Here is a 246479-nt window from a genome sequence, read left to right on the forward strand (position 1 = left end):
TTAAACAATTCTAGGAAATAGCAATAGAAATTAATCCATTTGTGTCAAGCAGTTGGAACTGTCTGGGAAGGTAACATTTTAACATTATTAACTGCTACAAAAAAAACAAGTTAACCACAAGTTAAGATTGAGATACTTTTCCCAAAGTCATTTCACAGCATGTTAAATATTGTTTGGAATGTTTATATGCTACAATAGGCAAGTTTTCTTTCACTACCTGACCTTTTAGTTTCCTGTTCCAATGCAATTCTATTAAAGGAATATATGATCAATCACACTTTGTGTATGTACTACTGAATACGGTGTTTGAGTCGGGCTTTATACTGCAGGCTTCAAGACACACAAGATTTTTTTTTTTTTGCTCAAGTGGCACAACGTGGCACAATGTCAGTGTAAATTAAAAAAAAACACACACACACACACACTGCAGATATACACTGTAAAAGTGTGCTTCAAAAAGCATCCAAATACACTGATCGATTATTTACAGCAGTGGTGTCCAGAGTTCGGTGCGGGGGCCATTTGTGGCCCGCTGCACGTTTTTTTTATTGGCCCGCATATTCTTGTACAAAGATTTAACACGGCTCACATCAAAAGGTTACGAGAAAGTTCCAATGTTGAGAGACAGCATTTTTTGCAATAGAAATAAAATTTTAATTAAGTTTGAATATTACAAACAACTTTATATTTTCAATGTTTTCTTCTTCTTTTTCTTTCGGCTTGTCCCTTTAGGGGTCACCACAGCGCGTCATCCTTTTCCATGTAAGCCTATCTCCTGCATCCTCCTCTCGAACACCAACTGCCCTCATGTCTTCCCTCACGACATCCATCAACCTTCTCTTTGGTCTTCCTCTAGCTCTCTTGCCTGGCAGCTCCATCCTCACCATCCTTCTACCAGTATACTCACTATTTCTCCTCTGGACGTGTCCAAACCATCGAAGTCTGCTCTCTCTAACTTTGTCTCCAAAACATCGAATCTTGGCTGTCCCGCTGATGAGCTCATTTCTAATTTCATCCAACCCGGTCACTCCAAGAGCGAACATCAACATCTTAATTTCTGCCACTTCCAGCTCTGGTTCCTGTTGTCTCTTCACGTCCACCGTCTCTAATCCGTACATCATGGCTGGCCTCACCACTGTCTTGTAAACTTTGCCCTTCGTCCTGGCAGAGACTCTTCTGTCACATAACACACCTGACACCTTCCTCCACCCGTTCCAACCTGGTTGGACCCGTTTCTTCACTTCCTGACCACACTCACCATTGCTCTGGACGGTTAACCCCAAGTATCTAAAGTCCTCCACCCTTGCTATCTTTTCTCCCTATAGCCTTACTCTTCCCCCACAACCCCTCTCATGTATGCACATATATTCTCTTACTTCGGCTAATCTTCATTCCTTTGCTTTCCAGTACATGCCTCCATCTTTCTAACTGTTCCTCCACCTGCTCCCGGCTTTCACTGCAGATCACAATGTCATCTGCAAACATCATGGTCCATGGGGATTCCAGTCTAACCTCATCTGTCAGCCTAGCCAGCACCACTGCAAACAGGAAGGGGCTCAGGGCTGATCCCTGATGCAGTCCCACCTCCACCTTAAATTCGTCTGTCACACCTACAGCACATTTACGTGCAATTTGGCCCTGTGTGCATCCGTCAGTGTAAACAGAGTCGTATCGAATATGCGTCATTTGAAATGTACATGTAAATGTTTTTTTTTTTTTTTTTTTATGTATATTGGCATTACATCAGAATTAGCCACTTGGGCCTGTAGTGTAAATCCATTCTAAGTGAATATTATTTGGATGAGGCATCAGCTCATATTTGGTTATACTGTAACACTGGCATCAAAGCAGACAGCCAGTAAATCAAAATCATGTATTTCATATACTGTAGTTAGAAAATAACAGGCTGAAGAAGCTAAGAATAAGATACCTCTCATTCACACAATGTTCCTTTTACACGTTCACTCGCATGAGACCCTATGTAAGCCGATGGTTTTCCTTCATTGTGACAGAATGGGCAAATCAGCTGGACAAAGAAACATCTACAGACAGAAATGTGATGTCACAATCCTTAAGGCATTGTTATTGATTCTTTGTTTTTTGTTTATTCAATTACTGTACATCCCTGCCAAGTAGAAATCATCTTCTTCCACCCTTCTTCTCACTGTCATATGAAAAGGACAAAATATTCTCTCACACAAACTGTTGCTTCCTCGCCCACATGTGCTCAAATCTGTTGAAGCAGGATTTTTAATAAGCCACTCAACCGACTCTGTGTACACTAAAGAAACATTACAGTGACACCTCCACTTTGGAATTACAGGGGATTAAAATGTTCTTGCTTGAACTCCACTTATTTTATTACAAATGAGTATTAGGGCCATACTCAAAAGAAAATTGCATATACTGTGATCTTTAGGTTCCAATCTTACAAGAATCATAAAACACAGGATGTGATGTTAACTGTTTGTTGTGCCAATAGATTAGATCAGTCATTAGAGGTTACCTCACATTGAGAGTGGAATGGGTGCTGCATCTCAGACATGAGGAGGTTGTAAATTGTGGGACTTCAGTAGTGTGGCATGATGGCCGACTGGTTAGCACATCTGCCTCACAGTTCTCAGGTCAAGGGTTCAAATCCTGGCGCTGCCTGTATGTTCTCCCCTTTCCAGCATGAGTTTTCTCCAGGTACTCCGGTTTCCTCCCACATCCCAAAAACATGCATCGTCGGTTAATTAAAGAGTGAATGTGAGCGTGAATGGTTGTTTGTCTATGTGTGCCCTGCGATTAGCTGGCGACCAGTTAAGGGTGCACCCTGCCTCTCGCCCAGAGTCAGCTGGGATAGGCTCCAGCACGCCTGCGAACCTAGTGAGGATAAGCGGAATGGAAAATGGATGGATGGATCTTCAGGGAGTGTAACTTTGAATCATAGGGAGTTTGAGGGTGTCTAGGGTTGAAACCTAGACACCCAAGAGACCCTCATCAAAGGCGGCCAGGCAATGGGTGATCAGACCTGCGCTTGTGTCCTATGTCTAATTATGAAACTTAACCTAGGTTCTCCGGTGGGAGGTGGAGTGGTGAAGTAGTTGGCGAGCAGGTCATTTTGGAGTGCCTTCTCTTTTCACAGCATGGGTCCTTCCGCTTGATCAATATCCATTGGCTGCTTATTTCGGTCGCTTCAGACACTGATTTGATTGTCTGTTGTATAGCTTGTGCATGGATGCCAAGGTGTTTTTGTAGCTTGGTGGTGGAAAAAGCCACAAAACCTCTTCATCCCACTTCCACCGGATAGATTTTCAAATTCCATCCTTGTTCTAGAGCGTCTGTTGCCAGTTCTGTGTAGCGTATTTTATAGACCTCTTCCACATGATGGAATTGGTTGTTCTCAGGGGAAAGTAGCTGGTGGTATTCCTTTTGCAGTCAGGAGCTAGGGTCAGACTCTTGAAGACCTGGTTGTGCCGTGTGTGAGGCTTGTCTTACAACCGGTCAAGATGTGTTTAAGAGTTGCTTGAGTTGGGCAAAAAGCGCATGTTAGGTCCTCGCCATTTTTTGGAGAAGAGAGCACATCATAGATAGTTCTGATGATGAAACTGATGCTAGTTGCCTCCATTACCCAGAGCTCTCTCCAACTGAGCTTTTTCTTCTCCAGGCCTTCCCACCTTCGATGAGGCTCGTGATAGGTCTCTCCAAGACACCTTTGACCTAGTGGCCGATGTTGGTCAAACAGCATGGGATACAAAGCCATTTCTTTATGAATGAAGTCACAGTTTGCTCCATCTTCTCCGCAGTTGTTATTGGGACCTCCAAGACGGTGAGTGGCCACATTACCCGGGGACAAAACTACAGGCACCAAAGTTACAGCTTCCCTGGCAGTAGGGTCTTGCTGATCTTTCCAAGACTACTGGTGATCTCATGCCTTAGTTGCAGCACTAGGTCTTTGTCACTGAGGCTTAGTTGCAGCACTTGGTCTTTGTCACTGAGGCTTGCATTGTACCATCTTGCTATGCTTTTCATGGGTTGCTCAAACACAATTGGTATTGGGTCATCGCCAATGGAGAACGTCATGTTTTTAGGCTTTCCCTTAACTATTGAAATGCTTCGTGACTTGTTGGGCTTGATTGTCATCCTGGCCCAATTGATGTTCTCCTGCATTTTTCCAAGTAGCCACCTGGTGCATACTGCTGTAGTGGTCAGAGTGGTCTTGTCATCCATGTATGCTCGAATACATGGATTAGGCCGCTCACCTACCTTGAGGCTCCAATGATGACCTCCATGGCCATTGTGAAGGCCAGGGGTGAGATTGTACAGACTGCCATGATGCCTACTTCAACACGCTGCCAAGATGTTGTGAAATCAGCTGTTGCAAAGTCTTCATGATATCACGGTGAAAAAGTTTTACCTTCAATGTTGATAATGTAGATGAAGTGGCTTGATGATGTCTGTCCCATCCTTCTCCTTGGGATTTTGCACACCTCCAACCCTTGACCACGCCTAGGAATTATTCCCTTCTACGACTATATCCTCATGAGCCTCCAAAGATAGTGTACTCATTAAGCCATGGGCTGATGCTGTCCTTGCGCGACGTATTGTACTCTCTACTATCTTCCATTTCGGAGGGAACGTCTCCAAGTTGAAATCATTAGGGTGAATAGATGGGATGTCATGTGGGATAACGAGCTATTTGTTTGTTTTGTTTTTTTGTTACCTTTTCCAGGTGTTCTTACCATTCCTGCTTTGTAGTTTTCAAGATCTTGCTTTTTTCGTAAGCAAAGAGGTCTTTGATGAACTTAAAGGGATTTTTGTAGTATCGTGTTCTCGTGTGTTCCTTCCTCTTGTGATGTTTCCTTAAGTTCTCTGCTCTTCGTGAGATGGCCAACCGGCATTTGATGTCCACCTGGAGTAACATGAACCCTTCTCTCTCTTTATCAGAGGCCTTCTTCCACCATTTTCTCAGCTACCTTCTCTGTCTAACCGGTCTTTCAATTTCTTGCTGCCTCCTGGATTTGGTTGGTGTAGGTGTTCCTTGGTGGATCTTAATTGTTTCTTTAGTGCACACAGAGTCAGTTGAGTGGGTTATTAAAAATCCTGCTTCAACAAATTTGATGTTATTTTTTCCCAGCCACAGGTGCACACCTGTGGTCACTGTCCTGCTGCTGGTGTGGTATTCTCATGTGCATTGTTCTTGCTTGTAGTCTCCAATAAACTAATGTAGCAGACTGCCACCATGGGTACCTCGCCCATGACAGACCCAGTGGGGTCTATTTCCTCCAGTCAGCTGTCTCTCAAAGATGTCACATAGACTTTCCTATGTTGTCAGCTGTCCTTTCACAGGACAAGTCCAAATACTCAGAATCATAAAACACAGGAGGTGATGTTAACTGTCTGTTGTGCCAATGGATGGTAGTCACATGAGGTTAACCTTACGTTGAGTGGCATGGGAGCTGTATCTCAGCTATAGAAAGGATGTAAAATTCAGGCCCCATCATCAGCAGTGAACCGAAATTTGTAGTTTTTAGAGGGTAAAAAAAACAGTATATTTATGTGAGAAAAAAAGTCGAAAAAGATTAAAGTCAAAATATATTGAGGGGAAATGTTTACTTTCTATACTATCATCAGGCAACAATTTAATGAACATTACTGACTGGTGATCCAGCATATTTTTGCTTCAATACCCTCTGCTACTTTCTCTAGAAAAGACAGAATTGTTTGCTCAGTAATTTCAAGGTCCTCACTCTAATAATAGTCTCATGATGATATCAGTATTTCATTATTTTTTTTGAACATATGCTAAAGTCAAATTTGACGTGTGTCTTTGCATGCGCGTAGGAGAGGCAGCTCTTTTCCCATCTGTTGTATTAATGTGATTTGTTTTATTTCTCTGGAGCACTTTGTGTTGCACTTTTATGTAGGAAAGATGCTATACAAATAAAGTTTGATTTGATTTTATTTGTTTTGAGTTGAAGTTTCTTTTCATGATCAATCTTTATTCTGCCAGCAGACATTTGGTTCAAAACACAATAACCATTATTTTGGTCAACTGTCAAATTCAAATAAGCTCAAGTATTAATGAATGTTGTACAAAATAAACTTACGTCTTGAAAAGTGCGAAAAGTGAAAGGTTTGTTTTTGAATAAGAATATTGAATTATGTTGTATTGTCATATTGGCCATGTATGACTCCTGCCATCTAGGAATGGACTCCTGACCGGTTCCAATCAGGTTTGTTGGGTATATGAGAAATGGTGGTATGCTTTGCCCAATGGAGTGAAAGGAGTGATCTTAATCAAAATGTTTTTTCTGTTACTTTTGAAAATGCCCTAAGCTTAATTCAGCTCCCCTTTCTGTCTTAAATGTTGAAGGTTGTTGAAACCAAAGGAATGAGAAACGAGCCACTGTGTATTTTAGTAGTAATATTTTAGTATTCATATTAAACTTGCTCGATGCTTATAATAAAATATCTTAAGAGGCAGGACCATAAGACATACAGTATAAGCGGTAAGATGTACAAGAAACAATGCCAAGTCATTCAGGAGGAGCTGAAAAGTGGGTGCAGCTTCACAGTGTGCCTGATAGGTTTAGCACTTTCAGTGAGTCATTTTATTTTCTGTCATGATTATATTAGTGCAAAGCTTTCATTTTCTTTTTTCTTTTTTCTTTTTTGCTCAAAGTAGACACAACTGTCATTTCTAAATTCTGGAATAAAGGTGACAGCTCGTAATCTGTCACCAAGATGGTGTTCTCTTTCGGGACAATCAACGGTTGTGATCACAAAGTAGACTTCCATCCAGTCAGAGGTGACGCTAACGTGGGTTTTATCCTCTGGGTTCAGTACAAAGAGTACAATTTAGGTCACAGTGGTTCTCAACTAATTATTGGAGACATCCTGTTGTCCTGTCGCTGCTCTCTACAGTTGTTTTTCTAGCAAGCCTTGTACTTCTAGTCACAGAGTGACCTGCTGTTTTCTGTGCATGTGCCTGATATCGCAACAGCAGTCGTGGGCCGTGGCCTTGTAGTATCACAGTGTTCATGCTGGAGTTGCTATAGCAACGGGTGATCGGAAGCTTTATTTCTCTTTTTGTTTGCATATTGAGGTGATGATGAGGGAAATGCGATTTTTAAATCTGTCACAAGCAAGATGGCAGCATTTGTACCCCATCTAAACGTAAGAAGAGCAATACATGTCAACTTGTTATTATTCCTCCTTACGGAAATGTACAGAAACACTAAAACTGATTTAATGACTCTAATATATGCCTCCATGTTGGTAACTATCCATGACTGATGTTTCCTCTGGCAGAAAAAGAGCAGCATGGCAGCATCGCCCTAAACAAGATCTCCAACAGTACGTGAAATCACAAAGGGCACAGCATGATGTGATATTACCCCTTCAGAGGGGATGCTGCATGCTGACACTTTAGTAACTCTTGAAAGGTCACAGCTAAAAGCATCATTGTACAGTAAATGTGTGTGTTGCAGGTCATTTACTTAGGGCGATGATACAGTCGAATGCAAAATCGTTTACAATCCATTCAAGAAAGGTGTTATTTTTCAAAACTATCTCAGTGTTCTATTTTTCCATAAAAACAAACAAACAATGAAAATTAAAATAATCCAATCCAGTGACAGACTATTGCTGTCACGTTTAATGCCTGAATCAGAGACTACAAGACAGATTTGGTCTCTCACAATGGCACCATGTCAGACTACTGCCATAAAATCCTGCCGTGTCTCAGTCAGAACACTGGCAACACTACACGACATATATTACGATATCCCGTTTTATGATCATCGGGCTAACCTGGTCAAATCAAGCTGTCGGGGGGAGGGGGGACCGGAAAATGTGTCAACGCTATGAGATCTAACCGTTACCATAGCAGCAACAACTACAATTATGGAGGACGGGGCGCAAGTTTTGTTGCGGCAATGTTTTGTGTTGAAAAAAAAATGTGTGTGGTGTCATCCCTGAGTGCTCTTCAAGGAGAGTGTAAAGCAATGTTCAGTAGCAAGCCGGCAACATATAGTAACGTTATGTAGCTCGCTAGATAGCTAACTACTTTACATAACATAATGCGGTCATGATCATCGTCACACCCGAAGTGAAGTGGTGTGCGTGAATAAATGTTGACAATGGCAACCAAGGGAGGTGAGACACGATCCTATTTGTCGACGTCAAGATGCTATGTCGCAGGGTTCTCGTTGATATGTCACACTACACGGAAGATATTCAAAAAAATCAAACATGCTAGACTTTTCCTTTTGTCATCTTAGGGCTTCTCCGACGCCAAGTCGTTGATTGTGGATTATTTAACACTACGAAGAGTTTTGGTGCTACCGACAAAATATGTCGGGCCCGATAGCAAATCAGGCCAATAATGGGGCTAAAATCTTGTAATCTCCTTTCAGGTGAGATGCTTATAAACTTTTTGAAAGCAGTATCAGGGTATTTTCTTACCCTTTCATTTGCCGCAAATATGTGAAACTGCTCCCAGAGTAAACCTTTTTGATGACATGATATCCTTATGTTATTAGGGGCCAAGCACAAAGTGGTGTCAAGGCCGACTAGAAATGCACGATTTTCTTATTATTCCCAATCTTTAATTGCCTTTTGGGTGGCTTGTCCTTACTCCAAAACTAAACTTTACATGTGTATCCCCAAATAAATTAACCAATTTTAGGGGTCCTGAATTGTATTGTATCTCTGGGTCCCCGAGAAAGTGAAAGAAAATAATGCCATCCTACACCTTTTTTTCCAATCGTCATTGAGATCGAGATACATTTAGAATGACAGGACATCATTTGCCATTTTGGTTTGAAGCAGCCATTTTGAGATCAACTTAGCCATTTCCAGGGGTTCTTCACCAACATACTCCCACAGATTTTGTTTCATTGCTACCAAATTTGAAGCACGTATACAGTACTCACAGCCTGCTACAAGCATTGTCCGACCTACTGTCACAATGTCCAATTATTCTTGAAAAGTCCGCCTTGAAAATGAATTTTTAACCATAATTTCCATTATGTTCGTCATCTTGCTCCGCCACCAGCTTCACGTAATGTTATGAAGGGAAAATCAACTTGAAAATCTAGCTCAAACCAATCAGAGGATGGAAAAATTCTCACATCACCGGAGGCAACATGGAACTCCACAAGGTCTAACCTTGATCAAGCGTTTTGTCTAATGAAAGTTTTATACTGTAGTGAGTCACGTGTACCCTCGCCCAATGCATTATTTTTTTTTATTTTAATCATCTTACATTTAGAATTAGGGCGCCAAATTTCTTAGTGGCAAAGAAGTTTCCCCATGGGTTCTTTATATTTCTTGAACTCATCTAATCAATTTGCCTCGAGTGGAAATGTATGTATGTACTTGAAAAGATGAACAACTTTTTTTTGTAGTTAACGCTAATGCCAGCAGATGGGCGAGTCGAAAGTTCTCTGTAAATTGGCCAAGTGGAAAACAATATGCCAAAAACAGGTGATGAGCATTCAACACCATCAGTTCAACTTTGGTTTTCAGTTTTTTCTTTATGATAATGAAACTATGTTGTAATAGGTGTTGTGGACTTTTCCATATCCTTTAAATCTTTAGCGTTAGATATGCGTTCTCATAAACACCTGTAGCAGACATGCGCTCCGCAAATCGAGGCGCCACAGAGATTCGCACCCACTTGAGAACCCTACTCCTCCACGCTGCCCTGCTGTGAGACGGCGACTAGGACAGTGCCTGGTGTACGTCAAGTGGACCTTAACCTAATTAGCAGCTTCCTGCTAATTAGGTTTATTAGGTTCAAATCTTGATTCCTGTCTTCAAAAGACGCCTTCCCAGACCCAATGGTTGGGGAAGACGTATGTGGTCAATATTCACCCATGCGCGTGAGACTCCATCCACTGGCGTTGAGAGGAACTGCAAGCGCCAGAACTTGTGGACATGCCTTTGATGTTTGTTAACGGAAGATAAAATTACCGTTTTTATATCTTGCAAACTCTGTAGAAATATTCCAAATGTATGATTGCCTCATATTATTACATATACACAAATTAATGGATAATTACTTTTGAAATCAAAAGCCAGTAAAAACTGTTTGTTCAACTACATTATGAATCAATTTTATTTTAAAAGTGGGGTTGGTAAAAACAAAATGCTTGCAATATCTCAATATTTTTAAAAGTGAACCCAATTTGGAATTTTGGTATCACAAAGTCGATGCACACTCTCGCGGGCCACATAAAATGACCTGGCGGGCCGGATCTGGCCCCCGGGCCACCAGTTTGGCACCTGTGTTGTCGAGTGCAGCAAGCTCCAGATTATGAGACTGATCAAAAAGGTTTGTCGTCGTTTCACCTAAAGTTAAACTTGAGAAAATTGACGTGGTGCCCTTTTCGAGACATTCATTTGATTTGAACAATTAAATCAAAATGACGATAAACCGGAAGTAACGCAAACGTCGCTCCTGACTTATTACTTTATCCTAAATTAATTACAATTCTTATTTGACCTATAATCGCTACACACCCCTGAATACATTTTAAATAACCTAGAAAATAGATTTTATCTTGTTGAAAGATGTAGTGTGATTTTTAAATAAAAAATAATTAGATGGAAAGCTAATCAACACGAGTATTTATTCTGTTTATCAGGTAAGTCTATTTCTGCGGGGCATTGGGACATTTCATTTGCAGGCATCCACCCAAGTGAAAGGGCTCTCCAACGTTCAGATGTCTTCATGCCTATTTATTTATGGCAACTATTGTGTGGCAATACTTGCTAAGACTGTGCTATTTCTGTCTCCCCTGAAATAATACAGTAACATAATTTGTGTCAAATGCATTGAGAGTTCCTTTCAAATTACATTAATGAAGATGAAGTACTCACAAAGTGACCCTTGAGACTTCTTCAAAAAACACTGCTGCTCAAAGGTTTATTTTTTTATATGATTAACACGGATTTTTTTTTTTACTAAGGTTACAATTCCTGTTCTCATGCATCAATGCTATTAAGACTACATTTCTTATGACCTTAAGCCAAATCTGATGAGCTTCAAGGTGTCGACAATGGCAAGGAGAAGCGATGGTGGTGAGGCATCAGAGGGAACAGGGGGAGAGAAAAAGGTTTGGGGCTACTCTCTTTTGTGAAAAATAATCACTAAATATAGCAACAAAGTCGCTCAATCGGCAACACTTTGGCAGAGACTTTGCAGCAACTTCATTATTTGGCATCCGCCTATAAAAAGGCGTAGGATAGAGCTGTGGCTTCTTGTGGAGTGCGATATATTCTGAGATATTCATTTTGTCATCTCATTAAAAAAAGAACAATAACACATTACATTGATCATTTATCTTCCCCATAGTCACTGAGGAAAATTACCTACCCCTAGTTGGAAGAGTAACTAATGTGCAGTGGTTTAGTTTTTTTTTTTACACTTATTTAAATTAGGAATATTAAAATGTTGACAAAAAAAATTTGTGTAGATGTGCATGTCCAATTAATAAAGTTGAACTTTTAAGGGATTATTTCTCTTTCAGTTATTTCTTTGACCACCAAGCCAAAACACATTGTTTTCAACCTCCACTAATATTATAATTTTCCATCCATCCATTTTCTACCACTTATCCGAGGTCGAGTCACGGGGCCAGTAGCTTCAGCAGAGACGCCCAGACTTCCCTCTCCCCAGCCACTTCATCCAGCTCTTCCGGGGGGATCCCGAGGCGTTCCCAGGCCAGCCAAAAGACGTCTCTCCAGCATGTCCTGGGTCATCCCCGGGGTCTCCTCCCGCCTCTCCCGGAATGTGAGCAAAGTTCTGTCTGAGGTGGGAGTTGAAACTCCTTCTGACAGGGGATTCCGCCAGACGTTCCCAGCAGACCCTCACAATACGTTTGGGCCTGTCACGTCGGACCGACATCTTGCCCCACCATCGGAGCCAACTCACCACCAGGCGGTGATCAGATTGACAGCTCCGCCCCTCTCTTCACCCGAGTGTCCAAGACATGCAGCCGCAAGTCCGATGACACGACCACAGTCGATCGTCGAACTGCGGGTGTCCTGGTGCCAAGTGCAGGTGTGGACACCCTTATGCTTGAACATGGTGTTCGTTATGGACAATCCGTGATGATAATATCATTATATAATGGCTAAATATTTGTAACCATTATTTTAGAAAACTGTGATATTCTGTCATTCGGTGTTGATGAGGAACGCATTTTGAACAGTGTCCTAAAAAAATGTGATGAGCCACAGTAAAAGTCACCAGGAGCTTGTCATGCAGGGGTCTTCAGGTCCATCTGTCAGACTGACATCATACCAATAAACTGGACATGTACCAGCATTGTTATTGTCCTGTTGTGCAGGAGGAAGTGAGATGGATTTGTACCACCGTGCCAAAAGCAGACATAGCAGCATTAAAATGTGCTCATTGAGGTGGATCACACTGTCCAGCAGATCTACCACCGAAACAAATGTCAACAAAAGAACAGAGGTCCAAATTGTTTGCGAAAAAAAGTAAAAGGAGGCATTTAAAATAAAAGAGCACGATTACTATAAACAGAGCACAGTGTCCTTCACAGCATGTGTTCTTTTGAAAACAACTGGTTTGTAAGGATATGCAGTATTGGTGATGATTCCTGCACACAGTATCCGTCTGTGAGACCCACAGCAAAAACCAGGTCACCCATGTGGTAAGGGCTGTTCCTTGCCATGCTTCTCATACACAGCTCCAGGCAGGAGAAGCATGTGTCAAAGGGACGTCATGACAGCATGCTTTCATCCATCAGTTGTTTCGAAGCCAAAAGGAGACACAAATTATCCTCCAGTCTCGCAGTTGAGCTTTTGGTGAAGTTTTCCTCGAGCTTGTTTTTTTCCCCCTCGCAGCTGTGAACCTATTTAACATCATTTCCATCACACTGCATGTGTTACTCTATTGGTTTGGGAGTCGAGAGAAAATCTTAGCGTATGAGGTGGATTATGTAGATGTGTAAGTGTCTGTGATTTACAGGGAGTAGTTCAAGTGATTCAATTTAAAACAAAAATTTAATTTAAAAAAAAGTCTTCCATGTGACCCAATATGGACATATAGCCTATAGGTCATTTCAGCATGAAGAAAAATAAACCTTTGAAATTGAATATCTTTAGGTCGATATCTGACCTATTTGATACAAGTATAAAAATCCTATATACATCTGATATCTGCCAAGAGATGCATCAAAAACAGATTGATCGGGTACACACTCTCATTGAGAGCCATACGGCATCGATCGTCGTATTCTGATACACACGTGCATCAACCAAAGCATATATACAGTGAATAATAGACGTAGACAGTAAATCCAAACTACAGCCAAAGTATAAATCATGAAAACAGTCTAAATGTGACATTACGGGTGCACAAACAAGGGAAAACGATGGGAAAACGATTGCTGACAGCAGCCAGTGGAAGTTAATTTAATCAGACTGATGGTCCATTGTTTATACTTTTTGGAAACCTCACAGGATTTGTTGGTAGGATGTAAATAAACCTTCCATTTTCCCATCAGCAGTTTCTTCCCGAACAGGGAGTGATTATGCCAGGGCAGGACACCATATGTCAACTCTGCATTCAGTACACACATATAGTACATTCACATGACAGCACTCTCCATGTGAGTTGGCTTACAGAAAAAATATACAAAGGCCGCAACATTAGGAACACTTACGCAATGTAATTATGTTCAATACATGAGTTGTATCAAGATGTATTAGTTGACAGAGATAATGCAGTTTGGACTGCCAGGATTGTATTTATTTACCAAAAAGTCAATTATTATTACGACCTTTCTGATTTTGCATGTTCTCACTGTGTTTGCATTGTTTTACTCCAGATATTTTGGTTTCCTCCCACATTCTAAAAACAAGAATAAGAGGCTAAAGAAACACTCTAAATTGTGTCAAACTCAAGGCCCGGGGGCCAGATCCGGCCCGCCATATCATTTCATGTGGTCCACGAAAGCAAATCATGTGTGTCCAATTCATGTTTCTTGCTAAAATACCACAATTAATTGAGAATTGTAGGCACTTTTTGTTACCAGTCCCCATTTTAAAATACAATTCATAACAGTTGAACAATTTTCATGAGCTTCTGATTACAAAACTAGTTATCCATCAATTTGTTGCATATTCAAAGAATGGGTGTGCTTATGATTGCAGCGCATAAACTACCTGTCTAAGGGGGAACAAGTTGCACATGAGTGCAGTCTGTGGTTGTGATAATTTTGGGGAAGCCAGCAAGCACGTAAAAGCCATTTTTTGTTTGATTTCGCTCCATCCTGAGCATGTGGGAATTGAATGTATCTTCCCATCCTGTGTAACATTCTGTTTTAAAACTTCCGTTCACCTGAAAAACTGCTCTGGGAGAGCCCATCTCCAATTACCACAGTGTGCTGAAGTGACTCTGATGTGAGGAAATGCAGAGATGAAAAGAGTTTTCTCATGACTTTGGCATGACTCTTTCTTGTGACTGGCTCCAAGCTACGAAACATTGCATTGCGGAAAAGATGATATGGCTTGATACTTTTTGTTTGTGGCATTCCAAAAATGTTTCCACAATCGAAATAGATCCATTCATCACCTAAGTTTCCGTATTTAAACACACAAAATCAGTCAAAACGATTCATTTCAGATTTGGTCAATCACATTGCACGCACACTAAATTCATCTCCTGTATCTGTATCTACTCCTTCCTTTGGGTGAAAAAAAGACAGATGAATTGTGTGGCCATGTCTGTTTCTGTGCGCAATCAGTTTTGTGCCTGTTTTTTCTGTGCGCAAACCTTTAGTAAATCAGACCCCAAGTAAGAGGCTTATGGGTAAGGTGTGATGCCACTGCCACAAGTCTTAAAGTGGTGCAAACACTTTTCAAGAGTGGCTCTGGTATGGTGGAGGATGACCCTAAGTCATAACGAAGACGGCTGAGAACACTGACAAGTGAGCCAGCTGTTGCGCAGATGATCACAAAGGAGCTCAGCCTCAACTGGGGTAAACCGGAATTTCTAAATGACACATGAACCTGTCTTTTCAGTCTGCTGAAAAAAAAGCATAAAGAGTGAGAGAGAATTTAGCAAGATGACAGTATAGCAATAGTGTCATAACACACTGGTACATCAACAACAGATTGGCATTGTGTTGCACTACTTTGAACTACTTTTGAATCATAGTTGCTTCATCCACCAGAGGTGGTTCTCAGCTTGATTGTTTCCATGACAGCAGTGTTTGATTAGCTCGCTAACACTAATCAACATGGGAGGAATACCCACTGAGTCAGCTTTCAGTTGGTGTGAGCATTTCTAATCTTCCTTTGCGAAATTTGAACCGCATTCTTTCACAATGACGGTTTATTCAGATGAAGGGCAATCTCCAAATGTTGCAAATGGACTTACGCTGTATTCATCGAATTTTTCTCACATTAATGCGCAGCTATAAAGTGTCAAAACTGAATCAAAAAGTTTATTTGAAGAAGTAAAGATCCAGGAAAGCTACCGCTGACTTTGAAATTAGCAATAGTGTTTCCATATGTAATATTATAACAACTTGACACCAAATACTGGGCGTCCCGGATAATACAGCCCACCTGTTTAATGTTGATAATCCTCTTCTTTCTGCATGATAGACTATGTGTATATGTGTATCAAAGGTAATTTATCTTTTTACAGCCTGTCTTCACTGTTCAATTTTATTTGAGCCTATACTTGATCTTATATGATAAAAGTAAATTATCACTTTGTGTTGTCAACTAATGCATCTTGTAATTTTTTCAATAGCCCTTCCGGCCCGCAGGGAGTGTTTCATTGCAAATATTGAGTTTCATGAATTACATACGTTTATGATTAATTCCGTGTTTGCAGGTTTTTATGGGGATGATTCATCATTCAAAAATGGAATCCATTGATTTCAGATCAACTAATGTAACTATGGTAACCTGGTGAACAGGATCCAACATGTTGACAGGCTGTTGATGCGGCGACGAAGGCAGGCTGAGTGTGCAATCCTCTAACCCTTGACACTCTTATTCATGTGGCGCGCTTTACAATATATCTTCACACCTGTTGAGACGTTAAACTGTGTGATTTTCTAATGTGTGAATGTAGAATATGGGTCATTTTCAGATAATTTGAAAATGAATTCATTTTACTAATGAGCATTTGAAATTCTTGGCAGTTGTTACCATTCAAAATGTTATAATTGTGTGGGTGTTATACTGCATATAATGCCTTTGCGGTTATTTTTATTATGATGATAATATTCAAAGTATAATGCTATGACGTTTTAACACCAATCAGAAAGGTTTACCCTTTTAGTTCACTGCTGTTTCATAATTGAGTAAAGTTTTCTTGAATAAAAGTTATCATTGTTTGTGATTTTTCAGGTAAAGGTTTAAGAAATGTTGTTCAGATTACATTGGCATTTAACTTCCATGAAATTAGTGCATTTATCACTTGATTTCTTTTACTATTATGGCCAAAGATTTCAAATCATTAATATTTTTTTGAAAATAGGACTTAAAGGATGGCTGTTACAGCATGCGAGACATTTACCTGTATAAAACTAAGATGGCATTTTAAAAAAATGCTTCTGTTCATTTATTTTTTTGTGTCTTTCTCCTTATTAATTGAATTATATGAAAATGACCCACAGATGCTGTAGTGGTACATTTGCCTGACATTTGCAGGCAGCATGGGTTCAGTTCCCACTCAGGTGGAATGTAAGTGCGAATGGTTGTCTATTTGTGCCCTGCAACTGACTGGTGACCAGTGCCTAGTCAACCTTTCGCCCAAAGTCAGCTAAGATAGGCTCCAACACCCTTCGACCCTGCACAGGATAAGCAGTATTGAGAATGGATGGAAAATGACCCATATGTTGAACAAATTAATTTATTGGAGACAAATAGATATGCATTTATTGTAAGTGAAAAGGTTCTAAGAAGGAGGAAAGAAATGTTGCTCCACTTACTCAGTCCAATTGTTATACTTTATTTTGTTAGGTGATGAATATGTGGGCGGTACAGTGGATGACGAGTTAGCACATCTGTCTCACAGTTTTGAGGTTCCGGGATCAAACCTGGCCTTCCGGTGTGGAGTTTGCATGTTCTCCCTGTGCCTGTGTTGGTTTTCTCCGGGTACTCCCGTTTCCTCCCACATCCCCAAAACATGCACGGTAGGTTAATTGAAGACTTTAAATTGTCCGTAGGTGTGAATGTGAGTTGAATGGTCGTTTGTTTATATGTGCCCTATGATTGTCTGGCGACCGGTTCAGGGTGTACCAGCGGCTGTTGCCCAAAGTCAGCTGGGATAGGTTCCAGCACACCCGCAACTATCGTGAGGATAAGCGGTATAGATGGATGGATGAAAATGTGCAATGAATGTATGTATGTATGTGTGTGCGTGCGTAGGTGCATGCATGCATGTCGTGAGCTGATGGCAGTGGTGGGCGGATGCTGTTATGCGGGTGCAAAGAGATAGCATGGATGCCACTTTCATATGCAGCGTTTTGTCGCTCATCCTTTGCTGTTCTGCCATTTGTAGAAAATCAGATTTCTCCTTTCTCACCTCCTCCTCGTCTATTCTTGTTAGAAACACGACATGAATTTATAGATTGATATGATATTTCAAGTTTTCCAATAAAGATGTATTTGTACAATGGGTAAATGGGCTCCATTAAGATACTGCCTTCAAAGTAAATGATGCACTTGTAATGTAAAATGTTGCCCCATTCATCCATTTACACAAAGAGGTCGTATGGTTGGTATATGCTGCCACAGAAGCAAATGAAGAATCTTAATTTAAAAAAATGTCTAAATGGTAGAAGTCGACACAGATACTTTCTGAAGGGAGAGGAGGGAAAACATTAAGCAGAGGGGCTTATATAAGAGGTCATTTCTCGGCTCTTTATTAAGGATTCCTGTGAAGAATTTATTGGAGCATTATGTCTTTTACACTCCACTCCTCATATTCAAATCAAACGCACACTCTGAATACAGTATTCACACTCTCCCAATTCATGATTTCGCTGTGGGAAAAAAAAAAAGAATGTTCCTCTACTTCCTCCATCACTCATAAATATTTCAATGATAGGCTCGTGATATCACTGTCATCACTGTTGGAGAAGGCCAACAAGATCAGCACTTTCACCTACCGATTAGCTTGCAACAGCCGATGTGTCAATTTTGCATCAAACGCTCATTCCCCAAGCTGTCAAGCATCAGTGAAGGAATACCATTGGGTGTAGAGAAAAAGTTAATAGGTGAACTCAGTCACAGGGAAGAGTGAGGCAAAACGATTCCCACATGCAGAGTGAGATTATTGCTGACATCTTGCTTCAGCCTTCCACGGTGCCTGGTGAATGTGTTTAAGTTATCTCAGATGAAAACACAGAATCTTCTGTAAGATTTTTCAGATCTCAGCGTGTATGTTCCAAGAAGTGATGACCCTGTTTTGACTCGTATTTACAGTATACTTAAGCACCATATGCTTTCAAGATTGATTAGTGTGTGTGTGTGCAAGTTCTATTAATGCTAATACATCAAATAACCAGGGAAATTTAACTTTACAAAAGGATCCAGATAGAGCAGACAAGTTGAAAAGATAGCAGGCGCAATCTGGTGTTATATTCCTATAAATATGAGGAAATTGGAATTTAGAAGTGAGCAAGCATCTTTTCATTCTCCATCTGTCTCACAATGCCTGCGAGGAATGGGTTTTCCATCTATGATTGTGTATCTTCCAGAAGCAGTGCACTGCTGAGGTGAAGTGTCACTGCTCCATCAATAAACCTTTCTTTCAGAAATGTTTGGTCTGTTAATCCCAAGCACATTGAGCTGAGATGTCGGCAGCAAACAGGAAGATTTACATTCCAAAACTCTCTTGAGGCAGCAGAGAACACAAAATGGCTCAGAAATGCCGAGGTTGAGCATGTCACCAATTCCTTTCAGAGACCCTTTAGAAATCAGACATAGTGGGACCAGAGAAACAGCATTGTCCACAATGTAAGAAAACAAATACTGTATGTTGCCCTTTTACCTTGAAATAACTAATGGCTTTAAAATCATCTGATGGTACACTGGCTTGTAATGAGGATAACTGTTCAATACATTCCTCATAATCTTTATGGGCTGTTGTTGGAGTAATCTCAAACAGACATCTGGCATTTTCCCATTAGCCGAAGCAGAGGCGCCATAAGGGGAAAAGAAGTGATGATGATTTTAAAGGCCCATCAATGATGGGCGGGGCCCTGCAAAATAGTAATTTCATTCGTGCGGCATTGCAGTGGTGGGACAGAAGTTGATATTACAAATCCGAGACGAGCTATTATGAAGAAAGAAGCAAGCGCCCATTTCAAAATCAATTGTATTTTCATTCATGCAGGCAGCACTTCATTACTTCATTACTGAAATTACTTATCAATTAGTGCAGCTGATTTGTGCATCTGGACCAAGTAGAGGATACGTTGCAAAATTTAAGCGTGTGCTAGTAATCTGTGCTAACACTGTAGCTCTGCTTACCTTTTGGCTTTGACGTCATAGCGCTTCCGTGAAGTCCAGTGGCCAGACTTCGGTTGTCACTTGAAAATGATGGATATTTGCCCAGCCTAGCTGACAATCCATAGGTGGAAAAAGTAATGTGGCTACTACTGTACGTACTGTAGATTAGTGTCCACAATCCAGCAAAATTCTGAACAGCTCACTCACAGACGTTTCCAGAAATATACAGCTATCAATTTGACTTTTGATGGAAGGCACTCCAGAAAACCAAGTATTTGTATCCAACCAATTAAAAAGTCAATTTCCATACATCAAAGCTTGAATTTTACTTTACAGTTTGTATGGTTTACAGGTTTTATGATCTCAAGGTTATGACCCAGCAACAAATTGTTTCAGTCTCTATTCATTTCTGGTGTCCCACAATTTGTGTCCCATAAAAATGCCACAGGTTATGATTATCCTTTTGTAGACCCTAGTTGTTTACTCACAAATGACTAATTTTGATGGAGTTTTAAGCTTGAGAGATCTGCACACTCTGAGATCTTATCCTCCCCTTTTCTGTTACTTTAAGTAGGTTGAGAGTAGAACCATATACAGAATCTGTGTTATTACAATGGCAAAGAAAGAAAGAAAGAAAGAAAGAAAGAAAGAAAGAAAGACAAAAATGTTTTGGCGTAATGGTTGTTACGGCAAGAACATTGAACAGAACCATTCATATTTTATTTTAGCATGCAATGTTATTAAAGAAGCTTGGGCAAAACAGAAAACATCTTCATCTACTACTCCAAGTCAAACATGCAGCACTGATATATTGTAAAACAACTCATTTGGATGCATAAATCTTGGCTCCCTTGGCGAGAGTACTGTATATTCAGCTTCATAGCACATAACCATTTTCAAATAATCAGAACTGTTGTGTTGGTATTATGACCCAGTTGTCTCTGACTTTGTGCCCACTGGACACAAACAGTGTTTATCCTGCAGGCTGTCCAGCTGCAATGAATGGTGCTGGTAGACAATCTGCTCTCTCCTAACATATTTTTGGTTAAAGCACAGATCTCATTATGTTCATTCTCTGTTTCATGCTGTTTATCATTAAAGCCCCATTGTGAAAAAAGTGTGCTGCACACATTAGTCGACAAATTTACACACATTCTGTATTCCCAATGTTTCACTGCACAGTATGGACCACATCAATCCAAACCACAGATGCTGGTCACTGAGTTTTACGATGCACTTGAGGATGACAATGACATGATTGCTTTTTTCACATCATTTGTTTTGGAAGTGTTCAATGCAATACATTGGGACCTCTAAATTTAAATCGCCCAGAAGACATGCAATTTTGAATTTGACTAAAGTATCAAGGGGAAATGTGCTTCTAAAGTTGCAACACAATTGTGAGGTGGAATTGTATTTTACATGCATATAACAGAAGACCTGAGAGATGCGTGTGCGTTGATTTGTCATTGGCTTTTGGGCAACTGTTGTGGACTCATATTCAATGCAGCAAGAATAAATTTTTACACATACAACCCCAATTCCAATGAAGTTGGGATGTTGTGTTAAACATCAATAAAAAACGAATACAATGACTTTCAAATCATTTTCAACCTATATTTAATTGAATACACTACAAAGACAAGATATTTAATGTGCAAACTGATAAACTTTATTGTTTTTAGCAAATAATCATTTACTTAGAATTTATGGCTGCAACACGTTCCAAAATGCTGGGACAGGTGGCAAAAAAGACAGAGTTGAGGAATGCTCATCAAACACCTGTTTGGAACATCCCACAGGTGAACAGGCTCATTGGGAACAGGTGGGTGCCATGATTGGGTATAAAAGGAGCTTCCCTGAATTGCTCAGTCATTCACCAGGAAAGATGGGGCGAGGTTCACCTCTTTGTGAACAAGTGTGTGAGAAAATAGTCCAACAGTTTAAGGACAATGTTCCTCAACATACAATTGCAAGGAATTTAGGGATTTCATCATGTACGGTCCATAATATCATCAAAAGGTTCAGAGAATCTGGAGAAATCACTGCATGTAAGCAGCAAGGCCGAAAACCAACATTGAATGCCCGTGACCTTCGATCCCTCAGGCGGCACTGCATCAAAAACCGACATCAATGTGTAAAGGATATCACCTAATGGGCTCAGGAAAACTTCAAAAAACCAATGTCAGTAAATACAGTTCGCCGCTACATCCGTAAGTGCAACTTGAAACTCTACTATGCAAAGCAAAAGCCATTTATCAACAACACCCAGAAACGCCGCCGGCTTCTCTGGGCCCGAGCTCATCTAAGATAGACTGATGCAAAGTGGAAAAGTGTTCTGTGGTCCGACGAGTCCACATTTCAAATTGTTTTTGGAAATTGTGGACGTCGTGTCCTCCGGGCCAAAGAGGACAATAACCATTCCGACTGTTATGGACGCAAAGTTCAAAAGACAGCATCTGTGATGGTATGGGGCAGTGTTAGGAACCATGGCATTTACAGACCTGTGAAGGCACCATTAATGTTGAAAGGTACATACAGGTTTTCGAAAAACATATTCTGCCATTATTTTCTTTTTCATGGACACCCCTGCTTATTTCAGCAAGACAATGCCAAACCACATTCCGCACGTGTTACAACAGCGTGGCTTCGTAGTAAAAGAGCGCGGGTACTAGACTGGCCTGCCTGCAGTCCAGACCTGTCTCCCATTGAAAATGTGTGGCGCATTATGAAGCGTAAAATACGACAACAAAGACCCAGGACTGTTGAACACCTGAAGCTGTACATCAAGCAAGAATGGGAAAGAATTCCACCTACAAAGCTTCAACAATTAGTGTCCTCAGTTCCCAAACGTTTATTGAATGTTGTTAAACGAAAAGATGATGTAACACAGTGGTAAAGATGACCCTGTCCCAGCTTTTTTGGAACATGTTGCAGCCATAAAATTCTAATTTCATGATTATTTGCTAAAAACAATAAAGTTTTTCAATTTGAACATTAAATATATTTTCTTCGTAGTGTATTATATTAAATATAGGTCGAACATGATTTGCAAATCATTGTATTCTGTTTTTATTTATGTTTAACACAATGTCCCAACTTCATTGGAATTGTGGTTGTAGTATGTGAAGTAAAAATGCTGGGCAAAAAAAAAGAAAAAAATGGTTTGTGGGCGCTTGTATTGCACCTTCATTTATCACTAAAGTTAACTTCAAAATAACCAAAATTAATTATTAATTGGATTCAGGTTTACTCGCCTGACAGTGTGAATGTGAGTGTGAATGGTTGTCTTCATGTGCCCTGTGATTGACTGGCGACCAGTCCAGGGTGTTGTCTGCCTTTTGCCCAAAGTCAGTTGGGATCGTCTCCAGCGGTCCACAACCTGTATGACATTAAAATTGATTAACTTATTTTAACACTTGCTAGAATGTTAAAACACTCCAAAAGCTGTGTAATCAGTAAAGGTTTCATGGTGCCGACAGTTCCACACTACTGCCAACTATCCATGCATTCATCCATCTATCCATGTTCTTTACTGCTTATCCTCATTAGGGTTGCAGGTGAGCTAGAGCCGATTAAAATTGACTTGGTGCGAGAGGCTGAGCTGGACTGCCAGTCAATAAAAAAAAAAAAAGCGCTGATACTAAAAAATATTGTCAATCAAAATTGTCTCTGTGAAGAGAAGTCTTTTGATTGATACTTCTGTATCAATTGTGTACTCAATCTCAGATCTCATTTTGAATCCATGCAATTATATCAAACTAAGATTAAATCAGATCATAGATAAATGTCACCTTTAAAATATGAACACTAATAGCTCCCAAATTAAATTGAGTAACAAACAAAAGACATCTCTTTTAAATATATTTTTTTGTGAGACAGTGCCTGATTTTTGGGCTGAAAGCAATAAATTGTACCCCAAAACAAATCACAGAACTATGGGTGAAGACATAGGTGAAGTGAAATATTCATAAAATAATGAATATGGATGAGGCAAGACGATGCAGAGTTAAACCACAGTTAAACGACAGTAAATATATTCCATCCATTATTCATTAACCTTTCAATACGATTTATATTTATCTTTTGAGTACATTGTGATACATTTTTGAAACTTGACTTGGGTCCTCTCACTTTTAACACTGCAGGAGAAATGCTGGCAACTTACCAAGCTGAACAAACACACGAATGTCAGCTGCACGAGGTTCTGTCTGAAGTTGCAGTTGTGCTCATCAGTGCACATACCCTGGCAGAATTTGTAGGACGTGTACCATGTCCTTCAAAGAAAATATGAGTGATCAGGCAAAAACCCTTTTTTTGCAGAGAGGCCTGTATTTCAGCTGAAGTTGCGTGTGGGTTTTTCTTTGCATCCCAAACAATCTTCCTGGCAGTTGTGGCTGAAATATTTGTTGGTCTACCTGACTATAGCTTGGTATCAAGAGAACCACAAATTTTCCATTTCTTTATCGAGTTTGAAGACTACCGATTGGATATTCTTATATCCATTTCCTGTTTTCTAAAGTTCAACTACCTTCAGGTCTTTTTTTTTTTTTTTTTTTTTTTTGCTTTCCCCATAGCTCAGTATTCAGCAAAGTCATTGCAGCCCTGGTTAAAATGTGCACGGGTCTCTCAAGAGCTTAGAAACTCGTTGACTATTTATACACAGACGCTTATTTCAATCAAACAAGTCACCAGTCTGGAAAATTATCCTTAATAGCCACTTAAAGCTGTGTGTGCGTGTGTGTCAACATGTGTGTACATTATCAGGGCCATTTGGGTGGTTTCAATTATCAATATCAGAATGATTTAAAAAAAGGGCACATAATTATGTGATAACAAATGGCTTTAACTGGCCACTATCCCTAAATTTAAAGGATGATGTATTCCTCCAGAAAATGACAGTATTTTACAAATTCTTCCAGGGTATGTAAACTTATAAGCACAACTACGCCAAGCCTCACTCTGTGGATCCTCAGAGAACGTCTGTGAACTGAGACTAGAGGACACAACCTCAGACACACAAACGCCACCAGGATCTTCTGATTATGACAGCACAACCTAAGGTGCATGCGCACTGATAGGTGAAAGTCATACAACTACATGCTGAGAGTGTGTGAGATGCTCCATTGTGTGAGATGCTCCATTGAACTCAGAAAATCGACAATAAGTGGAGATAAAATACATTGTAATAGTGAGCTGCCACGTGAATTAAACTTGCTGCTCGCAAACCCCCACACAGTGTCTGCATTACAAGCAGCTGGTAGGTGGCGAGTTGTGGTCGAAGTGTGCGTGTGGGTAGATAAGTTAGCTTCAGGAAGAGGAGAGGCTCTCCATTGACTGGGAAGATGGACTGTATTTGCAAAGCCAAATCTATCAAGAGAACATTCTGTAGGAAAACATCCTGTTCCTGACAATGGAACCGCACGTTGTGGCTAATTGCCATACAGTTGCCAAAAGACATGGACGAATTAATCCAAAAATACGTATACTAAATGCTCTTGTTAAATTTAGGTTTCGGATACAGCATGTGCGTTGCTGTAATTGGGTCAAAAGATGAAAAAAAAAATGCAGCTAAATATTTCTGGCACAACTTCCAACAAAACGTCCTCAATCAAAAATTCACAATAGCATGATTCTCATAGATCCCAATCCTTTTTTTAGGTTTCTGTACTAAAAGCGGTATTTTTGAGAAGCTATTGTACTATGTTTAAACCAAATGAACAATGGTGTAATCTGCCAAATCCTTTTTTCACAATTTGGGTATTTGATATTATGCAAAGTCAGATGTGAACAGAATAAAAGCTTCTTTTGTTCTGCGTAGGTTTGATCATTGCAAAAATATTATTTGTTTCTAATGATAAATGTTTAAAAGAAAAGATAAAAAAAAAATATTTTTGCTATTGTAACAACAAAACAAAAGTGGTGTAGCAGTCTGTATGTAGTTTAATCAAATCAATCAGTGAAAACTGAACTTGAACATTACCTTTGATAGAACATAATATGACCTTTGAGCACGACTACCTCCAGCGTCCATCCATTTTCTCCTGCTTTTAACCAAGCTGATTGTGGGCAAAGGGCAGAAGACAGGCTGGACTTTTCCCCAGTCAAATATATCACGAGTGGCTCCTCAAGCATATGCTGAAAAAGATAATATAAAATATAATATACTGTAAAGAGGAGGATGGTGAGAATGATGGAATAATGGAAATCAATATAACTAAACAACAATATATTTGGGTCGCAGGCTTGTGAACATTTTCATGGAAACATAGATATTCTGCACATACGTCAGGAAGGTCACAAGTGCACAGAGGTTGAGGGTGGGTGGCTTGTAGATGCGTTGGTAGGCAGACCTCTGAAGTGGAGGTGGTGATTGTGGTGCTAATGGCTTTCAGGAGGGGCGAGAGCTAGTATGAGGGCTCTTCAACGCACTTCTGTCAGTGTCGTGATCAATCAGGTTTGTCCACACGATTGCATAAACCACCACTCGCCAAAAAATGGCTCTGGCTTATAACTTTGACCAGGGTCATACAGTCGGGAGACAGGTGAGGCAGAGGCTAACATGCATCATGAAGAGTGAAAAATAAGCAAAAAGATTAATTAATTAATCAATTTAAATTGTCTCAAAAGAGAACTACTAATCGAACCAGGCTCTACTTAAAAAGAAAAGATGAAAGCCGGAAGATCTGTTTCAAACATCAGATAGATGTTTTAATGTCAGACTGCAAATTTAATAGCTCAATTGACACTTTTCTTGGCTCATAAATTTGTAAATCTGACTCTAATATAAGCTCATAAACTACGAACCTTACCGCACATCCCACAGATATCAACAGTACTAAACAGTAGTCTGCAGACACATTTATTTTATGCACCATCAACACTATTGCAATATATTCAGCTGTTTATTCATACTTGTCTTTACAGAATTCAGATATGTGGGGGGGGGGGGGGGGGGGGGGGGATTCATGATGAAGATTATTCCTCAGGTATTATTTGTATGCAAGCCACATGAACATTCGTACTTTTCACATTATTCTGAGTAGGAAATAAGACCTGCCACTCTTCCTGTCATTCCTAGCTTTGGTTCCCCTTTCTGGATTTATGTCAGTGCAGATTCTAGAAAAACAAAGTCAAACAACAACAAAAATCTATCTTTCAGGTGACAATCAAAGAATACAGTATATACATTGACTGGCCATGACGTTAACAGTGGGCTGTTGTTGATCTAAGGGATTGTCAAACATTTATTTGTTAAATATGTCTATATTTATTTGTCTAAATGTGTCTAAGAGTTCGAGGGGCAACATTAAAAATACGCCAGTTAAGGTGTTTAATAACACATCAAATACTGTACAGCCATTACAAAGACTTGAGTTGACAGTTGGCCTGTTTTGTACTCACAAAATGCTTATGATCTGCTCAGGGGTTACTCATGTCCACGTATACTGGACTGATCAACCCCAGTATAACAGTTACACTGTAAGGCTATTAAGATTTTTCCTGTGTATTGCTTTTGATGGCAACTGCCACTCCCAACTCTGTATGAAAGACACAGTAGTTGCTGTTGCTGCCCATTGAAAATCACATACGATTCTTACCTGCCACAATCAAACATGGGGTGTCAGGGAAGATGGTCAGCTGCATGGTATAGCTGGTGTGGGCCGTGTGGCTGCAAGTGCAACATTTTTACAAAGGACCGATAATACAGTATATGGGTTAATATAACAGGAATGTGGAATGATTATGACGTACCGCGGCACGTCTTCGCCACAGAAACAGTAAAAAATATTTTCTCACTAGTTTAGGTAGCGCATGTACAGTATCTCAAATAATGCAGCCCTATGGGGGGCACAAGTCAGTACAAACTGTAGGCCGGTCCCAAGCCCGGATAAATGCAAAGGGTTGCATCAGGAAGGGCATCCGGCTAAAAACTTTGCCAAACAAATATGAGCGTTCATCCAAAGAATTCCATACCGGATCTGTCGTGGCCCGGGTTAACAACGTTCGCCACCGGTGCCGTCAACCTGCAGGGCGCCGGTGGAAATTCAGCTACTGTGGGTCAAAGTCAAAGGAGGTGGACAGCGGGTTCTTCGGCAGAAAGAGAAGAGGAAAGCACAGAGCCTAGAACTGAATGTGGGGACTTTGAATGTTGGGACTATGACAGGAAAATCTCGGGAGTTGGTTGACATGATGATTAGGAGAAAGGTTGATATATTGTGTGTCCAGGAGACCAGGTGGAAAGGCAGTAAGGCTAGAAGTTTAGGGGCAGGGTTTAAATTATTTTACCATGGTGTAGATGGGAAGAGAAATGGAGTCGGGGTTATTTTTAAAGAAGATTTGGCTAAGAATGTCTTGGAGGTGAAAAGAGTATCAGATGAGGCTGAAACTTGAAATTGAGGGTGTTATGTGTAATGTCATTAGTGGCTATGCCCCACAGGTAGGATGTGACCTAGAGGTGAAAGAGAAATTCTGGAAGGAGCTAGACAAAGTAGTTCTGAGCATCCCAAACAGAGAGTGTCATAATTGGTGCAGATTGTAATGGACATGTTGGTGAAGGTAATAGGGGTGATGAAGAAGTGATGGGTAAGTACGGCATCCAGGAAAGGAACTTGGAGGGACAGATGGTGGTAGACTTTGCAACAAGGATGGAAATGGCTGTAGTGAACACTTTTTTCCAGAAGAGGCACGAACATAGGGTGACCTACAAGAGCGGAGGTAGAAGCACGCAGGTGGATTACATCTTGTGCAGATGATGTAATCTGAAGGAGGTTACCAACTGTAAGGTAGTGGTAGGGGAGAGTGTGACTAGACAGCATAGGATGGTGGTGTGTAAGATGACTCTGGTGGTGGGGAGGAAGATTAGGAAGACAAAGGCAGAGAAGAGAACCATGTGGTGGAAGCTGAGACAGGACGAGTGTTTGGCAGCTTTTCGGGAAGAAGTGAGACAGGCTCTCGGTGGACGGGAGGAGCTTGCAGAAGACTGGACCACTGCAGCCAAGGTGATCAGAGAGGCAGGCAGAAGAGTACTTGGTGTATCTTCTGGCAGGAAAGGAGAGAAGGAGACTTGGTGGTAGAACCTCACAGTACAGGAAATCATACAAGGAAAAAGGTTAGCTAAGAAGAAGTGGGACACTGAGAGGACCAAGGAGAGGCGAAAGGAATACATTGAGATGCGAAACAGGGCACAGGTAAAGGTGGCAAAGGCCAAACAAGAGGCATATGATGACATGTATGGCAGGTTGGACACTAAAGAAGGAGAAAAGGATCTATACAGGCTGGCCAGACAGACGGATAGAGATGGGAAGGATGTTCAGCAGGTTAGGGTGATTAAGGATAGAGATGGAAATATGTTGACTGGTGTCAACAGTGTGCTAGCTAGATGGAAAGAATACTTCGAGGAGTTGATGAATGAGGAAAATGAGAGAGAAGGGAGAGTAGAAGAGGCAAGTGTGGTGGACCAGGAAGTGGCAATGATTAGTAAGGGGGAAGTTAGAAAGGCATTAAAGAGGATGAAAAATGGAAAGGCAGTTGGTCCTGATGACATTCCTGTGGCGGTATGGAAGCATCTAGGAGAGGTGGCTGTGGAGTTTTTGACCAGCTTGTTCAATAGAATTCTAGTGCATGAGAAGATGCCTGAGGAATGGAGGAAAAGTGTACTGGTGCCCATTTTTAAGAACAAAGGTGATGTGCAGAGCTGTGGGAACTATAGAGGAATAAAGTTGATGAGCCCCACAAATAAGTTATGGGAAAGAGTAGTGGAGGCTAGACTCAGGACAGTGAGTATTTCCGAGCAGCAGTATGGTTTCATGCCTAGGAGTACCACAGATGCATTATTTGCCTTGAGGATGTTGTTGGAAAAGTACAGAGAAGGTTATTTAAGGTGGACGTGGGACTGCATCAGGGATCATCCCTGAGCCCCTTCCTTTTTGCAGTGGTGATGGATAGGCTGACAGATGAGGTTAGACTGGAATCCCCGTGGACCATGATGTTTGCAGATGACATTGTGAAAGCAGGGAGCAGCTGGAGGAACAGTTAGAAAGATGGAGGCATGCACTGGCAAGAAGAGGAATGAAGATTAGCCGAACTAAGACAGAATATATGTGCATGAATGAGAGGGGCGGTGGGGGAAGAGTGAGGCTACAGGGAGAAGAGATAGCAAGGGTGGAGGACTTTAAATGCTTGGGGTCAACCTTCCAGAGCAATGGTGAGTGTGGTCAGGAAGTGAAGAAACGGGTCCAACCAGGTTGGAACGGGTGGAGGAACGTGTCAGGTGTGTTATGTGACAGAAGAGTCTCTGCTAGGATGAAGGGCAAAGTTTATAAAACAGTGGTGAAGCCAGCCATGATGTACGGATTAGAGACAGTGGCACTGAAGAGACAACAGGAAGCAGAGTTGGAGGTGGCGGAAATGAAGATGTTAAGGTTCGCTCTCGGAGTGACCAGGTTGGATAAAATTAGAAATGAGCTCATCAGAGGGTCAGCCAAGGTTCGATGCTTTGGAGACAAAGTTAGAGAGAGCAGACTTCGATGGTTTGGGCACGTCCAGAGGAGAAATAGTGAGTATGTTGGTAGAAGGATGATGAAGATGGAGCTGCCAGGCAAGAGAGCTAGAGGAAGACCAAAGAGAAGGTAATGGATGCCGTGAGGGAAGACATGAGGGCAGTTGGTGTACGAGAGGAGGATGCAGGAGATAGTCTTACATGGAAAAGGATGACGCGCTGTGGCGACCCCTAACTGGACAAGCCGAAAGGAGAAGAAGATTTACAGTATCTCAAATGATTTGAAATTTTGTCAATAATTGTAAAAGTATTGTAACACGCCCAGAGGTTGGTTTATTCTAGGACGACAAACATGATGCAAAAAAGTAACAAAAAATGACTTGGATAGCACCTCGAGTGTGCCTTTCTCGCTCCGGAACGTTAGAAGACGCAGCTTTAACGTAGCATAACGTCTTCCAATACTACACGCAAAGACATAAGTCCATTTATTTCACATTTATTATCAGGCGAAAAACAAAAAAAATTAACGTCTCACAGATAGCACCAAACATGTCTCTCACTGCAAACCCAAGCTTTTCACAGGAGGTCCAGTTGTTAAGCCCCGCAATGGATATAACACAAAATGACATTTCCACACAAAATTAGGTAGGAAAAAATGCGACTTACATCAATTCCAGATACCCAATGGCAAGTTATTTTCAGGTGGCAGATGTCGAGTTGAAGTTGTCCAACTTGCTTACTAGCAAGCAGGGAAAATGTACTTTGCGGAGAAGAAAACAATGGCATATATCAGTACATTTTCCCCTCTCTTTTCTGTCTGGGTTCTGTGGTCCGACGAGTCCACATTTCATATTGTTTTTGGAAATTGCGGACCTCCGGGCCAAAGAGGAAAAGAACCATTCCGACTCTTATGGACGCAAAGTTCATAAGCCAGCATCTGTGATAGTATGGGGCAGTGTTAGTGCCAATGGCATGGGTAACTTACACATCTGTGAAGGCACCATTAATGCCGAAAGGTACATACAGGTTTTGGAGAAACATATGCTGCCATCCAAGACACGTCTTTTTCATCGACGCCCCTGTTTATTTCAGCAAGACAATGCCAAACCACATTCAGCATGTGTTACAACAGAAAATATCATAGTAAAAGAGTGCGGGTACTAGAATGGCCAGCCTGCAGTCCAGACCTGTCTCCCATTCAAAATGTGTGGCGCATTATGAAGCATAAAATACGACAACGGAGACCCCAGACTGTTGAACAGCTGAAGCAGTACATCAAGCAAGAATGGTAAATAATTCCACCTACAAAGCTTCAACAATTAGTGTCCTCAGTTCCCAAACGTTTATTGAATGTTGTTAAAAGAAAAGGTGATGTAACACAGTGGTAAACATGACCCTGTCCCAGCTTTTTTGGAAGGTGTTCCAACCATAAAATTCTAAATTCATGATTTTTTGCTAAAAACAATAACATTGATCAGTTTGAACATTAAATCTTTTATTTGTAGTGTATTCAATTAAATATAGGTTGAACATGATTTGCAAATCATTGTATTCTTTTTTTATTTATGTTTAACACAACGTCCCAACTTCATTGAAGTTGGGGTTGTATTATGAAGGTAATTAGGGTCTTATCTTTTCCTCAACTACAGCAGCACATGCAGTATATTGTACTGCAATGACTGTGATGCACAGTAAATGAATTGAAATCTCGGAACTGATTCACTTAATATGGCTTATTAAAGTTAAGGCCACAGAAGGATCACTTTGCTCGACACCCTTAGTCCCTCTAAAGGTTGACAAGCAATGCTTCAAGAAGACTCAAGTATGCTTCTGCATGTGCCCTGGGAGGTGCCGAGGGGAACTCCCACTCAGCCGTCAATGTTTAAAACACCCTGAGCGAGTTGAATTATTCAATGAATCACTTGTCCTGTGCAGGTAAGTAGTTCCCTGTTGGTTTGGTCCTCAGGCCAAAGTCAACATGACTTATATGGGGCAGTTGCACCAGTGTGGGCTTAGTGACCCTCTACTAAAATAAATCAAAATCATGTTGGAGCCTAAATTCCATAATTATCTTTTTTTTTAGTGACCTCAAGTTGATCATGTTTATTTTTCAGAGTGGGAAGACACACCAAAATCATGAATAAGAAAATATTACACTGACTATCATTTTGGAAACAAGGGTTTCTCAAAGTGTTGGGAGTGGACAACTGACAGTCCCCAAGAAACCTGGAATGACCTATTACTAATAGGGGTTATGTGCAACCTGTCATGAACGGAACAGCGGATAGGACCCAAAAATGCACGACTCCAAAACAGATGGACAGTTTCCAAAAAGAGAGGTTTAATAGACGGGCATAGGTCGGTACACAGGCAGGCAATCCAAGAGAGGCAAGAGTATCTAAAAACACGAGGCAAAGAGGCAAGGTCGATAATCGGAACAGAGCCAAGCCTTACTGTGAGTCTATGACATGGAAACAAGGAATGCTGGAACGTGACAACAAGGTACAACGAACTGGCAACGAGAGGAAATGAGACACGAGGTTATATACAAGGGGTAATTAGGGTGAACGAGGCACAGGTGGTGAAGATGCTCACAGGAGCAGGTGTGTGTGAAACAGGGGGGAAGACAAAACCCAGAACACACACACACACACACACATGACAGTACCCCCCCCCCCCCCCCCCCCCTTAACGGCCGGCCCCAGGGCCCCTGGATGCGCAACGTGGAAGTCCCGAATGAGCGAATCATCCACGATAAACGCAGACGGTACCCAGGAACGCTCCTCAGGCCCATAGCCCTCCCAGTCCACCAGATATTGAAACCCCCTGCCCCTCCGACGAGATGACAACAGGCGCTTCACAGAGAAGACAGGGCCCCCATCCACAAACCGGGGGGGAGGAGGGGGCCTGGAAGGCAGGACCAGAGGGGACTCCCGGGCTGGCTTGAGTAGGCTGACGTGAAAAGTAGGGTGGACCCGCATAGACCTTGGGAGCCTCAGCTTCACGGTGACAGGGTTGATGATTTTTGTGATGGGGAAGGGCCCAACGAACCTGGGAGCGTCTCACCAAGGTTAATGCCGCTGGAACTGTGGATTCTGGGGCTATGGCAGGAAACAGAGATGGTTGGTAACCATGCACAACGTGAAAAGGCGATAGACCAGTGGATGCGCCTGTGAAGCGAGACATCGGAGCCCCGTCTCCAGGTCCTGGTTCAGCCTCTCGGTTTGGCCGTTGGTTTCAGGATGAAACCCAGATGACAGACTGACGGTAGCACCTATGAGATTGCAAAACTCCTTCCAAAATTGCGAAATGAATTGGGGACCCCTATCAGACACCACATTCTTTGGGAAACCATGGAACTTAAAAACCTGATTAATCATTAGCTCGGCACTGTCCTTAGCTGAGGGGAGTTTTGGAAGTGCAATGAAGTGTGCCATCTTAGAGAACCTGTCAACAACTGTAAGAATGGTGGCATTGCCTTTAGAGGCCGGTAATCCTGTCACAAAGTCTACGGAAATGTCTGACCAAGGACGTTGTGGTATTGGCAGGGGTCGCAACTCCCCAGAAGGACGTTGATGAGAGGGCTTGTTAGCAGCACATACCTGGCAAGCATTGACGTAATCGATAACATCCCTCCTAACATTAGGCCACCAAAAGCGCTGTTCGACCACTGATTGCGTCTTGGCAATGCCTGGGTGACATACAGTTCGGTTCGTGTGAGCCCAGTGGATGACTCTTCCCCTTAAGGTCGGAACCACATAAAGCCTGTTCTCAGGGCAATCTTCAGGGTTAGGAGTGTCTTTCAGAGCCCCTTTGACCGCATTTTCAATGTCCCACACAAACGCGGAAATTAAACATGATTTAGGCAAGATAGTCTTAGGGTCGGACAAAGAATTCTCGGAGAAAATACGTGACAAAGCATCTGGCTTACCATTTTTAGAACCCGGTCAGTAGGATAACGTAAAATTAAATCTAGTGAAGAACAGAGCCCATCTAGCCTGCCTCGCATTTAATCTTTTAGCAGTCTTGATATATTCAAGGTTCTTGTGATCTGTCCATACTAAAAACGGAGTCTGTGCCCCCTCTAGCCAGTGCCTCCACTCCATCAAAGCCACCTTGACTGCCAACAGTTCACGGTCACCAATGTCATAATTTCTCTCAGCTGGGGTCAATTTTTTGGAGAGGAAAGCATAAGGATGTAACTTATCATCCTTGAGAGATTTCTGGGAGAGCACTGCTCCTATTCCGGCATCAGACGCATCGACTTCCACCACAAACTGCTGTTTGAGATCTGGCAAAGTAAGGATGGGAGTGGAGGTAAAGCTCGACTTAAGTTTTTTAAAAGCTGCCTGACAAAGCGGGTTCCATACAAAAGGTTGGTGTGGCGAGGTAAGATCATGCAAAGGAGAGGCTATTGAACTGAAATTTCTAATGAATTTTCTGTAGAAGTTTGCGAACCCTAAGAACCTTTGTACATCTTTGCGTGACGTGGGAGTAGGCCAATTAATAACTGCATCAACTTTGCAAGGGTCCATCTTGACTTCACCTTGAGCCAGGACGAAACCCAGAAAAGAAACGGACGCCTTGTGGAACTCACATTTCTCAGCCTTGACATAGAGTTGATTCTGCAGTAACTGCTGCAAAACAGAGCGGACATGAATAATGTGAGTCTCCTCATCCGGGGAGAATATCAAAATGTCATCTAGATAAACAAAAACAAACATTCAGCATGTCACGCAGGACATCGTTGACAAGGTTCTGGAAAACAGCTGGAGCGTTAGTAAGCCCAAAAGGCATTACCAAATATTCATAATGTCCCGTTGGTGTGTTGAATGCTGTTTTCCATTCATCCCCCTCCCTTATCCTGACTAGATGATATGCATTTCTTAAGTCCAGTTTGGTGAAAATCTTGGCTCCCTTCAGGAACTCAAAGGCGGTGGAGATGAGAGGAAGAGGGTACCTGTTTTTTACCGTGATTTCGTTGAGACCCCGCTAATCGATACAGGGTCGCAGGGTCTTGTCTTTCTTGCCAACAAAGAAAAATCCTGCTCCCGCATGTGGATCATGGCCTTGTGTTCCGGCCCTGAAAGAGAGAACAACCTCCCTCGTGGGGGTGTGGTTCCAGGCAGCAAGTCAACAGCACAGTCATAAGGTCTGTGGGGTGGAAGGGATTTGGCCTTGGACTTGGAAAAAACATCTTTAATATCCTGATAACAGGTGGGCACTTGAGATAAATCAGGATCCCCAGATGGGGTCTGTGGAGTGTCCTTAGAAACATGACCCTGAACATCACGTGGCGGCTTGAAACAGTTCCGGGCGCAATTGCTGCCCCATGCCATAACCTGCCCAGAGGACCAGTCAATGTGGGGGTTATGTAATTTCAACCATGGGTTCCCTAAGATAATGTCATGATTCATGGCGCCAAAAACATGAAAACTAATACGTTCCGAGTGAGAATCAGGGAATGTCAATGTGAGTGTTTGGGTGCGGTGAGTGATCTTGCCCATAAAACTGCCGTCTGCAGCATAGGTGTTGCGGTGGCGTTTTATTCCAAAGGTTCTAAGGTGCATACGGCTAACCAGGATAGAGTTGAGTAAGTTTGCATCAGAACCAGAGTCAATTAATACAGGCGTATGAATTTCTTGATCAGGAGAGCATAGTGTCACTTTAGGAAGAACCCGTGTAGGGTCTTCCTTAATGAAATTCAGACTCACCTCTCCCGTGCCCTGGCTACCGGCACCGGCAACTTTGACGTGACAGTTGCTCACGGAATGACCCAACTGACCGCAGTAGAAGCACCGCCCTTCCCTCAGCCGGCGTTGACGTTCCTCAGGGGAGAGACGGAACCTGCCCAGTTGCATGGGTTCTTCCGTGGGGACGCTAGCCAGTGGGTTGAGACCGGAACCAGGGGATCTGCCTTGGTTTGGCTGGTCACCGAGGCTCGTCCTCCAAGTGCGCGTTGACGCAGCCCTCCGCCGATCTCCATCTAGCTCGCGATCCAAAAGCCTCTTGTCAATTTTTACGGCGAGGGCAATGAGAGCGTCCAAGTCGGTCGGCAGGTCTAGCGGGACTAAATGATCCTTGACGGCGGGGGATAGTCCTTGAAAAACCGCCCGATTATTCCAATGACTCTCAGCTGCTAGAATGCGAAAGTCAATCGCGTAATCTGACACCCGGCGCTTGCCTTGTTGTAAGGTGACAAGGGAGCGAGCTGCCTCACGATCAGGAGTGGAAAATTGAAAAATTTGCTCCATAGTCTTTACGAAAAAAGCCCATGAATGACACGCGGCGGAATTGCGGCTCCATTCAGCAGTAGCCCACGCCTCCGCACGACCAGTCAGGTGGGAAATGACGAATGCGATTTTTGCCCGCTCGGTGGGGAATGCAGCTGCCTGCAGCTCAAAGTGGAGTTCGCACTGCGTGATGAACGGCTTAATGTTCCCAGAATTTCCAGAGAACCTCTCCGGTCGAGAGAGCTGTGGGCAGACAGCAGCGGAGGTGGCAGGTGGCTGCATGGTGACTACTTCACATGGAAGTACCGTGGCGGTACTGGGTGTGGTGCCAACTGGTTCCTTCTCTTGAAGAAATTTCATAAGAAGTTCAAACTGCGAGGCCACCTGTCTCATCATATTGTCCTGATAACTTGACAGTCCCTCTAGATGAAGGTGGAGGGCAGCAATCTGCTCATCCTGCTTCATGAGGCGTTGACCCTGCGCTTGAAGGGCTTTGCGCACCGGGTCTGAGTCTGCTGGGTCCATGTTATGGCCAGTTCGTTCTGTCATGAACGGAACAGCGGATAGGACCCAAAAATGCACGACTCCAAAACAGATGGACAGTTTCCAAAAAGAGAGGTTTAATAGACGGGCATAGGTCGGTACACAGGCAGGCAATCCAAGAGAGGCAACAGTATCCAAAAACACGAGGCAAAGAGGCAAGGTCGATAATCGGAACAGGGTCAAGCCTTACTGTGAGTCTATGACGTGGAAACAAGGAATGCTGGAACGCGACGACAAGGTACAACGAACTGGCAACGAGAGGAAATGAGACACGAGGTTATATACAAGGGGTAATTAGGGTGAACGAGGCACAGGTGGTGAAGATGCTCACAGGAGCAGGTGTGTGTGAAACAGGGGGGAAGACAAAACCCGGAACACACACACACACACATGACACAACCAACCTTCGGCATTCGGCAAAACAGGCCGACACACTTCCTTCCGGTTCAGGTGACTGGTGGAGCACTACAGGAGGAGACAGAGACAAAGCAACTGTAGAAATAAGAAACATCTACAATGTCTATTGTTTTACACAAGATGTCCATGTCTGATGTTTAGGATTCATATGTGTTTACATAGGCAGACGACTGGTTAGCAGATCTACCTCACAGTTCTGAGGCCAAAACCCAGGCCAAATTACTCTCAATCTCATACACTAGTATTACATAAACTCCAAAAAATAATATACTAGTGAACATAATATCTGTGCCTACGTGGGTTTTCACCGGGTACTCCAGTTTCCACCCACATCCCAAAAACATGCATGGGAGGTTGATTCAAGACTTTAAATTCCCTGTTTGTGCAATGGTTGTTTGTTTATATATATAGATTTTTGTTTTTTTGTTTGTTTGTTTGTTTGTTTTTGTTTTCTTTATGGCTGGCATCTTGGGACAAAAGTTCAACACATGTATGTTCTGGAGGTCTCTGCACAATGTGTGGAGTTCCATCCAATCTACCCTGGTCGTGGTGGTTTCTGTGGTTGTGAGCTGTGGCACCTCTCGGTGTGGATTATTCCCACAGGTTGACTTTTCTCGCCTGGATCCTCAGTGTCTTACCATGTTGCTATGTACACCCTGCACTGGTCGCCCATAGAAAACCCACACAGGCACGGGGAGAACATGCAAACTCCACACAGGCGTGGCCAGGATTTGAACCCCAGTCCTCAGAACTGTGAGGCAAATGTGCTACCCGCCATCGTCCACCAGACCGCCATATTATGTTCACTAGTATATTATTGTTTTGAGTTTATGTAATACTAGTGTATGAGATTGAGAGTAATTTGGCCTGGGTTTCAAATAGTCCAAGATCTCACAATATTCAGTGCAGTACCTTCACATTGATTCTAATCTATAATTCACCACAGGTCTCCCTCGTGTAGACAGAAGGTCTGTTTTGCTTTTTGAGTTGTTCATATGTAAAGCAACAGATGTCTTTGCCCCCTAAAAATGGGGCACGTTTTAAGTAATCTGTTGCAATGTCCCAGTAAAGCCTGAGTTATCATTACTGAAGCAAAACATGGCATTACTGATGCCATCCTACACATTTTTATTGTGAAAACAACCGTTACCGTGGCAACAAGCATATCACAATGACTGCACATTAGGAGACATACAAACCACACTGTACCTTGGAAGCTGGGACTGTGATAGATTTATATAATCAAGGACATTTACTATCTCGCCTCTGTCGTCTCCACAGTATTAATGGGATGAATTATTCTATTATTCAGTATGAACCCTCTTCTCTCCTTTCTTTCCAGCTATGCCAGTTTGCTTATCAAGAACAGGGCAGCCTGAATTTAGTCATTGTTCAAAATATTTGATTGACTGTAGCATATTGCAATGTTGCAAAGATTGTAATGGTCTGTTGTCACTTCATTTCTATAAATAAATACTGAGCTAAATGTCAGTGCGGGCAATTTGATTTGTTTACTTCAAAGGACATGTCAGACTACCAAAATGAATGCTGGAACTTCTGCATCTGCCACAGCAACTACAGAGATTTGTAGATTTGTCAAGACTAATGTCTGTCTTGACATTAGTTTGTGGAAATATCGGTCCAGCGGATCTTCACACTCTGCTTTCAGGACTGCTGAAGTGCACTGTGGGCTTCATTAATGACATGTCACATGGCTTGGAAATGTCACTAGCGAAGGCATATGTCTGTGTATGTGTGTTTGCAGGTATCAAGTAACAAAGTACCCAAAAAAGGGGCCTTGCTCAACAGATAGAGTCCACTTTCTAAATGACTGAATATCCAACCAAAATCTAAACCAGTCACCTCAAGTTGCAACTACTATATGTCTGTGGACAATACACCACCAAATAAAACTGGAGGCATATTTAGATTTAAACTTTAATTAACCAAGCAATATACTGTAGTTCAATTGAGTGTGGTACTTTACATCCATTGTCAAAAGCTGTCACGGGCACCTGAGATTCAACAGTTTTTGTTTGTTTTTTTTGTTTTTTTCAAAGAAATAGCTACGGTTGAATTCAGTGCAAAATAATTTTGGGAAATAATAATAATAATAGTAATAGAAATACTAATAATAATAGTGGTAGTAGTAGCATTGTTATATTATTATCATGAAGATGATGATGATTATTACTGGTGCAGAAGCAAAGCCCCTTTGAAGCCAGAGTAACGTTGAGTCTTGAACGCAAACCCCAGGACATCAACTTGGAGTTCACAGTTTAATGAAGAAAATAAAACATGTACAAAATTCGTCAGGTCGTATGACGTATATCATATTTCGTATGGTCAAAAACTATTACGCTTCTAACAGGTGCCTGGCTTCATCTGACTAACGTCCAGCATTGCATCATTCCATACTCTCTCTATCACTACCACTTGTCAAATGACTCTCATACTAGTAATGAAATGTTTTTATTACACTAACTTCTTCTATTTTAAACAAACCTAAAGGATGGAAAGTAGACTGGTTAATTAATTCAAATTTTACAACAAGTGTTCTTTGACATTTTGTGTCTCGTTAAAGACCACGTATGTGTTAAATACAGTATGATACTATTATTATTATTGAAGTGAAAGTATTGTCATTAAAGTTGTCATTCCTCGACATCAAGTGAGCGTATTTGGAACATGTCTGAGGTGCATTTAACTCTGGTGTGAGTTTGTTGCTCATGCAGCAGCACTCCAGGCAGCGCTGTTACGTACAGGACTGGATAACTTTGGGGTGGGGACAAACATAATTGAGAAACTGTAAACAGTGCACCTTTGTACAGTTTCTCTCCAAAATAAAATCATAATAATAATGGCTCCTTGGTATTAGCAGTTTCATCAAAATATTGTTTGTTAAGTAACTGTGTGCTGGATAGTATGGTAGATTGTGCATGATACCATACCATTCGCATTTTGACGAGCAGTGGTTGACAGTTGCATTGAGAGCAAATTGCAAAGAGAAAAAAATTAATTCCTCTGTCCAACTGCGACCCTTATGAGGACAAGCACTATAGAAAATGGATTGACGATTGGATGGACCTTGTACTAATGGGTTCTAATTATTTAATGCTGGAAGAATAGTGGATTTAAAAAAAAATTATCCTGCCTTTGTTACCGAGGAGATTCAGGTCGTCAAATACTATTACTACAATACTAACCATCCATCCATCCATTCTCCGTACAGCTTATCCTCACTAGGGTCGCGGGCATGCTGGAGCCTATCCCAGCTAGCGAGAGGTGGGGTAAACCCTGAACTGGTTGCTTGCCAATCGCAGGGCACATATAAACAAACAACCATTCACACTCACATTCACACCTATGGGCAATTTAGAGTTTGAATTAACCTACCACGCATGTTTTTGGGATGTGGGAGGAAACCGGAGTAACCAGAGAAAACCCAAGCAGGCACGGAGAGAACATGCAAACTCCACACTGGCGGGGCCGGGATTTGAACCCCGGTCCTCAGAACTGTGAGGCAGATGTGCTAACCAGTCGTCACCATGCCGCCTTAATCGAAAACATAAGTAAAATATTTATAAACCAGGCAAATTCAGCTACAACAAATGGTCTTATACTACATTTGGTTCTACTTGTTAAACAGCAGAAAAGGCACACCAGGGAGAGATTACAAAAAATGGAACAAGGCTGCAAAAAGTCGACACACCCATCTTCAAATGCCAGCTTTTTGTGATATAAAAGAATTTAGACCAAAACAAGTAATTTTAAAACTTTTTCCACCATTAATGTGACCTGGAATTTGTGCAACTCAATTGATTTAATTGTGCATCTTTTTGAGAGGGGAGGTGAAAATAAACAACAGAAACATTCTTGTATTGATTGAGTTGAATTTATTAACTTGCTGCCTTCTTGGCCTGGTCCCCACTGCAAAAGAGATGTTCTGTCTCAACTAGTCTTTTACTTTATTAAATAAATAAAAATAAATAAATTGGTTGCACAAAATTCCACAAAAACCTGCCACCATTTTAATTTTTGAGTGCCAAAAAAACCAACAACACATTCATATGGCCTTACAGAACATTATTTGCTTTATTAACTCCAAGTTAGGACGTTGGGACGTTGTGTTAAACATAAAGAAAAACAGAATACAATGATTTGCAAATCATGTTCAACCTATATTTAATTGATTACACTACAAAGACCGCCGGCTTCTCTGGGCCCGAGCTCCTCTAAGATGGACTGATGCAAAGTGGAAAAGTGTTCTGTGGTCCGACGAGTCCACATTTGAAATTGTTTTTGGAAATTGTGGACGTCGTGTCCTCCGGGCCAAAGAGGAAAAAAAACATCCGGACTGTTATGGACGCAAAGTTCAAAAGCCAGCATCTGTGATGATTTGGGGCTGTGTTAGTCCCAATGGCATGGGTAACTTACACATCTGTGAAGGCACCTTTAATGCTGAAAGGTACATACAGGTATTGGAGAAACATATGCTGCCATCCAAGCAACGCCTTTTCCATGGACGCCCTCAGCAAGACAATACCAAACCACATTCTTCCACATGTTACAACAGCATGGCTTCGTAGTCCAGACCTGTCTCCCATTGAAAATGCGTGACGCATTATGAAGCGTAAAATACGACAACGGAGACCCCGGACTGTTGAAGCTGAAGCTGTACATCAAGCAAGAATGGGAAATAATTCCACCTACAAAGCTTCAACAATTAGTTGCACTGTCCCAGCTTTTTTGGAACGTGTTGCAGCCATAAATTTCCAAGTTAATGATTATTTGCTAAAAACAATAAAGTTTATCAGTTTGAACATTAAATATCTTGTCTTTGTTGTGTACTCAATTAAATATAGGTTGAACATGATTTGCAAATCATTGTATTCTGTTTTTATTTGTTTAACACAACGTCCCAACTTCTTTGGATTTGGGGTTGTAGAATGACTGAATGAAGAAGCTGTTTGTTGACCAGATTTATTGATAAAAAGTATGGCTTTTTACTAGATCTGTTTTATGGTACTTGCACTTCAACTGTAGTGTGTGCGTGTGCGAGTGAGAGAAAGAGAGAGATGCATACCATGCATGTTTTTGGGATGTGGGAGGAAACCGGAGTACCCAGAGAAAACCCACGGAGGCACGGGGAGTACATGCAAACTCCACACAGGTGAGGCCAGGTTTGAACTCGGGTCCTCAGAATTGTGAGGCAGATGTGCGAGCCAGTCATCTATCCTGCCGCACTCTAACAAGTACAATTTATCGCAAATGTTAGCTGAGTAAATGTAACGGAGTTAAACCGCTTTCCTACCCACCTGTGACGAAAGGCTATGTTGTATTCCAACTAATAATTAGTTTCTGTTTCTCTTCGTTTTAAATGGTGGTTGGAAGACAAGGTCTACCATATTATAACATATTGGTATTATGGGTTGTCCTTGTCAGAGGTCTGCTTTGGATGGGTGAGGGTGAAATTTAAAAAATCGGAAACAACTTTATATACTAGGTTAGTCGGAGAGTGGTAGCGGTCATATTTCAAAACATAATTTAAAAAATCATAAGCATAGGATGCATAGGACACTCTCAGGACATCCTATCCTGCTATCCATATAGCTAAGCACCTCCACACAATAAGTCAGGAGACCTGGAGTAATGTTGACTGTGGAAAGTGTGGAAAGAAAATGCCTTCAAATGGCTGAACGAGAACAAAAACAACACCGCAGTTTCGAATGCTGTCCGCTCATTACGATGAAGTCGGTGCCAACACAGAAAATCTAGCTGCCGTTCAACATGAATTTCAGTTATTGTCAAAGGAAAGAGTTTTGAAATAAACATTCTTACAAAATAAAATGTTTTGACATTACACCTACCAGAGCCAGAACACTCCCCGTCTGTTATCCCTAAAATACCTTCTAAGATAACTTCTACTCTATCTCTTAAACAAAGGACAAAATGAAGACCAGTTCTATGATGGGTCTAAGTTTTTTGCAGTCCCGTTATGAAGAACTTTGATCTCAACCTTTCTTATGAGTCTACTTTGAATGGGAAGAGTCTTTGCAATGACCCTCATGGGCAATTAATTTTCTTCTGTCTTGCCTCTCCTTCAAAAAAACATGTCTCCCTCCTTGATGTCTGTTGTCTGCTGTTGATGTCTGACGTTGTCTTCTTCTTTGGTGCGTCCTCTTCCAAGGTGGCATCAGCCACGTCCCATTTTTATGTTTTATTGTATTTTTGGTTGTTTTTTTTTTTTTTTATCTTAAATTGTTTTTATTTCTCAAGTTTGTTTGTACAGTGTGTACAGCACTTTGTTAGCAGCTGTGGTTGTATTTAAAGTGCTTTATAAATAAAGTTGAGTTGAGATGAGATGAGTTGAGTGGAGAGAGCTGAGGGGCAGCGTGACTTTCTGCCACATTTTTTTGTGGGTCTGTATCACCACCTGTTTCTCCTTCATCACACAGCACCTCCTCGTTCTATTAGGCTGCTTCCTTTTTCCTCTTCTTGCCTTCCTTCATGTTTTCTGGCGAACCACCATGCTCCATCTTCTGATCCTCCTCAGGAGCTGTCTTCGTCTTTTGGAGTTGTGGCTTCGGAGAGACCAAGGTCGATGTTGAGGGTGATGGCGACATCCGGGTGGTCTCGTTTCTCCACTGCCATCTTGTCTGCAGAAGGCGGTCACTCCATTGGTTACTTGTTGGCGCAAAATATTTATTTCTGATCTGATCAAGCCAATTCTGCTTTCTTGCACCTCAGCGTCACCCTCGTTGTCCAAGTAATCAGTGGTTGCTTCCTTTGGGATGGGCGTGGCCTCTCTTTGATTGACACTTGCCTCCCATAGCCCGAAGGCTTCACCTTTGACTTCTGCGGCATTCATGGTGATTTCTTGCTGCTCTTGTTCTGTTTGTGCTTCCTCTTCAGGTTGAGTGACAGCCATTGTGCGCGTGTCCGTTGGTGCCTTTCACGCCTTCTTTCTTTGAGGTAAGCACAACTTCGGCATCCATTTTGTTGTCTTTTGGTCCCTTTCAGTTTCAACTACATTGGGTTCATTGGAGCAGTAAGCTGGCTGCTGGTCATCCGGCGAGCAGAGCTTCATCCATCCTTGCAGGTTCAAGCTCACATTTGGCTTCTCCACATACAAGTGAACAAGTGGCAGTGAAGTGGCGGACGTCAGTACCATAATGACATGGGAAGTAGTTTGGTCTGCAATCCTAAAAATAAATATGTTTTCATAGGAGTAACTTCAGATGGCTTGTGTGTGCTGCTCAAATACACATCTCAAACGAAGGCCCTAAGCCTTTGTGCATATGCTGCCTCAGGGGTACCACTTATCTGGTTGCACAATTAACGACCAAGATTTGGGTTTCAGGGACAATATCAAGATCACTGCCCTAGTCGACTCTGGGAGCAATGATTGTTTGTGGACAATTTGGTGGTTGAGACCCTTAAGTGCCCATTATATAGTCTTTGTAAACCTAGGAGAGTGCTTGAGCTTGATGGTGATTTTTTGGCAGAAATTACACAGGTTACTGCTCCTCTCTACTCAAAACATTTTGAATCTAGACTTCTTTTTTTGGGGCATTCCTTGCAAAGCGGCTCCAGTAGTGCTTTGCAATCTCATTATCGATTTGGAAAACCCGTGGATCCAAAATTGGAGCTTTGTTACTCCCACTGTTTGCTATCAGCCATGGTACTGTAGCGGACGCGCTCCCACCACATCAGGTGTCACAGTGACTCCCCCCCACAGCTTGATAAACTGCATTCTTCCAAGCGGCCCTGCCGTGAGACAGCCACTGGGAGACGTCTACTGGACCCTAAATTAATTAGCAGGTCCCCTTGAAATCTTGGTTTACAGTCATCAAGGAGTTATTTCTTCGTTTGAACTGACAGCAGGCCAAAAGGTGGGGTTCTCTCTCCGGGAGACCAAGCTGGGACAAGGCGACACCCGCTGGCATTGAGAGGAACTGCAAAGCCGAACCGTAAATTCGCATTTGATGTTTAACCAAAGAAAAATCTCAGTTTTTATATTTTACAAACTCTGCCGAATTATTCCAAATGTATGCCTTGATGTCTGTGTCGGTGTGTCAACTTTACAAGCGCAGCTGCAAGATTTTGAGAACTGTTTGTCTTGATTTGACTCCAAGCAGCATGAAATGTGATTTGAACAATAAGCAGTTGATTTGCCAAGATTAAAGTATAAATAGTCATCCTATATGCTTGACCTATGAGTAAAGAGAGTACACATTTGGGGGTATTTTATCATAATATAATAGATAATATGGCGGCACGGTGGCCGACTGGTTAGAGCGTCAGCCTCACAGTTCTGAGGTGCGGGGTTCAATCCCCGTCCCCGCCTGTGTGGAGTTTGCATGTTCTCCCCGTGCCTGCGTGGGTTTTCTCCGGGCACTCCGGTTTCCTCCCACATCCCAAAAACATGCATTAATTGGAGACTCTAAATTGCCCGTAGGCATGACTGTGAGTGCGAATGGTTGTTTGTTTCGATGTGCCCTGCGATTGGCTGGCAACCAGTTCAGGGTGTACCCCGCCTCCTGCCCGATGACAGCTGGGATAGGCTCCAGCACGCCCGCGACCCTAGTGAGGAGAAGCGGCTCAGAAAATGGATGGATGGATGGATAATATATAATATATAATTTTAAACCTTCTCTTCTTCTCCAGGTTTCTCCATCCCTCTTGCACACGCCCCCTGGGTATTTAACGTTTGACTCCCGCCTTCTCGACTCTTTTGTTTTTCTCTTCTCTTCGTGTCCTGGCTCGCTAATCTCGGCAACCACGGGCTGGCCTCGGCCACCCCTCCCCCTTCTTTGTTCGGGCACACAGCTGGGTAACCGCGGGCCTTGGGGATGTAAACCAGGCTCCCTAGCCTCCGTGGATCGCCTCTGCTAAGCCTCCAGAACAGTTGCTACTGAGTTACCAGATACGCTCCCAGCCAAAAGTGAGTTCTCTGAACTTGCTACCGGATCCCGGAAATCAGGCGGGAGAGAGACGGTCATATTCTCCCAACGAGGCGTGATGAACAAAATTTTTTCTTCTTCCGCCTCTTTTGTTTTTGTTTCATTTTTCTGCATCCTTTTTCTCATTCGACCAAACCTGTCTCCGTGCTTCCCGAGACGACTGAGACAGACCACCCCATCTACCAGCTGATCTACGTTCAGTAACGTAACACACCAGTGTTTGCCAGACTGTACAAGATTAGTGGCTAATAATTTTGAGGAAATTACTAGCTTCACACAAAAGCTTCCTCCCCTCTCTCTCAATCTCTCTCTCTCTCTCTCTCTCTCTCTCTCTCTCTTTCTCTCGCTCTCTCTCTCTCTCTCTCTCTGTCTCTCTCTGACTCAACGTATTAAACGCGCAGATTCATATTTTTAGCCAGCAACACAGTGTTCTATGTCCCTTTTCGTACACCTATTTTTCTTCGTTTTACCATTATTAGTGTTATTTTCTTTCTTGAGTTGGACCCCTTTGTGTATTTCCCTCTAGATCCCTTGTAGATGACGTCAAATATTCTCTAAAATTCCACCCTTGGTTGTGTTGTGTGTGTGTTTTGAGTTTAAGTGTTCCTTACACATTTTTACTTTATTCTCACTTACCGTCCTGGATCTGGGAAGATAAAGACCGATGCCCTCTCCAAAATACGAGTCAGCACTCAAGGAGGGGTCGATGTATATGTACTGTAAATGTTGTCTGTGGTAATACTTGCCGGCAGGTGTCACACAGAGCGCCATTCAAGCTAGCACTGACACTAGGTGCATCAGTGCTGCGTGAATAACGTATAATAGAGTCATCAAAAATGTGTAGCAAAGTACTGTCTGTAGGATATTAATAATCATATTCATGTGCCATTAATTCAAGACTCTAAATTGCCCATAGGTGTGAATGTGAGTGTGAATGGTTGTTTGTTGATATGTGCCTCGCGATTCGCTGGCGACCAGTTCAGGGTGTATCCCGCCTCTCGCCCACAGTTAGCTGGGATAGGCTTCAGCACGCCCGTAACCCTAGTGAGGATAAGAGTTGTAGAAAATGGATGGATGAACGTTCTTACAAAATAAAAACAAATTGACATTACTACTGGCAGCGCCAGAACAATCCGAGTTGCAAAATCTTGGTGATAAAACTGTCTTGCTCCTCTCGCCTGTAATGTTTCCTCTTCTCAGGTTGAGGTTTTCATTAAGGGGCATATTCTCTCATATGCTTAAGTCAGCTGAATGTAATTTCATAATGAAAATAGTTTCTTCTCTATCAGCAAGGTAATTATGTAATATTTTACTTTGTGGTTTAGGATGCTGATTTTCAACAAGAATTTGCACCAAGCACACAATCATCATCGTGAGATGTAGGGCACACATCAAAATGTGCATAAGCTTGCCAGAGGAGCAATAAATGTGGTGAATTGTGATTCAGGATGACACATCTACATTACATTGTGGCTTAGAATATTTAAGGTCTATTTTAATGTATGATCCTCCACTCATATAATAATTATGGGCCACACATAATTATACAAAGAGCAATTTTGACTCACAAGCATAAAATATCACTATCATTAGAAATGAGGCTTCGCTTACTGCAGTCAAACATGTGCTTTAAGACCAATTAAGCCAATTGGTTTCAGGTTTGAACATAGGAGAGCATTGCATATGCTGAAGGAAAAATACTGAACTAGAAATCAATTGTTTCTTTTTAAAATTATCCATCCATCCATCCATTTTCTGAGCCGCTTCTCCTCACTAGGGTCGCGGGCGTGCTGGAGCCTATCCCAGCTGTCATTGGGCAGGAGGCGGGGTACACCCTGAACTGGTTGCCAGCCAATTGCAGGGCACATAGAAACAAACAACCATTCGCACTCACATTCACACCTACGGACAATTTAGAGTCTCCAATTAATGCATGTTTTTGAGATGTGGGAAGAAACCGGAGTGCCCGGAGAAAGGGCACTCCACGCAGGTACGGGGAGAACATGCAAACTCCACACAGGCAGGACCGGGGATTGAACCTGGGTCCTCAAAACTGTGAGGCTGACGCTCTAACCAGTCGTCCAACGTGCCTCCTTTTTAAAATTACTTTTTGACAAATTTCAATCAGTTTTCCCAACTCATCACTACATAATCTGCTCTTATCAAAGTGCTAATAAGTGCTGATATAAGGTTTAATACTGACAAGGGAAAGGTGTCAATTCTGGCCTTGTTGGACCTCAATGCGGCTTTTGATACGGTAGATCAGAATATACTGCTGAACAGGTTGGAAACGTGGGTAGGACGAAATGGAACAGTCCTTAAATGGTTCAGGTCCTCCCTGTAGGAAAGGAGTTATTTTGTCACCATTGGAAGTGTTCAATCTCATCGAACGGCAATGACCTATGGGGTCCCACAAGGGTCAGTTCTTGGACCCCTCCTGTTCAGCCTGTATATGCTACCCTTGGGTCAATACTTTAAATTTGACTATCAGACCGATGCAGATGACACACAGTTATATCTAGCAGTGTCTCCAGATGACTGCAGTTCAATTGAGGTGTTGTGTAACTGTCTAAAACAGATAAATGTCACGTACGTGGTTAGGGCAAAGGCGAGGAACGCAAGGCAAGAACATGGTGGACAACAAGGGAAGATGCTGGGTGAGGCTGCGATGATGCGCAGCCAATCAGCTCACGGGATAAATCCATTCGTGCTCTCATTTGTCAATGTCGCGCTGGGAACCAATCACGCGACTTGTATGATTGTCCGTACAGTACAGGCATGTACAAAGCCTTTGAGTCAACTCACCTCTTTGTTTGGCATGCAGGGAAACCTCTCACGCGCATCAACATGAAACAACGCGTCTTTCCGCAATATGGCTGCCTATATGGCTGCATTTTTTTTTTTATGAATATTTTGGAAAAACCCGTGAAGCACTGAAGCCGCAAAATGTGAAGCGCGAAGTGGCGAGGGAACACTGTGTTGTTTTTGGCAATAAAAAAAAGAGGATTGCCGTTAGTAAATACCTGGAGTCACACTCTTTAAAAACCAAAGACCAAGTCCGAAAGCTTGGTGTTCTGATATATTCCGACCTGACTTTCAACAGTCATATCAAATCAATTACTAAAACTGCCTTCTACCATCTGAAGAATATATCCAGAGTGAAGGCTTGCATGTGTCAAGCAGACCAGGAGAAGCTCATCCATGCTTTTATCTCAAGTAGACTTGACTATTGTAATGGTCTTCTGACTGGACTCCCTAAAAAGAGCATTAAACAGCTGCAGCTCATTCAGAATGCTGCAGCTTGGGTTCTGACCAGAACAAAGAGGTCAGAGAATATTACTCCAATTCTAAAGTCTTGGAATAATAATGGAATAAGTTGCCAACAGAAGTGACATCAGCCCCGTCTACATCTTTTTAAGTCCAGGTTTGAAACTCTTCTTTTTTCCCATGCTTTGTAGACCATTTCTACTTTTAAATGATATTTCTTGCACTCTACGCTGTTTTAATTGTATTTTTATTTATTTTTTTTCTCTTTGTTTTAAATGTTTATAAGCCGTTTTTTTCTTTGTTTTGAAATGCTTTTAATCATGTAAAGCACATTGAGTTACCTTGTGTATGAAATGCGCTATATAATTAAATTTCCTTTGCTTTGCTTTGCTATGAAAGGGGAATTTTCACTCCTTTCCTGACTGGTTTCTGCAAGACACACTGTGTCGGGCAAAATATATGTAGGTGGCAATATACACCTACACTGGCCTCAATAAATGTTCTAGACAGAATATTCTGCCAATCACCTTTCACATTTTTTAAGTGCATGCCATTTTCCAAACAGTTTATGGATTTTTGTGGTATCACACACTGTAAGGTTCTAAAATGTTGTAAAATCACTGTCTGGTCTGTCTTGCATAAAGAAATTTTGACATGAGGTGACAAACACAAACTGGATGACCTCAAAGAATAGCCATCCACCCATTTACTGCTTGTCCTCATTAGGTTTGTAGATGAGCTTGAGTATTTCCCAGATGATTTTGGACTGGCCTTCGGGCACACTGGGCAGTTCTTAGGGCTTATCACTTTTTCTCCCCCTCTCTCCCCCCCCGCCCCCTTTTTTTCAAGAGACCGGCCCACAATTTAGAGGGGGTGGCCCATTGGTACATATTTAATATAGACAGTGGATTGAACCCATTAGAACATGGTACGAAAACAGCCCAATATGGGCGCTAACTCCCTGAGAAATGTAGAGGAGCGGCCCATTGGTCCACCATTAATATCAACAGTGAATTTAACCAATCCCCTGCTTGTTTCATAGTAGTGTAGAGAGCAACGCAACATGTAACGTGGAAAAACAAAGAATTTGGGTGAAACTGAAGACTGTCATCTTAGATGCTGCAAAATGTGCATAAATTCTGGATATATTCCTTCGAGGAACTGATGTAGTCACCATGTCTGTGACAGCAATGCCAGCATTAGCAGGTTAACAAGCTGAAAGGCAGGTATACGAGCTGCCATAAAAGCAGACTTTTGAAACTGGGATTCAGAATGGATGAAAAAGTACAACTGCCGGTAAACAGGTTCTAACGTTTCAATCAATCAATCAAACTTTATTTGTAAGCGCTGTTCATACAAAAAAAAGCAACTCAAAGTGCTTTACATTAATTTTAAAAAATGCTATTTTTTACCAATTAAAATGTATACTAATCAGAATCTTTATTTGCCAAGTATGTCAAAAAGACAAGGAATGTGTCTACAGTAGTTGAGTAGATGACTGTGGTGTCGTCTGCAAACTACAGGAGTTTGACAACCAGGTGCGCTGAGGTGCAGACGTTCATGTAGAGAGAGAAGAGCAGTGGAGAGAGGATAGATCCTTGAGGTGCCCGGTTCTGATGGTGCGTGTGGATGAGGTGGTGTCCCCCAGCCTCACCTGCTGTATCCTGCCCGTCAGGAAGCTGTACATCCATTGGCAGATGGGAGGCGAGATGCTGTTGGATTGTTCTATTTGTACTCATGAAGCTATGTTCCTTTCTTTAACAATTAAGTTCCATTTCCAAAACATCCAAGGCCAGAGGGGTGCCCACATTTTAGGATGACTCCCTTTTCTTCTTTATAGCACCAAAGGTAGATTACTGAAGAATGATGTTCTTAGGATGACTCCCTTTTCTGATAACACCCAAGGCCAGAGGTACCTTCTGCTAAACATATCAAAACCTTATATTATATTACGTCCTTAACAGATGGTGACCCTGCGTCGTGATTTGTCCGATAGGAGAGGTTAATTTTGGTCATCAACTACTTGGCCTGGACTCACAAACAGAGCGCTCACAAACTGTCATGAACGGAACAGAGGATAGGACCCAAAAATGCACGACTCCAAAACAAATTGACAGTTTCCAAAAAGTGAGGTTTAATAGACGGGCATAGGTCGGTACACAGGCAGGCAATCCAAGAGAGGCAACAGTATCCAAAAACATGAGGCAAAGAGACAAGGTCGATAATCGGAACAGGGTCAGGTCTTACTGTGAATCTATGACGTGGAAACAAGGAATGCTGGAACGCGACGACAAGGTACAACGAACTGGCAACGAGAGGAAATGAGACACGAGGTTATATACAAGGGGTAATTAGGGTGAACGAGGCACAGGTGATGAAGATGCTCACATGAGCAGGTGTGTGTGAAACAGGGGGGGGAAGACAAAACCCGGAACACACACACACACACATATGACAGTACCCCCCCCTTAACGGCCGGCCCCAGACGGCCCTGGGGCCCCTGGATGCGCAACGTGGAAGTCCCGAATGAGCGAATCATCCACGATAAACGCAGACGGTACCTAGGAACGCTCCTCAGGCCCATAGCCCTCCCAGTCCACCAGATATTGAAACCCCCTGCCCTTCCGACGAGATGACAACAGCCGCTTCACAGAGAAGACAGGGCCCCCATCCACAAACCGGGGGGGAGGAGGGGGCCTGGAAGGCGGGACCAGAGTGGACTCCCGGGCTGGCTTGAGTAGGCTGACGTGAAAAGTAGGGTGGACCCGCATAGACCTTGGGAGTCTCAGCTTCACGGTGACAGGGTTGATTATTTTTGTGATGGGGAAGGGCCCAACGAACCTGGGAGCGAGCTTCTTGGACTCCACCCGGAGTGGAATATGTTTGGTCGAAAGCCAAACTCGCTGACCCACTTTGTAGTTCGGGGCCGGTGTCCTCCGACGGTCAGCAGCGGCTTTGTAGGACCGTCCCTGGCGCAGCAGCATCTGGCGGGCTCGCTCCCAGGTCCTCCTACAGCGTCTCACCAAGGTTAATGCCGCTGGAACTGTGGATTCTGGGGCTATGGCAGGAAACAGAGATGGTTGGTAACCATGCACAACGTGAAAAGGCGATAGACCAGTGGATGCAGAGGGGAGGGAATTGTGGGAGAATTCGACCCAAACCAGTTTCTGAGACCAGGATCGCGGCTCCTGTGAAGCGAGACATCGGAGCCCCGTCTCCAGGTCCTGGTTCAGCCTCTCGGTTTGGCCGTTGGTTTCAGGATGAAACCCGGATGACAGACTGACGGTAGCACCTATGAGTTTACAAAACTCCTTCCAAAATTGCGAAATGAATTGGGGACCCCTATCAGACACCACATTCTTGGGGAAACCATGGAACTTAAAAACCTGATTAATCATTAGCTCGGCAGTGTCTTTAGCTGAGGGGAGTTTTGGAAGTGCAATGAAGTGCGCCATCTTAGAGAACCTGTCAACAACTGTAAGAATGTTGGTATTCCCTTTAGAGGCCGGTAATCCTGTAACAAAGTCTACGGAAATGTCTGACCAAGGACGTTGTGGTATTGGCAGGGGTTTTGTCTTTCTTGTCCACGAAGAAAAATCCTGCTCCCGCAGGGGATGAAGATGGGCGAATGATCCCAGCTGCCAGTGATTCTTCTACGTATTCCTTCATGGCCTTGTGTTCCGGCCCTGAAAGAGAGAACAACCTCCCTCGGTGGGGTGTGGTTCCAGGCAGCAAGTCAATAGCACAGTCATAAGGTCTGTGGGGTGGAAGGGATTTGGCCTTGGACTTGGAAAAAACATCTTTAATATCCTGATAACAGGTGGGCACTTGAGATAAATCAGGAGAGCATAGTGTCACTTTAGGAAGAACCCGTGTAGGGTCTTCCTTAATGAAATTCAGACTCACCTCTCCCGTGCCCTGGCTACCGGCACCGGCAACTTTGACGTGAGAGTTGCTCACGGAATGACCCAACTGACCGCAGTAGAAGCACCGCCCTTCCCTCAGCCGGCGTTGACGTTCCTCAGGGGAGAGACGGAACCTGCCCAGTTGCATGGGCTCATCCGTGGTGACGCTAGCCAGTGGATTGAGACTGGCAGCAGGGAATCTGCCTTGGTTTGGCTTGTCACCGAGGCTCGTCCTCCAAGTGCGCGGTGAAGCATCCTTCCGCCGATATCCTTCCAGCTCACGATCCAAAAGCCTTCTGTCGATCTTAAGGGCGAGAGCGATGAGAGTGTCCAAGTCGGGTGGCAGGTCTAGCGGGACTAAATGATCCTTGACGGCGGGGGATAGTCCTTGAAAAAAGGCATCGAGTAGCGCCCGATTATTCCAATGAGTCTCAGCTGCTAGAATGCGAAACTCAATCGCGTAATCTGACACCCTGCGCTTGCCTTGTTGTAAGGTGACAAGGGAGCGAGCTGCCTCACGATCAGGAGTGGAAAATTGAAAAATTTGCTCCATAGTCTTGACGAAAAAAGCCCATGAATGACACGCGGCGGAATTGCGGCTCCATTCAGCAGTAGCCCACGCCTCCGCACGACCAGTCAGGTGGGAAATGACGAATGCGATCTTTGCCCGCTCGGTGGGGAAGGCGTCTCCCTGCAGTTCAAAGTGGAGTTCGCACTGCGTGATGAACGGCTTAATGTTCCCAGATTCTCCAGAGAACCTCTCCGGTCGAGAGAGCTGTGGGCAGACAGCAGCGGAGGTGGCAGGTGGCTGCATGGTGACTACCTCACACGGAAATACCGTGGCAGTACTGGGTGTGGTGCCCACTGGTTCCTTCTCTTGAAAAAATTTCAAAAGAAGTTCAAACTGCGAGGCCACCTGTCTCATCATATTGTCCTGATTCCTTGACAGTCCCTCTAGATGAAGGTGGAGGGCGGCAATCTGCTCATCCTGCTTCGCGAGGAGTTGACCCTGCGCTTGAAGGGCTTTGCGCACCGGGTCTGAGTCTGCTGGGTCCATGTTCTGGCCAGTTCGTTCTGTCATGAACGGAACAGAGGATAGGACCCAAAAATGCACGACTCCAAAACAAATTGACAGTTTCCAAAAAGTGAGGTTTAATAGGGCATAGGTCGGTACACAGGCAGGCAATCCAAGAGAGGCAACAGTATCCAAAAACATGAGGCAAAGAGACAAGGTCGATAATCGGAACAGGGTCAGGTCTTACTGTGAATCTATGACGTGGAAACAAGGAATGCTGGAACGCGACGACAAGGTACAACGAACTGGCAACGAGAGGAAATGAGACACGAGGTTATATACAAGGGGTAATTAGGGTGAACGAGGCACAGGTGATGAAGATGCTCACATGACCAGGTGTGTGTGAAACAGGGGGGGAAGACAAAACCCGGAACACACACACACACACATATGACACAAACTAAGGTAAGCAGAGACATTTTTAACAAAATTCTGCACATTGACAGTTACCAAATTATTTGTGAGTCCGAGACAAGTAATTTTTTATAAATCATAAGTTTTGTGTGACTCGCGAGATAGAGAAATCCTACAACAAAGGTTGTGGAAGGTTAGCCTCCAATCACGACAGATTGGAGAAGGTTATCCTCCAGTGACGACTGGGGAAGGTTATCCTCTGACGACGGTCAGGGAAGATTTACCAGTATTAAAAGGTAAATATTAGAAGTGAAAGGATCCCTCTGGTTAGAAACCAGGGAAGGTCTTGCAGGACAAGACAAATACAGTGTTATCTATGTGTAGAAGTGAAGGATCCCCCTGGTTAGAGACCAGGGAAGGTCTTGCAGGACAAGAATAATACAGTGTTATTTATGTGTAGAAAATTATTTCAGGCATTTTTAGTACACGCCGAAAGAACTATTAGGAGAATTCCGAAGTGAATTAAAAAGATGTATTAAGTGTGGGGAAACCCCGAGGAGAAAGGCGCCACTTGTGGTAGAAGCTTCCTTTCTCACACTTGAAATATCTGTCACTGAGACATTCACTTTTCTACGAATTCTCCCCATATTTATATGATCCATCCATCCATTTTCTGAGCCGCTTCTCCTCACTAGGGTCGCGGGCGTGCTGGAGCCTATCCCAGCTGTCATCGGGCAGGAGGCGGGGTACACCCTGAACTGGTGTACACATAGGAACAAACAACCATTCGCACTCACAGTCATGCCTACGGGCAATTTAGAGTCTCCAATTCATGCATGTTTTTGGGATGTGGGAGGAAACCGGAGTGCCCGGAGAAAACCCACGCAGGCACGGGGAGAACATACAAACTCCACACAGGCGGGGCCGGGGATTGAATCTGGGTCCTCAGAACTGTGAGGCTGACGCTCTAACCAGTCGGCCACCGTGCCGCCCCATATTTATATGATGGAAGGAAATTTTGCGGCACGGTGGACGACTAGTTAGAGCGTCTGCCTCACAGTTCTGAGGACCAGAGTTCAATCCCCGGCCCCACCTGTGTGGAGTTTGCATGTTCTCCCCGTGCCTGTGTGGGTTTTCTCAGGGCATTCCTCCCACATCCCAAAAATATGCTTGGTAGGTTAATTGACAACTCTAAATTGCCCCTAGTTGTGAATGTGAGTGTGAATGGGTGTTTGTTTGTATGTGCCCTGTTCAGGGTGTACCCCGCCTCCTGCCCGATGATAGCTGGGATAGGCTCCAGAGCGCCCGCGACCCTAGTGAGGAGAATCAGCTCAGAAAATGGATGGATGGATGCAAGGACATTTTGACAAACATTGTCAATTGGTAGAAAAACCCGAATTGGTATTGGGTGAAGGGGGAAAAGGTGGCAATTCACAAAGTTACACTATACGGGACTAAGGTATGTAGGGGAGGAGAAAACAGAAAAAGGCAAGAGAGAAAATAAGTAAGTGATTAGATAAAAAAGAGGAAGAAGGACAAATCAGAAAGACTGAGCCTTTGCTTCCTGAGTTACGCCGTCTAAAAGACAGACTAGTTGTAGAAATAAAACTTCTAAAAAAAACTAAAAAACGTCCGTCTTTAAGAAATCCGCAGTGAACTCTAAAATCGCTGAAAAAGAGCAAGCTCTGTGTACAGTGATGAATGTATTTGCATTGGTGGGGATGATTGAACCAAAAGATGATGCCATGATTATGGCATGAGAAAAGGAAAAAAGAGAAAGAAAGGAGGATGAAATTGAGAAAAAAATAAAATAATAATAATTATAAATAAAAACCAGGCATTATCTGTCATGGCACCTCAGCTACTGTCGCAGGACCCGACGTGGGCCACTTCAGCAGCAGACTAGAGGGGGGTCGCAGGTGGTTTCTGGGGTCACTTCCGCGGCGCGAACTCCATAAGATGCTTCGCATGTGGAAAAACTGGACACGTTGCACGTGTCTGTCGCGGCCCTGCTAAAAGCACAGAGTAACTACAGTTGTTACGCCTGTGGACAAGAGGGACACACTGCCAACTGTTGTCCCAACCTGCTTCCCAGAGGACGTGGTGAAACAACAGGACGAGGCAGGGGAAATGTGCCAAAGAGACATTTTACAGAAATGTAATGCTGCCATTGTCTGTCCAGTACACGGACTTGACATTGTGTTTCCAGATGGAACCAAAGGAGACCTGCGTACACATGTGCTGGCATGTGTCCAACAAAAAACTGTGACTCCTGTTGCTGACATCTATTTGGGACTGCTCGACACGTGTCAAATAAATAACAGCGTGCTGCAGGCATTTGCGGAGTGGAAGCCGTGGGTTGTGTCCTTGGGGCCATTCCTGCCACCCCCTGACCCTCCACATTGTACCTTGTTCTATGATAGAGAACACGATTTGATTTATCAACAAGAATTTTTGAAAAACTATCAGACACTCATGGTATTTTACCAACTGATACAATAGTGGTGAGAGGAGAGGGTGTTGCGGCAGTGGTTGACCTGACATCGGATTTATTGCCTTGGTTCAAAATGCCATTTTCTGGGCCTCAAATTTCATTGGCACTTAAACGGGAAGGATTAAGAAATCTGCCGGCTAAACTCAATTGGACACATGATGAGAAAGATTTCTTCATACAAATTAAACAAAAATTTAGTCAAGACATTACTTTGGTACTTCCTAACTATAAACTACCGTTTCATTTGGACATCGCTAACAAAACTTATACTGCCACTGCAGTATTGTACCAACTATACAGGGCGAAAGAAAGGTACACTCTGGTGGGCAGTTGATTGAATGCACCCTGAGACTCAGCACGTTGGTGTCTTGTTTTTTCCTCTCTCTTTGGACAAAGAAAACGAACACGCAAGGACGATTGAAGGTTCCATGATCTATTGAACATTGACATTATATTACGTCCTTAACAATGCTCAGCTGGAGAAGCTGAGCTTAGTTCTCAACAGCGCAGTCATCGGCCGGAGGAGAGGAGTTATGGGATGATGGTGTTGAACACAGAGCTGAAGTCCACGAGCAGGATCCTCGTGTAGGTCCCTGTGCCGTGGAGGTGTTCTAGGATGACGTGCACTCCCATGTTGACTCCATCATCCACAGACCTGTTTGCCCGGTAGGTAAACTGCAGGGGTTCCAGCAGGGCTCCTGTGACGCTTTTGAGGTGGTCCAGCACGATGCATTCAAATGACTTCATGACCACAGATATCAGGGCTACAGGCCTGTAGTCATTCAGACCCGAGATTGCAGGTTTCTTGGGGACTGGGATGATGAGTATAAAGAGGCCTTAAGGCTGGGTGGGTGTGGGGTTTGATAGTGTCTTTTTCAAATCTGCAGTAGAAGGTGCTCAAATCGTCAGCTAATTCTCGTTTGTTCTCCGCTTGGGGGGATGGTCACTTGCAGTTGGTTAGCGATTTTAATCCTGCCATTGCCATTGCTCATGACATTTTAATACTGCATACTTCCCAAAATCTACCACACTGCCACCATGTCATGTATTGGGAGACCAGTGCCCGGGCCACTAACTTAGTGGCCAGCCACCTCTTTTAAAGTTTGGGGAGTTGGGTTTCTTAATGTACATCCGCACCTCCTAGCTTGCTCCCGTTACACATACATATGAGGTGATAGTGGAGAGATATGTTCATGACTAAATCACGACATTCAAATAATTATGCCCTCACAGACAAAGCATTTTAAAAGAGGTTGGACTGCACAGACGGCGTCATCCAATCAAGTCATCCCTCTCGTCCAATAAGCGATGAGTCTTATCCCCGACCAGTACCTACCTTGTCCGGTAGATTAATGTCGTTGTGTTTTTTGATTTGCTGTTGTGTTTAGTTACTTGTTGCTGTGATTAGTTATTTGCTGTTGTTGTTTTTTTAATTTAACGTTGCGTTTAGTTATTTGCTGTTGTGTTTTGCACTTCAGGGCCACCGTAGCTATGGCAAGGAAATTCAAAAATACATATGACAGATGATTTCAAAAAAAGATATTGAATAATCAATTGAACTAAATAGAGCAACCAAAATTGGTTGAGTTAACAATAGACGCCAAATTTCTGATATCTAGGATGTTGATGATACATTATGTTTGAAATAGGATATACTTGGAGGGAGGAATATGTGTTGAGTCAATTTACTTATTTGCTTTCCACAAACGTTATTCAATAGATTTCCAAAGTCTAAATTGATTAAGTCTAAAATTTTAATTAGCCGTAAGACATAAAGTGTTTTTATATGATGCTGGTATTGTTTATTTGGTTTTACGCATGCCTGAAGCCAACTCCAGCCCCTTTTTTGAGTTATCTTAGTTGGTGTCATGCATGACTATAAGCCTTTTCCAATTATGATTTTTTTTTTTTTAAATGTAACCTTAAGATACTGAATTGAGCAAAATAGATAGAACCCAATGAAATACAACAGTATTAGTTAGATAGTCCCATTTTATAGGGTTTCAGTGGTTTAAATTGTGGCAACGGTTCTCCAGAAAGTTCAAATATTATTTATTTTGTTTTTTAATTAAGTTTTTAATTCAACCACTTTATAAATTGTAACAACCTCTCCATCTCTGTGTCTCGTCAAGTCAGGTTGTGAGGTAGCAGCTGAGTAGAGGGAAGAGATATATACTGCATAACATTGTGTGTATCCATCTCGCCGCAATAATTAGACTTGGGTTTGGAATAATTGGAAAATACATTCTTTCTGAAACAACTTCCTAAATTACTAATCAGTTGTGCTCCACTAATAATGAGGAGCCGATCTAAGCCAAGAATGCCAGGCCTGATTTTTTTTGTACCAGTCTACCCCTGGTCACCAGTCAATCTCAGAACTTCAGAGAGTATTCTTGTATAAAAGTTTTAAGTGCATTTTTATGGGTTGTATTGTATTTTTCTCACATTAGTCAGTAGAACGAGTCGCCCTTTTAATATGCTTGCATTGTTGGAAAATTGAGAGGAATAAGCCAGTGTTCTGGCATTTAACACTATAATATATTTGAAGGCACTGTCTTTCAGACGAGATCTTTTCCTCCTATGAAAAATGCATGACACTGAACTCTTTGATTCTCAGTTGCTGGAAGCACAGGCCTAAGGCCCAAAACAAACTGAAGTAATTCTCAATGGTAAACGAGCCTGTTGTCATACTAGAGCAGCTCTAACTACCAGAGACAAATTCCTTGTGTGTTTTTGACATACTTGGCAAATAAAGATGATTCTGATTCCGATTCTGATCTCTGTTGCAACCAGCTGATGACACTTTGGCTTGATCTCATTTCTCTCAATTGCAACATCCCTACCTCCCCACGCCTTGATTGGATTTTCTTGATTTTATTTCATTTTCAGCCTTGAGTTTTTCTCATGCTGCCATATTAAGGAGCATCGAAATTCTCTAGAGCAGAGATCGGCTTCGAGCCAATTTTTTACCTGACTATTCAATTGCGGTGTGTGTGTGTGTGCTTGCATGTGTGTGTGTGTGTGTGTGTTGTTTTGTTTAGTTTTTGTCTTCCCTGCCTGTTGCTGGCTGGGCATGGCTGACCACCTCCTCTGCTGCATCTCCTCCTCCTCCACCATCTGAACTGCATCACCACTGATAGCCATTTACCTCTACTGCAGCTCGGATAACCTATTTTCATGTTATAGACCTTGTACTTTTTTATCTTTGTACCCATCTGATTTTTGCTAACCTGTTCTTTGTTTCTTTGTCCTCAGCAGGGGCGTCGGTAAGCACCTGATTATGGGACCCCATACAGCCCCTTCCAGGGGTCCCCGTTGACAGTTGTCAGGTTTTTCTCCCCTGTTCGATACCTCTGGTGCTCAGTGCCCTGCCACATCCTCATTTCTGTTTTCGCTGCAGTCAGCCAGTCACATTTTCCTCTGTGGAAGCTTCCCCCTCCCTTACCTTACCTTACCTTACCTTACCCTTGGACTCTTTGTCATTAAAGAGTGTTTGTTTCAATCTGCATTGTGGATCCAGTTTTGCTTCCTAAGCTTCGTTCTAACTTTATCATTGCTCCCCCGCCCCATCCCCACCCCACCCCCTTTTGGAAAGCTGAATGAATTGAGGTGGAGGAACAGATCTGTTCAACATTCTTGTGACAGTAAGAGGTTGCTGCTGGGTTTTTAAGAGGTTTTGACTCGCGCATGAGGAAGCAAGCTGATAAACACAAAGTCGCAGTATTCTGGTCAGATTCACCCTTGGCAAACTTTAACTAACTAACTTTAACTCTAAATTAGGAGTGATCACCATGCTATTGTCATCTGTTGTGCTGGCCAAATCTTACCCATGGCATGGACACTGTAATCCTGCGTGTGCGTGCGTGCATGCATGCGAGTGGGAAATTTCAAAGCCTTAAAATATATTTAACGTCCAAGCACCTCTAGGTATTCACATTAGACTCCTACACCATTCAAAAGACTATTTCCTTATTCATTCCTGTCACTTCCTTCCTAATACTCCCTTGAGTGGTTTTGGACATTAAAGGATGAACTTAATCCCTAAGTGTAAGGAGTTTAATTTGCGACAAGTTCAATACCTCTTCACAATGTCAATTTAAAAAAATTATAAATAAATAAAAACATTTCTCATTTTTTAAAGTAACATTGTTTGGCTTACTATAGCTTTAAGATAAGATGTCTTTAGCTTGTGCAGGTACCGTATGTATAGTTTGTACCACACAGTCAGACTAACTTGTTCCATTAACAAGTTAGTTTTATTGTTACATAAATATCCTAAATACGTTCATCAAAACAGAACATAGATAAAGTCAAAAAGTCAACTCAGTTTTGTCGCGGGCCACATTGAATTCACGGTTTTTGAATTCACAAGGGCCATTGTGACTCTGAACCCATCACCTCATCATATTATTACATATATGCAACAAATTGATGGATAACTAGTTTTGGAATCAGTAATCTAAAAATACATCATTCAACTATTGTTGAAGTTACTGGTTAAAGGTGTTTGGTAACAATAATAATGCTAGCAATATCGCAACATTATTTATTACATATTATAAGATCCAAGCTTGGTACAGATTTGAGCAAGAATAATGGAAGTTGATACCCATGATCTGCTTCGATGTGACAGGCCAGATCTGGACCCGGGCAATGAGTTTGACACCTGTGCCTGTCCCAACAGTGCAACTGACACTCCGTTGTATATTTGTGTTGCACCTCACACAGAGATGCAAGGAAAGATATCAGAGTGAAAACAAAGTTGCACCTCTTGAGCTGCGACACTCGGGTCAGTGCCTTGCTCAAGGGCACTTCGACAGTAGTCCGGAAGCAGACTAGCCTTTATCCAACAAATAGATGCCATTTTACACTTGTCCTCAACAAGACTCAAACCGGAGTCCTTACAATCGAACTACTGCTGCTATAGCTGCCTGTTTTATGTCTGTTAATCATCTGACCCAGATCAATACATTATGGGACTGTGATGTGCAATATTTGTATGCCACCTCCCTGTTTTTGCGATGTTGTAATTATTATGCAAATAGTCCCTGGAGGGTTGAAGAGCATCCAGCTTTTCATTAGATTTTAAGATGAGCACTAATTTATTTAGTCCTGTGTGTGGCTGCATCACCGCTGGCTGGCGTGGGTGGCAAATGCTGCCACGAAAAGAGAACACCGCACGCACGGTAAGGTTAGGTTAGGTTAGGTTTTAAAAGTACAGCTGCCTGTTGAGACCCAATATGAAGGTTTAAAAAAAAAAAAAAAGCTCATCCATTCATCCATCCATTTTCTGAGCCGCTTCTCCTCACTAGGGTCGCGGGCGTGCCGGAGCCTATCCCAGCTATCATCGGGCAGGAGGCAGGTTACACCCTGAACTGGTTGCCAGCCAATCGCAGGGCACATAAAAACAAACAACCATTTGCACTCACATTCACACCTACGGGCAATTTATAGTTGTCAATTAACCTACCATGCATGTTTTTGGGATGTGGGAGGAAACCGGAGTGCCCGGAGAAAACCCACGCAGGCACGGGGAGAACATGCAAACTCCACACAGGCGGGACCGGGGATTGAACCCCGCTCCTCAGAACTGTGAGGCTGATGCTCTAACCAGTCGGCCACCGTGCCGCAAAAAAAAAAAGGGACCAGAAATGATGATTTTTTTTTTTTCAAATTCATTCTCTTCCGCCACAGATGAAGACAATAACCCTGTTGTATTTAACTGGTTGCCATATTTATTTCCCATTCTAGTCTCCATCCAAAATTTCTAACCCTGACTACCACTGTAGTTGGCTGGCATGTATACTGTACTTGAAAGACACTATATTTAATTACTGTGTATTGTGCCTCGATCTCTTTTCCCAGTACGACGTGGTGGCACACTTTCAAACGAAGCCAGCTCTTGGGTAAGGCCTTTGAAACCAGTCATAACATGGCGAAGAATATTTTAGTGTACTGTATATTTATGGAGCTATTTTTTTCATACCAATCTCACACTGATTTGTTGGAAGACCGCCAATGAGCTTTTCATAGTCACAACAAATTGTAATGGTTTCTTCCTCGTCACGTGCCACAACATTCCATATAGTACATTCAGATGGAAACTCCACAAACTAATTCCTGATGTTAACTGAACAAAGTAACCAAAATAACTAATAATCGTGATACAGCTCTTGTATAATTATAGTATATACTCAACAAAATGTGCATGTAAAGTTTTAAGTGCATTTATCTAAATACAGAATGTCCATCACATTAAATAAGTAATGTAAAATTGGTACTGTATGTCCATGATTGGCGGCACGGTGTACGACTGGTTATCACATTTGCCTCACAGTTCTGAGGACTCGGGTTCAAATCCCGGCCCCGCCTGTGTGGAGTTTGCATGTTCTCCCCGTCCCTGCGTGGGTTTTCTCCGGGCACTCCAGTTTCCTCCCACATCCCAAAAATATGCGTGGTAGGTTGATTGAAGATTCTAAATTCCCCATAGGTGTGAATGTGAGTGCGAATAGTTGTTTGTTTTTATGTGCCCTGCGATTGGCTGGCGACCAGTTCAGGGTGTACCCCGCCTCTCGCCCAAAGATAGCTGGGATAGGCTCCAGCACACCCACAACCCTAGTGAGGATAAGCGGAACGAGAGATGAATGAATGAATGAATGTCCATGATTTGCAGTTCTCAAGTCTTCAATTCTTCTTGCTGCTTTTCCTCTTGTTCTTTTTCTCTCGCTTTTCAGGGTATAGCATTAAGACGTCTCCTGAGAGAGAAAAACCTGCAAGAGATTATTGTGGCAAGATTGCATGGGGGTAGTAATATGTGAAGTGCAACAGCAGTTAATTGGAGACTTTAGACATGAGAGGCTATAAGCATAGTTACAGGTTATAGTCGCGGTGCTCCCATTAGCTTCCATGTAAGTGGAACGGAGTGTTTTCAACCTACTTCTCTGGCTGGCAACAACATTAGATTCAGCTGCACAATCTAATGTGATCCAATGTCAAAAATTCTGCCTTTGATGAGATCAGTTTTAGTTGTCCGAGCCAAAATGGCATTCGTTTCTTAAATGTGTTTATTAGTGTGATTGTAGTGGTGTGGAACTTCACTGCTTCCTTCCAAAATACAGTGGGTATTTAAAGTATTCAGATCCTCTTAAATTTTTCACTCTTTGTTATATTACAACCATTTGCTAAAATAATTTAAGTTCATTTTTTTCCTCATTAATGTACACACAGCACCCCAAATTGACAGAAAAAACGTAATTGTTGGATTTTTTTCAGATTTATCAGAAAAGAAAAACTGAAATATCATACACCCATAAGTATTCAGACCCTTTGCTCAGTATTTAGTAGAAGCCCCCTTTTGAGCTAATACAGTCTTTTTGGGAATGATCAGAATCAGAATCAGAATCATCTTTATTTGCCAAGTATGTCCAAAACACACAAGGAATTTGTCTCCGGTAGTTGGAGCCGCTCTAGTACAACAGACAGTCAATTTACAGAACACTTTGGAGACATAAAGACATTGACAAAAAACAACAACAAACAACAATTGTGCAAAAAGATGCAGAGTCCTCAGTTCGAATGGCTAATATCGCAATAGTCCGGTGCAATGACCATTGTGCAAAGGGCACTGAGACTTCAAGGAGTGTATGCGGTTTAAAGTGACGAGTACTGCGATAATCTGGGACAATGGTTGTGCAAATGTTACAGATACTCCTCAATCAGTGTGCAAATGGAGCAGATACTACTCTGGCATGAGTGGCCACTATATGCAAATAGTGCAGCACGGCGAGACAACTACAGTGAGTGCACGAGTAATACATAATACAGAAATGTGACAACGAACTCAAGTCAAAAAATTGCCAGCTTGTAGTAATGGAATTGTAAGTTAGCTGTTCAAGAAGTTGATTGCAAGAGGGAAGAAGCTGTTGGAATGTCTACTAGTTCTAGTTTGCATTGATCGGTAGCGCCTACCTGAGGGAAGGAGCTGGAAGAGCTGGTGACCAGGGTGGGGAGGGTCCGAGAGGATTTTGCACGCCCTTGTCTTAGTTCTGGCAGCGTGCAAGTCCTCAAGGGTGGGTAGGGGGAATGCAACAAGAAAAACATTTTCACACCTGGATTTGGGGATCCTCTGCCATTCCTCCTTGCAGATCCTCTCCAATTCTGTCAGGTTGGATGGTGAACATTGGTGGACAGCCATTTTCAGGTCTCTCCAGAGATGCTCAATTGGGTTTAAGTCAGGGCTCTGGCTGGGCCAATCAAGAACAGTCACGGAGCCACTCCTTCGTTATTTTAGCTGTGTGCTTAGGGTCATTGTCTTGTTGAAAGATCAACCTTCGGCCCAGTCTGAGGTCCTGAGCACTCTGGAGAAGATTTTTGTCCAGGATATCCCTGTATTGGCCGCATTCATCTTTCCTTCGACTGCAACCAGTCGTCCTGTGGCTGCAGACAGGATGACTGTCCATACACCCACACTGCATAATGCTGCCACCACCATGGTTCACTGTTGGGACTGTATTGGACAGGTGATGAGCAGTGCCTGGTTTTGTCCACACATACTGCCTAGAATTAAGGCCCAAAAGTTCTATCTTGGTACCAGGTTTCGCTAGGGACTTCCAGGAACACATAAAACACATTATATATAGTACGAGCCTTCTTATGTTGGCAGATGAGCACCGTGTTTAGCTACCGGTTCAGGGCAGGCACGTCGTAGTTGCGAGAATGCGAGGTGCGTTCAGGGACACTGCGAAAATGGGAGTGAATGTGTTAATCCGTGGTTCTTTTGTAATACAGTACATAATTGTAAAAAATGGATTTCTAGGAAAATGATTATATGTATCAGAATGCTTTAGTTACAACTCTGTACAATCGCACTGTCATGACGTGGAATTTATTTTGTTTTATAATATAAGAATAGATCAAATAAAATATTTTTTAATATAGTCAGCCAGAGCTGCGAGGAATGTAAAGTGATCAATGTCTTTTCACCATTGTTCCTGTCATACTGTGTCCTGTTTTTGTTTTAATTCGTCATTTTATAAAAGACCATTCAAGCAACACGTTTTCCCTCATGTTTTTGAGATTGTAGGGTGAACGCTGCAGCTGGCTACGATTGTTGACTGAATGGGTGGCATCAATGAGGAAATGAAAGGCCAGTTTTTTAAGGGGACTAGCCCATCAGTACGGAAGCAGTAATACGCTTCCATAAATCAGCAACATACGTATTGAGAAAAAAAATTAAAAACAACGATGAATTCATTCATTTTTGAAAGGTAAAAGTTATAAGATTTGAATTATGAATTGTTAACTGAAATAGTTTATTTTTGGATTGTTAAAGTGAACTTTGAACTACTAGTTTGCATAGAAAATGAACTTTCCCAACACTGTTGACATCTGTAAAATTTGTGAAGTCAGTGAAAAAAATCTAATTATTCTGAAAACAAAAAAACATCCCGAGTTTGGACACTAACCAATTCAGAAGCATCATTGCTACCTGAACACCAAAGATTTAATCAGTTAAGCCTTTCCGGACAGAAATTAAAATGATTTCGCAAAAATACAGAAAAGAGGGGGCTTGTTGTGAACACCTTATGTAATTGTCACATCGCATTGCCACTCCACAGATGGTACGGGAGAGGTGGGCAGTAACAACAGCACATCTATTTCCACATAGCAGCAGTAAGTGCTCTTATTCCTCTCAGCAAGCCCACACTCTGACAGGAGGCTGAGGTACTTGATGAGCAGTACCAAGACCACATACTGTACTTTCATTAAAAATGGATGCTGATGAGCACGAGAACATCAGTATTAAGGTCCTAAAAGTCAGATAGTTGTCATTAAATATGTCTGTCATTGGTGGGATATTGATTATGATGAGTGAGCGGAGTATGCTGAGACACAGGATGCTCCCTGGAGAGATATTCAAGATTGATGCTTTCCTGATGACGTGCATAGCGTGTGCGTGCCATCTCACTTGAAAAAGGACACATAGTGCAGGCGATGATGGCCAAGAGAAAAAGAGCGACAGAGTACTGAGACACACAGTACATACAGTATACTGAAGATGAGCAAATGCATGAGTAGAAAATACATCCTCATTAACGTCATCCGTGTCAGGGCGGCTGTAGTTTGCATGTTTGAAATACAGTAGGTTGATGCTGTTTATGGCTGCAGTCCGCCCACCATTGCATAAAGATGAAGCAATTTGCTGACTCAGGAAAGCATTATATACAGTTCTGTATATTAGCAGACAGAACCAGGAAACAACTCATATATGTAGCTTGTCTCAATGTGAGCGGATTAGTGGGAGTCAAAGTAATAGCATAAAAAAAAACACCTTTAGTTTATAATCCCACAAAACAAACTGTTTTGCTAACTGCTATTTATGTTGTTTTTTTACAGGTACATTGGTATGGAATCCAACTGGGTCTCTTTTGTGTGTCACGGAAGAAATAATAATGGCATTACATTTGGAATACATTTGCATCACCTTGTACATGTACTGTATGTGCAGCTCTAACCACAGGTCATAATAATTAAATGGAATAACTAGTAATGAAAATAATTAGCATGTTAGAACTTTCCCTTACTTCTAGAAATAGATGTGAATGCATGCTGAGAGGCTAAAAGAAAACACAGCCTTGAATTCTCCTGTAAACGTGTACATACAGTCAGTGTGAGTGATAATCCAAGATTTATTGTGCATTCTCTCCAAATACACACAAGACAGAGAAAGAAAAGAAAGAAAGAAAAACTAGGCAAGAAAAAGATCCTCGAGCTTTAGGCACAGTATCATTAATTCGATATGTTCCAAGCACTATGATGTAAATGTCTTCAAAGTTTATTTGGCTGGAGGGAAATTTCATGTGCTTTTGTTTTTAGCAACCCCGTGCATTTTTCTCCTTAAACCTTCTTTGGTGATACACATGAATTTGAAATTATCTTGCAAAAAATGCTTTTTATACGACCGTTACAGCCAATAGCAGGGCACATATAAACAACCATTCAAATAAAAAAAATAATAATATATGGGAGTCGACACACACCTGCCACCATTTCAATTTTGAAGTGCTGTAAAACCAACAACACATGCATTGGACCCTAGAGAAACATTATATGCCTTATTCACTTAAATGACTTCATGAAGAAGCTGTTTGCTGACTAGACTTCGTGATTGTGTGTGCGTGTGCGACACCAAAGGGATAGTGCAAGGTGTTTTCTCAAGTTAGAAGTGGGCTGAAATATCCAAGTTTGGGCAGTCACAATTGAAGAGCTGCATGACAAAGCTGTTGTTTTTTGGTCTGTAAACACACTCGCGGCTGTTTTTCCCCCCCAAAATGAGTCATTTTGATTGACTCGCGAAGGCTACGTGCGCAGTCATGTGACTGCCTTCTGTTGTCTGATTGGTGAATTGGAGTCAAATGACACTAGTGATCCCGTTTGATTGGCGCAACGGCCGCCCCATGCGTAAGTCAAAGATGGAGTCTAAAAATAGACGCACACACGCATGAATGGATAACTAAAAGTAGCGAACTGCATGTCGATCATTGTAACGGAGTAAAGGTATCGATCCTTCTTCACAGAAATACTCAAGTAAAATGTCAAAAGTACAGTGCATTAAAGTAAAGTTTATCGAAAAATGTTACTTGAGTAAATGTAATGCAGTAAATATAGCGCTTTACTAGCCACCTCTGCACTCCAGTCATTGGCACACCCCCGCAGCCTCGCACTGACCTGTTAGCTTAGGCTACAGGAGCTTTGCTGACTATTATAGAATATCCACCTCTGGACAAAAAAAGCAGGGAAAAAAAAGCAACATTTCTGCTCGACAGGTACGTGTATCACATCTTGCTGATTTTTAATTGATTGTGCATTTCAAAAGATACCAAACCAAGAAACCAATAAATGCAGTGTTATACTTAGGGGTGTCCAGATCAGATCTTTGAGTTCGGATATCGGTCTGATGTATGTAACCAGTATAGGATCGGATCGGACTGAATCTAAACTTGCCGATTTTACCACTCTAATATAAGCAGTCAATTCCATGCTCCGCTCCAACACTTCTATCCAGCAGTGCCCAGACGGCACTTCATCACGACAGCAGGTTGCTAAAGTGCTAACAAAGTTAGCACTCTAGTTGATGTTCACTGTAAAACTAAACACACATAACAAAATAATTAAACCACTTGAATATTCAAATAATTTCAGACTTCATTTCTTTCTTAATTTTTTGTAGACAGAACTCGCGAGCTCAAAGCGAAGACATAATGAATGAAAAAACACTGTTGATGAGCTAATTAAAATTAGCATCAAACTCTCAGCTTTGGCTAACGTTGGCTTGTTTGCAGTGGTAATGGTAGCTGCTATGTTGTTGAAGTTGGAAAGTGTTCCCTGCGTCCAGGGCATAGGCGACATAGGCGGTCGCTTAGGGTGCCATCTGCTGGAGCGGCGCACTGCCAGCGCCCTCCTCCTCGGGAAATATATTTCGATAAAATCATAAAATAACTTGTGACGAACACTGGCACCCCCTTTACGTTTCTGTCTTTAAAATAACAAATACAATTACAAAATAATATTAAGTCACTATGTTTGTAACAGTGTTGCGAATTGCGCATTTTCACAAAACCGATATTCTCATCCCTCACAGTAAGTAGTTAACATTTTGCTTTTCACATTTGTGTTAATTTATATCCGTGGAATTACCCATGAGTTTAACCAGAAATTTGATGCATCTAGTACCAAAATACAATTAACCTTAGTTTATTTAAAATTTTCAATCATCAATTAACAATATGCATTTTCTGTTCTTTTTCCCAGACCAAATATCCACTCGTGAATAGTTATATTCACAGAAGTGCTGGAGGTCCGTGTTGTGGGTCGCAGGTGGCGGTTGTGTTGTTTGTCTTCTTCCAGATTGCACTCTTCTTGATCTTTGTCATAGGGTGACTCATTTGTTGAGGCCACTGTGGAACCCAGCTCGCAACCATAACCTGACATCCTCCCCTTGGCCAACTCGGACAGATTAGACCACAGGTGATACACAGTTATCAGTAACACTTGCCCTACACATAGTTTTGTCAGAAAGCTTCTGTCCCTGTTTGCATCTAAATCTAACAGTCAACCACATTTCCAGGCATTTGACAGTTTTGTCTAAAAGTTACAAATCCTTGACTTTCTTCGGTCTTTCTAAACCAACTTTCTTTTTCCCTCAACCCATTTTTTTATTTTTTTTATTTTTTTAGTTGTTGTACACAGGCTCCCTGTTGCTGGGAAACCACATTCATTTAGCCACATCGCCACGCATTTCACAGACTTCTCTCCACAATCATCTCTCATACGAGACATAATAGGTGACGTGTACACTGGTAATTCTTTTTTTTTTTTTTTTTTGCTCTTTCCACCTCCCATTTTCCAATATCTGTTAGAAGCACCGTTTTTTTCACAATATTCGAATGTCTTTGAAATTGTTGGGGACCTAAACCCCTGATTATCGGACTCGAACCTGTAATTGTAGAGGACTCGAACCCCTAGCCACATCGAACTGGAACCTGGAGACTTTATAACCTGGACATTAATCAGACTCGAACCTAAGGACTTTAATCCAGGACCTCTACCTAGACTTTAACCCGAATGTAAGGACTCGGACCCTACCAATGGAATGTGGGTAGAGGAATTACTAATACCATTTATTACAAAGGCAAGATTGTTTCAAATACAGTACACCATATGAAATGCTCTGATTTTCAAGGAATTCAAATTTACTTTACCGTAATTCTTTGTTTGGAGGACAACAGGTCCGTTTGGATCCTGAGGTTACAGCGGACATCCAGAGCCCCGGCAGCCCCCCAATAAACAGGCCCCGGGGGTGGATGAGATTCGGCCGGAGTTCCTAAAGGCTCTCGATGTTGTGGGGCTGTCCTGGTTGACACGCCTCTGCAACATAGCGTGGACATCGGGGACAGTGACTCTGGATTGTCAGACTGGGGAGGTGGTCCCCCTTAAGAAGGGGGACCGGAGGGTGTGTTCCAACTACAAGGGGTTCACACTCCTCTGCCTCCCTGGTAAGGTCTATTCAAGGGTGCTGGAGAGGAGGGTCCATCGGGAAGTCGAATCTCAGATTCAGGTGGAGCAGTGTGGTTTTCGTCCTGGCCGTGGAACAGTGGACCAGCTCGACACCCTCGGCAGGGTGGTCGAGGGTGCATGGGTGTTCGCCCCAACCAATCTACATGTGTTTTGTGGACTTGGAGAAGGCGTTCGACCGTGCCCCTCGGGGGGTCCTGTGGAAGGTGCATCGGGAGTATGTTGTACCGAACCCCATGATACGGGCTGTTCGGTCCCCGTACGACCAGACTCAGAGTTTGGTCCGCATATCCGGCAGTAAGTCCAATTCGTTTCCGGTGAGGATTGGACTTCGCCAAGGCTGCCCTTTGTCACCGATTCTGTTCATAACTTTTATGGACAGAATTTCAAGGTGCAGCCGAGGCGTAGAGGGGGTCCAGTTTGATGGCCTCAGTATTGCATCTGTGCTTTTTGCAGATAGTGTGGTTCTGTTGGCTTCATCAAGGCGTGATCTCCGAATCTCACTGGAGCAGTTTGCAGCCGAATGTGAAGCGGCTGGAATGAGAATCACCACCTCCAAATCTGAGACCATGGTCCTCAGTCGGAAAAGGGTGGCGTGCCCTCTCCCAGTCGGGGATAAGATCCTACGCCAAGTGGAGGAGTTCAAGTATCTTGGAGTCTTGTTCACTAGTGAGGGAAGAATGGAACGGGAAATCAACAGGCGGATCGGTGCAGCGTCTGCAGTGATGCGGATTTATATCAATCCGTTGTGGTAAAGAAGGAGCTAAGCCGAAAGGCAAAGATCTCGATTTACCGGTCGATCTATGTTCTTACCCTCCCCTATGGTCACGAGCTGTGGGTCGTGACCGAAAGAACAAAATCCCGGATACAAGCGGCCGAAATGAGTTTCCTCCGCAGGGTGTCCAGGCTCTCCCTTAGAGATAGGGTGAGAAGCTCGGCCATCTGGGAGGATATCAGAGTAGACCCGCTGCTCCTCCACATCGAGAGGAGCCAGATGAGGTGGCTGGGGCATCTGATTCGGATGCCTCCCAGACGCTTCACTGGTGAGGTGCTCCAGCCACGTCCCACCGGGAGGAGACCCCGGGGACAACCCAGGACACGCTGGAGAGACTACGTCCTTTGGCTGGCCTGGAAACTCCTCGGGATCCCCCCGGAAGAGCTGGATGAAATGGCTAGGGAGAGGGATGTCTGGGCATCCCTGCTAAAGCTACTGCCCCCGCGACCCGACCTCGGATAAGTGGTAGAAAATGAATGGATGGATATAGGTAACGTTATGTCAATATATTTTTTAAATATTGTTCTGTGTAAAGAACAGGTTTGAGCTGGCTAGCTTGAAATAAAGTAAGCATTAGCTTAACACGCTGATGTCGGGTGACCAGACGTCCTCTTTTAGCCGACACGTCCTCTTTTTGAGACCTAAAAATGTGTCCGGCCGAAATTTCAAACTAGTCAGGGATTCTCAAAGTACTGAAGCAGGTGAGTTCTGTAATTGAATGCTACAGCTGCAGTAACGTTACTTGTGTCAATATGACCAAATTGAGACAGTTTGTTATCATCCTATCAATAATTAACATATTTTCTGTCACAATGTTGACATCACATATGAATATGTACAAACCATCCTGCCCTTTACTTCTGGAATGTTTTAGTCCATTTACCAACATTATCTGTTATCGAATGTTTCCTACATTCTTGTATCATATGGTAACATTTGCACAAGAAAATATATTTGATGATAAATACAGTATATAAGGGAATATAGCTAACTGAAATACTATTCAGATTAGACTGCTTTAGTTGTCTACAGCAGTGTTCAGCAACCTTCTTTGCACCGCGGTCCGGTTTAGAGTAGGCATTTTTCTCACGCACCGGCCGTGGTGTGCATATATATATATATATATATATATATATATATATATATATATATATATATATATATACACACACACACACACACACACACACACACACACACATATAGTCAGAGACATGCAGTTGTTGCGGTGGAGAAGATCCGGTCAATTTTCATAATAAAACACATTGGATTGCAATGTAACAGTAATTATATAAATTGGTATTTCTTTCTCTGCGGCCCGGTAACAAATGCCTCACGGCCGGATTCCAGTCTGCGGACCGGTGGTTGGGCACCACTGGTCTACAGGACACATTAAAGGTAGAATAATTATTTCCCCATCAAAATGATACATAACAATAAAACAATAAGTCCCAAGCACAGTGGGCATTATCCTGTCTCCACAGCCTGAAGACCACCTGTCTGTCAGCCCTCCTGAACTGCAAGGAATTTCAAAGGCAACCCCTTGAGACCCTGCTGACCGGCAATCTCTTTCTGACAACGTAAGAGTAAAGTTAGTCACCAGAGGGCCATACCAGGTATCATCAGACTTTCGGTTTGCCAAAAGAGAAGATGGGAGAAGTTGCCACCATTTTTACAGACATTTAGTGAATGGAGAAAAGATCAAGACTAGCTCGTTAGTCTTTTCAAAGAAAAACAACAGCCTATACTGCTTCTGTTGCAAGCTCTTCTCCCCAAAAACATTGAAACTAACCACCAAATGGAACCAGACACCAAACCACTATTTTTTTTGCAAATGCAAGCTGCTTATCTTCTATTCCTAATAACTTGGTTTTCAAGTTCAACTTGTTCAAAACTGTGTGGCTAAATTTCAGCCCGCTAAACATTTACTTTAACAGTTTATTCTTTGTTGGAAAACATCAAAGTCCAAAAAATGTCCAAAAGAAAATGAACAATTCATTCATATAAAATTCATTTGAAACAGTGGCGTCTGTATGGAGATGTGGTGTGTGCTGTTTCTACCCCTAGATGGCAGTAAAGCCTAAAACATGGAGTTCTTTTAATATAGAAAACAGATTCAAATGTAAAGAAATCCCCAATTAATATTATTACAAATGATAATACTAAATACTCCCTCCTCTCGGTGATAGGTGTACTGCTAGCTCTCTGTTAGGGTAAGGGCAAATTTATTGATGTGACCCCATCGAACTCTGGAAACATGTAAAAATGAACAAAACTGTCCACAACACAGGGAAGAAAAAAAGGGGGGAAATGGGAGAAAGAGAGGTCAAGTTGTTGCTACTTTTCGTTTGTCCCGTTAGGTGTTGCAACAGCAACTTACACGCATGATTTGTTTGGCAGTGATGATCCAAAATGAAGAAAAATGTTTTATTTTATATTTTAAATTGTGTTATCAAATAAATTAAAGGCAATGATTGCTATTTGACTTTTTTGTAAGCGTATGTAAAATCATTGATGGACGGGGGCGCCATATAAAATCTCGCCTAGGGCGCCACATTGGCTAGGGCCAGCCCTGCCTGTGTCTATTTATCACCACGAGATACTTTCATAATCATGAATGACCATGTCTAAGAGTCGTAGCTTTGTTCAGACTCGAGGGAGGTGGGATTAGTGAAGTGAGGCTACGTTCAAATCTTGCTAGGGGTTTGAAAACTGCAAAATCCCCCTCTAATCTTCACACTTAATATTAAATTAACCAAACATGCATGTTTTGGAATGTGGTAGGAAGCTGGAGTACTCAGTGAACACCCACCACTCGACTTTGAAACAAATGTGCTCACTACAGGGGTATCTTGGCAAATGGGCTTAATTTGTTCCTCGCCAAGCTCATAACAAACATTTACTCGTAAACAGTTTGATTGAAATGAATTGAAATGACATTAAAGTCGAATTTTGCAGTTTAAAAAAACAACAACACTTTTTTGTCATATATGTTAAAACTGTCTGTGTGGCCTGACAGTAGGATTTTATTAGAATTTGGAAAAATCTTTCTTGGGCCCCATTTTGTGCTTCCAATTTAATTTTAATTATATTTTATGGCCGACTGGTTAGAGCGTCTGCCTCACAGTTCTGAGAACTGGGGTTCAATCCTCGGCCCCGGTTGTGTGGAGTTTGCATGTTCTCCCCTGCGTGGGTTTTCTCTGGGCACTCCGGTTTCCTCCCACATCCCAAAAACATGCATGAATTGGAGACTCTAAATTGCCCGTAGGTGTGAATGTGAGTGCAAATGGTTGTTTGTTTCTATGTGCCCTGCGATTGGCTGACAACCAGTTCAGGGTGTTCCCCTCCTTCTTTGTAAATTTAAGAAAGTCTGCTGACACTGGCTAATGACAGCAGCAAGGTTCCTCTGATAAGGCTGACTTCAAAAACACAAAGCACAGAAGAGGTAACAGAGGAAACATTTATGTGGATAAGATTGACATCAAAGGGCCTACACAATAGGACCTTATGGTGAACCCAGCTCAGGAGATACACTTGAGATGCTCATGAGCAGCATGTTTTAGCCCCCAATTGCACTAAGAGAGATAGTGAAGTATCCGTGACATCTACCTCGGGTTCACTTTTTCTCAATATCAAAGGCCCCACAGCACCTTGGCAGAATGAAAAAAAAAAAAATGATGTTTACGTCCCTCTGGTTTTCTTTGTGTGAGATGTGCGTGAGGTGTGGATGGCACAGAGACTGTGCCTGTGCATGGGGAGACGTTTGTTTGGTTTATTTGAGAGAATGACAGAGTAGTTGTCAACTTGACTATTTCATTTGCTCTTTTAATTGAAAATGTAGTAGCTTCCTTCTACTAAATCTTCAGGGCAAATTAAATGAGTGATGTAGAAAAAATGTAAATGTGCCTAATTGGTGTTTTTTTTTTTTCTTCAAGTCTGTTTTTAATAACCCATGCAGCGTCTACATTGCTTGTTTACTGATTTAAACAGACTATGGGTAATAGACCTGGGTCACGTGTTGCTATTCTACTGCAAATACAGTGGAGTCAAAATGAAGCCAAGAGAATACTTTTCATCCTTTAGATTCCTAGGTAACACAATGCTGACCTCTAGTGGTCAATCTAATACCACACGTAAAAGGAGCACCCAAAGAAAAATAACGCAATTATAAACAAATAAATATTTTAATTTATTACACTATCTCAAAGACATGTGGTCAATACGAGTTACATCAGATCTAGTTTTAGGGACATTGAGGTACATAGCATTGTTTCACTTCATCCAAGTATACAGAACAATCACTGGACTGTGTTACAATTAAAAGCAAATGTCATACCCAGACATATGGAATACCGTTTTAGCATATATTCGATATCCTTGATATCCACCTTCATTTCCATGTTGTCTAGTAGTATGCCTTGTCCCCATTAGCAAGACAATTCAGTGCACTAATAGAATGATTAGGTCGCAGTTAGAAGGACTTTCTTTCCACTGCTGTGCACTAATGGGACAACTTTGGCATACTGTTACTAGTGAGGCAAAACTACTAGTGGGCATATTGGTGCTACTGGTAGGGTTAAGCAGGCTACTTATGTATCATGTGCCTACTAGTAGGGCTTGGTCGTGTTACAAGTGCAGCCCACAGACTGTGTGGCTCAGTTGATAGCGTGGGTCGTCTGAAGGGTCACCGGTTTGAATCCCAGCCCCGGCTCTCTGTTGTCGAAGTGTCCTTTGTTATTGGTGTATGACTGGGTGAATGTGAGGCTTTCTGAAACGCTTTGGGGACCGCACGGTGGAGTTAAAGCGCAATATAAGTGCAGTCCATTTTCTATTTACAATAGTTCACTAGTAAGGTTTAATTGCGGACGCTTGCAACTTTGACATTCCACAATGCTGTACGTCGGCAAAACAAGCCCATATATTATTCTGCTATTTGAGAGGTAATGTTGATTCGCTCCTCAAAACTGTTAAACGTATATATACAAACTGCACTGGCTACAACATTAAATAGACCTGTACAGTCTGAGCGATTCAATACAAGAGTTCTAAATAATTCAGCCCACATAGAGATGGCAATGCTCTGTTCTAATGTTTGTTTTTATGTTTGTGTACTTTGTATGGGTTGTGTTTATTATTGTGGCTGCAGTTTGCATTGGTATGAATACTACAAAGGCATTTTAATATATTGCCCAAGTAATGGAGCCAAATAGAATACCCAATATATTAGGAACACCTCTATTTTAATTATTTATTAGTGCGATTATTTATCTATTTAGTAAATGAATGTCTCTGACATTTAAACTGATCATTGCAATTATTGTATATAGGGATGGGCGAGGACTGATACCAGGTATCGGAATCAGGCTGATACCGGCCTTATTTCAATCTATCAGGTACTTGTGAAGGCTGCCGGTACCAGCCAACGATACTTAAATCTGACATCAAGTTAGTCCTCCTCACCAGTAGTTGGCGCTACACTACAGCAGTTTGACATGCCAGTGAATGAAGCGTCTGAAAGAAAGAAATGTCTTTGTTCAATTGTCTTTTCTTTGTGTCAATTGAGATTTTGTTTCAAAAGTACAAGTGGTAACAGTCCTCAGTATCGGTGAGTACTCACGACTGAACACACGAACTGGTATTGCTCTGAAAAAAAGTGGTCCGAACATCCCAAATTGTAAAAGGCTGTAATTTTTAACTGCCCATTGTATTGGCTCTTCAGATAGACTGTGCAATTGTACCTAAAGTTGTGGCTAATAAGTCCTTCTATAATGTCTGCATCCACAATAAAATGTAATAGGTGGTATACAATGTGTAATATGGCTTTTGTATCACAAAAGCTACTCTACTTGTAATGTAGTTTGGTGTTTGAAAAGCCTCAGTGCAGTTTTAGACAAGCTTAGCTCCAATCTGTTTTGAAAAAGCAGCATCAAATGTAGTTTGTCTTCTGAACATAATGTCTATTTGACTTTCTGACATGTTAAAGAATGCAAAAGTGTCATTAAAGACACAATTTGGAAGTAACAAAGCTGCTCTTACTTGTTGGTAACAGTCTTTCACTGTATGTTGGAGTGTGCCTAGAAAACCTTTTACTGTACCCCAAAAACACACACACATGCACAATGGATGGACCACTGGTGTTGTAGTTGCTTAGGGGTAAAACACACTTGACTTGTGTTTTTGTACTCTTGTGTTTAGAACTGATGCCAGCTCAATTTGATGGGAGTGAATTGGCTGGTCGACCAGTTCAGGGTGTGCCCTGCCTCCCGCCCAAAGATAGCTACGATAGGCTCCAGCACGTCCGCGACCCTAGTGAAGATAAGCGGTACAGAAAATGGATGGATGGCTCGGGAAGACACTCAGCCCGAGTCACTATCAGCGTCTGTGGAGTTACATTCATCAGCAGACTCAGTGAGTGCTGGGTAGGGTCTCGGCTGGTCCAGGTTTACATATGTGACATTCAGACTGATGTAGTGTTCTCCCTCGAGGCTTGAGATGATGGTGGTGACAGCTGACACCAGCGTAGCGAAGTTAGGCCTCAATTCTGGATCAGGGTCCCAGCACTCAAGCATAATGCTATACCTGTAATAACAAACAAAAAAATCTTTGAATGAGAATGGAATGGCAATACCACCACTCTTGCATCTATCCCCTAATTCGTCCCCTTTATTTGATACATTGGTGAAGCCCGGCAAAAAAAACAATAGACCATCCATCCATCCCTCCATCCATCGATTTCCTGAGCCACTTATCCTCACAAGGGTCACGGGCGTGCCGGAGCCTATCCCAGCTATCATCGGGCAGGAGGCGGGGTACATCCAGAACTGGATGCCAGCCAATCGCAGGGCACATATAAACAAACAACCATTCACACTCACATTCACACCTACGGGCAATTTAGAGTCTTCAATTAACCAACCATGCATGCTTTTGGGATGTGGGAGGAAACAGGAGTGCCCGGAGAAAACCCACGCAGGGACGAGGAGAACATGCAAACTCCACACAGGTGGGGCCGGGAATTGAACCCCCCTCCTCAGAACTGTGAGGCAGACGCTCTAACTAGTCGGTCACCGTGCCGCCAACAATAGACCAGTATATTTTATATATATTTTTTTTTACACAGTAAAAGTGAGTTTTCCTCATACAGTTACACAAACTACAGTAAAGGCATTTAAAATAACTAACATGTTCCATAGACCAATGATTTCAAACCAGGGTGCCGTGGCACACTATCAAATCAAATCAAATAAAAATCAAATAAATTCAATGTAGTGTGCATCAGGGGTGCTAAGGAAAATTTTCTTCACTTGAATTCTCCCAAAAATATTATTTATTCATTACAAATATATCTTTGTTCATCAGTGAAGTATAGTGACAGGCAGAAAGAATAAATGTAGCGTACTAATGTACCATTAGATGACAGTAGGTACAGTAAACTTGTGTATCCACCTGTTGCCATTCATACAAGTCATGGCTTCCTACGAGTATATCAGCTTTGTGTTAAATTAAACAGGACCAGTTTCACACAGAGTAAGTCCATTTGTGAGTAAATTAAGACAAGATCATCATTATTTCACTATTCATACTTTTTGTGACTTTTTTGTTTGGTGGGGTCAAGGTGGGGAAATACTGCTATAGACCCTTAACTGAAGCCGGATGTGAAACAAGATGAAGTATGAATGGCTTATCTATTCTAATCTAACACATGCAATGGGATTTGTCATTACAATATTTTCTAAAGAAAACATGTTTCATCATAACATTTCTCCAGCGTGTGTTTACACGTGCGTGTGTGTGTGTTGTTTCTGATGTACATATTAACTACAAAACACAGCATTGCTTAACATGCTGGAATACCAAGTGGTAAACAATTTACAGATTTCACATTACTGAGTCGGCGGCGCGGTGGTCGTCTGGTTAGAGCGTCTGCCTCACCGTTCTGAGGACCAGGGTTCAAATCCCGGCCCCGCCTGTGTGGAGTTTGCATGTTCTCCCCGTGCCTGCGTGGGTTTTCTCTGGGCACTCCGGTTTCCTCCCACATCCCAAAAACATGCATGGTAGGTTCATTGACTACTCTAAATTGCCTGTAGGTGTGAATGTGAGTGCGAATGGTTGTTTGTTTGTATGTGCCCTGCGATGGGCTGGCAACCAGTTCATGGTGTACCCCGTCTCCTGCCCGATGATAGCTGGGATAGGCTCCAGAACTCCCGTGACCCTTGTGAGGATAAGCGGCTCAGAAAATGGATGGATGGAAATTTCTGAGTCATTGTATGTACATCTTGACATGCATCCATCTATTCTCCTCTATCTTGTAGGTACAAAGGAAGAAGTAGTATTAGTGGATGAAATTAGTATTCCGACTGAGGCACCTCTCTGTCAAGTAAAAATAAACCATCCACTACAAAACAGCAATAATTACTATTCCTCAACAAAGCAATACAATGTTTTAATCGTTTGTAATACTTACAAAGGGTCAGGGCAAAACTGAGGCTGTGGAAGCCGCCTGCCCTTCAATAAGTAGTGTGTTATGTCATAAGGGTCCACTTCTGGGTAAGGGCTTGCTCCTCTGGTCAGCATCTCCCACATCAGCACACCAAAGGACCACTGCTCCGAAGACACCAAGTGTGACAAAATATCAATACAACAATGCATATTATCTCATGCAATACCCAAACCCGACTTAAATAAAAGAAGGTTAACTTGAAGGGCACAAGAAAGTCAAACAGACGTGTACAGTAAGGGATAGTTTGTAGTTAGTCTATCAGTTGATTAATAAGCACATTGGGCCTCATTCACTAACCATGCCTACGCTACACAAGATTTGTGAACGCACATTTGACGCATAAATCTGTGATTCATCAATATGTTTGTACTCTGCAAACAAATTAAAAACCTCTTCAGACCTTGCATATGCACAAATAATGCAGGATTAGTTTGTGAAAAAACGTAAAACACACATATTTTCCCCAAGATACACAACAAATTGAAATACAGTTATTCATAAAAATGATAATAATAACTAACGTTAATAGCTCAAACCAGGAATTTGCTAATGAGTTGACTGTCCTAAATAACAATGAAAAGGAAACGTATCATCACTTTTCCCCTCGTTCCGTTCAAGTGCTTGTACAGTATGTGCATGTAAGCTATGTGTGTGTCCCCCACCTCAGCTGTCTGCATGCACTCCGACGTTGTCATTCAACGAGCAGGAAATGCAATCGGACCACTCACATTTCCGAGTTTTTCCAAGGCTTTGGTTTTCTTTCTAATTCCTACAATAATCAGATTTACAGTATGTATTTTTATGTGATTCTGCATGTGAAAATGTGATGTAAATTGATCGATTCGCACACACACTGCTGCTGGCTTGGGTGAATTGTGACATACTCCGATCGGCATATGGCGCGTATATTTTTTTGTCGCTTTCAACGCTAATTTCATGAATTTTATCAACTACAAATGCCTCTTTGTTGTGCGATATTTATTCATTACTGTGTATTTAAACAACATATGCAGTGTTTGATAATTCTCAGCTCTTAAACAGTTATATATATATGTATGTTTTGTGCCGCATTCTTTAATTTATCTTCAGAATTAATTGAAAATGATTACCGTAATTTCTCGTGTGGAATGTGCATTTCTTCCCCAAAATAATTGTCAAAAGTCAATAGTGCGGATTATACATAGGTAAAGGGGAAAATGGAAAAAACTTTCACATTTTATAAATGTATGCCGCCATCTAGAGGTTATGAAAAAGCTGTACACTTTCTTTCCAATATGCCACCGGCACCTAGAGGTTATGAGAACGGCGTACACTTTCATTCTAATATGCCAACACCACCTAGTGGTTATGAAAAAGGCGTAGGCTACATTTTCATTCCAATATGACAGGGGTATGTATGACTGCATATATGTACAGTTGTGGTCATAAGTTTACATACCCAGGCAGAATTTGTGAAATATTGTTTTCTTTAAATACGACTGATGACTGAACAACAACCATCATTAATTTCTTTATGGTCATGTTTTGTTTAATGATAATACTTTTCTGAAATGCTTGACAGTTAAATTTGAATCCCATTAAAATAAAATTAAATGTGTTTCACCTGGCCCTTCATGTTTTCTTTAAAGAATTGTACCCATCTTACAAATTCAGCCTGGGTAATCAAACATATGAGCACAACTGTGTTTTCTCATTTACTAAATAAAAGTAGGGCTGTGAATTTCAAAATAAGAGCAAATAAATAAAAAAGCAAGTATTACGTGTTCAAATAAAGTGCTTAACTTCTCAATAATTATTTGGAAAAAAATGAACAATATACAGCTAATACTTCCTTTTGATGATGTGTAGAAGCAAAACCATGCATTGTAAAAATGCATTATACTGTACATAGGTAGAAGGGTTTTTGAGGTCAACATTGGTTGCGTGTTATACATTATACACGAGAAATTATGATAATATGATTATAATATGTTGTCGGTTGTTGTGTTCAGAAAGCTTTCTGATCATAGCAACCTTTTTGATAATAGGGTAAAGATTTAGAGACGTATTAAAGTTTTAGAGCCAACTTTGGTTACTTTAAAGCTCCATGCCTTAGCTGAAATGCATCAGACAGATGTCCTTTTCTTGGAAAATAGGGGTGTGGTTGAAGCAGATTGCAGCTAGCGTTCCAGGACTCATCATTTAGAATTAATTCTGATTCACTAACATACGCATGGTGGAGCGAAGAAAACTGGCCAGTACGCATGTGTCATGAATCTGGTGACTTTGCCTAAACACTAAACTTGTGCACAGAGTGAGAACATTTTTACACATTTGTTAGTAAAGTGAGGCCCATTGTTCCAAAATTCATCCATCCATCCATTTTCTGAGCCGCTTGTCCTCACTAGGGTCGCGGGCGTGCTGGAGCCTATCCCAGCTGTCATCGGGCAGGAGGCGGGGTACACCCTGAACTGGTTGCCAGCCAATCGCAGGGCACATAGAAACAAACAACCATTCGCACTCACAGTCATGCCTACGGGTAATTTAGAGTCTCCAATTAATGCATGTTTTTGGGATGTGGGAGGAAACCGGAGTGCCCGGAGAAAACCCACGCAGGCACGGGGAGAACATGCAAACTCCACACAGGCGGGGCCGGGGATTGAACCCGGGTCCTCAGAACTGTGAGGCTGACGCTCTATCCAGTCGTCCACCGTGCCGCCTGTTCCAAAATTGTTTTTCTTTTTATATTGACACGTTTCTATTCTAAATGAAGTATACTTGATATATTTGACTCTGATGTTTTCTTCTTTTTCTTGAGGTACTTAGATGTGATATATTGCAGGTCATTATTTTTAAATAAATCTACAATCAAGTAAAATTATCAATTATCAAGTTTGTTATATTTATTATAATTCAAGTTGATGTTAAGTATTAACATAATACTAGTCTATTCCAAGACCAATTGAACCCTTTTATGGGTATCTTTTGATATGAAAAATACTACAGAACAGAATCTGTTTGATAACTAATAATTTTTCATCATATCTTCATTTGTAAAAATGCTGTGTACTGCATTACTTCTTTCATGTTAGGAAAATGCTGATGAGTTGTGAGATTTCTTTATTTTTAGCCTGGTTTAACACATCATTAAGTAAATAAAGCTCCAAATAAAGACCCAATACCGTCTGTGGTATCTGGGGACGTTAAAGATGGGAGGAAAACAAAAACAGAGTGAAAAACAGCATGTCAGCAAAGTCATGGAGAAGATTTATAAGCAGTTAGTGTTTTGTGTTTATAGATAATGTACACACACAGCACTGGTGTAAATCACTTAAAAATTAGAATGCAGTACACAAAAATAAACTGTACAGCTAAACAGTAGTGCCACCTTACATTTTTTCTGCGGAGAAAAATGAGCCGTGTAATTGAGGTGAGACACTTGTTTTGTTTCAAGGGATGATGCAACCAGTAATTAATTGAGACATTGCAAAAGATGATGTATTTAAATACAACCCCAATTCCAATGAAGTTGGGACGTTGTGTTAAACATAAATAAAAACAGAATACAATGATTTGCAAATCATGTTCAACCTATATTTAATTGCATACACTACAAAGACAAGATATTTAATGTTCAAACTGATAAACTTGATTTTTTTTTTAGCAAATAATCATTAATTATATGGCTGCAACACGTTCCAAAAACGCTGGGACAGGATCATGTTTACCACTGTGTTACATCACCTTTTCTTTTAACAACATTCAATAAACGTTTGGGAACTGAGGACACTAATTGTTGAAGCTTTGTAGGTGGAATTCTTTTCCATTCTTGCTTGATGTACAGCTTCAGCTGTTCAACCGTCCGGGGTCTCCGTTGTCATATTTTACGCTTCATAATGCGCCACGCATTTTCAATGGGAGACAGGTCTGGACTGCAGGCACTGTGGTTTGGCATTGACTTGCTGAAATAAGCAGGGGTGTCCATGAAAAAGACGTTGCTTGGATGGCAGCATATGTTTCTCCAAAACATGTATGTACCTTTCAGCATTAATGGTGCCTTCACGCATGTGTAAGTTACCCATGCCATTGGCACTAACACAGCCCCATACCATCACAGATGCTGGCTTTTGAACTTTGCGTCCATAACAGTCCGGATGGTTCTTAACCTCTTTGGCCCGGAGGACACGACGTCCACAATTTCCAAAAACAATTTGAAATGTGGACTTGTCGGACCACAGACTGATCACTTTGTATCAGTCCATCTTAGATGAGCTTGGGCCCAGAGAAGCCAGCGGGCGGCGTTTCTGGGTGTTGTTGATAAATTTGGCTTTTGCTTTGCATAGTAGAGTTTCAAGTTGCACTTATGGGTGTAGCGCCGAACTGTATTTACTAACATTGGTTTTCTGTATTGTACCTGAGCCCATGTGGTGATATCCTTTACACACTGATGTCGGTTTTTGATGCAGTGCCGCCTGAGGGATCGAAGGTCACGGGCATTCAATGATGGTTTTCGGCTTTGCCGCTTACATGCAGTGATTTCTCCAGATTCTGTGAGCCTTTTGATGATATTATGGACCGTAGATGATGAAAGCCCTAAATTCCTTTCAATTGTACGTTGAGGAAAATTGTCTTTAAACTGTTCGACTATTTTCTCACGTACTTGTTCACAAAGAGGTGAACCTCACCCCATCTTTGCTTGTGAATGACTGAGCGATTCAGGGAAGCTCCTTTTATACCCAATCATGGCACCCACCTGTTCCCAATGAGCCTGTTCACCTGTGGGATGTTCCAAACAGGTGTTTGATGAGCATTCTTCAACTTTCTCAGTCTTTTTTGCCACCTGTCCCAGGTTTTGTGGAACGTGTTGCAACCATAAAATTCTAAGTTAATGATTATTTGCTAAAAACAATAAAATTGATCAGTTTGCACATTAAATATCTTGTCTTTGTAGTGTATTCAATTAAATGTAGGTAGAACATGATTTGCAAATCATTGTATTCTGTTTTTATTTATTTTTAACACAACGTCCCAACTTCACTGGAATTGGGGTTATAACAAACCATGTGTTTGTTTTTTGTTTTTATAACATGAGCCCATCATATTCTTTAATGACTTTAAAAACACTGCAAGTCTGTGTTTGAAAATCTCAAAAACTACCCCGCTTTTGAAAAGATAATCCTGATTGTTTGAGTTTCTTTTGCTTACCACATCAGACTTAGAAGTGAATTTCTGTGTCCGTAGACTCTCAATAGCCATCCATTTGACTGGCAGTTTAGCCTTTCTGTGATCTTGAATACTGTAGTACTCCTTATCAAAAACATCTCTGGCCATGCCAAAGTCTGCCACCTTGACTACATAAGACTCATCCAGCCTAAGACAGAAAAACAAAATACAGTGTAGTATCAGTAGGCCTGCGGATGAACGGCTGATTTTTCTTCACATCTCTTTGACTCACATGCAGTTGCGTGCTGCGAGATCTCTGTGAACAAACTTCTTCTGAGCTAAATACTCCATCCCCTTGGCAACCTGCAGTCCGAAACCAATAAGATCCTTCACGGTTGGGTTCTTAATAAAAACACACAACAGTCACACTGAATGACAACAGATGCAAATTTTACGTGCATTTGATTTTGCATATTAATTAGATAAAGAATATCCACTGTTGCAAGTCACACCCTCTTCTCGCAGCGAATGAAGTGGCGCAGATCTCCATGTTTCATATATGGCAGAACCACCAGAGGAAGACCTTCTTGTGGCAGGAGGATGCCCAGCAGAGACAGCACATTGATGTGATGGAAACCCTTCATTATGATACCTTCCTTCAGAAACTGCTCCACCTCCTCAACATCTGTTATTCCTAATGACAAGCAATGGTTTTAAAAGGTTCACAGGCATTCAGTAAAACCCTTGAAATCGCAGTTTGTACAGATCACAAAAGTAACACAAAAATGACTCACTATTCAAAGACTTGACAGCACAGTGTATTTCTCTGTTGCTGTGGTCTGTGAAGTAGCCATGATAGACTGTTCCAAAATGACCTGCAGGACAAACAGAAATAGGTGTAATGACAGAGAACTATCTCCTCCAAATGTACAAATATTGTTTTTTCTTACCCTTCCCAATGATCCGATGGTGTTGCACAAGGAGCATTTCAGCAGGAATAAGAACATCCTTAACCTCCTCCAATAACTCTGGCCTAAAACTGGAAATGGAAATTTTCTCTGCAGCCATTAGAGGAGTGAGAGTAACGTCTATACTGCCTGCAGTATAGGCCAGGCTGGGGAAGGCCACAGGCCCAACAATGGGAGTCGGGGGATTCAGGGATACTATTAAGAGAAGCACGGAGAAGAGATTAGTAAGAAAAGTCATCTGTCACACACCCAGATTGGCAGCACACTGTTAGAGTTGAGTATAGGGAGTTCTTAGTCAGAACGTCACCTCTCCTGTAGTCCCCAACCGGTGACATCTCGACATTATTTGTCCCAGAACGGCAAGCACTGTGGCCCAAACGGCTCTCCACCATGGAAGCTGAAAAACATTTCACATTGTTTTAAATATCAACTACTCATGAAGTGTGCAGACAAATATAGACAATGAAACACCAAGGATGTTCTGGTTGAAAGCCTTGCGTAAGTCAACAACACCCTCAGCCGGTAGTTGTTGTATAAACAGGTCGGATCAAGGTCCGCACAGCCTACCTTTCTTTTTCTTCCTCAAGTGCTTCATGACAACGAAGGCCAGCACTGCACCAGCCACCAGAGCCGCTAGGATCCCCAGCACTATCCCCACCATGGTGTGGTTGCTGACCCTTATTACTGTGCCCACATTATGGACCTGTCCGTTAATGGAGATCTGTAAAGCCGTTATACAGTCCATCATACATTTTGAAGAAAGGATGTTTTCATTACAACAGTTTCATGAAGCAGAGATGTTTTTAAATATTCCTGACTCCGACATTGAGATGGACACTCTTCCTTACATGTACTGCGTATGTGTATGTATGTATGTAATGTAGCCCGATGGGGGGCTCATGCCAGTGCAAACTGTAGGCCGGTCCCAAGCCCAGATAAATCCAGAGGGTTGCGTCAGGAAGGGCATCTGGCTTAAAACTTTGCCAAACAAATATGAGCGTTCATCCAAAGCATTCCATACGAAATTAACAAAGAGTTAACAACATCCGCCACTGGCGCCATTAACCTGCAGGGCGCCGGTGGAAATTCAGCAACTGTGGGTCGGAGACGAAGGAGAGGTGGAAAGCGGGTTCTTAGGCAGAAAGAGAAGAGGAAAGCACAGAGCCGAGAACTGATTGTGGGGACTTTTAATGTTGGGACTATGACAGGAAACGTTTGGGGGTTGGTTGATATGATGATGAGGGGAAAGTTTGATTTAAGTTTTATTTTAATTATTTTACCATGGTGTAGATGGGAAGAGAAATGGAGTCTGGGTTATTTTAAAAGAAGAGTTAGCTAAAAATGTCTTGAAGGTGAAAAGAGTATCAGATCGAGTGATGAGGCTGAAACTTGAAATTGAGGTTGTTATCTATAATGTGATTAGCGGCTATGCCCGACAGGTAGGATGTGACCTAGAGGTGAAAGAGAAATTGTGGAAGGAGCTTGATGAAGTAATTCTGAGCATCCCAGAACGAAAGAGAGTCATGATTGGTGCAGACTGTAATGGACATGTTGGTGAAGAAAACATGGGTGATGAAGAAGTGATGGATAAGTTTGGCATCCAGGAAAGGAACTTGGAGTGACAGGTGGTGGTAGATTTTGCAAAAATGATGGAAATGGTTGTAGTGAACACTTTCTTCCAGAAGAGGCAAGAACATAGGGTCACCTACAAGAGCAGAGGTAGAAGCACACAGGTTGATTGCATCTTGTGCAGACGATGTAATCTGAAGGAGGTTACTGACTGTAAGGTAGTGGTAGGGGAGAGTGTGGCTAGACAGCATAGGATGTGTGTGTAAAATGACTCTGGTGGTGGGGAGGACTATTAAGAGACAAAGGCAGAGCAGAGAACCATGTGGTGAAAGCTGAGAAAGGAAGAGTGTTGCGTGGCTTTTCAAGAAGAGGTGAGACAGGCTCTCGGTGGACAGGAGGAGCTTCCAGAAGACTGGACCACTACAGCCAAGGTGATCAGTGTGTGTGTTATGTGACAGAGGACTCTCTGCTAGGATGAAGGGCAAATTTTATAAGACAGTGGTGAGGCCAGCCATGATGTACAGATTAGAGACAGTGGCACTGAAGAGACAACAGGAAGCAGAGCTGGAGACAAAGAGAGAGCAGACTTTGATGGTTTGGACACATCCAGAGGAGAGATAGTGAGTATATTGGTAGATGATGAGGATGGAGCTGCCAGGCAAGAGAGCTCAAGGAAGACCTAAGAGAAGGTTGATGGATGTAGTGAGGGAAGAATGAGGGCAGTTGGTGTCAGAGAGGAGGAGGCAGGAGATAGGCTTACATGGAAAAGGATGACACGCTGTGGCGACCCCTAACAGGTCAACTTGAAAGGAAAAGAAGATGTATGTATGCATGTATGTATGTATGTATAGCTCTACTACTAAAGCATCACTCCACCTGCAAGCCTGGGCTGGATTAGGGCTCACTGAACCCCCTACAGCAGCGTTCACCAATTTTTTTGTAAACTGAGAGCTACTTCTTGCATACTGATTAATGCGATGGACTACCAGGTTGTTATACACTTCTAAAACAACAAATTTGCTAAAATTACATTTATTGATATCCATCCATCCATTTTCTGAGCCGCTTCTCCTCACTAGGGTCGCGGGCGTGCTGGAGCCTATCCCAGCTGTCATCGGGCAGGAGGCGGGGTACACCCTGAACTGGTTGCCAGCCAATCGCAGGGCACATACAAACAACCATTCGCACTCACAGTCACACCTACGGGCAATTTAGAGTCTCCAATTAATGCATGTTTTTGGGATGTGGGAGGAAACCGGAGTGCCCGGAGAAAACCCACGCAGGCACAGGGAGAACATGCAGGCGGGGCCGGGGATTGAACCCGGGTCCTCAGAACTGTGAGGCTGACGCTCTAACCAGTCGTCCACCGTGCCGCCCATTTATTGATATGTAAATATTAATAATTAATGATATTCATCTGTGTGAAGATGCTGATCATTTAAAAAAGTAGAACACAGATACATATCTCTATGCAGCACTTTAGTTCTATAAATCTCTCTCTGGCCCTTGGGGCTATCTGGTGCCCGCAGGCACCATGTTGGTGCCCCCTGCCCTAAAGGCTGTAGTCAAAACTCATTCACAGTAATACAGCATTTTCTGTGCATGAATGTTATAATTACATGTACAGTAAACCCTTCCTATTCATGGGGGTAGGGACCAAGCCCTGCTGCGAACAGTAAAAATCCACGAGTTATTGACACCTGCCCTAAAAAGGTTTATACTGTGCTGTAATTGCCTACAGATGGAACAAGATGGCAGTCAAGGATTTACCGTGGACCCCCACAATTTGCGGGGGATAGGGACTGGGCCCAACCACGAATAGCAAAAATCTGTGACTAAACGACGCTCTTTATAATTGGCATGAACAAAAAAATCCCCCACCCAAAAAAAAAAAATAAATAAATAACGCTGAGGATCGGATCAAGAAAAAAAAACACGACTAAGCAGAGGTTTCTTCAAAAAACGGGGGATAGGTTAAAAAGAATATACGAATAGGTGAATTTGCAAATGCTGAACTGCGAATATGCAATACTTTTGTACTTTAGTCTAAATGACGCTCCTCGACACCCTTCAGCAGTTCATTGGCACTAAGGTACCACCAGAGGGCACCAAAGCAATAATGTCATTGCTCATGGCCATGAGGACAAAAACAACAAATAGGTGAGTTTTTCTGTATGGATCGGTTCCCCAAAAACAATCTGCAAATATCCGAATTCGCAAACACCAAACAGTGAATATGCTTGTCAGTATGTGGACAAATCATGATTTTATTCTGTGAAACTCTAGCCTGTATGGGCATGCTCACGAACACAAATGAAAAACTGCACTTATGAGCAGTCTTGCCAATAAAAGCAGTGCTGACTAGAATTTGCAAACCTCATCCATTATATGGAAATGCTAATGGAAGTGATCTGCACCTTGTTGACAGTCAGGTTTCCTGAACCAATGTCCTTCTTGTTTCTATAGTAAATCTGATGTTATTTTGACCATCCAAAGTAAATGGAAGCTCTGTGAATGGGAAACCGGGATGCAGCTTCCCCGGTTTTGTCTCTACAGCTCACCAATTAACATTTTTGTTTTACTTGTGCCCGCGACCCTAGTGAGGATAAGCGGTAAAGAAAATGGATGGATGGATGTTTTACTTGTTCATTCCACAAAATGGATAATCGTATTATTGCAGCTGCAGGCTGTTTTGGAAATTGTTCAGTGACTTCCTGAAGACTTCAATATGTGTGTTGAATAATCCAATGTTATTTTTATTCTCTCTGAAAATATTGCCTACTGTTTTATGTGTGAGGAGAAGCGGCTCAGAAAATGGATGGATGGATGGATGAATGTTTTATGTTTGTTGCAGATGTTTTGGAATCTCAGACTTAATCGTGTTAAGTAAAGTTTAATGTTTTACACTGGAATTATAATTATATCATTCTGAGTGATCGTGTTTAATTAATAACAAGGGTCCTTGTGGTGTATTCTGGATACAGTACACAGTACAGCATTAAAAAAGGCTCCCGCCAGACTAACCTTCACAGGCAGTCCCTCACTGGGGATGGTTATGTTTTTGGGTATCCTACAGGTGATCTCATTATCCAAGACTTTAGCATCACAATCAACACCCGCCACCGTCATAATGATGGTCATGCAGGAGCTAACCAGGTTTAATTTCTGATGCTATGAACAGTGAGGAAAATCAAAACATATTATAATGGCAAATCAGACAATTAACCGATAGCATTCATCCTTACATGTAGTGAAACTTCATCAAACCCAGGGTACAAATGCAGCTCATGTCCCTCTGTTTCAAAGGGTATTGGCTCCCCATAAGGGTGGTAGGAAAACTCTTTTTTCCAAAGTCCAACTGCTCCGTCCATGTCAAAGGAAAGCTCCCCTTCCTCTGTCTCATCCCTTGGAAATACAGGAGTGACACATTCCATTCTTGAGGACAAGGCCTTGCCGATGCACTCCTGGAAACAAATAATTCAATCATATTTGAGAAAGGTACACCTATACATTATAACACTGGAGGTTGAATCCACTGTGCAAGATGATCCAAAATGAAATTTCATGTGGAAAAATACAAACATTAGTGCAGAACGTTTACTAAACGGTTGAATATTTAAAAATTACTACATTTATTAATTTCATGTTTTCACTTGAATAGTGAAACATACTGTGTTTGTGCATAAATATTGAATGACTATGCAAAGCTTTAATTCACGGTATTTTAATTAATGAATATGATACCCTTGTCGCTGGCACGGTGGACAACTGCTTAGCACATCTGCCTCACATTTCTGGGGACCGGGGTTCAAATCCCGGCCCCACCTGTGTGGAGTTTGCATGTTCTCCCCGTGCCTGCGTGGGTTTTCTCCGGGCACTCCGGTTTCCTCCCACATCCCAAAAACATGCGTGGTAGGTTGATTGAAGACTCTAAATTGCCCATAGGTGTGAATGTGAGTGCGAATGGTTGTTTGTTTCTATGTGCCCTGCGATTGGCTGGCGACTGGTTTAGAGTGTACCCCGCCTCCTGCCCGAAGATAGCTGGGATAGGCTCCAGCAGCCCGCGACCCTAGAGAGGATAACCGGTAAAGAAAGTTGATGGATGGATGGATACCCTTGTCACAGTCTTCAGGTGGCTCTCATTGGGTTTAAAGTGGATGATGGTACGATAAACAGAATCCAGGTTCTCTCCTTCAATCATAATATTTGACCCTCTAGAAATCAGACAGACACATATAAGAAATTGTTATATTTCAATAACATTGAACAGATGTTCTATTGCACTGTACACAACTTCAGTGTTGAAAGAGTGGCTTTTGCTGTTTTGCAGGACTACCTGTCAAAGCTACAGTCGGGTAGGACGGCTGTAATCTTGGGGTTTTCTTTGTAGTAAAAAACCTTTGTTGTGACAACAGGAGACTTGTCGATGAAAACACTGAGAGGTACGTCCCTCACCTCTGAGATAGGCTGGGACAGACAGATGATGGAGGACATATTGCCTTTAGGCTTTGTGACTCTGCAAAGATGTACATATATAAAGGCATATAGAATAATGAAGAAGGATTGAATTACATTAAAATATTTTCCATTAATATTTTGCATGTCATAAAGGGTAAGGCATTTTTGAAATTGTAGTTTGCAAATCCATTATAACTCAGTAGACATGATGAAACATGTTGGCTTAATAGGTCAAAGAAGTAAAAATGTTCTGTGGAAGAACTTAGTTTAATAAGTTTCTGGGAGTGAAGGCAGCAACATGCAAATATGTAAATTCTTGGTGATAAACTGGTACAATAACAACTTTTTTAGACCTTTTTATAGGACAAGGCACATCATTGAGTGTGACTCTCCTGGTCCTTCCGGCATCCAAGTGTGCTCCTGTCACTGTGATCAATGTGCCCCCGATGCGAGGCCCATAGTTTGGCTGGATCTCTGTGATGTTGGGGATCTGAAGGAAGGTTTTATCATTAGAATTGAAATATCAAACATTTTTATGATGGCTCAACCGTAATAGTTAAAGTTACCAGAAATCTAAAGCCAGGCATTTCTGCCTTCCCGTCAATAGCATAGCGTCCCTCCACCTTCATGCCTCCCTCATTCTCATGCACTTCTACTGTAATGTTGACTGGTTTTGACAGGTCAGTGGCCCCAGAGCGAATCTTACACACCATGCTAAAAAAACAGTACACAAAAATATTTGGGTCAGCATGTCCCGGAGGTCTGTGGAATATCTAAGATTGAAATGTTTCAAGGGGTATACATTATCTTCCATTATAAAGAAGAAAACTATATGAATTTGTAGTCTGAAATGTAGTTTTTCTATTTAAATAAATGTTTAATTCATTTTGTTTTCCCTATCGTCAAGTTACATCAACAAAAAGTATTCAAAATTAAATACCGTAGACAACTACTCCAACGCTGTACCTTCAAAATCATGAGGAAGGCCTCTCTTGAAAATGTTGCAAATAAGGATTTACAAAGGAACTTCGTTCCTATGGTGGTGACGTAAACCGCATTTATATGTAAGTCAGAGTGCGGCGTAGTATATCACACTAATCAACACAAGTCTAGCGGAGCAGTAATGTCATTATTAAAGTAAATATTTGGCTGAAAAACATTTCTAGTCCGTAAAATAATCAACAAACTAATCAGAAACAGGGTTTGTATTAATGGCTTAGTGACTCAAATTTTGAAATACATTCCTGTATCAACACTTTAACTGTCTTACAATTTACTCTTTTACTGCATCAGAATGACTGACACAGCTAGACTTTTTCACAGTTCTGTAGACTACAATGAAAGATGACACAGATAGCATGTTAATTCTGAGGAACTAATTACTAATGAAGTACTCCCAATAAAACAGATGCACAGTTCAGCAAATTGAAGCTCACATAGTTCACTCACTGTGTGTTGTTACTCTTGACAGGAAGCACAGTACACGATGTCTGTCCCAGTCTAACAAGGTGGGTTCTAGAGCTAATAGCAGGTCTTAGGGGTGACTGGAACTCCCATCCACACACTGTTAACTCTGTTTGACCATCATGGGGAGCAGTCCGTGGGAAGAACTGCATCAATAAAGCAGAATTTATAGCACTACTTTGATATGTAATCTCTATTGGTTATGATATAACGAATATTTTGTCCAGGAGTCTCGAACAAGGCTAACCCCAGTGATCCGTGGTGGGCAGGACTCATTCCTCCAGTGACTTGAGCACTCGCTCTCCCATGAACACACCCCTGAGCACCAGCCACAGCCCATGAATTTAGGAGCTGTCAGGCACATTGCACAAGTCAGAAAATGTTGACATCCTGGTCCTCTCTGGGGGACCTGAAACATCTGGAAGAGAGATGAACAATGTATGTAAATACTTTAATCATTAAATCAGAGTAGAAAGAGTCCAGCCTGTTTTTTTAATTTCTCATGTTTAGTGAGACGTCATTTTTACTCATGTCACTTGTTCCCCGTATTGAAGCCTTTCACCTACAATACCGTGAAAAAGTATTTTCCCCGAATATCCAGAATATTCCATGGAATGACAAGACGAAGGTTGAACGTTTTGGAAGGTGCATATCTTGTTACATGTTGTGGAAATGTAACACAGCATTTCAGAAAAAGAACATTATAACAACAGTCAAACATGATAGTGGTAGTGTGGTGGTCTGGGGGTGCTTTTCTCCTTCAGGACCTGGACAATTTGTTATGATTGGTGGAACCATGAATTCTGCTCTTTATCAGAAAATCCTGAAGGAGAATGTTCAGCCATCAGTTCATGGCGTTAAGCTGAAGTGTACTTGGGTTCTGCAGCAGGGCATCAATCCAAAACACACCATCCATCCATCCATCCATCCATTTTCTGAGCCGCTTATCCTCACAAGGGTCGCGGCAGTGCTGGAGCCTATCCCAGCTATCATCGGGCAGGAGGCGGGGTACATCCTGAACTGGTTGCCAGCCAATCGCAGGGGACATAGAAACAAACAACCATTCACACTCACATTCACACCTAGGGGCAATTTAGAGACTTCAATTCCAAAACACACCAGCATGTCAAATTCTGAATGGCTTAAAAAAAACTAAATACAAAATTTTGGAGTGGCCTCGTCAAAGCCCGGACTTTAATCCAATTGAAATGCTGTGGCATGACTTTATAAAGGCTGTTCATGCTTGAAACCCCTCCAGTATTGCTGAATTAAAACAATTCTGCAAGGAAGAGTGGGCCAAATTATAGTTTCTCCACAGAGATGTGAAAGTCTCATGGCCAGTTTAAAAACTGTATTTTATGTTTATTTGGGTTGTATTTGTCTGATATTATCATTTGTATCTTGATCTTAAACACTAAAGTGGGGAAATGATGCAAAAAAACCAAGAATTTCAGAAGTGGACAAACACTTTTTCACAGCGCTGTATACGCCAGGCAACATGGAGTGCTGCTTTCATCAAGGAGAAATATAAAAAAATATATAAATCTTTAAATAGTAATGTTGCAGAAATGTTGTCAAGGGCGTGTTTTTTTGTGTGACAATTGTACAAATAGTATAATAATGGATTTTATTTATTAGCTATCATTTTAAAAAATTGTCAGGTGATTCACACATCCGGAGGAAGACCACCCCAAAGACCAGCTGATCCGTGTTCGTGAGTCGACACTGCAATCCTTACTATGATGTACAACATCAGTGCGTAATAATTATGGGGAAATTACTAGCTTCATACGAAATCCCAACTTTGCCTTCTCTCGCGCTGACTCAACGCATTAAACGCTCACACGCTCATTTAGTTTAGCCCAGCGACCACACACGATGTTCCATTTTCGTACGCCTTATTTTCTTTCTTTCGTTTGCCCTTAGTGTTATGTTCTTGTTGTAGTTTGTAGTTGTGTGTTTCATTAAATATACCATAAAATTCTACTCGTGGTTGTATTTTATGTGTATTCTGAATTTAAGTAAGCCTCTGTAACCGAGGACTCAAAATGTCGTAGAGTGTAGCAACGTCCAGATTCTGAGACTGATTAAAAAGTCGTCGTCATTTCGCCTAAAATTAAACTTGAAAAATTTGACTCCAAGAAACAACTACCGGCATCCGTACCTGTTACGGTCGCAGTTGATAGCAAGAGGAGGGCCCGTAACAAGTTCAAATGGCAGGAAAAGTTACGGGCGCACCCCAACAGAACAACAACTTCCTTTTTGTATCTCCTTTGTTTTTACTTTTTGTGCATCTTCCTCTTCAACCAAAATTACCTCCTTTCCTCCTGAGATGCTTGGAGACAGACCATCCCCAGGGCCAACTGATCTACAGTTGTGTGTAGACCATGGCAATGGTTGCCAGAATGTACAAAATTAGTGCCTAATAATTTTAGGGTAAAATACCAGCTTCACACAAGTTCCAACTTTGTACTAGCTCAACACGCTGTAACCTATTCACGCACATTAATTTTGAGTCCAGCAACACACAATGTCCTTCTAAATTCCTGAGATTGATAGAGGTTTTTCGTCACTTTTCCTAAAGTTTGCACATATAAAAAGAGACGTGGTGCCCCTTTACAAGACAAAGATAGTTTTTAATGTTAAACGTAAGTCAAACGCAGGCGTTCGCTTCCAGCGCATTCTTTAAAAAAATTAATTACGTTTTATCCAAAACCAATATACGCTACAGTGGTGCACTCCAAATGACAGCACAGAAATGACGGCACGGAAAGGACGCATCTGCTACAAAATGTAAAAATATGGTAGAATCACATATAAGTGGCATAACATGCATTGCCTCAGTCATATTGAAGCGATGGCTCTGTTCTTTTGTTGTCATGCAGAATTTGAGCTTATGTGGGTCCCAAAAGTAGTAGTAGTACTATAACTTTAAATGAAATTGGGCTCATTACTTTTTGACTGCCCCTCGTATATTGATTTTTATTAGCACTGGCTCATTCAGTTATAGATGTCACAACGACCGTGCAGTAAATCTACATGGTTAGGTCTAAAAAATATCAGTGTTATTGAAAGAAAATCAGTCACGCTCTCCACATAGTGTATTTGCATTAGTAATGTCCATTGAGGCAACATATCATGAGTATGATCAGCTGAGAGAAATATTGTTACACCCTCTTTCACAAGCTTGTTATTTTTTTTACCTTGTCTCCAACCACAAAGAGGAGATACTCTGATGAGTAGACTGCAGCAATGGATGAGATCCTTTGGTTCTCTACCAAAGAATAATTAGCAAAGATAATCGGACTCGATCTTGTCAGCACAAGCTGCGAACGCAAACACAATAGATGAGATCAAAAAGCTGAGAACAACATATATTAATGTCAATACAATCACCACAGTGGCATATTAAAAACAAAAGCAAGTGTCGCATACCTGCAGCAGTCGACCCGTCGAGGTACCGATATGGGCAACAGTCTTGTTGTCAATTGTGGTCACCAACAGAGAGGTGAGAAGGACGTTTGTCATTTGTCGGTTGAATAGGTCCACTCTGTAGTATGGCTGGGAAACCATGGTTGGATGGTCTCTGCATGTGGCGTTGTTCTCCATGCTCTAGTCAAAGGCCACAAGCAGCAGACGATGCAGAAGGGACAAATATATTATCATGGAGTATAAGAACCAAGCCCTGCCCCAAATAGCTAACTGACCCACCCACCCCCAATCTCTACATGAACCACAAACGATGATCCCAAAACACTTTAATATCCTTTTAAACTCATTTTATGAAGTTAACCTTAAAAATGAATGGCTTACAGCTACAAGTTATTTGCTTGAACACTTTGAACACTCTCCTAATCCTAACCATAACCGTAACTTCCCCTAAACTTCGCTCCTCCCCAACAGACAAAGATGTTAGGGCCAATCCCAGTTCTACCCCTTAGCCCTTCCCTTTCGTCTTAGCCCTTGGTTCTGCACGTGCACGAGAACGAAGGAGTATCCCATTTCCTATGGGAAGGCCTAAGACGAGCCCTTGAAACCAAGTGTGGTCGGGAAACTCGCTTGAAAGCGAAGGATATGGGACTCCGCCGTGCTGTCAGGCGAAGAGCTGTTTTACAAAACGGCGGAATGGGCAAGGAAGTACATAAATGTAAGTCGCACATCCCTTGTCTACTGTCAGACTAGGGTGACAAATACACATCAAACGGACTTCACTACAATGTACTGCATTTTATGAATGATTAGAAAGAATTACAGGTATAAGACAGCTAAGTCACAATCTGAAGTTAAGCAGCTAATGTAGCGTGACTAGTAACGTCGCTACTATACACTGTCTACTGTGACGTTCACTTTCCATGTAGTTAAGCTATAGCCTATAATCACTAATTTTAAAATACCAGTCATCTTTAGAAACTGCATGAACAGACATATTTAAATAAAAAAAGCAGTTTATGATAGCAACATTCATTTGGAAATGTAAACAATTGTCACATCTGCCTACGACACAGCCAGCAGGAGGTAAGGGGTGTTGATGGGGCTAAGGAGCTAAAGGGCTAAAGGGAAGGGGTAAAATGAAGGGGAAGGCCGAAGGGGTACAATTGGGATTGGCCCTTAGTCTCTCAGTCGAGATGTATCACTTCTGCAGACTTCCTTGAGACCAATTCCTACTTTCCTATTAGACATCTTGTTCAGTGACTGTTCTGGAGGGGCCGGGGGGCGGGGAGCTAAAACTGTGCTTGCCCCCCATTAATGGCTTCTGATGTACCAACCAAGTTGTTTGTGACTGGATTTATCTGTCAAAATTTTCATTCAGCAAGCCCCCCATCCCCCATACAGACTATACACACACATATGTATATAAAATTACAGTACGTATTACATAATTACAGTACGTACTGTGCAGGCAATATTGCTCAAGTTGTGGTAAACGGCCCAAGATTTAAGGCAGATGCATAGCTGGAACTCCCCTGGAAATTGCTAATTGCGCCAGTGTGTCTCTAACAGTGTGTGCAAATAATGTAAAAAAAATAAAAAAATAAAAATAAAAAATCATGACAAAAAGGGTCTGAATAATTAATTTTCTTTTAGATAATGAGCATAGGATGAGGCGACTACAGCAGCATCTTTCTGAGAATGTACAACGTATGACTCATGACAAAATGGCATACAACAAATATGTTGTTATAATGTGATCAGTACATGACTTATTACAGCAAGATTAATGACATGTGCTGTAACTCTTGACAGAAGGATTACCCAGTAGCTATAGAGACAGAGCAGGGTGGCTTAAGCCTACTGATCTATAGGCTGATGTGGCAAAAATATTTAAGTAAATGATAGGTATAAAAAGGGTCTGTTTCTGACATTGGTTTGATTTCTGTTACACAAACGTCATCTATTTTGTCATGTTTTGATGACACAGAGGTAACCTAAAAGTGAACTGGGAGTGAATCCCGTGATCCTCTGAAGCCGATATCACAGAAAATAAATAAATGTAATATTTATAAGGCCGGCACGGTGACCGACTGGTTAGAGCGTCAGCCTCACAGTTCTGAGGACCCGGGTTCAATCCCCGGCCCCGCCTGTGTGGAGTTTGCATGTTCTCCCCGTGCCTGCATGGGTTTTCTCCGGGTACTCCGGTTTCCTCCCACATCCCCAAAACATGCATGAATTGGAGACTCTAAATTGCCCGTAGGCATGACTGTGAGTGCGAATGGTTGTTTGTTCCTATGTGCCCTGCGATTGGCTGGCAACCAGTTCAGGGTGTACCCCGCCTCCTGCCCGATGACAGCTGGGATAGGCTCCAGCACGCCCGCGACCCTAGTGAGGAGAAGCGGCTCAGAAAATGGCTGGATGGATGGATTTATAAGGCATGTTTTATGCAGTCAGCAGCCCTGATGTTTGGATAGACTGACAAATGGAAAAAAACAAGATTTAAATGTTGGATAGTGCTGCTGGCAGGTTATCCCACATGGACTCCAGCTGCCAAAGTTAACAAGGAAATCTAAGGGGGAGGAGGAAAAAAACTAAAACATTTTGTCTCTCGCTTACATTAATTGTAAAATCAAAGGCTGAAATGATTATTGAGTAATATTCTTTTACTTTTATCTCCCCTGAATAATTGGGACCAAAATATTGTATTATATATAAGAAAAGTTTTTGTCATATACTGCCTGCAGTTCCATTATTGTAGCTGGGAGGGCGCTTTGCGTTCTCTCTCTCTCTCTCTCCCCTCCCTTCTCTGTTTTCAGCACCTGTCTCCAATCAGCCTTATCACCACCGGTCCATAAACCTGCCTGTTCCAGGAAATCCTCGCCGAAGTATTGCAGTTACTTTCAGTGGTACCACGGCCCTTTTACCTCCCGTAAGTCACCCTATTCCTCGTTCCCTTTTTGACTCCTGTGTCTCCTTGTTCCAGTGTATTTTCCCCCCGGGTTCCTGATCCACCTACTTCCTTCTGCCAAGCAGCCGCCTGTCCTCACCACTGCCTGCCACCCGGATGACCGAGCTTCTCAACCTATCTCTAAGGGAGAGCCCGGACACCGTGCGGAAGAAGCTCATTTCGGCCGCTTGTATCCACGAGCTTGTTCTTTCGCCCTACAGCGCGTGACCCTATATAGCTGAGGGTAGGAACGTAGATTGATCAGTAAATCGAGAGCTTTGACTTTCGACTCAGCTCCTTCACCACGACAGACTGATACAGAGTCACTGCAGACGTTGCACCGCTCCATTCTTCCCTCACTCATGAGCAAGACCCCAAGATAATTGAACTCCTCCACTTTGGGCAGGATCTTATCCTCGACTTGGAGACGGCACACCACCCTTTTCCGTCTGAGACCATGGTCTCAGATTTGGAGGTGCTGATTTTCATCCTGCACAGTGGACGACTGGTTAGCACATCTGCCTCACATTTCTGAGGACCCGGATTCAAATTTGGCCTCGCCGGTGTGGAGTTTGCATGTTCTCTCTGTGCCTATGTGGGTTTTCTCCGGGTACTCCGGTGTCCTCCCACATTCCAAAAACATGCATGGTAGATTAATTGAGGACTCTAAATTGTTCGTAGTTGTGAATGTAAGTGCGAATGGTTGTTTGTTTGTACGTGCCCTGCAATTGCCTGCCGATCAGGGTGTACCCTGCCTCTTGCCCAAAGTCAGCTGGGATAGGTTCCAGCAAGTCCAAGACCCTTGTCTTAAGCGGTATGGAAAATGAATGGATGGATGGATGGATTTTTATCCCTGCTCCTCCCACGGGGGATTTTTGGCTCAGTGACCACCAAAGCTGCATTCTGCTTGGCCAGCCGGTATCCATCAGCTGCCGCCATAGTCCCACTGGCCAAAATGACTCCTTCCTTCCAGCTTGATGGCATCCCTTACAGCTGTTGTCCACCAACAGGTTCGGGGATTGCCATCACACCAGGCACCGACCACCTAACAACCACAGCTCCAGTTGCCCGCCTCAACAATGGAGGCGTGGAACATGGTCCACCCAGACTCAATGTCCCCCTCCTCCCTCGGGACGTGGTCGAAGTTCTGCCGGAGTTGGGAATTGAAACCCCTTCTGATAGGGGACTTTGCCAGACATTCCCAACAGACCTTCACAATATGTTTGGGTCTGCCAGGTCAGGCCGCCATCTTCCCCCACCATCGGAGCCAATACACCACCAGGTGGTGATCAGTTGACAGCTTCGCCCCTCTCGTCACCCATGTGTCCAAGACATGCAGTCGCAAGTCCGATGACATGACCACAAAGTCGATCATCGAACTGGGGCCTAGGGTGTCCTGGTGCCAAGTGCACGTATAGACACCTTTATGTTTGTAATGGACAGTACGTGACGAGCACAGAAATCCAATAACCGAACACCACTCAGGTTTTGATGTGGGAGGCAGTTCTTCCCAATCACACCCTTCCAGGTCTCACTCTCATTGCCCACGTAAGCGTTGAAGTCCCCCTGAAGAATGAGGGCGTCTCCGGCACCCACTCCAAGAAGGGTGGGTACTCTGAACTGATGTTTGGTGCATAGGTACCAACAGCAGTCAGGACTACTCGAAGGCGGCGGGAGACTACCTTCTCGTCCACCGGGGTGAACCCTAACTACATGCACCGAGCTGGGGGGCAGTCAGTATGCCCACACCCTCACCTACCACCTGCCTGCCGTGGGTGACCTTACTAGGGGGATAAAGCCCCCAACAACTGAGCTCCTAGGATGACTGGTATGCACAAACCTCACGATAAGGTCACGGCTCAAGGAGGGGTAGGCCATTTATCTGAAGGGGTATTAGGGCCACGCTGAAAAGAAAAAAAAATGTTAAAAAGCAAAAAAGAATTACGAGAACAAAGTAAAATTATTTTAATAATAATAATAATAACAACAATAGAGAGTCACAGAGTCACGGGTGACCTGGAACCTATACCAGCAGACTTTGGGCGAGGGGTGGAGTAGGCTCCACTCCGGACTGGTTTGCCAATCACTCGGAGGGCGACAATGGACAGGCAATAGACCATCACTGTAGGTGTTGTAGGTAAGCATCCAACATGTGAATCTTTACATGTTACATGATATTAGCATGGCAGGCACTCAAGCTCTGCATAACACACTCTCACTCTTGTTACATTTCACTACATTATTTTCTAAAACTTTCCAAACCCTCTCTCAGCTGTAAGGCAGGTCCGTTAACCAACCACTTTACACTGTGCAGCTCAGGAAGTTGTAATGTCACAACAACAACAAAAACTAACTGAAAACCTAAGTATGCAGTATTAGTCTGACCTGCCTTATTAATCGAGTAATATAATTAAATATTTCTTTTAAAAACACTTGTTAGAAGATTGAGAGAAAAAAACTAATAAAAGAGACTATTTCAGTGAGTGTTGTTCTTTCAAAGGAACAGAAGCAAATGTTTGGACAATCTCTGCACAAATCGTCATACTAATGATGATGCTGATGCACGTAAACTCTATTTCAACGTTTATGAAACGTTTACAAAAGTTTAACTTGAGGTAGAGAATAATTCATTCCTCATTAATGCAGGTTCAGTGGTGTCTCGAGATAGGAGTTTAAATTTTCCGTAACCACACTTGTAACGCAAAATACTCATTTCTCAAATGCCATCAATCTGTTCCAGACACCACCCCCACCCCCGCGCCGCAAAAAAATGTTGTAATGTCCATTATATTGTATTTTATAAAAACACAAATTAATGAAATCATTAAATAGAATTAAAAATAATTAATAAACAAAATAATTACACAGGTTTTGTCACATTCATTTTGTCAAGTGAATGCTGCTCCTTCTGATCGTAAAAAAAATTACATCATTTATTTATTTCTATTTTTATGACACCGTGGTATGACAGTGGTGTGGTATGACATTATTTTTTTTTATTTAAATGAAATATGCATTCCAATGGTTTTTGGTCTATATGCGCCATGTGGTGGGTTGGCAACCAGTCCTGAGTGTACTCCACCGCTCGCCCCAAGTCAACTGGAATAGGCTGCGGCTCACCCGCAACCAAACCAAGGTTTGGTACACTTCTGCCACACTATACTGTACCAATCTCTGTTTTAACTCAGCATCTGATTAGTTAACATGGACTATTGTTAACTGCTAGTGATAAATAAAAAATATATTTGGATTTGTATATTAGCTTTCTGGTTCTTCCACTCTGTGTTGAAGTCAGTTTTTATGCTTCACCCAATGCTCATATGGGGCGGCGTGGCACAGAGGGTTAAGTGTACACCCTGCAACCGGGGGGAGTTCATATCCCTGCCCGAGCGCACGGCTCCGTTGTGTCCCTTGACAACACACTTAACCCACATTACCCACGAATGAATGTGGTTGGATGTTTGGTGGTGGTGGTCGGAGGGGCTGTTGGCGCAGAATGGCAGCCATGCTTCTGTCAGACTGCCCCAGGGCACTTGTGGCTATACAAGTTGCTTACCACCACCAGGGTGTGACTGAGGAGTGAATGAATAACGTGTGCAATTATACAGCATCTTTGAGTTCCTTGAAAAGCACTATATAAGTTGAATGCATTATTATTATTTATAAAACCTATGTAGATATTAAGGCAGTATCAGCCTTCTCCAACTTTAGGGGGGGGAATGATTTTTTATTTAAGAGGAAAACATTATTCTCATTCTCACGGTGCATCCTTAAAGTATGAGTAACGATTAATGATGACAAGTGTTTCACTTATTGAATAGCTGGCAAATTTACCTGAGATCACCCTGAGCCATTGATTGCAGCCTTATTAGTCTATTAGTCATATATGGAGCAATTGCACTCATCTTGCCACTCCCCACTCAACGGAACAGACCCAGACCTATGAGTGACATGTTACTTTTACATTATTGCACACCTGCAAATATTTTCCCATGACAATGATACTAAAGACAGAAAAGTAAAATGTAAACATAAGAATTATGAAATGAAAGGCAATTATGTAATGGATGTCCGTAACCAAACAAAAATAATCTAAATAGAATTACCTGTTACCGGCTTCCTCTAGAACCCAGATTTGTTTGATATCTAGATCATGATTTTGCATCATCATTGGAGACTCTGAGGTATGTTGTGGTTCTGCTCTTTTGGTGTGATTTATTTATTTTTTTTTTTTTTTAAGAAACCGTACCAAACTTACCATCCCACTCAGCACAATCGTCTGCTTTTATGCAGACGCAGCACATTTCTGTTCACAACCGCTGAATAATATCATCTGCCTCTTTATGAAGTGAAACACAAAATGCAAGGTATTGTAATAGCAATTGACTCACCTCATGAGGACAGCTTTCACAGGGCTGGAAGTGGCAAAGTCCCCTGGAGAGTTGCTCTGGTCCAGATTCACAGCAGTCATCCACCCCGTCAGCGATTGCTTCGTTCACATTGTCCATGGGGAAGGCACACAGGGCTGAATCATGCTCCGTAAGTCCATTGTCATCCGTGACAGCGAAGACCCCATAGAGGATGTCATCCTCCTCCTCCGCCCCCAACTCTTCCGCCAGCTCCCTGCCTGCTTTGCCAAAATGTGCTGCCTGAACTACATTGTACACCACATCCTTGTAGGGTTCACTGACCACGTTCCTCCTCCGTCGTTTAGGTTCAAAACGACATTCTAGGATGACCTCGCGATATCGTTTCATCTCCCATTCATTCCGCGGAAGACGACCGAGGCGAGTTTGAAAGGAAGATGATTCCTGGTCCGGGCTCTCTCTTTGAACTGAGAGGAAGTATACAAACTCCTGAGTGAAAAAGCTGTACACATATTCAATGTGGTAAGTCCTCCTAAGCCCAGGAAGGACAGTCAGGCCACGAACATCACTGTAGAAGCCATCTTGTGTTCCCAATGGTCGACGCACTGATATTGACTTCCTGCCATAGCGCTGAGTCACACTTTCATTAACAGTGGCGGCAACAAAGAAATAGACCGTCTGACCCTCCTCCACCATGGTGACTTTGGTTCCAAGAGGGCTGGCGACACAGTCAGGACAGTAGGCAGCAGAGTTTGAATCAGCTCGAAACAAACACTTAGAAACAGACGGTGGCTCTCCGTTGCCGTTGAGTTGGTGGAAATAGCACACGCCGTATTGGGAACTTCCACAGGAATACAAATACATAAAGAGGGTGTCCAACAACAACACTTGATTGTTTGTGTTCTCCAAGAAGTTGGGATCTTTGTCAATCTGACACAGATCACAAACCTGACACTCCGGACTTCCTACCGGCCCAGTGCGAAGCCCCCATGTCTTCTCCAAGCTTCTGTTGACAGCTTCGATCACATTTTGTGAGGCTACGTACACCTCCTGGTACAATGAGTTGTTGACAATGTTCTGAATAGGGCCACAGGCTTGGAAAAACGGCATGGTGTAAACCACAGAGAAGTTGACTGCGTTTGGGGCCAATGAGGGACATTTGGCCAAGGCAAAGGCCAGCAGAGTCTGAAGCCAGACACATGTCCCCCACTGGGGGGTCAAGCTGGCCATCGCCACCTGGTATGGACAGGGGCCAACAGCACTCAGGGTTACCTCCACGTATGACGTCCGGACAAAAGCATCTTCAACACCAGCCCAGGGTATCTGGCTAAAAGGAAAAGTCCAGATTGATTAAATGAACAATCACAAAGAAATCAATTTAAATCAGAATATGTTTTCACATTTTATTTGATCAAATATGTGTAAAATTCAATTGATATATGTTTATTTATTTGTGTTGTTTTTTTTCTTTCAATGGGACGGAAGAAGCTATATCAGAATGTTGTGAACCCAAGTTTCCATGCTGTTGCCTTATCCCAGGAAGAGTTGCCATATTGTGTAAATATTCCCTCACACTGTTGTTCAGTGATTCAGACATTAATTGTACTTGTGTCATCCTCAGTCATTTGTCTCTGACAAGCTGTGGTCTCTTTCTTACAAGAGAAATTAGAGTGCTATTCAGTTCATTTTTGCTCTAATCGAGGATTATCCCAATCCTAATAAAGTAATGCCATCAGTCGTGTACATTTCTGGTTTCATATCAAATATTTCACTTATTTCTCAACAGAAGGGAGCATTTGAAACCTCTCTATCCTGAGCAGACATTACTTAGTCAATCATTAACTCAGTGCATCACAGTAAGGCTGTATTCACAAACCCTGGCCTCTCTATTCCACATTCATGTCACAACCGTTACGTGCCTCGCGAGGGAAACGATGTCCACGGACTGATGGTCTGAGCAAAGTCACGATCGAATTGCCTGTCTGTTCATGTCTGAGCATTTCATCTACTTTCAGCAACAAGGCAAAGTCAAGCCAAAATATACTTTTGTCAAGCTATATTTCACATTCGCGTTTGAAAAGGTACAAAGTTATTCAGTCTCTTTGATTAGTGTTTGACATTAATAATTTATGGAATAGCGCAGTTGTTTCATGACATTTTAACAGGTCGAAGTGCGGTGAAAGTTAACTGTCTGAAAGTCAAGGGTAAATGGGGGCACATTGTAATGGCCCTGATTATTTTCACACTCTGTTCGTGAATAATGAAACAAATGGCTAAAACTGAATTTCCATGTACAGGTATTCTTTTTTAAAATAATAATAATGCATTCCAGTGACTGCATATACTGCGCGTCATGATATTTAAAGACGATTTACAATTGCATGCACGATTCATTGACGCCACAGTCACACTTTTTTTTTTTTCTTCTTCTTTTTACAGTATTATTTAGAGGTCAGCTTGAAGGTTTGAGGAGTATTCCCTGTTAGAGAACGTGTCGTATATGAACTCACCATCATTGGTCTTAACATTACATTGATGTTCAGATACGATTTGTAAATTGGCAGCTGGACAGTGGAACACATGACTGCTGATTATTATTATTATTTTTTTTTTTTTAAAGGATCGCATTCTCCATCAATCCATGGCAAGGTGTCCACTGGGATTTGAGGAGGGGAGCTGATGTGCAAATAGTCATTATGGTAAACGTGTGCTTGCGTGTGACCCGGGTTTTGTATTGATTAGGTGGAAGGAAGGCAAACCAATGGATGCAGTGTGGGATGCACACTTGGGGACTGCTCCTGAATTATTTATCTTCCCTGTATTCTTCCAAGCAAAACCCGCAACGACTGATAGGGACCTTCGGAAATGGGCATTTCAGTTTGCGGCATTGATGCGGTGGGGCCCAAAGTGCTATTTCTTTTCCACGGGGCCCCAAATCCCCGTCAGCAAGCGCCATGCACCTCCCTGCATCATCTTGGTTCAAGGCGCTTATTGCTATTTTTATTCACCTATACGAATTGTTGATTGCACGTGAACGCATCGGACAAAGTCTCGTCATTACAATAGCTAATTTGTGTTACATTAGCGCAAAAACTGGGGTTTGAAAATGACATACCGTATATAATGTCAAAAAGTATTATTTGTAGTACTATACATTGCGACTGACACGGATAGTTGTTCAACTCATATTTGTGTTGAAAACGAGGTCTTACCTGTACGGGTCGTCTTGTTGCACCGGGTCGTCTTGTCGCAGTTAACAGGTATTTGCCCTCAGACTTCACATAACGTGTTGGGAGGTTGGTTGTCCTGGAAGTGGATCACAGTTTGGGTTTGTCTCCTCGGGTCTCTCGGTGTTGCTCCTCCTCGCCACGCCTCTCTCTCACTCGACGGATGAACAGGCGGCCGCATGCAATATCGTCCGGTTGCCACAGCGGGCACGCACAAAAAAAAAAAAAAGCTGCCTCGCTTGTGTTTACACTGATGAGCGAGGTTTTGCCCAAATCATGGTTCACCGGTTCAACGCAAAGTCTTTCTCGTTAATTTGCAGAGGTGCCGAAAGTACTCACACTCTGTACTTATTAAGTTGAACTACAGATACTTCTGTAAAAACAAAAATACTCTGGTAAAAGCATAAGTATTGATTGAACTTCACCTATGAAAAATTACACTCTTGAATCTACTTCAGAGCAAAAGTAAAAATGCTTTTTTTTTTTTTTTTTTGTAACTGTCATTTATAGACAATACCCTGTTTTAATAACTTGGCACAATGGCAGTCCAGACAATAATTCCAAGAAGATCATCAGGACTGAACCAACAATAGCAAAACAACAGAACAATGAGCAAAACTAAACAGAAAAGTGCTAAACTCGCCTACGATAAGTGAAAAAAAATATTTATCCGCTTTTGTTGTTTTCAGATTCACAGAGAATTTCTGAACACCAGAGGCTGTTGGTTTTCAGGCTGCCACACAAGACACAACGCATTCGGCAACAGTTATTCTTAGCTGACAACATTTTAAAATGGGGAATATCTTGCTTCTCTAAATCTGTTGCGTCATTGTCGTTAATGATTAATGTTCCTCCATGTCACTGTTGTCCCTTTTTTTTTTTTGCTCTGCCTTATCAAGAACCAAGATATCGAACAATCAACACTCCAATCACAGTTGACTTCAACTCTCTAGTTGTCTTTTTTACTTCGTCATCTTCCATTGAGTTTTTTCAAAAAGTATCTTGACAAAGTAAGAAAATGGATGGATGGACAGGATGTTATAGTAAAAGTGTAGTAACTGCACTGGATCAGAGGGTGGCCTTGAGGGAAAATATTAGAAAAAGCTCTCAGTATATAAAGTAAACAAAATGTTGTATATAAAGTCAACAAAACCCTTCCCGGTATGATTCGGTGTAGTTGGACAACACATTCAATTATAACCACATTAACAAACATTGTCAAATGAATACATCCCTGACTTTGCTGTTTAGCTAAAAAGCATTAGGCCTATTATCGTAGATCAGCTCTTGTAATGTAAATGCAATCTTTAAATTGTGCTAGTCTACCTAGTGCACTGTAAAGTGTTCCTTTCCTTTACAGTTAACTTGTTTAGGAAACAGCAGCATGTTTAATGCAGGTCTGCACAACTGACAGATGATGGTACATGGGCAAAAGAAAAAACAGCAAAAACAATCAATTTACACAAAAAAAGACACCTGTGAAGGTAACCAAGAGTTTGTGTTATCAAATTTTATTTTAAAATAAAACAAACTGAAAGAAAGAGAGCCTATTTTAATACTTTCAAAAAAAGACACCTGTGAAGGTAACCAAGAGTTTGTGTTATCAAATTTTATTTTAAAATAAAACAAACTGAAAGAAAGAGAGCCTATTTTAATACTTTCATTCATATGCAGTATAATTTTTATACACTCTCCTGTATCATCTTATTGGCTTTGAACCTTACCATCAGTTAAAACATTTTAAAAAAAGTAACCCCTCACGAATAGACAAATTTACTGAAATGCAAACTGATTAAAACATTTGATCAAATACCTAAGTGCATGGGTAATTCAATTAAAACATAGAAAATGCTGATTACTTTACATTAACAGGACAGTTCATACAACCCACAAATGTAATCCATGACTTTTCTCTTTGAAGTGCCATTCATACATGTGCATAAAGTAGAGGTAAATCATCATGGTGGTGATTGCAATTAATGGTCATCATGTTCAGTATAAAAAATAAAAAAAATGTAGTAGCTCATTATGTCACAGCAATCCTCGTAGCAAAATAATTCCAGTTATTGCGTATGTTTAACCACCGAGGTCCATTAAATTTAAAAACTGTTTTATGAATAGCAATAGTTTAATAAACAGCATCTTAAAGTTACCATTCATAATGTAAGCATAGGGTGCAGACGCTGCTTTTATCAGGAACCGTTCTCGACCATACTAAAAGTAATAAAAAGGACACGTGGCAAAAAAAAAAAAAAAAATGTTTTTAATGTCATACAATACCTGCTTTTACCGTTATCTTAGTAGAAAAAAAGATGTGCATAGCTTTGACACAAAGTTTGGGCATAATCCCGAGTCAACATGTTCAGGCGTTATGCAGAGACGCGTCAGTAAGTTACATGACTCAGGATAAAGAGGCGATCCTCCTCCTTCCTGATCCACTTCAGTAGTTTGTTGACAGCAGAAATAGCCAACGCCTTTGTGCCCAGGGGACTGAAGCACAGGTAAACCTCTAAGCCGCTAGTCACCTGCAGGAAGGGGGCGGAGCAAATTGCATTATCGGCCATTTACAACAGATGAAGATGATGGAATTTCAATGCGGAGAATTTCAAAAATACAAATGCAATCAAAGAAATATCAATCAATTACAAATAATATAATACACAAATCGACTATAAACCCATTCTGAACAAACAGGCGCAATTGAGAAGTTAACAGCCATATTTCTTCATGCAGGAAAGGCCTTAAAGACTTTGAATTGCTTCCGTACATCTACAGCAGCACAGTGTCACTTTACAGTGCTGCCTCATAACAAGAAGCCTCACGTTTGAATCTGGATTCTCTCTGGTTGGCTTCCTCCCACCATCCAAAACATGTCAATTGAATGTGTTGCACTGTACAAGTGTAAATGCGAGTTTGAATGGTCTATCTCTACTGACGAATAAGTCCAGCGTGTACCCTCACCCTGTGTCAGTTGGGATAGTCTTCCACCCCCTATTGACTGGATAGTATTATCAACATATGGATGGATGGATGCTCAGCCACAGTACACAGTTACGCAGAACATCCCACTTCCACTCTGATCCAAGTGTTCGAAGGCTCTAATCACCTGACAGATACTTACCCATGCCATCATGTTTTCAGTTTCACCACAGCGGTAGAAGGAGCGTAAAGGTCTGGTTGGATGGTGCACATAACTGTGAAGGTCTTGGTACAAACCCATTAGCCTCTCTTGCTCTTCTTCTGACTGGTACACCAAAGGAAACTCTGGACTGGGGAAAGAAAAACACACACATTAACTTATTAATATTATGCTATAGTAATTGAACGAGATAACTTCATAATCAATTTAGGAGTTCAGATGAAGTGTTTGTTTTCCTCTATATCGCATCACAAGTATTCACTGCTTGTAAGCTACTTTGACACTGAAGTTTTGAATATAAAAGGGGTGGGGAAAAGTTCTAAACTCACATTACTACTTTAATTTGTTGTTCCATTGTTCAAGTCCCATTCATCAACAATTTGTTGCGCTTGGGCAGGATATTTAATAATTTTAGGGGAAAAAAATAAACCGGTGAAATCTCATGCAGCTCCCTTTCTGGACCTTTTGCAGCTTACGATCATTTCTATGAAACATGAAGTTTGGTTTATTCATCTCATCCTCCTGTTTAACTCCTACTTTTTACTTTATGGTGTATTTGAGACATGTTAAGTACTGCAGATGAAAATACCCTAATTTCGACCAATCATCCAAAGTGCTTGCAAAACAAGATTTTGTGCGTACAGTGAACCTCTAGCATACAGCGGTTCAACTTTTGCACTACCGCTATACTTCAGATTTTTAAGCCAACGTTTTTATTTTATTTTATTGTTTTTTACAATAAACAGGCAAGTTGGAATTTAGAGTTGCACACCTACGATCATGCTAGTGACTCAATGTGGCAAAGATTGTATTTTTTGAAAGATGGTGATATTTAGAAAGAAACTTTTAGAATGCTGCATACTTTTCGAAATATGTTTTTTTTATTTATAAAAAGAAGAAAGATAAGGTTTTTTTTATATATTTAGAAAGAAGGAGTAAGAATAAGAAAGGGCAGAGAAGGTCCCCAACTAAACTCTAGTAATATTAATTGTTCCCACCCAGCCGAGAGACTATATACCTGCGAGTAATGCTGTATGGAGGCCTGAGGGGAAAAATAAAAAAAACAAATAACTCTGCTCAATCGACTTAAAAAAAATAGGCCGACACAAAATTTCTGCCTTGAAGTTCCGCTAGGACCACACAAAAAAAAGAAAATTCCGCCCGGAACCATGTTTGAGCGGGCGGAACCCATGGACATCTACTCCAGGCAGACACAGTGTTGGGCCAATCATACACATGTATTGGTAGATGGGTTAGACACGCCCTTTTTTAGTTCCATGCAGACTGTGACGCTAAAATAGGGCGGTTGAAGTCGTAAACGCATTCACTGTGTGTGTATGGCAATAAAACCAAAAGACCAATAATGGCGGTACATTGTGCTGCATACGATTGCGTAAAACGGCGTACACTTATGACAAGGGAATTGCGAGTCCCTCTCACATGAAAAAATAGTTAAATATATTATTCTTTACTTAAAGAAAATGTTTATTGAGGGCATACGCTTTGGCATTGACAAAATAGTAACCCTCATGAAAATCAATTGAGAAATAAACAAGTTATGACTAATTTCAGAGTCCGCGAAAAGCCTTCAATGGGAACGTCGACCTCCCTAACATGGCCGCTATATAAGCACATTGGTTCGCCAGCCTGCTTCACTGCGCTGGCGTATCTACACATTCATATATATGGGTCTAATGATAAACTTTGCCAAAAACGATAAAAGAACATCTGTAAGTGATTTTTATGACACTGGTAGATGTGTAATGCACATATAACATGATAAGTGTGAGTCAGCTGAATGGTAGTTAGCATTTTTTGACCTAAAATGGTAATCACTAGCACACTAATGTTAATCGCGATTGCTAACAGTCTAACATTTAGGATTTTGCCGTCTCAAATTCTGTACACCAAATCCATTCCATACACTCAGTACAAACATATGCAGTTTAAGGATTGAAGTCCATCACTCAAATTAGAACTCAAATACATCAACACTAAAATAAATAAATAAATAAAATACATCAGTAAGTGGGGGGGGGGGGGGGGGGGGGCATTATTATTCAATCAATAATCAATACGAGAATCCATTCTAAAAAGAGTCCATAGTAACAGCCCTAGCTGTATGATATTTGTGTATGTGTTGCTGCTTCTTGTGTGTTAAAGTCAGACATGCAAACACCAAAGGCATGACAAAGGTGACCAAAAAAAATAAAAATAAATAAAATAAACATTGTAGGGAGGTCTGGGGGGGATCCCCCGGGCCCCTGCAGGGATTTTGTTTTTGTTTGTTTGTTTTATTTTAACATAAATTAAGTAATCTGGAAGACTCTGAAGAGTACAATTAGGCCAAATCAACTAAATTTCTTCACGCAGAAAAACATTTATTTACACCACTCAAGTACATGTCGATGTACAAATTTAAGATTCAAATTCAATTTGCCTCATTTCTTTGCTTTTTTGTTTTGGCCTCCAACTTGAGCCAGACCCATCTCCACTTGCACCTGATGCCTATTTCAAGGTGTGCCACGTGAATAGTAACCTCTTTAAGCACTCAGTCTGGAAAAGAATTGACTAAAACCACTCTCTGTTTCAATTCATTTTTCACTATTACCAACTTCAGAGGCTAATCCCAAATCATCCTCCAAGAAAATATTAAGTAAAATATTTTTCTGTTTTTATTGGTCATTTCTGAATTTCAAGTTAATTCTGTGTTGTGACATAATCCCTAACATCGCTCCGTCGCTCAATACATTTAACATTAACATCCGTAAACTAATTCGTTTATTCTTGGCATGTTTCCTCATGAATACAAGATGTACTTGCGGATCAGGTCTTGTCGCCGATGTTACGTGTGCTTCGCGGGACCGCAACCAGGGCCACGCCCCGCCGCACCTCAACGTGAAAATAAAAAAGACCAGTGCAACAAATACGACACTGGCTGATCCGATGAGCAAAAATGTTGCTTAAACGCAACAGTAACAATCGAGGATGTCCGCTCCAGAGGTGGTTAGAGTAGCCAAATCATGTACTCAAGAGTACTGTTACTTGACAATAATGTGACTCAAGCAGTCCTCTAAAAAAATTACTTAAGAGTAAAAAAAGTACACAGTGAAATAATTACTCAAGCACTGAGTAAATAGTAACTTGATTTTTTTTTTTTTTTTTTTTACCACAGCATGAACAAAAACAAAAAAAGCAAAATTACAAAAAAATAACGTGACTGTGCAAATTCTGATGTTGCTGCGTGTGTGTATGCACTGTCAAAACTACAACAACATCGGCAATTTACTGCACGGTGTTTTCTAAAGTTAGAAGTGGGCTGAAATATCCACACTTGGGCAGACAGTGCCAGAAAAAAAGACTACAATACATGAAAGCAATTGTTTTTGTTCGTCTAAATATTAACACGAGTAGCGCGCCGCTGCCTTCATGGCAACGACGACCTTCCCAAAATGGTGGCCACTTAGACACGACGATTAGCCGGGCTGGTTTATCTCATGTTAATACCTATGCCCGGGAAGCCCAATCGAAGACGTCGTGTGAGGTCATGTGACTTTCTTTTGTCGTTGATTGGTGAACTAGACTTAAATGTCACTCGTGCTTAAATTAGATTGGCGCAAACAGCGCCCAATGCGGAAGTCGAAGTCTTGCGAGCGAAATAGTTGATAAATAAGCAATAATTGATAAAAGTAGTGAGTGACATTTAGATCATTGTAATGGAGTAAAAGTACCGGTACTGCTAGCTGTCAGGGTTCAAGGAGTACGAAACAGCCTATGACTACAGCGACGGCGCCCGCCCCCCAGGAAAAACTCAGCGGATCTATACGATTCACGTAAATGGCCTATTGTAAGGCGACTGATTTGCATGTATGTAAACTAGCAGGTGTTTGAAGGTTTAAAATTACCATGACATCAATGCTGAGTTATGTTAGCATGCCTATGGTGTTTCACATGATATATTAACATTAAGCTACCAGACTCTCGTTGTTTTGGTTGAAGATTTTGGTGTTTAAATATGAAATATTTAACCCTCTTTTGTTTTATACATCAGTTTTACAGTATACTTCAACAAATAAACAACTTTAAGCAAGTACACTTTTCCTCTTATTTGGAAAACTCTAAGCCAGGCTTTTCAGTCAGGTGTTAATGAATACTTTTTAAGGTGTGTTTTATTAAGTTTTAAGTGTGTTTTAATTAGTTTAAATGTTCTTAGCAGGTGCAGGAGGGTGAAATATATTTCTCTCTCTATGGCGAGTAGATCTGAAACGTAAGATATTTTCAAAACATTGCTGCCCACCTGGTATACAGCCCAGAGCTCTTTGATTTGTACAGGAAGTGCCTGAGTTCAGGGATGCCAACTTGAGTCACAGAATAGCTACGAGACCTCAGCGCCTCCTTCAGAGCTTGATAGGCACTGCGCTTACTCAGCCTCTCTAGAAACTTTTGCTTGCAGTCAGACATGTTAAAAAAGTCCTCTCGGTCAGTCGAGACCAGGATAAGGCACAGCTCCGACGCAGGTTCTAGGTAGGAAATGTGAGCATGGAAAAATCCTTCAGTGTTGAACTTTGGCAGACAGATGGGCGTCCAGCCTTCACCCTCTCGAAAAGATGAAGAGGAGCCAACGAGGTTGAAAACCAGGTGCAAGTCTATGTGGTGTAAGAACTGGTCCTTTTTCCTAACCAGAGTAACCAGGCGGTCTCCTGCCAGCAGAATGGAGAAAACAAGATTTTTGGATTTGGCCGCCTGTAGGCTCGACGAGATGACGTCCCTGGACGAGCTGGCCAGAGGAAGGCAGGTGACGGCGCTGAGCAGCAGGCCCGGGTCGTGGTCCAGGCGATACAGAAGGTTGTCAGTGAGGTACTCGGAACCAGCCAGCAGGCGCCGTAAATCATAGTTCTGCTTGTGCTGGAAGATGTGGTTGAGCTGGGTGAGGGTGAGGAGGCTGACAATCTGATAGTAGACATACTGTAGCTCCCTCAGCAGCTCTTTGTCTGACTGACACGTGCGGGACACACCCACGAGAACCAACGGACTCTTGGTGAGGAAAACCACTTTACATCCATCTGATAAAAGAGATCACACGGATAGAGTCAGTCTCCTTTCTTGCATACAGTGGAACCTCGGTCAAGGATTAAATTGTTACCATCGTAAAAGCTTTAAACTGTATAGTTCCAAGCGCCATACAGGTGGAAAAATACACAAAGGGTGAGGAATTACAGTACACTTAATATCCAGTCTGATTCAAACCACACTGTTTTGGAGGGTGGTATTGTCTCGTGCAACTGTGTACAGCTTTTTTTTTCCTTAACCAAGGCAAGTGATGGGGCTAGGACAAGGGTATTTATCTAAAATTTGAAAAGGTCCAGATCGACCAAATTTCTTGACGCAAAGGTCCGCAAGATCATCTAGTGTCTATATGTTGTGATATATATTTAAATAGCATCTACAGTCGTCTGCTTGTTATCAACACCTCAGTTCACATTACCCTGGCAAGAATTGTTTCTTTTTTTTTAATATGACTGGACAATAACCATCACTTTCTTTTTGGTTAGGTTTTGTTTAATTATTGTGATTTTCTGAAATGCCTGACAGTTTAATTTGAATCCCATTAAAAAATAAAATTGTGTTTCGCCTGGTCCTTCATGCTTTCTTTAAAAGAATTGTACACATCTTACAAATTCTGCGCAGGTAACAAAACATATGAGCACAACGGTGTGTTCTCTCATTTACCTAATAAAAGTAGGGCTGCAAATTCCAAATAAGAGCAGGTAAATGAAAAGAGAAACCTATAATCAAATAAAGTGCTTAACATCAGAAAAATAAAAAGGTTACAGCTTCCCCTTTTGAGACATTTTAGAGGTTTTGTTTGTTCAAAACTTTTACGTTTTGTTTCTTAATGGCGTTTGTCCGTCTTTAACTCAACTTCCAAGCCGAGTCTCTTACTCTCTCACCTCCTACGTTTCTCATTGTCTCTGTCTGGGCTGCTCACAGTCAGTGATTACCGCCTGAGATCTTAATTGATTGGCTGAAGGGGGTGGCTGAACTCACATGTGATTGGTCGGTACGGTTTGTCACGACCGTAACGCCTGTAATGCTGAACAGCTTAAAATAGAAGCGCACTGTATGTCTTGAATCATAACCTGTCTTTTTTTGGCTATGGTGTGGGTCCGTATGGGACTGCTTCTGAGTCCGGTTAGTGACCGTTGGGCTGGGTCATGCGAGGAGGTGAGCCTACACTTTCTCGCCTGAAGCGGCGACAAATTGGTATTTATTGTAAAAACCCACTGGCTAATTTGAACATTATGTAAATTAGCCGTTCTGCATTTCTACCCTACCTAATAGTAGCGAGGAAGTGCAAAACGGCACACGATCACAGACACTCATTCAGAAACCGGCAGATAACAAAACACTTACTTTGTTGAATAATTTCACATTTCAGAGGTGGACAGGCCCTCCAGAGGCCCAACTGTAAACCATCTGAATAGAAGCAATTAAAATTGTCCATAATTTGTCCCATTTGAAGGAAGATTGAGGTGTAATCCAGTTTATGTCATTGTTTTAAAACATTGTGACTTTTGAAACATGTTAACCACTATAAACTGTAAAAACAATCCACCACTCCTTAACTTTGATATCAAGCAATGCGTACGCTGAAGCTGGACAAGTATTGGGCCACCGCTGGAGTCATTCTGCTTTGAACTTGCTTGCTTACTACATGGAAATTCCTGTGTACACTTTTGTTCTATGCTGACATTTTTCCCTTCGCTCCTGTGACTGAGGCTGCTCATGCTTTGGCATACGTTTCCCACGATATGATGACATCTTGAGGGATGTCATGCATGATACTATTTCAAACATTTGAAAATGTTAACCCACAATAATTCTGATTCATGACTTTCTACTTTACGAGTACAGTACATTAAAAAAAAAAAATGTCCCCCTAATAGAAATACAGTACTTATTAGTGCTTATTAGCTTCAGTGTGTTCTCACCTGCATGGATGGAGCGGATGATGTTGTTCTTAGCCTCAACAAAAGATACGAGGGCCATCATCACACCCATGGTGCTGGACAGAGCCTCCTCTGTGCCATAACGGGTGTAAATTGGCTTTCCTGCCTCACTCAGCACAAACATGTGCTTTTTGTGGCTCCTCCATGCCTCGCTGGACACATCCTCCTCTTTGGTACTGCAGTCTGATGGAATATTCCGTTGCTCTACTATTTTCTCTTCCACCAGCACTCTGATATCCTCGGCACACTCTCGGGATTTGAGCACTTCAGCCTCCTTGCGAGCCTCTTCGGCCTCAGCAGTCAGATCCTCAAAGGACTGTGCGCGGACAAACATGGCACTTTTCTGACCTGCACCTGTATGAATCAGAGTCATTTACAGATGTATATGCATGTATATGATGTAGGATGCGTATGATCACGATGAACAAGATGCAGAAGGCGGGTGGGAGAAACGATCGAGCAGAAAAAGTGTAAAATACTACAACAAATTCTGACAATGACGAAAACAGACACAAAGGTCCACTAACTGGAACAGAAAAAAAAACTCTCTCCAAAATTGTCCACAATGTTATAGTAGGTAAACTATTCAACCTCTTGAGGTATGTCCCAAGAGTTTTATCCATGTTGATACAATGACTCGGTATTCAAGTGGTAGTGTAGAATTAGTAGTAGCATAATTCATGCGATCACTTTCACACCAAAGGGAGGTTAATAAGTGACAATGTCACACAACAAAATGGGTACTTTTTCCCAGCAGACACTGCGACTTGTCAAAGTAGAAGAGGCACTGGTGGAAACTTGAACGCTAACATTAACTAATGACGACTTTGTTCCATTTGTGGCCCCCATAAAGTCTGTTAGAGACTGAGCATGCATAATATCAGGAACCTGGACAAACACAACCGAATGCAACCAACATTACAACAGCCCTATTTCCATTTAACATATGAAGGATTGTCTACTTTTGAAGTAAACAGTGATTTATTTTTTTTATATTTATTTTGACTTGCAAATGACTCGTGCTCTTAGGTACTCATCTCTACATCATAAATATGTATTAGCAAATCTTTTGGAGACAATGTCACATAAAATTAGGCTAAAAAGTCGTAGACAGAAACTAGTTTTCACTGAGACTTGGGAAAAATTAGCTTCAGTACACAAAGCAAGGAAAAAGTCCTGAATCATCTCAAGACAATGTCAGCAACAGAATGCAGGTAACTGTTCTTCACTTTCATGTATTTACTACCATTTGTGTTCATTGTTCCATTGTTCTCCGTTCAATGCGATTGGATTGGAATTGTGCTTCGGGTCATTGTCATTGCTTAAAGAAGTTCCTCTTTATCTTTAGCTTGTTAGAAGAAGCCTGAAGGTCTTGTGCTATCAATGAATGGTGTTTGGAACTGTTCATAATTCCCTCCATCTTAGCTAAGAAATAACTGAAGAAAAGCAGCCGCAAAGCATGATTCTGTCACCTCCAACTTTATAATGACAGCCACAAAGTTCAACCTTCATTTCATCATCCATAATATATTTTTCTGCATGCATTTGGAGGATTTCAAGAGCGGTTTTGCAAAATGTAGCCAGGATTGAATGTTTTTCTTTTTAAGATAAGACTTCCGTTGTCACAAATACTAAATAGCCCGTACTTATCTAAGGTAACCACAACATTGGGAAGAATCTTGACTTGTACCTTCATATGTGTGGATATAAAAAGAGGCGTACATCTTAAAACCTCTCTTATTTGCTCCTCTGTGCTTTGGAGGAGGACTATCAAAATTCAATTCATTGTTGCCGGGAAGTTACTGTAAAAACCATATGAAATGTCAAACAGTATATTTAACTAATAGAGTTGAAATAGTACTTTGTTTTGGGGAATTTATGAATTGGAAAATGTCAGACGGCATGGAACTGCGGCTGAATTGTGGACAGCCTCACCTGGTTCAGTTCCCTCGACCAGACCTGGTGTGGGACTGTCTGCCCTCTCGGAGGAAAAACGGTGGACAGGTGTCAGGGTACCATTCTCCCATGGTACAGAAGGTCTTCGGCTTACTCCATCCATCACTATTACGGAGAGCACGTACACACACCTTGGAGAAAGTACACGCAAGAAATGAAAGCGATCATGACCAAACTTGTATTTATATACCTGTACATGAAAACCTAATGGCATATCATTACACACTTTTCATTCGGTACACCTGTATGATCTTCCTATAGAAAAAGTCTGACTTTAAAAAGATAACTGTAATAATACATTTACCTGTAGGCATGGTATAGTAGTAGTAGCACTAGTATTTTCATTCAGTCACCATACAGCACATGTGTCAGCCAGATCCGGCCCACCACATCATTTTATGTGGCCCGCGAAAGTAAATTAAAATTGCTCATTGTGTTCTGGTGTAATACCATTGAGATATTTGGAAGGATTTTTTTGTTACCAATCCCCCTTTGAAAAGAAATGTAATAGTTGAAAAACATGTTTTTATAGACCTCTGATTTCAAAACTGGTTATTCATCGATGTGTTGTGTATACTCTATGTAATAACAGTATATGAGGTAATCTTTCATTTATATGGGTTCACAGTCAAAGAGGACAAATGGGGAACAATTGAGGAGGAGTAAATTATATGTAAGGCCTTAAAACTTTTATAGAAATCTCGACTTGCACAGTATTGTTACTGTTTTAGAAATTTCGCATTTTACATAAGATACGTTTCCATGGTAATTTATCCTCTATCACAACTCCAAGGAATTTTGTGACAGAAACTCATTCAATACTAACATTAGAATTTTTAAACGTGATATCCCTTTTAATTTTTTCCCCCTAATACCCAAACACCATAAATTTGGTTTTCTTGATATTAAGAGATTATATTAAACCACAGTTTGAAAATTAGCTAGCTATCTCCACTCAAAGGTTATTTGAATTTTTTTTTTTTTTACTGGAACGAAACAAGGAAGTGTCATCTGTAAAAACGGCATAAGAGGTTTCTAATAGTTGGTTACGTTGGAGAGTTACATATAAGCGGCGAAATGTTTATATTTTTATAACACTTCTCAATATGAGAACAAACTCACTACTGTGACTCAGTTAAATCAAATATAACAATATGGAGAAAGCCCATTAAAATGCATGCACATTTCCGTGTGTAAGCTATCCGGATACACACGTTGTTGATGTTGTTGTTTTTTTATATAACCGACAGAAGGCAAACATAATGCGGATGAAAACTCCATCGACTTGGCAGCTAACTTTCGATTAGAGCAGCGACTTTACCAGCATGACTAGTGGTCGTGTCGCCGTTCATACGCAGGGGGAAAACACGTGAATAGCTCATGTCGTAAAAGTCCAAATGTCTTACCTTTCATTTCCAGAACTGTCTGTAGCTATGGTAAACACAGCTCTCTTCGAACAGTTGCCGCCGTAGTAAACATGCTAGCAGAGGAATCTTCTTTTTGACTTCCTGCTTGTCAACCATAGATATTTGCACGAATACGGGAGTGTGAATTGTGGGATATGAAGTTCTACCCCGTTTGCGATGCCAAATATACGAACATAGAGAAGCCGGCACAATTGTTGCGCATGCAACACGCACACAACGCTGTAAAGTCACAACAATAGAACTGGGAATAACCTTTAACAGGCAAAAAAAAAAAAAAGTTCAAACGTCCTCTATTGTTATTGCACTTGTTGGTGTTGGCAAAAGTAAAGTAAAGTAAACCTCATGAAAATTGGCAGAGAAATGAGCATGTTACGTATTTCACGGTACATGCATTGTCTTTGATGGGAACGTTGCCCCAGCAAACATGGCCGCCATTCCGGTACGTCAGCTCAACAGTTCGCTGGCGTAGCTCTTCATATCTACGGTACGCCGCCGAAAATTCAGACTTGATTAGCTGAGTAAGGTCACGTGGTATGGCTTCACACGCATATAATTGGTCTATGTTTCGTTCTGGACTCACGCACTACCGTAAAGCCGACAGTGGGTGCCGCAGTTAAAATAAAAGCGCCCCGTAAAATTGACCAGGGATCGTAATCCTCCTTTTTTGTCTGTAGTTCTGGGTCTGTATAGAACATCTTCTGCGTCCGTACCCGAACCCCTGTCCGCCATATACTGTATGATCAGGAAATAGAGGACAACGGTGTGAAGGAGGAGCCTGGACGCAGCCCCTGAACGCACCATACGTGGCGGGCCTCGTACTGTATTTGAACGTCGAGCGGCGAAGGAGCATCAACCGGGTTTTGTCGTAGCTCACTTCAGATTAACCGACACATTACAGATAACATATGGCATGCGTTTTTTACAACGGACTATGCAGTAACATCGCTTTGTCTTTTGGTATGTATGGCGACGACTGAGCAACTATCCGTGGAGGCTAAACGTTACTGTGTTGGCTAATGCGGCTCACGCTCAGCAAATTAGGCCAATTCGTTTGCAGTTTGCATAGATATTTGCGGAACACACCTGCGTCTTGATGTATAGTATAGCCCGCTTTGAGTGTTGACAACAGGACGATCGTTGGGTAATTAAGATGCCTATTCGAGCACATTGTGCGATTTGCTGCGATTTCTTCGATCACTCCAAAGATGTTGCTGCTGTCCCCTGCGGACACACTTTCCACCATGAATGGTAACGGCAGCTAAGAAAAGGCATCTTGGGTGTTTTAGTGTTTTAATTGTTTCATACCCCCCACCTACTAGCCTTCTGCAGTGGTTTCAAAAAGGCCCAACAAAAACATGCCCACGATGTCGGAAGCAGGTAATTTACGCATATATATCAACACGCTAGAAGCGCATGTTGATCTTAATTAAAAAGAGATACTTTCTCCTCTGTGTGTAGGTCAGCAACCGGCAAATCATCAGCAGGCTCTTCTTTGACGCTGATGGAGAGGAAACGCATTCTGCTGACCCAGAAAGTTTGGAGGTACCAATGAGAGCCAAACATTTCCAAATTTGCACGAAAACATTTGAGTTATATACTCACGCTGTGGTTCCCCATTCTCAGAATGAGCTTAATAGGCTGAGGGCCCTTTTAAGCGCTAAAGGTAAAACAATATATATAATTAGATGATGATGATTCCCGGTTAAACAGATGTTTTCCCCCCGCAGAGCGAGACTGTCGGGACAAACAGAAAACAGTAGATAGTTTGAAGGACTCGGTGGACAATCAGAAGAGAGACCTGGGCGGTATGCAGAAAGAGATTTCAAAGAAGGACATGTTGTGTTCTGCTCTCAAAGTATGCAATCTGTTCCTCCCCGTTTAAATGCATTTTGTCTTCGAACGCCTATCCCGCGCTGTCAACATCATGTTCATGATTTTGCTCCCAATTATTACGTCCCAGAAACAAATGGCTTATCTGGAGACTCAACATGAAGACTCTCAGGCTGCCAAGGACGAGGCCCGTAGACTGAGGACCAAAATAAAAACATTTGAAAGGTAACTGCACTCCAACTGGGCTCACATAAATCCATTTGTCCTCAAGCATACGTGTAAGTAATAGTCGTTCTGCTGCTGGCGTGTCTCCAGCCTGGATGTTTTGTTACAGGGCCAAAGAGCGGAGGTGGAGTCCATGATCACAGACATGGGTGTGAGTCATGCTGCTGTGGAGCAGCTCTCCATCTACTGTATCTCTCTCAAAAAGTACGTAAGACTTAGGCCCGGTACACACTAGTAGACTAGTAGTGCCTGTCTCAGCTGACTATGGGCGAGAGGTACACCCGAACTGGTCGCTAATTAATCACACGACATCTGTAAACAAACAACCATTCGCACTCCCATTCACACCTACGGGCAATTTAGAGTCTTCAATCAACCTACCGCGCATGTTTTGGGGATATGGGACGAAACCGGAGTACCCGGAGAAAACCCCCACAGGCACGGGTAGAACATGCAAACTCAACACAGTTTGAAAATTAGCTAGCTATCTCCACTCAAAGGTTTTGAACCTGGGTCCTCAGAAATGTGAGGCAGATGTGCTAACCAGTTGTTCACCGTGCCCCACAATAAATTAACATTAAAAAAATAAATAAAAACACTCACTTTTAATCTAATCGACAAAAAAAGCATTATTATTCGAGCTAGACTGATATGTTTCTTTTTAGGGCCAATACCAATTATTCCTAGTCAAGCAGGCCAATAACCGACATTTGAAGCTGAAGCTTAATTTGCAGTAAAAGGGAAAATGGTGACGTAAACATTTTGAATACTACTAACTCTAACACTTTGTAAACACTTTGCCTTTAAACACGTTTATTAAAAATCTTTTCAGACTTTCATGTTGTTGTTCTTTTTAAATTGTAGACATATTTGTTTTAAAATTATTCCAAAGTGAGGATAAGAAGTACGGAAAACGGATAGTGTTTCTGTGTCGTCTGGGTACAAATCGGCGCATTTTGATGACAAGCGCACATTAATGGGGTACTGTCTATCCAATCTGCACATTCACGCTGCACTTGCATTGGCAGATATCACATATGTTTCCGATTATTATTCACAAATGTAAGAGGCCTGATTACGCGCTGAAGCTATCCAATTCCATGCATCCGTCGCTACCTTGACTCCTATCCGATCTGTGGCACTTGAGAGTATAAAAATCTGAATTGTTACTTAAACCCTGCAGTGGAAACCCAACTTAATTCTCCATGAATGATTTGTTGTTATCCACATTTACATCACCTGCATTTAAAAAAAAAAAAAATTTTTTTTTTTTAGAGAGTATGACAACTTAAAGGGAAGCTTGAAGTCTTCTAATGACATGTGTGAGAGGCTAAGGAGAGAAGTGCTCACCTCCAACGACAAGGTTACCTCAATTTAGCAAGTCAATAATCATAAGGGTCATTTTCAAATAATTTGATCAATAATGGTAGACACTTGTAACAAAATCAAAGTTAGCATTTTTTTTTATGCCATGCTGAAACATATCCGATGAGTTTTTCCTGGGTTGGGTTGCCGTCGCTGTCGTCATAGACTGTTTCGTACTCCTTGAACGCTGTCAGCTGGATCCATTCCACACATCCACAATCCACACACAGATGTAATTGTGAATATTACTCCGCGGCGGACTAATATGCGAGCGCATCGGCCTGAGGTTCCGCCTGTGCGCTCGGGACCTGCTTTGGATAAGTCACAGGAGTTGACGAGACCAGAAAAAACACTTCTGCTGTTAAGAAGTAACGGTACCTTTACTTCGTTACAATGATCTAAATGTCGCTAGCTACTTTTATTGATCAATTATTGCTTATTTATCAACTATTTTGTGCGCGAGACTATGACTTTGACTTCCGCATTGGGCGCTGTTTGCGCCTACCCAATTTATGCGCTAATGACGTTTAAGTCTAGTTCACCAATCAAACGACACACGAAATGTGTGTCACATGACCTCACACAACGTCTTCTATCGGGCTTCCCGGACAAAAGTATTAACACGAGATAAGCCAGCCCGGCTGATTGTCGTGCCTTAAGTGGCTGCCATTTTGGGACGGTCGTCGTTACCATGAAGGCAACAGCGCGCTACTCGTGTTTACATTTGGACGAACAAAAACAACAGTTTTCATGTGCTGTAGTATTTGTCTGGCACTGTCTGCTCAAGTGTGGATATTTCAGCCCACTTCTAACTTTAGAAAACACCGTGCAGTAAATTGCGGATGTTGTCATTTTCACAGTGCATACACACAAACGCAGCAACATCAGAATTTGCACATTCACGTTATTTTATATTATTTTATTTTTTTGTAATGTTCATGCTGTGGTAAAACAAAATCAGAAGTTACTATTTACTCAGTACTTGAGTAATTATTTCACTGTATACTTTTTACTCTTAAGTCATTCTTTTGGATACTGCTTGAGTCACTTTATTGTCAAGTAACGGCACTCTTGAGTACATGATTTGGCGCACTCTACCCACCTCGGGCGGACGTCCTCTATTGTTACTCTTATGTTTAAGGAACATTTTTGCTCCTCAGATCAGCCAGTGTCGTATTTGTTGCACTGGTCTTTTTCGCATTGAGATGCTGCAGGTCGTGGTCCTGGTTGCGGTCTCAGCGGAACCGCGAAGCACACGTAACATCGGCGACAAGAGTTGATCCACTAGTACATCTTGTATTAATTAGGAAACACGCCTACAATTATCTAATTAGTTTACGGATGTTAATGTTAAATGTATTAAGCAACAGAGCGATGTTAGGGATTATGTTACAACACATAATGAACTAATTTCAAATTCAGAAATGGCCCATAAAAACAGAAAAATATTGTACTTAATATTTTCCTGGAGGCATTTGGGATTAACCTTTTTGAAGTTGGTTAGAGTGAAAAATGCAGTGAAACAGACTGATTTTAGTCAATTCATTTCCAGAATGAGCGTGCTTAAAGAGGAGGATGCTATTCATGTGGCACAGCTTGAAGCAGGCATCAGGTGGAGGTGGGCTTGGCTCAAGTTGGAGGCCAAAACAAACAAAGCAAAGAAATGAGGCAAATAGAATTTTAATCTTAAATTTGCACATCGACATGTACTTGAGTGGTGTAAATAAATGTTTTTCTGCGTGAAGAGATGTTTTTTATTATTATTTTTTGCTTTATTGTATACTCATCAGTCTTCCAGATTGCTTAATTTATGTTAAAATCAAATTCCCCCAGACCCTCCCCCCCTACAATTATTTTGTCACCTTTTTCATGCCTTTTGGTGTTTGCATGTCTGATTGCAACAACATAATGAGGCTCTCTCCATTGGCATTAACTGTTAAGACGGCTTGAGTGAAAAAGTAGGCGTGTTTGTAGTAGAACCAAAAAAATGAACTCTGGAGACACGAAGATGCATTTGTGTTAGTTTTCATGGAAAAAGCATATTAAGCAATAGGAGAAAAATCCTATAGATGTAAAAAATTTAATTGGCATCTTCCAAAAACATGTATTTCATGAAACTTAATTTGGGATACCTAACAGTAAAGACTTTTTGGCATTAAAAGTTTGAAAAATATTTTAAGGATTTTTTTTTCTTCGAAACAATTATGGCCTTTTGATGGATAACAATTGCTAATAATTCAAATACTCATATCAGTAAAATTAATTGATTTTCAAAAGGAAATCCAGTGGGCCATGTCTTGACCGTTATCAAATTATATGAAAATGACCCATAAGAGTTTGTTGGTTATTATGCTTATGTTTACATAACATTGTGTGTGTGTGTGTGTGATTCAGTTCCAAAAAGCTTCGGCTGAAGTGCATCAAAGGAAAGAGGACATGAAGTCGCTGCAACACGATCTAGCTAATGCTGACAAAGAGATATCTGTAAGGCAGCGCAACATAATGGTTTACATTTAGGCATCAAAAGAATCCTTGTTTTTATGCCTGCATCTGTGTCTTTCCACAGAGTTTAAAGAAGAAGGTGGAGTTTCTTCAGAAATCTCTGAGCACGCCAAAAAGGACAAATGAGGTGCTCAGTCGGCTCGTGTTTGAGAGGTACATTCCACCTATGAGAGCTGGATATAATGCTCCATACATTTCAATTTGGCCATTTTTTTATGTTTTTTTATTAATCGGGCTTTTCCTTGCTACCCTTTCAGCCCTGTTCCAATGGAGCTGAAACAGCCTTGCCTCCACCAGCCTATAGATGGCGATGACATTGACCTCAACTTAACCTATGATGTAACTACACCAGATGACGTGGCCAAGAGACCAGTAAAGATCCCAACCAAGAAGATGCGTTTAGATCATCAACCGTGTGTATTTTGCGTATTGCAGTGCTGGGGTTGCATATTGTTTTTTTGTCTTACCTCAAAATTAAATAACTAATGACTAATTGAAGTTTAATGCACTTAAATTTGTCAGGGCATCGGTATCCAAACACAATGAGAAGGCTTCAACGTTAAGCAAGGTAGCCTTTAGTGTTTCACAATGTCTGTTTCCAAATCGAAAGTATTTTTCACTCAGGGTATTTTTCCTCTTAGGCCCGAGAGAAGGATACAACCATGGATCCTTTCATGAGGAACTCTCTCCTCTTCAGAAACAAGACTTTTGGTGGCATGCTCGACCCTCGGAGGAAGCTTGGATCTGTATGTAAAAACAACCACCTTTTTCTTTTGAATGTCCAATCCAAAATGATTTTTTTTTTGTGTGTCTTTTGATCATTTAAAGTGCTTCTAATTTCAGGTGCATAGTGGTTATGATGGATTAGGAGGACGAACCAAATTCATCCAACCTGTATCCTCCTTTTGCACTCCATTGTTTTACATGTTAATTATGGTTTCCCTCAAATGGCCAGAAAATAGCTTAACTATGTTCAATTGATTTATAAAAAAAACAAAAAAAAGGGGGGGGGGGGTGGCTGTTTTTTTTTTTTTTTTTTTTTTTTTTTTTTTTTTTTTTTTTTTAAATGCTTGCAGTATCTCAATGTTATTAGAAGTGAAGTCAATTTGTAATTCATGGACAGATTTGAAAAAGAAACATGAAGCAGACGCACATGATTTGCTTTAGTGCGCCCTATGCTATGATTTGGTAGACAGATCTGGCCCCTGGGCATTGAGTTTAAAACCTTTGCCCTAAGAAATCGATGGTTTGAGTGCCATTTTGTCAACTTTTGACTTGTGTCCTAATCCGTAATAAATTCATATTAGCAGCATACCTATTTTTTTTACTTCCTCCATCTCCAAATGGCAAAACCAGGGATTAACAACAATAGATCATTTGTTACATGACCAGTGTAAGGTGAATGGCAATGTTCCTTAACCCAACCCTCCCACACAGTCTCCGTTGGCAGACATTCGCCCACTCAAAAAAGCTAGAAGAAAAAAGGTGAGCAGGCCTCCACCCAAGATGGTGTCATGCCTGACGTTGGACAGCTTCCTGGAGTGATGAGTGAGTCCCATGACAGGATGCAACATGACGTACGGCGCAGAGCTTTCATCATTCATCCTCAAACGGGACTCTTTCTAATCGCAATGAATTATTTAAAAGCAGTGAGGTGACTGACCACTTCGTGAGTTTTTTTTTTTTTGTGTGTGTGTAAAAGCACGTGTTTTTTTTATGTGTGGCTGTGAGTAAACATGCAAACATTTTCCAGAGGTGACTGTGCATCAATGTATCTGTGATCATGTGATTGATCAAGGGAATCTTATCTAACCCGTTTCAGTGAGCATTTTGAAAGCTGGTTATTTTAGCACTTATTTCAAATCTTCTGTGTTGTAGTGTATGCATTTCCAGTCGTCGCCATCAGCAGTAAACCAACTCCAATAATAAACAATATTTTTATTCATGTCTGCTCTCGGCGGTGCTTCATTGGTGCCTTCTCCAGCAGAGGGGTGTAGAACCCCTGAAGGTGAAGGTGCTTCACAAATGGTGTACTTTTTGGCTGCATTGCTTAGGTACATTTTAATTTAAGTTCTCCTGTGTTACAAGTATACACCATGTGGTCATCATTACTATGAAAAAGGATACAATTTACTCCATTGCCTTGTTTGTCCAAGTGATTGTGTTTTGGTGACAAGGTAAATGACCACTTTGACATTGTACTGCCATGATGCTTACAGACTGCTTTAAATGCTTTGCGCCAATAATACTGGAATGCTGAAAGCATTCCCAATTTTTAATAATGAATGTGTGGTGCATTTTCCAAACAATTTTCAGTGCAATCAACTGTTCAACCCCCCCCTGTCAGAGTAATCTATAACATTTAATATAACACAACAACTCATGCAGTGCTTTCGGAGCCAGTAAATATGTCCCATGAACCCCAAGAGATTTCCACAGTAGGCTATGTATCTTCCTGTGGATGAAAGGTGACCAGACAACTTATTTTTTTCTTAGACAGCAAATTTACAATTTGCAACAATGCCTTCCTTGGCAGCAGTAAATGAGCGTGTCTTTTTGTGCCGTATGACAACGGATTTTTACGCCGCTGCGATGAGTTTCTTGCGTGCCATTTGTAACTGCAAAATGTGTTGTGCCGAGGAGTTGGACCCTTGAATGCCAACATCCACTAATCACAAAAAGGTTGGGGAGCTGGGTTTGGGGGGGAAATTTCAGGATGAATGTAAAATGCCATAGGCCAGTTATAACTTATTGGTCAACTTCATTTGACCACCTCTAAAACCTTTGAACGCACATGTCCAACTGACTGAATTTTCCTAAAAGTGAATTGTTTGTGTACTGTATATGTGCCCTGCGATTGGCTGAATCTAAGGTGTATCCTACCCTGCTTCTCACCCAAAGTCAGCATGGGGGCGGTGGTCCGGTACCCATGCCCCTCCCTTTGGAACTGGGCGGGCTCGCTAGTTTAGCCCCTTGTTGTGGGTGGAGGGGGCCAGGCCCACCCTTTCTCAATGTGCCGGCTCAGCAACTCCGTATACCAGTTGACTAACATGCATGTGATATGGTCTTCATTCACTAATAAGTTCAATAGGCGTGCTATAAGCTTTAATTGCTTGTGCTCGGACCACTAATAACAACACAGGTTATACTAACATATCAATTCACAGGTTCTTACGGGTGTTCAGACACTAAAAAGGAATTCCACCGCACCACTCATCAGTAGCACTCCCTCGCTCATTTCCCACATTCTGTCCTGTCCTGCCCTTTTCTGTCCTCTCTCATCTTGTTCTCTTGGTTAATTATTGCATGTCCACACCGGGTGCCCCGATCCACTAATAAGAACACAGTTTGACTGCTGTAATGTTACTTGTGCTCAAATATCCAGACTAACTATTGTTCTGCTGTGGTTCTCACCCCTATTCCCCTTGTCCACTCTGTCCCCCTGTCTGTCCCCTAAAGCCCTTTTCTGGCTGGCAATAAACAGAATAATTAAAAAATGTTTTCAGACGTCAGGCGCACAAGAATATTCCATAAAATAAAAGGCCCATATTGTTTCAGCTGGTGTTTGAGAGACGTGACATGCAAGCATACGTGCGTGGCTGCTGTGGCATATACCCATTTTAATGTTCTGTCGTGTGTGACTGTGTGTGTACCTGCCGTGGCATACGTATTTTGTTTGTGTGCACGCGCTATTGTGAGTGTGGGCGCACTTGGATTTTTTTAGCGTTAAAATTTAGGGATGCACAATAACGTTTTTTTTCCCACCAATACTGACTTCTCCAAGCCAATACCAATACCCAATATACTTTTTTAAAAATGATTTATATCAGAGGCCAAGGCCAAATTTCCAGGCCAACGACCCCAAAATTGATGGAAAGCTGGAGCACGGGTCCCCTACTTATGTATATTGTATATAATTGTATTTAATATCACACTGGTTGTATAATAGAATCCCTTTTTATTCATCCATCCATATTCCATACCGCTATAAAATGTTTTATACTAACATATAATTTATTGTCATATACAGCGGCTGAAATAAGTATTTAACACGTCACCATTTTTTTCACTAAATATACTTCCAAAGGTCCTATTGACTTGAAGATTTCACCAGATGTTGGCAACAACCCAGGTAATCCGTGCATACGAAGAAAGTAGAACAAATAAGCTCAGACATGAAGTTGTGTGTAAAAATGTGAAATGACAAAGGGGGAAAGTATTGAACACAAAGAAAGGGAGTTGCAAAAAGGAAGGGAAAGCCAAGACAACACATAAAATCTATCAATAATAATGACAAGCCAGTTAAATACTGGGAGAATATAGTCTGGTCGGATGAGCGCAAAATTGAACTGTTTATCCAAACATAATGCACACCACATTTGGAGGAGAAATAGCACTGCATATAACCCTAAAAACACCATGCCAACAGTGAAGTTCAGAGGTGGGAACATGATGGTGTGGGGCTGATTTTCAGCAAATGGTACTGGTAAACGTCACATTATTCAATGAAGGATAAATGGGCAAATGTACCGAGACATTCTTGACAAAAATCCGCTGCCATCTACGAGCATGATGAAAATGAAATTAGGGTGGACATTTCAGCAGGATAATGATCTAAAACATACTGCCAAGGAAACTTGGTTCCAAAGAAAAAAAATTAAAGTTGCTAGAATGGTTTAGCCAATCATCTGACTTTAATCCAATCAGAAATCTATGAAAAGAGCAAACTCAAAGTCCATAAAAGAAGCCCACAGAACTTTCAAGATTTGAAGACTGCTTGTGTGGAGGAATCGGCCAAAATCACAAGAGCAATGCATGCGACTAGTTTCTCCATACGGGAGGCGTCTTGAACCTGTCATTGCAAACAGGGTTTTCTGCAAAGTATTAAATGAATACCAGTTGGCCTGTTCAATAATTTTCACTGTCATTTCACATTATTACACATAACTTAATTTGTGATCTTATTTGTTCTACTTTCTTTGTATGTATGGATGACTTGGCTTGCTCCCATCTGGTGAAATGTGCATGTCAATAGCACTTTTGGAAATATATTTAATGAGAAAAATGGTGATGTGTTAAATATATCATCGCTGTATCATATGTACAGAACATGTAATAGAAGAATAAAAGAATGTCTTTTTTATTTTCACTATACACAATTACAATTAGAATGAGATGCGATGAATTATGTACCGTAGTTTATTGTGCAATCAATACTATCGTATTGAGCATTAGTATTAATTAGTGAACTTATTTTTTTTTTTCAAAGTTAAATAATACACCGGTTCAAATATTCATGCGTTTTATTTTAAACAATATAAGAACGGCTCATCATTAATGTTCATGTTCATTTAAAGACATTTGAATTTGTGGCTGGGCAAAGAGTGCCGGGGGGGGGGGGGGGGGGGGGGGGGGGGGGGGGGAGTGTTGGTGTTGAGCAAGCCGTTAGAGGCGCATCATTGATGGATACGCACTTGCGCTTTTCCTGCCCAATGAAGGAGGCCCATTGTGTGTTTTGATGTTAGTTCCATTTGTAGATGATTTAAAGTACTATCCACTGGACAACTGTAGGAGCGGCGTTTGCGAGGTTTAGCTGTTTGTTACCTTAGCCCAATTGTACGTCCGCATATGGCCAAACCGCCCCCACTTGCTCCTCTGTAAGCTTGAGCTCCTAAGCAAGGCCGCTACTTCGTAGGCCACTGGGTCTTGCCGCGAGTGTCGTAGTTACAAACTCAAAGTTACTGGATGGGCGTAATTTCAGTGCTGGCAATAAAAAGCTAATTTACTGCAGATATTGACTGTTTTTGGTGTTGTAAGTGAAGAATTTTGGTCATAATATACAACCCCAATTCCAATGAAGTTGGGACGTTGTGTTAACCATAAATAAAAACAGAATACAATGATTTGCAAAGCATATTCAACCTATATTTAATTGACTACACTAAAAAGGCAAGATATTTGAAGCCATAAAAGTCTAAGTGAATGATTATTTGCTAAAAACCAAAAAGTTTAGCAGTTTAAACATTAAATATCTTGTCTTTGTAGTGTATTCAGTTAAATATAGGTTGAACATGGTTTGCAAATCATTGTATTCTGTTTTTGTTTATGTTTAACACAACGTCCCAACTTCATTGGAATTGGGGTTGTACATGACTGTCAGGAGCCAATGCAGCAGGCTGTCTGTGGCAACCAACGCACCGTTGAATTATACGACACTAGTTATCAGTCCAGTTTTTTGTGGTATCGGACCCGATGAGTGTGATGTCATTTTTCCCAATATTGTAGCGCCCCGATAATTATTGTGCATCTCTAATTAAAATGTGACACCCCCCCCCCCCCCCCCCACACACACACATTGATTGAATGCCCATTTATTGAACACGCTCTGGCTGATTGGATTTAGTATTGAGGCAGTCCTCTTCATCATGCAGTTTACATTTTGACATCACAAGACCTAGACAACACCTATTAATTGATCAACAGTACCATGCCATTGTTAGGCTTTAAACAGGATGTTCACAAAGGGAAATGGCCACTGAGCTTAAGAGTGTCATCAGCTGGTTGCAACAGAGATACGGAGAGACTGGAAGTATCACAAAAAGGCACAGAAGTGGACATCGTTGGAAATAAAAAAAAAAAAAAAAGAATCATGAGTGAATTTCGCCATTCAGCTCCTCGTTAGAGAGAAGCAACTTGTGCAAAGGTACTGGAAAATTTGACTTGTGCATTCAAAGGTTTAGAGGTCAAACTAAGTTCACCTGTGAATGTCATAGTGTGTTTAGGTTCATTGTGAAAGTTCACCTGAAGGTCGACTATCTCTAACTTTTTGTGAATAGTGTACACAAACAAAAAAATCCTTGCTGTGGTAGTTAACGTTCCTTCACAATAAGTTCTGTTAATTTTATCATTTTCGTCAAGGTGAGCTCTTCAGAGCAGATGGGTCCAGAGTGAAATAGTCATGGAGAATAAAGAAATCTAGGAACATTGCTGGTGTCATAGCTAAAAAGGAGGGGGGAGAACATCGCCCAAGATGCTGTAAATGCTTCTTTTCTTCTGTTTGACTGATCATGTCAGTAAGAGCGCTTGTGATGTCATGTGATGAATATCTCATTTGAGTCTCTTTTACTGTGACCTGTCTGGCTCAATCTTTGACTCTCCGTTCTGTTTGTCGTTAGATTTCTGCGATAGGTGTGTGGACACAGTGGCTGCCTGCACCACGGCTTTGAAGCTACGCTTTCGCTTCTGTACGTTCTGCTCCGGGTGGAAGATGATCACGTAGACTTTGGGGATGTAGAGCATGCCCAGGGACACTGTGGCACTCAGGCTCATAGACACCGTCAGGGTTGTAGTCTGGATGAACATCTAGAAAAGGAAGAAGTGAGATGAAAAATCTTTTTCACGCTTGCACATACTGGACTTCATTAGGTACACCCGAGAACCCATACAACCTACACTAACACGACAGATCAAAATAGGAGCAACCAACAAACTGAAACAAAAAATTAAAATAAAAGCAATATTTTAAGGGGAACCAAGGAAAAATTACATCTAAGCAGGAAGAAATGGAGACCGAAGTTCAAGGTGAAGTCTGTTGGTCCGTGGCAAGTAGTATAAGCAGACAACAGCAAAGAGGATGGCACTTGCAACCACAGACTAGTAAAACATCTCCATCATCTTGCTGCACACATTGAAGGATTTGACCTTCCTCAGGAAATACGGTCTGCTCATTACCTTCTTGTAAACAGCTTCCATGTTAATGCCCCATTCCAGTCCATGGTTCAAGTGTACTCTCAAGTACCTTTACTGCTGCACAATACAAGTACTTGTACAATCTTCTCCCCCTGATGGTGGGATAGACTGAGTGGTGTTCTCCTGTCCATCCCTAATACACCCCACTACCGCAGAGTCATCCGAGAGCTTCTGCAGATGCTCCATAGTATTGGAAGTCTGAGGTTTACAAGGTGAACAGGAATGGAGACCGAACAGTCCCTTGTGGTGCTCCAACATCACAGGGTGCTGAGATGCCAGGAGATGCCGGGCGATGAGACAGCCTTCCAAAGCATCTTAAGCTTCTTAACCGGCAGAAAAGGTTGGATGGTGTCGAATGCACTGGAGAAATCAAAGAACATGACTCTCACAGTACCTCTGCAATCATCCAGGTGTGAATGAGCAGAATGCCTCAGATAGGGGACAGCATTATCCATACCAACACGGGGCTGGTAGGCGAACGGCAGGGAGTCTTGTTTTGCTTGTGGTCGCAGGTGGGCCAGAACCAGTCTCTCCATCGTCTTCATGACTTGACGCCAGCGCAACAGGTCTGTAGATGTTGAGGCCAGATGAGGTGGCTTTTTTTGTTACCGGTACTATGCAGGGCTCCTCTTTGTATTCTGCAATGCAGGATGTGCATAGTGGTGCCATAACATTTGCAATAGCAAATGTCAGTAGCTAACAGGATAAAATGTGGTGTTACTGAAATACTCCCACCATGCTCACAAATCATCATGGTGACGTAACTATTTGAGGCACGTAAACAGATTATACTTCTGTTTTATTGGGCGTCTTTGGTTTGTCATTTTTGCATCTTTGTTTCACTGCACGAGGATACTATGTTCATGTTGTGCTTTTGAAGAGCACTCTGCTATTTGGTTGTGTTTTGTAGTCTACTAGATCAGTGATTTCCAAAGTGTGGTACGCAAGGCTCACTCTACTACTGGAATCACCAGGGCTGTCAAATGTTACGAAACATCAGTATTTTCTTACAGAAATCACTGAACGTTGACTTATTACGGAGGGAATACTGATTGTTCCGGATATTGGAAAATAAATCCAGCGTCCGACATTGAACAGCTGTTTGGCGCACGCTATTTTACTACGCCCACGGCTGCCAAGAAGCCAATGCGAAAGTTCTCTTTGCGTCTGGCGTCAACGCGTTGTAAGTCACTGATCTGACTATATGATATTCTGAATGAATAAATGGATAAGTACATCTAAAAACAATATTATATAAATCCATTTATAAGTGAATAAAGATTGATATACACAGTAAAATGAATAGCAATAAAAATATGAATAAATGAAAAAAATTATATAATATAATATAATAATAATAGATGATAACATTGAAAGCCAGTCTGTAAAAGTGCGTTTTTAAGATGTGATTTGCTTTTTTTTTTTTTTTTTTCTTTTGTTACCGGGGTGGAAAATACAATTGGCAAAGGCAAATTAATCCATTTATCGAATCCAATGAATTTTTGATGATGGCACGTCAAAATCTCATATACGGGTACTTTAATTTCAGCTGTAACTGCGTCCGCCATTACAAGGTTGATGTAATGAAAACATTAAAATGACAAACATTGATGCTACAACTTATTAACGATTATGATTATGGCTGTCACACGGTACTGTTCTTGACAAAATTTTGAAAATATGGAAATTTAGACAAATTTGGACAAATTGTTCTGTAAGTGAATTTTTATAGGTTTCAGCTCTGAATCAGTCAATTAAATGTTCAAATTGTGCATAATGTTTCACTGTCTTGGAGATTTTGTCATTTATTAAGTACAGTTCAGTTGTATTTAACTTGAAGTACAATGCATTTGCATCTCATTGTTTAGAACTGTTTGTTTACAAACATTTATTTGGGTACAATTTTTAACTTTTATGTGCAATATGTTTTAATTGAATCATTATTTTAATTCAGTTTTTTTTCCTAAATTCAAGTGCAGTGTTAATGTTCAAACTGAGGCTTACAATGTCAAATATACTTTTTAGGAATAAAACCTCTGCCTCATTTTTTATTAACCTACTAGCTATGTGCTGCTGTATTTTATTTTTAATGATCGTCATTACATTATTGGAAATCCAATTCTTTTGTGAGGTGGTGATTGGTGTTACAAGTTTGAGAACCATTTTTCTAGATCATCCACATAATTACTGAAATGATCAATAAAGACTAGTTTTGCTCCTTTATGTTTTTGTACTTCTTTGTTCATTCATCGCTTGCTAATCCACACAGCAATTTGTTTTTCACAATTCACAAATCTTGTGGCTGATTAAAAAACAAACAAACGCACATCATCACGTGGTTTGTTGTGAACATGAATCGTATCGAATAATCGAATCTTGAATGCATAAAATTCCATGAGGTTGTTGATCCTGTGCTATGCTATCCTATGCTTTGATGCATTAAGCCGTATTAAAAACACGGCACACTGCATGTACCAACAGGTGTCTTGGCCTTTTACATTCCAAAGCAGAAGCGGCACTGGTCCCCCACCGGCCTCTGTCACACTCCCACAGTCTGGTGCGAGATTTATGACCTGGTGTATGTATTCAGGAACGGAGGCTTTTATTTGTGGGCTTTGACTGACATCAACTCTCAGTGGCTTTTGCAAAGCCAACAGCAATAATCAAAGTCGACTTCCACTGAGATTGACTCTAATGAATGATGAACTCAGGCAAACTGTACTGCTTATAAATAAAACAACACACATGTGCCATAAATAAGTCATAAATTGTACACTACCAGATTCACATCTTTAGTAGTACCTCTGGTTTAATATCCGTTCAGAATGGTTTCTTTTACCAGCTTGACCTTGCTTTTTATCAGTCTCACTCAATGAACCCCTCCCCCATATCTGAAAGGAGCTGTGGTGATTTATGGATTGGATTTATGTGCTTATAGCCCAAGGCACGCTGATACACAGCCTTCAAAAAGTGAATGGTGCCTCCATATACTGTATGAATACAAACAGAAAGCAGGTATAACACCAACCCTCACATGGTCCTGCACATGTAGAAGGGATAAATAATATTTTCATGAGATGGACAAAAGTCTATATTTAGAACCCTTTTTTGAGTGATGATTTATTGAATGGGTTGTGAATCAAGAGGGTTTGTGTCCGTCTCTCAGTTCATCTGACCTATTTTCTTTGTCCTTTCTTATTTCTCTTTATTCCTATTTAGAGGAGATGAAAAGAATTTGAAAGCACTGCGGGCTTTAATTGTTTAGGCCTCACTGGTTTATAATACATCTCTCTATTAGTTAAGGCATTTCCGCTGTTTTTTAAATAATTTCCCAACAGTCATGTTCTTTGTGACAATAGAAATAGCTAACGAGGTAAAGGAAACACTGAAGCTCAGTAAGAGGAGGAAGGACGTCCTGTAAGCGTAACGGGAAGCAAATAGTAAGAGAGACAACCAACATCATGTGTGTGTCTGTGGGGCATCATCACCCCTGTTGTATTGCTTATTTTTAAGCAATAATTCTTTATGGGTTTTTACAGTATTTCGGCAGCGACTTTGGGTGAATTCCAGGACCTTTACTTTGACCAACTGGATTAGGCAATTCGCCTAAATGCTCCACAATTGGAACAGGTGTCCTAGACAGACAAGCTTAGTTGGAAAAGAATGACGCACTGTGGTGACTCCTAACGGGACAAGCCGAAAGGGGAAAAAAAATAAAAAATCCTACAGATGGGAAACACTAAATTGTGAAGCTTTTCTTTTTTACCTTCGCCATCTAGTATGGGCAGCGCACGGCATCAAAGTTTTGCTCACATCAAGGATTACCCTAATGAGGATAAAGCGGTACGGAAAATGAATGAATGATTGAAGCTTGTGGTAACCATAGTTACGGGCAGTAGCTTGAACTTGCCAAATAGTGATATACAGGATAACATGTTATCATGTCTTTCTTTTTTTTTTTTAAATAGTTTATAATGACATCATTAACCTACTCTTTTAAAATAAAATTGTAAAGCCTTTATTTTACCCTTATTTTAGAGTACCAACTTCACTTCTAGTCTGTTTCAGCTTTAGCTGTAGTTTGTTCAGTTTTTCTCCCCACATATGAAGCATTATACCTTCATTCCCAGCAGAACTGAACAAAATGCTTGGAAAGTACCTTCTCTGTAGATTGTGCAGTTCCAAAGAAGATGGGTACAAAGGCCAGCCAGATGATACAGGTGGTGTACATGGTGAAGCCAATGGGCTTCGCCTCATTGAAGGTCTCAGGAACTCCTCTGCTCTTGATGGCGTACACTGTGCAGGTGATCATCAGAACAATACTGTAGCTCAGACACAGGATGAGGGACAGATCGGACATGTCACACTTGAGAACTCCTCGGGCAAATTCGGGATTCGGAGGCTTCTGTTCTTCATAGTCTATGATGGTGTGCGGGGGCACCACGCCAAACCAAATGAACACACCAAGCACCTGGAGAGCAAGTGGTGTTATTAGTTTGGGTCCTAGCTAAATGTGACTAATCCCATTAGAAGAGACGCACATCTACCTGCACGGAGATAAGAATGAAGGTGATGATGAGCTGAGAAGTCGGACTGATGAACTTTGGTGGTGTAACCGACTTCTTTCCCTGTTCAAAGATGCGGTAGATCCGGTTGGTTTTTGTCAGCATGGCGGCGTAGCTGATGCACATTCCAAGCCCCAGAAGCAGCCTCCGGAAAGCGCACACTGCTACACTGGGCTCAGCAATCATGAGGAAAGTAATGAGGTAAATGAGGAAGATGCCCGTCAGCAGCACATAGCTGAGCTCTCTGCCGGAGGCGCGAACAATAGGGGTGTCATTAAAACGGATGAATGTGCCGATCACCCCCGTGGTGGCAAGGATGCCCAGAATTGCCAGGAAGACAGGGATTATGGCCCAGGGAGAGCTCCACTCCAACTTGATGATGGGCGTGGGCCGGCACCCTGTACGGTTTTTAAGGGGCCTCATGTCGAAGGCGCACATGTCACAGCTGAACTCGTCCAGAAGATACTGGTAGCCATCACAAAGCTCACAGTGCCAGCAGCAGGGAACGCCCTTCACCATCTTTTTCCTCTCACCGGGCTCGCATGGGAAGCTGCACACGGAATCTGGGATCTTGCGGTCACCGCCTGACCACTGCATCTCCTCTGGCTGGGAGAGAAGTAGTTACTGGATCGTTACTGCCATGTTCTAACCACACACCTTGTAGGGAGCTCCAACTGTGCTTCCAGTCAACAAAATGAGGGTCAAAATGTCTCATTTGTAGTTGTTAACTTTATACCAGAAGACAGATACTGCTCTTATGTTTGTCCAACTACTGTATGTAAAAAAATAAAAATAAATTGTAGAGAGACAGAAGCCAATTTTCTTATTTGCTGAAATAAGTAACTGACTTTAACAGACTGAAAACAGGAGAAAAACAGCGAACCGGTAAATTCTGAAAGTAGTTTTGGACATTTATATTCATAAAAATATAAATATTAATTATAAAAAATGTTCTTTACTATCAATTTAATTAATCAGATTTAATGTTTTCAATGAAGTGTTGATGTATAGGCACTTAATTAGCTTCAAACGATAATCATTTTAAGTGGAGCTGCCATAGATTTGGAGCTCTGCAAAAAAATCTCCCCCTCCTCATCAATGGCACAAATTGAAAATTTGGTCAAATTGGGTCAGTCATGGACCCTTGGAATCATTGCCAATTCCTCGTAGCATAACAAGGAAATAGGTATTGGGTGGTATGAATGTATACATTTTGGTGCTGCTCAAAACTAGAACTTTCCGTTCTGGGCGGATCATTTCTAGTCTGTAAACCCAACCAGCAAATGCATATCAGTTGTGTTGCTCAATAGAAACAATTTTTCGTATGAAAAACAAATATTTACATTGAGTCGGAGGTTGTTTGTCCATTGGCCAATGTCCTTATAGCCAGGGTTACTGACATTGGAAAGCTGGTACTGGAAGATGTCATATCGACCAGGTGCGTCTCCATTCTCGTTGAACATCACACCAGTTCCTGCACTTCCTGTTGGGTGGAAGAATTATTTTAATAGCCTGGAAACTTCTACGATATCCAAACTCTCAAAACGTCTTGAAAAGCAAACACCCACATGTTATTAAGTACAGCTAATGCTTGCTTATGTCCCTCTTGTGCCATCCTGTGAAAGCTAAGTGCACGATGGGATTTAGTGAAGACTCTCCTGCACTTCAATGGTCTTTCAGTACACTGTGCTCTGTTGCCCTAACGTGATTGGATGTTCCTTTCAGTTGCCTGTAGGCGAACAATCAGAAAAACCCTCCATTCAAGCCAAGGTCATCCAGCAAGAAGCGAGCAGTAAATACGTATGCTTTCACAGAACACCTTTTCCCTTTTGCAAAACGGACTTTTTTTTTCTTTTTTTTTGTTTTCTTTTATGAAACATGATGAAAAGCGTTCAACATGGAGTGAGCCGGAGGGATGTACTGTCTTCTAGTCTTGCTTGATACATTAGCAGACACATCTCAAGGTCTGCTGACTTCCTTTTAACAGTTTTTTTTTTTTCCCCCGCTAAAGTTCCTCATATCAACCTTGCAGAAAGCCAAAGTCAAATCATTTTTTCATGAGCATCACCGCGCAAGAGGGGTCAGAGAAAAGTCAATGTTAAAATCGTACCATTAAAATTGACGGAGTGAATGTATTGGAGGAGCATGCGTCCCTCCACGGGATCCATCTTGTCGCAAACGCCCATCGAGCCGGGACACAGGTCCATGTGCATGCTGTGTAAGGCGTGAGCCATTGCATAGACTGCATCGATCACAAACTGCACCTTCCCCTCCTGTTCATACTGAGAGTCTCGACTTATTCTTTCTTCACCTACCGGAACGCAGACGTGTCACATAATAAACTCTATTTATCATTCTTTATCATTCTTCAATTACATTGTAATGTCAAACCTACCTGTACATTTCCTTCTGTCTGCTTCATATTTGATGCCAGGCCGTGTTAGTTTGCACTTGAAGTCATCCTCCCAAAATTCAGCAAACCAAATGTTTCTTCTATTGTTTTCCAGAGATCTTGACGTGAAGTACTGGTCGAATCCTGAATGATTTTGCAAAATTCTTATTTTATATTTCTTGTTTCATGACATGAAAAATTAGATGGTATCTGAACTTTGAAGGGTCTGGGACAAAAAGATTAATTTCTTGTATTTGTTGCTTTTGACTTCACCATAAATGTCAGACATCACACGATACTATAGATGCTCAGAGCTATTTCCGCCATTCAGTTTTAGTTCCTGTAAATATTAAATTTCTCTATTTCACCTACCGTCAATGGAGGCTCTTTTTGGCAGGATTGTGACGGCACCCTCCGCCACTTCCTCCTGGTCTTGGATGGGGGAATTCTTGGCCCCCCAGCTGTCAGAGCCAACAAATAGAAAGTGGCCGGTCAGATTGGCCTTTTTGGCAGCTTCCAACACTCGCCTGGAAGGAAACACATTCCAATAAAGTCTTAAGTCATTCCTCAGTTTATAGGACCGAGAGGGATCAGACAGGATGCATGAAAATACAGCAAAATGCAGTTTTAAAATATGTTGCTCCGCTCAAAACAATGTACTTGAATATTTTGCAATCACTGCCTCACTTCTCATCTTGATTACTCTTGCAATATGGATTAATCAAATACCATGACCTTTTTCCTTTGCTCCTGAAAAATTTAAGATTTAATTAAGATAAATTTTGAGTAATTGCTTCAATGCTAATTATCCTGATAATGGAGTGCAATGTCCAAATCATTTGCGTTCTCTTGCATTGTGCTTCGATTCTGACATTATTGATTTCCCTAATATGATTCTAGTCACAATTATTTAAGATTTTTATCCAACCTCTTTTCCTTCCAGAAGATGATGTTGCACCACCGTCCTTTCGGCTTTTTTAAATGGCTAAATATTGCCAAATATTAGTGTTTACATCCACGTTCTGTTTTCTTTGGTTGATGCATCGTAATCATTTGATTCTTCTGACTCTGACACTGAGTTGCATCTTTCATATAGTTTCTTTGAAATGCATATGTTCTTGCCTCCATCATGATGACCTTTTCTTGCTATAACATGCATCGACTCACTTGATGTCGTCCTCATTGGCAAAGATGATGACCCCACGAGCATTCGATGTCTCCATCAGTCTCTTGATGATCTTTTCAAACTCCCCAGTTCTGGGCTCTCTTGGAATTTTTATGGACTGTGCAATACACAGCCCCCCTGTGTTGGACATAACCATTCATTTTGTTTTTGCCTGCCTCTGTATCACATGATACATAATTGTCCACAAAAAAACACAGAAAATATACACAGTATCATCAACAAACAGCATACGTTACCTTGCTGAAATATGGTGTTCATATGACAAGTGATTATTCTTTTGGTGATCAGATATGATGTTTATTTTAATATAAGCAGTGTAACTAATGGATGCATGGGACATCTTAGGGGTACACTAAATTCAATGCGCTCTAATCCTCCACATTGTCCTTTCGGATGAACCCTTGCTCATCATTGGGGTATATCTTTTTGAAGACTTTGTAATGTAATGCGTTTTGCTGGTCGCAATAATGAGCCATGAACCTACACTTTGTTAAGAAGGTGTTGCTACAAAAACAATACTGTGTCACTGTGTTCTGCTATTACTGTAACTGGCATATACTGTACTTGCGGACACCTAGAATAAACTTTAAAATGCATGCGCACATCGGCCCTTTTGAATTTTGATTTTATTGTTTTGATATTGAAATTGTTTTTGTTTTTTTCTCATTTTTTTTTCTTTTTACAACCCCTATTCCAATGAAGTTGGGACGTTGTGTTAAACATAAATAAAAACAGAATACAATGATTTGCAAATCATGTACAACCTATATTTTAATTCAATACACAACAAAGACAAGCTATTTAATGTTCAAACTGATAAACTTTATTTTTTTTAACAAATAATCATTAACTTAGAATTTTATGGCTGCAACACGTTCCAAAAAAGCTGGGACAGGGTCATGTTTACCACTGTGTTACATCACCTTTTCTTTTAACAACATTCAATAACCGTTTGGGAACTAAGGACACTAATTGTTGCAGCTTTCTAGGTGGAATTCTTTCCCATTCTTGCTTGATGTACAGCTTCAGCTGTTCAACAGTCCGGGGTCTCCGTTGTCGTATTTTACGCTTCATAATGCGCCACACATTTTCAATGGGAGACAGGTCTGGACTGCAGGCAGGCCAGTCTAGTACCCGCACTCTTTTACTATGAAGCCACGCTGTTGTAACACGTGCAGAATGTGGTTTGGCATTGTCTTGCTGAAATAAGCAGGGGTGTCCATGAAAAAGACGTTGCTTGGATGGCAGCATATGTTTCTCCAAAACCTGTATGTACCTTTCAGCATTAATGTTGCCTTCACAGATGTGTATGTTACCCATGCCATTAGCACAAACACAGCCCCATACCATCACAGATGCTGGCTTTTGAACTTTACGTCCATAACAGTCCGGATGGTTCTTTTCCTCTTTGGCCCGGAGGACACGACGTCCACAATTTCCCAAAACAATTTGAAATGTGGACTCGTCGGACCACAGAACACTTTTCCACTTTGCATCAGTCCATCTTAGATGAGCTTGGGCCCAGAGAAGCCGGCGGGCGCCGTTTCTGGGTGTTGTTGATAAATGGCTTTTGCTTTGCATAGTAGAGTTTCAAGTTGCACTTACAGATGTAGCGCCGAACTGTATTTACTGACATTTGTTTTCTGAAGTGTTCTTGAGCCCATGTGGTGATATCCTTTACACATTGATGTCAGTTTTTGATGCAGTTCCGCCTGAGGGATCGAAGGTCACGGGCATTCAATGTTGGTTTTTGACCTTGCCGCAGTGATTTCTCCAGATTCTCTGAACCTTTTGATGATATTATGGACCATAGATGATGAAATCCCTAAATTCCTTGCAATTGTACGTTGAGGAACATTGTCCTTAAACTGTTCAACTATTTTCTCACGCACTTGTTCACAAAGAGGTGAACCTCGCCCCATCTTTGCTTGTGAATGACTTGAGCAATTCAGAGAAGCTCCTTTTATACCCAATCATGGCACACACCTGTTCCCAATTAGCCTGTCCACCTGTGGGATGTTCCAAACAGGTGTTTGATGAGCATTCTCAACTTTCTCAGTCTTTTTTGCCACCTGTCCCAGCTTTTTTGGAACGTGTTGCAGCCATAAAATTCTAAGTTAATGATTATTTGCTAAAAACAATAAAGTTTATCAGTTTGAACATTAAATATATTGTCTTTGTAGTGTATTCAATTTAATATAGGTTGAACATGATTTGCAAATCATTGTATTCTGTTTTTATTTATTTTTAACACAACGTCCCAACTTAAAAATGTTAAAAATGGTCCAGTGTAAACAGGCTCTATAGCTGTTACTCAAATTTAGCTCAGCTTCTCTCATTGAAACAAGAGTCAAGAGCCTGTGTGCTGGATATTAAATTCCTATTAATGTGACTGCAGTGGACTCAGAAACACAACCTGCTTCTCTGGATATCTGGAGGAAAGCATCGACTCCACTCTCGCCGTAGTTGCCCTCTGATGCTAGAGTTGAGACGTAGTTCCAGCCCATGGCTTTAACGATGTCCACCATGGCCTGGGCCTGGTAAGAATCAGGAGGTACCACACGGGAGAAGAACTCATATCGGCTATTGTCGCTCAACTCCGGCGCAGTGGAGGCATAGCTGATTTGGGGGATCTGAAACACATGAATGGTAACAAAAAGTGGAAAACGTGAGCTGCTTGTAACCTTGTTTTGAAAGCGGTAGCCCAGATTTCCATTTTAGAACCACTCCTGTTCTTTATTTACTCAATGCCAATAATCTCTGTAAAAATCTTTTTACAGACACTTTTCACGTGACGGCTGCTTGCTACTCCTATTGAATGTAAAATCTCTTGTATGTTTACTTTTGAGACATTCAATGTACAGTGCATTTAATTACTGACAAATCCATATTTGTTGCGAACCAGCAACAACCCACAGTGAAGAGTTGCAATTGAAATGGTTAAAAATATCAATATTTCAGTATATTATTTAGAAACATCTTATTGGTGCATTAGTCATCTTAAAGGACAAATTATAGTATAATTGTTCGCAACTTAAAAAACAGTTCCCAGGTGTCTCAACAGCATGTTTGTGATATGCTTTCATCAAAATACGGATATACGGATCAAGAATTAAAGTTCCTTTGCATCCCTTATTCTTTGTCTTGCTGAAATTAGCTTATTTTGAGGGGGTGGTCCTGTAATACAAGTGAGGTACTGCTCACACCACTCCATATACGACTTGGCCAACGCTGACTTTACCATGATGGTGGCTGCACGTTGAGCCCCGTACCTAAAAATAATTTGTGAAAAGTGCATGAAAGCCCACACACAGACAGCACGGTTTGAATTTTTTCTTGTGAATTTAGCACTTCTTCGCCAACTTGGTGAATTTCACTTGTCGGATCTATGGAGGTGGCCATACACAAATCTCATTACATAGTGTTTAATCTCACAACCGTGTTGGGTCTTTTATATATGAATAATTAGTTTTCTTATGTGTACAGTACGATATGTCTATGATCTCTTCTTGGCCAAGTCCCTCTTGTAAAATATCTTGGATTTCAATAAGGATTTTACTTAGTTAAATAAAGGATGAAATCATATTATACAGTAGATAAAAGGATGCATGTGACATTTATGTTGAGGTCTGACACACTGCAGGGGATTAACATCCAAAAAGTGGACAATCATAGAGAGAATTCCTCTCTCAGTAATTCTCAGAAAGAAGACAACTTTGCAGTGTGCTCTGCCCCGGTTTGCGCTGAGGCTATGGCATCATTGTGAAGTACAGATGGTCGGAAACGCAGCTGTAATAGCATTTGTTTGAAAGGGAAAATAGACGAGAAGATTAATTCAAAGGTGTACTACATCTTTAATGACTTAGTTTACGTGGCCTGTTTCGACCCTGACCCTACTAATGCCGGTGTCTATGTGTGGCTTAATGGTGGACCCTCTGGAGCCACATAGAGAGAAAGGTAGACACAAGGGGTAGTGAAGGGAGAAGAAGAGACGAGCAGGAGAACCATTTCACAGATTATCTGGAAGGATTAGAGGGGTTTTAGTCAAATTACATTAAGCACAGAGGGAGAGACAGAGATCAAGGGACTAGAAAAAGGTTAGCATTTCTCACTTGTAAGCCATACAATATATTTAATTCTGTAGTGCGGTTTGCTGCTTTGCGTTTAACCCCATCGAGCTCAAGTTAACTGGTACTCCATCCACTTCAGCGAGGGCTGATCTTCCAAATGAAAACTCTTCAAGCACTGCGGCATAGTGTTACTATGGCCCAACAACACTGTTGACTCCAAATTCCCTGCCATCCTATCAGTATTGTAGCATTTGGTTGAATGTGTGGAATATATCCCGACACATCTCACAATTCATCATGTCACTTCTGTCAACAGTTATATAATCAATAAACACAATTTAGCCTGAGATGTAATAGACTTTGGCTCATGAGCTGTTCCTTTCCTTCTCACTACTATTCTCCATTAAATACAGTATTATGAAACAAGTTGACCTTGGTTTCATCATTTAAAATCTGACTCCAGAAGGTGGGCAGCATTAGTTAACTAGAGTTTCCAGACAGAGTGAAGTTTCTCTTTGCTGTCCTTGAATTTGACCACGTTTATACCTTGTTATAAACACTCTGGATTTATATTCATGAAAGGCACCTCCTGATTGTGGATTCTGCCAGTGATGTACCTACCTTCTCCAGAATATTCTTGATTTTGGTTGTTGTGGAAGATTTTTTATTTTTTTTCACCAGCAAGAGGATTCTGCCATCATCTTGAGCTGCCTTTCATGAATAGCAACTCAAATTGAATATTCCTCAGTGAACGTCAGTCACCTAATCTCAACCCAGTCGTAATTGACTTAGGTGAGCTGCCCATTTCTGAAAATGTATATGTAAGGATTCAGATTCAGATTTTGGCCTGTGACATATTTGCGTGTGGCAACGTGCCCACTAAAAATACATTTAATACTTTTTTTAAACAGGGTTTTGTTTTCAAGTTTTCTGTAATTTTATTGATCCTTTGAGTATTTTACTTGAAGCCTTCAGTGACATTATATTAAAGGAACAATGAGCATTTTTTTTTCTTGTATTTTTTTTAAATTATTATTATTATTTTTTACTTTTAACAGTTCTCAGGTGTCTAACTTGGCTGTACAATACTTTTGTCAAAATGCCCCAAACATCAAGAGTTACAGCACACTTTTTACCCCAAACCTCAGAGCCTGTTTCGGGCCGGACCCGCAGGAGTCTAACCTCTTACTTCACACACTCTGCACATTTTTAGTACTCACACTGTATATACTGCGCACATTGGGCACACTCATATCTCATTCAGGGTCCCCTGGGGGACTGGCACCAGGTATGGTGGGGCAAGCGATTAAAATAAGCAGAGGGAGTATTTCAAACTCCCCTGTTGCACAGCAAAACTGTTCCAGTACAAAGGCATACAGATCCACCATTCTGCAAGGCCATGCAGCTGAACAGGACAGGTTAAAAAAATACAATAAATAAATAAAAAAAGATTTACTTGGTTGTTTAATTTGACACTTTATTGTATGGAGGGCTGGCTCACCCATTTGGCAATAGGTGAATGCTAAGAGCGCCACAAAATTGGGGGAAAACATGCATTTAATCTAGTATTTAATATTCTGTAATTATATTAAAAGTAGTTAGTATTAACTCTTAGAATGAAAAGGCTAACATAGATTCGGATGTGCTCCCCTCCCCTCCTCCACAAACATTTTCACCAGCAGATGCAGAAAGAGAGCTGTCTGCATCATCAAAGACTAAACCCACCCCGCACAGCTTCTCTTCTATCCTTGCCCCTCAGGCAGGAGGGTACAGAGCATCCAGTGCAGGACCACCAGGCTGGGGAACATCTTCTTTTCAGGAGCTGTTAACCTCGAACAGTGTTCTGTAGCCCCGGCATCACTCCCCATGCCTATTCATCCCTGCATGATGAACACTGTATTTCAAGTTCAATTGACCATGTAAATATCAATTAAAGTATAATGTATTTCTATTTCTACACATTCACATCCTTGCTGCTTTTGATTCTTTGCCCACACCCACATCTGTAGATTAATATCTTATCTTTTTCATCTTAATTCTTTTTATCTTATTTTTGTATTCTATTTATATATCTTATATGGCTAATCTGGGATCGCAGGTATCGTATTTTGTGCCATATCATGTGTAAATAGGTAATGGTTGGTACGAAAAAAATTCTTTGAATCCTTGAATATGAAGGATAATTCAATATTTATCATCACAGTAAGAGTGTTACTACATTGTTAGCTGTAAACCCAGGCAAATGTTAGAGAAAAAATGTATTTTTCTAAAAAACATAAGTATATATACAATTTATTTCATACTCCATATTGTTGTTCATTTAGTTTTAATAGGTGTGATCAATGAAAAAAACATTGCATTTGTCATATGTGTGTGTGTTCCGGGTTTTGTCTTCCCCCCCTGTTTCACACACACCTGCTCATGTGAGCATCTTCATCACCTGTGCCTCGTTCACCCTAATTACCCCTTGTATATAACCTCGTGTCTCATTTCCTCTCGTTGCCAGTTCGTTGTACCTTGTTGTCGCGTTCCAGCATTCCTTGTTTCCACGTCATAGATTCACAGTAAGACCTGACCCTGTTCCGATTATCGACCTTGCCTCTTTGCCTCGTGTTTTTGGATACTGTTGCCTCTCTTGGATTGCCTGCCTGTGTACCGACCTATGCCCGTCTATTAAACCTCTCTTTTTGGAAACTGTCAATTTGTTTTGGAGTCGTGCATTTTTGGGTCCTATCCTCTGTTCCGTTCATGACAGAACGAACTGGCCATAACATGGACCCAGCAGACTCAGACCCGGTGCGCAAAGCCCTTCAAGCGCAGGGTCAACGCCTCGCGAAGCAGGATGAGCAGATTGCCGCCCTCCACCTTCATCTAGAGGGACTGTCAAGGAATCAGGACAATATGATGAGACAGGTGGCCTCGCAGTTTGAACTTCTTTTGAAATTTTTTCAAGAGAAGGAACCAGTGGGCACCACACCCAGTACTGCCACGGTATTTCCGTGTGAAGTAGTCACCATGCAGCCACCTGCCACCTCCGCTGCTGTCTGCCCACAGCTCTCTCGACCGGAGAGGTTCTCTGGAGAATCTGGGAACATTAAGCCGTTCATCACGCAGTGCGAACTCCACTTTGAACTGCAGGCAGCCGCCTTCCCCACCGAGCGGGCAAAGATCGCATTCGTCATTTCCCACCTGACTGGTCGTGCGGAGGCGTGGGCTACTGCTGAATGGAGCCGCAATTCCGCCGCGTGTCATTCATGGGCTTTTTTCGTCAAGACTATGGAGCAATTTTTTCAATTTTCCACTCCTGATCGTGAGGCAGCTCGCTCCCTTGTCACCTTACAACAAGGCAAGCGCAGGGTGTCAGATTACGCGATTGAGTTTCGCATTCTAGCAGCTGAGACTCATTGGAATAATCGGGCGCTACTCGATGCCTTTTTTCAAGGACTATCCCCCGCCGTCAAGGATCATTTAGTCCCGCTAGACCTGCCACCCGATTTGGACACTCTCATCGCTCTCGCCCTCAAGATCAACAGAAGGCTTTTGGATCGCGAGCTGGATGGAGATTGGCGGAGGGATGCTTCACCGCGCACTTGGAGGATGAGCCTCGGTGACAAGCCAAACCAAGGCAGATTCCCTGCTGCCAGTCTCAATCCACTGGCTAGCGTCACCACGGATGAGCCCATGCAACGGGGCAGGTTCCGTCTCTCCTCTGAGGAACGTCAACGCCGGCTGAGGTTCTGATGCCGGAACCGTCTACTGTGGTCAGTTGGGTCATTCCGTGAGCAACTGTCACGTCAAAGTTGCCGGTGCCGGTAGCCAGGGCACGGGAGAGGTGAGTCTGAATTTCATTAAGGAAGACCCTACACGGGTTCTTCCTAAAGTGACACTATGCTCTCCTGATTTATCTCAAGTGCCCACCTGTTATCAGGATATTAAAGATGTTTTTTCCAAGTCCAAGGCCAAATCCCTTCCACCCCACAGACCTTATGACTGTGCTATTGACTTGCTGCCTGGAACCACACCCCCACGAGGGAGGTTGTTCTCTCTTTCAGGGCCGGAACACAAGGCCATGAAGGAATACGTAGAAGAATCACTGGCAGCCGAGATCATTCGCCCATCTTCATCCCCTGCGGGAGCAGGATTTTTCTTCGTGGACAAGAAAGACAAGACCCTGCGACCCTGTATCGATTACCGGGGTCTCAATGAGATCACGGTAAAAAACAGGTACCCTCTTCCTCTCATCTCCACCGCCTTTGAGTTCCTGGAGGGAGCCAAGATTTTCACAAAACTGGACTTAAGAAATGCATATCATCTAGTCAGGATAAGGGAGGGGGATGAATGGAAAACAGCATTTAACACACCAACGGGACATTATGAATATTTGGTAATGCCTTTTGGGCTTACTAACGCTCCAGCTGTTTTCCAGAACCTTGTCAACGATGTCCTGCGCGACATGTTGAATGTTTATGTTTTTGTTTATTTCGATGATATTCTGATATTCTCCCCGGATGAGGAGACTCACATTATTCATGTCTGCTCTGTTTTGCAGCAGTTACTGCAGAATCAACTCTGTCAAGGCTGAGAAATGTGAGTTCCACCAGGCGTCCGTTTCTTTTCTGGGTTTCGTCCTGTCTCAAGGTGAAGTCAAGATGGACCCTTGCAAAGTCGATGCCGTTATTAATTGGCCTACTCCCACGTCACGCAAAGATGTACAAAGGTTCTTAGGGTTCGCAAACCTCTACAGGAAATTCATCAGGAATTTCAGTTCTATAGCCTCTCCTTTGCATGATCTTACCTCGCCACACAAACCTTTTGTATGGAACCCGCTTTGTCATGCAGCTTTTCAAAAACTTAAGTCGAGCTTTACCTCCGCTCCCATCCTTACTTTGCCAGATATCAAACAGCAGTTTGTGGTAGAAGTCGATGCGTCTGATGCCGGAATAGGAGCAGTGCTCTCCCAGAAGTCTCAAGGATGAGAAGTTACATCCTTGTGCGTTTCTCTCCAAAAAATTTACCCCAGCTGAAAAAAAATTGACATTGGCGACCGTGAACTGTTGGCAGTCAAGGTGGCTTTGATGGAGTGGAGGCACTGGCTAGAGGGGGCACATACTCCGTTTTTAGTATGGACAGATCACAAGAACCTTGAATATATTAAAACTGCCAAAAGATTAAATGCGAGGCAGGCTAGATGGGCTCTTTTCTTCTCTAGATTTAATTTTACGTTATCATACCGACCGGGTTCTAAAAATGGTAAGCCAGATGCTTTGTCACGCATTTTCTCCGAGGAGAGTTCTTTGTCCGACCCTAAGACTATTTTGCCTAAGTCATGCTTCATTTCCGCTTTTGTTTGGGACATTGAGACTGCGGTTGAAGGGGCTCTGAAAGACACTCCTAGCCCTGAAGATTGCCCCGAGAACAGGCTTTATGTGGTTCCGACCTTAAGGGGAAAAGTCATCCACTGGGCTCACACGAACCGAACGCTATGTCACCCAGGCATTGCCAAGACGCTATCAGTGGTCGAACAGCGCTTTTGGTGGCCTAATGTTAGGAGGGATGTTAGCGATTACGTCAATGCTTGCCAGGTATGTGCTGCTAACAAGGCCTCTCATCAATGTCCTTCTGGGGAGTTGCGACCCCTGCCAATACCACAACGTCCTTGGTCAGACATTTCCTTAGACTTTGTTACAGGATTACCGGCCTCTAAAGGCAATACCACCATTCTTACAGTTGTTGACAGGTTCTCTAAGATGGCGCACTTCATTGCACTTCCAAAACTCCCCTCAGCTAAAGACACTGCCGAGCTAATGATTAATCAGGTTTTTAAGTTCCATGGTTTCCCCAAGAATGTGGTGTCTGATAGGGGTCCCCAATTCATTTCGCAATTTTGGAAGGAGTTTTGTAAACTCATAGGTGCTATCGTCAGTCTGTCATCCGGGTTTCATCCTGAAACCAACGGCCAAACCGAGAGGCTGAACCAGGACCTGGAGACGGGGCTCTGATGTCTCGCTTCACGGGAGCCGCGATCCTGGTCTCAGAAACTGGTTTGGGTCGAATTCTCCCACAATTCCCTCCCCTCTGCATCCACTGGTCTATCGCCTTTTCACGTTGTGCATGGTTACCAACCATCTCTGTTTCCTGCCATAGCCCCAGAATCCACAGTTCCAGCGGCATTAAGCTTGGTGAGACGCTGTAGGAGGACCTGGGAGCGAGCCCGCCAGATGCTGCTGCGCCAGGGACGGTCCTACAAAGCCGCTGCTGACCGTCGGAGGACACCGGCCCCGAACTACAAAGTGGGTCAGCGAGTTTGGCTTTCGACCAAACATATTCCACTCCGGGTGGAGTCCAAGAAGCTCGCTCCCAGGTTCGTTGGGCCCTTCCCCATCACAAAAATAATCAACCCTGTCACCGTGAAGCTGAGGCTCCCAAGGTCCATGCGGGTCCACCCTACTTTTCACGTCAGCCTACTCAAGCCAGCCCGGGAGTCCCCTCTGGTCCCGCCTTCCAGGCCCCCTCCTCCCCCCCGGTTTGTGGATGGGGGCCCTGTCTTCTCTGTGAAGCGGCTGTTGTCATCTCGTCGGAGGGGCAGGGGGTTTCAATATCTGGTGGACTGGGAGGGCTATGGGCCTGAGGAGCGTTCCTGGGTACCGTCTGCGTTTATCGTGGATGATTCGCTCATTCGGGACTTCCACGTTGCGCATCCAGGGGCCCTGTGGCCGGCCGTTAAGGGGGGGGTACTGTCATGTGTGTGTGTTCCGGGTTTTGTCTTCCCCCCCTGTTTCACACACACCTGCTCATGTGAGCATCTTCATCACTTGTGCCTCGTTCACCCTAATTACCCCTTGTATATAACCTCGTGTCTCATTTCCTCTCGTTGCCAGTTTGTTGTACCTTGTCGTCGCGTTCCAGCATTCCTTGTTTCCACGTCATAGATTCACAGTAAGACCTGACCCTGTTCCGATTATCGACCTTGTCTCTTTGCCTCATGTTTTTGGATACTGTTGCCTGTCTTGGATTGCCTGCCTGTGTACCGACCTATGCCCGTCTATTAAACCTCTCTTTTTGGAAACTGTCAATTTGTTTTGGAGTCGTGCATTTTTGGGTCCTATCCTCTGTTCCGTTCATGACAGCATTATCACTCCAATGTACTTTATGTTGTAACTGCGCAATTTTGTATGCTTTAAAGTCCCACTAAAGTGGCCCAAAAAAAATATTGTAAATTGTACACATCACAAAAAGGAGTGTTTTTATAAAGTCTGTCAAATTTTAATGAATAAAAAAATAAAAAATCTGACTGAATACTTTATTAGTCCCAGAAGGGCAAGTCACTTTTACAATCAAGCCGTCCATAGTACATCAGTAACAAAAACAAGGAAATGAATATATATACATGAGTGAATATACATATACAGTACATGTAACAACAATAAGGATATATATATATATACACATACACACACACACATATATCTATATATACAAACACACACACAGTGGGTAATATATGTGTCACAGCAAAGGGTCTGAATACGTATGGCTGTGTGATATTTCAGTTTTTCTTTCTTAATAAATCTGCAAATAATTCAACAATTCTGTTTTTTTTCTGTCAAAATGGGGTGCTGTGTGTACATTAATGAGGGGGGAAATGAACTTTGATGATTTTAGCAAATGGCTGCAATATAACAACAATTTAAGGGGGTCTGAATACTTTCTGTACCCACTGTATATTTGGTCTAGATGTGTTCCAGAAGCACCCATGCAAGCCAAAGCCATGACATTACCTCCATGCTTCACAGATGAGCTTGTGTGTTTTGGATCATACGCAGACCCTTTCTTTCTCCATACTTTGGCCTTTCCATCACTTTGGTAAAGGTTAGTCTTGGTCTCATCAGTCCATAAAGCTTTGTTCCAAAACTTTTGTGGCTCATTTCTGTACTTCTTTGCAAAATCCAATCGTCTGATTCTTTTTGCTGATGAGTGGTTTGCATCTTGTGGTATGGCCTGTATATTTTTTCTCTCAAAGCCTTCTTTGATCAGTGTATTGTGATACCTCCGCCCCTGCTCTGTGAAGGTTGGCAGTGATGTCACTGACTGTTGTCTTTGGGTGTTTCTTCACAGCTCTGACAATGATTCTGTCATCAACTGTTGTTGATACCCTTGGCCGACCTGTTCGATGCCTGTTGCTCAGTACACCGAAATTAATTATTATATTGACTATGCCCTATGTTTGTGCAATAGCTCTGATCGATTTTCCCTCTTCTCTCAGCTTCAGAATGGTTTGCTTTTCTCTAATAGATGGCTCTCTGGTCTTCATGTTTGCTTAGCAGCACATGCAGTTTTCACAGGTGAAACCCAGAGCCAAAAACAAGCACTATCTAATGTTTAAGCAATCGATCTAAAAGGCAACACCTGAGCAATTAGAAACACCCATCAGTCACATGTTCCAATACGTTTGCTCACTTGGAAAGTGGATGGTTTCAAACAAAAGGTGCTCTGTCCTGAGTTGTTTAACACATGAAATAAAAGCTGGAATTCTGAACTTTTGTCTCATATTCATCTTTTGATATGAAACACAAATGTCTTCCGTATACAACAAAAACAAAGAAATTGACCGTGCCGTTCCAATACCTTTGGAGGAGACAGTATATACATGTATATATATCCATCCATCCATGGATCCATCCCTCCATCCATCCATTTTCTGCTTATCCTCACTAGGGTCGTGGGCGTACTGGAGCTTAACGTGTATATGTAGATATACATATATATACAGACATATACATACACACAACACAGTTGAGGAAATTTAACAAATTAAATCACGTACATACAATATGTAAAGTAAGGCTCTGAAATCATGAAAAATAAGGACTGTTTGGGCGTGTCCGCTGAAGGCTCTGGATACAGCCTTTCACCTGTCAATCAAATACGTTCACTTCTACGCTGTGTGCTCAAGTTTCTGCAGTAAGTAACAAGTGCCACTGTGGTTATGGTTAATAAACAGTTATCTTATGTCTCTGTTATGAGGGGGACTCACACACAACAACTCAGAGCAAGGCGCTGACGTATTAAACGAACAGAGCGAGCTCGTTTGCTCCTTAGCTTGTTACCTCGCGGGCTAGTGAACGTAATAAACATTTAACTGTCCCTTAAGTGTCTATTGTGTGGATCTACGTGCAGTGCACGGAGCAAGGCTGTGGAGTATTGGACAGAGCCAACACCGGTCCACGAGCCCACTAGCGGCTAATACAGTAAGTAATCTCCAGGGCACTTCACAGTGGAGCCGTCCACTCCGCTCCAACTCACCGTCAGCTCGCTGCACGAGCCACGCGCGGGTCACCACAACAATGACACAAGCCCAAACAACACAAAATGCTTCAGGGAAGATGCATTTTTCTGGGTTGTAGGCGTAGCTTGATGGCTAACTGCACAATGTAGTGGTGGTAGAAATGGGTCGGCTATTATTGCTAAGTAACTCTCTCTCTTTCATCGCGGGGCTAGCTTTTAGCCCTGCCCAAAATATCTGGCCAGCTGAGATGGTGAAAAGGAGTTTTAAGCTCTATCTCAACAATTCAGTACTAAACTGTTCTGACTTTGCACATGTTGTCAGCACTCAAACATACAGAAGTTAATGTATTTAGAAACAAAACACGAAAATGACATTTGTGGGGCTTTAAACTTAGTCAGAACTCGACTTGCTTGATTTTCGCCACTGTAACTTTCTTAAAACTTTCAGGTTAATAAGACTTACTTGCAACTCACACATTGTGACTTCCGCCCATCTCTGCAAATAGCCCCCAATCCCCCTTTTTATCTAGCAGTGTGTACTGTTAAATTGATAACTTTCTTCTGAGAGATTTGTTAAACAGATGATATGTTAAACAGTAAATAGCCAGTAAATATTTCTGTAACTTTGCAGCATGAAGGGGTCTTAACTATTCTAGATCATTTGTGGAGATTAAACCTACTCTGTGTCTGCAATGGCCCACGCTACTAATATGCAAAGCAGAAAAAATATTATTTGTATATTATACATGCATGGTAGACAGCATGTATCTATTTGGTTTTTCATTTTTGTACTTTATATCCTAATATTTTTTTGTATTGTATTTTAATTTTAAATTGGGTAATGTTATTTTATACAATAAAGACAACATTAAAAATAATGCTGTCAGATTTCTTTTGTAAGTGTATGTAAATCACAAATGAAGTTGTGTGCCAAATAAAATCTCGCCTATAGGGCGTCACATTAGTGCCGACTCTGACTGTACGCTTGTATTTCATCATAGTATAGTATGTCTCCTTTAAAAGACATATTTACAGTTACCGGTATGTCACTTTACTGTAGAATAGTAATGGTAGTAGCAGTCTTTTATCGTTTAATTTGACCAATGTAGTGTGCAGTGGTTGAGATGGCTCCTCCTCTGTCTATGAGCAGATGCTCAGTGTGCGACACAGTGTACGTGAGTCGAGAAGCATTTGCAGTGCAGAGTGCAGCACATATGGACATTCGGCAGGAAGAAGACCATTTAGATAAATCTACTCCTCTCCGGCGAGGCCACAAGTTGCTGTTATCCTGGAACCAATGTCATCCTCTGGCCTGGTGCTCTATTTTCAGCCCAGGGTCCTGAGCTGTTGAGAGGGGTTTAGCGGAGGTTGGGATCTATAACTCTGTAGTTAACATCTGCCCTGTATGCGAGGTGCCGCTCCTTGGCCCCCAGGCAGCATCCTTGACATAAAGAATGCAAGTAGCCCCCAGGAAAAAGTAGAAATACACTTCATCATTTCATGCATCTAAAACTTTGCTCATTTGTAATGGTGCGTTTTTAATCAAGGTATTTCTAGATTTGCTGCCGTAGCATGGCAGTAATTCGATGACAACATGACATCATGTGGGATTTAGACTCTGTCTTAGCATTGAAATGAGCAGTGTAACCATCACAGGTCAATAGCCTGTACAAACACGAAAAAGCTATGCAACAGATTAGCCAGTTGTGATCAACGATACAGATTGTTTCTTAAGCAGTACTCCAATACTCTCTCATACTGTACATTTAGAAACTGAGAGGTACTTCTTGGGTACTGATTAAAGTGACGTACTGCCAGTTTGATACACACTTCTGAAATAACACATTTGATCAAATTACCTTTAATTATATGCTATTACAAATAAGTATATAGTGATATGTGAAGTGTATGTGAAGAGATTAATTCATTACATTAATACTTTCTTACAATAATTATAAACAATGCTTTAACAGGTGCCTGGGTGGGTTTTCTCCGGGCACTCCGGTTTCCTCCCACATCCCAAAAACATGCGTGGTCAGTTGATTGAAGACTCTAAATTGCTTGTAGGTGTGAATGTGAGTGTGAATGGTTGCTTGGTTCTATGTGCCGTGCGATGGGCTGGCGACCGGTTCAGGGTGTACCCCGCCTCCCGCCCGAAGATAGCTGGGATAGGCTCCAGCAGCCCGCGACCCGAAATGGATGGATGGATGTTCCTCTTTGGACAAAACATAAGTTGTTTATTTTGTATTTTGCTCCCTTACTGTACAACCGTGACCTTAAAACCGAAGTGTAACAAACCGTGATTCTACATTCCTGTGGTTTCCATGTTCTAACCGGCCTCCTCAGAGGAATCATAACTATGACCGTCAATTGTCAACTGTGAGCCTGTGAAGCCCTTTGAGATTATTTTGTGATTAACGCTTATACAAATCAACTTGACTTCACTTGATGATGTGGCCTGCGATGGACACAATTCTGACATCCCTGCTCTAAATCTTCCAAAGGTGTGATTGTGAATGCTTGTCTGTCTGTATGTGTATTGTGATTGACAGACAAAGCGGTGGGAAATAGATACATTTCAAATGCTTCACCTCATCATCTACCTTGCTGAAAAGGAACTTCTCTTGAATCGTTGTGTGTGTCTATAGAAGAGAGGTAGTGAAAGACAGCTTACCGAAAATAGCCGAAGCACGTTGGCCACCATGATGGATACAGAGCTGCCAGATGCCCCAATTACACCAACCACCCTCTCTGGTTTGGGGATGATTGGAGGCTCTCCATTGGAACAGCGCACGTCAGACGTGTCCTTTTGAATGAGGGCTTGGACAAAAGTGAGCGATTGCTCCAGTGCATAAGTATCTCTGGAGCAGGTATCCAGTATTCGGGCTCCCAATGTGATGTTGGGCAGCAGATCCGGATCACTGTTGATCTGGTCCAGGGCGTACAGCATGGCTTCCAATCGATGGATTCCCTTTTCCCTCTTAATGTCTCCGCAGGGCACTCCCACTGGCCCTCGAGAGTGCACTGGGAACAGACCCCCCAGGGTGATGTCACCCTCAATTTTGAGAGACTGAGGCTGGGTGCCCTGTTGGGCCCGCGAACCCGGAAGGGTCCCTACCATTAGCATCCACAACAGTCCGGACAATTTCCCGAGCCAGCTGCACTGATGGGATGAGAAGGCTTCTGATGTCATGTTGCTGAACAGCAGAGGTACTCGGAGCACCACACCTCTCCTTCTACCTTTGACACCTGTGGGGACATTCACAGATGGTCTTAAGTCGCACTTTTCACAGTGTTTTTACAATGTCTGACCTCATCACTTAAAATGCTGAATCATTCTTCTGCATATTTAGTAATCCCAGATGGCTTATAGTTTATTATTTCTTCACAGGGCTAAAACTCCAGTGCATTTTAGATATACTGTATGTGTACAGTATACACTGAATACACTCCCCCGGCACTTCATTAGCTTCACCGATGCAGTCTGCTGAGATCTAAAAGTGGATATAGCAGCGTGATAATTCTGATTTTAACATCATTGACACAGCCAGAGAGGTCATAATGTAACAAGTTTATTACTTTAGTTGTATCCAGTGGTTTTCTCTTATTACAAACACCTGCACTACGTCGTGTATTTGTACACCACTGCAAACAACTATAATAATAAACATTTTAAATTAATCCTTGTCTCACATTTATCGGGAATGCAGGTTCTTTAATGAAGCTTTTACTGGTTCTCATTAGCTTGTGAAGATGTACAGTACCTAATGAAGTATCTACGACTGATTGTTTGTGGTAAACTCACAGCAGGTGCGTTTGGTGGGGATATGCAACATTATCATTTAGATGAATTGTACTGTAATTGAATGTGTGCAATGAATGCAGAACATGTTTTATGATGGACATAAGGTTCTCATGTTGATGGTTACCATTACAAATCCAAATCATAATTTTCAAAATATCTGAAAGGGCAGAAAATGTGCATCTTTCATACGCACTTGTAACAAGTAAATATAGGATGCTGTTATCGTCGGCAACTGAGAGCGCATCATGGTAAACATTATAAATTTGCAAAACAAAAACATTTACTGGAATATTTCTGACAAAATGACATATTTATATATGGTACCGTCTGATGTGACAAATGCAATTTGCACCAAAGTGTAATGCATTTAATGAGAACATGTTTTTCCAGGTGGGTGTTTGCAATAGAGCAGTCGAATACTCGTGTGATGCTTTGTACCTTTACGGCAGTATGCAGAGCATTGTCAAATTAAAAAATAAATAAAAAATTCACTCACCTGCCCATTCTTCATGGACCAATCTTGATTTTATCCCTCAAACGTGCTCTTATCCATATTTGCTCCAAAGTGGGAGTCTATCTCAGAGGCAAGGCTCTCCTCTCCACACAAAATATAGATCCTTTATCATCACACTTGCAAAAATAGCAGAGCACACTAAAAACTTGAAATTGAGATTCACCAAACCCAAAATGAAACGTTGATTTTTCAGCCTTTAGTATGATATCATGGCAGAGTTGAAGACAAGTGTGGGGCAGGGTGGGGAAAAGTACAATATCACAGCAGTGAGATTCTACAAATCACTGGCAAATCCCTTAAAAGCTCTCTCATGCTCTCGCTCCTTCTTTTCCCTCTGTGTGTGCATCCCTGCTCGGGTGCTCCTCCTCCTCTATTCAGCTCACTCGCTCTGTGAACCCTCTCCTCACTCAGTCTCTCAGAGCACTAATGGCCACAGATTGGGATTATCATGCAGGCGTCTGTGAAGAAGCCACGAGGTGGACTAGCCCACTTTTTTTCATCCATCTGAACCAAATGCGGAACTCTCTCCACCCCCCACTATGATGGACCTTGGTCACTTTGAGAGATTAGATGAGTGATTTGATTCATGCTCTCTCACACACACTAAAATGCCCCACACACACAAAACACACAGACACGCTCTCTCGTTCTCTTTCTTTCACCCACCTATTAAGGGTAGCACAGTGGGGAAAGAAGCAAGTCGGTTGGAGCTGGTTTACTTTCACAGGACAACTTTTGGAGTTGACCACCACAAAACCCCAATAAACATAGAGAGAGAGAGAGAGAGAGAGAGAGAGAGAAAGAGAGAGAGGGGAGAGGGAGATAGATAGATAGATAGATAGATAGATAGATAGATAGATAGATAGATAGATAGATAGATAGATAGATAGATAGATAGATAGATAGATAGATAGATAGATAGATAGATAGATAGATAGTCTCAGTCTCCGCTCTAATTCATCCCAAAGGTGTTCTATCAGCATGAGGTGAGGACTCTGTGCAGGCCTGTCAAGTTCATCCACACCAAACTCTCTCATCCATGTCTTTATGGAGCTTGCTTTGTGTCGTGGTGCACAGGCATATTAGAAATGGAAGAACTGTTCCCACAAAGTTGGGAGCGTGGAATTGTCCACAATATTGGCTCCTTAGCTCCAGTGAAAGGAACTCTGAAGGATTCGCTTTTGGACAATTCATTGTCATATTAAACCCTATTAATTAAGAAGGGAATGTCACTTCAGCTCATGTGAGTCAAAGTAGGTGAGCTAATACTTTTGGCAATACCCGATGTATCATATGTTTGTTTGGTGGTTAACCATGCCATTTTTCAAATGCAAAATACCTGCCTTGGCCGAACAAAGGTTTACTGATCATATGTAAAGGAGCTTGGCTTATGCATAACGTTCACTCCATAAACGTCACTTTGATGTTACTCAAATATATGCTCATAGTTTGGTCCATAAATATTGGGACAAGAATAATCTTTTTGGCTAAAACACCACCACAATGGATTTAAAATTAAACAAACAAGATGTGCTTGGTCCAGCCTTTCAGCTTTAATTTGAGGGTATTTACATCCAAATCAGGTAGTAGTAATTACAACAGTTCATGTTTATGCCTCCCACTTTTTAAAGGTTAGCTCACTACACGCTAGCATTGCGTCTCCTCGGGTGAAGCAAAGTTTCCGTGTTAATCAGACGGTCACGAACGTTTTGTGATATCATTTCCATACTACTTCTTGGATAAACTTGCTTGAGCTGCCTGCGTCGGCGGGGGAAGGAGGGTCGTCGTTGCAGACGGTTACGAGTAGGATGGGACATCGCGCAATGGAGAGGCCAAGCCGAGGAACCAGAGAAAAGACGCAGAAGTACCATTGTAAGATTATTGCTGCCCCAACGATCTGTATCTGTTCTTTCTAATTGAAGATTTCTGCTGACACGCACCGTGCAATATGATTGGCTGGTGCATTGCTGGAGGGCATGACGCAGAAGACATGTCCGTGTTTGCTGTTGTGCTGTGGTGTGACACTGTCGACGTCACATTGGTGAATGAGGAAAAAAATAAGATTCGCACATGCTATGAAAAGACCGGAACACATGCCGACTGAACCGAAACAGTCGAACCGAACCGTTTTGACGCTTTTCAAAATACATTTCATCCCTAATATAGATATATATGAAGTGTTACCCTTTCGGGCTGTGCCTGGCCGGGCCCATGGCTTCAGGCCCGGCCACCAGGCGCTCGCCTTCGAGCCCCACCCCCAGGCCTGGCTTCAGAGGGGGGCCCTGGTGACCCGGGTCTGGGCAAGAGAAAACGAGATCTGATATTTGTATCCTTCATAAGGGGTCTTTGAGCGCCCTTTGTCTGGTCCCTCACCTCGGACCTGTTTGCCATGGGTGACCCTGCCAGGGCCCATAAAGCCCCAGACAAGAAGGCTTGCATGTGTCAAGCAGACCAGGAGAAGCTCATCCATGCTTTTATCTCAAGTAGACTTGACTATTGTAATGGGGGTAGGTGGGGGTAGGAACGTAGATCGACCGGTAAATCCTTCTTCACCACGACAAGGCAAAGCAAAAGCAAAGCAAATTTATTTATAGAGTGCATTTCATACACAAGGTAACTCAATCTGCTCTACATGATTAAAAGCATTTAAAAACAAAGAAAAAAAACAGCTTATAAACATTTAAAACAAAGAGAGAGAGAGAGAGAAAAACAATACAATTAAAATAGCGTACAGTGCAAGAAATATCATTTAAAAGTGAAAATGCTCTAAAAAGCATGAGAAAAAAAGAAGAGTTTTTAACCTGGACTTAAAAACATTCACACTTGGGGCGGACGTCACTTCTGTTGGCAACTTATTCCATTTGTGTGCAGCATAATAGCGAAATGCTGCTTCACCATGTTTGCTTTGGACTCTGTGCTCCACTATTTGACCTGAGTCTGTCCATCTCAGAGCCCGACTGGGTTTTTATGCCATTTGCATTTCTTTCATGTATTCAGGACCGAAACCATTTAGTGGTTAATGGACCAGTAGCAGAAGTCTAAACTCTATTCTAAAGCTGACTGGGAACCAGTGTAAAGACTTTTGAATTGGAGTAATATGCTCTGATGGAGTAGGCCTAAGTATTCATCAAAAATGAGAAAGCGGTTTTATTACTAGAAAGCATATTTAATGTTATTGTAAGCCATTGTAAGTGTAAATATTAACAATTTATAGACCATTGTGCGCCCGTGGTCTGTAAAACGTGTTTTGCAGTGAAGGCGCCAAATTTTAAGCCAAGTTTCACAGCGCTGATCGAATCTTTTGCCCCTTGAAAACCATTCGTCTGCCCCTTATTACAGCGTTAGCGGTAGTTAACGCATGAGCCAAATCATGTACAAATTCAGGTTACGTCACTGCAGTAAGAAAGGAACTTCCTCATAAACCGAGGACCCTTGCAATGCTCATTTGCCAAAAACTACCCTAAGAAGACTGACTTCTCCAGGCCATCCTCCGCTTTTGTATACTCCAGATGAGATTTGAAGTACTGGCTTTTATACTGTGGGCTGTTCCGGACGTACTCCAGGTAGTCTGGCGTGCCAGGACAGATGACATTATCGGCCAGCAGGATGCTCCCTTTCCTAAGGAGGCAGCACTCCTGATGAAACAGTGTCAAAGTTTGTGTCATGCAGGGTGTTAGCCTCAAAACGCCATCAGTATAAAATGACCTGCCCAATATGACCTGCCTCCATCAGTTTGGTGTCGAGAAGGTAACGATTCTTCCAGTGGTCCAAGAAAACCAGGTCAAATGTTTTTACTGCAAACTGCTCCTTCAATTTTGGGATCCACTCTCCAGATTCTCCTTCAATTAACTTCACCTGCAGCGACAAACATATGTATCCAACCGTCTTGAACTACTCGTTTGGGTTTATTTATAAGCAGATGCATTTACCTTATTACCAACACCTGCCCATGCAATGACTTGCCGTGCGATAGCGGCATAGTCCGGGTTAAATTCAAGTGTGATGAGCTTGGCGTGAGGTGGGAGCAAACTGGCGATGCGAACTGTGGAGTAGCCACAGTAGGTGCCCAGCTCAAGCACACAAACAGGATTGGCATCAGACACCACAGAGTCAAGAATGCAACCTATGGCAAACATGGAATAAAACATAATGATTAACCGGGTTAGATAAGACAGCAATTGCACATGTGCATGTAAAGAGTCACCAGTAGTGGAAAGTAACTAAGTACAAATACTTCATTACTTCATTATATAACTGACAGCAAAAAAAAAAAAAACAAATAAAAATAAAAAACATTTTTTATTTTTACTGTCAGGCCTAAGTACATCTTATGTACAGTTTTTGCTGTTAATTCAGTAAAGGAGTTAAATCAGTACTTCTACTTTTTTTTTACACGAGTATCTTTATTTCTACCTAAGTAAAAGAGTCTGAGTACTCTTGTGACTTGTGAGAGTCACGTAATTAGGGCTCATCAAATACCTTTTTCGTCGCCTACATTCATGGCCCACTCTTTGTGTTTGCAGAAGTCATCAATGGCTTTGACCACACTGCGAGGATTCCCTCTGGTGGCGTTTTTGTGTACTGCAGCCAGGATCCGCTGAAAGAAAATCCAAATACAGTACTAACAATTTCATAATAGGCCTACTGTGTGTCAATTTGTTTTAGTGCTGCTTTGTCTGAAGCAGATGTAAATACAGCTAATTTAAAATGTCAACTACCAATTTACACTTTTCAAAGGACTATTTTCATGAAAACAGACAAAGGTTAGTGGAATGTGGTTGATGTGAGACAAACATCCATTTTCCGTACTGCTTATCCTCACCAGGGTCGCGGGCCTGCTGGAGCCTATCCCAGCTATCTTCGGGCGAGAGGCAGGTTACACCCTGAACTGGTCGCCAGCCAATCGCCGGACACCTAGAAACAAACAACCATTCGCACTCACATTCACACCTACGGGCAATTTAGAGTCTTCAATCAACCTACCACGCATGTTTTTGGGATGTGGGAGGAAACCCTCCGGTTTACATAGATAGATTTAGACAATACAGATCTAGACATATAGATAGATACGTTTTGATATAATAATATGTCCTATTATCTACCTAGGCGGCACGGTGGCCGACTGGTTAGAGCGTCAGCCTCACAGTTCTGAGGACCCGGGTTCAATCCCTGGCCCCGCCTGTGTGGAGTTTGCATGTTCTCCCCGTGCCTGCGTGGGTTTTCTCCGGGCACTGAGGTTTCCTCCCACATCCCAAAAACATGCATGAATTGGAGACTCTAAATTGCCCGTAGGCATGACTGTGAGTGCGAATGGTTGTTTGTTTCTCTGTGCCCTGCGATTGGCTGGCAACCAGTTCAGGGTGTACCCCGCCTCCTGCCCGAAGACAGCTGGGATAGGCTCCAGCACGCCCGCGACCCTAGTGAGGAGAAGCGGCTCAGAAAATGGATGGATGGATGGATGGATTATCTACCTATCTATCTATCTATCTATCTTAAAAGATTTGTTTATTTCACAAGCATGTATGCAAGCATTTGAGATGGATATCTGAAAGGATCTGAGTATATTTTATGAATGGATTTGAGGATGGTATGTTATGTATGTTTTGGGCGAGCTTATTAGAGGTGTGTGTGTGCAGACATTTGACATGTTTATGTGAGCGTGTATTTATATAAGTTGAAAAGGAAGTGATTTCAAAATAAAATATGGCATTGACCAACAGCCATAAAGTACAATAGTAAGCCTAACTTAAGCAGTAGCGTTACATAGCATTATACTGTATAGTACATACATATATATTTATAATGTATATATGTCGTATACTTGATGATTATTGTGTTACAATAACGCTTTTCCTCATTGATTTAAAAGGACTGCTATAATGTGTACGTTCCGTAGGATATGAGAGCAAGACTCGTACGTATGAGAGGGTTTGAGTTCTGTTTATGAGGGCCTTTCAGTAGTTTGTGTGTGTGTGAAAGCATTTGAATAGTAAGTGTGAGAGCTAATCCCGAATAATGTCCCTAACGGCGCCTGCTTATTAGGCCTGCTGCACCCTGCATAATGCGATCAAACCCCATTGGACCGGACCATCGGGTAAAAATGAGAGTTGTCGACGCACACCCGCACATTGAGCGATTGGATGTACTGTATGGACGCCCTGAATAGTGACCCTGTAGAGGCGTTTGATGCTGTGTATACAGTATATTGTACTTTATCACATTCATTAAACCAGAAAAGGGGAGATGAATCGTTAAGGAAGAAGTGAGTTGCTAAAGAGAGTGGACATGGGAGAGAATCAAAATGAGAGTGTGGATATTTGAAAGGAATCTCGCTGAACGAGGTACAGTATGTACCGCACGTGTACATTTTGGTCACAAGCTACGTTTTTTCATCCAGAGACACATTATACATTGTGCATATAGTTCAGTATTGATGTAAAACACAATATTTGGTGCTTTATATACTCTATTTATATGGCTTTGGCTCACTTAAAACCCAGAAATGTATTTTTAGCGTGAGTGCAAGCTAATGTGCATTTTGATTGGCTGTAAGCTGTGCAAAACCACTGGCCGACTGCTCTGCCACTCATGACAATAGTTACCAAACCATGCGCACTGTGCAAAAGTTCAGTCGGGTTCGGCCGCTCGCTCGGTGTGCGACAGCATTAAGAAAACCAGAACATTCCGGTTTCTATCGATTCAAATGAAATGACATGGCTGAAAGAGAATATTCACAGGCGTCCTGTGTGTAGTTTGCATGTACATACACTCCATGCTCATGTGAGTTTTATTCGGGTACTCTGATTTCCTCCCACATTTCCAAAACAAGCAGGATAGTTTAGCTGAAGACTGTAAATTGTCTGTAGGAGTGAATGTGAGTGTCAATGATTGTTTTTCTATATGTTCCCCGCAATTGACATGCAACCAGTCCAGGGTGTACCCAGGCCCTTTACCAACGTGTGCTGGGATAGGCTGCAGTCCAGCCCAGCAGTTAACCTAATTACAGTAGGACAAGCCCTATAGAAATTTGTTGGATGGATAAACAGAGGGCTCTGGATTTGATGCATAGCTATTTTGAGGATGACACACCGGTTGGTGTTATGATGGCTGTACAGTGAAGTCACACCTGAGGACGTGTGGACTGGGTCACCGTGTCCAGTACCCACTCCACAATGACATCATGCCAGATGAGCGCCAGGCCTCCATGATACTGTACAGCGCTGGGAATCACCCATCTGTACAGGGCATAGAGTAGAACTGCTCCGCCAGTGCAGTAAACAGCTACCCACCACATCCTACAACCAACAGAAAAAGAATAAAGGTCATTTCAGCTGGGCTGAGACTGTGTTACTGTATATAGACTAAATCATACAGGCACACGGTGCTGTAATCACACATCTGCATAGAGATTAATGGAAGCTCTCATACCTCCTCTCATCCAAGCTCTCCCTTTGTGCTAGGCTAATGAGATGGGTGTTTACTATGCAGTGATGCTGTTCCCTCTTTCAATATCTTTCTGCCACACACAATTTGATGGATATCATTTAATATCAACAGCAATAAGAAGAGAGTGCACACGGCCTGTGATGGTGTATTTTCACCATACATGGATAATATACAGTCAAGGAAAAAATTATTAGACCACTCTTGTTTCTTCAGATTCTTGTTCATTTTTCATGCCTTGTACAACTAAAGGTGCTTTTGTTTGGACAAATACAACCCCAATTCCAATGATGGAATTGGAATCATATTCATCCTTAGTTTCTTAACATGGTGCATTTTAAACATACAACCCCCAATTCCAATGAAGTTGGGACATTGTGTTAAACATAAATAATAACAGAATACACTACAAAGACAATATATTTAATGTTCGAACTGATAAACTTTATTGTTTTAGCAAATAATCATTAACTTAGAAATTTATCACTGCAACACGTTCCAAAAAAGCTGGGACAGGTAGCAAAAAAGACTGAGAAAGTTGAGGAATGCTCATCAAACACCTTTTTGGAATTACTCACAGGTGGGAAGTGGTGGGTACCATGATTGGGTATAAAAGGAGCTTCCCTGAATTGCTCAGTCATTCACAAGATAAGATGGGGCGAGGTTCACCTCTTTGTGAACAAGTGCGTGAGAAAATAGTCGAACAGTTGAAGGACAATGTTCCCCTCCATGTACAATTGCAACGAATTTAGGGATTTCATCATCTACGGTCCATGATATCATCAAAAGGTTCAGAGAATCTGGAGAAATCACGGCATGGAAGCGACAAGGCCGAAAACCAACATTGAATGCCCGTGACCTTCGATCCCTCAGGCGGCACTGCATCAAAAACCGACATCAATGTGTAAAGGATATCACCCCATGGTCTCAGGAACACTTCAGAAAACCAATGTCAGTAAATACAGTTCGGCGCTACATCTGTAAGTGCAACTTGAAACTCTACTATGCAAAGCAAAATCCCTTTATCAACAACACCCAGAAACGCCGCTGGCTTCTCTGGGCCCGAGCTCATCTAAGATGGACTGATGCAAAGTGGAAAAGTGTTCTGTGGTCCGACGAGTCCACATTTCAAATTTTTGGGGGAAATTGTGGACGTCGTGTCCTCCGGGCCAAAGAGGAAAAGAACCATCCGGACTGTTATGGACGCAAAGTTCAAAAGCCAGCATCTGTGATGGTATGGGGCTGTGTTAGTGCCAATCTAGGCACCATTAATGCTGAAAGGTACATATAGGTTTGGAGAAACATATGCTGCCATCCAAGCAATGTCTTTTTCATGGACACCCCTGCTTATTTCAGCAAGACAATGCCAAACCATATTCTGCACTACAAAAGCGTGGCTTTGTAGTAAAAGAGTGCAGGTACTAGAAAGGCCTGCCTGCATTCCAGACCTGTCTCCCTGTGGCGCATTATGAAACGTAAAATACGACAACGGAGACCCCGGACTGTTGAACAGCTGAAGCTGCACATCAAGCAAGAATGGGAAAGAATTCCACCTACAAAGCTTCAACAATTAGTGTCCTCAGTTCCCAAATGTTTATTTTTTCTTGATAGTAACCAAAATCACGGGGAATACAATTAAGCTTAAGTGTGGTGAACAGGATAGGATAGGAAATAGGATTATGGAATCACCCGCATTTTTGTTGTGGTCATTGTATTCTTCAGGTAATATACCATTAGTGGTAGCAGGCATTCAAACGGACAGGAAATTTAAGAAACAAGAGTGGTCTGTTTTATTTTATTTTTTTTCTATTTTTCCATGATTGTTTCAACTTGAAATTAGAGACGATGCATGAATAAGGGAGGAGAGAAAAGCCACCTCAGAAGGCTCCTTTTGAGAGAATGAAGTGCAGATATGGCAGGGAACAGCTGCTACCTTACCACAGTAATGCAACTGTGAAAGACTAGCAGCCATGGTTGAGCTAATTCCTTCTGATTTGCGGTGTGACTTCCATGGCAACTAGCTGCGGGTTAGGAGCTGTGTCATAAAAGGCTGACTACTTTGACTTTAACCTTTACTTGCGCATTGCACAATCCCACATTGCCTCTTTGTACACACAAAACAATAAATGCAACTTGACACCAGTACATGCATGCATAAAAACAGTGGGATGGCTTGAAACATGCAAATGTGCATCATGTTCAGCAGCTCACACAAAAGATTCTATAGTAAAAGATGGAAATCTACAATGTGGTGTCAGTTTTATATGCAAAAGACTGAAAAGATGCCACATGTCAGTGAATGCATTGCCCCTTGGATGCAGCACACCTGTTGAGCACCGAACTAACTCGTTTTAAGCCAACAGAAAACCATACTCACGTGTGAGAAATTAACCGTCTGTGTCTCCTCACTGGTGGAGGCAAAACTAAAAGTCAGGAACACTGAGTCAACCTCTGTTTGCTCTCACATTTAACTCCACCCTCCTGCTTCCCTCCACCCCCTCTCTGAGCGCGGCTCATTGTGAGCATGCAAGGAATGCACCAAAGACCATATTTCAGTGGGTTGTTCAGCCCAGCAGACACAAACACACACACATACAGCTCCAGCTTCTCCCCCTCAGCACAATTTGATTTATTCGATTTGGCCTAGTCAGCAGTGGTTCTTTGTTATAATACAAAAATCTCTGTCATTTCATGTGTATTACAGAAACTGATCTTCGGCCATTTTATTGGTGTTCGGGAAAAAAAAAAAACTGCAGTCAAACTATAAAGCAATTCAAATTTAAATAAGAGAAAAAACAATGAGTTGGTCATTCTGCCTGAATTCATTGGGAGTCCCAATGAATATGCAAACAGCATGAGAGGTTTGCCAATGATGCCAGCACCAGACTCGTAAAATAGCAATATATCCTCCTAGTCCAATGACGTGTTAATGCGGGAACAGAGTGTGTCTTAGGGTGTGATCCACGGGTGTTTCAAACATTGAGCTGCTGTGGCCCTTCTTTCGGGCTGAATATGCAACATGGTCGAGAGGAATGAGCTGAACTGTGCCGCTTCGTCCTGTGGCCACTCGTACTTGTCCAACAGAATTTCTAACAAGCTCCACGGCTTCAGCTTTGAGATGCGTCTCAGTTGTCCTGGATGGAAGTTGACAAAAGAGTCATTGGTTCACTCATTTTCAGAATCTAAACAAGGTACACTTGTAAAAACTAAACAGGGGTAACAACTAGAATTTGTAATGCTCCCCAGAAATTGCATGTGAAAAAAATAAATAAATAAATATTTGAATACTGGCTAATTCATCACAGCACAACATAGTAACCCCCACGTATCAGTCAATTATGTCCCCTAGGACAGTGATTCTCAAGTGGTGGGTTGGGATCAAAAAGTGGGTTGCTGAGCCATTTCGAGCGGGTCACGGGCAGGTGGTAAAACATTGAGAGCATCATTCAGACTGTTAAAACTGTTTCAGTTGCTTTAGTCTGCAGCCTTCATTTCCTAAAAAGACAAAATATTAATGTTGCACTGTCCTAAAAAGAAGAGAAAATGTAGAATGTTGTACATGGAGTCATATTCATCCTTAGTTTCTTAACATGGTGCATTTTAAACATACAACCCCAATTCCAATGAAGTTGGGACGTTGTGTTAAACAAAAATTAAAACTGAATACAATGATTTGCAAATCACGTTCAACCTATATTTATTCCTTGTACGTTGAGGAACATTGTCCTTAAACTGTTGGACTATTTTCTCACGCACTTGTTCACAAAGAGGTGAACCTCGCCCCATCTTTGCTGGTGAATGACTGAGCAAGTCAGGGAAGCTCCTTTTCTACCCAATCATGGCACCCACCTGTTCCCAATGAGCCTGTTCACCTGTGAGATGTTCCAAACAGGTGTTGATGAGCATTCTTTGTCGTGTATTCAATTAAATATAGGTTGCACATGATTTGCAAATCATTGTATTCTGTTTTTATTTATGTTTAACACAACGTCCCAACTTCATTGGAATTGGGGTTGTATAAGCGTAAGTAGTTATGTTAACAACACATGATATTCATATGTTTTCAAAGGTTATTTTTTAACAAACCATTTCTTTATTGTTCGTAACTTCTGTAATAGTGGATCATGACTTAGCAAAAATAGAAAAATGCGCTCCCACGTTAAGAACCACTGTCCTAATGGGCTCAAAGCGCCAATGGACGAGAGTAAGTTTATTGTGCCTGGAGTGCTTTGAGGTTATAATATTTTATGGAAAGAATTATAAGAAAGATCCGTAAAATTAAAAAAATTGACTCTCAATACTATGATTCTCAGCATTGGCAGACACAATTTGTCTTTACTAAGAGATCATGTTCAGTTTGACTGAACATGATTATCTTCATAAAGAAAAACTGAAACTAGAATTCATCCACTGGCTCTGGATTCTACAGGATCTACCTAATGTTAAGGCCAGTTAGTGTACATTGACAAGTTTTACCTTTCGGGTTGAAGAATCTTTTGGATTTTTTCCCTGACAGGGCAAACTGGGATGGAAGAGGTCCCAACAGCTCGATAATGTGCGCAATATGATCTAAAATGACATGCAAAACAACAATAAAATGTACTATTGTCGGCACAGTTGACGACTGGCTAGCACATCTGCCTTACAGTTCTGAGGACCCGGGTTCAAATCTGGACTCACCTGTGCAGAATTTACATGTGCCTGCGTGGGTTTTCTGCGGGTATTCCGTTTTTTTACCACATCCCAAAAACATGCACGATAGGTTGGCTGAAACCGGTCGCGGGCGTGCTGGAGCCTATCCCAGCTATCTCCGGGCGAGAGACGGGGTACACCCTGAACTGGTCGCCAGCCAATCGCAGGCCACATATAAACAAACAACCATTCACACTCACATTCACACCTACGGGCAATTTAGAGTCTTTAATCAACCTACCACGCATGTTTTTGGGATGTGGGAGGAAACCGGAGTGCCCGGAGAAAACCCACCCAGGCACAAGGAGAACATGCAAACTCCACACAGGCGGGGCCGGGATTTGAACCTCGGTTCTCAGAACTGTGAGGCAGATGTGCTAACCAGTTGTCCACGGTTCCGTCTATTATTACTATTATTATTATTACTATAACTATTATTGCAAAGAAAACAAAACCAACCTTCTTCACGGGAGAATGTGGCACCTGACTGAGGGTCAAACAGATAGTCTCCTGTTGCCAGCTCAAAAGCCTACAATATACACAAACAGACGTATAATTATTTTTATTTATTTATTTGGGGGCAGGGGGGCAACTACGGTAATATTTATACGTTACATTTCCGTACTTCTCACCATGCAGGCGGTGCTCCAGATGTCAGCCGGGGTGCTGTAGTCAGCACCAATCAGGACCTCCACAGAGCGGTATTGACATGTCTGGATGTCCTCAGTAAAATGTTTGTACTACAGGATCACATGGATTGCAATAAAAGACCACAACAAGTAGTTTAGCCAGCAAATACTCTGTCACCAACACATATAACTGCACATTTGTTTCTCTGGTTGTTCTGCCATTTACCACCCAGCAAGCATTGCCCAGGTCAGCAATCTTAATGAGCAGCTCGTCCGCATTATGTGGCAGGAGAAGGTCAAGAGCCCCCTCACAGTCACGGATTCCTAAAACAACAACAAAACCACCAAACATAGGATGTGACTCATTACAACGACTTTGAGAGTGCCAGTGTTTTTTGGGGTTTTTTTTTTTTTTGTTTAACTGGATTTATGTCATTGAACATTGTCCTTCTATGTTTGCATTTCCCCCACCTGTATCAAACACATTTTTCAAGTAAACTAAATTAAACTATGTGAATAATGAGAGTTTTGGTACCCAAATTGAAACGACAAAGAAGGAAATGATGATTAAAGCTCAAGTCTCACTAAAAGCAATCTCCAGATACAAGTACTGTACAGTAAAATGAAAACGGGCGCGGGGAGTGTTCTTTACAGTTGTTACTCTTTTTTTTTGTTTTTTATGTTTGTACAATATTTTTCTGTTATCCATTGCTCTTGCTCTCTCAGTATATTATGTTTAAATGTGTTTGTCAAGAATATTGTTGGAGCAATGTCAAATCTATTTAAGAACATCACTGACCATGAGGGGAGGATTGTTTTTCTGGCATCTGGTGCAAAAACCGAGATCTGGACCTGGAAAAGGGAGCATCTTTGGTGATGTCTGGCAAGGAAGAGCTGAAGTCTCTGTGACTGAGCAAAGGTGAGTCCAGCCCGTCGGACAAGAGCATGGTCTGTCTCCTTAATGTGACGTCAGAACCCGGAAGCAATGATTGGCAGGTGGTGCTTTGTGCGCTAGTCGGAGTTGTAGCATCTGAAAGGCCATCACTAGGTTGTTCTTGACTGTGGTCAGATGCATTCGCCTTGGCTCGCTGCTTCCTCTCCGTCCACATCAGTCGTTTTAGATGCGACCTAGAAGCCTTGCAGAGGAAAGAAATTCAGGGAATTATCTCAGTCACATTCATACTTCATTTAGACTAGGTTTCAGTTAACTTAAAGGAGACGTATTTTGCATTTATTTCCACAATTTCGAGTTTCAGCATTATTTGAGAATTTTTGGGGTCAAGGAACTATGTTGACGTTAGGGGAGAAGTTTCATTTAGTCAGGCCATAGCCTTGTCAAATAGAAAAAGTGCTTTGCTATCATCTTGTGGCATCTGTAGGCAATTAGACCTCTTTGGGTGCGCAATCAATTACTTGCGACGGGGATTGGTCTTAATGCTCCTGCGAATAGCGGTGGAAACACTGTACAGCACACTTAATATCCGCTTTTCACACTCCGGTTCTAATCTTGTCATTTTGGGGGGGGAGGTTCTGTCTTCTGCAAATGCCTCGTATGGCTTTTGTAACCATGACCACCATTTGCTGAGCTTGGGCATGCAATGAAGTGAGCCTGTCACTGTTGCCAGCTTAACGACTCTCTCTTTTCCCTCAAATGATTTCTTTTCTTTTTTTTTCTAAACGTGAGTGTCTTTTTGTGGTGTTATTGGAGACTTCTGGACACTCTGAGACTCTCTGCAGAGCAGGAGATGTTCACTCTTCCTCATCCAGACTGTAAATGAATGGCATGTCCACAAAGCCACCACCGGCTAATTTAACCATATTTGAGACACCACTGGAAACCGGAACACAACACACCAGTCCTAAAATCTCTACACTAGCGTCCTGTGAGTGAAAGAATGGATTTTAAAATTTCCCCGATGCTCTACAAAGCTCTGAATGGCCCTTGGCCCAAATATGCAGATATTTAAGACCTTCTCCTTCCCTTCAAGAACTTACACTTACAGTATATAGTGCTCTTCTAGGCACTCAAAGACGCTTTACAATTTCACGTATTGTTCATTCACTCCTCAGTCACAGCCTAGTGGCGGTACGCTAATTGTGTAGTCACAGCTAGCAGAGTATTGCTCCACCTCGCAGGGACAGGATAAGCAGTATAAAAAAACAATGGCCTACGAATTTTGCAGTGGACTGTACGATTGTCACAAACATTGTGCACACAGCATGCATCATGGAATCTTTGAGTGACTACTTTTTTTTTTTACTGTAATTGCTGTGTTTGAGAGGCAATGAAAAGTGAAGAACACGACATAAATCCTTACCCAGCTCCCAATGTTGTGGAAAACCCCTGTCAGTCTTCCCATTAAGTTGGACAAACTCTAAGGAGGTTTGAAAGAAATTCAAATTTATTATTTAATGTATACGATAGCACAGGATTTACAGTACAAATGGGTGTTGAATACATGAGACAATATACACACCTTTTTTTGTTTGGCCCTTGAGCTATCTGGAGAGGAAATAAAAAAATAAATAAAACTCATCATGTGAACCATCTCCATCCATCCATCCATTTTCAACACCACTTATCCCAGTTAGGGTCGCCTATCCCAGCTGACTTCGGGCGAAAGGTGGATTACACCCTGAACTGGTCGCCAGTCAGTCGCAGGGCACATATAGACACGGACAACCATTCGCGCTCACATTCACACCGTCACTGAGTGGGAACTGAACCCACGCTGCCCGCACCAAAATCAGGTGAGTGCATCGCTACAACATCAGTGACTGTGAACAATATATATATATTTTTTTTTTAAAAAGGTCCATGTGGCAATACAGTTTACTTTGACACAGAGGAATTATAACTATTCCGAGTTTGATATTATCTATAAAGAGTAAACACAAATGGCTGTGAATCCCACAGATGTTTACTCCTGACCCTTTAGGGTACACACGGCCAAAGACTGGACCGCGGACGGATTTTACAGGCCTTTTTAAAAAAAAAAAAACATTTAATACAGCCTGTGCACATGCTTGTTTGCCATCACTGTGCTTTTAACTTTTGACACGAGAGTAGAAGAAGAGCAGTAGTCATAGGCATAGTGTCACTGTTGAGCAAATTATAGTAATGTATAGTAAAAAACGATTTTTTTTTTACTGAAGACAATGGCTTTTTCTATTCACCTTTTTTATGTGCGCAGTGTTGAATTATATTAATAGAATAAATGGCCCCAAGGTCAGATTTTGGACATTTTTTTGCAGCACAATAATTAAAGACTCTGATGTTCTGAAACACTATGAATAACAAACAGAGTATGTGTCTAAATTGAAAAGAAATATATTTGTATATCATTAAATACAGAGTACAGTATTGCTTAATATTTTTTTGTGTCTAAATTTAGCAACATACTGTATTTGGAAAACTATTTACAACTAAAATAGAACAAAATGAGTGCCTTATCACCTAGAGCAAAAAGCAATGATGTACTAATAATGAATGAATAAATGTTTATAGAATGTTGTGCATTCTACCATCATTGAAAGTCAAACTTTTAACCAACTTGGTTCTCTGGTGAATGCGGTGGAATCTGGCAGTTGCCACAGTTTGGTGTTGGCTGCCAGTTTCTGAACATAAACTTCATCCACCCGCAGGAGGATGTTCTCTGGCTTGATGTCTGTGTGTATGATCTTGCACTTTGTGTGCAAGTATTCCAAACCCTCCAGAACCTACGGAAGTTACAGAGTTACAGAACTAGTTTATGTATTTACAAAATACTGAGAAGGTTTACATGCTGTCACCTGTCTGATGATGCTTTTGACACAAGGAAGTGGAAGACCAGTGTAGTTGGATTTGATGATCCACCTCAGGAGCTGATGGCCCAGCACCTCCAAGACCATGCACACATCTGGTAAGCAATTAAGGACATTGTTTGATACCATACCGTGTTTTCATTTTTAGGTTTGTATATTAGGGCACTTATATATAGGATACGCTCTCCGTTCACTCCAGAGATCCTGAAGTCATCGATGAGGTGCACGATTCTCTCACGTTTAGGATCTCTGGGGTCACTGTCCCTCACCTGATGGCCCAAAATACATTCAACTCGAGAAAATAGCCACTAAAGCATACTGCAAGGGGCCTCACTGACACATTTCAGAAGTTTGATCTCATCCATTGCTGTCTCTGTATACATCAGAGCACTCTTCACCACCTTCAGGGCGACAAAACGCCTTCTCCTGCAGAAAAATCCCAAAATTCAAAGCCATATTCAATTTGATATTTTACACTTCACGAGCTGTTTTTCTCTCAATCAAATCTACGGTTGCAAAATTTGAATTGTAAGAGTTGACCAGTCCCCCAACAGAGTTTTCAGGCTATGAGCTTTCGCTTTTTCTCAATTGCTAAAACAAATTTCTTGAAACCTCCACCCATTTTCTCAATACCTTAAAGACAAATGCCGAAACTCAAAACCCCCGACTCTTCCTGCAAAACCAAACTACTGACTCAAAACTGACCCCGAGTCAATCAAAATGAAAAACCCCACTGAGCAGTCATTACACACCACATAGAAAAAAAGGAAAACACAATCATCAGATCATAAAACTGCTGGAATAATCTTGATTGCCCACAGTAACAAAACAAAAATCCACTTGTTGCTGGCACTTGTAGTAAAAAAATATATATAAATAAAAATGTACTAGGCCTACAAGTATAATGGAAAACTGATGTATTGAAACACCTTTTTGTGTACCGATATTTATAGAGTCATACTGAAATTACGCACCAGTGGCAGTTGGTCAATAAGGGCGCTAGCTACCGTTCAGCTGAGTCACTACCTTGAATAAGAAAAAAAGGTAACCTATTGAGAGAAGAATGTACCAGCAGCAGCTCAATGTTAAAGAATGTAAACCCGACCAGCGGAACATTGAAATCAAGCAAAAGTCAAAAGTCAGAGGGAGAGAATACACAAAGTCTTACACAAGGGCTGGTTTAGCAACAAGGCCTGGCTAACGGCATGCACCCAGACGAATGCTCTGTTTTGTTTGCCGGGCCTGCTTTGTCCAACATCAGGATGTTATGCCGCATGGACAAGAACAGGTGTCAAAAGAAAAAGAAAAAAAACAAGGAATGTGTATCCGGTAGTGGGAGCTGCTCTAGTATGACAATAGACAGCCATTTTGACCAGAAAAAAATACTTTTAAGACATAAAAACATACAAACACACTACGGAGAGTCAATGAGCAATGAAGGTTACTGGTAATGGAGTAATGCTGATACAATTAGAGTTGTGCAAATGATGCAGCGTTCTCTAACAATTTCATGGCAATAGGGAAGAAGCTGTTGGAATGTACTCTATGCTTGTTTTACTTTGCGTTGATCGAAAGCGCCTACCTGAGGAAAGGAGCTGGAAGAGGTGGTGACTAGGATGTGGAGGGTCTTAGATGATTTTGGATGCTCTTGTCTTAGTTCCTTCTGCCTGCAAGTCGTCAAGGATGGGTAGGGGGGTACCGACGAGTTTTGCGGCAGTCCTGATTTTCCGTTGCAGTCTGATTTTATTCTTCTTTGTGGCAGCGCCAAACCAGACTGTGATGGATGAACACAGGACCGATTCGATGACTGCTGTGTAGAACTGCTTCAACAGCTCCTGCGGCAGGCCGTGCTTCATCAGAAGCCGCAGGAAGTACATCCTCTGCTGGGCCTTTTTGAGGATGGAGTTGATGTTGGTCTCCCACTTCAAGTTCTGAGAGACTAATTCCCAGAAACTTGAAGGTCTCGATGGTTGACACAGGGCGGTTGGACAGCTGTGGCAAAGGATGGCTCCCAAAGTCCACGATCATCTCTACAGTCTTGAGCGTCTTCAGCTCCAGGATGTGTCGGCCGCACCACAGCTCCAGCTGTTCCACTTCCTGTCGCTACGCATACACGCCACCGTCTTTGATGAGGCCGATGACTGTGGTGTCATCTGCAAACTTCAGGAGTTTGACAGCCGTGTGCGTTGAGGTGCAGTTGTTCGTGTAGAGAGAGAAGAGCAGCGGAGAGAGGACACATCCTTGGGACGTCCCAGTGCTGATGGTGCATGTGGATGAGGTAGAGTCCCCCAGCCTTACCTGCTGTGTCCGGCACGTCAGGAAGCTATGAATCCACTGGTAGATGGCAGGTGAGATGCTGCGCTGGCGAACCTTGGAGGAGAGGAGTTTGGGGATGATTGTCTTGAACGCAGAGCTGAAGTCCATGAACAGGTTCCTTGCGTAGGACCCCGCGCTGTCGAGGTGTTCTAGGATGAAGTGCAGTCCCATGTTGACTGCGTCATCACCAGACCTGTTTGCTCGGTAGGTAAACTCCAGGGGGTCCAGCAGGGGTCCTGTGACGCTCTTGAGGTGGTCCAGCACGAGGCGTTCAAATGACTTCATGTCCACAGATGTCAGGGCGACAGGCCTGTAGTCATTTAGACTCGAGATTGCAGGTTTCATGGGGACTGGGATGATGGTGGAGCGTTTGAAACAGGATGGTACTTCGCACAGTTCCAGAGATCTATTGACGTTCTGAGTGAAGACTGGAACGAGCTGGTCCGCGCAGACTTTGAGCCAGGATGGGGACACAAGGTCTGGGCGTACGTATGTGTGCGTGTGTGCGTGCGTGCGTGTGTGTCTGTGTGTGTGTGTAACCAGTGCTCTCTTAACTGGCTTAAATTGGTTTATTCACGTCATTTGCCACAAGTGTGATCATTGTTCAATTGCTGAGTTTATGTTGAAACACCTGTGCTTTAATTGAGTTTGACTTTTGCTACCTGTGCTTATCATAATGCAACACACGTCCATCAGAGTGCAAAATGTGTTGTAGTGGGTGAAAATATGTTCTCAGGTTGTGTCTAACTAGGTGGAAAGTGCTACCAAAAGAGTGACCAATTCAATAAATTGGTTCAGTGCACTGAGGATTCAGTCCAGACAATAGGGTTTTATATTTTAGCAATTGAGAAATACTGTACGAGCCATAAATTGAGGTACAAAGAGGCTTCAGATACATTGCCCAAAAAAATGGAGCACTAAGGGACTGTAATGCTCTCACATGGGAAAGGAAAGCTATCTGTTTTACATGGATGTCTACTTATGACAAATACCGGTACCATTTTTTTTATACCTATGCTTGAATATAATACCTTTTCATGAAATTATCCTCAATTCCCAGTTAATTTCCATAAATACCCATTCCCATGGAAAATCTCGGAACCCTACTGTAAACCTTCTGTAAATGTACCAAAGGTTTTTCACACCTTTACATCCCCAATGAAATCCATACTTACACCATATGCCAGCAGAGCCACACAGTCGAAAAGTGACCCCATCCCAACTTTTTGACCACCTGGTATCGGTCCTCAAAAATCTCTCCAATTTCTACAGGATAATAACCACCTGCAACACAACGTGTCTTGTACAATCAAAATCCAGGGTACTCAAGGTTCGGTGTTGGTGTGTTGTCTACCTATCCCATAATCTTCCGGGTTCTCCTGTTCATCGTATGACCCCACAGGGTCAGATGGGGCGGGATGTTCTTCGACTGGAGGACATCGTGGATGAGCTGGGTTGGCTGAGGGAATCGATTTTGGACTCCCGGGTGGGGCTGAGGGCTCAGAGGCAGAGTGATCTCTCAGTTGCATACGTTGATCAGTGGAGTTGGCAGTAACAAGGGCTGACAGAGCGGCAGCATAGGATGATGACATTTTTAACAGGAGCCTGCTGAGTCCAGATGACAGCGACACTCAGTGAGCAGTCAAAACAAACAAAAAAAAAAAACATGGACAAGATCCCTAGTGAGGAGAAGCGGTACGGAAAATGGATGAATGAATGAAGGAATGTTCTTATCTGGTAGACAGTACTATGTGTTTAAGCCTTGGTAGTTCTAACTTCTAAATCACACTCTGCTTTACTGTCTTGGGAGTTCCATAGGTTTAAATTTTAGCGCCCCTGCTTTTCTCTTTATATTTGCTGCTCCTGAGCTCCATCTTGAGAACGGAAAGGATTTCCTTCCATTGCTATGCTGATGACGGTCAGATTTACTGTATGTGCCACTAATGAAGAAATATTATTTCTCCTTAAAACCTCTTTTATTATGTCTCGAAGACATTAAAGCCTGAATAGCCTTGAACATTTTATATTTAAACAGAAAGAAAGGTTTTGTTTCTAGTGGGGTCCTTTTAGATTAGTGCGCAGAAGTATTCTGAGGTGTTCTGTTCATTCATTCATTCATCTTCCGTTCCGCTTGTCCTCACTCGGATCGCGGGCGTGCTGGCGCCTATCCCAGCTATCTCCGGGCGAGAGGCGGGGTACACCCGAACTGGTCGCCAGGCAATCGCAGGGCGTTGTTATATTTATGAATGTTTTTTTATTTTATTTGTATTTTTTTTGTGTGTTACTCTATATAGCTTGCTTGTGTCGCTAGTTGTGTAGCCCTGTTTATAATGACATTTCCAAGGAGCCATGCAATGAATGCTCATATGTATTTTTAGCCAGACAAATAGCAATTCAAGCTCTCAACTGAAACTGAACTGTTCCCACTATTGCATACAATGTTGAACAGAATTTTGGTGGCTTAATATTGTATTAATAAAAACAATAATCAGAAGATACACAATGGAAATTGTAGAACAGGTTGCTCAGTACATGTACACTGGCTGTGGCGCTACAATGTATATGATGGGACTGTCAAGAGCAACAAGCTGCCAGTTCTTTAAAAAAAACATTTTTTTTAAAAAAGCGATTTTACAAGCAACGTCCCATGCACGTGCAGGCACGTGACTACGAAATAATGAAAGTTTATATTAAGGAAAAAAAATACTGTGGCCCACCATTTTACCAGTTTCAACTGAACCTTTTTAAAAAAAAAATTCTAACTCATCATTCTGTCGACCACCGTACATTATACCCGTATATACTGTAAGTAAATGTTGTTTTCTTATTCCACAGAACGACACTATGACACAAGTTCAAGTTGTTAAACTGAAAGTTTTGCCTATCTTACTCTAGCCTAGTAATTGGCACCAAAGCTCATATTCATTTCTCCTAAAAAGTCAGCTATATTACTGGAGGAACCTACTTACCCGGTGTCTTATATATTCTGTTATAATATATCCGTAACAAGGAAAGTGAAACTGCACGAGGTCAACCATGCACAGTCCCTCAGCTTCATGTGCTCTGCCCCTCTCTCCGGTGGGACTGCCAACACTCAGTCCAGGAATAGCCAAGCACTTGACATGCATGCTGTGTTCCTCTATGGCTGCTGCTACCACTCCACACTGCACTCATGAGTCTATACTGGACCCAGCGTCAGTAGGCCTGCACGCACTAATACAGTGGCACACAATAGGACAATATGTGTGCAAAATTCTGTCTTTTTAAAAGTTGGAATGAGTATTGGAGACAATAGAAATTCATTTCATGTAGCATTAATAGGGGGGGGGGGTCCTTGTCGCAATTCTATTTATATAGACTAGGACCAAGAGATAAACGCTGAGAGCTAATACAAGCGAAATAAGCCTGAGCCAAATATTTTCCAGCATACTTAATATTACTTTCATATTTAATCTAAAAGTAATATTTTTCTTCGATGATTGAGGAAAAATATTATTCAGTGCCTTTTATCTACCAATTATCTCCTGGGGACTAAGCCTCCCCTGTCCGTAAAACCCAGTGACACCCCTGGTTGCAGTTATGAAGATAGCTCCATTCTAAATGGCAACAGCAATGTTGTTATTTGATGGAGGACGGGTGGGGTTCGGCTTTAAATCGTCAATAACCTCTCACGTGAGGTTTATTTGATAATTTAACAAGGTTCACTCTTGCTTTTTTTTCTTTCTATTATTGTTAGTGCATGTGTGTGTGTGCAATATTTACAATGGTGGATGTATTTGTATGTACTGTATTTGTTTTTGTGTAACAATCAAGAAATGAAATAGTTTTTGGAGTAGTTATTACAGTACTCACTCACCCGGTGGGAAAAAATAACATCCACAAGATGTCACTGGTGCTTTTAAAAAAAATAAAAATAAAAAAATACAAAACTTTTCAGGCCCTGAAACGCCAATCCAATGCTCTCGAAATTCATTGCCTTTCCAATCTTACTGATGCTTTCTTGTTCCATTACATTTTAATGCCATTTTCTATAATTGAAACGTCCTTGATTTTTTTTTTTTTTTATGGTATGATGCATGTACTTCAGACTTGAACAGTGATTTACTGTACATTCACCAGTTGAGCTGATGACAATTTCCTATAAGGTATCTGAGTGAGATTTTTGAAAGGTCAGAATAATTACATTTAGTTTACTGTTAAAGAAAACTTGATATTGGGCTAGATTCAACTTCTGATGCAAAACTGCTGATTGCAACATGAAACTTTATTTTCATAGAATGAATGCACAATTTCATACATACATGTACATACAGTATAGGGAAGGCCTAATGAGCCTGATTTTATAGACCTGGAATAAAGGGAGGCGGAATAGCGGTACTTAAATATATTTTTAAAAAGAGACGCAAATATCACACTGCTGAATATAATGGTTCTAACACAATAATTCCCACACTGACTGATGAGAACAAGCTACAGTAGATTGCTACAAAGTGTTCAAGTTTATGAATATACTATAGGTAAATTTTGCTTTAGAGCTAAATTCATAGCATTTTTTTTTCTCAACTCTAAGAAAAATACATTTCAATTCCCAGTGCACAGACATTTGGTCTTTTCAGCAAACTGTATAGCTGTTTACATTAGAACATTAAATTCATAGGGTGCTACAGTTTGTACCAGAGTAGAAAATATTATCAACATACAGTATCAAACAGAAAAAAAATACATTCAAATGAGTCCAAAGATCATACATGGCAACTAATACGTCAAAAGATTTGCTTAGTTCTGTCTACATCAAATCAATTACAATTTCATCTGATACTCACTCACATTTTCTGAGGTTTATGTTGCAGAATGTTGGTTAGACTTTTATTAACAAATATGAAATATATGTAATGGAACCAAATGGTTTTTTTTCAGACATAACGAGTTGAAATGAAAATGAGAGATGATTAAACTCATGAACAAATTTTCTGGTGTGAGACCTGCTCACTCAGTCATTCAGAACAACAGCAGCCCGGTTCTGTTCATGCCATCAGCCACACTTTTTATGTTAACAAAAAAATCTAATCAAAAGCAGGCGGGGACTTATTACATGTGGTTAGTGTAAAAAAAATAAAAATAATAATAATAAAAAAAATTATAATCTTATTGTTAGTTCGGGAATAAAACATCATCTTGAAACTGCTCAGCACAAGCCACACTATTTACAGACCCAGACAGGCTGATCATGACTGTCAACACTACAGCCTGTCATCTCTCGTGGTGACAAATCATAGGGAATTTAAGGCTTAAGATGTTCATAAAGTGCTCTGTATGACAGTCAGACCAAAGAAAAACAACACGATCTCGTGTCATACAGTTCATGTGCTACTGCAATACAGTAGATCTCACAACAGTCCTCAGGTTTGTTCTGAAACAAATCAAAGCATCCCATCAACCTGGAGAAACAAAGTTCTATTTATCAGCCAGGCCCGAGATGAATCAAGAATCTATGACATCGTTCCAAATTGCCCTCATTTTACTGACATTGCGAACTGCTTCACTTGATTCGAGGAAATTCATAGAGGCTTAATATGAGCAGACCAGGTCATTAAAAAGCACTTTAAAGTCATCCAACCAACATTTACTTTTGCTCTGTTAGAAACATAGAGGCACTCCCATCTGCTACTCCAGTAAATTCAGTTTTGTGTATCAACATGACAAATAAGAATGGCTGTAAAATTAATGACAACAATTGAGGTCTTTTTTTATCGTCCATAAACACACATTCACTGGCATGTAGTATTAATACTTGTATAACACACATGGTTAATGAGCAATATATTATCTTTTCAATATAACTTTATATATCTGAGAAGATAAAAAATAGTGATTTAAACTTGTAAAAAAGTATATCTTGGGAGACTTCTCTGTGGATTATGGAGGTGCTATTAAGTAGTACAGCTTGACCATATTCTTACTCATCAATACTCATCTCCTTAGGGAGCGCAAGGTTCAAAGACATGGGACTTGACAAGTCTTTTCAAACTGTACAGCGACACTGTCGTTGGTTACAGTTGTTTTTCTGCTGAGGTTGCCATGTTTGTTTCCCTGTTGAAGCCACATTGTATCAAGTGGTCTACTTGGGGTCAATGCTTGGTATGTTGCGTTTGGAGTGTGAGTCGCTGTGTGGTCCCGCTGCTTCAGACAAGGGTCCCTGGGTCTGCGTTGGGTTCCTTTGTGGCCCCTTCTGGTGTGTGGGGGTGAGGACTCTCCTGATAGAGCGACAGCTCCGTCGACCTGTTGGGGAAGCAACGCACATCAAAACTCCACAGACAGTAGGCGACAGACAGTAGATTTAATGGTTTATTACACCTGCCATATGTGGGTGTTTTTTTTTTTGTAATAGTATGGCTTCAATGAATAGTTTTGTAAATAAATACAAGGCAGTGTAGGAGGCAAAAGCCCCCCAAAAATACAATTCATGAATCAATTGAGCTCCTTTGCTGCACCTGAAACTTACTCCTTCATCTAACAAAGGCATTGCAGAAAATTCTCTGCATTGTTGCGATTCCTTATTCCCCTACTTGGGGCTTTTTTTTTTTTTTTTTTTTTAACCTATCCTCGGTTATTCACTGAAATATACTCACCTATATGCTGTTTTGTGCTAAGGTAAAAGCCCTATCTAATATAAAAGTATTGCTTGTTTTTTTTGCTTGGTCAATATGGGGGTAAGTAAGAAACAGACAAGCGTGGCAAGAGGGAGGGATTCAATGTGGACTATTTGTGAGGAGTATATCAATGGCGCCACTTTGCACAGCTTGCTCGCAACTACAGTACTGTATGGAAGAAGTCCACAATTGCCACTATTGTGGGCATTTTTGTTGCTGCTGACATGGCCAAAGGAGTGAAGTATCTTCGAAAGGACTGACAGAAACTTCTGGACCAAGTGGAAAAGCTGTTGCTCGTTTGGATAAATGAAGAACAGCTAGCGAGTGATAGCATTTCCGAGACTATCATTTACGAGAAGGCGAGGCACTTACATGCTGAGTTGTTGTCAAGAGAAGAAGCTGCAAGCCAAGATATCAAGGTAATGTAGATTTCATTTTTTATTCTTCATGATTGTAGCAACCTGGTTATTAAATGGGTTTTGTGATTTCTAACTGGCTGTGAACACACCAGAGGGACTCATGACGTGACACTGGCTGTGTCCAAAATCTTTCGCTCACTCACGACTCCCTACTCCCAATGTAGGGTTAAACTATAGAGTGGACTATCTAGTTAGCTCATTCATAACAGTTTTCAGACACAGTGACGTTTTTTGAGGGGGGGGGGGGGTTAAGAACATTTTAAGGGGGGCTTAGCCAAAAAAAAAGAAATCATTGGCCTAACCACAAACAGCCAAATCATTTTGAGGGGGGGATGAAGTCACCCCCCTAGTGACACCACTGGTTCAACGTGTGCAAACTTTGAATAAAATAGGGACTTTTGCCGAGGCTGGAACCAATTATTCATGTTTGCATTATTTCTTATGGGAAAATTCTGTTCAATTAACAAACTATTCCGTTGACAAAAACCCTGTTTTAATTAAGTTTGTAAACCCAGGTTCCACTGTCAGTTGAAGTGAGGGGGTGGGCTTCATTTCGTCAGGCATTAGCCCTAATTGGCAAGTAGAGCTTTGCTCCCATCTTGTGGCATCTATAAGCAAATAAGAACCTTTTTAGGGAGGGAGTCCATCACTTGCAGATTTTCATTTTTTTGCGGCAGGGCCCGGTTCCTATCACTGAGGATGAATAGTTTTTTTGGACAATGTGAGAGTAATGCAGCCACCATATGAGACAGATGCAAAACTGCAGCCTGAAAGTGCAAAGACAGCAATACTGACCTGCCATGCAGTGGGTGCCCATGGAAGCTGGCTGACTGGGGCATTTGAGGCCTGTGAAGGTTGGCTGCTTCACCTTGAAGAGACTGGGCCTGGAATGCCAGAGGGTGGGGGTGTGAGAGCCGTGAAATCCCTGCTTCGTGGCTCTTAGCGGGATATCCGAGGGCGTTCCGAAGGTACCAGTCTCTCAGTCCCTCCAGAGCCAGGGCTTTGTGGAGGCTTCGTGTTGAGTCCTCTGGGGTTGGAAGGGAGAATTGCGGGGGTCTTCGACTGAAAGCAGGGCCAGAGAGTTCGGTCTGGTAGGGGAGCAGGTTGGGAATGGAGGACGTGGTGGTACCAGAGGCAGGAAGGTGCGACTCGGACTCTGAAAGCAGGATGGCATCCTGGGGGTGTTGCTGCAAAGGAATAAAGGGTCCACAAGATTTGGTTCTGGTGACCTTCACCCTGCGCATGTCAGCTTGAGACCTTCGGCCAACCATTGGGCTATAAGGAGGTGCAGTGCTCGGAAGATGCACCTGGGAATGGGTGAAACCATTAGCATGGGGGGCAACTCCTCCAGTAGGGGAGCAGTGAGAGACTAAGTCCTGCCAGATTCTGCCTGTGGACTGGAAGAGGTTGTGCTGCGCTTGCATCCTTTGCTGCTTCCCCCAGATATAGTCCATCAACAGCTCATTGTAGCTTACCCCAGCCCCTCGGCCCCCCATGGAAAGGCGCATTTTGGCCTGTTCCCCAGATCCGTCTACATGTTTCTCAGGGCTGCTCAGGTGAGTGTGTCGTAGTTTCCCATCTGTCAAGGTTTCCGAGCTCTTGTAGGGCCCTCCTTTTGGGTGCATCACGTTTCTGGGGAGTGGATCGTCTGAAAGGCTGGATCGATCCAGCAGGGCCTCTGAGCTGTTACTGCGTCTGGCTCTGGAGTTGTAAAGGCAGCTTCTACGGTCCGAGGAGGAGCCCTCCTGGGCGAGTGGTATCATATAGGGCACATCAAGACTGCCAGACCACTGCTTCAACCCATTGTTCCCTGACACATCAGACCTAAAATAATGAGGCAGAAATGGGGAAAAACAAAGTGGAATTCAAGCTGCAAGGTGCAACGAACAGGCCTAAGCACCACTTTTTTTCACGGCGAATTCTCAAAATGTTCCAAATTTGACGCTATACTCTGCCAACATTAGAAAATGTAGCCAAATAAGATTCCCAATTTAGGATAACTTGTTCAGATTGGGGCTCACCGGAGGAATTCTCCTTGCGTACAAGCCTGAAATAGTTGTTTCAAACGAGTGCTGCACCGACATAGCCTAAAAGTGCATTTTTGGTTTCAGACTGATATACTTTTTTCCACCGAAATCAAACTACCGAAATAAATGCCACACGCGTAACTTGTCACATGCTGACCACTGACGGCCGACGCGCGCAAGTGCGTAAGCATCACTGCAAAAAATGGTGAGTTTCAAGCATGTTACGTCCCCTTACAAGGGGGAATTTATTCAACAGAGAACTAATAATAATAACACTAATCCCAAGAGGGCCTTTGTATCACCTTGTACTCGGGCCCTAAATATGACAAAAGGCTGACAAAGAGTCATTGTATTAATGCATTTAATTGAAATAACTCTCAGGAGCGAATCTTTCAACTAAGATATACTATTATATTTACATATCTACATCTACATTTACATCTGAATATGACTTGTGTGATGTAAACCCCATCACTTAACCCTGAGTTGTTAAATTTATAAGCACTTGCCCACAGGCTTCCTAAGAGACAAAAAAGAGCTTTAAGCCCCCTGCTGGTAGCTAAATCCAATTCCTACTTAAATGAACCTGGATGAAAACATTACCTGACATGAACACTGATTGGTGCAGTTCGGGCCAGAAGTGGTGTAGCTGGAACACTTCTGCCTTCAACATTGGATGCACTTCTTGGTAAAGAGTGAGTTGGACTGTGAATGGTAAAATCAAAATAAGAGCTGTATTGTGAAGAACAGAAGACATGTAAACGAGAAAATACAGTACACTGTACTGTACTTATGCAAACACACATGAACCAGATGTTCTCAGTTGTCATGCAAAAGGTACCTGACAGAACTTGTAAGAGAATTGCGACGAGTCCTCATTTCGTAGTAAATCTCTACAGGAGAGAGTTTCCTGCTGAACCTATGGTCAGGGCTGCCTACAGTTAGCCGAGGCTGGGACAGAGAGCGCTGATCTGCAGCCACACTGGGAGAGGACTCTTGGCAGAAATATTACAAAAAATTTAAAAGTAAGTAAGGTTACAAGCAGGTAAATATACACTGCCATGGAAAAGTATTTGCCCCCTTCTCAAATTCTTTTTTTTTTTTTTTTTTTGCAGTTTCCCCACAATGGTTAAGCTCATCAAATAAATGTAACTATGAAACAAACATAACCCAAGTAAACATTTCAAAGTATTCAAACCCATCTGGTCCTGTGTGAAAAAGTAACTGCCCCCTAAACCTAATAACTCTTTGGGCCGCCCTCAGCAGCAGCAACTGAAATCGTGTTTTCTGTAACTGGCAATGAGTCTTTGCGATCACTGTGAAAACATGTTGGTCCACTCTTTCTTGGAGAATTGTTTTAATTCAGCAACAATTGAGTTTTTATAAGCATGAAATTACTTTTAAGGTCATGCTATAGCTTTTCAATTAAATTGAAGTTCAGACTGAGACTAGGCCACTCCAAAACCTTCATTTTGTATTTATTTTTTAAGCCTTTCAGAAGTTGACTTGCTGGTGTGTTTTGGATCATTGTCCTGCTGCAGAACCCATATGCACTTTAGCTTGAGGTCACAAACTGATGGCTGAACATTCTCCTTCAGGATTTTCTGGTGAAGAGCAAAATTAATGGTTCCATCAATCACAGGCTCACAGAAAGTGGTCCAGGTCCTGAAGTGATTTAGCAGCCCCAGACAATTGAGTTTTTATAAGCATGAAATTACTTTTAAGGTCATGCTATAGCTTTTCAATTAAATTGAAGTTCAGACTGAGACTAGGCCACTCCAAAACCTTCATTTTGTATTTATTTTTTAAGCCTTTCAGAAGTTGACTTGCTGGTGTGTTTTGGATCATTGTCCTGCTGCAGAACCCATATGCACTTTAGCTTGAGGTCACAAACTGATGGCTGAACATTCTCCTTCAGGATTTTCTGGTGAAGAGCAAAATTAATGGTTCCATCAATCACAGGCTCACAGAAAGTGGTCCAGGTCCTGAAGTGATTTAGCAGCCCCAGACAATCACACTACCACCACCATGTTTGATGTTCTTTTTCTGAAATGCTGTGTTACATTTACGCCAGATGTAACGAGACACACACTTTCCCAAAAGTTAAACTTTCGTCTCATCAGTCCATTGAATATTCTCCCAAAAGTCTTGGGAATGTATTTTTTTGTTTGTTTGTTTTTTCAAGAGTAAGTAGAGCCTTTACGTTCTTTTTGGTCAGCCGTGGTTTTTGCCTTGGAACTCTGGCATGGATGCCGTTTTTTCCCAGTCTTTCCTTATTGTTGAGTCATGAACACTGACCTTAACCGAGGCAAGGGAGGCCTGCAGTTCTTCAGATGGGGCAAAAATACTTCTTCACATAAGGCCAGGTAGCTTTGAATAGTTTTTTCCCTTAAAAGGTCCCATATTCTACCAAACTAACTTTTATAGTATTTTGGATGTAATATTGGCTCTATGCTGCCTCAGTAAACGTGAAATATGAATTAAAATCAACCACACATTCCTGAGTACCAGTTTTTTTGCAGAGAGGCCTGAAAGCAGGTCATTTGAATTTCTTGAGCTTATCTACGTCACAAGTGAAGATCTCCTTCCCTTTCCGCTCCTGAGCCAGTGCTGTCAACATTACAAACACGTGGGATCGCACAAGTGGGTCTTCTACACAGAGGCAACCAATCAGTGGAAAATGGGTGGTCTTAGGCAAATATGGACAAAGCGAATACAAAATTGGATCAAACAGAAGTAGCTATCAGAGGGGCCTTTTCTGGAAACTCGTATGACAAAACCAAGGTGGTTGTTTTTTTTTAATGAAATGGACACTTTTATACTAAGTTCATGTTAGCGAGTCACTCTCTGGAGGTCTAAATAGACAAAATATTGGACCTTTAATAAACAAAATCATTTAAAATCTGCATTTTATGTTTACTTGGGTTATCTTTGTCTGATAGTTACATGTTTGTTTTACATTTTGATGCTCTTAAACATTAAAGTGGGGAAACAAGGCAAAAAAAAAAGAAAGAATGTGAGAAGGGAGCAAATACTTTTTCACGGCACTGTAGGTATAGATTTGAATTGAAACCGCTATCCTGTTATATTTAATGTAAATGATATTTGTCTAAATTCACCATAGTGTAGTTAGTTACAAGAAAGTGAGACAATACCATTGTCATGTGATGTTGAATCTGACATGGAGCTTGTACTCTCTGACATAACACCATCCTCTGGAAGACAATATAAACAAAGATTCACGTTTTAAAAGCCCTACTGAAAGCATTACCTCAACCGGCTGACTTCGGCAGCGACCCACTCGCCCTCCAATCCCTAGCATTTTGCTTGCTAATGTGCAATTGACTAGCAACAAAATGGATGAATTACACTGCCGGATGAGCACCCAGCGCGACAAAGACAAAGACCCGGTTGACACAAGACGTACCGGACAGTAGGGTTGGGCATCAAGAATCGATTGGAACCAGGACTAACGTTACAGTTCTCCCAGAATCGTTTAAATTAAAATATTTCGGTTCCCAGTTTCAATTGCCACAGTCTGCTGAGTGGCAAAAACCAACGAAGAAGAACGCGCACAAAGACATGCTTCTGCCCAATAGCGGCAGCGAACAAAAGTGTGTCTTAACTTTGTTCAAATAAATGACCAGTCGCCTCAGTGCAACACTTGGAATAAGATTATACTGTGCAAAGGAGGCTTTCATGATGTGTAGAACTCTGACGTGCTCCCTCCCTCTCCGAGCCTCAGCCTACACAGCACGGAACTTCAGTGAAACTTCAGTCAAATTGGGTGAGTGAAACAATAAAATACGTATATGGCAACATTGATCATTGGTTGCACTTTTGCACTGATGGTTTTTAACGTTTATTTTAGTCTTCAAACCAACGTAATAGCCGATGACAGAAAAAAAAAAAAGCTTAACATTGAGCTAAAACTTCAACAAAGGTCAAACTAGAAACTTGACATCACAATGAATTGTGAGAAAATTCACATAAACACAAACCTTGTGCCTCATTGGTGAGTAGGCGAAGGAATCGTTTTATAGCATTTGGTTCCATTCACTCTTTTTCTTACCGTCTCAGTTAACTTTCGTTTTCAAAATTCACCTGTGTCATGTAAAGTAACTTTCGTGCCAAAATGCTGAGTTCTGGTGTGTACCCTTCAAAATAAAAGGCGACCAGCTTAAAACAGGAAGTCAAGTTCAAACTTGTACATATAAACCATTTGACATGATAAAACAGTCCCAAATAACTATTTTAACGATACTATATTTAACTTTTCGCTGAACCGTTAATTAATGAATATTAATTACGCTCGCCGAACAAGTCAACGAAATTGAAAAAAAACACCCGGACTCACCCCTCATCATTCTCGGGGACTTTAACAAAGCTAAACTCAACCACGAACTCCCTAAATACAAGCAGCACATCGACTGTCCTACCAGGGAAAATAATACTTTAGACCACTGCTACACTACGGTAAAAAACGCATACCGTGCTATACCTCAGCTGGCAGCCTGGATGAATATACGGACACTGTCACATCCTATATCAGTTTCTGTGAAGAGGTTTGTGTACCAACAAAATCATTTCGCACATTCAACAACAACAAGCCGTGGTTCACTGCTAAACTTAAGCAGCTTCGCCAAGCTAAGGAGGACGCATATCAGAGCGGGGACAGGGCACTGTATAATCGAGCTAGAAACCAGCTGACTAAAGAAATTAACATTGCAAAGAGGAACCATGCAGCAAAGGTGGAAAAACAGTTTAGCGAAAACGACTCTAAATCAGTCTGGCATGCATTCCAATCGCTGACTAATTACAAGCGACGATCCCCCCAAGCTGAGAACAATAGCACACTAGCCAACGACTTGAATACCTTCTACTGCAGATTTGAAAAGGACAGTTTCACACCACACACCAACCCGGCCGCACCCGCGACCACAATCACACCTCTGACTTCTGCGTTAACCATCCATGAACAGGATGTGAGACGCATCTTCAAACAACAGAAGATTAACAAAGCGGCAGGCCCGGACCATGTGTCCCCATCCTGCCTCAAAGTCTGCGCGGACCAGCTCGCTCCAGTCTTCACTCAGATCTTCAATAGATCTCTGGAAATGTGCGAAGTTCCATCCTGTTTCAAACGCTCCACCATCATTCCAGTCCCCAAGAAACCTGCAATCTCGGGTCTGAATGACTACAGGCCTGTCGCTTTGACATCTGTGGTCATGAAGTCCTTTGAACGTCTCGTGCTGGACCACCTCAAGAGTGTCACAGGTCCCCTGCTGGACCCCCTGCAGTTTGCCTACCAAGCGAACAGGTCTGCAGATGATGCAGTCAACATGGGACTGCACTTCATCCTAGAACACTTCGACAGTGCAGGGACCTACGCGAGGATCCTGTTCGTGGACTTCAGCTCAACGTTCAACACCATCATCCCTGAACTCCTTTCATCCAAGCTTCTCCAGCTCAGCGTCTCACCTGCCATCTGCCAGTGGATTTACAGCTTTCTGACGGGCAGGACACAGCAGGTCAGGCTGGGGGAGGCCACCTCATCCACACGCAGCATCAGCACTGGGGCGCCCCAAGGTTGTGTCCTCTCTCCGCTGCTCTTCTCTCTCCACACGACTGAGACTGCATCTCAGCGAACCCGACTGTCAAACTCCTGAAGTTTGCAGATGACACCACTGTCATCGGCCTCATCAAGGACGGTGACGAGTCTGCATATCGACAGGAAGCGGAGCGGCTGGAGCTGTGGTGCAGCCGACACAACCTGGAGCTGAACACGCTCAAGAGTGTAGAGATGATCGTGGACTTCACGAGGCATCCTTCGCCACAGCTGCCCCTCACGTTTTCCAGCTGCCTTGTGTCAACCGTCGAGACCTTCAAGTTCCTGGGAATTACAATCTCTCAGGACCTGAAGTGGGCGACCAACATCAACTCTGTCCTCAAAAAGGCCCAGCAGAGGATGTACTTCCTGCGGCTTCTGAGAAAGCACGGCCTTCCACCGGAGCTGCTGAGACAGTTCTACACAGCGGTCATCGAATCAGTCCTGTGTTCTTCCATCAAAGTCTGGTTTGGTGCTGCTACAAAAAAGGACAAACTCCGACTGCAACGGACAATCAAAGCTGCTGAAAGGATTGTCGGTACCCCCCTACCCACCCTTGAGGACTTGCACGCTGCCAGAACTAAGACAAGGGCGTGCAAAATCCTCTCGGACCCTCCGCACCCCGGTCACCAGCTCTTCCAGCTCCTTCCCTCAGGTAGGCCCTACCGATCAATGCAAACTAGAACTAGTAGACATTCCAACAGCTTCTTCCCTCTTGCGATCAACTTCTTAAACACCTAACCTATAATTCCATTACAACAAGCTGGCAATTTTTTGACTTGAGTTCGTTGTCACATTTCTGTGGGGCCAATTATGTAGCACTCGTGCACTCACTGTAGTTGTCTCGCCATGCTGCACTATTTGCATATACTGGCCACTCATGCCAGAGTAGCATCTGCTCCATTTGCACACTGATTGAGGAGTATCTGTAACATTTGCACAACCAACATTGTCCCAGATTATCGCACTACTCGTCACTTTAAACCGCATACACTCCTTGAAGTCTCAGCGCCCTTTGCACAATGGTCATTGCACCGGACTATTGCAATATTAGTCATTCGAACTGCTCTAAGTGCGAGAGGACTCTGCATCTTTTTGCACAATTGTTTTTTGTCAATGTCTTTATGTCTCCAAAGTGTTCTGTAAATTGACTGTCTGTTGTACTAAAGCGGCTCCAACTACCGGAGACAAATTCCTTGTGTGTTTTGGACATACTTGGCAAATAAAGATGATTCTGATTCTGATATTAATTCAATTGGGTTAGTTCCACACACATTGCCTTTTAGGTCACAGGTTTGATATTGATACTGGTTATGAAGAACCCAGAGTCAAATGTTCATTTTAGTCAATGCTGCGTGCTGCGCGGCACGGTGGACGACTGGTTAGAGCGTCAGCCTCACAGTTCTGAGGAGCAGGGTTCAATCCCCAGTCCCACCTGTGTGGAGTTTGCATGTTCTCCCCGTGCCTGCGTGGGTTTTCTCCGGGCACTCCGGTTTCCTCCCACATCCCAAAAAACATGCATTAATTGGAGACTCTAAATTGCCCGTAGGTGTGAATGTGAGTGCGAATGTTGTTTGTTTCTATGTGCCCTGCGATTGGCTGGCAACCAGTTCAGGGTGTACCCCGCCTCCTGCCCGATGACAGCTGGGATAGGCTCCAGCACGCCGGCGACCCTAGTGAGGAGAAGCGGCTCAGAAAATGGATGGATGGATGGCTGCGTGCTGCTACGAAAATGGATGTTCATAATTTGGACACCCTTTATTTAAACCATGCAAACTTTTTTTTTGACCCAGCCCCCTAAAAGAATCGGAATCGAGAATCGCTTGAAACTGGAATCGAAATGAGGAACCGGAATCGCTCAAATTCAAATGATGCCCAACCCTACCGGGCAGTGCTATACAGCCAGATAGATTCTCAGTATATACAGCCTGGATTGCTTGAATGAGGCGACTGGTAAATCCAAAGGAGGATTTCTGGTCAGCAACTCATGGTGCTCCAATGTGGATGTAATCTCCTGCACATGTTCACCGTTATTAGAACAGCTCACTATTAAATGCAGGCCATTCTACTCCCTGGCAAAATTTCCATCCATCCTGCTTACAGCTGTGCACATTCCACCTGAAGCCAATGCTGCGGCTGCCTAAAAGGAGCTCCACGGTGTTATCAGTGTCTGTGAAACACACCACCCGCAGGCCATTTCCATCGTGGAAGGAGATTTTAATAACTGTAGTCTGAAAAGAGTGCTACCTAAATATTATCAGCACGTCAGCTGCTGTACTCAGGACAACAAGACATTGGATCACTGCTACTCCACCATAAATGGGGTGTACAGTTCTGTCCCAAGGCCTCATTTTAGGAAATCAGACCATTCATCTGTATTGTTGCTGCCTGTCTACAAGCAGGAGGCAAAATGTTTAAACCCACTTTGAGGACTGGACAGTGCAGGTCAGTGGAGGACACACTCAAACTTCAGGGATGCTTTGCTTTGAAGCAGTGGACTGGACAGTGTTTAGAAACCCTACAAATGTGAGTGAGTACACTGATAACTGCTGACTACGTTAAAACTTGCCTGTAGCCTTAACATCTATAATAACAAAGTGTTTTGACAACCTGGTTAAGTTTTACATCAGTAAGAACATATCGGTCAGTATTGACCCAGTTCACTTATCGGTCTAACAGCTCTGGATGATGCTGTATCATTGGCTCTGCATACTGTGCTGAAACATCATTTGTCAGAATGTTGTTTAGTGATTAGAGCAATGCTTTCAACACAATTATTGCATCTAGACTTGTGTCTAAGTTGAAGGACGTTGGCCTCTGCAATTCCATCTGCATGTGGCTTGATGAATTTCTGACAGGAAGACAGCAGACAGTACAGAGTGAGGAACATCCACTCATCTACCACAGTTCTGAACATTGGTGCTCCACAAGGCTGCTGCCTTAAGGCCTCTTTATACTCCCGCGCTCGCGAGGGCGACAGCGCCCGCATTGCATCACATGACTGACGCATTGGGCCGCGTGGCCCCTAAGACACTTGACGCGCACACGGCACAAATTGTCGCCACGCGCAGAATGCCGCGGAGATCATCTCTCGTGATTGGTGCGTTTTAGTCACATGCTGTGATGGCGTACTCATACTCAGCTTTCCCCTTGGTTCCTCAATACTGCCATCTTGGCTGATATTGGCTGTGCGAGGAGGTGCGCAAATATGTGCATCTTTATGATGCTAGCACTAAAAATTACAAAGATGCACAAATGTCAGCGAACGCCTGGCGTGAAATTTCCACGGCAGTAGGTTAAGAGGTGTTGGAGTGGAGAATGTGGAAACTCATGAGGGACGGCTACCGGAATTGGCCATAAAATGCAGATGAAACTCCACCCCGTGGTGTCCTAGCCAATACCAGCCGTAGTGACACCCCGACTGGGAGGAGAACTGAAGCACACTTTCAAAACAGCGCGTGTGGGTTGCGCTCGAGTATAAAGGCGAACTGCGCGCGGGATAGCCGCAGTGACGTCAGCGCGGTCGCTCCCGCGCGACTATAAAGAAGCCTTTAGCAGACACTAGCCATCCAGCACATAAACATTTTAAGTACTTAGCATTGGGAAAGCGCTTCCAAAGCATCAGGGCTCAGACCACTCACCTCAGGGATAATGTCTATCTCCAAGCAGTTAGGATTTTAAATAGTAGGCCTAACATTTTAACATGACATAATTATTTGCAGGGTGTGTGTGTTTTTGTTTTATTGGTGCTGTTTTATGTATTTAGTTGGTTGTCAATGTTGGAGTTAGACGTACAGTATCTCAGGTGTTTTATTTATTAATTCGCTATCTGCGTTACGGCTGAGAGAGTGCCAGAGCACAACATATTTCATTTGATCGGAATGTACATTGTACTTTTATATGAATATGACAATAAACTTGAACTACTAACTGGAATTCAATTTACATTGTACAAATTAAGTATTTATTGTATTTCATTTCAAGAACTTTGGTAACGGTGTCCATTACCTGTGTGACAGCCCCGATGAACTGTCCTCTTGCTATTTGGGAAGTTTCTGTCTGACTCTGTATGTCTGTACAGGGCACCAGTAAAGATAGCTTTCATCTGCTTTCTTTGGGCAGCTTCATCCTGCACATCCAGGCACAGTCAATTGTGTTAGACCACAGTGTAAATGGCAATATTTAAGGTGTTGACTTACTTCTACCCTGCAGTTGGGAGGCATGCCAGCTCTGCGCTGAACAGCTGGGGGTTTCTCCCCCGTCTCCAGGGGAAAAGCTTGTGGCAACTTCCCAGTCAGCTCCTGCAGAAGAAATCAATTAGCTGAAATCCCTCTTGCTGGCCTAAAAGGTTCAAGGATTTTATAAAAGCACACCACTTAAGAGATTACTTTAAGTTGCTATAAAACTATCCTTTAAATGCTTCACTTCTCTGAATAGTTATGGCAGAACTAATGTTTTTGCCATAAATTACATCTACGACAGCACAAGTGAGCAATGCAGAAACTTCTAATTAACTATACTGGGAACACGAAATGATCTAAAAATATAGTGTGTGTTCACAAAGGGTGACTCACTAAAAACACATGGATGTGTTAAATAGCTGTGAATGAACAGCTGAGGCAGCTGTGGCAGGCATTATTATGTGGAGACAGCTGTCGATGGAATATTGACATCCCCACTTTATAATTTGAAGGACAAAAACGTTCGTCAGTGGATTTTAGCTCAATGCACGTGTGCTTTCAATGTGCATCACTCTGGATTGTTAAATCATCAGTATCTGATCAAACAATAATGAACAGGCTCATCAATGCATGGCATCGCAAGTCGCATTTCCAGTCACTTTGTTTTTTACATAGAGCAAATGATTTTAATAAAATACTGTTTATGTTTCTATATCCATCCATCCATCCATTTTCTGAGCCGCTTCTCCTCACTAGGGTCGCGGGCGTGCTGGAGCCTATCCCAGCTGTCATCGGGCAGGAGGCGGGGTACACTCTGAACTGGTTGCCAGCCAATCGCAGGGCACATAGAAACAAACAACCAGTCGCACTCACAGTCACACCTATGGGCAATTTAGAGTCTCCAATTAATGCATGTTTTTGGGATGTGTGCGAATGGGATGTGGGAGGAAAACCGGAGGGCCCGGAGAAAACCCACACAGGCACTGGGAGAACATGCAAACTCCACACAAGCGGGGCCCGGGATTGAACCCTGGTCCTCAGAACTGTGAGGCAGACGCTCTAACCAGTCGTTCACCGAGCCGCGCAAAAAAAAAAGTCAGATTTAAAAAAAAAAAAAAAAACTATGCAAAATAACTATGATATGCAAGAACGGTATCATGGTGAAGTGACAACAGGCTGTATATGGGCCGAGGCTGTTTGCAAGTCAAATAAAAACTACAGTCTTCTATACAGTGATATCCAGTAAAAATGTTGAAAGTCACAATTTTTGTGTGGTAATACACTGATTCAATATACTGGTATCAATTGTAGTCTTAAGTCTTATCTTTGAAAGCATCGAAAATTACATGCATCGATTCATTTTACATCATCAATAGTAATTATAGTACTAAGAGGATAGTGTCTGAAAACAAAATTATTCTAACTTTATGTGCAACAATGTACAATATAAATCAATAAATGTCAATAGACAAAGGTAGTACTCACTCCTTCTTGAAAACAAACAAGTTTGAGCTCCTCGACGCGGGAGTTAAGCAGAGCCTCCAAAGCCTGCTTCCTCTCTTGCAAAGCTGCAACCCGCTCAGCCTGCAGCTTGCCGTCGTGGCACACTTGAACATCTACACAACACATTACACACAAGCAACCTTGAGAAAATCGCAAAGATGTGTTAAGGCCTCTTTATACTCCCGCACTCGTGCGTCCGACAACACCCGCAGTGCATCACGTGACCGACGAATTGGCACGCGCAGCCCCTCTGCGTCGCTTGACGCGCACACGGCAAAAATTGTTGCTGCACGTAGAATGCCACAGAGATCATCTCTCGTGATTGGTCACATGCTGTGATGATGTCACATGCTGTGATGATGTAATCAGCGTTCTTCCCAGTTCCACATAACACGTATCATCACTAAACGTATCATCTAGTCATCTAGGTCCATTTGTTCTAGCAGACTCTGTTCCACGGTCGCCATTGTTGTTTCTTTGTTCCTTGTAATGGAAAGGAAAGTAAAAACGGCTACCGGAAATGGCCATAAAATACAGATGAAACCACCCTGTGGCGTCCTAGCCAACACCAGCCGTGGCAACCACCCCCACCCCCGGCATGGAGGGGAACCGCAGCACACTTTCAAAACAGTGCATGTGGGTTGCACCTGAGTATAAAGGCAAACTTCGTGCGGGATAGCTGCAGTAACATCAGCGCAGTATAAAGAAGCCTTTAGTGCTCACTGTAACTTTTTTCTAAAATTTACAGCCATGTATTGTGTCTGGGTGGGGTGTTGATTTTCACACTTTCACAATAGGTGTGTATTGGTGGTGTCTGCTCCCAGTCTCACACACAGACACACACACACTCACTCTCTCACACATACACACGCATGCACGCACACACACACACACACACACACAAAATCACACACAGTGCTCTGATAAGATTATCTGACAGCTGTGGTGTCAATATGTGAACAAAAGGCCTTCACAGATGCAGATGTTGTTCCAATTGCTTGTTCCACTGAGACAAACACTATTGTTTTCATTTGGTTAGACTGTTAGAAAAAACACAAGCTGAAAATTCCTCCAGGCCAGGCCTTAGTAGACTTGCCTAGACATGAAGGTGTGTGCATTTACACCAGTCTGCGGGACTCTTTGCAAGTCATTACTCACCTGGAGCTCCCACCAAACCCATGGATGTAATCAGATGGCCTTTGACCTCCATGTGGTTTAATTGTGGGGTCTTGACGATTCACACTCCCAGCCACACCCTCACCTAATGAACAGAAATCTGGGTTTAAATTTAAAATGCAGCTGAAGCCCAGATGTATAGCAATGTATTGCCCGCTGACCTTGTTGTGTCAGCCATGTGCGTTTCCTGGTGTTGAGTCAGTGGTCAGCAGGGGATGACTTTGTGTGTCCCCTCGTTCAACATAGCATCAGGAGACAGCAATTCTGCTTAGGAGGAGCTTACTACGGAATCCTTCAAAAGACAATATGATATTTCAGATGTGTAACAAAATAGTGTTGATTGTATTTTAAATCAAGCTAATGTGACTGCATCAATATTTGTACCACTTGTACAAACATACATAAAAATAGGACCACTTTAAAAATGAAAGCAAATGCATCACTGTTGACACTTCAAGAGGTACACCTGCACATTCTGTTGAGATCAATGCAAGAGTTCAATTAACAAAACATTCTGCTTTTACAAAGATGCCAGTTTTGACTGATACTGATACAGTAATAATTTAACAATATGGTTAGTATTGTAGCGGCACCGTGGACGACTGGTTAGCACATCTGCTTCACCGGGTTCAAATCCGACCTCCCCTGTGTGGAGTTTGCATGTTCTCCCCGTATGTGGGTGGGTTTTCTCCGGGTACGCCGGTTTTCGCCCACATCCCCAAAACATGCATGGCAGGTTAATTGAAGACTCTAAATTGCCCATAAGTGTGAATGTGAGTGTGAATGGTTGTTTTTTTATATGTGCCCTGCGATTGGCTAGCAACCAGTTGAGGGTGTACTCCACCTCTCGTCCGAAGATAGCTGGGACAGGCTCCAGCACGCCCGTGACCCTAGTGAGGATAAGCAGTACGGAGAATGGATGGATGGATGGATGGATGGATGGTTAGTATTGTAGTAATAGTATTTGATGACTTGAAACTCCTCGGTAACAAAGGCAGGATACATTTTTTTAAATCCACTATACTTCCAGGATTAAATAATTGTTAGAACCCAATAGTACAAGGTCCATCCAATCGTCAATCCATTTTCTATAGCACTTGTCCTCATAAGGGTCGTAGGTAACTGGAGCCTAACCCAAGTCACTTCGGGCGACAGCTGGGATAAAGCCTGCACTGGTCGTCAGTCAATCACAGGGCACATATAGACAAACACAATTCACACTAACATTCACACATTTAGAGCAGGAGTCACCAATCTTTTGGAAACTGAGAGATACTTCTTGGGTAATGATTAATGCGAAGGGCAACCAGTTTGACAGACACGTTTGCACAAATGACATACCTTTAACCTTAATTATATATTATTATGAATTACTAATATTCATCTATGTGAAGACAATGACCATGTTAATGATTTATCACAATAATAGTCAACAATTATTTAAACGAAGTAGGAAACAGATCAACATTAATAATATACAACAATTTATTTCTATAAATCTCTGCAAGAATTGAAATTTTCAAATGGTCACTGTTACAATATTCCTTGCAAATCACAATGTTCCATCAATAGTAAACTATTTTTAGACCAGTCATGTTGAAAAATCATATGGTCCTTGGGGGCTACCTGGTGGCCTCAGATTTATAGTCTTTAATTGACCTAAAAGCGTGTTTTGAGAGGTGGGAAATAGCTGTAGATCCGTAGAAAAACCACACAAGGACCAGGAGAACTTGAAAACTTCACACAAAGATGTTCTAGGTTCGAACCCGATCTCCTAACTGTGAGGCAGACGTTCCAATCACTGCCATGCTACCACTTGCAAGAATATACTGTATAGAAATGAATCCTGAACCTCTGTTTTATCCTTAATAAATAATTTTTAAAAAGTTTACAAAGTTCTTGTGCCTCAAGGCAAAGTGTGAAAGTAGGAGTCTAAAATTACCTCGGTGAATTAATTAACAACCTATTAATTTGCAAAGAAGAGGTGAGAACGGGCAAGCAATATTAATGTATTCAGACAAATCCCATTCTGTGCAAAAATAGTAAATTAACTTTTCATTTAAAACGTGGTTATTAACAAGTCACAAATTGAATAGTCAGATGTTCACATTTCTTCACATTGCAGAGGTTCATTACCATCAAAGCCTTAAAGACACGACATTCCAAAATAGTCTCAGTGCTTTTTCTGCCAAAATTCTCTCACTAAACAATACTCACAAATCACGACCAGGAACAAGCATCTTGCTGTCTGCTCGCCAGCCAACTAAATCATTACATGACTCTATTGAGTGCGCAAATCTGGATGGCAATCCTTGAGGGCTGAATCAAAAGCAGCCTCCCAAAAGGTTGCTTCTGCCAGCATCCCAACAGTTAAGGAGAAATGTTTGTCTTTCTGTCTCGTGAAAGGAGCGTCCATCTGCAAGCTAGACTAGCCTTTTGGGTCAAATAAAAAGATCTAATGTTCTGTTTTCCTGGTTCAAACAACAATGATTGAAACACGCTTTTTGTGCATACATAGTTGAAATACAGCCACTAAGTTTGCACTCGCTCCTGTCCTGAACTAGTAAACTGTTGTGTGCTCTTGTCTTGTACATGTGAAAACAAACAGCATACTTGGCCTCATAGTGACAGACAACTTGCCTCTTACACGAACAAATCGCAGTGTTACAACCACTACACAGACTAAAGAGCACATGAGACCTGTTACACTGAACCAGAAAAGTGAACAGATATTAGTTATTCTTATACAATGCCACCAGTGAGAGTACAGTTTTTGGTCATGTCTGCGCTCTAGTAAGCTCCACAGCTAAGGAATAAACTCACTGAAGATACATAATGAGCCATTTGATAATGATATTCTTTTGGATGGTTGCCAAATGGTGTTGACATGACTTAAACAATTGCTTAGTCTGGAAAACAAAACATTTGCCTGGACAATTTAAGATAACTGGCTGTCTGCAAGGGGGGGGGGGTCTTCCAGCAAGCAGTTTATGTGTAAACGCGGAGGAAGTTGACCTTGAGATGAGTGAAAGCTGGTTCAATTTGTTCTAAAGACCCGCGAAAGAGGAATTCTGACTCAGTTACTGCCCGCTAGCAGGTTAGGTCTACTCAGTCCTGACTTTCTACGTGTCTCCTCCCACCTGAAGCAAACACGGCTTGTCTGTTTCTCCGCAATCACATCAACATTGAGGCACAAGTAAATCTAAAGTGAAAATGATATGCTGGTAATCTAAGACCAATTTCTGCTCCAAAACTATTGCTTTTCATAGACTTAGTCAACACGCCGGATTTGCGCTGACGTCGGTGCAAATTTTGTGTAAATTTAGTTCATATCGCACAGCACTACTTAGGGCAATTATAGGTGTTGCTCTGCTATGTACCATGCATACAGGGGAACCTCGATAAAAGGGACTATTAGGGGCGGAGGGTTGTCCAATATAGCCGATTGTCCGTTATACATTGACGCAGTTTTTGGGAGGCCATATGCACCCATATTACTGTAAAGTACAAAATTATTGTTTTGTAGGTTTTATTCATGGCAGAAAACGCCCAGTGCAGTAATACATTTTAAAAAATAAATAAATAAATAAAGGTTGAAAATGTCTGAAAGTTTCACATTTTATCCAAACTTACCACACCGGTGTGCTTGGTCATGCCGTCATTGTTGACGTTAAGTATGCATTTAGTATGCCTGCCACGTGGGCACGCGAGGATCTACTAATATTGTATATCTGTGACCCAGAAAGACATCAGTCCCATTCTCTGCCTGCATTGCGCCACAGTGCTATTAAACAACAGTGGCCAATCCTGGAACTAACAGATTTTGTCAAGGGCATTTTAAGTGACAAATGGAAACTGTATTCGGACACATTGTTCAGTCCCGACGGTCCGTTTTATCCGATATCCGTTATATTAGGGTCTGTTTTAGAGGTTCCAATGTATAGTGATTTAAAGGAAGAGTGTGTCACTTTCACAGAATGAACATGACCTGTCTTTTTTTTTCAACACTTAATTATTTAGTGCCCTTCAAGGAGGGTTTGCTTCTTCATAAGGCACACATCAAATATGTCACATAATCCAGTTACTTGAACCCCATACGTTTTTTGTTGCTTATCTCTTGATCTATCAAGCCCCAAAAGACCAGGAACACCGAATCTACAGAAAAGTTCTAAGTACAGCTCAACAACATTACAAATCCATTCTATACACTAATTAAGCCCTAATTGCTGAAATAGTGCTTGTCCTTGAAGGAAAAATAGTTCTAAAACATCAAATGTATTGTAATGACCGTAAGTCACCTCGTAAAATGACTCTTCGTAATTGCAATGGGTCACCAAAAAGTAGAAGGGAGGGAACGCAACGGAAAGAACCATTAAAAACCATGATATGAGACACAAATGTGTTAAGTTGTACAAACCTTAATTCCGATGACGTGAGGACATTGTGTAAAAGATAAATAAAAAAAGAATTCAGTGATTTGCAAATCCTTTTCAACCTGTACTGAACTGAACACAAGATTTTTCAAACTGATGAATGTTATTGTTTTGGTTGTTTTTTTTTTTTTATATTCTCTCATTTGGAATTGGATTCAGCCATCCTGAATGTTCCAAAAAAGCAGGGGAAAGTTGAGGAATGCTTAAAAAAAAGCATCCTGAAAGCCTCAGTTGTTCACAAGCAAGGATGGGGCAAGGTTCACCACTTTGTGAACAACTGTGTGAGCAAATAGTCCAACAGTTTAAGAACAAAGTTTCTCAATGTACAGTTGCAAGTAGTTTAGGGTTTTCATCATCTACGGTCCATAATATCATCAAAAGATTCAGTCTGGAGAAATCTCTACATGTAAGCGGCAAGGCCAAAAACCTACATTGAATGCTAGTGAACTTCGATCCCTTAGGCGGCACTGCATTAAAAACTGGAATCAATGTGTAAAGGATATTGCAACGTGGGCTCAGGAACACTTCATTGTCAGTTAACACATTTCGTCGCAACATCTCCAAATGCAAGTTAAACTTCTACCATGCATACCCCTCTTCCCCTTGTCCATTATGTCCCTCTGTCTGACCCCTAAAACCCTTTTCTGTGCAGCTGCCTTTTCAATAACCATCAGAAATAATTCCATCCATCCATTTTCTGAGCCACTTCTCCTCACTAGGGTCGCGGGCGTGCTGGAGCCTATCCCAGCTGTCATCGGGCAGGAGGCGGGGTACACCCTGAACTGGTTGCCAGACAATCGCAGGGCACATACAAACGAACAACCATTCGCACTCACATTCACACCTACGGGCAATTTAGAGTCTCCAATTAATGCATGTTTTTGGGTTGTGGGAGGAAACCGGAGTGCCGCAGAAAACCCACACAGGCACGGGGAGAACATGCAAACTCCACACAGGCGGTCCTCAGAACTGTGAGGCTGACGCTCTAACCAGTCGGATACCGTGCCGCATCAGAAATAATTAAAAAATAAAAAAATAAACAGAGTATTTCAAATTCCCCTGCTGCACAGCAAAACTATTCCAAAACGAAAAGGCATGCAGATCCAACCTTATGCATGGCCATCCACCTGAACAGGACAGGTTAAAAAAAAAATAACCGTACCATCCAAAGCAAAAACAAGAACACCCAGAAACACTGCTGTCTTCTCTGGGCCCAAGCCCGTCTGAGATGGACTGGCACAAAGTGAAAAAGTGTGCTGTGGTCTGACGAGTCCACATTTCAAATTGTTTTTGGAAATCATGGATGTTGTGTCCTCTGGGCCAAAGAGGAAAAGGACCATCTGGATATTTATCAGCGCCAAGTTCAAAAGCCAGCATCTGTGATGGTATGGGGCTGTGTTAGTGCCCATGGCATGGGTAACTTGCACATCTGTGAAAGCACCATTAATGCTGAAAGGTACATACAGATTTTGGAGCAATATTGTATATGCTGCCATCCAAGCAACATCTTTTTCAGGGATATCCCTGCTTATTTCTGCAAGACAATGCCAAGCTACATTCTGCACATGTTACAACAGCATGCAAGAAAGAGTGCAAGAACTAGACTGGCCTGTCCGTGGTCCAGACCTGTCTATCTTTGAAAATGTGTGGCGTATTTTGTCGCGCAAAATATGAGAACGGAGACCCCGGACTGTTCAGCAACTGAAGTTGTACATCAAGCAAGAATGGGAAAAAAATCCACCTACAAAGCTTCAACAATTAGTGTCCGGCGTTCCCAAACGTGTATTGAGTGTTGCTAAAACGAAAGGTGATGTAACACGGTGATGAACATGCCCCATTCCCAGCTTTTTTGAAACATGCTCCAGGCATCAAATTGAAAATTTGTGAATATTTGCAAAAAAATACAATAACCTTTACCAGTTTGAACATTAAAAATCTTGTCTTTGTAGTGTATTCATTTCAATATAGGTTGAAAAGGATTTTAAAATCATTTGTTTTTTTATTTACATTTTACAAAACGTCCCAACTTCATTGGAACTGGGGTTTGTAGTTGGGTCGAGCCAAAAGTGTATCCCCAGGGTCCAACTCACTAATAAGCCTATTCTAAAAACTAATTAAAACTAACTGAATTTGAAAAAGAAAAGTCAAAATGAAATGAACACTAACTATAATGGAAAATCCAAAACCATTATAATTATTCCTGGTGCGATGATTATTCGTGATAACGAAGCTTGTCAGAAGTGTCGCTTGTTGTTCAGTTGGTTACTCTCCGCTGTAACTTGGTTCCAGCCAAACTTCGGTGAAAAGTGTACCGTATCACCGAAGCACATAATTCCGGTGTTTTGTGACTACCTCACGATAGATTAGCAATTAGCACAGCTTGTTTCCTTGTCATTCCTTCATGATAACAACGCTTGTCAGAAGTGTAGCTTATTCGCCGCCACGGAGGAGATGATTAGTGACTTAGAGGAGCAGCTCTGCACCATGCTTAGCTGCACTAGTTAGCGTGTTCTGGTGGGGCATAGCACCGAGCATTCACCGATAGAACCCGAACAGTGGAAAGCAGCCATGATGGGTGACTGTTCAACAAGGACACATCTATTTTTTTACAAGAATGTGTTGATTTCATGGGCCAGAGTCTATAAGGCACATAGTGGCCGGACACAACACCATACTCGGCCACGGGCATCACGCCACCGTTAATGTTGGAGTCGGACAAACACACCAGAGGAAGAACAGTGGAAGTTAAGCACAAAATGTTAGAGCATCTGGTGTGCAGATGGACGCAGAGATACAGGTATAACAACATGGGATTGCATCACATTCCATAAAGCAGCCTGCGGGAGTGCCGGTAGGAGGGATCAGATAAACTGGGAACTGCATCAAAGGGAGGATAGAGAGCGATATGAACACTGAAGAAATAAATGCAAAGTGATTATGGAACACATTTTGTTTTGCATGGACTGGGGTGAGGGATTGGAGTTGGCGTAGAGGGTTGTATGAGGTTCTATGTTGGTTAAAACATGAGCTGTGCGACGTGAGTGAGCTTCCTCTGTGCAGCTCGCGTCACACGAATGCAAATCAACAAGAAGTCTAACATTCAAGTCTGCCAGGCCTAACACAGAGGCCTCCAAAGTAGCTTCAAATCCTACGTTCACACGGCACCATGCTCTTCTTTATTTTCTGCTTCTCACATTTTAGCCTGCAACATTCAATGGGAAGCTGAGATACAACTGGGAAAAAAAATTATTTCTCCCTTGCCATGATCACAGAGCCTTTTAAAGAGAATTAGTTTTTGTCGCCTTTTATAAAGCCCAGGGGTCTAAAAACACGCTGTCAGCTGCATTTGTGTAAGGTACACCACCTGGACAAAAGACAGCCACTTTCAAGCGACAGCCAGAGTCCTAGAGTCTGAAACACTTTCAGGAAGAGGCACTATCCTGCAGAAACACCCACATTCTCCTGCCAAATGGAAAGCAGAACCACACTGAGTTGCTTTGGATGCATAGATTAGCGTTAGCAAACAGCATTAGCTTCTGATGAGCTGCACATACTTGATTGGCCGGTGAAGTTGACGACACAGGGTTATGTTTATGCGCCACATACACACACAGTAGCGCTGGAACTGCTGCTTCGACAAGAAAAAAAAAAAAACGCTTTTATTGTCATTACGGGAGCTCGCTAAGGTGGTGTGGGTAGAATACAGTTGCTCACTTGCACGAGACTGAGCCCTAAAAATTGGTTAATTTCAGCATGACCTCAAATAGGGTGTGTAAATATTACCATCATTCTTGATCCTTCAGGGTATTTTGACAAAAACATGTCACAAAGATATGATTAAAACACATGGGAACTGTTTGAATTCAAAATTTTAAAAAGAATATGTCAATTAAAAAAAAAAAACATCAAGGGCAGGATCCGAAATGAACATTCGTCAGTCGCCACATGCGACTAAATTATCCATTTGGCGAGAGAATCTCAGTGAATCTCAAGTGAATGTTTGTCAAACATACACATGCAAATCATAGTGCGGTGGCGTGCGTCCGGGAGCCAGTAATATTGGAGCTGGGCGTGTCCTGCCAGGAAAGTAGGTGGGATTCCTAATAACGCCAATCTCAGTTATCAGCTGTGTGCATATTTCCTCGATCTAACATGACAGGATGGGCGTGACAACAGCCAATCAGACACGTCCTTTTCCTGCTCCACTTCCATTTGCAAGTAGCTGGAGTAAAAAGAAACCGCACCTCCCCGGCCACCTTGCCCTGTAGCGAGATCGAGATGCCAACTTAGCCGACGGCCACCCGTCCTCGCCCCGGCGACGGAGCTGACGGCGGTTGTGTGGAAGCGTCTACAAAGCGACGTAGAGAAATGCTATTAACTAGCCGATGTGTAAGGTATGTCTGTGCCATCAAAAACATTGTTTATTCTTTTGAAGAAGTACCATCCTAGTGATAATGTGGAAAGCAAAAAAATGCGTTTGCAGTCAGTACAACCTGTCACTCTGTTGCTAGCACAAGTAGCATTAGCAGTTAGCCACTGCTCGCAGTGAGGCCAGTTTAAGCAACAACAATCAACCGTGTAATCATCATACAGGTGGTTTGTAAAATGGCAATACTAGTTAATCTGTATTGTTATTAATGATGATGCACATTTGAAAGTAGCAATAATGTTAACAGGGTATGTAGCATCATAACTGGAGAATGATAATGTTTACAATTCAAGGTATCTTCACTATCCCCGAGGGGGCAGTTTGTTTATTTTGTATGTTGTACCTCCAAAAATACTCAGGACTTCAAACTAGTGTAGTTTTTCTACATTCACTGCACTGTTGAGTGAAAAGTCTTCTTATATTTTTCTACATGTATTTTATTTGCTTAGGTAAGTATGCTAATATCATGTTGGGGTTACTGTTTTAATCGTTGACTATGAGGAGTGTTGTTAACAAAAGGCGTTAATAAAATGTTGAACTACTCTCTAGCTTTAGTTTTCAATACAGATGCTTTAAAACTGCCTATTTAAAATAGTTTTAAAACAATATTAAAAAATCTGGATAATAGACAAGATCAGACGATATGAAAAAATTAATTTAGATTTTTTTTTTTTTTTTTTGCTAGGTCAAAACAGCCCTACAACAAACATAAAACAGGTTTGACGGTACAAGCTAAAACAATGTCATAATACAATAATCAGCAGTTTTACTAAGCAAATCCAAACTCTTTAAAACTAAATGAAATGAAACATCGACAGCCTGATGTTTCAGCCTCCAAGCTGCTTAAAAGTCCTTTAAAATGTTCAATAATGAAAAATGAAACAGACGCACACGTGCTAGGGAGTATGATCCCACGAAGCCTGTAACGCGGTTGCACGAAGATTGTGTGAGGCCAGACTTTATGGACATTAAATCAAACTATTTTTTCTTATAACTGTTGTTTAATGTTGCTATGACATCTCTCAGTTTGCATCCAACATAATACTGTATTATACAAATATGTGTAAAATTAGGGCTGCACACATATTCCACATGCCATTATCGCAATGATGATATTTTTTTTCGATAAATTGTGCAGCCCAATGTAAAATTATTTTATAATTAGGCTGGTAAAAAAAATATGCTTGGCCGGTGGATTTTTTTCAACTACCGGCCAACTTGGCCGGTGAGTCAAAAAGTTAATTTCGGCCCCTAATCAGGGGTTAGGGTTAAATCAATTAATTTGGACATTTTGAACAGGTTTGGAGCCTTTTTTTGACTGTGCCCCAGTGCCAAACACAAGGTCCATAACGGGATGTTCAATGAGTTTGATGTGGAAGAACATGGGCCTTGATCTCAATCCCATCAAACTACAACAGCGATTGTGAGTTGGGCGCTCTTGTTTAACATCAGTGACCTCTGACCTCTTCAGTTTTCTTTCTTGATGAATGGCCAAAACACAATGCACGAACATAAACACACTTCTGCTTTTGTCATGCAGCCCTGGTCCCATTGTAATTGCAAAGGGACGCACAACATGTTTGTTAGTTGATTGTTAACTAAGCGACTTTAGAGCAGCTGATGTGTAAAAGAGCAGCTGAAACATCATCTCACACCAACTGTGCACAGGTGAGGCCAGCCAGCCCTCATGTTGACTGCTGGCGTTGACACAGCTGCTGCTATTGTGAACATACACATGGTAACCAGACAAGGGTTACAACTATACAGTTCCCGCTAAGATGAGAGGGAATGTCTCCTTCTTGTCCAACTGTTTCAGGCTGCAAATGTTACAAATCATGATAACATGGTCCAACCGTGGCCCCTCATCCTCTCCAACGAGCCTTGATTATTTGATAAGCAGAAAACGTGGCTTCTGTCTGCACACTCATGCTACTCAACAGCATAACTCCAAGAGTATCTCTCACTCACTACTGTGCTGTGATGCGTAGTGAAGTGAGAGTATACAATGGTAGCCCAATGGTACAATTTAGAATTTGAATTTTTACATTTTCTGAAAGGATGTGCTTAAAAGACATAAAAACCTGGAAGTCATCATGGGTGACAACATCAATGTACCTCACTAGACCTCCTTTCAGCCAAGATCAGCACCAGGAGCTCATAGTGGATTTCTCTGGGAAGCAGCAGAGGATCTTTCTTCTACTATGCATAAATGGGGCCCAGGTGCAGAAGGGGGAAAATCTTCAAGTACGCCAGCATCCACATTTCCCAAGACTCGTCACACCACCTCTACACTCGGGTAAAAAAAATAAATTAAAAAAAACAAGCCAACCAAGCTTCCTTATCATCTCAGACAGCTAATAGAATTCAAGCTTCGCTTCAGGTTGCTCAAGAACCTCTACACTCATGGGGAACACCAGCTGAGTGGACCATCAAAACCACCCTTTCCAATTTTCAGGACATCTATACCGAGCGCTGCAGATCAAGACCCAGGAGGATCACGGCCTCCCCAAATTCTCGCCCAATGCCCGCACACAAACACATATTGAACTGCACTGGGTGAAAAAGTTGACGTGAGTGCCATTTATTTAGGTGAGATATGTGGATATTGTTTTATGTGGGTAATGTTGTATTGGAAAGATACTTAAGCCTTTAACTATTGGTTATACCTGTCCAATTGAGTATGTGAGACATGAACTTGAAATGAAATTTAAAAAAAAAAAAAAAAAAACTTGAAACATTCAGAAGGAGCAGAACCCAGCATGGATGTCAGAAAAAGTTGCCTGCCCACAACCAATCAGAAGAAGACAACGAACCGGAAGAAGGCGAAGGCTCAAATCACGAGGATGAGTGCGCTGAGCATAGTGAAGATGGTGAGACTCTCAAGTCTCTCAAGCAGTGGGGTCGACTGCTAGCTAGCTAGTGGCTAACTGGCTAGCTGCTAGTGTTACTTATCAATGATTACTGCACCATTTATGTTACAAATAGGCATTGCTTAAAGGGTTATAACAACACAACACCAATGCTATTCATTAGCCTGTGTACGGCCTTTTGCATAGTTGTTGGAATGAAACGAACCAGAATGACTTAAAGTTATGTGGTTGTTTTAAATACACAATATGTAATTCTCATTGTTTGATGTTTAGTTTGGCGGTAAACTTCAACTGGGATTGCCAATAAACAGCTTGAAGACTCTTTTTTGATTACCGTAATTTCTCGTGTATAATGCATGTATAATACGCACCCCCAAAGTACTTATGTATAATGCCTTTTTACAATACATGATTTTGCTTTTACCCATATGATCAAAAACAAAGTATTATCTGAATTTTGTTAGTTTTTTTCAAAGAATCATTCTGAAGTTAAGCACTTGATTTGAACACGTAATCCTTTTTTTTATTTACCTCCTCTCATTTTGAAACTCACAGCCCTACTTTTATTTAGTAAATAAGAAAACACAGTTGTGCTCATGTTTGATTACCCAGGCAGAATTTGTAAGATGTGTACAATTCTTTAAAGAAAACATGAAGGACCAGGCGAAACACATTTAATTTTATTTTAATGGGATTCAAATTAAACGGTTAAGCATTTCAGGAAAGCATTATCATTAAATAAAACATAACCATAAATAAATTAATGATGTTTGTTGTTCAGTCATCAGTCATATAGATATATAAATATAAATAATATATATATATATATATATATATATATATATGTGTATATAAATATTTCACAAATTCTGCCAGGGTATGTAAACTTATGAGCACAACTGCACATATATGCAGTCATACGTACCCATGTCATATTGGGGGGAATGCGCATTATACACGAGTAATTACGTTAATTGTTCACTATTTGCTAAACTGCAGCTTGATGTGAAGTGAGTTGAGTTGCGTTCACTGCCACCATACACTGCTCGCTTGTCAAATTTTTGCTCCCAAGTCAAAGCAGAAAATTGGCTGAACGACGACTCGTCTCTCAAGGCACCACTGTAATACCTATGGGGAAGAATGTTTGTGGATGTCAATGTTCAAAATTTGGAAAACATAAACATTATCCAACAATTTTCGGTACCACTTATTCTGTTCAGAGTTGCAGGGAGTTGGAGGTAAGGTAAAAGGCAGACCACACCCTGGACTGTGATACCCGTTAATCACAGACAGACAACTATTCACACTCTCACATTCACACCGTTGTTGAGTGGGAATTGAACCCACGCTGCCTGTGCAGAAGTCAGGTGAGTAAACCACTATACGATTAGTGAAAGCAATTATTAAACCAATTATGCATGGTTTAAAAAATGGGCTTGGTAAATGGGCTGTTCTACCTTCAAGGTCTCATGTTCACCTACTGATGATGCAGCATCAGGACCAACTGGGGGTTCAGTATCTTGCTCAAGGGCACTTTTGACATCAATCAAACACACAACCTTTGGGTTGGGGGACAACCGCTCTCCCACTTGAGCCATGCCGACCAAATTAGTCTGAAGCCGCAGTTGCCAAGCTCAGGTTTAATGGAGGTGTGGTGAACCACATATCCACCATGAGTTCTGCTTTCCATACTCTTGAAATACTGATTCATAATACTTTTATCAGCAAAAAGCAGGGCAGCTTAGCTTTTACTGACCAATTCAGACACGGGTTACTGCTCTTCTCTGGCCTTGACACTCACCTTTGCAAGTTTGACACAATTGCTACGGGTGAAACAAATCGAGATAGCTGAAATCTGGATTCTGCTTAAGCCAAGGTGGGGGGAGTAATAAAGAAAGGAATGTGGCTCAAACGTCAGAGGGGATTATTCTGATACATTTTCTCTTTTCTCCGTAACACCTTGAAGCAGATCTGTGTGTAAATCCACATTTTGATGTTCTGCTGTACCTATAATCTACTTTGTTGATGTAAGGCTTCAGAACTACACACAGTGCATATACTGTAGTCACATCCATATACTTGCACTAATTACATGAGCACCGTTTTGATGTGATTCAGAAAGAAATGTGGGTGACTTCACAATTGCAGATGTGCTCTGAGACTTGATTCCCTGAACTCACAAGGTTTCCTTTTTAATCCAAGCTTCCCAAAAAAAAAGTGTCCTAAAAGGCTGACAACATCCAATATTCCAGAATCTTTTCAGTCTGTGTCTGATAGGCAAAATAAAGAGTAACGTCACCCCGAATGAACTTAATGGCTAAATGTACTGTGACCTGGGTCAACATCCACTCCCCATGATGTTTGATAGCAACATACAAAGTGGTGTTAAGAGGGAGTGGCTCATGGCGAAGCAGATGGGTGGACATGAGACTAGAGAGGGAAAACAAACAGCAGCATGTGTTAAAGAGATCGGGATGAAAAGGCTGCAATAAATCAAATAAACAAAGTCTCTTTGGGAAAGGTGTAACATCCCTTTGGGGAAATACAACAACAGACCATACAACAATCATTACTTTCGAGAGGGGTCTTTTGCTAGGGACAACCCCCTGCAGGCATTGACTGACCCTTTTTTTTTTTCCCCCTCAGAACCCGGCAGACATCCTTGTTGAGGAATCTGTTAATGATAGGCCTTCACACTGCTGCATGGGAGAAAGCAGTATTTATACAGCAGATAGCATCCATAGAAATCAAGTGAGCCCACTCGTAGAAACACGCCTTTATGTCTACATTTCACTCCATTACACTTCAGCAACAGGGGGAAGCATGACACGCATTTCTCCTGTGAGACTGCAGGCTTTAATTCATTTTAGATGTGCTTGCAATCCACGACATGTGTTACCGAAAACGACTCGTACAAACATTCACGGCGTCCATGTGCCACCAGGCGTGACATTGGGGAAAGATACGCTGACGTTCATTCTGTTATGATTTCCATATATTGCGTTTGAAGTGGTGCCTCGGACGAGCGAGGCTGCATCCACAGACATGCATCTGCATAGCCGCAAACGACAGTATCACACGCGATTCCCAAAATTTAAGAAACACGTTTCTATACTTAGAAATATATTTATGCACTGTATTTTGGATTCATTGATTTAAAGCTGAAACGGTAGGTTAAATGAGTGTTAAGACTTTGGAGATGAATCCTCTCTTACCGGAGAGCATGACCGATGCCTTGGGAGGTCTCCATGGTCCTCAAACCTGGAACAAGAATCATTGCTGGGTGACACGACTGCCTCTTCTTCTTCTTCTTCTTCTTTTTCTTCTTCTGCTTCTTCTCCTCCTGCTTCTTCTTCTTCTTCTTCAACTGCGCTATGAACCTTTAAGTGAACGTAACACGCGTTCTCACCCCTTCGTTCATGGTAGCTCCGCACGAACTCGGTCACTGAGCGCTTCGCATCCCAGTTGAGCTGAGCGGACTAAAAGGAGCGCGAAGACCCGCCCACATGCAGCACGCCCCCGATGGAATCCAACCGAAGAGTCCTGACAGACATGTTGTAAATGTGGCGAAAATTCACGCCTGGTAAGAGTTAATTCGACTCGCACGAGTGTCGCAATACTACGCTTCCGTACAATACACTTGCCGACCAAAACATAATTAATGACAGCCAGTGTCGTCACATCCTAGCGCCTTGTTTACTACAGAGGGCGCTGTTTTCCTTAACAGCAACCAACCAACCCAACCTTTATTGAGCCAAGGCACATACAGTATTTTACACAAGAAAAAATCGCCGTCACCAGACACAAATGTCACAAAAAGTGACATATATATATATACACACACACACACACACACCTTCTGCCATCTAGCGGAAGAGCATTTAATTTTTCCGCCTTTCACTATGCGTTGTTGGTACAATGGACCCCCGCCTACTCGCGGTTCGACATCCACCTAGTCATCTATTTGATGATTTTTTTTTTCAAATTTTTTTTTCTTTTTTTCACGAAACACTAATTGGCGGTTTATCCCAACACTTATTCAAGAATTTTTAGGGTTCGAAAAATAAAAATACAACTTTTTTTTTCAACGCAATTCTAATGGCCGTCAATTATCTGTGGATTTTTGCTATTCACGGTCGGCCCCGGCCCCTATCCCTTGCAAAAAGCGGGAGTCCACTGGAGATTGAGTACTTTACTGATTACTTGAGCTTAAAAGTGACTTAGCTACTTTACTGATTACTTGATTTCAAAAGTAACTATGTTGGGAAAAAAGTCGCTTTTTAGTGACTTTCAGCAGCTGCCAAGTGGCAGGAATATCACTTATCCACAGTACAAAAAAACCATAAGCTTAACTGTACCCATTACTTGGTAATGTACGGCACACAAGTTACAGAATGATAACCTTTATGGTAATGCACAGTCACTGTGCATTGTGTAATAAACAGTCACTTCCCAATTCTAACCATGCGAAATGTCAGCTAAGAATCATAGGAAGCATTATTATAAGCTACACAAGTAATAAAATATTATTCATTTTTTACCAAGCACATGCCATAATGAACATCCATCCATGATTCATCCATTTTATGTGCCACTTATCCTCACGGGTCACAGACTGTAGCCTATCCCAGCTGACTTTAGGCGAAAGGCGCAGTAAACCCCGGACTGGTTGCCAGACAATCACAGTCCACATTGAACTTTAATTACATTAATTTAAAAGTACAAGTGACGGAAGAATTACAAACCACAAATATGTTCTTATGCTGCTTGCCGACAAACATCCAGCCATCCTTTTTCTATACCGCTCGTACTCGTTAGGGTCACAGGTGAGCTGAAGCTGAGCTTTTTGGGTGAAAGGCCCTGGACATCCTAATTGACCATTTAGACCCCGACCTCAAAACTGTAAGGTAGACGTGCTAACCACTAATGAAAATAAATAAATGAATACATTCAGTTCAATTCACCATCAGCGCATAGTTTGCCATTCAAACAACCTGGACGTTGATTTTCACAATGAACAATTTGGCAGTTATGATTAAGCCGCATGAAAACTGCCTAGAAACAAGTGTGTCGTGTGACCTGGTAAAATAAATTCTGCTGCTCCACATATCTGCATCCGTCAGTGTTGTACAATGAGTCATAGACACAGTGTTTACCGTTCAATGCATGGAAAGATCTAAGTAAAAACACATCAGACGGTAGAGTATTGTAGTTTCTTGGTAAAGCGGTTGGTGGCCCAACATTTTTTTTTATATAAAAATGTCAATGAGTAGATATGCAAAATCTAATAACTTCCATTTTTATGTATTGCCATGGATTCTCAGACACCAGGAATGTTTTTAAAGGTCCTTGGGCTTGCAAGAGGAAGGAGCTCAGTTTTATTTTAATTTAGCTGCTGGAGGATTTTGCTATTCTGGATTTTGGATCACGCATCAAAAGGATTAACTGGAGGAATAATCTCCCAGACAATAGTACGATATATCTACTAAAAGGCCACAACGTTAGGTACACCTGTCCAATGAAATAATGACACCCGTAAACAATAGTGCTGTCAAAACACTGCCTTTATAAAGACAAAACACTGACTGACAATCTCAGAGAGCTATTCATTTCACAATATGTTGATTGGTCTAGTTATTTACCGTGGTGTTGTATTGCACTGAGATGCTTCAAATTATTTCATGTACTGTATCCAGTACTAATGGGCATTCATTTCCATATACCCCTTGTCCTCATTAGGGTCACAGGTGAGCTGAAGCCTATCCCAGCTGACTTTGGGCAAGACACCCTGGACTGGTCGCCAGCCAATCACAGGGCACATATAGACGAACAACCATTCACACTCACATTCACAACTACATGTAATCTATACCCCCGTGTAGTCTATTTCCAGAAGCTAAAGAAAAATGCAAACACATCAGTAACAGAATTGCTGATACAGCTCATATTGGAACTCGCAAGATGAAGAAAGCATGGTCATCGACAGGAAGGTATTGAAGTGGGGGTAAAAATGGGACAACTGTCCCAGGGCCCGGAGCATGTGGGGGGCCCCTGGTTGTCCGGCAAAACTGTTTGTTTATTTTTAATTTTTCTGTGCATTAAATATATATATCATAAAGGGCCACAACAGCACCGCAAGCAGTAGTCGAAACAAATATTCAATTTCAGATTTCTTTAACTTACAAAAGGAAAATTATATGATAACATTTTAAATACTGCGTAAGGACTTCAAGACAAAGTCTGCAAATTCCAGATGCCAGGTTCATAAAATAAAGGCATTATAATGGCTTCCTCTCAATTAACACCTCATGATTATAAAATAAAAGCATGGAACCGAGTGAAATATCTTCATTCTCAAGGGGGTCCGGTCTCTTTACATCCGTTATGATTAAACCGCTGCAATAACATGGCACACCACTGAATAATGCACATTACATGAGATACATCACATATTCAGGCACCTGGGACCCATTTAATGTAGACTCAGCTGAAATATTTATTTCAACACAATTCTGTCAATTCTGTACATGTTCAACTCAGATTCTAAAGATGATTTCACCAATTTAGGGTTCAACAATTTCTTTAGGAAACTATAAATAAATAAAAGGAAAGCAAATAGTAATGTTCCACCAAAGTCTTTGTCAAGACCAGGAATTGTAACACACAATGGGGGAGATAAGTATCTGATGCATTGCCAATTTTGCACATTTTCCCACTGACAAAGAATGGAGGGGTCTGTAATTTTCATCATACACTTCAACTGTGAGAGACAGTCTAAAAAAATCCAGAAAATCACATTGAACGATTTTTGAATAATTCATTTGCATTTGATTGCATGAAATAAGGATTTGATACAAGAGAAAAATATAACTTATTTGGTACAGAAACATTGAACAATTACAGAAATTGAATGTTTCTTGTACTTCTTTACCAGGTTGCATACACTGCAGCAGAGATTTTGGCCCACTCCTACATCCAGATCTTCTCCAGATCCAGATAAGTTGTCTGTGGGCGATAAAGAGTTTCAGCTCGCACCAAAGGTTGCAAAAGACGATAAACGCATAAGGCTTGCAAAACGACCCGATCTGTGTGTTTGTGATGTCAAAAGTTAACTCATTATTCAAGTACCTGCCTACTTCATGGTTGCTACACGCCCACTCATCTTGGGAATGACTGTTTAGTGGCAATACGGCAGCATCTTGCGCAAAGCTTAAACGTCGCGTCACCTGCCAAACTCAGAGTAGCTGAGGAATAAAGATCTTAAATTTATTTTGGGAGACAAGCATTTCGGAACCAGAATTGTGGTCTTCGAGGCCCATTTCGTGGAGGATTTGTTTGTAAATGGGCCATTCTACAGAATTCGTGCAAATTGCTGTCCCACAATAAAAAAAAAGTATTTAACAAAATAATTAAGAATTCAGACCTTCAATATTTACTAAGATTATGTTATGATCAAGTTAAACACAAGACTGTAACTAGATAGTTATTAAGCTAAATATAAAAAAATCAAAATCATCATTTATGTTACCTTCCTAGGTACTTTCTATTGGGAAGTAGTTGTCCCAATCTCTAAGCCCTAAATTTCAATCCATGAAAATAATACTTAAAAGAATTTTGTAATTTTTTTTTTTCCAATGGTGTGTTTTAAAATATATGTTTGGGTTATTTTAAACAGAATGCACATACCGGTGCTATATTCCTACAGGGGGGGGTGCCTTAAGCATCCTCTGTCACGCGCACCCTTCCCACTTTACGTCCGCTTTTCCTCTGTATAAGCAGCGTGTCGGCAGGAAATGATCCCAGTCAGTCAAGCTGAGCGCTAATCACACAACATTTATAGATTTTGGAACTCGGTGCACACATAAGGCGCGCCGCATTGTAAGGCGCCCCGTCCATTTTGGGGAAAATGTAAGACTTTTAAGTGCGCCTTATTTCACGGTACGAAGGAAAATGGACCTGACAAAGATTTAACCCAGAGATCTCAAACTAATTGTTGTCACAGACCACTTTATAATCATGGTTTCCCTCGGCGGGCTACTTAGACAGGGGTGTCAAACAAATTTTTGTCACGGGCCACATCCTAGTTATGACTTCCCTCGGAGGGCCGCTACGACTGTGAACCCATATAAATGAAAGATTACCTCATATACTGTTATTGCATACAGTATACACAACATTGATGAATAACCAGTTTTGAAATCAGAAGCCTATAAAAACATGTTTTTCAACTATTACATTTCTTTTCAAAGGGGGATTGGTAACAAACAAATGCTTGCAAATATCTCAATGGTATTACACCAGAACACAATGAGCAATTTTGATTTGCTTTCATGGGCCACATAAAATGATGTGGCGGTCCACCGGTTTGACACCTGTGGGCTATGACTGTAAGCCCATATAAATGTATGATCACATTATTACATATACACAAATAAATGTATAACTAGTTTTTAAATCAGAAGCCAGTAAAAAAAAAAGTTCAACTATTTCATTTATTTTAAAAGGGGAATTGGTTTAAAAAAAATAAAAAATAAAAATAAAATTAACAGCTTACAATACCTCAACATTAATAACAGTAAAGACAATTAGCAATTTGGGTATTTTAACAAGAAACATGAGGCACATGATTTGCTATCGTGGGCCACATGAAGTGATGTGGTGGGACAGATTTGGCCCCCGGGCCTTGAGTTTGACCCCTGTGCTTTAACCAAATAGGCAAACACACATCACATATTTAGATGTTTCACCATCTGAAGATTTTCAAATCAGCAACAGAATGATTACTTGTTTGCATCAAGTGAGTTGTAGGCTTTCATTAAATATTTTTTGTAGGCTTATTTAAGGTCATCGATCAAATTCATCGCCTCTGACCTGTCCAGCTTGATAGATTTGGGTCCCATTTGTCCGTAACTGCGTATTGATCAGGCAAAACCTGTGTGCCACTGTTGTACAGAAGCCTTGCGGCATATCTTTGCTTGGCGTCAGCTGGCACAAACTTTCATACTGCGATAAAAAGCCATGAAAACTAGGTGATGTTTTTCAGTTATAGGAAGCGATCGGGGTTTCTGCCAACCAATTTCATGTGCACAATGACATCATACTGCTCCAATGTGTACTACAATGAAAAATAGACCCCTCGATTTTTTGCAAGTTGTGGTGTATCAAATACTTATCTTTCCCACTCTGCATTAAATGTCATCTATGAAGTGATAACCAACTAGTTTCATTTGGGAGAAAGAAAGGAAAAGGAAATAGACCAAATCTTTTTGTGTGCATACATTTACAGTATTCTGGTCTCCATCTTGTTGAATAGCGGCCATTTTCAAACATTACATTGATAATTCAATTCAGTAAATCCAAAAAATATTTCCACAATTTTCATCATATCATCATACATCATATCATATGTCACACATGCATCAAAGTCTCATTAATTCAGAATCAAAGCAATTCCAATGTTACGAATTCAAACTTCGGACGTATGTGCAATCTTGATCCCATCCAGAAGTTTCGACATTACTGCTTTTGAGTTATGACCGTAGATTACACTTTCGTCAAATCTCTCATTTACATTTAGGGGCTTCTCCATTTCTTTATTGTGTGATTAGAATCTGTGGATCATCATATTAACTATGTGTATCCTATTGTCCAATTTTAATGGGAACATTCTTGTAGCAACACCTACCCATAACAAATTAATGCATCAAAACCTGTAAACGGGAATTAGCAAAGGGAAAAAAAAAATAAAAAAAAAAAAACCTCCTTGGCAGATATAAAAAAAAAAAAAAAAAAAAAAAAAAAAAAAAGAATTACAAGGGGCAATTTGTCAAATGCGGGATGTGTGACGTCGTTGGATTGATTGATTATCAAACCATTATGTTGGCCATTAGGAAAATAGGGCAGTGGGCACAACAAACATGGGATAAAAGTATGAGAGAGGTCACGACTGTTGAGGCTTCAATTTGGCCAAGACAGGCAGCATGAGGTAAAAGATGAGAAGCACGTTAGTATGCATCATGTACCGATTCCTCAAATAAACCACTAACCAAACTACAGGTCTGAGAGCATTTGCCTACACCCATCATTCTATAAAGGTCCCATATTTTACCAAAACAACTTTTTCTAGTATTTGGGATGTTATATTGGCTTGATGGTACCTCAATAAACATGTGAAATATAAAGTAAAATCATCCACGCATTCCTGAGTTCTAGACATTTTTCTGCCGAGAGGCCTGAAATTAAGTCATTTGAATTTCTCAAGCCCCTCCTGGAAGCCGTCACCTTTGTCGTGGTGGAGGGGTTTGTGTGTCCCAATGATCCTAGGAGCTAAGTTGTCTGGGGCTTCACGCTCCTGGTAGGGTCACCCATGGCAAACAGGTCCTAGGTGAGGGACCAGACAAAGTATGGCTAAAAGACCCCTATGATGAAAACAAAATGAATGGTTCTAGGTTTCCCTTGCCCGGACGAGGGTCACCAGGGCCCCCATCTGGAGCCAGGCCTTGAAGGCGAGCGCCTGGTGGCCGGGTCTGCACGCATGGGGCCCGGCCGGGCACAGCCCGAAAGGGTAACATAACTTTTTAAGCGGCTGGGATGAGAATCAGCACCTCCAAATCTGAGACCATGGACCTCAGTCGGAAAAGGGTGACATGCGCTTTCCAGGTCGAGGATGAGATCCTGCCTCAAGTGGAGGAGTTCAAGTATCTTTGGGTCTTGTTCACGAGTGAGGGAAGAATGAAACGGGAGATCAACAGGCGAATCGGTGCAGCGTCTGCAGTGATGCAGACTTTGTATCGATCCGTTGTGGTAAAGAAGGAGCTAAGCCGAAAGGCAAAGCTCTCGATTTACGTTCCTACCCTCACCTGTGGTCACGAGCTGTGGGCCGTGACCGAAAGAACAAGATGCCGGATACAAGCGGCCGAAATGAGTTTTCTCCACAGGGTGTCCGGGCTCTCCCTTAGAGATAGGGTGAGAAGCTCGGTCATCCAGCCAAGCCCAGCTCCCGATCTCAGAGTAGAGCCGCTGCTCCTCCACATCGAGAGGAGCCAGATGAGGCGGTTGGGGCATCTGATTCGGATGCCTCCCGGACGCCTCCCTGGTGAGGTGTTCCGGGCACGTCCCACCGGGAGGAGACCCCGGGGACACACTGGAGAGACTACGTCGTTCGGCTGGCCTGGGAATGCCTAGGGATCCCCCTGGAAGAGCTCGATGAAGTGGCTGTGGAGAGGGAAGTCTGGGCGTCCCTGCTAAAGCTACTGCACCTGTGACACGACCTCGGATAAGCGGTAGAAAATGGATGGATGGATGAATTTCTCAAGTTTATCTACGTCACTCGCAAAGATCTCCACCTACCCTCTACGCTCCTGAGCCAGCGCTGTCAATATAAACACGTGTGCTCTAACAAGTAGTGAGGGTTGGGTCTTCTTCACGTAGGCAACCAATCAGAGGAAAATGGGCGGTCTCTGCCAAATATGTACAAAGCAGATACAAAACTGGGTCAAACAGAAGAAGATGGGCCTTTTCTGGACACTAGTATTATAAAACCAAGGTGTTTTTTTTGTTTTTTGTTTTTTTTATTAAATTGACACTTTTATACCAAGTCCATGTTAGAGTGACACGATATGGAGGTCTAAATTGACAAAATATGGGACCTTTCACGGTGACAAAAGAAAAAGAGAAAAACACTGCGGAGAGAAATGCTCCTCATGTCCTTGGAATGCCTTTGGTGATGCTTCAATTTTACTCTTCCAGGTCGGAGGTCAATTTGCAGCGTGTCAACGTACTGCGAAAAAATACATGGTGGTACAGCAGTGCCTTGGTCCCACTTTTAATCTCAGTGTGAATTTCAACATCCTCATTCACAAAGCAATTTGCAGTTAAAGCAGATGTCCATGTTTTTCTTCACCAAGAACTCACATGTCGCAGCTCGCTCCAATGTAATGGGGGCATGGCTGGATAATGGGCCTTTGGGGGGCAGCCCCTGACATAGGGCATATTTCTCCAGGCCCAAAAGCAGACTGACCACTTCAGTCACAGAGGTCAACTTCTGCGGGAATTTACGATAGAGTGAGTGGGTGGGTAAAAGCGGTTGCTTTTGCACAGTGACCTGATAGAAGAAGCCTGGGTCAATCAGCACTATGGTATCAGACATGTTGGACTGTTTTGAACACTGGACAAGCTGAATCTGCGGGCCCTTCGCCATTACTGCATACCAGAGGATCGGCAATGAGGTGCAACGCAAAGAACTGAGCAGATTCAAAAGCTGGGTATCACCGTCCTCCATTGTTTCGACAGGATTATCAGCCAAACTGAAGATCTGTGTGATCTGAAGAGGTGAAACAAGGTCAAAATAAAGCTAAAACAGTGAGAATCACTTTTACTTAACTTACCATAGGCAACTCAGAGTCATTATCTTCCTCCTCTATGTGCCTTGGATAATCCGTGTCAATGTGTGTCTCCTCTTCATCCCTTTCTTTTTGCTGGTCCTGCAAAAACAAGCGTCGTTAATATAAAATACATTTCATTATAGATGTTAAGCATTTTTAAACTGGACAATATGGAGCCCGACAAATGACGCCTTTGCAAAGACAACGAGAACTCTACTCAGTAGATTTCAGAACAACCAATTAGAACATTTTGGAATGTTATTGTCTGCCAAACAAGACGGAGTACATGGAAAAGAACAGCTGCCTTTTTTGTATGTGCAATGGCCCTCCAAATTATTTAACCCCAAATGTATAAAAACTTTAAATTGTTTTGGTTTCATTCGCTCATTACAAATAACTAAGTTTGAAACCTTTTAAAATATATATAATGTGCAGTGGGTGTTGAAAATGTTTGAGTGCGACTGTTAATGGGCATCTGCCCTATCATACCCATTATGAAACATCAGCTCAGTCATAAAAAAAAATATATATATATATATATATATATATATATATATATGACATTTGGAGATAATTGCTCGATCTCATAAGGGGAAATAAGACATCACAACAATACAAAAGCATATTTTTCCACAACAGCGCCATTTGATACATCTGTTGGGTCATTGGCCCATTCACAAAAAAAATGCACAAAATTACTGATATGACCGTCTTTTGAAGATGAGAAAAGCACTTACTTGAGAACTTTTGTTGTTTTGATGACCTCTTTTTGCCACTTCTTGATCTTCCAAAATTGAACGATTTAACTGCGGAAACAAAGCATTACGTATTTTATTATGACATTCACCTATGGTATTAAAAGCAGGTCAAATCTGTCACTTATCAAACCTGTTTAGATTGGTCCATCAGGTTAATGTCATTTGCGTTACTTCTCGAAGGTTCGGAGCTCCAGTTAATCTAAGAGAGAAAAAATTGTTTTATGTTGTGCTGAAAAAAGACATTCCACCTAAATATTTAAGAAACGGTATTTACAAAAGATAAAAAAATGAAGAAAACTAACATCTTGGAAGTCGTCGTCATCGTCACTTAAGTCCCAGCAGCCTGGTGGCAATTTATTCCTCTTTAAATTTGCCTTTCGACTGTATGTGTAGTGAGGCCTTGGCCTGCCTGGCAGTGACGGATCATCTGACCTATAAGCGCCTTGAGACATCTCAAAGGGGAGCAAGTGCCTCTGTAGAAATAAACCAATTCAACTTTGTCAAGTCAGTACTGTACTGTACATCTTTACTACAAGGCACCATGAGGACTGGCAGCATCGTACCATTGCCTGTCTCTGACACTGTCGGAGGCGACACTTCTGCCTCTTTTTGTTGCTGCCACCAAACTTGGGTTTGTCAACACAAAAATCACATGTGCCGCAGTCCTTCCTGCAGAGACACGCGTTGCATTCTCCACAGGCACGTCGCTTCCGCTTCTTATGCCACTGAAAATACGTGCATTAGTACACATTTAATTTCCCTCGCGGGATCTACCTAGCTGTCTATTTATATATCTCGTAATGCATCTATAGGCATATCACGAAATACCAACTGAAAAAATAACAGGTGGTCCTCAGTTTACGACGGAGTTCTGTTCCTTAGGTGGGGATGTAACCCGAATCAAAGTTGGAATAGTCTATCACTAACCAACACGCACAAAGTATTTAAGTCAATTATATTACGGTGAATATCTGAATGGAAAATTATTCTAGGCCATAAATATAAAACAACCAAATCAAAAACCGTAAGACGGTAATTGAGCGTTGTTTCGTGTGCCGCATCGCAAACTAGCACATTGCCTGCTGTTCAGATACTCGAAATGTCACCACTTCAGTAAATATTTGTATGAAAAACACTTCTAGGCCAGTGATTCTCAAAGTTTGGTACTAGCACCACTAGTGGGACGTGGGCTCTCCCTAGTGGTACGTGAAATGATCACTGCCTAATTAGCTCCAGTTCAGTGGTATTAAACTTTTGAGCACAATACATTGGCGGTTTCCTTTTGAAGAATGGTCTGTTTTTAAACTTTTATTTTGTAACAACTTTTCACTTACCGGTATATCTGCAATCATTATTTAAGTACAGTTTTTTTTTATTTTTCTATATTTAAGCACAGTATTAATGTTCAACCTACGCATGTTAGAGTGGCTTACAATAGAATTAAAATCTATTTAGGAATAAAACCTCTGCTTAATTTTTTATAAGCATAAATGAGCCTACTATATTAGTGTATTTTAATGTTGGTCATGATGGTGGTACTTGGAGAGCTACCGGTATTTTATTTTTTGAAGTGGTACTTGATGTGAATAGTTTGAGAACCACTGTTCTAGGCTATGAATATAGAACAATCAAATAAAAACACAGTACATACGGCAGTAACAGAATGTGCTTTCTTGTGCGGCGTGACCATGTAATGCGCCATTCATAACATCAAAAAGCTGTATGATGGACCGCAGAAAACCAAGGACCTCCTTTAATTCAACTACTCTCTCAACTATAATAAAAAGTATTTTAAACTTAAGCGATTTAAATAACACCTGTTTATGAGGGGAAAAAAACTTATAGAGTTGGGAGTTTTATACGAAAATGTTTTCACAAAATGACACTTGTGCTCACAAACACGATGTGATAGACTAAGTTGGTATGTAGCATCACGTAAAACTAGGGATGGGCATAACACCCGATTACTTGATGACATTAAGAATTCCATTGCTTGCGTGGAATTCATTTCAGCGTGATTGCTGATTAATCAGGTCTTAAATTGAGACAAATTGGAGTGCACTTGTTGGCTCCAAAACAGCCAGGACCTCTGCTTCAGAACAGCTCCTCCAGGCCGCATTTTTATGCTCAATATGACAGACAGCAAAAGAGGAGTTCCAAACATCCAGAGAGATTCTTCCATTGTTATAAAGAAAAAAATTAATCAATTGATTTGTTAAATTATACCCATGATTGACCACACAAATGCAGTCTACAGTATATGCCCATCCCTGCCCGAAACCTTTTATTACCATTAAATATTCGTCTCATTAATGCAACAATTCTGCATTGTTGGTTTTACTAGCAAAATATATGAAACCAATACACTACACACTCACATCATCATCATCATCCGTTGAGTAGTCATCATCATCCTCAAAGTCCATGTTGGAAGAAATGTTCTCTGTTTCACTGCTTTTTAGATCCTGTTGCTACAGGAATAACATAAAATGAATGACTAAATAGAAAATGGACATTTTTCACCCAAACGTTTATTGTATTTATTTTACACAACTGCAATAGTACCTGTGACTCTGTAGGTTCCTCCTGCAAAACATACACAAATGCACTAATCAGAAAATACATATTTACTAGAATGGCACACAGTTACACATTTACCGAGGTTGAACTGTGAAAAAACTATGACATGAACTTCCACCGCCCTCCAAAAATATTGCAACAGTGAGGCCAATTCTTTTATTTTTGCAGTAGACTGAAAACATTTGGATGTGACATCAAAAGATGAATGAGACAAGTACTATGGGAGCGGGTGACGAGCATAAAATATCCCTTTTATTTTCATTAATGTCGCCTTTCAGCTTGGTAAATTGTGCTTCACAATGATAGTAATGGAGGACAGAACCAGCCAGGGTGAGACTTGTCGATTCAGTTACTGATTTGGTCCGTAACATGTCAGAAAATAGGCAAAAATGTTGCTCATTATTTTCCAAAGTAAAAGATGTTTGCAAATGTCTTATTATGATGAAACACAAAGATAGTCAGTCTCCTTTATTGTTATAACAATTATTATTGTTAATATTTACTGTTGTGAGGCTGCAATTCTGAGGATTTGGACACTTTTAAGTTAAACAAGGTCTCTATTATTAATCGATTAATAAAAATTGTAATCAATTAATTTGATAATTGATTAGTTGTCGATTAATCGCAGTACCTCCATTCATTCATTTCCCATACTGCTCATCTACAATCCCAATTCCAATGAAGTTGGGACGTTGTGTTAAACAGATAAAAACAGAATACAATGATTTGCAAATCATGTTTAACCTATATTTAATTGAATACACGACAAATATATTTAATGTTCAAACTGATAAAGTTTATTGTTTTTAGCAAATAATCATGAACTTTGAATTTTATGGCTGCAACACGTTCCAAAAAAGCTGGGACAGGGTCATGTTTACCACTGTGTTACGTCACCTTTTCTTTTAACAACATTCAATAAACATTTGGGAACTGAGGACACAAATTGTTGAAGCTTTGTAGGTGGAATTCTTTCCCATTCTTGCTTGATGTTCAGCTTCAGGATGGCAGCATATGTTTCTCCAAAACCTGTATGTACCTTTCCGCATTAATGGTGCCTTCACAGATGTGTAAGTTACCCATGCCATTAGCACTAACACAGCCCCATACCATCACAGATGCTGGCTTTTGAACTTTACGTCCATAACATTCCGGAGAGTTCTTTTCCTCTTTGGCCCGGAGGACACGACGTCCACAATTTCCCAAAACTATTTGAAATGTGGACTCGTCGGACCACAGAACACTTTTCCACTTTGCATCAGTCCATCTTAGATGAGCTCGAGCCCGGAGAAGTCGGCGCCGTTTCTGGGTGTTGTTGATAAATGGCTTTTGCTTTGCATAGTAGAGTTTCAAGTTGCACTTACGGATGTAGCGCCAAACTGTATTTACTGAGATTGGTTTTCTGACGTGTTCCTGAGCCCGTATGGTGATATCCTTGACACATTGATGTCGGTTTTTGATGCAGTGTCACCTGAGGGATCAAAGGTCATGGGCATTCAATGATGGTTTTCGGCCTTGCCGCTTACATGCAGTGATTTCTCCAGATTCCAGATTCTCTGAACCTTTTGATGGTATTATGGACCGTAGATGATGAAATCCCTAAATTCCTTGCAATTGTACGTTGAGGAACATTGTCCTTAAACTGTTCGACTATTTTCTCACGCACTCGTTCACAAAGAGGTGAACCTCTCCCCATCTTTACTTGTGAATGACTGAGCAATTCAGGGAAGCTCCTTTTTCAACCCAATCATGGCACCCACCTGTTCCCAATGAGCCTGTTCAGCTGGGGGATGTTCCAAAGAGGTGTTTGATGAGCATTCCTCAACTTTCTCATCTGTCCCAGCTTTTTTGGAACATGTTGCAGCCATAAAATTCTAAGTTAATGATTATTTGCTAAAAACAATAAAGTTTATCAGTTTGAACATTAAATATCTTGTCTTTGTAGTGTATTCAACTAAATATAGGTTGAACCTGATTTGCAAATCATTGTATTCTGTTTTTATTTATGTTTAACACAACGTCCCAACTTCATTGGAAGTCGGTAGGCAGTGTCGCGGGCGTGCTGGAGCCTATCCCAGCTGTCTCTGGGCAAGAGGCGGTGTACACCCTGAACTGGTCGCCAGCCAATCGCAGGGCACATATAAACAAACAACCAATCGCACTCACATTCACACCTACGGCCAATTTGGTGTTTTCAATTAACCTACCGTGCATGTTTTTGGGATGTGGGAGGAAACTGGAGTACCCGGAGATAACCCACGGGAAGAACATGCAAACTCCACACAGGTGAGGCCGGATTTGAACCCGGGCCCTCAGAACTGTGAAGCAGATGTGCTAACTAGTCGTTCACTGTGCTGTCAAGCTGCGCCTCTAATCAAAATTAAATAGAAGAAACACTGAAAAGTAATCAGACCCCTTACATTTTTCAGTCATTGTTATTTTGCAGCCAAGATGGCGCCTACCAGTGTGGTCGCCTCGGTGACGCGCTCTCTAGTATTGTTTTTGTGTTTTTCGTCCGTCTTTGGAGAGCTTACACAAGGGGAGACCTGCTAACCATCAAGGAGGCTACTCCGGACTTTCTGTCACCAACTTTCGCAAATCCGCTCAGTTTTTTCCCCCGAGTTACTCACCGGAGCGGCCTCCGTGGTTTTCGGCGCATGGAGACGGAAGCGACGCCACAGAGGGAAACGGGCCGGCATTCAGGTGAAACTCCGCAAGAGAGGACACAGATTGGCGTTCCCGTCGATCCACCTCGAGAATGTACGCTCCCTACCCAACAAAATGGACGAGCTTCATCTTCTGTTAAAGACCAGTAAAGACTTCAGACGTTCCGCGGCCATGTGCTTCACGGAGACCTGGCTTTGCGACGCTGTACCTGATGGTGCAGTCATGCTTCCCGGCGGACCGTGACATGGAATCATCGGGGAAAACAAAGGGCGGCGGGATATGCCTCTATATCAACGAAAAATGGTGTACAGACGTCACGGAGCTCAGCACACACTGCAGCCCGCATTTGGAGTCGCTATTTTTAAACTGTAAACCATTCTACTCGCCACGTGAGTTCGCATCGTACATACTGGCTGGACTCTACATACCGCCTCAAGCTAACATGAACGCCGCACTGCTAATGCTCGCCGAACAAGTCAATGAAATTGAAAAACAACACCCGGACTCACCCCTCATTATTCTCGGGGACTTTAACAAAGCTAAACTCAACCACGAACTCCCTAAATACAAGCAGCACATCGACTGTCCTACCAGGGAAAATAATACTTTATACCACTGCTACACTACGGTAAAAAATGCATACCGTGCTATACCTCGTGCAGCCCTGGGCTCGTCTGATCACTGCTTAATTCACTTAATACTGACGTACAGGCAATAACTTAAATGCGCGAAGCCTACAGTGAAAAACAGTGAAAAAGTGGACCAATGAAGCCAAGATGGAACTTCAAAGCTGTTTAGACTACACAGACTGGAGTGTCTTTGAAAATTCAGCTGGCAGCCTGGATGAATATACGGACACTGTCACATCCTATATCAGTTTCTGTGAAGAGGTTTGTGTGCCAACAAAATCATTTCGCACATTCAACAACAATAAGCCGTGGTTCACTGCTAAACTTAAGCAGCTTCGCCAAGTTAAGGAGGATGCATATCAGAGCGGGGACAGAGCCCTGTATAATCGAGCTAGAAACCAGCTGACTAAAGAAATTAACATTGCAAAGAGGATCTATGCAGCAAAGTTGGAAAATAAGTTTAGCGCAAACGACTAAATCAGTCTGGCATGCATTCCAATCGCTGACTAAGCGACGATCCCCCCAAGCTGAGAACAATAGCACACTAGCCAACGACTTGAATACCTTCTATTGCAGATTTGAAAAGGACAGTTTCACACCACACACCAACCCGGCCGCACCCGCGACCACAATCACACCTCTGACTTCTGCGTTAACCATCCATGAACAGGATGTGAGACGCATCTTTAAACAACAGAAGATTAACAAAGCGGTAGGCCCGGACCACGTGTCCCCATCCTGCCTCAAAGTCTGCGCGTACCAGCTCGCTCCAGTCTTCACTCAGATCTTCAATAGATCTCTGGAAATGTGCGAAGTTCCATCCTGTTTCAAACGCTCCACCATCATTCCAGTCCCCAAGAAACCTGCAATCCCGGGTCTGAATGACTACAGGCCTGTCGCTTTGACATCTGTGGTCATGAAGTCCTTTGAACGTCTCGTGCTGGACCACCTCAAGAGTGTCACAGGTCCCTTGCTGGACCCCCTGCAGTTTGCCTACCAAGCGAACAGATCTGCGGATGATGCAGTCAACATGGGACTACACTTCATCCTAGAACACCTCGACAGTGCAGGGACCTACGCGAGGATCCTGTTCGTGGACTTCAGCTCAGCGTTCAACACCATCATCCCTGAACTCCTTTCATCCAAGCTTCCCCAGCTCAGCGTCTCACCTGCCATCTGCCAGTGGATTTACAGCTTTCTGACGGGCAGGACACATCAGGTCAGGCTGGGGGAGGCCACCTCTTCTACACGCAGCATCAGCACTGGGGCGCCCAAAGGTTGTGTCCTCACTCCGCTGCTCTTCTCTCTCTACACGAACGACTGCACCTCAGCGAACCCGACTGTTAAACTCCTGAAGTTTGCAGATGACACCACTGTCATCGGCCTCATCAAGTACGGTGACGAGTCTGCATATCGACAGGAAGCGGAGCGGCTGGAGCCGTGGTGCGGCCGACACAACCTGGAGCTGAACACGCTCAAGACTGTAGAGATGATCGTGGACTTCAGGAGGCATCCTTCGCCACAGCTGCCCCTCACGTTGTCCAGCTGCCTTGTGTCAACCGTCGAGACCTTCAAGTTCCTGGGAATTACAATCTCTCAAGACCTTAAATGGGCGACCAACATCAACTCCGTCCTCAAAAAGGCCCAGCAGAGGATGTACTTCCTGTGGCTTCTGAGAAAGCACGGCCTGCCACCGGAGCTGCTGAGACAGTTCTACACAGCGGTCATCGAATCAGTCCTGTGTTCTTCCATCACAGTCTGGTTTGGTGCTGCTACAAAAAAGGACAAACTCCGACTGCAACGGACAATCAAAACTGTACCCCCCTACCCACCCTTGAGGACTTGCACGCTGCCAGAACTAAGAAAAGGGCGTGCAAAATCCTCTCGGACCCTCCGCACCCCGGTCACCAGCTCTTCCAGCTCCTTCCCTCAGCTAGGCACTACCGATCAATGCAAACTAGAACTAGTAGACATTCCAACAGCTTCTTCCCTCTTGCAATCAACTTCTTAAACAGCTAACCTATAATTCCATTACAACAAGCTGGCAATTTTTTGACTTGAGTTCGTTGTCACATTTCTGTGGGGCCAATTATGTATTACTCGTGCACTCACTGTAGTTGTCTCGCCATGCTGCACTATTTGCATATACTGGCCACTCATGCCATAGTAGCATCTGCTCAATTTGTACACTGATTGAGGAGTATCTGTAACATTTGCACAACCATTGTCCCAGATTATTGCACTACTCGTCACTTTAAACCGCATACACTCCTTGAAGTCTCAGCGCCCTTTGCACAATGGTCATTGCACCGGACTATTGCAATATTAGTCATTCGAACTGCTCTAAGTGCTAGAGGACTCTGCATCTTTTTGCACAATTGTTTTTTGTCAATGTCTTTATGTCTCCAAAGTGTTCTGTAAATTGACTGTCTGTTGTACTAGAGCGGCTCCAACTACCGGAGACAAATTCCTTGTGTGTTTTGGACATACTTGGCAAATAAAGATGATTCTGATTTGCTAAAATCATTTAAATTCATTTTTTTCCCTCAATGTAGACACAGCACCATATAATGACAGAAAAAAACACTTAATTGTTGAAATTTTTGCTGATTTATTAAAAAAGAAAAACTTAAATATCTCACAGCCGTAAGTATTCAGACCCTTTGCTGTGACACTCACATATTTAACTCTGTTGCTGTCCATTTCTTCTGATCATCCTTGAGATGGTTCTCCACCTTCGTTGGAGTCCAGCTGTGTTTGATTATACCGATTGGACTTGATTAGGAGAGCCACACCTGTCTATATAAGACCTTACAGCTCACAGTGCATGTCAGAGCAAATGAGAATCATGAGGTCAAAGGAACTGCCTGAAGAGCTCAGAGACAGAATTGTGGCAAGGCACAGATCTAGCCAAGGTTAAAAAAAAATTATGCTGCACTTAAGGTTCCTAAGAGCACAGTGGCCTCTATTATCCTTAAATGGAAGACGTTTGGGACGATCAGAACCCTTCCTAGAGCTGGTCGTCCGGCCAAACTGAGCAATCGGGGGAGAAGAGCCTTGGTGAGAGAGGTAAAGAAGAACACAAAGATCACTGTAGCTGAGCTCCAGAGATGCAGTCGGGAGATGGGAGAAAGTTCTAGAAAGTCAACCATCACTGCAGCCTTCCACCAGTCGGGGCTTTATGGCAGAGTGGCCCGACAGAAGCCTCTCTTCAGTGAAAGACACATGAAAGCCCACATGGCGTTTGCTAAAACACACCTGAAGGACTCCAAGATGGTGAGAAATAAGATTCTCTGGTCTGATGAGACCAAGATAGAACTTTTTGGCCTTAATTCTAAGCGGTATGTGTGGAGACAACTAGGCACTGCTCAATACAGTCCCAAAAGACCTGCCATGGTGGTGGCAGCATCATGCTGTGGGGGTGTTTTTCAGCTGCAGGGACAGGAGGACTCTTTGCAATTGAAGGAAAGGTGAATGCGGCCAAGTACAGGGATATCCTGGACGAAAACCTTCTCCAGAGTGCTCAGGACCTCAGACTGGGCCGAAGGTTCACCTTCCAACAAGACAGTGACCCTAAGCACACAATATAAAATACCGAAGGAGTGGCTTCAGAACAACTTCGTGACTGTTCTTGAATGGCCCAACCAGAGCCCTGACAAACCCAACTGAGCATCTCTGGAGAGACCTGAAAATGGCTGTCCACCAACTTTCACCATCCAAATTGACAGAACTGGAGAGGATCTGCAAGGAGGAATGGCAGCGGATCCCCAAATCCAGGTGTGAAAAACTTAGCTCAAAAGGTGCTTCTCCTAAATACTCAGCAAAGGGTCTGAATAATTATGGCTATGTGATATTTTAGTTTTTCTTTTTTAATAAATCTGCAAAAAAAATTCAACAATTCCATTTTTTTTTTCTGTCAATATGGGGTGCTTTGTGTACATTAATGAAGTAAAAAATAAACTTAAATGACTTTAGCAAAGGGCTGCAATATAACAAAGAGTGAAAAATTTAAGGGGGTCTGAATACTTTCTGTACCCACTGTAAATGTTCAGCAGTCCGTACATGACTTTGACCGCTCCTGAATTAGACTGATCCCAGTCCAGCTGTAGAGTGTTTATCATTATTTAATAAAACATACAATCATTCAGATGAATGAGCTCTACATAAGTCACTTTCACTCCTGTGGAATTTAATCTTTAATTTTTCCTTGGCGGTTTGTGTTACAGGCATTTAGCTGTGAGGATGACTTTTTCTTCCCCTGCACCAGTGGACACACTGTTGCTTTTTTGCAAAATGTTCTGCATTGCCACAGAAAACTCCTGTTGTCTGCGATATGTGAGATTAGACATCTGGCCGGAGACTGGTATTAAGCATGATTCAGTTTGATGAAAGGCAATACCGTTCGATGAGAAATAGAGCTGGGAATTCGGCATATCATTTTAGATTTAGTTGTGCCTGAATATAGATCAGATCACAGAGAAACGGACAAGCCATGGCTACTTTGGTTGGGAAAAGAGCGGAAAAAAAGTCAGTTAGCATAAAAATTCTGTGAGCGCGCACGTCAGGTTCAGAGTCTGTTACCATGGTGACTGACTCCGAATTTCTTCTCTCTGCACTCATCTCAGAGTTAACTTCGAGTTTTCACGCAACCTACTACCTTGAATCCCCTCAAGGACTTTTCCATAATGAATTCAGGAGAGGAGGGAACTGTTCCGTTATAATGCAAACATAAAGAAGAGAATACATGTCCAGCTCTACTTTTTATATATATATATATATATATATATATATATACCTCCATATTAAGAAAATGTAATGAGTGCTTCCTTGGTGTGAGGTTCATGGATACCACCTGTGTTGTTTTTATGTAATCCTGTTATTTGACAAAGCAACAAATACAATCCAACCAACAAACAAAAACAATAGCTCTTTCCTTCAAGTATTGGCGCCTGATATAGGTAATTATGAGATCTCTACATCGCCAAAAACTCTACAACTTTGATAAATAAACAGTTTGCTCCAGAAGTATTTGGACAAGGTTTTTTTTTTAGGGTGTAACTGAAGTGTCGACTTCCAGCTTTGTGAGATTTCACACAAAAAACAAAAAAAAAAGTTTGACATGAAATAGTATGCTGTTCCTTTCCATTTACATACTTTTCGCTTCATACAAGCTGACTTCAGTTTCATCTTTTTAAAGAATCCTATTCCAGAAAATGCAAGGTGTTTTCTAGAAATTCCAATCTAGCTTTCCTGTTTTATATTTATATTAGTCTTTCCACCTGCTCTAAGTGCTAGAGGAGTCTGCATCTTTTTGCACAATTGTCAAAAAATAATAATAATAATTATAATAATTTACCGGCATTACCAGATAACTAAGCAACCCTTTATTGCTCAGTGACTGTTTTTTGTCAATGTCTTTATGTCTCAAAAGTGTTCTCTGTCAATTGACCGTCTGTTGTCGTACTAGAGCAGCTCCAACTACCCGAGACAAATGCCTTGTGTGTTTTTTGGACATACTTGGCAAATAATGATTCAGATTCTGATTCTGTTACAGGTTTTCACCTTGTGAGAAATCATCGGTATTTACATTCAAGAACTTGATTATCGGTTTTGAATACATCTAACTATTCTGGAGTACCGTATTCTTCACATCTACAAGTAATCGTATAGTAGCATTTGTGACCATCCATTTTAGCTGTCCCCCGTGTAAAGCAATTCATGACTTTGTGACGGCAAGGAGATTAAATACTTTTTTTTTTTTTTTTTAAACTTTTTTACTTACTGGACTCAGAAATGAAGGCAACAACATGCAGCAAGTGAATATGGCTGAAGAGAAGGTCCAGTAATAACTCTGTCATATCATAAGGATCCAAATTTCAGGCAGTAAGTGACTTGTAAGGCTTTTTACCCAAATATAACATACTCGGGTTTCAAGTATGTATCCCTCTTAAAATTAGGTACGCTGCATAAAATCGCAGCAATTCTTGACGTATAAATTAGTAATTATCAAAATATATCAAATTTTACCTAAAGCTTTAAGTCTCTACTTGAATCACATTTTTGTTTTATTGCAATTCCGTTGTGAATGTGTGTTAATTAAAAATAAAAACTCAGACATTGTCCAAACTTCTAAATGTATACATTTGCAAAACAATCACCTGCAAACTCATGTTGTCGTCCAGTAATTCAGAAATGTCGTTTTCTGGCATCTTCGGTATGATACTTTCTGTTTCAGAACTCTAATGGAAGGAAAGATATTTTGGAAAATTGTAACTTCTTGACAATAAGCTACATAGTAAAGACATGCTGTGCCCCTTTTTACTTACTTTGCGAATTGGACAGAGACATTTGCGCATTCTGCATATGCGTTTTCGGTTCTCAGGACTTTTGCAGTTGGCACACTGGCCACAGTTTACTGTCATATGACAACCCACACACTGCCCACATGGAATCCACTGAAATTGTTGTAAACAATAGGTAAGACACACAGTTTATTACCATCATTATTATTAGTGTTACTCTGTATAATATAACTGTTTCACTTTGTTTGTGAGAGGCAAAAATATTCTGATGCAATTGTGTAAATATATCTGATCAAATGATTGCCAAGCATAACTCTAAATTTCCAACTTAGTCTCAAATGACACAAAAAAAAAAAAAAAAAAAAAAAAAAACTTTAAAAAATGACTGGCTGTTTTGTAGCTCTAGCTATAATACAAAACAATCAAAATGTATATGGTTTTAAATTTCTTAATTACTTTCATATGTAGTAGTAAACTAAATATAATTAAAGAAAGTGAAAACTTAGAGTATTTCTATTGAATTAATTAACAGCCAGCCAAAAGCAACATACACTTATAACTTATGCCACGCAAATAGTGTGTTGAAGCTATGACATTACCTTTCGTAAACGAATCAGTGGGTGTTCAATTGTCTTTGAAGCTGTGGATTTAAAAAAAAAATAAATAAATAAAAATAAAAAAAAAAGGTGAATGCAAAGTCAGAATTTATGAATGCGCAGAGTATTTTTCTAGAGCCATTATTTCAATACATAGTCTTAACAAACAGTCTTTTCTAGTTCTTCAAAAGGACTCTTAAAACCCACATTCACTGACATACCCCAACATGAAGGACAGGAAGGTCTCTTTCTTTGTCTGTCGTACCACGTGCCAATGAAGGGCATACCACATTTGGAGCACAATCTGTTAATAAATAAAACATCCCTGAGTTTTGCTGTATATATTTTGTAGTGAAGCACACAAATGAAAATTCTTGGCCGAAACTGAAAACCGACTGAGAAAACCAAGGCCGAAAACCCGAAAGAAAAGACTATGCCAATTATTAATAAAGTGGCATTTATGGCTATGACTGCAAAGCTGCCAAGTTCTTGAAATTCCCTTCCAGAACAATTTGTCTTAAGGTCCATATTTTTTAAGTTATGTCAACAACGTAACCATTGGACAGTTATTGCAGTGTATTATGTAATAGGAAAAAAAATATTTTGTATACTGTTCAACTGCACAACATTGACGACTCTATAATGATAATTGTTAATAAATTATGGCTTTAACGTTTATGCTAATGTATTTATTGCATCAACCTGAGTGGATGCAGTTGCGTCCTATTTTTGTATTTCCTGTATCCACTATTGCTCCTGAAACGATGCAAATTCCCATATTGTGGGACTAATTAAGGTCATCTTATCTTAAATTTATTATTTGTACTTTTAAACCCCTGTTCTCAGAAGACATAGCGGTGACATCTCCGGTTTCCGGTTCCGGCCCTGTGTGGCCGTGTAGTGTTATTGTGTATTTTCTCTCCAGACACGTCTTAATTTGCCTGCTATTTTGCTCTTGCTTTTGTCGCAGTGCAAGCAAGACCTATGTGACAAGTATACTGTATCACCCAATCAACTTAATTTTGGTGTTTTGCAACTATATGTGACGATAGCTTAACAATTAGCATGGCTTCATCGTCTTTCTTCTGTTACTCACTCCTCGTCCTCCCTTTGTGCAAACGATACTTGTCTGAAGTGTAGCTCATCCGCTGCCACGGAGGCGACGATTAATGACTTATGCTGTGTTGACACCAGACGCAAAGCAATTGGTCACGTCCGCTGTGGCTTAGTAGGCACAGGTTCTTAGCGAGTGTTGAGGGGAAATGTTTGAAATGTGAATTCAAGCAGTGAACTTACAATGTTTTATCATCTGGGCCAGGTTGTCCTTTTATGGAGAGGTGTGCCTTGGATGATGACGGCAGGCGAAATTTTATTTTAATACTGGGTACAACACTTTCACTGCTCGCATTTTGGCAAGGTGTGTCATTAGAGAGGAAGGATTTGGTCCAATGGTTGGGGGGGCGCTTAGGGTGGGAGTCCGGAGTGTCTGCCCCCTCTCCTCTCTCCATCCAGCTGGACTCAGAGGAGGAACGCTCCCGCACCTTCCTCTGGTGGTTCAGAAAGAGGAAAGAACAACATGTTTCAAAACTTAAAACTCTTAAGTGTACATATGTGTATTAGAAAAATATATATACCTTCCGTCTGCCTCGAGGTTTTGGTACTTCGCCATTATAGAACTTCCCTGACTTGTAGTCAAAATTTGATATGTCATGGACTCCGACAAGGCATGTCATCAGCTCTACTCTGCTTCTCACCCGATAACCTTGAGGACTGTGAATTGGAAAGAGTCAAATCCAGCTTTTAGCCACCTTCAACCTGGTTTTGTCCAGCCCATTACTCACAATTTAAAATTTGAATATCAGAACTTATAATTCTACCTCAGTTACATACAGTGGCCCTCACGCCTTAACATTTTGGTACTGAAACAACTCAGAATTTGATGTTAGCAGGGTACACACGTACAGATAATCGGGTCAAACTTGAGCATTTTTCGTCTTTTCCCATTAAAGCCAGCAAACTCTCAATTGTCAGATGTCTCTTATAGTGAGTAATTATCCTGTGGTGAGGCGTGTGTTAAGTACGCTTTACACGATCAGGATTTTTGGGGCCGATCCGCGAGTTTATATATTAAAAAAAAAAACAATAACCGACCACCGATCCAATCACAAGATGGAGCAATGTGTCTATTTAAATGACTTGTTCATTTACTGTAAATACTGAGTATCTTCAAAGTATTCTCTATTCGGGTCATGCATTCTAATCAATCAGGTCAAACCAACATAGCAACATGACAGAAATAATGGGTGCTAACTTACTATAATTCAATGACTTTATTGTAGTTAAATTACTTCTCACCCACACCGAAACTTTAGAGCATCACTCGACAGAACGCCGGCATGTTTACGTACTAGTGCTAGCACTAGCTTGCTAGGCTACATAACGTTTTGTTGCCTGCTTGTGAGCCGTATCGTATTAAATCTACGTGAACATACCTCAAGGACTTTAATCCTTGAATTAAAGTCCTCTCCCAAGCACCGGTAACCACCAGCACATGTTCCCCATTTTGTTCTTATAATACACATGACGCGATCCATTGGTGTTGTCGTCACCATGGTAACGAGTGTATCTGGTTGCATTTGAGTTCACAAGATAAAGCCCAGTAATCGTAAAAGACGCGATGCAGTGGTATCAGAATACAAGATTTTATTGCACTTGTCTGACATATTGCAATCGTGAAAGACCAAATTTGACTTGTCGTCTGATCCAGGCATTACGTGTTGTGTCTCAGAGATGTTGTTTGTCCCACACAGCCGACACGTTTTTTAGTTTTTTTAAAATAACTATTGGCGGTCAGATATTTACACTACTATGTCAAAAGACACGCGACAAGGCTAAAAATAAACTAGCTTTTGGATTCAAATATACTGTACACGATGGTGACGCAGAGTAAATGTTTTTTGCGGAGCCGATCAATGACGCCATTGATGGGATCGGCGAATTATGACAAAGCCGATCAGCCTAAAATGCTAATTATCTGCCGATACCGATCAGATCGGTATAAAGTCTAGTGTTAAGAGTGATTTTTCTTCCCCGATCTGCTCAGAAAACAGTCAGGCTGATAATCGTTAAACCGATTCAATATTTAAGAGAGAAAATTCTTGGGTGTGTTTGGTCAGTACCGAGTTCAACTTAGCACTGGACTCAGTGATTTTCACTTGGAACGGGGGAAAAAAAAAAGACGATTCGAAAGCAAACCAACTTATGCTGTGGATGGTGTGCTGTTTTGTTCATCTCAAGTACCGCAAAGAGCAGTAAACTCACACTTTGAGATATTCCTAATCGTGTGGGATCGCTCACATTTTAAAAATCAGTTTGTGTAAATAGTGTTTAAGGTTTGCTTTCAGAATGACTCATGTTTTTTTATTTGACGCTACTGTATATTTTGCAACAGTTTAAAATCTTACAGGAAAATACAATGCAGACTTACTGGTAAGCATCAAGTTAAACATATCTGACCCTCAGAATGCAACTGTACCATGTAGTTTTTGTTCGAACTAGACAAGAAGTTGTTACCTGAGGTAATAGACATCCATTTGGCCAACACTAGAACCAGATTGCCGAATAACCTCTTTGCGTTTCCAACCCTCTCCAAGACCAGGAAAGTCAAACCATCCCTCATCGGGATGGGTACGCTTGCGTCGAGGTCGGACAAGCCTAAAGAAAAAAAAAAGAAAAAAATAACCAAGCAACAATGTTACAAATGCAAGTAATGGCAAACCTAAATTAAAGTTTGCTAAATAAGTACAAAAAGATACCAATTCAACCTACAAAAAAAAAAAAAAAAAATCACTTTTGTAAATACAATAAAAAGCAGGCGGTGGACACCTCCTTCGGTGCATCTACAGAATCTAATGTGATCCAATTCAAGACCCGTTAAAAAATAAAAAATAAAAAATGATTTTACAAAGACTGCATCAAACTGCAATGTAACAATTCAGGTACTGTTATGCAGGAGTTTGGTACGCAACTATTATCATTACTATTAATAATAATATTATTCCCGTTAAATTTGAAAATAAAAAACACTGAATTACAATACAATAAAACTAGCAAGTTTAAAGCTAGTAATAGCACATCTGCATAATTAAATGGAGAGTAGATGGAAAAACAAAGTATAACTTAACTTACCTATCTACTGTTTTTTGCGCATTCTCACTGCCTCTTATACTATGACTCTTTTCACTTTCCCCTGCTACACTTTCTTCATCATCATCACCTTGGTCATCATCTTCTAGCGGCTCCAACCAGTCAGTGGGAGGACAGCCAACAGGGGCCTTTTCTTCCTCAGTCTGACTCTCCTCTCCCCGAGCTTCTCCTACATGATCTGGCATGGGGCTTCCAGGTGTATCATGTTCATGTGCATCCTCTACTACGTTAGTCTTCTCTCGGCTTGGTCTCGCATCTTTTTCCACAGGCTGGTTCCCAGGAGGCTGTAGGGGTTCCCCATCCATTGGTGCAACAGTTTAAACTAAAAGCAGTCAAGAGTGTTTTCAGTGGACAGCTGAGTTTTTACAATCGACCATCCTATTTGATGGAGTGTTTTCACACCATGTGTGGAACCAGTCTCTTGTCTGTGGCCTCTCGAGCTGGTCACGGGGCAAAAGAAATAAGGTCGTAAGGAAAAGGTACTTAAGCGCAGGTACAGTAGATAAATTAATGATACAAATCTGTTTGTTTTTATTGTTTTGTTTTTTTTAAATATATAAATACGACTTCTTCAAGCATGAATAGATTGCTAAATGGCAACAGTTTCGGGTTAAAGCACTCCACAATATTACTGAATATATTCAATAGACCCGAATGGTATGACTGTTTGCTTGTGTTGGGTAATAAGACAACAAATTAGCGGCAAATTAGCCACGAAGCACTCTAGTGTCACGAGAAAAAAATTAAATAACTATAGACAAATCTCTTAATACGTCCAGACTCAACGACACCATTGCTGTTCATCGTTTCATTCAGACATACCTCGCGACACATCAGATGCATTTTCTCAGCGAGGTGGCGCAGGGTAAGCCGGTGTATGAAACGCGGAAGGTAAAGGACGCTAACGTTAGCCGCCAAAAGCTAAAGCTAGCGTCATTGCGGCAGTAATGAAATCCCGCAATTCTCGATCGCACGTATAGACTTTGGATGCTACCGCTCCATGCGCCTTTGTCAGTCCCATGGGTCAGCAAAAACACACGCATTTACGGTAATATCCCCTACCTTGTTGACAGTGGCAACACCACGATTCCACTGTGGTTTGTGACCGTGCTAATCGAGATAGCGAGTAAGAAGCTGCCACCTACGGAAGCTCCTGTAGGACCGAATTAGTTCACCGAAGACACAACGCGAAAGCCGAAAACTAATCTGACAAACCCTGATTTCTAAATGGTTGCAACGTTTGTAATAAATCGGTATACGGGGAAAATATATCGTGTTTTCAAAAGGCCGGCGGAATTACATTTTTAAATCGTGTGTTATACTGAAGCCAACAGATTTGTTCCAGAAACGAAATAGTTGATGAAAGCGAACTGGGGTGAACCCTCACACACCATTTACATAATCTTTGTCCAGTGAACGCAGTCAGCTGTGCTGCGTTCATGGTTCGAGTGGTTGATCAAATTGAAATGTTTTGCCTTATCAGTCACGCAGCCGCACTTATTTGACAAGGTGAGTTGAAATTATTAGACATACGGAATTGTCCTCGTCTGTGTCTCTGCTACAACTCAACCCCAGTCACTCCACAAGGCAGCACAGACTGACGCATTTGAGCCAACATTATTCTTCGTTTCGTTTACTGGCGGATTACAGCCACCTACTGTACAGGAGTGTGTATTTGCAGTTTAAATTCAACCTGCATCATTAAGTAAAATAGAGATCTGATGCTATCACTCTCAAGTCACGGGGGGGGGGGAAATCAATCAATCAACGTGAACCAATAACTTCAACATTAGTGTAGTTGAAGCCACATTAAATCAGCAATTTAGCTCACATTCCGGACTACAATGAAGTTGAAAGTTATCACGTTCCATTGTAAATATTATTTCAGTTAAGTATTGTAAGTCCTTCAATGAGTCAGTCCTTAGTGTATGACGATTTATGACCGCGCACTTCGGTTTGAATAATTAACCCACCATGCATTGTGTGCTTAACACTAAACGCTGTAAATTAGTACTAAATGTGAGATGTTGATGAATCAAAAGTAACGATTTCTGGTTTGAAGAGGCAACTGTAGTCTAGTTACTTTCCCGGGAAGAGTAACGATGACTTTTCTCGTTACTCAAAATGGCGACTTTTTGCAGTAGTGCGTTACCGGCATCACTGGTTACTGTTGCCAGGGTGGCGTGATTGACTCCCAAAACATTTCTTTAAAAAAAAAAAAAAAAAAAAAAAAGCCAACTGTCAATTAAAATACAGATTTCCAACTCTAAACAAGATGACTTGTCAAGTCATGTAGTTCAAGTCAAATAAAATCTCTTGGGTACCAAGTCTAAAGTCAAGTCTTTAAGTACTTGGCAGGCAAGTCACAAGTCATAAAACTGGCAAGTCAAGTAAATCGACTCAACTTTCTCGGTCTTTTTTGACACCTGTCCCAGCTTTGTTGGAACGTGTTGCAGCCATAAAATTCCAAGTTAATGATTATTTGCTAAAAAATATCAAGTTTCTAAGTTTGAGCATTAAATAGCTTGTCTTTGTAGCGTATTCAATTAAATATAGGTTGAACATGATTTGCAAATCATTGTATTCTGTTTTTATTTATGTTTAACACAACGTCCCAACTTCATTGGAATTGGGTTTGTACATTTTAACCACTGCCAGTCATTTTTTGTGTTGCATGTCAGATCTAGTTTTATACAAATGTGATCCACAAATCAAATATGAATTAGACATAAAATGTCATCAAATTCTTCCACAAACTGCAGACCCAATCAGTAAATTAAGAGTTTATTTAGAGTGTTTATATCAAAAACAGCACTAACTTATCTAGTTGAGAAAATATATATTTACCACGAAGTTAATCACCATCCAACCAAGTAAAAATAATTATTCAGATAGAATCATCTATTTTCATTTCAAACTTTTTTTTTATGGTAAAACCATAAAAACACATTTGATGATAAAAGTGACCAGCCAACAGAAGC

The 246479-nt window shown here is 41.8% G+C and overlaps 9 protein-coding genes across 26 annotated transcripts in view; 1 reads left to right on the forward strand and 8 right to left on the reverse strand.

Annotated features, from left to right (window-relative positions):
• Positions 1-76268: 76268 nt before the first annotated feature.
• On the reverse strand, positions 76269-108313 carry mst1rb (macrophage stimulating 1 receptor b). 3 transcript variants are annotated; one of them, XM_061785294.1, is made up of 21 exons: positions 108163-108313; positions 104975-106277; positions 97640-97816; positions 97408-97530; positions 94452-94622; positions 94190-94350; positions 93307-93454; positions 93094-93230; positions 92619-92798; positions 92397-92496; positions 91528-91746; positions 91307-91453; positions 87281-87434; positions 87021-87110; positions 86696-86908; positions 86540-86620; positions 86258-86439; positions 86038-86108; positions 85788-85953; positions 80568-80704; positions 76269-78682 (listed from the first exon to the last, which is right to left on the reverse strand). In XM_061785294.1, the coding sequence occupies exons 2-21, from the start codon at positions 106178-106180 to the stop codon at positions 78460-78462; spliced, it is 4086 nt and encodes a 1361-aa protein (XP_061641278.1). In that variant the 5' UTR covers positions 106181-106277; positions 108163-108313; the 3' UTR covers positions 76269-78459. The 3 variants fall into 3 exon arrangements, with proteins under 3 accessions (XP_061641278.1, XP_061641275.1, XP_061641276.1); XM_061785291.1 differs by having other exon boundaries at positions 86038-86147; XM_061785292.1 differs by having other exon boundaries at positions 86038-86147; positions 104975-106273; positions 108163-108277.
• A 1458-nt stretch (positions 108314-109771) lies between these two features.
• mon1a (MON1 secretory trafficking family member A) lies at positions 109772-122136 on the reverse strand. The gene is made up of 6 exons (XM_061784375.1): positions 121689-122136; positions 120262-120413; positions 118309-118680; positions 115614-116379; positions 111299-111446; positions 109772-110702 (listed from the first exon to the last, which is right to left on the reverse strand). Exons 2-6 carry the CDS (start codon positions 120383-120385, stop codon positions 110562-110564), a joined length of 1551 nt encoding a protein of 516 aa, XP_061640359.1. The 5' UTR covers positions 120386-120413; positions 121689-122136; the 3' UTR covers positions 109772-110561.
• A 154-nt stretch (positions 122137-122290) lies between these two features.
• Positions 122291-129576, forward strand: traip (TRAF-interacting protein). Its single transcript, XM_061784376.1, has 15 exons — positions 122291-122957; positions 123029-123086; positions 123168-123251; positions 123333-123372; positions 123437-123564; positions 123670-123764; positions 123855-123968; positions 125040-125127; positions 127524-127613; positions 127696-127784; positions 127889-128044; positions 128154-128199; positions 128273-128377; positions 128475-128525; positions 129069-129576. Exons 1-15 carry the CDS (start codon positions 122860-122862, stop codon positions 129174-129176), a joined length of 1350 nt encoding a protein of 449 aa, XP_061640360.1. The 5' UTR covers positions 122291-122859; the 3' UTR covers positions 129177-129576.
• Positions 129577-133053: 3477 nt separating this feature from the next.
• grm6b (glutamate receptor, metabotropic 6b) lies at positions 133054-161681 on the reverse strand. Its single transcript, XM_061784374.1, has 11 exons — positions 161180-161681; positions 159553-160127; positions 145940-146156; positions 143505-143640; positions 142710-142864; positions 142341-142481; positions 142056-142256; positions 141289-141428; positions 139928-140551; positions 139540-139851; positions 133054-134993 (listed from the first exon to the last, which is right to left on the reverse strand). The coding sequence occupies exons 2-11, from the start codon at positions 160069-160071 to the stop codon at positions 134754-134756; spliced, it is 2685 nt and encodes an 894-aa protein (XP_061640358.1). The 5' UTR covers positions 160072-160127; positions 161180-161681; the 3' UTR covers positions 133054-134753.
• A 2084-nt stretch (positions 161682-163765) lies between these two features.
• Positions 163766-171160, reverse strand: comtb (catechol-O-methyltransferase b). The gene is made up of 6 exons (XM_061785595.1): positions 171018-171160; positions 168324-168492; positions 165677-165794; positions 165127-165320; positions 164921-165052; positions 163766-164832 (listed from the first exon to the last, which is right to left on the reverse strand). The coding sequence occupies exons 2-6, from the start codon at positions 168489-168491 to the stop codon at positions 164653-164655; spliced, it is 792 nt and encodes a 263-aa protein (XP_061641579.1). The 5' UTR covers position 168492; positions 171018-171160; the 3' UTR covers positions 163766-164652.
• Positions 171161-171239: 79 nt separating this feature from the next.
• LOC133483816 (SRSF protein kinase 2-like) lies at positions 171240-183197 on the reverse strand. 4 transcript variants are annotated; one of them, XM_061785594.1, is made up of 15 exons: positions 183051-183197; positions 181436-181686; positions 181257-181365; positions 178104-178191; positions 177947-178034; positions 177754-177860; positions 177516-177681; positions 176439-176464; positions 176280-176336; positions 174761-175097; positions 174188-174285; positions 173965-174072; positions 173792-173861; positions 173117-173209; positions 171240-171774 (listed from the first exon to the last, which is right to left on the reverse strand). In XM_061785594.1, exons 2-15 carry the CDS (start codon positions 181671-181673, stop codon positions 171590-171592), a joined length of 1770 nt encoding a protein of 589 aa, XP_061641578.1. In that variant the 5' UTR covers positions 181674-181686; positions 183051-183197; the 3' UTR covers positions 171240-171589. The 4 variants fall into 4 exon arrangements, 2 of the variants coding, with proteins under 2 accessions (XP_061641578.1, XP_061641577.1); XM_061785593.1 differs by having other exon boundaries at positions 181436-181689; positions 183051-183190; XR_009790206.1 differs by lacking the exon at positions 171240-171774 and having other exon boundaries at positions 173140-173209; positions 173958-174072; positions 181436-181689; positions 183051-183190.
• A 1130-nt stretch (positions 183198-184327) lies between these two features.
• On the reverse strand, positions 184328-217009 carry ccdc120b (coiled-coil domain containing 120b). 2 transcript variants are annotated; one of them, XM_061785271.1, is made up of 11 exons: positions 216593-217009; positions 201807-201937; positions 201628-201730; positions 200452-200582; positions 198985-199086; positions 198794-198914; positions 192333-192392; positions 190019-190172; positions 189781-189882; positions 187946-188974; positions 184328-186360 (listed from the first exon to the last, which is right to left on the reverse strand). In XM_061785271.1, the coding sequence occupies exons 3-11, from the start codon at positions 201677-201679 to the stop codon at positions 186264-186266; spliced, it is 1848 nt and encodes a 615-aa protein (XP_061641255.1). In that variant the 5' UTR covers positions 201680-201730; positions 201807-201937; positions 216593-217009; the 3' UTR covers positions 184328-186263. The 2 variants fall into 2 exon arrangements, with proteins under 2 accessions (XP_061641255.1, XP_061641256.1); XM_061785272.1 differs by lacking the exons at positions 198794-198914; positions 198985-199086; positions 200452-200582; ... (1 more) ...; positions 201807-201937; positions 216593-217009 and adding an exon at positions 193179-193882.
• Positions 217010-219848: 2839 nt separating this feature from the next.
• Positions 219849-245156, reverse strand: LOC133483739 (methyl-CpG-binding domain protein 1-like). Of its 11 annotated transcripts, none has more exons than XM_061785383.1 (19): positions 245032-245156; positions 243901-243938; positions 243481-243820; positions 242866-243006; positions 240927-241062; positions 240589-240839; positions 239514-239596; positions 239296-239336; positions 238721-238849; positions 238553-238633; positions 229084-229104; positions 228897-228989; positions 227082-227243; positions 226821-226991; positions 226649-226717; positions 226498-226566; positions 225764-225859; positions 225291-225699; positions 219849-220382 (listed from the first exon to the last, which is right to left on the reverse strand). In XM_061785383.1, exons 3-19 carry the CDS (start codon positions 243801-243803, stop codon positions 220249-220251), a joined length of 2409 nt encoding a protein of 802 aa, XP_061641367.1. In that variant the 5' UTR covers positions 243804-243820; positions 243901-243938; positions 245032-245156; the 3' UTR covers positions 219849-220248. The 11 variants fall into 11 exon arrangements, with proteins under 11 accessions (XP_061641367.1, XP_061641366.1, XP_061641363.1 ...); XM_061785382.1 differs by lacking the exon at positions 245032-245156 and adding an exon at positions 244890-245009; XM_061785379.1 differs by lacking the exon at positions 245032-245156 and adding an exon at positions 244561-244712.
• A 1113-nt stretch (positions 245157-246269) lies between these two features.
• Positions 246270-246479, reverse strand: part of cxxc1b (CXXC finger protein 1b) — a 19662-nt gene continuing 19452 nt past the window's right edge. For both annotated transcript variants that reach the window (XM_061783944.1, XM_061783943.1), the window contains one exon: positions 246270-246479. This exon is cut by the window's right edge and continues 160 nt beyond it. The gene's annotated coding sequence lies outside the window, so the exon portion shown is untranslated.

This window comes from Phyllopteryx taeniolatus, chromosome 9 (assembly GCF_024500385.1).
Source record: "Phyllopteryx taeniolatus isolate TA_2022b chromosome 9, UOR_Ptae_1.2, whole genome shotgun sequence".
In the NCBI taxonomy this organism is placed as follows: Eukaryota; Metazoa; Chordata; class Actinopteri; order Syngnathiformes; family Syngnathidae; genus Phyllopteryx; species Phyllopteryx taeniolatus.

Bases quoted from the DNA above. Each gene is read 5' to 3' on its own strand.
- mst1rb (XM_061785291.1), bottom strand. From the start codon at position 106,180: ATGGCCAGCTTGACCCCCCAGTGGGGGACATGTGTCTGGCTTCAGACT. The intron at 87,435-91,306 runs GTTAGTCTGGCG...ACGGCTTTACAG, and splicing joins GTGAGGGACTGCCTGTGAAG to ATCTCCATTAACGGACAGGT. The intron at 78,683-80,567 runs GTAAGTATTACA...TTGTTATTACAG, and splicing joins CAGTTTTGCCCTGACCCTTT to GTATAGCATTATGCTTGAGT.
- mon1a (XM_061784375.1), bottom strand. From the start codon at position 120,385: ATGGATGGAGTAAGCCGAAGACCTTCTGTACCATGGGAGAATGGTACC. The intron at 116,380-118,308 runs GTGAGAACACAC...CTCTTTTATCAG, and splicing joins CATCCGCTCCATCCATGCAG to ATGGATGTAAAGTGGTTTTC. The intron at 110,703-111,298 runs GTAAGTATCTGT...CCCTTCCTGCAG, and splicing joins CTGAAAACATGATGGCATGG to GTGACTAGCGGCTTAGAGGT.
- traip (XM_061784376.1), top strand. From the start codon at position 122,860: ATGCCTATTCGAGCACATTGTGCGATTTGCTGCGATTTCTTCGATCAC. The intron at 127,785-127,888 runs GTACATTCCACC...CTACCCTTTCAG, and splicing joins AGTCGGCTCGTGTTTGAGAG to CCCTGTTCCAATGGAGCTGA. The intron at 128,200-128,272 runs GTAGCCTTTAGT...TTTTCCTCTTAG, and splicing joins AGGCTTCAACGTTAAGCAAG to GCCCGAGAGAAGGATACAAC.
- grm6b (XM_061784374.1), bottom strand. From the start codon at position 160,071: ATGACATCAGAAGCCTTCTCATCCCATCAGTGCAGCTGGCTCGGGAAA. The intron at 142,482-142,709 runs GTAGGTGAAATA...AAAATCATTCAG, and splicing joins AAAAAGAGCCTCCATTGACG to GATTCGACCAGTACTTCACG. The intron at 140,552-141,288 runs GTAAATATTTGT...CTTCTCTCCCAG, and splicing joins CAAACAACCTCCGACTCAAT to CCAGAGGAGATGCAGTGGTC.
- comtb (XM_061785595.1), bottom strand. From the start codon at position 168,491: ATGTGGTGGGTAGCTGTTTACTGCACTGGCGGAGCAGTTCTACTCTAT. The intron at 165,795-168,323 runs GTGTGACTTCAC...ATTTTCTTTCAG, and splicing joins CCCAGTCCACACGTCCTCAG to CGGATCCTGGCTGCAGTACA. The intron at 164,833-164,920 runs GCAGGTCATATT...CTGTTTCATCAG, and splicing joins TCGACACCAAACTGATGGAG to GAGTGCTGCCTCCTTAGGAA.
- LOC133483816 (XM_061785594.1), bottom strand. From the start codon at position 181,673: ATGTCATCATCCTATGCTGCCGCTCTGTCAGCCCTTGTTACTGCCAAC. The intron at 174,286-174,760 runs GTCAGTGATGTT...TTGTTGTTTTAG, and splicing joins AAAACAATCCTCCCCTCATG to GAATCCGTGACTGTGAGGGG. The intron at 173,862-173,964 runs GTGAGAAGTACG...TGTATATTGTAG, and splicing joins TCTGGAGCACCGCCTGCATG to GCTTTTGAGCTGGCAACAGG.
- ccdc120b (XM_061785271.1), bottom strand. From the start codon at position 201,679: ATGGAGGTCAAAGGCCATCTGATTACATCCATGGGTTTGGTGGGAGCT. The intron at 199,087-200,451 runs GTGAGTACTACC...TTTCTTCTGCAG, and splicing joins TTGTTTGTTTTCAAGAAGGA to GAGCTGACTGGGAAGTTGCC. The intron at 192,393-198,793 runs GTAATGGACACC...ATTGTCTTCCAG, and splicing joins TCATCGGGGCTGTCACACAG to AGGATGGTGTTATGTCAGAG.
- LOC133483739 (XM_061785383.1), bottom strand. From the start codon at position 243,803: ATGGATGGGGAACCCCTACAGCCTCCTGGGAACCAGCCTGTGGAAAAA. The intron at 226,718-226,820 runs GTTAGTTTTCTT...TTTCTCTCTTAG, and splicing joins ATGACGACGACTTCCAAGAT to ATTAACTGGAGCTCCGAACC. The intron at 225,860-226,497 runs GTAAGTGCTTTT...TTGTTTTTGCAG, and splicing joins AAAACAACAAAAGTTCTCAA to GACCAGCAAAAAGAAAGGGA.